At 42.1% G+C, this 239,567-nt stretch overlaps 6 protein-coding genes across 12 annotated transcripts; 2 read left to right on the top strand and 4 right to left on the bottom strand.

The window, feature by feature from the left end:
* Window positions 1-32,844: 32,844 nt before the first annotated feature.
* On the bottom strand, window positions 32,845-35,258 carry fjx1 (four-jointed box kinase 1). The gene has a single exon (XM_033634398.2). It carries the CDS (start codon window positions 34,830-34,832, stop codon window positions 33,549-33,551), a length of 1,284 nt encoding a protein of 427 aa, XP_033490289.2. The 5' UTR covers window positions 34,833-35,258; the 3' UTR covers window positions 32,845-33,548.
* Window positions 35,259-51,642: 16,384 nt separating this feature from the next.
* Window positions 51,643-78,655, top strand: pamr1b (peptidase domain containing associated with muscle regeneration 1b). The gene is made up of 14 exons (XM_033634026.2): window positions 51,643-51,962; window positions 60,010-60,186; window positions 61,256-61,381; window positions 61,956-62,070; window positions 65,727-65,944; window positions 66,734-66,841; window positions 70,387-70,557; window positions 70,725-70,916; window positions 71,150-72,037; window positions 72,121-72,297; window positions 74,324-74,390; window positions 74,534-74,763; window positions 77,146-77,504; window positions 77,585-78,655. Exons 1-14 carry the CDS (start codon window positions 51,809-51,811, stop codon window positions 78,164-78,166), a joined length of 3,564 nt encoding a protein of 1,187 aa, XP_033489917.1. The 5' UTR covers window positions 51,643-51,808; the 3' UTR covers window positions 78,167-78,655.
* A 20,975-nt stretch (window positions 78,656-99,630) lies between these two features.
* On the top strand, window positions 99,631-132,705 carry LOC117262067 (excitatory amino acid transporter 2). 6 transcript variants are annotated; one of them, XM_078168016.1, is made up of 11 exons: window positions 99,631-99,997; window positions 120,057-120,196; window positions 121,861-122,013; window positions 122,357-122,607; window positions 123,072-123,219; window positions 125,182-125,308; window positions 125,502-125,735; window positions 125,825-126,019; window positions 128,691-128,825; window positions 128,938-129,126; window positions 130,936-132,705. In XM_078168016.1, the coding sequence occupies exons 2-11, from the start codon at window positions 120,067-120,069 to the stop codon at window positions 130,937-130,939; spliced, it is 1,566 nt and encodes a 521-aa protein (XP_078024142.1). In that variant the 5' UTR covers window positions 99,631-99,997; window positions 120,057-120,066; the 3' UTR covers window positions 130,940-132,705. The 6 variants fall into 6 exon arrangements, with proteins under 6 accessions (XP_078024142.1, XP_033490601.1, XP_033490602.1 ...); XM_033634710.2 differs by having other exon boundaries at window positions 128,938-129,202; XM_033634711.2 differs by lacking the exon at window positions 99,631-99,997 and adding an exon at window positions 101,603-101,717 and having other exon boundaries at window positions 128,938-129,202.
* Window positions 132,706-139,192: 6,487 nt separating this feature from the next.
* cd44b (CD44 molecule (IN blood group) b) lies at window positions 139,193-154,804 on the bottom strand. The gene is made up of 8 exons (XM_033633956.2): window positions 154,444-154,804; window positions 145,178-145,343; window positions 143,238-143,380; window positions 143,014-143,079; window positions 142,285-142,695; window positions 141,559-141,630; window positions 141,359-141,437; window positions 139,193-141,157 (listed from the first exon to the last, which is right to left on the bottom strand). The coding sequence occupies exons 1-8, from the start codon at window positions 154,508-154,510 to the stop codon at window positions 140,944-140,946; spliced, it is 1,218 nt and encodes a 405-aa protein (XP_033489847.1). The 5' UTR covers window positions 154,511-154,804; the 3' UTR covers window positions 139,193-140,943.
* Window positions 154,805-163,085: 8,281 nt separating this feature from the next.
* On the bottom strand, window positions 163,086-208,253 carry pdhx (pyruvate dehydrogenase complex component X). Its single transcript, XM_033634062.2, has 11 exons — window positions 208,089-208,253; window positions 197,085-197,168; window positions 193,894-193,994; window positions 185,565-185,794; window positions 183,734-183,832; window positions 177,976-178,141; window positions 176,012-176,159; window positions 174,053-174,111; window positions 172,380-172,538; window positions 164,977-165,041; window positions 163,086-164,061 (listed from the first exon to the last, which is right to left on the bottom strand). Exons 1-11 carry the CDS (start codon window positions 208,222-208,224, stop codon window positions 163,806-163,808), a joined length of 1,503 nt encoding a protein of 500 aa, XP_033489953.1. The 5' UTR covers window positions 208,225-208,253; the 3' UTR covers window positions 163,086-163,805.
* An 8,786-nt stretch (window positions 208,254-217,039) lies between these two features.
* Window positions 217,040-228,906, bottom strand: ehf (ets homologous factor). Of its 2 annotated transcripts, none has more exons than XM_033634666.2 (9): window positions 228,692-228,906; window positions 225,107-225,245; window positions 224,359-224,616; window positions 223,153-223,197; window positions 223,003-223,047; window positions 222,855-222,917; window positions 222,718-222,756; window positions 222,426-222,621; window positions 217,040-217,804 (listed from the first exon to the last, which is right to left on the bottom strand). In XM_033634666.2, the coding sequence occupies exons 2-9, from the start codon at window positions 225,180-225,182 to the stop codon at window positions 217,705-217,707; spliced, it is 822 nt and encodes a 273-aa protein (XP_033490557.1). In that variant the 5' UTR covers window positions 225,183-225,245; window positions 228,692-228,906; the 3' UTR covers window positions 217,040-217,704. The 2 variants fall into 2 exon arrangements, with proteins under 2 accessions (XP_033490557.1, XP_033490556.1); XM_033634665.2 differs by having other exon boundaries at window positions 225,107-225,221; window positions 228,692-228,905.
* Window positions 228,907-239,567: the final 10,661 nt, after the last annotated feature.

Raw genomic sequence — 239,567 nt, 5'->3', positions numbered from 1 at the left:
CCTAACTTCTTTTTGCTAAAGCCAGCATAGCTAACACTAAGTTAGCCTACATTTCAAAACAAATGACACCCAACAAAAGCTTTTCAAGTGCAGTTTTCTTAGTGTCACCACATTAAAAATGCTGTAATTCTTAAAAATGAATTAAATAAATACAAAATTCACTAGAAACCACATGAGGAGGGGCAGAGTCAGTACCGTCAGTCATGGCTGAGCTGCAATTTTAAGAAAAGAAATAAATAAAATAATACAGACAAAACTTTAAAGGGGCAATACATCAATTTTCAAAATTAATTCGTTATTCCAATAGTCTATGGTCTGATCAAAGTGCTTTAGCAGCTGAAGGCGGCTTTTTGTAATTGTTTTTAAGGACGCATTCACACCAGGATAGTCCGGGGGACTAGGTTTGATTGGGTGGGGAATGCCGAACAATTTCACACCTTCATTTGGTTCGGTTCACTTTTTAAAGCAGACCAAACCGCCTGGACAACGTCAAGCAGTTACAACAGCTGCTTGTTTGGGGGTGGTATTGCCCGAAACGACCACTGACCAGGAAAAAAAAAAGCATGAGGAATAAGAAAAACCAGCTCATCAATTGGGCAGGACCGAAAACGGCTTAGTCACTACAAAAACGCCAAACACCAAAATGCACTGTGCTCTATGTCACTTTCTCTCTTTGGTTCACTTCCTCTCTTTGGTTTGCTGGATCGTCCATTTGCATTTCCTACTGTAAGTGAACCGCACCAGGTTTCACTTGCAAGTGAACCGAGACCCCCAGTTTTCAAGCAGACCAGGGTTCGCTCGTTTGGTCCGAGTTCGAATGAGCGTTTGCACCACTCAAAATGAACTATCCGTGGAAGCAGACCAGGGTTTGTTTAAAGCAGACCAGATAGTGTCTGTGTGAATGCGTCCTAAGAATGAAGCTTTTTGCACGTGGTTTTTGCGTTGTGACGCGCCTCACGTTCCTGCGCTCTAAGCGCCTGGTGTTTTTGCCAGAGCCCTCTGAGCTCCTTGAGTTCAACTCAAGCAGGAAAAATGCCCCACGTAATCTCTGCTTTTTTCCCATCGTCCAATCAGATGATTTGAGAGGCGGGCCTTCTGTGGTGGTCACGACAACAAGTTTACAGTTGTAAGCAATGGAGGAGAAACTGATGGTAGTGGCCGTATAGCTCTGGGTATCCAACCCAGAGCTATACGGCCAGACGGTTGACACCATGTTGTCAAACTGCCCGAGTCATCCTAAAATATGCCTGGATAGGGCGATAATCCAGGCGAAGCACCTGGACAAACTGGTGGTACCCCCTGTGATCCACCCTTTTTTTAGGGTCTCATGTAACCACACAGATCTCCATTTCCCTGTGCCCAAAGAACTATTTGCTGACAGCCTCTGACCCTCAACCAGAGCTAGAGCAAGTACCCCCTGCCTGCCCATGTGCCTGTGGAACTAGATACTAATTACTGTCAAACTAAAATGAATACATTCATGATAGAGTCTGTGGTTGCCTGGCAACAATAAAAAGGAGCAGCAAGCTTTTTTTTTCTCACTAGTGGCATTCAATTAAAAAAAAAAAAAAAAGGCAGTGCAGTTGCCTTGTGTTTTGCAACCTGCAAAATGCTGTCTGTGGGATGTCATAGGGTGTAAAGCCTGGAGCTGCTCCATAGACAATGAATAGTGAACGATATTATAGATCAGTGGTTCCCAACTGGTGGGTCTCGGTCCAAAAGTAGGTTGCGAGTCCATTCTGAATGGACCGCAAGTGACTTGTGTCAACATGTCAAGTTTGTAAAAACCATGCTTTATTTTGAAATGTGGTGAATGTCCAGTGCCGTTTCCTGCAGTATAATTAGTGAGAGAACAGACAGTTACTTGACAGAGACAGCAAACTAGCTCGACGACATGGCCAAACATAAGTATGACGCTGATTGGATGAAACTGTGTGGACCTTGACCTAATGACTAAGGAAGAATCTAGACCCCGTGGCTGGACCAGTTGAGATCCACTGTTACAGATGACACTAAGAGCACCCAGAGGAATGTTCTGGGTATATGGGTACATTTTCTGTTTCAGATCTGAGAACTCTAAAATAGAATAAAGCCTCCCACGGACGGTGAGATTTTAGCAATCTTAAGCCCAGTTCAAACCAAAGACTCACAATGACATCAGTTGAAACAGGTCACTACTGGCAATGCGCTGTTCTCCAACATTCTAAAAACCTTCCGGTTTACATCAATTCAACCAGATGAGACAGTGTATCATCTCTATGCTACAACTCTCTGTACCTCTGTTCTGTTTTCCAGCTTTTCAGTTTTCCAGACTTATTTTGTGGCTGAATTCAATTTGTAGCCTCTTAAAATTTGAATGAGGATAGTGATAGTGAGAGACTGACTACAGCTCCATTTGTAGTAGTGATGAAACGGCGAAACACAAGCATCAGATGGACTATTCATAGTCAGATTGCCACAATAATAAAAATAACCAGCACCAATTAATCAGTCAGTGAAAATATGTGTGTGTGTGGGCGGCATAAGCACATATTGCGAGCAGCAGCAGCTACCCACCGTCTGACACCGGCACACCGTAAGGACGGAAACAGAGGGCTTAGCGGGGATGAAGCACCTGCCACAGCAAGCAAACATGCCATTTGTGGTCATTCTTACTTGACCAGCAAACTTTACTACAAGCTGATTAGCTGTAGAAACAAGAGACTCACTTTACGTTCTAAAATCAGCCGCTGGGGATTTGACCAGCTGAGTTGCAGGTGACACCATCAGCTGGCTTGATTCAAGCTCAGACCGGCCAGTTAACACCACTGCAACTTTTCTCTACAATGTTCTAAAACGGTTTCGTCTTGTCGAAAATCTGTGGTCTGAACTTGGCTACAGCTACACTGTGCAACATGGATCTAATAAACTTGGGTACGACATCAAGTGTGATGTATGCTGACTGTGCGATGACAGTGCCAACCAAATGGCAGGCTAACATGTACGATGCAATGGCTTTCCATACTGACTGCGCAAGAAAGATGCACAGGTTATTACTTCTCCAACTGTGAAGCACAACATAGAGGGTCACATTAATAAATAACCTAAAGCTTTGTGGGCACTACTTACTGCGGTGTGTCTGTGTGTGTATGCTAGCTGCTAGGTTGTGCACCCGGCAGCTGCATCTCCACCATTAGTGTTTACGCAATCATGGTAAGAGCTGGAGGATACATCATACAGACAAGGCTTCTGTTGCCATAACTTGATAAGGTTTTCCTTTTTGTGCTCGACTCCCACACATTTCGTAGATGTAGCTCGTAACAGCAGTCACACTGTGAGATGGTCATCCCAAATTTCTGACACTGTCAGAATTTTATCCCAGGCTGTCTTTGATCGCAAGACCGTGACAATGGCCATCCTTGAACCTCTCTCACTGTGCGACATAGCACCACTGTTTTAGAGCCACGACCAAAGATATCGCTTTCGCGTTGGTCATCTTTCATATGAGACAGCCCAAAATCGCACGAGGCTTAAAGCTCATTTGGGTATAATAACGAAAACAAACATTCTGTGGGTCCACAAAATCAGGCTCCCATTCATTGTCTATGGAGCAGCTCCAAACTGTATACCCTAGGACATTACAGGTTTAAGACTCACTTCTCTGGTTTCTGACTTTGAGAGGGAGTAGCTCATGTTCACAAATATTGATTGAACTGTCCTAGTCCATGGAAATAACACAATGGAATTAATAATTTAGTTGGTGAGCACCTGTAAAAACCTTGTCAGGTTGTTTGACAGCATTTTCAGAATATACCATAATGTACCCAGCCAACAATACTCAGTGTGCAGTAAAGTAAGCTTCTCTTTGCTTTGTTTTAGTTTATCTGCCCCCAACACACACACACACACACACACATGCACACACACACACACACACACACACACACACCTTCTTTATTGAGCTAATTAAAAGTAGTGGTGCAAACTGAAGTAGGAAATTAGGAATGAATAGAGATGAACAGGAAACCATTGCAAGTTATTGCAAATATTTAGCATCTGTGCCAGACAGGCCTGTCTAAGAGAGTAATGTGATTACATGGCTGTCTTGATGTTGTCTACTGGTAAGTCATAGCCTACGGCACTTTTATGTGTTTCATAAATGGTTTTATTTGCTTTATTATTGTGCCTGTTGCAATAGATTGGAGTGACTTTGTCTCAACCGATTCAATAACTGCTTTTTAAGAAAGAATGTACCAGTAGAACATTGTAGAGGATCATGATCAGTGCTCAGAGACCTGAAATAGCCTGCCTCTGCTGTGACTAACAATTTGGCTATGAGACTTTGGACTTGACTTGAGATTTCTCCCCAAATTAAAAAAATCCCAATTTCACATTGCCAAACTTCCAAATGTGTCCTCAGTTTAAAAACAGTCATTTATTTCTGTGACTCACTCATTAATGCAAAAGTTGTAATAGCAATAATGGCAATATCTGGGGCCTGGGGATGAGATGAAATGAAACTGCAGTTTCCTTGGAGGATTAGGGATAGTGGGCAAAAGCAATCTTATATTGCAAAACGCAATGCTGTTTTCCCAAAGAGCGTTTAAATGATGTTAAAAGAGGTGCATGTTATTGGTCATGCATAAATTTATAAGAAATTGCAGCAGTGTGAGTGACAGCCACGAGGCCAAAAAGAGATGTATTTAATATCTGAATACAGGGAAAGGTTCAGCTGGAAGAGTAAACAAATTGTGAATTTTAACACTGGTGGTTAATGGGGAGTTTCTAATTATGATGTCTGCTTTCCCCTTCTGTACACATCCCCTCCATAAAGCAGCAGTGAGAGACAATGGAGCAGGATTAGAGGTCTGTGGAAAGACAGAGAGATGAGGAAAAACAAGCTGTTCTCTGTTGAGAGATCTAAAGAGGCTATTGAGCCGGGCTTCAGACAGGCCGTATTTGGCATATAATTGTTGACTGTTACTGTGATTTGAATGGCACACCATAAATAACCATAAACCACGTTCCAAGTGCGTAAGCTCCCAGCATCCTGCATCCACTCAATATGTATGATGATGCTGTTTTTGCCAAAGTTTTCGAGTTGCTTTGAAGAGGGTTGCTCTTAAAAAAAAGATATAGCCACTAGAAAAGATTTAGTGTAAGCCTATAAACAGAAAGGATGACTCAATGAAAACACATTTTACTGGCAAAATCAAATTTGCCTTGGCATAAGACTATACTGATGTAAAGATTAAAACTGAAACTGTGTTTCCAGAGGGCATCATAACAAGTCTACAGTTCTGGTTTGAGATGAAGCTCGAATTGAGAGCACAAGTTATTTAGCCAAACAAATCACAGCAAGATCACATCCAATCATAAATTGTCTTATGCCGTTGAACCCCACAACATGGTCAGTGGGAAGTTAAATAGTCATCTGACTTGTTTTGAAGAATCTTTCGCTGCATTAAACTCTATTTAACAGTAAGAGGCGGCATCATCATGCACACAGCATAAAACCGAAAACAATTAAAAGGCTCATTGACTTGCAATTCATTAGAATAAGCACTCAATATAAATACAATATGTGACTGCTGATGGAAACTTTTGATTGGTTCTTTCTCTACCCCCGGGGATTGTAGTGGAACAAAATGTGACACACAATAGGAGCTAAATTGTTTACCTAAATTGTGTTTCTACAGCTCAGAAAAGCCTGTGCATGGAAGTTGGCAACACAAAGAACATCAAGCTCTCAGAAACGGCAGCCAAGAGTGAAGGGGGAAGCTTTGGCAGACAAGCAGAGCAGACAGAAAACACTTACCTAATGCCTCGGTTTTAACATTGTTTTATTGGCATGAGGTCAGTTGTTTGGTCTCAAGATGAAATGTCTGTCAGTGCAACAGCAGCGGTCTGTCAGAAGAGCACTTCTCCCCCCAACCCCCCCCCACCCCCACCCCCCTCCCACCCCCCACACACACCCTTATCTGTTGATATTTTATTCTGTCGCCCTCCTCCTCATTTGCCCTCTGGATTATTCTCTGGGTGCTCTTGACTTTTCCACAACTCTCACCCTGTCATAGCTGTGCAACATAAAACAGAATCAATATGCTGTTTTGCAAGGTTGTTTGTGGGTTCCTGAAGCCTGTCTCATGCAGCAGGATAACTAAACTTTGCTGAATAAAACCTTTAACCCCCTCAAACCTGATCTGCAGCATGGACTGGGGTATAAAGAGATGTGTTTGGTTCAACTGAGATGCAGTTTACCAGCTAAATTTGTTATCCTTCTTTGTGAGATAGGCCCCTGGTGCTGAAGTCGCTCAGTAATGTTTGTTTACTCTGTGTGTGTTTTTTAGGGCAAAGTAGGGGAAGGACAGATGTCAAGGCTGATCAGAGGCAGTGAGCGGTGAGATACAGGTGAGGGAAGATGAAAAAACTGTGCAAGGAATGCACATGTGAAGGACAGAGATACAAAGCAGCATTTTCTAAAATGTCATTCAAGACATTGTAAAAATCAAAATCTTACAGTATTCTCCCCAGGAATACAAGTATGCATTCCAAGCACAAATCAGTCAGTTGTTGTTTAGGCTGTGTTTGAGAGGTGTTGATTCAATCTTACACCTGTTACAGGTGCTGTTACAGTCTTTGTAATCTAGGCTACCCTCACTACCCCCTTTTACACTGCCAGATTTTCGGCGAGTGTTGGGCTGTTTTGCCGGCAAGCTGCGAGCGCTGAGACACACAGAGCCGGATTGGCGAGTTGATCCGAGGTGCCCAATTTTGCGCCTTGTAGGGTAGTCATATTGGCGGAACCTTTTTGGTTTAAACAGAACAACGCAGCCTTCCGCCATGGGAGGGGCTGTTGATGACGCCACACTGGCGGTGGACTAACAGGAAACAGCTGATAGCATGAATTAGGGAGCAGCTAGTAGCAAGAGGGAAACGCAAACCTGACAGACACTGTAAAGATGAGCAACTGGGGAGACAAGGAATTGCGCGCCCTCCTTGTCCTCGCAAACGAAGAGGCCATTAATCGTCAAGTGACGGGGATGGTGAAGGACGGGCCAACTTATGAGAGAATCACCGAAGGACTGACCAGCCGCGGCTTCCCTCCCACGTCAATGTTTACGTTACACGCTGAGCTACACGTTTTGTTACTTGCTCACGCCCCCCATTGCCCCCAAAAAGGCACATTCTGTATAAACAAAAGTAGGTTGGTGGCATTTCGCTGCACTGCCCGATTTTGCTTTTATACTGCCAATGCTGAACATAGACTGATTGGGCTTTCCTACAAATTTGCACAATTCCTATTTAAAAAGGGCTATTGAAAAAAAAATCTGTATACGTGCCTTGGTTTTATTCATCACACACCAAATATGGTATGTTAGTTCACACTTTAAGGAGCATGTCACCCACAAAATGCATGCCTCCATGGAAAATGGCGAACATATTTATTGATTGATTGATTGAGAACCACATTTAACAACAGCAAAACTATATCTAAACACCCATTTACAAACTCTCACACAATTCATGCAGTGTATTCCAAGACTCATTTATCCACTTGTATGCTTAGTTTTTCCCAAATGGATGCATTTTTACAAAGGCTGTCAAGTGATTACTTTTTAAAGTTGCGATTAATCACTGAATTTCAATAGTCAATTGCGATTAAGCACATTTTTTTTCAAATCACGTTTAAAACTCTATTATTTTGCATTTCAAAAATATTTTGAAGTCCATATTAAAAAGGTTAAGCAATTCTCACCAGAGTGTCTTTATTGGGAATTTAATTAATGCAATGTTTGATGCTTTTTAAATAAAGTGGGCTGCCAGTCAGAGTCACGTCCGGTAAGTAATTATAAAATAGAAAGAAAATAGCTTTATTAAACCATAGGTTACAAAACAATAAAGCACACAGCTAATAATGAAATATATCACCTAAAGCTAGCACTGCAGAGACAAATAGACCACAGCTCAGTTCAGTTCAAAAGGTTTATTCAATCAGCAAACAAACAATCTTGGTGTGTGTGAAAAATCATCCCACAATCTCAAGAGTTCAGTCCACAGAGTCTGTTTTTATTTTCCCGACAACGCTAAAAAGTTCAGTCCGAGTCCGGTTTTTAACCACCAAAAGAAAATTCAGCTTAAAAAGCTCTGGGTTTTACTGCAGATCCCAAAATGGGAAGTCCAAAATACCATCTATATTAGCAGTTCAATGATAGGACATTATTTCCAGTATAGACACCTGGTACTCACAACTCACAGTAACCCTGACCAGTCCGTCAGTCAATTAGTCTGTCAGCTTTGTAGTGTCTGAACTCTAGGATTGACAGGAAGGCAATCCAGGCACTCTGAAAAAATATAGAAAAATGAGGAAGGAAATATTAAAAAACCTTCATTGTAGTGGCTAAATCATTGAAAGTGCCAATGTGTTTCGACCATTGCAGGTCTTGTCAGGACTTTCAAACATACGACACAGGTATGGCCCCACATATACAGTGGCAGGAACCAATCAGAGGCCATCACATGACCCACATGATGGCATGATAGCATGCCATTTTAATATTCCTCATTTTTTCTATATTATTGCCTGGATTGCATTTCTGTCAATCCTGTTGTTTCCCATTCTCCACAAGCAACCTACTGACACCAACAAGACGCAGAGAGCCACCTCTTGACTAGGGTGCATCGAAGGGTCAATGTACGTTAAATGCAATTAAAAAAAGCAATGCATTATGCTTGGACCTTAATCGTATCGAGATCGTATCGCGTTAACGCTGATAGCCCTAATTTCTACTAAAACCTTAGTGTTGGACTCTGGCTTTGAAAAGAGCATTGATAAATTTGACTCCTAAGTTCTGCCACCGTGGATCAGGATGACATTATCAGCGCTAACTGCCATATAAGCACAGCACAGAGTGGCCTTGATGAGGTAGCCAGTGGAATACACACACAGAGATGATGGTGGAAATTCTCAGTCATCCAGGTCGTCAACTTTAAGATTCTTGAGGACATTTCACCTGTCATCCAAGAGGCTTCGTCAGAAGGCCTGAAGAAACCTCTTGGATGAGAGGTGAAATGTCCTCAAGACACTCAAGCAAGTCCAGCTGCCTACAATATAGCACTCAGGATCACACACAGAGTCTTACATTTACTAACATGCCCATGTGGCTGCACCAAACCACAACAAACCACAGAGAAGCTCGGATTACAGCACACAGAAGGAGTGCAATTCACTCTCTGCTCAGAACGTCATTACTCCATTATATCTTTGCATAACAAATAGTTTTGAACTCCTTCCAAATAGGGTATGTCCTGTGTCCCGGAAATAGTTGTCAATAATGGTAATTTGCATAAATGCAAAGCTTTTTCTGTCCTTCAATTCTGTTGTTGCTACAAGACCCAGACTTGTTGAAAGTATCTGCTTACCTACCTCCAGCTAATTCCTTACCAAAGTCAAAGGGCTTGGATCTGTCCAAGCATGCATTCTAGCTCTCTCGGTTGATTGCAGGACCATATATATATCCACATATATTTGACATTCTTTATATTATGCAGCATCGAATAGCCAAATGGGTTTAGTTTGACATGGGAAACAAATATCAGACAACCGCAGTGTAAAATGTAAAAGAGCACGGGCGGTTATCTCTAACACACACTGGGTTATTTTGTCTGAGTTCAAAAGTTCCTGCATCTGCTTTCCCCCACCTAACTTAAACCTTTAATGTCCATCTCAGAACTAAGGTCATCCATTTTTAAATCGCTGCGCTGCGGCCTCTTTTTCACATTTTTTTCGAATGGACGCTCTGTCATAAATACGCTCAGAACACATTATCATATGTATCACGCAAAGCACCAACTCATTACTGTCTACCGCCAAAGGCACATCTACACTAATCTCTCTCTGTCTCTCTCTCTCTGTCTCTCTCTGTCTCTCTGTCTGGCCTTCTTGTCTCTCTCATGGAGAAGGAGAAAAACTTGCTTTGAGTGCTCCCTCATGAAAACAGAAATACTCAAGTTTGCGAGAGAGGAGAGGCTGAGAAGAACACCACTTCCCAGAATGTTGGTCGGGTGAATCTGAGTTTAGATTTGAAAAATTGAAGTGTGTGCTTACAACACTGTGTGTGGTTTCATGGTCCTCACGTTATTGAAATTTACACCTCAGGGATGAAGACAGTGGGTTTTTTTTTTTATTTTTATTTTTTTTAATTAATGGCGTTTTCCTGGTCCTTGCATCTCCCCGAGGCTCCAGGTGGGAGTGTTGATTCATTGTTTCAGTGTTATTAGAGTCAAAATCCCTCATAATATTAAAAAAGGGTGAGTGTGCATGCATTACCAAAATTCTGACATTATGAGCAATATAGTCTTTCACAGATTATGGGACCACATCATTCACAATCGTCTCTTAACCTCTGCAAGGCTATTATAAGTTACAAAATCTCTTTATGGCTGTCTCCTCTATTCCCTAGAAACACAGAATCAATATCCAGCTTTGGGGCTGCAGCCTTCCATCAATAAGTCATTTAATCAATAATCCCCAGAGAGTACTGCATCACGTCTGTTTTTGTAAGCTCAGGTTCTACCTTGGACTACATTACTAGCAGCAAATGGACAGAATGAGTAGTTAGAGAGTCTCTGCGTTATCTGATCCGAGCTATTGAATTAAGACTTTTAATTTGTGTATATTAGCAGGGAAACAGTTTTAACTGTGACCACAAATGCATCAGTAGTGGGATTTTTTTTTTCACTTAGATCATCCAGAAAGTCCAATAAGGCACATTATACATGTTTTATTTTTTAAGTAGCTTTATGAAATTCTCAGAGAAAATGATTTTGCAGACCTGTACAGCTACATTTCACATCCTTTGTTTCCACTGTCTTTTCATACAGTACATCTATTTATTACGCTACATTTCACATTCTCTTCATGCCTCCATGCCGATGACAACCATGGCTGGAGGCATTATGTTTCCAGGTTATCCATCTGTCCATCTATTCGTCCTATTCTCATGAATGCAATATTTCAGGAGGGAATTTCTTCATATTTGGCACAAACATCTACTCGGATTCAGGGATGAGCTGATCAGAATTTGGTGTTAAAGGTCAAGATCGCTGTGACGTCACAAAACACGTTTTTGACTGTAACTCCAGAATTCAAATGCAAATTATAACAAACTTTCAAGCTAATGTTTAATAGCATAAAATGATGAAGTGATGACGTTTTATATTGAGATCAAAGGTCAGTCTTCTTCACTTCCTCTTCATATCAGAACCAGGACAAGGGGCCTCCTGTTCCTTTGCTCATTGGTTTTGCTGATACTGAGCTTCAAGTGACTTTCGTAGCACCGAACTTTTGTTTGGTATGCATTACTAATTTCTCCAACTATTTGGGATCAGTAGGACCAGATATTTATAAAAAACAAACTTTGTCAACGATAATTAAATCCCAATGTCCTCAAATGAAAAGGAAATTATTCACACGAATCATACATGTCAATGTAGTGATAGCTTCCATTTAGCCAAAAATTACATTTAATATCTTTTATAAAAACCCTTCAAAGTCTTCACTACATATATATGAGTCTGGACAGACAGGGACATAAACTTCAACTTGACTGGTTGGCAGAGAAATACAGCTGCGAGGAGGTGGTTTTCAGCCTTTTTATACAATATATATACTGATTAATAACATAGTCTCTTGTGTGAAACTGTCAGCTAAGGCTTTCCTTAGACCCGTGAAGCATGATATCAGATGGACATGTAAACATGAAATGGGACTGAACACACAAAGCACATGAACCAAGTGAATTACCATCACTGCTTTGGCATATATTCCTTCACCGCACCCCACCCCTGCCTACCCCTGTTTGATCCAAACACTGGTCTTATCAGCCTCTTACACACACTCTGTAACCACGGTAACTGTCTTACACCACTAGTTGTAGGGCGACGATGTGCAACCAGCAGTTTCCTGCAGGGTTCACGGTCCACTTTTGCTCAGTGCTGCAGAAATAGGGTGTCGGGGGACGAGGGTAATAACGTTGTTCAGAATCAAACATCCAGCACGGCTAATATGATGACTTTGAATTCTCACTGCACAGTTCAGTGTGTGGAAGCAATTAAGCTCAGGCTTGTATTCCTGAAGCAAATTGAAATGGATCATACATCAGTAGTCCTTTCATTCATCGGGTACACATGGGAGAGAATTCCAGGTGGTATAGACGAATTACTTTTTTGAAATATTTTTTAATATAGCTTAGCTTGTGCAACATTTGGGATGTGAAAGAGTTAGAGTTAATTTGTTTTTCCTTGTATTAGTTTCAAACAATAAATTGTATATACCAAACTATAGATACATAGTGAGAAACAACAGTTGCCTTTTCAGTATTTCACAATTCTCTCAGTAAAATACTGTGTTTCTAATCCTATTAAAAAAAACTTCTCAGTCAGACTATGCAAAAAGGACAAAATTACCCAAAATGCATGTTATCTCAATTTCCATTAGCTCACACAAAGTAATTGGCAACACCATTTCTAGCCAGCAATACCAGTGTAACGTCTAATTTCCATGACTTGGTGACACACCTTGGTATTTATCGATCTTTTTCTTTGGCAGTAGTTTCTAGAGATCATTCATTTCTTAATTTCCTCTATTCTTCTTCTTTGGATTGGACCTCTCTTTTCCAGTCCTCAGTGGGAGAGGTCTGTTAGTTCAAGATGGGAAAGTAAACCCAATCTGCAAGCTTGGGAAGGTGATCTTTGTATAGGCAGTAGCTGTTATCTTAGGAAGTGGCCATCCTTGAACTTACAGTTGGAGTCACGCCAAAAAGACAGCTTTTAGTAATGGACTGTGAGAACAGAGCTGCTTGTAATAGGAAAGTGTTCTTGTCAAGGAGTCACAAGTGTGAATATACAGTACAGCAGTCCAGATATGAATGTACGGTAGCACAAATAAATTGCCCCAGTCAGGCAATGACTCTTTTGAAGGTAAATGTCTCTGGACTGAGATTGCAGTGGCTCATGGTTGGTCAGGTTTTCTGCTGCACTATTTGGCCTCCACCCACTGTTGCCAAAATAGTGGAGTGCACAGGGTAAGCAGGCAGACTATGCAAAACATTGCTATGCTTGACACCAAAGATGTGGAGCACTTCTGGATTGCAGATGACTCTGCTGTTACTGTACTGTGCATGGCGATCACTAAAACCAGATATCATGTAGCAGAAGCGAGGGGAAACTAGAATCACTGCCTCACAGTTGTATACCTCCACAAACCAGTTGTAAGTTGCAGTTACAGTTTACAACCATGTCTGTCCATACTTATATGTAGCCATGACAGAAGACAAAACTTTAAATATGGATTTTGTTGCAAAGAAAATACAAATTCTAGCAGCACAGAAGATCTATACAATCAGCACAGGTTCAATTTTAGTGTCACCAGTTCATTATCTGATCAAATGTCTCCCCTTTTGTTCCTGACTTGTAGCGTTGAAAAATGACCAGAAATGTATTTTTATAGAACATTATGATATAATGAAGTTGAGCTTTGAACTTTTAGATATAATATTTCATCACTTCATAATTTTATTCTAGTAGACAGTTGTGCAAAATGTGTCATAATTTGCATATAAATATGGAGTAATGGCCAAGTTTTGTGAGGTCCTGGTGACCTTTGACCACCAAAATCTAATCGTTCATTCATTAATTTATTCATTTTCCATAACCGCTTATCCTGTTAGGGGTTGCGGGTGTGCTGGAGCCTATGCCAGCTGACATTGGGTGAGAGGCAGGGTCACCAGACTATCACAGGGCTGATACATAGAGACAGACAACCGATCACGCTCACATTCACACCTAGGGGCAATTTAGTCACCAATTAACCTAGCCTTTATATCTTTAGACTGTGGGAGGAAGTCGGAGTACCTGGAAGAAACCCATACTAACATGGGGAGATACACATTTTGCACAGAAGGGCTCCCCTACCCCGGGTTCAAACCAGGAACCCTCTTGCTGTGAGGTGACAATGCTAACCACTGTATCATGCTAATCAGTTCATCCTTAATCCAAGTGGACATTTGTGCCAAATTTGAAGAAATTCCCTCAAGGTGTTCTTGAGATATTGTGTTCTCAAGAATGCAGCGGACGAGGTCACAGTGACCTTGACCTTTGATATCAGACCACCAGAATCTAATCAGAGTCCACTTGAATCCAAGTGGATGTTTGTGCCAAAATTCTAGAAATTTCCTCAAGGCATTCTTGAGCTATTTGTACGTGCTATATCGTAGGGCAACTGGACTTGCTTGAGTTTCTTGAAGACATTTCACCTCTCATCAAAGAGGCTTCTTCAGTTCTGAAGAACTATGTGTCCAGTTGCCTACGATATAGCACCTAAGAATACCATGACCTGGATGACTGAGAATCTTCACCATCTACATTCACAAGAATGGGACGGACAGACGGATGGTTGGATGGACCCCTGGAAAACATAATGCCTTTAGCTTCGGCTAGGACACTTTGCTTTATCAGTGCAGTGTCCCTGCAGGAAATTAAAACCTTTGTGCTGTCATGTTTACTCGTTATTCAATAACTAGATGTTCATTGAGCAACAGAATTAAGTAAACATGTCATGTGTATGTGGTCAAATAAATAGTCTAATATGTCTAGACTTGGTCTGTTGGATGTAGATCGATAGTCCTGTTTCTTCTCTCAGAGGAAGAAAAAAAAGTGAGTAGAACACTGTGGGAGGTTTGTCTAAGGCTGTTATGTTTTGGCTTCACACATGACATGCTCATTTTCCTGCCACATCTGTGCTTCATCAATAGCAAACAACTGTGCACTCGCCACTGAGTCACGCTCTGCAGAGCAGGGAGCACAACACATATATTTTACATCACCAGCATCCAAAAACTTTGAAACTGAGGAGGAGGTTGTGTGAAAAAAAGATATGGCTGCCTCGTGAAATTAACAATAAATATAGCGTGCATGCAGGAACACTGTAATTCATACAGTGCAGAGATTAATAGCCTCTTTGAACAGACATGCGTGCTTGGCCACAGCTGGACCAAATGTCTGCCATGACATCATAGCAGAGGACAGAGCAGATCATTGGCGCTATATAACAATGACATTCAGTGTTTTCCTCTTTGGTCCCTCTCAGCAGGCCCCGAAACGTGGGCGCCCGGGTCACAATGCTCCTCTGTGCCCCCTGACGTATGGCATCCTGGCACTGATGTGGCCCTGGAAAATTCTCAGGATGAATACTCATGCCAGAAGCCTTCAAACCCTCCAAATCCTGGTATGGTGTCCTCTGGGTCTCACGCTTGATTGTCCAGGACTCAGCTTACAACTCACTGAAAGAGAGACAGCTCTAAGGTGAGTGTGTTTAGAGAGATCGGCAGAGCATGTGAGAAAAAGAAAGAGACACCTTTGAGTAGTGAAAAATTGTTCCAACTTGGCAAAGTATGCTCTATTTGGCTGCCAAACCAATCAGGATTTTCACAATTCTGAGTGCTGATGATGATTTAAGGGTTTCCACACACTTCTTGCTTGGAAAAGAAATAGGAAACACATTTCCCAGAGAAACTTGATAACCGCTCTTTCCAAGCCTTTCACATCACAATCCCCTCATTATCTTTTCATGTTGAAGTTGACCTTCTTCGTCATTTCATGTGCGTCGTCTGATCAGAGTCTAGCATTGATCTCAAGGTAACGCGGCACCAGTCAGTCAAAAGGTGGCAACATAAACCTTATTCCTTTCCCTGACAGAGCGGAGATGTGGGGGGGGGGGGGCTTTGGGGGGAAGATGAGGGAGCGAGACAACATTTGGCACAAACGTTGAAGTAATTACAGATTTAAAGGCGAAAGAGATTTGCACAATGTTCACTCAAACAACTATGCCCGAGGCCAACAAAATAGAGGAGAGTCTTTTGTGCGTGCGTTGCCGATGTGACTGACGGAGTCGTCAGAAAGAAGAAGGCTGAGAAGAAGAGCGAGAAAAAGGGAAGAGCAGGTTCGAAGGACGATAGAAGCAGACAATAGTTTTGTCGAAAGGGTGGGGTGCTGTGGAGGGGAGAGAAAAACAGTGAGTGAAAGGATGAAGATTGAATTTCGTCTTCACAGGCGAGAACACTGCCTGCGAGCAAACAAAAGGATGAAAAGATGACCTGCTGCTGTTCTCTGACTGACGGTCGGACAGTTCCCCGTCTTCTTGATGGCAGCCCCTCCCACTTACTCCCTCCCCTGCTGCTAGTCTCCAACTGCCAGTGTCCGATATCAACTCTTAAAACAATTATTGGACTGCCAGAGGGTGGATATAGCGTTGAGTCAGCAAACAATCACTGAAGACTACCTGTCAGAGAGCGTGGAGGCAGCTGAGGAGAAGGATATAGGATGAAAAGAAAAAAAGGGGGAGGGAAACATAAAGGATGTATGAACCATTTTAAAAATGGAAATCTAATGACAGCTAAGCTGCTTATTAATTTGGCTGACATTGGGACTTTGCGTGTGTGCGCGCACATGTGTGCTTGTGCGGTCTGTTTGTCTCCTGTCTTTGAGGGAATACAACACTAGTCACAGCAAAAGCAGATTATGAGATTAAGTGATGTGCTTCCTGGAAATAAATAAAAAACTGGTAGATGAATGAATACAGTAAGTAGAGACGCCAGAAGGAAATCATTCTTAATTTAATTTTTGTGTGGGGGCAAAGTATGAATGAGTCATGTTGTTGGGATAATATTCCCGTATAATATTCTACAGTATGCTTTGTTATGTGACACAGAGGGGGCAGCGAGGTTACCGTCACTTTGTAATGGCTTTACCGAGAGCAGGGAAATGAATCGCTAAATCAGTAGGATTGATAATCGGCTCCGGGCAGGAAATAACCTGCAGAGAATCACAATGACTTTGCTTTTATCTCCTGTGCTTACAGAGTTGCTCGTCCCACTCACGATTGCCTCCCAAGTACACCACGTAATCCCATGGGATTAAATTGTTTTTACATAGAACATGTGTAGCGTTGCAGCACAGGAATTTGTAAACCATGGTAAATATAAAATCAGGGCTTTGATGTTAACCACTGCAGGGCCATCTATCTGCCTTTTTCCCACTTCCTTTGTTTCTATCTCCCTCTACAACCCCCTTCTCTGGTTCCCTCTGTGTGTTTAGAAATAGGATCTTATAGCCTAAATTGAAAATGGGACTGCTTCACAACACTCAACACATGGCAGCAGATGTGTGGCAGTAAGTGAGAGGAGGGGGAGGGCTCGGAAGGAAAATAAGGCGATGGGAGGGAGAGACTCAAGGAAAGACGAGGAAAGGGGATAGTGGGCGGAGGAAAGAAAAAGATGATACAGGTAAAGAGGGAGAGAAAGATGGAGAGAATCAACACACAGGACTACGGAGAGGGAAGAAAGATGAGAGAGTGAGAGGGAAGGGAAGAGGAATGGAGAGGAGTTTAGAGGCTCTCAAACACATTGCACTCCCAGCACAGCAGATGCCACATTCTGTCTGGCACAGTGATCTGTGGGCCTGCTCTATTTATACCCTCACTGTGTCACTTCAGGGCCAGCACAACACTCAAAATGCACATACACACACACGTCGAGCATCAGGCTTTTGCAGCTCTCCTGCAATGACTGAAATGAGGCAGGTTAGAGAGGCTCCCTGCGAGGGGTGGAGTTGGAAAACAATGTGAGAGCATATAGAGACAAAATGGGAACAGGAGATACAGTATATATTTATTTATATACACAAATGGAGCTTGTATGTCTGTAGAAGTGCTGAGAGTTCACTTTCAAAGTTCATCTGAAACTCCCATGTGAGAGGAGATAAAGACACAGTTTTTTTCTTTTCATTAATGCCTGGCTGGTTTTAGTTGGCAGTCCAGACCATGAGAACAGGGAGAGTGAACAAACAGTGGTCTGATTAAGCAGCGGGAGGACCGGAGCCTTTTGGATTGCCCTGGTTACTGGGAATAAGAGCCACAAGTTACATCAGCTTTCCACCTTAACAATGAGTCGTGTTGGGCAACTCAAAGAGGAAAATCTTAGCAAGTGTTAAATGAGAGAAAAAGCAGGGCGGAGGGAATGAGAGAGGGATATAAAAGAGACAATTTGGACATTTAAAAGCGGTTCCATATGTTCTTTTCTGTAAAAGTGTGCAGCCAATTTCAAGCACTACAGTATTAAGATGAGAAAATTGGACATGAGTCATCTCATCGCATGTGGGCGGAAAGAAAGCTTGATAACAGCACAGCTTTAATTTAACAAGCAGCACGCCGTGGTCTTTTCTTACGCCGTATACGTGTAATCTCATCTGCGGAGCTACATTGCATTGTTAAGAGGCAGCACCCCTGCATGTTAAATGGCCTTTGTTTGTAATCAATCAACCCAAATGTTACAGAAGCAAAGCAGGGTTCATTACACATCCGGCTCAGAGAAACGACACCACTCCACACATCCATCAACCTCACACACCGCGGGGCCCCCCCTGCAATACAACACGAGCTTGTTGGAAACGGAGTGCGCGCCAAATACAAACACACTCACACATATACAAATATAAATAGATGCGAACGTCCACGCACTTGCACATTTGTCTGTGACCTATGATGTTATATGCAAAGTCACACAAACAAATTCTAATAGCGCAGAAGGAGGTGGCATTTAAGAGCAAGAGAAATATTTTATGCAGGTGCAATAAAAAAAAGCTCGCAGGCAATCTTTGAAGGGTCACCTTTGATATTATGAAAAATGAAGGGCTAAATCACGGCTGTAATAGTTCTGCGTCTCTGCCGATGTGTGAGAGTAAGAAAGGCTGTCGTCAGAGATGCAACCCGCCGTCTATTCCTGGTCATACAGGTTGCAAATAATGAAATGAAAACCAACTGCATAAACCAATGACTCCAGCTACCAGAGGCACAGAGTGGGAAGAGAGAGAGCGGCGCATATGTGTGCACCAGTGAGTGTAGCAGAACAACAACAACAAACGCTTCCTTCTCTTTGAAGCAGACCCCTATCACCTTCCCACCCCCACCACGCTTCCCCCCTTCCACTGTCCGTCAGCAAGCCATAAATCCAGGCTCTCATCTGCCGATATGCCTCTGAAGTTCAGGAATGCTTGCGTGGGATTTGAGGCCCAGTGAGTTATGGGAACACCTGAGAGGGGTGAAGGGGGGACAGGGGGAAGAAGAGGGGGGTGGTGATTTAGACTTCCTTATACCTATGAAGGGCAACATGTTGACAGCTGACAAGGCAGACGGATTAGTTCTGGTGGTCACCTGTCTTAAGGCTGGGTCATGTGCCTTTGAATCACAGAATAAGCATGGAATACAAGCCTGCTGACGGCATGCAGGCACCCGCACACACTTATTGTTTTCGCCAGATGGGAATAGGAGCGTGTAATCTGCAGTCCAGCGGCAACTTCAAATGGAAAGATATTGCTGAGAATTCGGGGATAGCAGAGAGAGAGGGGTGTTTTTGAAAAGGCTGAGGGTTATAAAAACAGAACATGGCCGGGGTCATGGCCTGGCCTGACTCTGTCGTTCCTGCACAGCAAGCTCAAAGTCTTTAAGTCCTCCATCTGCCCGCGCATGTCCCGTAGCAGAGTCACTACATTGCCCTCCATTTGTTGTCTGTTGCAGAGGTTTGTCTGTATCTGTTAACCAGGTGTGTGTCTTTGGCTGTCTTTCAGTCTCCTGCTACATGTTGTAGACGTATATCTATGTGTTGCATGTAGAGCTGCAACTACTGTTTCCATCATTGACTCATCTTTAGGTTATCAATTTAGTCTTTTAAACATCAGAAAATGATAGCCCATCACATCTCCAGCTTTCCATTCTCACAAGGCAGTGATAATTCTAGACGGTGACCTTCAATTTTGCCGGCTGACTCCACCACTGTCACTTTCGAATTACATCAGCTGTAGCTACCTATAGCTAATTAAGCTAATGAACTGGTTGAAATTGCTGACTCGTTTTAAAATGAGAACCCTGCGAAAGGGTCTTAAATATGCACTTGGTGGCTATAAACATGTCATTGTGCTAAAAGATGGACAATAAAGCTGCATGTCCCCGGCAATAATTCACTGTCCTCGCCGACTGATGATCCATGTAGAAGTCAAACAAATAAGGCCACAGCATTGTTTTTGTATTGCTGGGTAGACCTCATTAAGCCATGCAAGTTTTGTTGGGAAAAATGTGAGATCAGACTGTTATTTCTCTCTGGCATAACCCCGTTTGGCTGCTTAAGCTTACATACCCCTTTTTATTTTCCAACAGTATATACTCATGTTTAATATTACAATAGATCGTAGAGCTGTTAACATAACCTTAAACTTTGATAGCATCCTGGACACACATAAAGGAAATACTACACAGTGGCCAGTTGTGACTGGAGCTTTTTTAAACGTAACCTATAACCTCATTAACTAACATAGTCAGTTAATGATGTGCTCCTTGATCTGTTACTCCTGTTGGTAGTTAGATAGTAAACCAGAAATGCTAATGATTGCAGTTTACACACTGTTTAATCCATTCCTTACATGTTCCCTCTACGCAAACTACCTTTTAAATTCTTTAAATTTAGAATAGCTTTGTATCTACAGCCTACACACCACGTCTGCATGTGGAGAAAGCTTAACATGTCTGCTTTCCTGGGTAGAGCTTCCAACTGGACAAAAAACCCACTAACATCTGGCTTTTCTATTTAATTGGAAAGGTTACAGTTGGCATTCACTTTTGTAGTACCCTTTTCTCACAAAAATTAGCATGAGTATGCAGTTTTTTTTGAATGAGGGAAACCTGTGGCATTGCCAGCAGCCCAGAGCTGTGCTCACGGGTCTGAAGACAGCAGACGAGTATGAATGTCGTTTTTTTTTTGTGTCTTTTTTACTGGTGTGTCACGTTCAACGTCACAAACAGGCCAGAAAAGAGGTTGGTAAACAGTAGAAAGCAGCATGGAGACTAGTGAAAACGTTATGGCGGTTGCTTCTTTTACATATCTCTTCCTTTTTCAGTCTTTCTCAAACTCAGTGCAGACTAATTTTGAATGATGCTGCGCTGCTTGGAAGGAGTTGGGCTGTATTTTGTGGTGTACTGTCATTGCATAGGGGCTAAAATTAGTGCGTCCACCCAGGTATCGTATTTCGATCACTGCTGATCAGAGCCACTCGGTTTTGTAGCCAATAAATTCCCATGGCTACTGCAGAGTCGTTTATCCTAGGAATGAGTGCTGATTGTAATCTTCCCATGAAATAGCAAAAACAGATGTTAGGGGATGCTAGTGTTGTTTTATTTTTGTGCAGTGGGAAAAAGGGCTTAGTTGTCATGGATATTTATCAGCTCTAGCTCTGAACGGCTCTGATCGGCAGTTATGGAAACACGACACCCAGATGGATGTGCTAATTTTAGCCCCTTTGCTGGCACGATGCAGTGATGCACCACCAGAAAATACCATCCACCTCCAACCAAGCTGGTCTCGAACATCACTCAAAATTTAGTCTGCATCGTGTTTGAGAGAGACTGAAAATGTAAGAGATATAAAAAAGAAGTAACCAGTGTAACATTTGTATTGGCGCTCTCTACTGTTTATTAACCTGTTTTCCATCCTGACCGTGACTTTGAAAGTGACACCTTCAAATTGCTTATTTGATCTGATCAACAACTCATTAGCCATTCGTTTTTTCAAGTTGCAGTAATTTAAAACAGACTGACATGATTAGTCCATCATCTAAATTGTTGATCGACAATTCAGTAGATCAACTAATGGTTTTAGTACGTGTGTTCTTTTGTGTGTGTGTTTAATGGTCTGGAATGAAGCCATAAAGGTGACATGACTCTTGCTCCCTGCCTCCACACATGACAGGTAAAGCAGGAGGAACATAAAAGTCAGCACACAAATGGATAAATCACTCAGTTGCACTCTCTTTACCCTTGCCTGAGATGTCTGTTTTCTGTCTTAGCGCATCTGCCAACTAATCTCCATACCTTTCCACTTCCTGATGGTCCATCAATTCTGCCATTTAAATGAACTCATATACAGGAGCTGATCTCAGTGATATATTTCAAACCCCAAGTATCCAATAAACCCCCACTCCTTTCTCTTTTAAAGGATAAATGATATAGAATAAATGAGTTGGTTCAGAAATCGAAGAAGTTGAGAAAAAAAAATGAAAGCAGACAAAATGAGAGAAAATACTAGATATTCCCCTTGTGGTAGACAGTGCTATATTACAAAGGACTGTGGAAGCCTAAAAAGATTTAGTTTCTCTTTCAGTGGCATTGATTTTGTGGAAGATGTCTTTGTAACTAGCCCAGATGATTAGCCCCCACCGCAATCAATCAATGCTCACAGGATCTCACAATGGCAATATTTGCACAGGCCAAATAGATGTGAAGAAACAGAATGAGAAAGGATGGAGGGGAATTAAGGGAGAAGGGTGAGAGGGAGAAAAAAGACAAGAGGAGACCTTACAAAACAAAGACAAGGACAGAAGCCACAGGCCTTTTTATTTTGCAGAATCCAGCCTTGCTGATTCACAAAATGATTCGGCCCTCTGAATTTCCTGTAACCCTGCCTTGTTTGTCAAGCACTCTTTTTTCACTGAGAGGATATTGAAACCTCCCACATGCAGCATTTCAGTTCTGATGCCAAGGGATAGGTTATGTAAAGTATAAGACTGAAACACAAAGGTTTGCTGCTTGAATTGCCACTCAACGTGGAAGGAAGTGAACCACTACACCCTGTATTGTTTCCCCTTTGGTTAGAGTAATGTAAGGGTGTCACGAAGTGCTAGACACTAAGCCTCACCCTGCATTTGTGTCAGAGTATAATTGTTGTGGCTGCAGGCGTGATGGGCCCAGATGTCTCAGACTTGTTATTTGAGATGAGTCAGGTTACAGGTGGGAAAAGAAAGGAATGTCTTTGGGAGAAGATCTATCTTTCAAGCGGACATAATAACATATAATTAAAATCCTATTATAAAGGACGAGGAGAGAAACATGTCTGTATTTTTTATTGGCCCTTTTATTGTTTCTGTCTACGTTTTCCTCCCCAGTTTAGTCTCTGCTAATTCCAGATTCCCATGGCCTCAGTCGTTGCCAGCCATTCTGCTGGCCTGGGAAGAATGACAACTAATCTCCACTGATCATAGAAATATAAAGCCAACTGGATTCTGCTTTTTCAGTTGGCCCCAGTAGCACACAGGCATTTGAGTCCTTCTCTTCCAGTTCCCTACAAACAATAACCTTGACCTTTATTTTATTTTATTTTATTTTATTTTATTTTATTTTAATTTTTATTTTTATTTTTACTCAGTGGCTAAAACTGGTTCTTTTGCACATTACTGTCAGTCAGTGGAAAAGTGTAGACCAATGCCAAGAATGCAAGTCATCATGCTTGTGTACAAACAAAACAGAGACTCACTTGTAAAAACAGTGGTCCATACAGGGCATCTTCAACTAAAGTTTCTGCACTAACAAGCAAATATTTCAACGCTATATTATCCAGATGTCTTCAACCCAGTTTTTAACCTTCACGTCTTCACCATCGTCAGTAGGAAACTATGAAAAAGTCCCTGTAACACCTCGTTTCCAATTACATATGGACTCGCGGTTAACTCATCTGCAGTTAACCGCAAGTCCATGCGTTCCTATGGGAATCTCTGTGATATCTGATGTACCTGTGAAACTCTTTCTCTCCACAATATTTCGGTCTGTGTTTGCCTTGAGTACGTTTAAAATATGTAACTTTTGCAGTGGATTTTGGAGAGACCATATGACAGTGTGTTAGCTTAGCTAACAGGCTATTTACTTTATGTTACTTTCCTATGTTAATGGTCAAGTGAGTTTGTATGATTAAAAAAAAAACTTCATTATCTAGTTTTAACACACTGTGAATCTGAGACATGTTATTCTGCTAAAAATAGGTATACATTATATACAGTCAGATTGTCATCATGACTCATTCAGTCGTCTTTTTAATGAAATATTTCACAAAACATGCTACGTACCTGGCAGGCCAACATCTTCATTTATTTGTTGCCATGCAATATTGATAATGTTTTTTTCCAGGTAATGTTCCAAGCACATATTCCAAACAACTTGGAGCCGGAAAAAAAAAAAATTAGCCTCTCTCCAACGGCTACAGTTTCTATCAGGTTTCTATCCATCTGTGAAAATGCACTTCCCTGTGTTGGACACTAGAGGCATCATCCATTTATTCACGGATCTACTGACACCAGTCTCATACGTACGTGGAAACGAGGTGTAAAAGCTGATTTATAGTTGTGTGACGGTTTAAGCTGAATCTGCACCATAGCCTATGCAAGTGGCCTATGGCATTGTAAACAGTTATACTTGTGCATGGCGTGTTTGCATTGCTCTGCAATTACACCATCAAAACACGAGCTGGTGGGGAAATTTCTATGCCACTGTGATCTTTTTTCTGGGAAGTGCAGTTAAGTTTGACAACTAACATACCTAAAACATACATAAAACATTGCTTCATAGTGACAACATTAAACAAAAGTACAAAACTTGGCTCCATTATAACTTTAAAGGTTCACAGACAAAACAGTTGTCTTTTGCTTGACACGTTTTACCCACAAATACAATGCTTAACGTTATTAGCATAAGCATATGACATTTTATATGGCATAAATTAGCCATGCAGCTAGCAGACTTTCTCTACTCATATTTGGCCAGGATAAATCATACACAAGACTAAACAAGTTTTGTTTCAACTGAAGGAAATGGTTTTCAGTTTACAAAAATAAACAGGAATTCTGCATCGCAGCAGAGTGGGGTTAAATTTCTGGGGAGGTGGATGTCAGGATACTGTGTAGGCTATGGCATAGGGTTCCCGTTTATGCAGAGCCTATGTCATATGTACAGCGTCAGTTCAACTAAGAAGTATAAACCCCAATTTTGATGATGCATTACTGAGACAATTGAATACAGAGGATCATTTACCTAGGCTATAGCAGAGTACTGTACAGGCAGGACTGAATAAGTTATATTCAAAGAAAGAAAAAAAAAAGCCCACTGCACTTTTTGTTTTAAATTAAAACTTGTGAATACAGCCAATCCAAATACACAGGATTTTTTTAAGGAAAATTGAAACTAGCAATGCCATCAAGAGATATTGTTGTCAAGGACAGAAAGGATAATAATGTCTGTGAGGACTGAGATTGCCTGGCTTGTGCTGCTGCCAAGATTTGTACCCAACCCTAAGTTTATAAAATTCTGAAGTAGAATAGCAATGAAATCAAATAAGCTTCATTAACTTATATGTATAATTGTGTCACATTTTTTAATATATTGCCTCATTCAGCTGTCTCCTATAGTAGGTAGTCCCATCTCACCTTCACTAAGGCATGTCCAATCTTGTTCAAATGACAATGATACTGCAGAGTCAGCCATAAACCCCTAATGTTTGTCTCTAGTGAGCTCTTCTCTCTTCCCCCCTCTAAAGAGAGAAGCCAGCACCTGGACGCAACCCAAAACGACTGCCTGCCTCTTATGCCTGTCTTCGTCGCCGCATGCCTGAGTGCCCTCCTCTTCTATCCACACTCCTGTCGACCTATCTTAACTGATTGACTGTCATGACATTTTCTCACAGTTAGCTTTAATCATTTCAGTGTAACAGTGCACCATTATGGAACGAGGCAAGCCGAAGCATTTGTGTGGTACAACAGCCTACTATGGCGGCACAAAGCGCAATTTACATAGAAATGACCAAATTACTGAGCACCGGCGCAGCCAATGGGTGCTATAATTCAAAACGACTACTGTGACCACACGCAGGTCTCCGACAGGGTACAGCCTCGAGCCAGCGCTAACATTCAGAGAGCAAGTGGTCAGCTAGCAGAAAGGAATGTGCTGTTTCAGCAGCTTGTAGGTATTTTGTCATCAAGTATCACACGTCCTCTTGCCCTTCTGTGTATCGATCCTCTTTGCGCTTCAGGCGCGGAAGGGACAAAGCCCTTATGACACAGTCGCGGCGTGCTCCAAAAAATGAGACCTCCAGTGACAAACAAGTGTGCCGAAAATGAGCAGACATTTTCATGCTGTTGAGTAAGATTTTATAAATTCTAATTTAGAATCTAAATGATAAGGTGTGTCAGATCTGAAAGTTGGGTTTGCCAAGTGGTGCAGGATTAGGATTTTCAGAATTAGTCATCCCCTCATTCTTATATATTATTCATATGTCCAGCCAGCTAATTTGGACCAATCAGCTCTTTTGTCTGGCTTTGGGGCTGATTCATAACCTCCCCTCACAACATTTGCATAGAAATATCTTAATTACGGCCACAATCTCAGCTACGTGCAGGTGGCCATGAGAAAGACGCATTCAACAGCAAAATGATAGATTATCTCCCAGTGAATGTGATCAGTTCTTTTTTTTCCCAGCGAAAGACAGAAAAAAAACAGTCATTTCCATAAGCATACTAATTCACATTTACATAGAGATGAATCCAGATGCAAATGAGCGAAACAGCACGTACTTGAAACAGGTCCCCCCTGGCTGCACCAAGGCATCAACAGGCGTCACCCAGAGGAATATCAAAAGCCGTCAAGCATGTCAATCAAATGCCATGCGACATTTCAGTCAACGTAAGGAGGGGAAAAGCAAGGCGAAACATTTGAACACAACAAGGGAGCTAATGTCATGCCTGGGTAATCCTCGATTTGATAAACAAAACAGACATGCGCTAGGATGGCGGGATAAAGCACATGCCACATTTAGCTCTTTGACTAACTTTTTTTAATTGCCACTTTTACTCAAAGCTAAATAGTTGTGTCTTTCATGCAGCCCAGCTTGTATAAATCATTTTGAAGTATGACAGTAGAAATATTCTCATCATGATACAGAATGTGAATGTTTTAAATGATATTAAATGAGGCTCACGACTTTCTCCAGGCTATGGTCTGACGTTTTGGAGACAGAGCTTGAGGGACGAAGCATAACAAATAGGATGGAATTAAGTGGTGAAATTAATCAGGATTTATTTTTATGTACGCGATGACTGGCATGAAGGAAATCGTATTAAGGGAAAATAGAGGGAATCCAAATTGAGGTTAAAGAGTTCTTGTTTCAAAAACAGTTTAATGGATTATATTCAGATCTCTGTGTGTATTTGTATACGTACTGTAGACTATATTACTACTCCACATCTAATAATAACATAAAGTGATGATGAGGAATATAATAATGGGATAAGTCTGTGTTGTCTGAGATATTTCTGTCAACAGGAACTACATCAAAGATCTGACTCACTAGCAGTCATAACGCAGTGAAAAAATAAACTAGCGCAATGGAAAACAACAGAGTTTTGTGATGGAAAATTACAAGTAGGCTGTAATCCCTTCCATAATCTGCAAGCATGGCAGCTCTGAGAGTAGGGTTTATGCAAGATTTTTGTTCTGCTGAAGGCCAATATGGACGTTAATATTCTACAACAACTACAGGGCATATGTTTTAAATTAAAGTGAAACTGACCTTCCTGGAAAATTTACGCTATTCTTTGTTTAGGTTAAAATGCTATTAATAAGCTGATGGCACACTAAAATGTAAGTGAATTCCACCAGAAATAAAAACTCGTAATTATACCATTCTCATATGGTTCGAAGAAAACTCCGACCAATCATTGCATTTGGACCTAATGCAATGATTGGTCAGAGTTTTCTCCTGTCCTGTCTGTCTTCCCCACGTGGAGGCCTCCGACTGACGTAACCGCTCGCGTGACATCTCCCCTACTGTAGCGTAGCCTCTGAAACATTAACGTTATTTTCCTTGTGCGTTTCCACTTACTAGTAACGTTAACGCTACTATCCAACGTCAGCACTGTAACCTTATTCTAAAACTCATCAGTCATCACTGACTCCGGTTGGGTTTTAAAACTCTGGGGTTGCATTTGACTGTCTTGGTTGTAACAATACACTCCCCCTCCTTTTCCGTGTATCTAACGTTACCTTGGCAACACCTACGTCTATCATAGATGTAATGAGGACGTAATGGAGGAGGGGGGAGTAGGCCTTTGGAGGGAGGTGGAGTTGCAGAAGGAGGAGGATGGGACTTTGGAGGGAGGTGGAGTTGCAGAAGGAGGAGGATGGGACTTTGGACGGAGGCGGGAGTTGTGGATGTTCCAATTTTGAAATGCTGTGTGAAATGCAAGAAAGGTAAGAGTTGCTTTAAATAAGCGGCATATATTGAACAGAGTGACTAATCAGAGGTTTAGTGGCAGAGGCCAGGTGGGAAAAGGACTAGGAGCGCCTAACGTCACCATCATGTTCGTACTGGACGCGTAAGCACCCTGATATGTCAACTGTTGCGCAGCCGCCTATTGGGCTTCTGGCTGTTCGCACCAGACGTGCATTCGTCTGTGCCGTTCAACAAGCAATTCTGCTTCTCTGCTCTCATCTAATCACATGCAGAGGTTTGTCTTTGTCTGTGTACGTGTCTTTGTTTGTCTGTTCATCTCTTTCGCTCTCTGTTTAGACACATCTGACAAATATGTGGAAGCATGGGGACCATATCATATATATCTAATATATGCTTTGTAATGCTCATAGTAGATAATCAGCGTGGTTTTCTGCCAAATTTGCTCGCGGCTTGTGGAACAATATTGACCAGATGCCGCAACTAAGCCGCAGAGCTCTGGGCCATGGCACGTCCAGTGTGAACAGCTCCATCGCTCAACATGGGTGCTGAAAGAAAGCGTGCAGCACTCCAAGGAAAATCGGCATCCAGGGAGAACCACCAGGCTCGCTATCCACCGTTTGGCTCGCCATGGTGGAGGGAAACGTATCTCTGGTCTGTTTTACCAGGAGACCTGCAGTGTGTTGGAGGCCTTCCTGGAGAACGTGATCCACTGTCACCTTACTACACCAAGAATATGAAGACCATGACTGCTGTGGATGTGACGTATGCTCTGAAGAGTTAGGGACTCACTCTGTATGGCTTTGGTGGATAAATAGATCTGGTCTGTATAATACAAGTTTATCGTTAACTTGTCTAACATATCTTATAAGTCACACAGTAGTAGGCTCTTTTATCTGCTATAAATGTATTTATTTATTTGGCATATTTCCCAGTAGATATTTGGGCTGTTAATATTTTAATCTGCTGGACTACTACATGTGATCCTGGCCAAAAGCCGACATATGCCGGCTAATGTAAACTCTGCCTAGAGAGGGGACAACAGCTGGACAGATGTATGAGTCTGCTCCCTTGTGTATGATTTACTGTGTCAGAGCCCTGCAAAAACCAATTTCCCACCCAAGGACACATGTTTATTGGCCAAAGACACTGGCCATCAAAGTTTAGGGAAATCTCTTGTTCAAGAAAAGAGAAATCTGTTTTACATGGTCGCACGCACACACACACACACACACACACACACACACACACACACACGCATTGCCTTAACACATAGCCCATTGCGTCACCTTCTCTTTTTTAACTGTCTTGTGTCACTTTTTATATTTTTATTCACTCTCATTTATCAAACACTTGTGTGCTATCAGAGCTGACTGTAGGAGTAAATCCATATGGTGGAGATTAACAAAGCTTGGTGTCCCTTGTGATGTTTCCAGGTGCACACACTTGTTAAAATCACAGCATGCGAGGAAATTGGACTACATACCCCAAATCCACACCCATTCATAGCGACCAACTGGGAAAACCAGCAGTTTTTAACACAGACGAAGTAAATTTGACTTAAATGAAGTTGAACATACACACGCTGAGATGAAAACAGAGGAGGTCACTATACTTAACTTAGCTGAGGTATGTACAGCCCTTTTCCCGCCTGTCTCCGCTCCTCATTAAGCTCTACTTTGTCTTGAGAAAGAATGCCCAAAGGTCGTGACCTTATGCTTTCACCCCTGGTTTGGACAAAGCCAAGCTTTGTGCCAGATCTCCAGGCACACCGCAGCCCGGCTGTCCGGCCCTCGCACTGCCAAAGCCCTTCCAGCCGTTGCCCTGGCCCCCCAGTTTACCCTTCATGGCCCGTATCCACTCAGCTGTGACTAACTGACTCTCCCCCTAGTATGTGCCGTGTTTCATAATGAAATCATTCAGTCATGCGCAGGAAGTTCGCCGCACTGTGTAGCCATGAAAGAATGCCAGTTATGTCCGTCCACTCGCACATGGCAGGCCCACAGGGGAAGGGGCAGTCAGTTAGTCACCTGGTGGCCTGCAAAACACCAAACTTTACTTTTTTGTCCAGTGTTTTGTACTTTAAATTGTGCATGTTAGTTTGGACCTAACTATTTTGTGTTGTTACATGAGGATGATGACATTTTGATATTCTTGTTAATGATTTCAGTGTTAGAGAAATAGTTCGACATCTTGGGAAATATGCTTATTTGCTCTCTAGACAAGTTAGATGAAAAGACAGAACTGTCTTGTGTTTTTGATCAATACAAGGCTACAGCCAGAAGTCTGTTGGCCTTACTTAGCATAAAAACTGGGAACAGGGAGAAACAGCTAGCCTGGCTTTGTCCAAATGTAACAAATGCGCCGACCAGCACCTCGTAAGCTCCCTAATTACAGTGCTGTAACTCATATTAACACTTTAGCACAAAAAAAAGTGTAAAAACAAGCAATTTTGCGATCTTTTCATCTAATTCTCTATAAGAGATCAACAGTAATAAGCATTTCCCAAAATGTTGCATCATGCCTTTAAAATACTGCATCACTGTGAATTACTTCCTTTTAATATGACTGATAATCCTCACTTTATGAAATAGGATCTCAGCCAGCTCTGTCAACGGTTTATGTACACAGCTGGGACTCCTTCCACTCGCCCGTCTGAGAAGTGTCTGTGCGCGTTTGTGTGTCCATGGAGATGATCCTCCCTCAGCTCCTCTGGAATGTTTGCAATGTGCACAAAGAAAAAGATCAGCTTGAGTACCTGGGGTCTGTGCTCGGGCCTGCTGTGGGCCCCCGGCTAGTATGACTGTCTGAGCCTGTGATTCAGCCTACTGACACAGACAACGAGCACATGTGGAAGGAACCACACCACACTGGCATGTATAAGGGCATAATGAACCGCCATATACTGCATAATGACCTACTGCGCCGGTGCCACGAGCCAGGACAAGCTGCACTCATTAGATCATGTCACAAAGTTATGTGCGTGAAGATTTGGTTGCCTCTGGGTTTAAAAAAAGGGGGGTATGGGGGGGACTTGAAGGATTTTGTTGGGTGATCTGAAATAAGCCAGGCAGAGCGAGTGAGGGAGGAACATATGTGAACAGTTAAAAGGGTGATTCAACAACCTCTTTGATATCCACCATTAGCGTGATTACAGCTGGCATGGTCCCTGGTTAAAAAATGGCTTTCTTTCGCAAAGGAATGCCCAAAAAAACCTAATTAGGAAAATGAAACTTTCATCTTCCATTTAGCTAACAAATGAAGTTGACAGTGATGTTAACAGTGAAGACAGATGTGTGGCAGGGAGGGCGAGATGCGGGTGAAATACAGAGTGAGCGATATCGTGCGAGGCAGGGAAGGAGGAAGTGTTGCGAGTCTGGTTTAGACCTGCAGACCTCAGTTTAGCATTTTGTTTAATCCCTGGTGTCTGCGCCGCGTCGTAAATCTCACTGCAGCGCTCGGCATTAACAGACATGCTTAGAGCGTGATGCCCAGCTGCATCCCCCACCCCCCTCCTTCTCCTCCAACACACACATATTCACATACTAACCCAACACCCTGCACATTAACATGACCTGCTTTCCCCTATACAGTCACTGCACATATTGATCCCCGAGTCCCTGTTAGAGCTGCAGCAGGCAGTTAGTCTGGAAAAAAATCCTCCAGTTACACCTGCTTAAACCTCTGCTGCTTCTCTGCCACTTATGCAGTGACCTAGCAGGCAGAAACATAAATCACAGATACTGACACACGTGCTGTAAGCCTTGGAATGAAGTGCGAGTACAAATCAGGCCACTATTTGAACAAGATGCATGCATTCGGCTCTGTGGAGATGTACCAACAGCAGCGGTGTGCCCTGGAGTTGGCCATATATATAAAAAGAAGTTGTAAAAGAAACCAGATGAGGTGCAGCGCGTTGAGAGGCTGGAATGAATTAGGCTTTCAGAAGTTTGATCATTGACTTTCCCTCTGATGTGCTCGAAAGTCTAGAACCTTAAATCAGACACAGAGCGGTGCCCGTGGTGGAACTAATAAGGAGAGGATGGTTCCAAAAAACGGTCAAATTAAAGAAAGATGTGCTTATGCGAAATGAAAGCATACAGCATAAATAATAGAGCTGACCTCCAGGCATTACCTGTACTTTTTTCTCTTAAATACCTTTCACAGTCTCAAAATCAACCTTTGAGAAACTGTAAACAAGCCTCTCCTCCGAGAGCCAAGTGCTCATTAATTGTGGGCTTGGCCTCTCAGCAGCACAGACTCCCACAAAGGGAGTTCTCTTACTTGTTAGCTGCACAGATTGAACCAATAAACCAGTCTTGGCCGCAGGTTGACCGTTTACACTGCCAGAGTGACAGAAATTCTGTAATCTGTTTTCTGGTACTGAAAAGCAGGAAGTTTTCATATAGTTAGGAAACAGTAAAAACCCCTTTTCAAAAGGATGTCAAATGATGTCAGTTGTCTCCTTCAGTTTATCATTCTGGATGAGATTATAAAGGGGATTAGAGATTCCTGTTGTAGCGTGCCTGTGGCTGACAGAATGGCTCCTGGGGAACGGTGTGCCAGTACAAGATATTACTACAGCACAATGAGAGCACTGTAATGGGCGAGCACAGAGGCAGGGGGAGCAGAGGCAGACTAGTAGGTAAATATTTGATGGACTCTAATTATGGCGGTTAAGTGGAAACTGCATGCAAAACACATAGTCCGACAACGGTTAAATTAAATTACAGTGTATTTATCAAAAAAGGACAAGAGATTCTGGAATGTTACAATGCACGTTAAATTAGTGGAGCATCAAATTTTCCAAAACAGGTTGGCTGACGATATTTACAATGTATTTTACAAGATGTACAGTGAGTATGACACACCTGTAGCTTTAAGGCTGAATAATGCAATCCAAACACAATTACAGGAGTGCAGGTGCTGCTATGACAATGTACTGTGCAAACGATCCTCTATAAAAAGCGAGCTAGATGCCAACAGAAATATTCAAGAGTCAATTAATGTTAAGGCTTAGGAGTTTACCAGTAGGACTGTTGAACACAAGGCAAGAATCCAAATACACATGAAGGGCTGCATTATGATCCCCTACAGTCACATATATAGCCTACTCTTTACATTTAATCCTATTCAGGGTGAGCATCAGTGGGGTGAAGTTAAGGCAGGATAGACTGGCCTTAATCATTCCTCTCTGTGAGGCATACAGTGGAAATCTCAGCAGGGAGATTATAAACATGTGTCAGATGTACTTATTTATAAAGTAGGCAACACATTCTATTCACAAGAGGTAGTTCAGCTGGATATCCAAGACAGTTTTTGTGTAATGCGCATCAGTTGAGCACAGGTGTGCCAATCGCGTTTGCAGAGCTCGTTACACCGTGCATACAGCAAATCCCATCACCTGTGCGCACTGAATGTTCACAGCTGGCTGTACTTTCCTTTGCAATGCAAAATGTGTTTGTGTAATCTGTCTATCCTGTCCTGGAGAACACCGGCGTGCTCGTCTGAGAGAAATCCTAATTCCAGAGACAAAGGCTCGCTGTCTCTGTAGAGCTCCAGCAGCCTTTTCCTGGCGTCTCTGCGCCTGTGCAGCTCCGCCACGCGCTGCATGGTCCTTTTTCTGAACACACACACGGAGCCCAGCACTGTATTGTGATATTTCTCCCACATGTTCAACACCCGGTAGCCGTGCACGAGTCCGGCCTCGTTGTCTATGAACACAAGGTCACCACGGGGCGTTTTGAGGAGGTTGTTGGTGTCCCTCTCCATTACGCGCGAGTCCCACTGCAGGCTGAACAGATTGCTGACGAGTCTGTCGAAGTTTGCAGTCAGGTAGTCGAATATGATGAGGTCGGTCCACTGCATTAGCTCCAGCAGCTCCGCCGTCGTCTTGTTCCAGAGCTCCACGAGCACAGGATGCAGCCCGCTGCTCTCCTGCCTGAGCGGCGCAGGTGTGACCACCCCGGTCAGGTTGGAGACCCACGCAGTTAGAGACACCACGGCTCGATCGCTCCACTGTAACCCACCTATCCGCGACCTCACGGCCGCCCATTGTTCACTGTCACTGTTCACTTGGGACAGTATGAGAGGAGGCAGGTTCGTGATGCCTAGCAAACTGGCAAGGTAATACGTCAAAGTTTCCCCTTGCACCTGATCCGCGTTTATCCCGTAACGCACACACGCTCTGGTCCCATCTGCAAAAGTAGCGAGCTGATTAGATATCCTGCCGCATCCAGGCTCCAGCTTCACTATCCTGTACGTCCTGGCTCTCTCTCGCCAAGCCCGAGCATATTCCTCCGTGAAGCCCACAGGGAGGAGATCTTCCAGCCAATCACTCCAAAATATCCCATCCTCCACCGGGGAGCCCAACTTGACCGGGCCCTCCCGCAGCGCTGACCTCTTGTTATCCCCATTCACATGGTAATCTCGATTTCCTGCAGAGGCAGCTTGATCGGTGAGGTTGCGAGCCTCAAGTCTGCCCCCCAAGTGCGGTCTTTGTGCCGCTGGGACAGCGAGCAATGCCCGGAAAGTTTTGGCGGAGAGATCCGCTGGGAGACCCTGGTGAAAAGACCCACCGCCCGGTACAGAGAACCTCCGTTTGTGTCGCTCCAAGCGGCTCTCCAGTGCGCTCCACACGTAGAAAACACTCGCAAGGGCGCACAGGAAAAGAAGAGCGAACAAGTTTGCTGAAACAGCCCTCATGGTGAAGACCACCCGTCCCTCTCGGAGACCCTCAGAGCTCCGGCAGGTTTAAATAAGACAGAAATAACGAATACTCTTCAATCCACAGTAAAGCTGGAGCGGCTGAGAGCCCTGCGCCCCGTGTCCCGTCCGCCGCTCACAGGCGGACTGTTTGAGATCACAGGAAGGAGAGGGTCTCCGAAACAGTGTGAATCTCATCTCCCGTCCTGTTCATATGCCTTGTCACATCCCTCCTCTGCGGGGAACATAGCATTTCGGATCACCACAGCGGATATCCTCTACTGAACGCTCTCCATTATAACCCGCTGGCGTCGTAGGTGATTTCTGTCCGTGTGCACCTCTCCGTCTCTCATCTTCCCTTTCCCCTCTTTCTCTCCACCGGACGCTGGGTGAGTTTGATTTGTGGTGGTGTCGGCTCGCAGAGAGACACTAGGCGGTGAGACACGTGACTCCAGTCCCGAGATGGTGGGCGGATCGTGGGAAGGAGGGTTCAGAGAGGAGCGGAGCAAGTGCACCGCACCGCGTTTGTGTGTGTGTGTGAGTGTGATGTGAGAGGATTGTGTGGTATTGGCAAAAGCAGCCATTATGATAATTGATACCTAGGGCAGAAATACTTTGGAAATAATGTCACCATTTTAAACAAATTATATTTCGTGCCTGTGTACCTACCAAGCGGAATATGAGGCAAAGGCAGGCATGGATGAAGTGGTGGGTAAACCTGCTCGAACCCAGTTTGCCCAAATTTGTCCAAAGCAAAATTATATTTCTCTTTCTATGGTCTATGAGGTCATTATAGATCATAGAAAGCACCCTTTCTTTTATTGTTTTGGCTCTTTACTCTATGACATTTTCACCTTAAAAGGCCGTTGTTCATATCACTATTGGCCAAACCGTGGTAGACTCCTTCTTTTTACACTCAGTTTTAGGACAAGGATCCAAAACATACAAACAAGGCAACCATTTATGCCCCATAAAGGGAATGTTTGTCATATGACATCTATCCAACCGATCACATGATTCACTGCAGATAATCAGACTGGAGGCAAAAACAGGATAGCTGCAGCAAAAGCCTTGCAAAAGGTGTCTACAAAGACGAGCTGTGGACCTCATTGGATGAAAATGAATGCAACCAAACATTTAATGTGATTACTTTGTTTAGGTTTACTTTAAAGATCCTCAAATTTAATTGTCAGCACTTTAATTTCACTGTCTCCTTGTTTCTTTTAAAAGCCAGTGTGCTGGAGTGCAGAGCCAAAACAATAAAACTGTTTGAGTGTCCCAACACTTACAGACAGCATTGTGTACAGTAACAGCTTCAGACCTCGCAGCGATTTGGCTGCTCCTAGTTTTTAAGGCTGAGAGAACGGTTTCAGACATTTCAAATAATGGACACTGTGACAAAAACTCAACACAAAGTCTACTTACTGAGTGTTTGTAGAGCTGTCCTCTTTTCAGCAGCGTATGTTTGCGTGCGTTTGTTCACTCATGACGTATATCAACAAATACCTCTTGTTTAATAGTTCAAGCTCCTGTTTTGTATTCTCCAAAAAAAACCAACCCATCGTCATTTCATTTTGCCGCTAAGTATTTGATCATTTCCAAATGAGCACCCAGGGCATAATAAAGTCAACTCCCGCTTGTTTCATCTTTGTGTAAGGCTTTTGTTAAACCAAATATAACATGCGTGCACACAAACTCCTTTATACACATCTTCCTCATTAACTTATTCCTCATTAGCATCCTTCCCTCAACTCTTTACCATTCGACTCATGTTTTCGCACTCTGTACCTTGAACCTTAGTTTGCTAATCAAATTAATTGGGTCATTTTTGTAGCAACATGCTGGCATGCTAAATTGCCTGAGTCGAGAAGACAGCTGTAGACAAGAATACTCAATTACACCCAGTAAACCAGAGGTCGACTAATGCATGCTTTAAACGCCTGGAGCGCTGAGGCTGTTATCTTCATGCTGATATTCATGTTAGTTTATAGCCTGAAGAAAGACATACTGAACCACACAAACCCATCTAGTGTATCTTTTAATATCTAATAACATGCAGGAGTAGACGGGAAACGACTTCTAGTAGAGACAGGCAGGTGAGCAATTCGGATGTGCTCATATCGCTCATGTACAGTAGCCCTCGCTTCTGCCTCGCCTAGTTGGATGTTTTGTTTTTTTTGCCATCAGCCGAATAATTTGTTCAATTCCCAGCCTGTTTTTGATTCTGCAATGCAGATTGACAGCAGTGGTGGTGCAGAAGGGAACGGAAAAATCCCCGGGTTGCGCATGAGTAGAGAAGCATTTACCAGTCGCAGAATCTCATGAAATGGTTTGTGTCGTGGTGCATGGCTGAGAATGTTTCTCGAATGTGGTAGACAAAAGAGTGGGTCCTTGTGGAGGTGGGGTTTTTCCATCTGGGTTTAAGAGCTGTTAAAAACAAATTAGCCTTTGCAAATTGCACACTTGGTCTGTGTTCCAAGAAGTGCAGATAGTTAAGGATTCTAAAAAGGCTTACTAAATATATGCAGGCATAGATGGATATATGAAGGGTACTTTTAAGGGATTTAAGTTTGACTTGATGTGTACAGGACATCAGTGTGGCATGTTTTGTCTCTGCTTGTTTTGTAGTTCTGATATGAAAACCTTGCTCCCCCCAGGTCGAGCTACTTCACTTCACTTTCTCTTTAAAGCTGAGTAACAGCAAGACTTCCAAGGTCTAGACATGGGAAATGAAGAAGGCTTAAGTGCATTGCTGGAATTCTGTCTGATGTGTGTTGCTTTTTAGGAGTGTGGAGTGACTGTATTTACTGGCTCTGTCTACGGCAGCAGCACGGCTCTCGGTGTCCCTTTCCCCCGAGCACAAGTGCGGGCATGTTCACATATCAAACCTATCTGTTTCTTGCCATGTGTTATCTGCAGGTCAGAGAACCTCTGAACACCCCCCCACCCCACTCCTGCCGCATTCCTCCCTCTGCTTTCCTCGTAAATCCCACAGCAGTCCCAGGAGGGCCGTAACACCGGGAAAACCTTTCCCCACCAGTCATGGCTGTCTGTGGTCAAATGCTGCAGTGACACGAGAGAGCCCTGGCCGTCTGTCATTCTGTCCGCAGCGTCACAGTATACCCATCACTGGCCGTCTGACCACGCCACAGCTGTGATATAATCTCGGGTTCTCTGTGTGGTGCCTGTCTCCCTGTGCACATGGACAGAGGGACGCAGAGGAGACGTAAAAGGGATGGGGGACAGAGGAAGAGAAAGTGCAGCGGGGCTTCTGTCACTTCCCTCGTAGTCTGAGGTTAGTTCACGCTGAGCAATAACTCATAGGTCCCTTGACACTTTGCAGCACTCTGTTTCCTGGACTGAATAATGAATGTGCAGGGCTTCCATTAGCGTTGAAAGCTCCGATTATTTCACAGGGCCTGACAATTACTCATGCTCAGGGATTCGGGGACAGGGCGGGGGAGATGGGGATGAATTTATCTTCCCATGATGAAGATATCTACGCAAGAATATGCGTTATTAGGACATATGTGTGCTCGTATGTTTAGAGTGGAGCAGATAATAACAAGATATGGTGATTTAATTTAGTATTCTAGTGGTGAGTGCGTGTACACACTAAGATGTCAATACCTGCCTTGGATCCAGGAACTGAGATATAGCCATCTGTTCAAGAAGCCCAGCATGTGCCTCTCTCTACTCAGAACGCCAGAATTTGGCTGCGGTAAACTTGCAGTTAAGGATGTACTATTTCAATGAATACTCCGGGGACAGATAAGACATTTCTTTTAACTACTGGTGACAGAGACACGATGTCGTCAGCACTTATCTCAGCACTTATCTCAAGTAATGCTTTGGAATAGTGCACAAATTGCACAAATGGACCTTATAGTCGGCACACTATACATTCTTGACTTTCTAAGGCAGACCTTACTGCTGTTGAATGCAAGAGGTTACACAGTTTAATTCCCAACCGTAGTGTTTCTAGGATGATGCAGTTTTTAAAAGCAACAGCAGTCACCCTCACGGCTTTATCTAGACAGAACCCGGAGTCTCAGAGGCAGCGAGCAGAAACAAGCAGCCTATGCAGAATCAAACCAAGGCTGTTGCTACCAGAAGAGATCCACTGCACCGCTGGGACCTGAGCATGGCACACAGCCACCAGTCACTGTGGTTTCAGTAGCCACTTTCCTGATACGTAGTCTCAATGCTTTTAGCAATGACTGGGTTGGTTTCTATTTGCTAATGAATGAGATATTGTTAATGAATGCTGCTCAGCCGTGGAGGAAAAGCAGGATGCTTAGCTTATTGATGTACTGTACTCCCAATCTCCATCTGGTTTCCATGGAGCAGAAGTTAAAGAGGAGGTAGTGGGGGGTTTGAACCAGCAGAGGAGTGGGCGATTGAAATTCAGTGCTACACAAGGGAGACCCTCTTACAAGAGCGTGATCAGGGAGGGGAGGGAAGGAGATGTACTGTCGAGCCACTCGATTAAAGAATCAGTGTCCAATCTCCTGGATTACACCCCCTGACCTGCCACGCCAAATCCCCTATTAAATAAGTCAAGAATTGAATTCTTTTTACTTTCCTTTCTGCTAACTGGCTTATTGACTCAAGTGCGCTCAGTGCTTTGTGGCGAGGCTTGCCTTTAAATTGGCTAAAGGAAGAGCTTACGAACATCTGATCATTATCGGGAAAGTCATGACATTCAAAGCCTTAGTGTGCATATATAGATATTTTTTTTCAGATTCAACGCGCCGTGTGATGCGGTTTTGCCCCAGCTCTTGTGGAGCAGTGGGGGGGTCACACGGTCAGTTAAGATTAGCGATGGTGGTTGAATGTCCTCCTAATGTTTCAGCGAAACATTTAGCAGCTTCAAGTTTAATGGGCGAACAGCGTGAAGTGCTTGCCCTCATCATATCACATTGGAATGAATCTTGTGAGGGAGGAGTGCTGCGGTTAGCGTGCATCTTCTTTCCCAACTCCTCCCCGCCTTCTACACCAGATTTCAAACCAGTTTGAGCAACCACTAATGAAAAACATTTAGCTTTTTCAGCATATGGCAGGAGCTTACACAGAGAGTAGAGGGAATTCTCTTGAACAGATGTATGGAGATGTGCATATCAGCGTGATTTATTTTAACAGAACCACTACGCTAAACTGGCTAGGGGGCATTTTCGCTCTGTAGATCATAATGCTAGTGGGAGGAAGTCCATATTTTATATGGCTAAATTTACAGCCTTAAGTCACATTAAAAGGCCTGAGCAGTGCTGTATTAATATTTATTTGCCATATGGGGCATACTGTAAACATATGCCAGTTGACTAGAAACTGTTGTGCCAATGATTTTCGTTGTGCCTTCATTTAGATCTGATGCTTCAAAGCCTTAAATACTGCTTAGATGCAAGTTGGACATTAGTTGAAAACAGAGATGCAATATGCCAGCAGAGAGCAGCTCACAATTTGACAGCTCAGGCAGCAGTAATTATAAGTTGGTACGGATCCGTTAATACTGAAACATCCTTTAATAGGTAGACATACCCAAATACAGAAAATATTCTTGCACCTGACATCTTGTTTCAACAATAAGATTTCTTCTGCACTCCCTTTTTCCAGCCCCTCAGCAGGAGTAATAAAAGTATGGGAGGGGTAAACAGAAGGAAAAGGCCAGAATCCCGGACTCAAGAATGACCCCTTGGCATTCTGACCTTTTCCTACTCTTGAGGCCGTTCATGTTGACAGAACCCCGGTGGGGGATGGGTAAACAAACGAGCCACATGGAAAAGAACTCCAGGCAACCACAAGTAAAACAAAAAAAACACAGAAAACCTTACCCAGAACTCTCTCAGTTGCTCGCTTCAAATTAGCATGCAATATAGACTGTTTGAGTTAGCTGAATCTCGTTAGATATAAAAACAGTGCAAGTTGATTCAAAGAATTGTCTAGTTTTGCAGAACTTTCCGTGTTCTTGGCACGGCGTGTCTAAATCAGGAATAATCCCTTTACTCTTATCTTTTAATCTTTGTTCATTTCTCTGAACTGTGCTGCATAAATAACAACATCCCGCTTGTCTTTCTGAGCCTGGAATCAGCACGAGTGTATAAGATAGGCTTTTCCATCACTTAAAAAAACATCCAGAGAGGAGGCTCAATGCTCTGGCCATTTGATACCGGCTTTATTTCACTGGAAGTCAGCTATAAAGTGGAGGCTTGATCATTTATGGCTGTGGCCTTGTGAAACGAGCCCTTTCCATAGGCCTTGATGTTGAGTGTATTTTACTTTCCTATGCTCCACTGGTGCCTGGAATCTCTAATGTGGCAGATAGACGCTCACCACTGATAGATTTGTGTCCCTCGGGACAGGTTTGTATCACTGTTGGCTGTCAGCGCATACATTATGCCGTTTAAGCAAGAATGATCACTGCTATTAACAACAAAGCAGGCCCAATTGAATAATTTAACGTAGTGGGTAGTGGGTAGTGGCAGTGGCTCGTTGCTGATAAAAGAAGGGAGTGGAGAATTGATCAAACAGCTCGCCCTCACCCAGCTGCGGGAATATAAATAATAAAATGAGATCAGAGTGATTGGCTACGGTGCCCTGTTCCAGTCCGGTGCCTACTACTTACATTTCTCTCCCACTGAGATCCTCACTGTGGACATCTTGATTCCACTTTGCTGCTTGCAATGGCAAATCAATACGTTCCATAAAAGATGGAAGTGGGAACGATTGGACGTACCTCATGTGAAATCCTAGAAAGCAATGTGCTGCGGTACAGGGCTGGTTTTTTTCTCTTTTCACCTTGGTCTGTGCAGGTTTTTATGACTCGCGTGCACAAGAAAAAAAACATATCTCTTTTAAATCAAGGCTGCTCATAAGCATTCAAAGTCTACTTGAGATTCCTCTCATGCCTCTGTTGAAAGATACCTCACAGATTTGTAGGCTCTGACTCCCTCTAGAGGGAGCAAGGATTAAGAACAGCGGATCAACAACAACATGCCTCCTTCCGTAAACACTCCCACCCACTTCACATTTGTTCTTTTGAGTTCCTAGTTTACACCAAATTTCACATTTGGGATGTACTTTGCAGGATTAACACGGCAGACATTCATCCCATCTAAAATTGGTCTTGCTTAGAGAGCCTCCACAGCAAATGTGCACTTTCACATAAACATCAAACCCGCAGATAGCAGGGTGATACATAAGTTAATGTCTTCACAGTCGCACCACCGTGGATGCTGCATACTGTGGCTTGTTCTGTCTTCAGCAGCCCACGTTGTCAGGAGTTCGACATCAGTGTGAGCAATGCATGATGTAACAGTTCTGTAAGGGTTCATTTATTAGAGACAGAAACACATCCTCAGCTATCAGAGGGATTTATCACTTACTTAAGATCATGGTGCTATTTCTGGCCTGGATGTCACGAGTATCTTGGAATATCATGTTCTGAATCAAGATCAGCTCATAATTTTTTTTGAGGTTATGATCACGTTACTTGAGGATTGATCCCAGACAAATGATCCTGGTTTTGACATCCTGTTAATTTAGTCCAGGAATTAGATCAAAGGTTTCCTTTCGTGAGAGTACGAGTTTATTTTTTAGACATTTTTAAGAACTTCCACTCTCTGTTTTGGTTTCATTTAATTTTCTGGTGTTTTGTTTTTACTTTATTGCTCAGTGGTTCTCTCTGTATTTCTCTATCTCTTATACACACACACACACACACACACAATTCTGTTACAAATCCAGACACTATATGCGCCTATTTCAGAACTCAAAGGATGCTGTATGTTAGAAGGAAATGTTTTTTTTAAATATATGAATTTTATTTTACACTAAATTTATACATACTGCTGTGCAAAATGTCTCAACACAGATTTTACAGAGTGGTCTCTGACATGTGTCAGCCAAGTACTGTAATATCTGAAGGGGTCACTTGGAGTGATAGAGCCCGAAAAGAAAAAAAAAACAGAACACATACACAGACATTCCCTCTCTACCACAAGCAAATTGCGGCGATAAACCCAATAGGTCTAGGGTGCCTTAAACCTCTTATTTACTGAGACTGCCATGACATATGCATTGCAATGTGGTTTGCTGTGTTGTCAGGGCCTTTGCCCACTTTCCCAAACATTTTCTGCATTTCTATCTGTAGCCACAAGAGGCCGCTGTGTGCATATCGTCCCTCTTGTAGAACTTAAGCCATTGTAGTTGAGCTGTTGTAGTCTGCTGTAAGTGCTCAAACTGTAGTCTAAGCAGAGATAGCAACGACCTAATGCTGAAGAGACAGATCGGAGGGAGGAAGAATAAAGACAATGGGATACAACAGAAACTGACGCTGCATGTCTCAAATTGCACACATACAGTATATTGTATTACATTGTTTTTAAATGCTGGTCAGCTAAATTTCTTGGCCCTGTAAACACAACACTGTTCATCCAAAGAATGTTAGGCTACATAATGCTATGAAGACAAAAATAAAATGCAGATATTCTCAGTGAATACAGGTCACAGAGGAGTCAGAGTCAAAAGCCAATGAGTAAAGAGTATTTTAAGTGTTTATTTTCAAGATAAACTATGTAGGATTTTCCTTAAAACAACGTACAGACTAATACAGAAGTCATTCCTCTTTCAATCATCACATGACCCAGTAGAACTGTGTGTCTTTTTCTGTAGAGACTTTACCCTTTGCCAGCATTTTCTTATTTTCTTCTTATTTTCTGTGTTTGGGATGTTCATAGGCGTGTACCCCCACATTTCTTGGGTGAGGTCAGGCCATTAACGAGCAGGCATGCAAGAAACACAGCACCATAAAATTCCTAAACAATAGCAGCAAGATGAAATGCCAAAACAAGAGTGAATCTGAGGTTGGCTTACTTTCACTTTTGCGTGTTAACAAACAGTAACCGGCAATTCTGCATGGCATACTTTTAAGTTATCAATGGGTTTAATTAATCTGTTTGATGACCTTTCATTTCATGCTCTCATCATCTTTCTGTCTGTGAGTGAATGTCATATTTGAGCCTGATCATATGAAAACACCTAGTGAAACCAACGTGTAACTTTACAGTATATAGTAAACTTACACTACTGTATTTGAGTTTTGCATAGCCATGGTATTGCAGGTTTTGGAAGCAGTAGTGCGGTTTACGTTTTGTTGACTTCCATCATTTGTAAATTTAATGCCATAATTATAATATGGTTTCATTCATTATTACTCATTCTGTGTTATTATTTGTATTGCGCACATGATCTCAATGTTTTTCCTGTATTATATCCCATGTAATTGCGCTAAGGCATGCTACATGGTCAGGCTTAATATTTGGCACGTGATAGTACCACCCTGGATCCACTGTTATTATGATGATGGCTGCGGAGCAACAAACCCTCCCATAAAACTAAATCCGAAATTAATGTGCCTATAAATACATACAACAGATCGAGTATCGAAAGAGGGGGGCAGCACCTCGTTCACACCCTACATCCTGGCATCCCGCACAGCAAGCATGATCTCTCTTGTTTGTTTTCCACGTTAAGCCTCATTAAGGAGCTCTGTTCTGTAAAACTGTGAAGTCCTCCTGTCAAGTGTTCCATTCCTCACACAAAATGCCACATCTGACACTGAGAACATGTTGAGCTCACCGGCTCCTGTCTGGAGACTCCTCGAGAGCTATAACCAGTAGAAACCAGTAACAAAAACACAGAGCAGAGAGAGTGGAGAAACTGCTCTCAAAGCAGCAAAGTTGGAGTTGGAGTTGGAGAATTGGAGCACTGAGGTGATGTGCTGTAAAATGTTGGGTTTCTGTTAATGGGCTTTGGGTGGCTGTTTTCCACTTTAAAGTAGCTTAGCTGTTCCAATTCTGGTCTCTCTCTCACTGACCTCACTCAGTCCAACTTTTTTCTGTCTTTCTCCCACCTCCCCTATATCTCTCTGACCAAATTATTTCCACCACAATGGCACAACCGCGGAGTTCCACTGCACACAGTGACAGGAAGGGGATTAAAAAAAAAAAAAAAAGATGTCCAAAACAGAAACCTTGTTGCCATGATACACCAAAACAAACTCTCCCCCGTGACACAGTTGTCTGGTTCATTTCCTGTGTGGCTATTCTTTACCAACAATGACAATGACACGACAAGGGTCATTTTATGATAAACACCGATCAAGGCAGGGAAATGCGCTTGCCTAATAAAGACAAGCTGAGGCAGGTCTGCAGGACACTGTGTCTCATGTCAGGGACCTCACGAATCCCTGTTGGAACCCAGAGCAGATGGAAAGTCTCCTCCTTCCGCCTGCACACCATGTCTCTCTGTCTCCTTCCATGTCCTTCTGAGGTTTCCATTATAAGAATGACATTTTTTTTATTTTCTATCCCAGCTTGTTTCCGTCTTCCAAGTGCGGAGCTTGGTCAGCAATTACTCAAGAAGCTTCCAGCACTGCTGCTACCATCTCCAGCCGTTCTCCCCTCTTCAACAATTTAATTTTCAGAGTTTTGTAGCTATGCTCATAAGACTCTGTTTTAGACCCCACAGCTGTAGTCTACAGTCTGCCTATAAACTTGGATGAGCGAGACAAGATTTATGATCTTGAGGGCCGTTTGGATGGTGCCGCAAGCCTATTCTGAGACCAATCCCACTCGCAGTATTGAAAGAGAAGGTGACCTTGTTACAGTCAATCTCAAATTTATTTCCAAAGGGAGCGCCCTTGTGTTACTGGACCACATTCAAACTAAGTGACTGAGTTCAAGCTTTTAAATCTCAATTAAGCCATGACTGATCAAAGAAATATGTGTCTAATAATGTTTGCTGAGGGTTGCAAATACTGGCTGATTTTAAATGCTGCTGTGCGTGGATTTGCATGGGAAGATAAGGTCTACAGATATTTTACATGTGCTGTATTTTAAATTAAGTTGTTTCCAATTAAATATTTTTTCTTATAAGGATCAGCCATGTTCTGATTCATGGAAAAAAGCCCACATATCGCTTCAAACTTCCTGATTACAGGTTGTCAGAAGGTTTACATTATGCTCAAGCTGTGACTTCATGCAATAGAGACTGACTGTATAGGGTGTTCCTGGCAGTACATGTGGAAGAGTTCATTCTGGATATTATATGGGTGTGGAGCCTGCCAGGTCACACACACATGTGCATATGCTCAGATATGCACACCGAATCTCTAGCATCCTATCTATAGATGCCCTTGAGGGTGCTATAATGATCTTTACTTTAATGTTGTTCCCTCCTGCTGCTGTCTCCTGCAGATGGACCTTTTGCTGTGGGATTAACAGGGTGTAATGGGATGTGAAATCCAAGTCTTTGTCCTTTTCAGCCAGGGCAGCTATAGCCGCATAGCTTTCCTGGGTGGAGACTCTAGAGGACAGATTTAAAGCTTTATACGAAGTAACGTGTAGATGCATTCGATGTGATTTAAAGATCGAGGTAAATCAAAGCCAGACAGGGACTATTTGGAGTGTGTCTTCAAATCAAAGAGTGTGGTACACGTGAGCCAAAACTATATATGTTAGATGTCTCTGGCAAGATTTTATGAATTAAGTATGCCTTTCAAGCACTGAGAGTGCTTTGAAGTATCTGCAATCAGATGGGCGCCTGTAGTGATGTGAAATGTAATTCTTGAGGCACTGTATCTAACTTAATCTAGCATGATTTACCTGTAGACATATATGTCATGTCAAAATGAGGATTATACACATGCAGGGTAATGGACTTCATGTAAACAGGGTCGGTAAGTTCAAGCACATATGTCCTAGAGCATAATAAAGTGTTGTACCGTATGTCTTCTTAGTATCGGGCCTCATTTTTTCTTTCATATTGTGTCACTCAATATCAGGTCATAATCACCATCCACCTTACCTCTTTTTCTTCCTTACTCCCCTTTAACTGCACATGTGTAATAAAGTATAAAGCCTGGTGAGGTAAAAGGACAGACAGAGCCCCGCTCCTCTTAAGGGACCGATAATTACGCATAAACACAGTGGCTGTGCAGAGTAGTTAACCTTAAAAGAGTTCATAAAAACAAGCTGTCTTCATAAGTGGAGCGTTCTCTTTAGAGTGCAGCCCATAAATGAGAGCATATTTGGCCTCCAGTTTGACACAGTCCTGCAATATTAAGTTTCTAACCCGCACCTCGTCATGGCAATATGCTCCTGGCAACGGTTGTCGCCGGCTTTGCTAAAGAGCTGCTGCAGGCATCTGTCTTACCTGTGAAGCTCACGGCCTAGTTTCCATCCACCGCATCTAATGGAGACGGCACGCCGTGCCATGATAGAGTGAAGCTGTTAACTTTTAGGGAAAAAAGCAGCTCGTGTTTACTGTCTGTCCACTATGTTACCATAGAAATGGGATGAATGGGATGCCATGATGAGATTCCTTAATATTAAAACCACATGGCTCCATAGACACCTTCATTCTGTCTGACCCTGCGTGAACTCTCGGACCTTTAACAAAAACAAGTTAACACTATTAATAATAAACCGATCCAACAACATTTGTGAACTATACTTACTTTTATATATACCTGTAACCAATGTGTAGTCAACAATGGATGCCATTAAGTGTAATGGCTCCTGGGTAATTTGTTGTGCCCCGACAGCACCACTTCCTTCATGTACTCAGTAATGAGGTTTTACTGTGGGCTGTGGGCAGGGGGCCCATTGTCTTTGACCAACCACAGTCACTGTGGTGCCAACTGAGAAGCCTCTATAATGCAGCCCAGGATGAGCGTGATCTGTGGGTCATGAGAAAATGTTTCCCTTCAGGAAAATATCTCTATTACAGCGATGATGAATGAAGGCATCAGCAGGGCTGTGTTTTTCTGGCAAGGTGGACAAAATAGGACTACGCATCAGTGTATTGTTGAGTTTTGTGATATGGCATTCATTTTCCAGTGAAAACCATTTGTCTCAGATTTTGGTAATTTTGATGTCTAGACCAGATGTGCAAGAAGCAATAGTCTGCGTAATGTAGAGCGCAAAATAAAAAGCAGAATTAGGATGAATCATTTTGTAACCTGGTGTCTTGATCCATCTTAGAATCTTTCTGCAGTGTGAGAGATTTTTCCCAGTAAGGTCAGAGTGTAGAATATCATAACTGTGAACCTTCAGAGATGCACAAAATTAACTTTCCCATTATCTTCTCCACTGTAACATTATCGCTGTCGTAACTTTCAGCTTACATCAGTGACTAAATACTCTTTGTGAAGGTCAGTGTATTGTGAAAGCCCTGCTTAAATATTCCTTTGTGGTTTGAGAAATTTTCCCTACTTCGTAAACTAAATAAACCATTTAAAAACCCACTGGATTGTCTGAAAAAAGCATAGCCACAAAGCTGTTTTTCATGAAAATGTGACATTTAGGGACACACGGTTTTACAGGATGGCAATGTTTCCTAGACGCTGTATTCACCCCCAATACTCAGTTATTGAAACTCTTGATAAATTTGAAGAATGTCCCACAAAAACATAATAATATGCAGTCAAATATTATTTCAGTTACCTCTGTGTGCTATAATGTTACTAAAATGTTACTTATATATTATTGAAACCAAACAGTAGGGCATTGTGTAAATATACAATTGAAAATATATTGAACACTTTTTCTGTGTAAGTAATTCAAAAAAGGATGTATACAGTCTGTTCTGCTGACAGAGGAGACTGCAGATGCAGCCTTCCCGAAAATACGAAACCAGTGTCCATTAACCTGAAAGCCTAGGGTTTCACATAATAAACCATTAGGCATCTGGACAAACAGAAGAGAGGTGGTGAAAGGTGGATTCAAAGTGCAGTGAGGCAGACAATATTTCCTTCCCCCCCTCTGTCCTCCTTGATTTTCCTTTTTTCCTGCCCTTTTTTCTCCCTCTGTATATTACCCTGCCTTCATCCCTCTATTTTCTTCATGAACCCTCTTGATTTCAGTCTGTTTTTCAATTTCCCTACCACACACACACACACACACACAGACCAGAGCCCTGCACACATCTTCCTTCTATGGTCTAAATCCTGCTGTTTTAGGAAACTGCTAGGGATATTTGATTCTCCGGCTCTGAGTCGTTTGATCTGTAGGCCTATTCCCTGTTAGCTCTTGCATGCAGCCTGGAGTCCCAGTGGGCAAAGAACAACAAATGAATTAAATCCAGTGCCGTATCCAGCTGAAATAAAACACACCCAGGAGATCATCCAAACTAACAACCATTGTAGAAAAAAAACAAGTATCATGAGCAACTGTGTTTACGTTGGCTACCATCCTGTTGTTAAAGTCTTCAAGTTTTAACAGCAGGATTGTTATGAAGGGTGAAACTTTCAAAATGTATTTTCTAAACCATTTGATTTGCAGCCCAACATTAACATTAACAGTGCATCAAAGTGATGAAAGCTATTTGAAAAGGCTCATAGAAAACAGTTTGTGTATATTGTTAAACAGTTGTTTCAGGAATCAATCAATCAATCAATTTTATTTATAAAGCCCAATATCACAAATCACAATTTGCCTCACAGGGCTTTACAGCATACGATATCCCTCTGTCCTTATGACCCTCACAGCGGATAAGGAAAAACTCCCCAAAAAAAACCCTTTAACGGGGAAAAAAAACGGTAGAAACCTCAGGAAGAGCAACTGAGGAGGGATCCCTCTTCCAGGACGGACAGATGTGCAATAGATGTCGTACAGAACAGATCAGCATAATAAATTAACAGTAATCCATATGACACAATGAGACAGAGAGAGAGAGAGAGAGAGAGAGAGAGAGAGAGAGAGAGAGAGAGAGAGAGAGAGAGAGAGTGCAGGTAATGACAGTAGCTTACAACAACATTATTGAAAGTAATAATATTATAGTTATAATTCTGGCTACTGTGGTACAATATTTTGAAAGTATGTATTAATATCTGGCAGTATACATGTGTGACAATAGTCATATGTGTATAATAACAGTAGAAGTATGACTAATGACTAATGATGGCAGCAGCAGCAGGAGGCATCTGGCAGGACCACGGCAGCAGCACAACCACACACATCACGCTGTCCAGGCACCGCTGCGATATGAGTTAATCGAATAGGAATAGTTCAGCATTTTTGAAAATACACTTATTTGCTTTCTTGCTGAAAGTTAGATGACAGACTTGATGCCACTCTCCAGTCTGTATGGTAAATATGTGGCTGGAGCAGGATCTGGTTATCTTAGCTAAGCATAAAGACTGAAAACAGGGCGAAACCATGGATATATAAAGAGAATAGGACACAGCATTGAAGTAGGGGCCCCATTTACTCCCATGAGCATTGCTCAGTGGCAGTTGAAGCTAAACAAGTTTGACTTCCCGTGTATCTCATTACCTGGATCTTCCCTAATGTGGGGCGCATAGAGCATGTGCAGTATAGATTTTGCTAAAAGTTAGTGCTGTGTGGCTAACTTTTAGTTTTGTCCGTATCTTTTGTCCGTATCTGTTCAACCAACTAGCTAATCTGTGCCTGAATCTGTTTAACCAGTTTACTAATCTGTGTCTGTATCTGTATCTGTTCAACCAGCTAACTAATCTGTGTCTGTATCTGTTTCACCAACTAACTAATCTGTGTCTTTATGTGTATCTGTATCTGTATCTGTTCAACCAACTAACTAATCTGTGTCTTTATATGTATATGTATCTGTATCTGTATCTGTATCTGTTCAACCAGCTAACTAATCTGTGTCTGTATCTGTTTCACCAACTGACTAATCTGTGTCTGTATCTGTATCTGTTTAACCAACCAACTAATCTGTGTCTGTATCTGTATCTGTATCTGTTCAACCAACTAACTAATCTGTGTCTTTATATGTATCTGTATCTGTATCTGTTCAACCAACTAACTTATCTGTGTCTGTATCTGCATTCGGAATTGGTGGGGTTTGAATTGGGAGTGGATGGAGCCTCACTGGAAGTTGCCTTTTTAAAACCTGATATTGCTATGATCAGAAGTTACGATATTCATTAATTATTAGAAAACCATTTACAGAGTAGCCTCAGTATTGAGCTCAATATCATTTTTAATCACAAGCGAACAGCTATCCAGATGAGGATTTTCCTTCATCATGAGTAAAGATATTGACACATTTTACTGGGACGACACTCATACACATAAATAAATACATTATCTGTAGCGGATACTCGTTTCGTCCGAGTACTCAGTTCAACTGATGATATAACGTGCTAATAACTGAGCTTTAGAAGTACTACTTGGTGAGTTTTATTTACTTTGGACAAAGCCACGGTAGCTGTTTCCTCCTGCTTCCAATCTTTATGCTAATCTGAGCTAACAGTCTCCTGGCTGTAGCTTCATATTGAGCGTACAGACATGAGAGAGGTATCATTCTGCTCACCTGACTCTGCAAGAGTTTCGTGAGTTTAATCTCACAATAATAAGGCTACCGACTAAATGATGTTGTTTAACACACTGTTTTCTGAGACTACACACACAGCTGCAGTTTCCAAGCTAAGTAAGGTGTGGACTTGAACAACACTGACCTCAAGATTTTTTAGACATGAACACACAGGCAGTGAAGCAGACGTAAATTCTATCACCACATCATTGGTGTTGTCAGTGAGGCAGGCACATAGTGTTGAACATAAACTGGTTGTTATATGCTTCCCCTCACTTTGTGTGTTTGTGTGTGTGTGCGAGTGACACCATAATGAGTTAAGCATAAGACGGTGGAGTCTGCACTTATTCAAGAGCAGTGACGTCGTCCTCTTAGCAAAGCGAGGGGAGTTTTTGGGAGACCACTGCAAGTGGAACTCCTTGCAAGGCTGGGCTGTAACCTGAAGCCAAAGAGAAGTGAGAGAGAGAGAAACTGAGAGAGAAAGAAAGAGAGAGAGGAAGAGAAAGAGAGAGAAAGAGAGGGAGAGGGAGAAATGGAGGAAGGGGGAGGGAAGGACTGAAGGGCCAAGAGAAGGTGATGTCAGCTGAGTTCAGAAAGTAAACAGAGTTCCAGACTGCAGCATGCTGTCTGCGGGACCGGGACTGCAGCTGGGGCAAACCCACGGGGGCACCCACGCGACCCCACGGACCCGCACCTTTATCTCTTGGAAGGAGGGCTGGTTCCTCCTCCTCTCCCTCTTCATCTCCTTACCCCAAGGGACAGCCTGGCCCTACGGTAAGAGACTGGCAAAGACCTTGCCTTTGCTGCTCTTCTTTCTCTCCTTCGCACTGTCTCTGTTTGGCACAGCCTCTTGGTTTGTGTTCTTTGTTCTCAAAAAGCCGGCATCAGCAGCTCTCTCCATCCCCTCTTCCCTTCTGTCCTTTAAGAGCACGACAGTGCTCAGCAAGGCTTGTAAAAGAGGACCCACTGAGAGACAGTGATGTAAAATCCAGCTTTTTATAGAGGGTGCAAAGAAAAACAGCACTGACAAAGTTTGTGCAATCTTTGACTTTACAACTCTTGTTCTGAAATACAGAGTGAAGGACTGTCCTGTGTGGGTTTGTTTATGGTCCCATTAAAAAGGGATTCTGTGATCTTCATACTCCCTTCTACTCATTGCTGTTGTTTCTTTGTGTGAAATGAAAGTGAGAATGTTTTTCTGGTGTTAAATAAAAGAGGCAACAGCTGGATGTGGCCACACATTCCTTGAGGTAAAGTGAGGCGGTTTGAGTCCTAATAGGGGTGTTGAATCTTGGCACCGCTTCCCTTTTGTGTGAGAGCTCGTTTTTAATGCTCAAGTGTGTTTTCTCCCTGATTGAGATCTTCTCTGCCTGTTTACCCCGGGTGACCACTTGAACTGCCGGAGGAAGACATGAGTCATGTTTGAGTCAATCACGCTGGCCATGGTAATGTGTATACCATACACCGTCTCCAAGGCTCCTAACCAAACCTCTGCCCTCTGTCTGATTCCCCTTCGCACGGTTACCAAGCAGTAAAATAATACCTTCAGTTTGTAATGTTGGTATCTGTGGCAAAGGGCTGGGCAGAGCACAGTTGTGTTAAGCTGCAGTGACTAAGAGTTCTCTCTGGCAGATTTGCCGACTTATGTTGTTGTCAGCTGAATCACCCTCAGCACGGCTTGTTTCATAATCGTGCATTATCAGCTGATGATAGATGTTTTCAGTTGAGCAATTGCAAATAGTTTCCTTTTCTCGGAGCAGAGCGGTGGTGTTTACATGCCAATCCTGACTTTGTGGACATGTCTGTTTACGTGTGTGTGCCTGTGCTTGTGTTTGTGTCTATTTTTGTGTGTTTTGGTGTCCTCGCTGAGGCATTTTTGATCGATGTAAGGCTTCCTGTTTACGATCCTCCACCCACCTGAATCCTGAGATGTCCACACTCATCTAATAGTGTTTAAAACTAAAGGAAGCTGTCGGGGCTATTAGGTAGTGTGCTGTAGGAAACAAAAAACCAAGTCTAGCATGCTTAGAAATAATATTATATTGGAGCAAATGAAATCTTGGCTCAGAAAACAGTTACAAGAAGAAAAACATGGCGTCTGGTTGAGCAATTGGAAAAAATAGTGTGTGATATCAGACTCAAGAGTTCATTCCAAGGTTAGCAGCTAAATGCTGAAAACAAATGTGCACATCTCAGACTCGCATATGACCTACATATTGGTGTGTGTTCGTACCATTTCATCAAAGTGGGTAATACAGTGAGAGGATATATCATTGGGTGTGTGGTTTCCTAGAAGAGGGAAGTTTATTTAAAGCAAATCTGCAGGATGACCACTGGGATCAGCGCTTGGGATCGGGCTACATTCAGATACGCAATGCCCACAGAGATCCCATGGGAGTTTCCCTGTTCCACGATAGCAAAACCACTCCAACCTCAAAATACCAGACAGCTGCTGTGGGCAGTAGGCGAAAGGAATTATACACTCACACATACATGCACAGCACGTGCGCTCACAGCTGCTGTAAAAACAGCTATTTTTCCATGATACATCAGCATGAAATAAGCCCCATTTTGTCAGGAGGAAACTATTTATTCAGTGGATATATACTTTAAGCTGCCATTGTTTTCAAAGGGAACTTTTTTCTGACATGGTTTCTCACTTAATTATGGCAGCAATCAGCTGTGACTTAATGAGGTTGTGGCGAGGATTACGCAAAACAGCGTGGTCAAATAAAACTGACACTGCCTGCAATGCTATGCTACCAGGGATGAGTAAGAAAAGTTTTTAAATCTGGGTGAACTTAATGTTAAAGCAATACTTCAGCATTTTGGAAAATATGACTTCACTTTCTTGCTGAGACATAGATGAGAAGATTGATATCACTCTCATGTCTGTCTCTTAGTCTAAATATAGACCTACCTCAAGTTAGCGTAGCTTAGCAGAACAACTGGAAATGGAGCAACAGCTAGCGTGGCTCCGTCTAAAGGTAGCAAAATCCACCCACCAGCACTCCTTAAGCTCACTAAATAACATGTTTTACATGTCTCCATGCAAAAACTGAAGAGTAAATACGTGTGGTTTTACGCAGGGTTCTGGTTCTCCCGGACTATTTCTCGATTCGGGCACAGTCCAACTTCCTGCAGTCTCCAGAGGAAGTTGGAAGTGACTGTGTCCAGGGAAGAAATAGTCTATCATAAAACCGCAACATTTCATTTTTTCACTTCAGTTTTACACCTCAAGGTCAGGCTAGCAGTTCCAACCTGTTTCCAGTCTTTATGCTAAGCTAAGCTAAGGTCAGCTAAGCTAACCAACGTTTATACACTACTGATGGGATGAAGCTACCATGAGCAGGTTTGCCATATCGACAGGGGCGTGCTATCAATCTTCTCATCTTACTCTCACCAAAAAAGCCAAGAAGTTTATTTTCCAAAATTTTGAACTCCTATGTAAGTTAGTTAAGCCTGCAATATAGAGATACATCTCCCACATAGTTGACACAGCCACAACATTGTGCATATTGAACCCTTAAAGTTTTCACGGGGCTCCACTGAATCCGTCTCCACATTGTGCTCTTCACCTTTCTTTGTAGGTAAAAATACCTTAGCTATGATAGGAGCATGTAGCAAATCAAGACTGATAAGATACAGTGTCTGAGTGGTGAGCAAGAAAAAGACAATAAGTGGTGTAAATGCCACAGAAAGCGGTGTGCTCAGCTACATTTCTTATAATATCAATATATATATCAAATCAGCGCTCAATGCAAGTTATTTGAGACTCTGGAGGCAGCGCTCGGCTTTAAATGTCAAAAAGTCAATGCTGTTGCAAAATAACAGCAAATACTGACCTTGGGGATTTTATTTAGCCTAGTGCAGAGAAAGTTGCTTCCAGAAAATGATGGCACAATTTCGGAGCTGATTCAGGCTTATGAGTCACTTGCAAGGTCAAAGTCAGCACCTGCAGCACATTTTAAGTATATCCATTTATCAATAGTGCTGGTTCTCCAGGGGTTATGAAACAGTTATGTGCATCTGTGAGCTTTATATTTTGGGGAAATATATTTTAATGTAAGAAAACTGATTCAAAGTAAACAACAACATGGAAATTTGACAGTGTGTTCTTGCCAGAAGTCAGAGTTTGCTGTGGCTCTCCACAGGTCAGTGGGCGTACAGGGCAGTAAAGTCAGACACAGGGTCACAGGACTCGCGTGAATTTCCGTGACCACATCTCCTGCTCCTGGTCATAATGATGTCAGTCTCTGGATCCACATCAAAGGTGAGCAGCTGAGACATGTCGGCTAACAACCTGGGTCTGTAGAGCTTCTGATTCGGTGGGAGTGCTTTGTGACACACCAAGGTCTCCACCAGACACGGGGCGTCTGTTATGATGCCCGTGTTAGTGCTATTTTCATTTCTATGGCTTCTTGACATGCATGTTAAGGAGTAGCTCAACATCTGGAACGGAAAAAAAGCAGACGCTACTTATATAAGACCAGAAAAGCCAAACAACCCACACAAAAATCTGCACGCTGCAAGCTGCAGAACCGAGGGAGGAAAAGCTTTGTGATCTGCTGTTGAATTGTGTTTCTATGGCTTGGTGCCAGTGTCTTGTCACACACACACACACAACACTAGTTATGTGTGCACTGGGGGAATATTTCGACACTATGCATATACCAAAACATAAATATCAGACAGGCTGGATGGAGAGGGTGCTAGACAGCCATGAGGAACAATGCGGAAGCAAACTTTGTTATGGGATGAATTTCTTCGTTGTTATGTTACCTGTCCGACAGCTGTCAACACTTCCAGTATGTGATTAAATACACATTAGCCAGGGGCACACAGCACCACCACAGTCTCGGGTTAAATTACAGGTCTTGGCAACATAATGATAAATGCAGTGAAATTAGAAATTGATGTCATTTTTCCACGCGTTTGCAAAAACATACTTTGTGTTCAAAAACAATTGATAGGCTTAGAGCCAAAACACACAAGCCCACTCGCTTGTAAGCTTACTCCTATACACGTGCACTTCCACACCTGTCCAGACCTTCCTAAAGTGCTGTAAAAAAGCCCCATGAAATTGTTACTGTCCAGTCTGTAGTTACCTGCAGGTGTTGACCTGGAAGCCTCGCAGATGTGTTTTTACAAGGCAGTAAGCTTATCGCCGAAATGAATAAATTCAAATTGCCAGGGTGCGAGCCAAGGTACAGTTACTTAAAAATGGTCTCGCTGTAAATCAGTAAACACCTATTAAAGAGAGGGGATAGCCTTCCAGAGAAATAAAGATGCATTCCAGCGTGCGCCCAGCACTGGAGGAGAAACCACAGAGTCATGCTTCAGAGAAAAACATAACAGCCTTATCAACAGAGCTGGGGGTCAACAAACTGAATCCGTTCACAGCGAATAAACACTGAAAACGCTGCCGCCTGTGTTTATTTACCTCGAGGAGAAGCGTTAAGAAAAAGGCTTTTGGGAATCTAATCCTATCATGACTGCATGCTTTTTCATGCCACTGTCTGAAGGGAGGCAGAAGATGTATTACCAGCCCCAGTTAACAAATAAAGATCTATTCTCTTCTACTGTAAATCAGGGTGTCTATAAGTGCACTGAGGGCAGTTACAGCCACAGGATGTCATTCTTCTATCTAAGGGCAAGACACAAAGCAGCGATCCATGTAATGACAATACCAGGCCAGCTCATAAAGTCTTTTGACCCTTTCAAGTTTATGCCCTGTAAATCAGGTTTGTCTTTCTGGCCAGCGTCCTTTAACAAACTCCTGCTTGCGAGCAGAAAAGCTGTCCCATAAGGAGAGGAGATAGTGTCAGCACCTCTCAATCCCCATATGTCAGGCTAACACCTTTTAAATACTGTTTTCATCCAGCACTGTTATTTATATCTAGTTGGCTAATGGTAGTGGTTCAAAGACTTGACAGTAAAATTGGCCAGTGACACAGTCGACAATGGCTTACGTCCATCCTCTATTGTTTGACAATCTCCAGCCTCTGACTTATGTAATTTGGATCCTGTTGCAGCCACAACAACAGACATAGCTGTTTGAAATGTTGTTGCTTCCAACTACATTGTAATGTATGTGAGTAAAAGCAGACCAGAGTTTGGATGGACTCCGGGACTCCACTGAATAAAGTCAGGCTACTGTTATCAAGCAATTAACAGCTTGTGAAAAAAGTATTAAGTCTTTTGTGGCTCCAGAGGGAGCTGCATGGAATCGGATAAACTGCCTCAAGGGATGTTACTTGAAAATGATGGTGGGGTGGACTTAAGAAGAAGTGAGTTTACCAGACCTCTGTAGCCCCTCCTCATCTCTGCTTGGGGCTAGTGGCTTGAGCTGCTACGAGCATATCTCAGCCAAGTTTCTGACAGAACTGTTAGTGATTGGTTTGCATTGTGGGTAATGTAGGTGCCAGGTCATGGGACAGGACATAATCTTTGGTTTTTCTGCTGCATTGATTTCAATCAAGGTTTTTACTGCCCGTCGTAAATCTGACAATTTTATTGGAGCGCAATGCTAAATCAGAGGAGTACTCTTGTAAAAGCATGGGCTAGACTTTGTATGTCTTTTTATAATTGATTTCACTGAAATATATTGAAAAAAATAACCATTATAAGTTGGACTTTGGTAAAACAGGTTGTTACTTGCAGTGCAGCTCAGTTGCCAGAAAAAAATGGGCATTTGAGACCAACAAACAACAGAACTGGCTGTTTCTCCAGCGGCTTTGTAGTCACCAAAGGTAGGTGTTTTGTAGCAACCTGTCACTGGCAAAACAGTGACAGGTTGCTACAAAACACCCATGGGCAAAGTGCCATGAAAACTTTTTATTACAGAGACATTACTGTGTTTCCTGCTGGGATAGTGGCACGGAAAGTGGTTGTTTTTTACTGAGACATTACTTTTCCAGCAGAGTTTGTGACCCCAAAACCAGTTAAATTAATCCAAAACATGATCTTTTTCTAACCATAACCAAGTTGTTTTTGTGCCGAAGCCTAACCACACATTAGCTACAACATTGCTGAAACATAAAGTTTTAATGTATGTGCTACATAATAGCGTGCAAATGTAACATCTGTGGTTTGCAGAAACATACAATGCCAACATTTATTCTGCGAAGTGGGTTGTGTTGTGCCATTTCTCATAATGCATATTTGTACTTGACTCACAGTACGGTGCTGAATCCCACCCTTTGCACAGTGTCCTCTTCTTGTCTCAACAGACATCTCTCTATATGCGCGGCCGTGCCCATGCCGTGAATGTTTGTGGTTGTCACACTTGGTCAAATGAAATCCACAAAAATGACAATTTTAGCAGAAACTATGAGCTTCTCCTTTCTTGTCTCTGGGAGGCAAACCAAGCTAAACAAATCAAGACAATGCAAGGACGCCAGCTTTGATTTAGGAAACAAAGCTCAGGGGTTGTAAGTTTACATTAATTTTTACCACAAGAGAACTGGCGTTTGGTGTTACAGCATGGGCATTGCATAATGGAGTGATGCGCTCAGGCGCCACGGTCCAAAAACGTTTGGGTAACATTAAATCATAGTGCTGAGATCTATCGCACGCCATGCCACAAAGAGAGCGGACTTACCCCATGTTGTCACCGGCTTGCTGAATATGCTTTAAGGTTAATACACAAATCCAGCTGAGCCTACGTTATCAAAACAATAAATTACCCTCAGTAATGACAGAAATCATAAAACAGCTAAACCACTGCAACAGCTTCATAAAATATAAACTCTGTCCTTAAAAGAAACTCGCATTAAATCTGAGCTGGTGGCATTGCAAAGCCTACTTTCTCTTTGATTAATGTCACTGCGTTTGTCATATCTCACTGTGTCTGCTTGGAGGGATAGCTGAGGAGAAGGCCAGATTGTAGCTGGACTGAGATACAATTTATGATATCATTAATGCAGAAGGGCAGCAGGGACGATTCGGCATTCCAAGACATCTGTGCTTCTCCTCTCTAGTTGACCCTCCGCAAACAACCACTAAGACATTAATCGCTTCTGGTTGTTGCCTTTGTGTGTCTGTCTCAGATTCTCACTTTCACAAAACTCATACAAACAACAAATAGGCCTAGTGTGCAGCTACGGCACTGCAAATAAAACCAGTGTGCTAGTATGTCGCTGTGTTTTTAGGTGGGGGGGGGGGAGTATCAGGAGGAATAAATGGTTGGAGGCTTGAGAGCAGAGGAGTTATTATGATTGCAGGGCTGGGAGAAGGGTACGTACAAAATGCTGCACTGACACTGTGCCAAGTTTAAAGTGCAGCTTCTGTTAGTTCTCTGTCCACATCTGCCACAAGAGAATTTCCACTTGTCTATTTCAGCTTTTAAATCCACTGTTACATAATTGTAACCACTCAGGCTCAAAGGTCCTTGAATAACTGGTTTTCAATCCAATTAAACAATACATTTATTGAGTAAAAACTTTATAAAGTAGAAGCACTCTCTGATTAATGATTTGATTCTGCTTTCCGTGACAGTGACTTTACCATTGCGGCATGTTCTCTGATGTAATGTAGTATGAGAACACACAAAGGAGGTAAACTACTGAGAGACCATGTGGTGGTGGAAATAACCAGAGAGCCAGTGCAGAGCAGCAGATCACATAAACACTGAACTCACCAAAGTCCTTCCACTACTGCTTGGGCTTCTGCTTACCATAACCCACGTCTGCTCACATATCCCCACAAGGCCAGTCATTACACTTGTCTTATTTCCTCCATGCTTGATTCATCTTCCTCTTTATGTCTGTGCATGTATGGAATCATTCTTACATAATGCTTGACATATTGTCTTCTTTAGATTACAGGTATTTGTACAACCACTGCCCGGGCCCTGAGTGGAATGTAATGTGCAGAGGCTGCTGCGAGTATGACGTGATCCGCTGTAAATGCCCCCTACAGGGGACTCCAGTTGGCTACGCAGTGCCCTGCTGCCGCAACGCCATCAACGAGTGCGATCCCTGCATCATCCATCCAGGTAAAACCTTTGCAAATATTCATATTTGAATGAGTGCTTCGCTTTTATGGGGCGCTGCAAACTTCGTGACCTTGAACAGAATGAAAAAATTGGCATCCTCTGTGTAAAGGCTACATCTGCTGATACTAGTTCACCCATAAATCTATCCCTGAAACTGTTTTTTCTTCTTTTATATCTGCACCGTAGTTTGTGTAATACCAAATGATGCCTGTCAACTGCACAGCTGTTTGCACTGTAGCATTACAAATAGAATGACAGAAAGCCTGAAACTATTTGTGTCTGATCTAATTTGCTTCCAGGCCAACTTCACATTCGCACTTCTCCTGACGTGCTGGCAGGATCCTCTTGAATGGGTGCGGGAGTGAATGATCAAACTTGGAGCTTTGATTTGTGAATGAAAGGGTGTAAAATATGTATTTTTTTTCACAGACATGCGCACTTAAGAAATACAGGTGTGTACTGTATATATGTGAGAATATAGTCACTTAAGGATGTCTACACATGTGCTATAGCTCGTGCTTCCAAACTCTTGCTTTCTTCATGTTATTTTCCTACATGCCATCTGCCTGTGGAAGTAGGTCATGTTTTCTTCACAGCTTGAATGTACTTAAATTTTTCTTTACGGGGGAAAAAAACAGCTGTTTGGAATTTAATGGATACCTGTACATCACTTTTTACTGTTGAACACAAAAATGTGCCAAACCCTGTTTACATCCGCAGTACATTGTTTTTGTTAAAATTCATACCTGCTCTGAGGTCAGATGTTGCTCACGCCCCCCCATGGATTGAGAAGTCACTTAAGTGAAACTCCATCCTCCGTGGGGAGCCATTTCAGGGGGTTCTCTCCACATTTCTATTTCAGGAAGCACCAATACATTTGTGTATTCTGTTGTGGTGACAGATAAGCGTGATGAGTTTAGCAGAGTTGATTTAAAGGAACATGGCAGGGGTCTGATGAAGGTGGGTGACAAAAATGTTCCTCTGAAAGACTTTTGTGTGTGTCTGTTGTATTGTAGCCTATCACTCTTTAATGACTTTACTATAAGTTTGTTTCTTTCTTTTTTTTCAGGTTGCAGTATATTTGAGAACTGTAAGCGCTGTAACAATGGGACATGGGGCCCCAGGGACGACTTCTTCATTACTGGCAAATACTGCGCTGAATGCCGGCCTGGCTGGTCTGGTGGAGACTGCATGCGTAAGTCTCTTCATTCCCCCAATTAGCGGATCCTACATGGCTTTTCTATAAATGATATTTCTCTTTAAGTAAAATAATTACCATGTACTATGAGTTCTTCCCCTCCCCGTTGATTTATCCTCATCTGGGACAACTATGCCAGCTTGGAAGGCTGCCATATACCCAGGAGGTTTTCCGTGAGGAGCTGAATGACAAGTTGGAGTCAACAATTGGGAACCCCATAAAACAATTTAATATGTAACATTTGGACACTGACGACAGTTTTCGCAATATGCAAATATTCTGCCAAGGGGCACAACAAACATACATTTAATTAAAAGCAGAACCTGGAAAGGCTGCTGAACGCCTTGTTGCCTCTGTGCATACTGTGTTTATGCTTCTTTATGTCGCTGAGCACAACATTGGGCTTTTGCAGTGGCTTTGGAAGCTGAAATGGAATTGCTTTTGGTTTGAATGGTAACCAAAGCAGCTGAATGTAGACCCTCAAAATGATAATTAAGCTCTAATTAACAGCCACCGAAATTTAAAGAGCACCAACTTTCCAAAATAGAAATTTTTCCCATGTGTTTTTCAGAGTGCGGGGGAGTGATCCGTAAACGGCAGGGCCACTTGGTGCTCGAGAGCTACCCCAACAACGCTCGGTGTGAGTGGACAATCCAGGTGGACCATCCTTTTACTATAGAACTCAGGTGAGATCGTAAACCTTCTGCTACTATAGATGTTCACTGGTCGTCATTTACCTGCCTGTGTCATCAGAGAGAATTTTGGAGGTGACATCAGTTAGCTTACATCAGGAGGGTTAGTGATAATATTCCCTGGTAACAGTTTACTCACAAGCACACACAATCAAAAAGCATAATGGGTAAAACCACGGGTTAGATAGATTAGGTTTAGGCAACAAACCTCCTTGGTAGGTTTAATTAACACATCATGGTTTGGCTTAAAATAAGTATGTTTGCTAGGGAGGAAACCTAACATGTCACATGAAATCTCTCATTTATAGTATGTCTTTTCACATATGTTGATATACCATGTTTAATTGTTACAATGGACTTTTGGTTTCAGACGAAACACAAACACCAATCCCGTGAATTAAAGTTCTGTGCTTGTTTGACCCATCCACCTCCCCTCCCTCTCAACCTAAGCAGACTTCCTTGCTCTTTGTACTACCTTGCCTGACTTTCTCCTTTGCTCCTGTAATAATTACTACAGCCACTAGAGGTCGCCGCCTAACAAAAATGCCCATATGGGATGTAATTTCTGCTCGTAAAAACACCCTACAGGACAGTCCTGCTAAAGACAATGTACAGCTAATGGCTGATGGGAATGTCATCAGATATCAAGTACCGTAAAATTTCAATTCAAAGCCCAGTCCCAATTAAACACCTTGTCCCTTTTACTAGCCCGGTGTGGCTACACATTTTGACAAATAAAGGCCTGTCTCAATTAGACACCTGGTCTGGTTGCCTAGCAGTTTGTTTTTATAGAAGTTCTTTGGATGTACAAAACCAAATTGTTTACTACCCACTTTAGCTTACACTATTTAGCTGTTTAGATCGCACATACAAATATAAATGTTAAAACTTTTGTCAAGATGGAGATGCTTAAAATTGTTAGCTCGGTTGATTTCATTTTGCTGAAAGCACCAGAGAAGACCATAAGTGGTTTGATTATATTTTCAGTCTTTGGTAAGCAACGATTTTGTGTATAAGGAATTTAAGGCCTGTCCCATATAGACACCTATCCCTAACATAAACCTGTTAAGTTCAATGATATAAGCAATAATAGCCCGGGCTACTAATTGAAGTTTTACAGTATTTCATAAGAAACCAAAGAGTTTGACAAATTAAAATTGGAGATCACAAACGTCTGCACAAACTCTCATCGCAGTCAAAAAGTTGCTGAGATGTTTTGGCCTGGACAAAGTGGTGGACCAATGAGCAGATAAACAGACATTTCTATCCTAGACTCATGCCAAACATTGCATGAAACGATTCAACAGAAGTATCTTACAGTGCCCTAGTTATTCTGAATAATCCACATACCTCTCTGTCAACAGTTTTCTTTCTGAACTTTTAACCCAAACAGCTGTATAAAGCCATGGAGAAGTTCTCTAGGTTGCGTAGCCACCAAATGAACAAATAATAGTTGATTCGGATATAATGGCCGCAGCTTACAAACAAATTTACCTGAAATTGAGGTATATCATAAACCTTTGTTTCAGTAAAGTTAAAATTGCCCCACTTTCATCTGGCATTGAAGCTTCAGTTTTTGGGATCTTCATTGTCCATCTGTAATTGTTATTAACGGCTGGTCTGCTTAATCCAAATTTCCACTCCGTTCAGATATTTTTGCAAGATGTATGTCATGGATGGATGGCAAGTCTACTGCAAAGTTTGGAAACCACAACACCTCCTTTTTTTCAGCAAACTTATTACTTTTCAGTCCTCTGATAACTTTCTATTTCTGTCATTTTCTCCATTACACATACAGCATTTTACAGGCGAGCATTTGTGCAGGGTTTTGGCAGAACAAAGCTCCATACAGTTAGATTCAGAAGGCTGAGCGTGCCGTGCGCCCGAAAATGATTTGTTGTGTGCATCAAAGACATTTAAAGTATTTTTTTCCGCTATTAAGCTTTGCATTACATTTAACAGCAACAACATTAATATAGAGATGACTAATATGTCATGATTTAATGTCTGTTATGACATAAATCCAGCAAAACCCCAGATGAAAAAGAGCTGCTGTGATCAAAGATAGAGTAATGGAAAGTTGTATGTTTGTGCCTGAGTGATTGGGGAATCACTGGCAGGCTTTTCCTGTATTTCTTTAACTAGCATGGCTCGCAGTACACTCACATCACAGGAAACATTTACTGAATTACAACTGGCATTAATTGTTGGGAGCTGCTGCGGGCTAACATTTAGCATTACTGTATATCTTATTAGTCTAAGCTTCCCTGACCCAAGGGCCTGTGATAACGAGTGAAATTAGAGGATTTGGGAGCGTGCCATTGCATTGTATAAAGTTCATCAGTCATTCACATCCGTTCCAACGTTAGGCCAAGGAGATTACATCTGAAATAGCTGAGAAGGGGAAAGGAGACTCCTTTGTGTTTTTCCTAATCTAACTGGCAGTCCTTTCAATGTCACACTCTGACTGCGACTGAATCAAACAGCTCATGAATTAAAACTTTATGTAAATTTCTCCCAGCAGCTCATACACTCACTTAAATTCACATTTAATCAGGCCCCTAAAGCCACTCCTTCTGGATGACACGACTGTGGTAAAGCACACAGAGAATGTTTTGGAAACATTAACACATTACCTAGAACGTTCATCCCAGTAATCACCAGTTGTAAGCCTTGTTTTGGAAATAATGGTGTGCAACCAAGGTGTTTGTTCAGCATTCGGGCATATACTTTATAGACATTTAACAGCTGCTTATCTGAAATAACGAGATGCTAAAATAGACCGGGATAAGTGCTGCTTTTTATCAGCAGCACTTATTGTCAATTACATAAAAATAGCATTTATATTCACGCTTAAAAATGTTAAATAGGCACATAATGAGTGCTGAAAGATAAACAATCTATTAAATACATGGGTGAAAAAATTCTTAAGATGTCTCTAAAGCTGTCTGCCAAAGCCACAGAACCGCTGATAAGCATCTGGTTTTGGTTTCTTGGTGTGCTCACAGTTTAATTGCTGCTGACAAGCGGCGATAATTAATGTGCTTTATCTAACATCAGTTATCTAAGCTTATATAATATTGTTACAAAGTTGGTACATACAGTTTCTGTGTGGTTTTACCTGCCTTCACCTGTTTTAGTCGTGATCCCAGGTTCCTCCTTTCCTCTAATTTTTACTGCTGTGAACAAACAAAAACGACAACAAAAAAACATAAATCTAAATCTTTAACTGCTGTGTTACCTGGTTTGAATGAGACTCATTTTCACACGCCATTATGAGCAGTAAGCCATGTAATAGTGCTGCAAATCACCCTCAACAGCTGTTCATGTATTCAGTAGCTTTGATTACCGTTCATTAGTTGTTCGCTGGCTGAAGATTTAAAAGCATTAGTTCCATGATGCCAGCTTGTGTGGCACTGCCAGGAAAAACAGGTGCTCTCATAATCCAGGGTAACACAAATATAGCGGAAATTCAACAGAAACTTTTACAATAAAAACTTAAATCAGTTTGCTTCACGTCACCATCACATCCATAAAAGAGTCCCTGTGACAAGGTCGAGTAATAGAATAATAGAAAGTTCTGAAAAGCAGTCTTAACAACATAAAGTTCATTTGTCAGACACTTACTGTTCCGTTACTGTTGCTAACAGGTTCATGATGCTGAGTCTGGAGTTTCACCATACTTGTCGTTATGACTTCGTGGAGGTCCGAGATGGTGACAGCATCAACTCCCGCGTTATAGCGCGGTACTGTGGGAACAACAGACCTCCTCCGATTCAAAGCTCAGGCAACAGCCTGCACATTCTCTTTGTGTCTGATGGCTACAAGAATTTCGATGGATTCTTTGCGACTTTCCAGGAGAGCTCAGGTAGGTCAAATACCAATGTAATTTAACGACAAAAAACTCTGACTATTGTTCATACATATGTAATAATAGTGATTCAATTCCATGCCTTTGAGCACCATTGCATTCCCTATCCCAAATCCTAACCTGTTACACCAACCATAACCATACACCTAAAACCCAGTCCTAAATCCAATAACAGCACCCAACAAGAATGTGTCCTTGCTTTATGGACGATAAATAAAAAGTCATTTGTAAAGTCGGACTCAATGAACACAGGGGCTCCTTAGAGTAATGGGCCACAACAAATGCAAACAAGACAGAAGTTTCCAAGGCACTCACACTCCAAGTGTATAATAAAAAGCTTTTAACAGTGCGTGACTGACACCTACACGTTTCAGCAAAAGCCTTCGTCAAGGTGTTGAGCATGCTAACAGCCTGTTGAGAAAGTGAGGACTGACCAAAATGTCCTCACTTTCCATAAATGTCCTCATTCTCAAGATCTAAAACTCACACACATACACACACACACACACACACACACATATAGGCACACACAGACCCGTAAGTTACCAGCAGCTAAGCCAGATCTAGTAAAAGTAAACAGAGGCTTTTCTGTGTCGAAATGCCCGCACACATTTAGAAATGGAAAGTAAAGATGACATTTAAATGGTACCAGCCTTGAATTTGAATCCCATGATGCAGCTTGGTGTGGACTACCATTCCTTTTGTCTTACACATTGAATCGTTGTACTGCTAATAAGTACAACATTTCTCCTTGTACCCTAATGTCACACACTTGTATGTTTACAGCTTGCAGCTCCTCTCCTTGCCTGCATGACGGGACTTGTATTCTCGACAGTTCTTTCACTTACCACTGTGCCTGTCTGGCTGGCTACACAGGCAAGAGGTGTGAAAATGGTGAGTGTGTAACATAACTTAAGCCTCTGTAGTAAGATCATACTTGAAAAATGTTGATATTTTACATTTTTTGGGTGGAAATAGAAGTGGGCAAATAAAAAATGCCTGCAGGTTCTAATCACAGAGAAAAAGCCAGTCTCATACTGAAAGCATGACTTGAATTTTCCATCTCTTGGGGCTCTTTAAGATGTGTCTAACTGTATCGACACTTACGAAATCTCACAATCATTTTAGTCATTTTCGTCTACAATCAGACCCACCTAGTTACAGCAAACTTATCGAGAGCTGACTTATTTTTTTTAATGTTGTTGTTGCTGCCCAGAGGAGGGCGGTGATTCACTGTCACAAGGGAGAGGTCTGTGGTTTGGATTAGGTTCAGGCCAGCTGCCTTCCCCGTCCGTGCAGTCCCAGCTATAGTTTTGGTCAGTCAGCAGTTCAACAGTTGGGCTGGAAACTCCAAATGATTATCTAACAAGTATGTTTGCATGAAATCGGGCAGCATTGAACCAACTAGTGCTTGAACGCATACTTCTGTGGACAGATGAGGTAAGTTGCAAAGAATAGAAATGCTCCAACATAGTATATGGAGAATCAAGGATGAGAAGGAAAAATATGTGGTTTTTGGAGTTTGGTTATGGCAGCAAACCATTTTGGTTTCTGCAATATATGGCACCTTAAAGTGGAGATAGAGTTTTTTGCTTTCATCATTGTGAGGGTTGCACAATGTAATGGCTATAGAATGATGACGCTTCACTGGTGAATAATAACCAGCAATGAAAATGACTATGGGTAAGACACCATAAAGTTGGACTGGTTCCCTATCCTTCCTTTTACTATTCCTTTGTGCCCTATACTATATAGGGCACAAAGGAAGTGCATCAACCCAAACAGGAAGAGGGTAGCACTTTTGTTTCCCCCCAGTAGCTACCCCCAGTTACCAAAGAGTATTAATGTAAGTTCTTTGCACTTAGTATCCCCAAGAGTGGAAATGGTGGATGGTGGAACAACCCAAGTAACTGTGGAAACTGTGGTAGTTGCTTGGCTCTGAGGAAAACGGAAAGCAATCTGGCTGTCTTAGTGACAGCGGCGCCAACAGTGATACCACTTGGAAACACTAGGGGGTGAAAAGTTGTCTGTTTCCATAATCTGTGTGGATATTTCCGGTTATTTAACATACTGGCAGAGCTCCACTCCGCCATGTGGGGTAAAGCTCAATCAGGGTGTGGTTGACCTACAAAGCTTTTTATTTATGGGTGTCTGGACCCTAACTTGTGTTTTTATATCCCATACGCCTCCCTTAAGATCCCGCAAAAACAGACTTCCTGAACCCCACTCACTCTCTTTTTTTTTTCTTACGGTGTCATTTTCAGGGCTAAATACGAGTCTATAAAACGAATGGTGAAACAATTCTACTTCTATGACACGAGCCAGCTTTTCCATTGGAGGAGAAAGCCATAAAAAAGGCAGGAGTTTCATTCCGCACAGGGTGCATTCATCTGTATTCCCACGAGGAATCCTCAGCTGTTAATTTTAATGGAAGAGAGGTGGAATAACGCTAATGTCTGACATTTTGTGCAGGAAATGTAGTCTACATTTCTGCCCTGGAGTCAGATAGGGAATTTTAAGTATGAACCTGACATCAGCTATATTTTACGTCTCCAATAATCAACCTGTCATCTGTTGTAAGCCTGAGCTAAAACTCATTCTATATGAGAATGTCTTGACACATTATCGCAGAAACTCCAGATAGGAAATAATTTATTTTCCTTTCTCTCTCTGGCACAGTTTAATCTTTTAGAGTCTAATCTGTTTTGGAGTGCAGTGTTCAACATAGTTTCCAAGGCATTAACGAAAGGAATGATAATTTACTTACAGTATGTGCCATTGTGCATACTATGTTAGCATTCCACCTCAGTAACTCATCTGATTATGTCTGAGGACAAAATCTGACATGGAGCACTGATTATTTAAGCAAAATACTACAATGCTTAAAGCACTCCAGTATGCTTCAACTTAAAAACACGCACACACTCAAAGGAGTTTAGCTGCAGTTTACTTTTCCACTTTTGGTTGGTCAAGAGAATTCTCTGTCTCCTAAGGGACCTGAGATTGAAAATGCCATGAGGCAAAACCGCCCAGATTATAGGGAGGGTTCCTTGGTTTGGAGCTATAAAACCGCAGACAGTGCATTTCGTGGATTGGACCCAACTTGAAATCAACAACACAGAAAACCTCCTGAGGGACAATCTCACACACAGTGTTGTATAACCTCAGTGTTAACATGTGTGTTTGGGTTTTGTGAACTCAGTTGTGGGTGGCATCCTCGTGTATTACACATTTCTGTGCACTTTTGTACTTTGCCTTTAGGATAGACATAGATACTATATTAACAAATAAACTGTATATCACAAAATGCTTTAAGAATTACGCATAATTTCCCCATTTATCACTTGGATGATTTTATTTTGCAGTAGGTTGTCACATAACAGAGTTACACACAGTATTCCACCATCACATTACCAATCTCTACCACCACACTTCATATAATCCACTTTTACAACACTGGAAAATAAAACAGTTTGACTAAAGCTATTTTATTGCATCTATTTCTTCCTCATTTACAAGCCATGTGTGAAAGTCTTGCCCTGAACTTTACCAAGGTGGGTAGAAGTACTCATTAATGAGCCTCCAAGGTAGCAAGATATGCATTTAAAGCTCTGAACTTTTGTAGATGAAGAGTGTGAGAGCTGAGATTTTGGTTCAGGGGCTACCTGTCAGACCTGTAAACACCAGAAGGCGATGTTCTCACTGAAGCTCTATTTGTGTGGTCTTTAACAGCCAACCCTGTCTCCTTGAAATTACTACTGAACTTCTAAACTGCTTTCTTAATTATGTTGTTGTGGCAGCGTTATTGCTCCCTGGATTATGTTCACAGACAATGTTTCTTTCAGGTAATGAAACGCTACATTTATGTAAAACGTAGGAGGGGAGGATGGTGGGCGTACATAATGCTGGACCTTGACACCAGAGCTTTGGGTTTGTGTCCAGGCCCATGTCTTAAGTTTAGGCAACAAATGCATTTAGTTAAGGTTAGGGACAGATTGTGATTTTGTTTATATGTTAATAAAAAGGGTAATAAAAAAAATAATGCTGTGGTCACGAGTGAATACTGTATGGCACAATTACCTATATTGGCGGGAAAACTGAAATGTGATTTCAGTAAACATTTTATGTGTTCAGTATCAGCATTTTTGCAACTTGCCAAATACGTTAATTGGCATCATTTCCACATTTTGTTAATAGAAAACGCAGTTTGCTCTGCATTATGTTTCCCTCAAAACATTTTCGCTGTTTCAGCTTAGTTGCATATAAACATAATTTCTAGGAGACACGGATGCAACAGCAGGGAGATGCAATAAAGTGATGGAGGAATGCTAGCTATGCCTCCTAAATCCCCTATATGCCTCATTTGGATGAACCAGGCTTTCAGTATAGAAACAACATGTGTTCATGAATAAAATGTGCATGCCTGTATTTCCATTCAGTGGTGGGATGCCGCAGGCCTCCAGTGCCCACCCATGGATCCACAAAGGGTCTGTTTCATCACTCGGGGGCACGCATCACTTTCCACTGTGACCCTGGCTTTGAGCTACGGGGGTTTCGTACCGCCATCTGCCTCAGTGATGGCACCTGGAGTGCGCCTGCCCCAGAGTGTGGTAAGATAATGATGTGCACTTTCTTTTGGCAAATAATTCCAGTTTGGAATCTGGGAATGTCATATGTGTGTCATTTGCTTAGGTCTGGATGTCATACTGTACATACTGCCCCAGAGATGGTGCGGATTGCTGCTTCTAAAAGCCTGATTTTCATTTCTTGTCTCCAGTACCGGTGGAGAGTGTTTGTACTTTACCACCCAAGCCAAAACAGGGGGATCACTTCTTGGTTTATGGACCCAATGACGTCCTCATTGCCCTACAGTATTTTTGCTACCAGCCATATGAGCTCAGTGGCAGCTCCCAGAGAACCTGCCTCCCTAACAATACCTGGAGTGGGACTCCTCCTGTTTGCACCCAAGGTCAGACAAAGTGTCTTAAATAACGAGGATTAGAGTTAAGATGGATGACTCAGACAATTACTGCATGCAGCTCATTTTGCTTTATTTTTACAAGGTCAGTCTTTAATGGATCAGAAAATGAGTCAGTGCCCACAGCCATTCAGCATGACGAGGCAACTTTGAAGAAAAAGATTTGCAATCAGCTGCTAACTGACAATTCACTAATGATCTCTCTCTACGTTCTGTATCCGCAGTGAATAACACTCTGCCTGAAGCAGAAAAAGACATGGACAAGGCGAAAGAGACAGAAAAAGACAAAGAAACAGAGAGTGACAAAGATATCAGCCAAACTGCAGAGAAAGGTCAAGAGAACACAGCTGGAGAAAACGAAACTGTTGGAGGGAGAGATATAAACACTGGGCACGAGAATACAACAGCAGTTGACAAAGAAGATAAATACACCACTACCATTTCAGGAAAAACTGTGTCTGAGGGTAGAAATGAAGGAGAGCTAGAGGAAAGAAATACTGGGTCAGAGAAACCCACTGGAGGCAGGAAAGATAAAGTAGATAGTGAAGGCCCGGACAACAGCCTAAATACAGTTGAAAAGAAAGAACCTGAGGTAGGAAAGCCACCCCCGAAAAAAGAAGGCAGCCCGGACATAAACTTGGAAACAGAAAAGACAGATATCATAGAAATAGTCGTGATAAAAGACAAAGGACAAGAAGAGAAGGAAAGAAAAGAGGAGCAGGTGAATGGAAAAAAAGATCCGGACAAATTCGGCCCTAATGATACCAAGATGAGGACGGTCATAACCGAGGGTGAAAACACAGTGGAGATATTTCAACTGGAAATGACAAAGAACAACACAGGTATAAGTGATACAAAGGAAACAAAGAAAGAAAATAATACCATAAGTTCTCCAGAGGCGGGGAGGAAAATCCTTCCCACTAGAGTCAACATTACACAGTACACCATGTACAGGGCGGGAGGTGAGGAAAGTGGAAAACCAAAGGAAACACCAACAGTACAAGTGGACAAGACAGAGAAGGATCCTGCTGAGAAAACAAAGGAGGAGCTGGAAAGGGAGAGGGAGGAGAAAGACAAAGAAAAGGAGAAAGAAGTCAACCAAAGCTTCAGCGGTAAGAAACTAATTGGAAGAAAAAAAAATCATCCCCATCTTTTTGGTCTTCACCCTTACCTACTGTCTGCTCACCTCTCGCAGAGAAAAGCTGCCCACCTCTCACTCGCCTTTACCATGGTTACTACCAGCTGGTGCCCGGGGTGGAGCCTGAAACAGCGGAGTTCTTCTGTAACCACTCCTATGCTCTCAGTGGTAGTGCCCGACGTACCTGCCAGCCAAATGGTACCTGGAGTGGCACACAGCCTCTCTGTGTCAGAGGTACGGTCATCTGTTTGGTCACTGTCTTTTTTTACTTTGTTCAAAGGTTCAGGGTCTAGGATTTAGGGGGATGATACAATATAATAAATGTGTTTTCTTCAATGTATAATCACCTGAAAATAGGAATCGTGTTTTCCTTACTTTAGAATGAGCTGTTTAAATCTAGAGAGGGAGCAAGTCCTAATCTATGGAGATCACCATTTTGTTTTGGAGAGGAGAAGACCTCTGTTGATAACTTGGCTCCCGCTAAAATACCTTCTGATCAAAGAAAACTGAAGGAATTCTAACTGGAAAAAGTTTCAGCTGGTTGCAGTCTCCAATACTCACCACTAGATGTCACTAAATCCCCCTAAATCGTACACACCTTTCCCTTAATTGGCATGTATAGCATTTTGTCTGATGGTTACTGCATTGTTGAATAGTTACCACCTTCAAATATGATGTGCCATCTAAAGAGTTTTTAAGTACAAATATTCAGCACTGCAGACTCAGTGTTTAATGAGAAAATCAGTAAGTAATTAATAAGGTGTCAGGAGTTTCTCACTTTATATTAGGCCATCAAACTTGTAGATATAAGGGCTAGTGAGTAAAAGGTTTTAAAATGCTAAACAAATGCTAACGTCAAATGCCAGTGGGTAAAAGATTCTTAAAGTACAATGAAGCATCATGTCTGGAGTCTTAAATGTTAATTAGTTATTAATGGATTTTCGGTCTGGATGCTCTTCAGCTCTTTGCTGAAAGGTAGGTCAGATTGTCTGTGGCTCAACTTTCCTCATGAATTAAAGAGCTAAGAATTAAAGACAAAGCAAGTTATGCTGTTGGAAGATACACAGCAGCCAAAGGATTTTTTTTTTTATTGTTGAATAGTTTAATATTTTGGGAAATACTTTTTTCTCTGTCTTGCTGAGATTTTGATGAGGAGATTGATAGAACGCTCACGTCTGTCTGTTCTGCACCGATCAGTCTCAACATTAAAACCACTGATAGTTGAAGTGAATAACATTGAAGATCTCTTTACAATTCAATTTTCTGCTGGGAAACCTTGGGTCATGACATTCATGTGGATGCTCCACCCATCCAAACACAGTGGCAGGCCAAGTACACCCCTTCATGGCAATGGCAGTCCCTGATAGCAGTGCCCCCCCAGCAGGACAATGCCAGAGAGACCATGACAGAGAGCTGGAGGCAATTGTGGTACGTGCTGGTGCCCCAACTGGCAACCCACAGGACTCAAAGGATCCGCTGCCAAGGTCTTGGTACCAGACACCACAGAACATCCCTAGAGGTCCTGTGTTCATGCTTCGACAAGTCAGAGGCTCCACTTTGGGTCGGACTTGGCTCTTACCTTTTGAAGCATGGACACAGGACCTTTGGGGTACCAACACGCCCCACAGAGGCTCGATCAGATTAGGATGTGGGCAATTTGAAGGCCAGGTTGATGCCTTGAGCTCTTTGTCATGTTCCACAGGCCATTCCTGGACAGTTTTTGTGGTGTGGCGTGGTGCATTGTCCTGCTGGGGGGGTCTCTGCCATCAGGGAGTGCCATTGCTATTGCAACATTGTTTGGGTGGGTGGTGCATGACAAGTGGCATCCACATGAATGCCGGGGCTTAAGGTTTCTCAGAAGAACATTGCATTGTAATGAGATGATCAATGTTATTCACTTTACATGTTGTTTTTAAAGTTGTGGCTGATCAGTGCATATGAAACCACAGCCAGCAGCGGATTAGCTTACTCTAGTATCGATCTTCTCATCCAACTCTTGCCAATAAAGAGTGTATTTCCCAAAATATCAAACATTTCCTTTAACCATTATTATAGCCATTATTTACAACTTACAAAATCCTCATAAAGTTTACCATAATGGACAGTGCACCAATGAAGACACGCCACTCCTGTCAGTTTACAGATCCCCACAGTCCAGCCACTGCTCCAGTTACAGTAACTCCCTTCAAACCACAGTTGATGTTTACTGGGTCTGTGATGTATGTATTGTATGTGTTCATAAGTCTGTGTTTATTTGCAGCATGCCGGGAGCCCAAAGTGTCAGAGCTGGTTAGACAAAGAGTTCTGCCCCCTCAGGCACCTTCCAGGTAAGTTAACCAGTGCATTATGTTATACAATATAATACGTACAAAAGTACTGTATGTTATTATGCTCTGCAGTCACATCCAAAAGCATTTATTCAACCTAAGGCGTATGTCCACATACCCTTGGCCTCTGCTTCCCCCCCCAGAAAAACACCTGTGCACAAGCTCTACGCTTCTGGGCGGAGCCAACTGTTCCAGTCTGTCGGACCCACTAAAGGCCCCCCAGTGCTTTCCCAGTTACCCCAGGGCTTCCACCACCTTTACTCACATATAGAGTACGAGTGTGCCTCTCCCTTCTACCATCACTCTGGTAGTGCTCGTCGCACTTGCTTGAAGACTGGGAAATGGAGCGGGCGTCATGTGTCCTGTACGCCAGGTGAGGGCAGCAGAGGACCATTAGTTGTCAGAGCATTGGTAATGACCACCACACTATCACAGAACAAACACACAGACATACTATTTGCAGTTTTTCTCAATTGTTTACAGACGTTTTCTGAAAGCATACCTAATATTCTCACAATTCTACAAGCAAATTCAAAAACATACACACAAAAGACAAAATTCCACAAATTTCCAAAATTGTCAAGGCCTTTAAATCAATGTTATGTCTGAGTAGACATTTATAAGAATCAGCTGAACACTGATATGCCCAATATTAAACACTTATTATGAATGGAAAACACTAGTATGAATGCTTTTTTAGGAAACTTATGGCTTTTTCAGTGTTGCTATGCATGTATAATTGTCCGTTGTAAAATATTTTTGTATGCCTTTATATTCTAAAATGAAGCATAAATATACTAAAATGTATATCATTACATGTCTATAATGTAAAAACACAGGTTTTAATTTCCCCCCAAATACTGTGTACATCCCAACAAACACAGCGTTGGATCTTAAAAGTGTTCTACATACAGAATAAACTACAAAAAATGTACTGTATACAGTAACACAGGCAATGTTCTCCCTGGCCAAGCAGCGGGGGAGGTATCGCCTAGCAAGGCAAATCCAGCCCTGAAAAGCTTCCACAGCTATATGTGCTCATGCATCTTCCGTATCATGCAGAAAAGCTCTATGCGTATGGAGAATGTGTTCATAGACCTTTAAATCTACAGGCAGAAAAAATTGTTAGACCACGGTTGAGCACATTTTCAAGCAAAGTGACGAATCTCATCAGAGATTATGGCTCTGCTTGGTCTTGGTCTCTCCCCTATGTTGGCATCCATCGCTCCAAAACAGAGGAGCTCATCAGTGGCCCCTTTACTGTAATGCTACAGCTCTGATTGCTAATTGAACAACCGTTCACCATGTGTTTGCTCATGTGGGGAGTTAGAGTGGATAGTAGGAAATTTAATCTTAATGTGAACCATGTGAGATTTTATTCAAGAAGCTTGTGCCAAATAGAGAGCATTGTGCGTAACCTTTTGAAAAAGAAAGTCTGGTTTAGAACTGCAATCTGAGTGTAAAGCAGGAAATGTTCTTGTTTTTTAGCAGAATTGGTTCAGAGGGGTTGGTACATAAGTTGCAGGTTGTTGTCATTGTGTCTGAAGTACAAGGGTGTGTAAACAATTGAGACAAAACTGTAAACGGTGATTTACAACCACATATCAACAATGACGTAGATACTGAAAAATACATTGTCAGCATCTTCACCCATCTCACCTGCCAGGTGTAGTCCTTTCCTCACTACTCAGTATACCTTCCCCAAGGTACAACGTGAGATGAAAAACCAACTGCTGATGTTTCCTAGCTGATCTGTGAGAATTTGTGCAATGGGAGTTTAAAGACCAGCATCTTGGATTAAACAAGGCACCTTCTAGACTGTAATTAAATGGACAACCTATATATACAACAGTCACAGCAGAAACAACATCCTATGTAAAAGCATACATATGCAGAAGATTCTTTACTGCAGTGTCGATCTGTTCACGCTGTACTCTCCCATCAGTATAATAATGCTGCCAAGGAGAATTCTGATTCCAGTGGTTGCCCCAACTTATTCCACATGGAGTAACCACTTGAAACCGTTCACCTCCAGACATAGTCACTTTAAAATACTGCTAAATGTTCTTCACTGCACTTTGAGAGACTGTCTTCTCTGTGCAGAGTGGAAGGAAAACACACTGGGTCAGCCACTTTAATGATAAGCAATCACAAAACTGGCTGCTCTTTGTGGACAGCCTGCCTTAATACCAGCCTGGAAAGGTGCTGAGTCTGTGAGCTGTGTTTAACTTTAATAAAAGAGGTCTGAACACATCTATAATGTCAGCAAACTCTGGAGGCAGATGAATTTTTGTATGGTGCTGATCATGATATCGTGGAACAAGGTAGCAAAAGGAGCTTGGAAGTCTGAAAACACTTGCCTAAAGTCTAAGACTGTTTATTTATTACTCAGGAATAAGATGTTTGTATCTCCCGTAGTGCATTTTATGAACATTTTCTTCATCTGTGAAAAAGGATTATATAGAGATTGTCTTTCTTTAATGAGTTGAGTTGTTAATGAGTTGTGTGGTTTTTGAGTATCGCTCTATCTCTGCCCCTGCTTTGCATTTTGGCAGACGTTCTTTAAGACGGCAAGCTAACGTGCAAATTTAAAATAAAAGCTCTCAGAAGGGAAAGACAAATCACAGAGAGTCCAACATAACTAAGTGTTGACACAGTCTCAATGTAAGTCTAATTTTTGTTCCTGTATTTCTTTTCCCTCCCCCTGTGGTCTCTCCCTCTCTGTCCTCTCATCCTGTCACCTCCTCTTTGGCAGTGTGTGGGAAGCATCCAACCTTTGACCCAGAGAGGCCGGCAGAGGCTCACTGGCCTTGGCTGGCAGCCATCTACCGTCGCTCCACCAACGGAGTGGAGACCAAGGTGACCAAGGCAGACAGCCAGGCAGGGTCCCTGAAGGGGGACTTTGGAGCAGGAACTGGCAGTCTTGACCAGGCTTCTGATTGGCAGCTGGTGTGCAGTGGGGCTCTGGTGAGCCAAAAGAGGGTGGTGGTTGCAGCCCACTGTGTGACGGAGCTGGGGAAGATGTATCCTCTGGATGCAGCCAAGATCAAGGTGGTGGTAGGGAAGCATTACCGTGACGACCATAGGGAGAGCAAAGGTCTTCAACACCTGAGGGTAAGCTATTGGAGATCTTGTACTTTTAATGACCCTCTTTTACCAGACTTGCACAGTAAGTCCGTCTCTTTCTCCTTTAGGTGGCCTCTATTGTTGTTCATCCAAACTACGACCCACATATTCTCGACTCCGACTTGGCCATGGTCAAGTTATTGGACAAAGCAAGGATCGGGGAGAAGATCCTGCCCCTCTGCCTCTCAGAGAGTGACGGAGAAGAGGTGCCCTCTGGGCAAGGGCTTGTGACAGGCTGGTCTCCGCTGCCTGATTCAAATTTAGGTCCTGACGAGAAGGCAAGGGTTGGACTTGTTCACCTTGCTGATGTAGTGCCCTGTGAGCAGCAGTATGCTCGAAATGGCGTGCCAGTCAGCGTCACGGACAATATGCTCTGTGCCAGCCAGAAGCCTGACTATGAACCGTCCAACATATGTCCCTCTGACATGGGGGGAATCCTTGTTCTCCCCGCCCTCTCTGAGAACCAAGCCAGCAATGACAAGAAGCCCTCTCTCAGTTCTGCGCAGGTGCAGGCGGAGAGCAAAGGGCTGTGGAGACTCCTGGGACTGGTGAGCTTTGGCTATGACCAAGGGGAGTGTGATCCCGACCTCTACACAGTCTATACACGTGTAGCCAACTTCAAAGACTGGATAGTGAGCAATATGAAATAAAAATAATCCTACTGTGTGACTTACCTTCTTCCCTTTATGCTTCTAAAGTATTTAAATGGCTTCATATCTTGCAGTTCTTTCCCTTATGTTTGTCAGGTTTTTCAATCTATTCATCTCTTCCCTTTGATCTTTGTTTTTCCTTGCACACGGGCATTTTCTTACTCAATGCAGAAGCACATGAAACACTGGACAACACAGTGCTCTAACTGAAGGGGGTGCTAACACATTGGATGTGCTGGGCATCACCCTTTCACCAGACGACTTCAGTGTTCAGGTCCCTCAGCCTGAGGTTACAGACTTGAAAATGACCAGAAAACCATTTCACGCCTCTGGCTACTGATGGTTAGTGTTGTAATCATTGGTATGTATATATGTTGTAATGTACTGAATTATTCTATCGATTCATATGACGCGAGAGATGTACATATTGTATGGAGAGACAGAAAAATGATGACGTTTTTAATTAAAGAAAAGTGTGGGTGTGGTAAAGCCTGAGTGTGATTATTTTTCATCATCGTGTGATACTCAGTATGTACACGTGAATGAATACATTTTACCGACGATTACTGTCATCATATTGAGATGATGGGGAAAAAAACACCTTATATTTGCTCTACAAAGCACACAATGGACTTGCGCTGTGAGGCAAATGAATCCAGGTCATAGCAGCACCATTTTCACAACCATAAACGGAGCACATTATTCACAGATCAGCTCCCTTTTCTGTGCTCAAATTAAATCAATTACCTCCATTCTGACCTTCCTCCATTATTTAGAAGTGAGTCTACATAGATAGATGAGCTGCAGCTTATATCGACATCCAAAAGGGGGCAATAAAGAATACAATATTACTGGATCCTCTTCAGGGGGAGCATCAGTAGAGGAGCTGGGCACTAGTTGTTGGTTTGTTTGTTCTTTATTTGGTGATTTAGAAATAATAATAATTAAAATTTCAAGCTGCTTTACATGAGTAAATTAAAGTTAAAACATTTGACTGTTATAAACTATACAAGTGGGACAAGTAAAATCAGGCAAATAGAGGTACTAAAATGGAAACACAGAATTAAATCTACAAAAACAGACATATTAGAGCTGTAAAAATTAAAGTTGGTCCACTAACTCCAAGGGTGAGGGGCACTGAAAGCCTGGTCACCTCCTCTCATGGGGCATGAAAAATCTGAGGTAAAACTCGGAGTCAACCCCTGAAGTGTTTTATATTTCATGTGTAAAATCTTATCGCTGCATTAATTGGTCTTTTATCCACTTGAAAGGAGCGTAGAAAGGTGAAAACACAACACTGACTTATTATCACCTCATGGAGTTTTTGCCATGAACGTGTTAGCAAACAGTTGTCCATTTACACATCCAGTCACATTATCATTCATTTGGAGTTGTGCCTTTGGGAACACATGTAAGTTTAACATTCTCTCTCTTTTTACATCAGTTTTGGTCAGCTTTTGAGAAAAATGGTCCGGTTGTTTTGCTGCGATGCTCCACTGTGTTCATCAGCTGCTAGGTGCTATCTGTCTGCAAGGCAGGTAATGTATTATGTGTTCCTGCTAGTAGTGGAAATGAGGTTTGTTTGATTGCTTGATTGTATTTTGTGAAGCACTTTGTGAATTTAATTTCTGTGAAAGGTGCTATGTCGAATAAATGTATTATTATTATTTATTATTATAGAGACTAGCCGAAACGAGTAGAAGATAAAGCCTTGGCCCAGATAGTTGCTTGCTACACCGGACCTCCAAAAATATTGGCCGTTGGCCCTAGAGGCTTATCGTCATCAGCCAGTTGGTTCATAGATTGTGTTATTCACAGCTCATTCCCAAAGGTAAAAAACAAAAAAAAGGTTAGTGTAGCTTTAAAATCAACTCTAAAACCTGAAGTGCTATATCATAGACAGCTGGACTTGCTTGTGTTTCTTGAAGACATTTCGCCTCTCATCCATGTTTGTGATTCACTTGCGGTCCATTCAGAGTGGACCTGTGACCCACTAGCTGGGAACCACTGTTATAGGATATAAAGTCTGGAGCTGCCCTATAGACAATGAATGGGAGCGTGATTTTGTGCACCCACAGTTATCGTCTTTTAATGCCCAAATCAGCTTTATTCTATTGCAGTGTTCTCAGTTCTGAAGCAGAAAATGTACCCATTAGATCATTTTCCTGGGTGCTCTCACTGTCATCTATAACATCCTCCCTGATTCACTGTCTATGGAACAACTTTAGACTTTACACTCTATGGCATCATAAATTTCAGTTTTAGCACTCTAGTTTTTTGGATTTATGAGAAAGTTGCTCATGTTTACTAATATTTTTGGACAGTCTTCAGCCATAGAAAAAACATGAATGAATTTTGAAAATGGGAATAGCTCTCCTTTAACCATTAGTCAATTATCAAAACAGTTGTTGATTATTTCCAATCAGGTGACATAATCTAATTGTTTAAGCTTAAGTCTAGTTTTTGTTTGACTATTAATAGTAAGAGTCTTCCAAAAAATAAACAAAACTGAAACGAAGTTAAAAATTAATTATAGCAGCTGCGCAGCGATGGGTCGGGTCCGGGCATTTTTAGGCAATTCTGAGCAACAAGCAGAAGAATTTGAAGACATTTAGGAATTTAGCAACACAATCGGCCTTTTGCATCAGCTGAGACTTGAACTCACAACCTCTGAGGCTAAGAATCAATTCTATCTCACTGAGCTAATTAGTCAGTGACACTTCATATGTAGCTTCACAAACTGACTAAGCCAGACGTGCAGGTTTAGCAGCCGTCCATGCATGGAAAAGCAGATTTCAAACCACTGTAAAAAAAATTCAGTTATCGAAACAAAAATCTGAAAATATACATATTGCATCTAGACAGCATGGAGATGTTGGTAATTTATTTTAACAATGATTGATTTGCTCCATAAGTGAAAAACTGATGTTTAAAATTGCCATTTATACATTGACTCCAATTGTTCACATTAGAGCAAAATTCAAAATGCTGTCAAAAATTCAGTTTTTGAGATAAAATTCTGAAATTTGCCACACATCATCTACCATGACTCTAGAATTTTGTCATTTTTTTCATGAACATTGACGATTTATTTAGCAAGAATTTGCATGTATATGTTTACAGTACCGTTTACAGTCAAACATTTTGATGCACTGTAGGCTCAATTTTTGATAAATCAAAAATCTGAGAAACATAGTTTTTGTAGGACAGTCTGAAGATGCTCTGTAGCAAGTTTGGTGTCAATTGAGCAAAAATTGTGGGAGGAGATAGGTTTAAGAAGTTTTACAGTTTTTGAAAAAAAAAACAGTGATGAACTTCATAATTTTTAACAGGTTTAAATGTACAAAAGTTTCTTCAGTACTGGGGCTACTAGTTTTGAACTTTAGAAGCTTGCTGTAGCGCCACCATCAGGACTATTGGCTTGAGTTTACAGCTGAGGATATCTGGCATGAGACTGGACCTTTGTGCAAAGTTTGGTGAGTTTTCACCCATGGGAAGTATGATTTCCTTGGAAGAAGAAAGAAGAAAGAAAAAGAATACCTAGGATTACAATAGTGTCCTGGCAGCTTAATTATGTCCTCTCCAAAAAACTTCCCTGTATCACTTTATCTGAGACAAAAACACAGTGCTGGGAGGGTTACTTTTTAAAATGCAATAGGTAACAGATTACTATTTATCCTGTCGAAATTGTAATAGGTTAAGAAGCTTCTTGGATGAGAGGTGAAACGTCTTCAAAAAACACATGCAAGTTGAGTTGCCTACGATATAGCACCATGATTATCATGACCTGGATGACTGATATGGTGTAGTGTTTTTAACTTTGTCAAAAGCCTAGCGGCTACATACCATCTCAAAGCATACAGTAAGATTGTTTTGGCCTAACCCTTAGTACAGAGGATTGCTGTGAAGGGATCGTCACCAGCAAGCCAGTGGTGTTTTGCAATTTTTGCATCATGATTCAGTATTTTGGATTGTCTGCTGCCTTCCTTTTCAGATCAGGGCAAAAGTTCACTCAGCCGTACCCACCCATGTTCTGTGGTATTTTGTCACAACTGGATATTCTCAAAATGACCACTCTTTCTGTCCATGGCTCACATGGGGCCTTGAGTAGTTACTCATAAAACCACAGCACTTCATGGCGCCAGTGTGTTTGTGTTAAAAGTCACCACAGTTAGTTTTGTTCACCGCAGCCACACATTCCCCACCACCATATCCCAGCCTTGAGCACCCAGAGAGTATAGGTATGTTTATGCAAAGAGGGGCTGTGCTTCAAGTCAAACTAAGCTCTCCGTTAGTGACCCACATCTCTACAAGTCTGTCTTTGACTCTCCAAACTGACAACAAACAAATTACTACTACTAACTACTACCCCTTATCTTATGTCACATGATCAGTGGGGCTTAAAAATCTTGATAAAATTGTCAGTACAGTAAAATGCAAACCAAAGTTATGTCATCTGATTCTTGTCTCGTATAGACTGGTCTTTCAATGAGAAGGTCGCTGGGTTTCTTCCTTTTCCTGCTTAGCCAGCTGGTGTATGACCCAGCAGTCCAACTTCTGAAAAGACATGCCAAAAGGGGATTACATATTACCTGTCATAAATGTGCTAATCAATTTAAAGATTTACTTTAAAGCAGGACTTGGACTGGGCCCAGGATATATCATAAATTTTCTAGAACCATATGAGCATCAGCGTAGCCTGAGGTCATCAGAGCAATTTTGACTCTGTATTTCCCAGGTCTAATTTTCTAACCAGATGTAATCTGTGCTGTCAGGACTGTAAATCTGGGGTAGAGGGGATTTTAGTTTTCAATATTGACATTTTAGGATGTGGTTTTGTTAATTATTTTTAATGTAATATGTCCAGTTAACTTATCATGTGTCAATGCTGTGAAGTTTTCCTTTAGTTACCCTCAAATGCACTTTGTAAGATCCTACAATACATCATAGTTCTTTTTATTTATCTTCCTAATATTGTCATCTTTCAAAAAAATACGCATCCAAGAACACAGTTGGCATGCAAAACTGCTAGAGTGCCTTTGTTGCACTCCACAGGAACAACATCTATCAAAGACTTTCTGTCTTCCCTTCACCCATTTACTGCAGTCGAACAACAGCTCAGAATAGTCCCACGAGGAGAGTCCTGTCCACTCGGGCTGGGAGACTGTCTGTTCACAGGCCCTAGTTAGCTCACAGGGCATCATCCATAGAAACATGGGCAACACTTAATAAAGTCCCGACTGTCCTGGGAACGGAGATGTAACCCTGAGCAAAGTACCTGGATAATGATGGGAGAATGCGACCATGAGAGCTCCGTAGTTGATGCTGGAGAGGCGGAGGGGCAAAATACTTAACACCGGACTTACACAAAATGTTTAGGTTTCAGTCCAGTTTCCCAGTTGAGCTGATGGGCTCTCTGTGCTTTGTTCGCAGTGTGAGAAGAAGCCTTTGAACTAAAACACTTTGGCACTAAAGATTCACACACAGCTCCGTCGTTAGTATTCTGGTCTGACGAAACAATGTTGGACTGCTACGATGGTGTCCTGGAGCATTTACACTTTAAAGTCTAGACTCTCTATACAATTTTTTAATAGCCTATATATTTCTATGTGCCCTTGTTTCTAATGAAATTGGTCACTAATGTTTAAGTTGGGCACCGTAGTTTTTAGCTAACGTGACTCAAACAGGAGTAAACAGTGCATTTATCAGGAACTATTTTAAGCTGTGGATTGATACACATTTATTGCATGCATTACAGCACTAACATCTGTATCAGCAATTGATTCAGTTTAAACTACAGTGCCCACATTTGTTGTAATGATGTACCTTGTCACCCAGTCCAACAGTGTGGCTCATTTATGTGTTTTTAATGGAGGTCTATGGCACAAAAGAATAAAATACTGTATACGGGTGATTATTCAACTATCGGGATTTCTGTGCCCCTGTCAGGATATCTTTTTTTAAATTGTTGTCACACTTATTTGACACCAAAAGGAACATACAAACATTAAATAATAAATTGGTCGTTATTTTTATTATAGAAAAAGTGGCCTTTTATATGTACTTTTTGCTATATTTCCTTTATACCCTTGCTAGATTTTAGATATTCAACATGTTTAATTTTACATTCAATATTAATCTCACATTAACTTCAAATGCTAATGACACATGAATAACAACTTTAATGAAATATATCATGTGTTGCAATATATATTAATATTTCATGTATTTTTTTCATCAAACAGCTGTCCCTTGGGGATACTGTCATTTCCACTGCACTGTACAAAATGTAAATTCAGTGAGGTGTTTGGTGTGTGTGAGTGTGAGTGTGTGTCATTGTTATTAAATAAATATAATGTAAATCAAAGAAGCATTTTCACATAAACAGAGCATGTTAATCACAGTTTTTTTCTAAACAGATATCTGCACATGCAGAATCTGTAGGAGACAGGACCAGACTTTGGTATCCAGTATACTGACCAACCGTGTTTGGGTGGCTGGTAGACAGTCTGAATGGAGAGGTGGACAGCATTGGTTGAAATGCAAAAAAAAAAAGTGGCCTTTTATATATAGTTTTTGCTTTATTTCCTTTGTGGCCTAGCTGGATTTTAGATATTCATTGTGCTGAATTTTAAATTTCATATAAATCTAGCACTAACTTGACACATAAATGAGAATTTTAATGAAATATATCACATGTTCTAAGATATATAAGTACTTTATGACTGTTTTTCATCAAAACAACAACTGTCTCTTGGGGATACTGTCGTTTCCACCACACTGTATAAAATGTAAATTCAGGGAGGTGTTTTGTGTGTGTGCCTGTGTGTGTGTGTGTGTGTGTGTGTGTGTGTTCTAGAGTTTGCATCCTACGTATACTTGGTGACTAGCAATATCGACAGGAGAGCATATGACTGGAGGACAGTTAGCTCCATGAAGGGAACTGATTAAGGTAAATTTTTGTGAAATCAAGAACACGTTCATAGGCTGTCATTTCCAAATGGCACATATTTCCTTTGGATGTACAAATGATAAGAAAAATAACATTGATATGATGCATTTTGTGTGTGTATATATAATGCTAGCACAAAATGCACATTAGCAAACTAACATATCTTAAGATTTAAAATGTCATTTCCATCACTTTGTTTACTATGATAGAAAAGACATTTGATAAAAGAAATGACAATGCTATTGGATCATAGTAAAAGAATGACCCATATCAGGCTTTGGGTACATGGGTACCCAAAGCTTGTGGTGGGATTTGTTCACATGGGAAAAAAGACAATATTGCCAGCCTTATTTTTTATGCAGTAATGTGTTTACTGCCCTGTGTTATTAACCCTGCCCCCCTTCTCTACCCTTAATGCCCCTAGCAACTCATCATGCTTCCTCATAAACCACTCCTATCCCAGCCCCTTCAGCGCCCTAATACATACAGTACGAACCTAAACAGAGCACGGTATTATGCAGTCATTACCTGCCAGATAAAGCTATATAAAAAGGAAGATAGCCATTCATACACTTCACACCCCTGAATAAATATACAACACACTCGTGTTTCAACACACAAAGCAATTTTGCTGTATTGATGTAAAGCCCCGGCTGTGTTTTCATCCATATGCAGGCCTGTGACTGAATCGCACAGGCAGAAGGAGCAGTGTGATTTATTATAGCCGTGATTGTTTGACTCCTACAGCAGCTGCAGACAGCCTGCATGAATTCAGCCTGCTGCTGCTGCTGAGCTAAGAATAAGTGAGAGGGAAAGAAAGCAAAGCAGGAAAAGTGAATACAGAGATAGCAAGACAGAGAGGGGATGAGTGGAAGAGACGGCAGGATATGTGCAGGCAGGTGTTATTCCTCTGTCTGGGACAACAATAGCACGCGCTTGGTTCGGCTGTTCTTGTAAACATTTGTACCATTCATCAGCACCAAAGCCAATCTTTCAAATATACAAGCCTTAGCACGCAGTTCAATACTTGCATTAACCTCCTCGACCAAGGAAGCCTCCCCAACTCCCTGGGGTATTCCTGAAGACGTGCCAGCTTTATTACCTTAGAGCATCCTCGTAACACTCCTGATTGCTCCTGAAAGGCCATCAACACTGGCCCAGGCCCTTAAGGGTTAATACACTTTTTATATAGGCTAGAGGCAGATGCAAAGCCGTATATCATGGTTCCCTCATTAAAAAGCTTATTAAAATGCATACGATTAAAGACACTCAATTTGAGGACAAATCCAGTTAAAAAAGGTGAAAGGTAGGGTTGTCCACCACACATGGCTACACATGGCTTTGTCTTTGCGATAACAGAGTTCTCAAATTATCCATGCCGCCTGTATCTGTGCAGAGAGAAGATTAGAAGTGCACATTGGAAGTGTCACTCGACATATTGGAGACCATCTGATTTGGGCCAGTGATTTTGCTGCCCTGTAGATTTTGGAGACTGAGGCTGAGAGGCTGAGATTAAACCTTAGTACCTGCAAATCCAAAGTAGAAAATAGTGAAGTTAACTGACCAATGTGCCACGATAAAGCTGGAGTATCTGCAGTGTGTCCTGTAAGTTAAACAAAGACTTCTCAAAGGAAGCTCGCCACCTGCATTCAAAACAAAAAGTATATTATCTTGGGTGGTGAAGTCGGTGAAGATTAATTACTCAGCTGCTCTGAATGCAGGAGAGGATCCTGACATTCCCATATCGATTATCCTTCACAGTGCAGTCTGGTACATCCAAATGTTGGAGACTCAGATTATTGTCGTCTTGGCATGAATATAGTGCCATATTTTAAAACTGAAAAGCCTTGAAAATTGGAAACTCAGTGTTTTAAGGCTTACAATGTAATATTTATTTATTTGCAATATTAAAACTTAAGTTTTGAAGGCTTATATAATGTCTTAAATAGGCTGGGAAAAAAAACATTATTTTGTCTTTGAGCTTCCCTTCTTCACAAACTGCAGCACTCTTTTTAAAGTGTTTCTCCAAAAGAAATTCAGAGGTTCAAATGTGCCACTATTCTACCAGTGTATTTAGTTTATTATTTAGTATTTACAACCCTAATTCCCAAAAAATGGGACGCTGTGTAAAATGTAAGAAAAAAACAGAATGCAATGAACATTATTTATTTTTTATTAATACACATTCATTCTGATTTTGTGCTTCATAATGCACAACATGTTCAATGGGAGACAGGTCCGGACTGCAGACAGGCCAGTTTAGTGCCTGTATTCTTTTTCTAGAATAGAATAGAAAACTGTATTGAAGCCACATTGTTGTAACACGTGCAGAATGAGTCTCATTGTCTTGCTAAAATAAGCAGGGATGTCCTGTTAAAAGATGTTGTCTGGATGGCAGCATATGTTGCTCCAAAATCTGTATGTACCTTTTAGCATTCATGTAGTAACACACCCTTACACCATCACAGTTGCTGGCTTTTGAACCTTGAGCTGGTAACAGTCTGGGTGGTCCTGGGTGATCCTCTCGTGTCACAACGTCACAATGTCCATGACTTCCGAAAACAATCTGAAACGTGGGCTCATCAGACCACAGCACACTTTTCCTCGTTGTATCAGTCCATCTCAAATGAGGTTGGGCCCAAAGAAGTCTGCAGCGCTTCTGGATTATGTTGATATATGGCTTTCACTTTGCATGATAGAGTCTTAACTTGTATTTGTAGATGAATCAACACACTGTGTTTACCGACAATGGTTTTCCAAAGTGTTCCTGAGTCCATGTAGTAATATCTGTCTTACAGTCAAGTCAGTTTTTAATACAGTGCCCTCTGAGGGGTCAAAGGTCACAGCCATTCAGTGTTGGTTTTCAGCCTTGTCCCTTACATGCAGAGAATTCTCTGGATTCTCTGAATATTTTGATGACATTATAGATATCAGTTGTTAGAGATTAACCTGTTTACCTGTGGAATGTTTCAACAGGTGTTTTTTTTTTTTTTTAACATTCAACAACCTCCCCAGTCTTTTGTTGCCCCTGGCCCAACTTTTTTGGAACATGTTACAGGCATTAAATTCAGAATAAGTGTATATTTTATAAAAAAAAACAAAACAATAAAGTTTATCAGTTTGAACATTAAAAAGGAAAAACTTCTTCTTCTTCTTCTTCTTCTTCTTCTTCTTCAAAAAGGATTTACAGATCATTGCATTCTGTTTTTATTTATATTTTACACCATGCCCCAAGTTTTTGGGGATTGGGGTTGTTGTTTTCCAGGTTGAAACCTTGTAAATGGTTAACAGAAAACTGATTGGCAAATATAAGGCAAAATTATGAAAGCTGAAACCGATGATTCAAAAGGGCAAATCATCATTTTGGAAATTTGCAGATGTACATTTGCCCTTGTATTGCAAAGTGCTCTTTCAGAGCTTAGTTTATAGCACCCTCTCTTTAGAGATTTGCTCGCACCATTGTGAACTTGTGAGTCATGTGATCTCTGGCAGCTCTGGGTTGTGCTCAGGGTGAAAATGGTGTGTAATGTTTTGCTACAGTTACTGGTTTGAAAGACATCTTCTAGCGAAACAGTGAGGTACATTTTCTTTCATATGGTGGGTGTGTCAGAGGTGTCACACATTCAGCATTGATATGTATGGGCCTACCCATGATTAAGAGTGGTACACAATGTGATTAAAGAGAGTTATGTGTCTTTTGCTGTTGTATGTATCATTGTGGAGTGACACTTTAATTAACTTTTCTACTCCACCCTCCTGCTCTAGATAAAATGGAAAATATTACAATATTATATTACAACAATAATGCTCAGATATAACGTGAGGCCTTATACTCATATTAAAATAAGATTATAACACAGTCTCGAAGGTAAGAAGTGGATTATCCTGTGCCTGGTGTGTTTGCCTTGTCATCCTGAAATGTGAAGCAAATGTTGGATCACTATATATATTAGGAACTACAGTTTTCACATACCCCTTTACTTGATTGGGATGATCTCTCAGAGACTGTGACATTGAGTGTATTTTGAGGTACTGAATATGTATTTTAACCAATTTCATCAGGCTCCAAAACAACATCAAAAAATGCAAAGAATGGCCTTTTTTGCTGCCATACTTACACCACTTATGTAACACAACAGAGTGTTCAATGCACCACTGTCTCTGTTTTTGTCTGAAACTCTCAGGGGCAAATTCACAAAAGGACTGCGCAGCTTTTGTGACCACTGAACCTGCACAAATTAGACAAAAGGAAACTGTGTAATTCTCAAAGCACCCACAAAGGGTGAAAAGCACCTCAAACTGTGCTGCATGTGCAAAGGCAACATTTATACTTTGCCACATGGATAATTTTGAATCAGACCCAGCAAAGGGCAAATTGCACTCAGCTTATCTTTTAACCTATCAAAACATTATTAAATGCCTTAATTACTTAGTTTCATTCATGCAAAACCGCATAATTACATGTCAACCTATCAAAGCTTGTTTTTCAGTTTTGAAATATGGCATTATATTCATCCCATATGTCTGTGTCTCAAGCCAAACCCAAGGGAAGGTTGGCTATTCCCTAAGACTCCAAGGAGGTTTAACTGCTGAAGCATTTAGCTAATGACCTGCACAAAGCCATAGTTCAGTTTAATTACCCTACCAAGCTAACTGTAGTGATTTACTAGCTAATCATAGAGTGATGTCACACTCGTCAGTATCTTTAAAATAAATAATACAACACTCCTGTTTGCTGGAGTCAGAATCAATTCTACAGTGTGATACTGACCCAAGTGCTAAGTGGGGCTGATTCTCGTGCAGTATAGAGACCCAGAAAATGAGGCTAATCTGGCGGTCATCTCATTAAAGTCCTGTTTCACATTTGTTCCCCCAGAGCTGAAGCAGCAGAGTGCACCAGTATTTAGCTGCAATATGAAGATTACCTGAGATGGGTTGATTAGGAGAAACTTATGACAAACAAACAGTGCTGAATGTTATTTAACCGCCCACACCCTCCTCTTGCAAACGTGTCTGTTATATCTTAGACAAAGATAAAGCATGTTTGTTTTCACTGTGCCCCTCTGGATTTACAGTAAGATTATTGTATATTTTGTTTACCTTGGATGTATGATATCTGATGTCCTTTCTGATTGTGCATTCAAAAACCTCTCCTGATGCAGGCACAGTGTCCTCGTCATTGGGGAAATAATTTCTTAATTTTCTTTAGTGGCCCCAAATAAAGCTAATTTGCAGAGCAGTTGTTGGGGCGTTAAATATATAAGATTGACATTAGGTTGATGTTGCTCTGTCAGCAACCTCTCTTATATCTTTGTGCATCAGAGACGTGCAACAATACAAACAAACTTCACTGTTTACTTGAGGGAAACCAACAAACAGTCCCCAACTCCCCAGGTTAACTTTGAGTACCTCAATACTAGTCTTAAGACTTGTTCCACAAAGTTAATATTAACATCTACTAGCCTGAAACAATAATAAGAGGCATGCTGGCCAACTGAAAGTTCCAGCCGTGTTGACTTTTAAGATGGCTGGACATTTGTTGCCTCTTGGTCCCAGACTACACCCTCTGGATTGGAGAGGTGGGCCGGGTGCTGCTGCAATCAGGATCCATCCATGCAGGGGGACAACCTACTCAGAATACACATCAAAACAGTTCACATGGAGTGGGCGTCAGCTGTAGCCATAACACCTTTGTTTTTCTTGAAAACAGTGTCCATAGTCACCTTGCAGGGGAGAAATATCACCCTTGACCTGGCAGTGGTTCCCAGCGTCTTCTAAATATTGCCTCGCCTCTGGCAAAATGACCTTGCAACCTACCACCTTTTCCTCTTTCCTTCTATTCTCCTCTTTGAAAAGTCACTTTGATGGTATCAAAAAGCATGTGCATGAATATACATTTCAGATGTCTGTGTTTCACGTCAGCATCTGTGAACTGTGCTTTGTGAAGTGGCTGTCTGCTTTCATTTTTCTGCTGATATTCATGTTTTTCTTTTGTCAGAAACCACAAGCAGTGGCTCCTGGATATGTAAAAATCACTGTGACTTTATTTTTTGTAGATATAGTAGGCTATTGCCATATTTCAACACTTTCATGACCTCCTTCATACTATGTAAGCATGGCCTGTAACAGCACAGGCCTGTACTGCAGTGACTGGAAAGTTCTGCAGAAGATTGCAGGGCTGAAAATCTAAATTCACTGGTTAGATGTGAACATTGAAGTGAATGTTTTATGTGGTAACACCACTTTACCACTAACTCAAAACAGTGGATAAAAGAATGCTCACACACAACTAATTAGCACCAGCAACACTACCTAGATACAGGAGGGCTGGAAATAACTCTTCAAGTGGAAGTCCTCCCGAGAACTTTCTTGGTACAAAGTGTGATACTTGATTTATGCTTGACACATGCGTGATAGAGGTTGCGATTGTCTGCATGGCCAAAATGACACACATCATAAGACACGCCCCTTCATAGGGGTACCATACAACGGGTTTTCACCTGTATGTGCACATTTGACATTTTCTAACTACACAGACACGGATGGGCCAACTGGGTCTCACTACGAAGTCGTCGAAATCCGGTTGATCAGTGACTTCTGGCGTCAGACACCAACAAAAAATAAGCTGTCCTTTTATGTCGGCTGGTTGCCGTTATTGTTCAACGGAGGAAACAGAGCAGGACAAGAATGAAGAAAGTTAAGGCAGCGAAAGTCTGAGGAGGTTCCAGCAGGAGGGGTGGTTGAAGGGTCTAACAACAACCGACCTTCACCAGGGAGGCTGGTGTTCATCTCTTGTAAGATTGTCAAGCCAAACCCTGTTCTTTTTTCCTAAACCCAACCATGTGTGTGTTGGTTAAACGTAACCACGTGACTGATGTAGTGCGTTTATTCTGAAAGAGACTGCGATCCTGTGAAAACAGAACAAGCAGAACTTGACACGGCATCCCAGAACGTCAACAACCCCCGCACCTTGCACGTTGTATCTGGACGTGGAAAGTCCATGACCAAACATTGATCTGTGATGAGGTCAGAGTGAGCATGTGTTGGATGAGCAGAGAAAATAAAGAAATCATGCTGTAGACATACAGTCAGGTCCATAATTATTTGGACAATGATACAGTTGTCGTCATTTTGGCTCTGTACACCACCACAATGGGTTTTAAATGAAACAATGAATACCTGCTTAAAGTGCAGACTCTCAGCTTTCATTTAAGGCTTTTTTCAAAAATGTAGTATGAACCGTGTAGGAATTACAACCATTTCTTCACACAGTCTCCCAACTTTAAGGGCTCATAAGTATTTGGACAAACTAACATAATCATCAATTAAACAGTCAGTTTTAATACTTGGTTGCAAATCCTTTACAGTCAATGACTGCCTGAAGTGTTGGACACATAGGCATCATCAGATGCTGGGTTTCTTCCCTGGTGATGCTCTGCCAGCCCTTTACTGCAGCCGTCTGCACTTCCTGCTTGTGTTTTGGGTGTTTTGCCCTCAGTTTTGGCTTCAGCAAGAGAAACGCATGCTCAGTTGGATTCAGGTCAGATGATATGACTTGGCCATTGCACAACATTCCACTTCTTTGCCTTAAAAATGTCTTTGGTTGCTTTTGCAGTATGCTTCAGGTCATTGTCCAACTGCACTGTGAAGCATCGTCCAATGAGTTTTGAAGCATTTAGTTGAATCTGAGCAAGTAATGGTGCCCCAAACACTTCAGCTTTCATCCTGCTGCTCTTGTAAGCAAGACAAGACTTCACTAGAATAAATACAGAGGGTTTATCACAAGATGCAAACCATTGGTTAGCCTTAAAAATGGAAGGCCAGATTAGAGTTTGTCAAAAACCATCTAAAAAGCCTGTACAGTTGTGGAACAGCATACTATGGACAGATAAAACAAAGATCAACTACCATAATGATGGGAAGACAAGAGAAGGAAGAAGGGAAGGAACTGCTCATGATCCAAAGCACACCACCTCATCAGTGAAGCATGGTAGAGGTACTGTTATGTCATGGCCATGTATGGCTGCCAGTGGAACTGGTTCTCTTGTATTTATTGATGATGTGACTGCTGACAAGAGCAGCAGGATGAAAGCTGAAGTGTTTGGGGCTACATTATCTGCTCAGATTCAACCAAATGCTTCAAAACTCATTGGACGATGCTTCACAGTGCAGATGGACATTGACCTGAAGCATACTGCAAAAGCAACCAAAGACATTTTTAAGGCAAAGAAGTGGAATGTTGTGCAATGGCCAAGTCATATCATCTGACCTGAATCCAACTGAGCATGCGTTTCTCTTGCTGAAGCCAAAACTGAGGGCAAAACGCCCAAAACACAAGCAGGAAGTGCAGACAGCTACAGTAAAGGGCTGGCAGAGCATCACCAGGGAAGAAACCCAGCATCTGGTGATGCCTATGTGTCCAACACTTCAGGCAGTCATTGACTGTAAAGGATTTGCAACCAAGTATTAAAACTGATTAATTGATGATTATGTTAGTTTGTCCAAATACTTATGAGCCCTTAAAGTTGGGGGACTGTGTGAAGAAATGGTTGTAATTCCTACACGGTTCATACTACATTTTTGAAAAAAGCCTTAAATGAAAGCTGAGAGTCTGCACTTTAAGCAGGTATTCATTGTTTCATTTAAAACCCATTGTGGTGGTGTACAGAGCCAAAATGACGACAACTGTATCATTGTCCAAATAATTATGGACCTGACTGTAAGTTGTCGATACACACCCCCTCTACAGTTTGGAAGAATATTAATTTCTTGAGAAGAGAAACCCACACGGAGTATAAAAGATCCAAATGTTTCGCCATGATCACGCTTGTGTTACCATCTGTGCAGAAAGCAAATCTGAGATTTTAAAGTAAATCATTTCCCTGGGAAATGGGAGGACAAGTAACAAGATGAGCCCAGCACCCTGAAATTTGTGATGCAACTGGCTGGCCTACATTATCATCCAGGCAGAGCACCCCTATACTTAGTAACACAGATGTGGACAGCTGCAAAAGGGAGAACTAGCAACAAATCTCCCCATCAACAAAATGTGCAGCTGGAGAACAGGGAAGTTGAGAGATTCAGACGTTAACCGGCATTTATCACTTTCAACTGCATGTTATTGACAATTTGAACTTCTTCTGAGACTGCAGCCATCTTTTTAAGGCTGATGGACTTTGCCTAAACAAATCAGGAGTAAGATTGTTTACCCCTAACCTATTTTGCTTTCTGCGTAACCCAAGTGTTCCCTCAAGGACAAGAGACAAGAGGAATCACAACTGGAGGAAGACATAACATGTGTGCTGGCAGAAACCTTGAAGGAGAACTTTGGTCAGAGGAGTCTCTTTTCCTTGCTCCTAAATATCGACAGGTCACCTAAATACTGTGCAACTGTGTTTAATGACCTTACTTGTCTATAGTATATAATATATTTTGACTTTGACTGTGTAAATATTGTTGGGGATTTTAACATCGATGTTGAAAATGCCCAGGACAGAGGAACGAAAGATGTGAGATTATGACCCATGTTTACTTTTAGTGTTGGGTGACAACCTCTAGTGGCATGTTACATCTGTCACGTTACGTTCGTTGTCTCTCTCCTTACTGCGGATAGGCGAGTAGCAGGTGGCGACTTTTATCTCTTCTTCTCTAGATGTTTGAAGCGCTGAGTGACCAATAAGATCGATCTGAAAAGCTCCTCCGTGATCATGGGGGCGTGACAGGAGCCTACTGTGGCAGGGGGAGGTCCAACACGGCCCGCTGCAGATGGTCATCAACAGCAAGAAATCCTGTCGGAGATGTCAGCGGTGGACTCCTGCAGGATGCTAATGTACCGAACACGTGTCTAACCATGATGTCTTTTCTAAACCTAACCTTGAGATTTTGTTACTTAAACCGAACCACTTACTTTTCGTGCAACTGCGGCCATTTCACAACATTGATCACATGTTGTTGTATATGAACTATTGTGTCGTCCGATTTAGGCAAACACTCCTGTGGGTCGCAGTGGAGGATAAGAACATACATCCTATGTGGCTGTATGGATTGGAGGACTTGTTGGTACTTGTTAACTATGGACTAACTCAGCATGGTATGGAGTGCATACACAATATAAGGAGCACACTATGAACTTAATTATCTCCAAAGGTCTGTATATTTTAAGGATGGGATCATTCTTTAAGAGCACTATCTCTGTGCACACAACCAGTGAAACACTTATTTGGTCTTCTCTTCCACATCCTCCTCACTCTCGGGTCTCAGTCAGTGATCCGTGGATAATTTCAGTTCTAAAATTATAAATAATATTAATGCCATTGCACCCACTAAGGTGAAGGCTGTCTCTGGTGAGAAAAGATCTCCATGGAGAAATTCAGCACTGATAAGAATAGAAAAAAGATGTCTTGAAAATAACAGGAAAATAACAAATCTTGAGGTTCATTATGAAATATATAAAGACAGACTTCACATTTATGTTTTGGAACTGAGAAATACAAGGCGGTCCTTCTTCTCCGACATCATTGCCAATAACAATCATAATGCATATGCATTGTTTGATGCTGTCAACAAGTAAACAAACCCTCCTGTGTCAGTAGCTTCTGAACATCTATCTGGGCCTGTAGTGAATTTGCCTCCTTCTCTGACAACATTCAGAGAATTAGACAGGCTCCATTTCAGATTTAGGATATGTGTTGTCACTGTGTTAATCTAAAAGCAATTCATATACCATGACACAATTTTATCCGATGTATATATATATATATATATAAACCTGGAGGACATTATACAACATCTCCTCATGCTATCTTGATATCCTGCCAATGGGCATTTTCAAAAATGTTTAAAATTACATGGTCTCAGACCTTCTACTGTAAACATGTCACTTCTCTCTCTGAAAACTGCTGTCACTCATAAAAAAGAACAATAGGCCCATATCAAACATCTTATTTTTAAGTTAAATCATCGAGAAATCTGTTTTTCAACAGCTGAAACACTTCTTGACACTTGTTTTGATGTTGTCAGGTTTTCAACCACACCACAACAATGAGCCTGCTCTTGTTAAAGGAATACTTTGCAGATTTTCAAGCAGCTTTGTATCATAACAATGTGGGCAGTATGTGTAAATGAACTGTGATAAACGTCCCTCCATCTCACCAGGGAGCAGATCTCCCTGCTCATCTCCCAGCTCAAATCTGTCGAATGATGCATTTTACATCATCTAGCAGGTTTTCGATTGCTCTGGGGCTGTTGCCCAAACTACAGATGGAGTTTTCATATTTTTGTATGCCCGCCACCACGGACACAGAGTATAGAAGTAGATCAAGAGTGATCCACCCCTCTCCCTGTTTCTCTCAAACATAGATCTGTTACTGTACTGCCTATTTTTTGCTTTAAATGTCTTCATCCACATATTTAAGTGCACTGTTTGGCTTTAATATGAGAATTTGTGAACAGGAAGTGGACGTCATACTGTTTCCTGTATTGTACACTGTGGCTGAAAATACTAAAAACTCAACAGTGCTGATCAAATATAAACCAACATTCTGTTACTGCATTGCCCATTTGCCTAAATTGTTTTCAGTTTACTGTTTAACTTTAAATCAAGATCTTTTGTTATCAGTTGGCTGCCATATTGTTTGCTGTGTCAAAAAAGACAGGCTCACATTATGTCACCCACAGTGGAAGCGTTTATTGGTTCGGTATGGCGCAGTGGTAGTTGTAAGCTTTGTACCTCTTGGGCAAAAGCAAATGCCACAGTCCATTTCCCCTTCTCTGGTCATCTAGCACCAATATTAAAAGTTTTTGCATCTTGCATCTTTTCTTTTGTATTAGTATTGCTGGATCCCAGTGCTGCATTTGACACGGTCAACCACAATATATTCCTGGACCATCTGAAAAACTGGGTGGGACTTTCAGGCACAGTACTTAACTTGTTGAAATACTACTTTAAGACACTACTTTGTTTCTATAGGTAGGCCTACTGTACTTAAAATTCTGAGCAGATAAAAATGTCATGCGGAGTTCCCCAAGGCTCCGTTCTGGGGCCTCTTATAGTAAAGATCTACATGCTTCCCTCGGCTCAGATTGGGGAAAAAAAAGTTACCATAATTATGCAGATGACACAAATTTGTATGAACATATCATCAGGAACTATGGTCCAACACAAGCAAATCACCATTTGAATGTGCCAGAATATTCTTCAGTCGAACAAAGTCAAAACTAAGGTAACTGTTTTTGGAGCCACAGAGGAAAGATTAAAAGCCAACACTCAGCTTCAGTTGGTGATGTTAAAAACCACTAACCAAGCCAGAAATCTTGGCGTAGTCATGGATTCAGAGCTGAATTTCAACAGCCACATCAAGACAATTTAAAGTCAGCCTATTATTATCTTAAGAATATGTCAAGGATGAAATGACTTAAAGGATAACTTCGGTATTTTTCAACCTGGGCCCTATTTCCCCATGTGTATGTGTGCGTATGATTCATAGGTACAACTCGTTCTAAAATTGGTTCAGTATTGAGGGAGGCGGATGCAGCCAGCTAAAATGGTAACGGGGGCAAATGCATCCCGTATAAGTTTGTGCATTAAAAGTGCTTTTTATCGCCACTGACCGGTTCAGATCACCAGTGCTATTTCTGTAAATAGCATACTAAGCGTTTCCCTGATCCTTCACCTCCTCCCGGCTGTGATCTTGCGAGAGCTTTGCTTGTTGCCGGAAGAAAACACAGGAGCCATGCTGAACGCCGCTCTGAGTGGCGCTGGTTGTCCCGGAGTACAGTTGAGAGTTTTACTGCATCGATTGAAAACAATGGTTCGTGTTTGTGCTTATCCAAATTGCAAGAACAGGATGTCGCGCAACACCCCATACAGCTTTCACAGGCTGCCTTTGTCAGACGTCGAGATGCTGAAGTTGTGGCTAGTTGTGCTACAAATGGATGCTAACACTCCTGTCCAGACACTGCGCCTTGCAGACCATCAGGTCTGCAGTGCTCACTTCTCCCAAGATGACTACTGCCAGCCGAAGAAGAGAAGACATCCAATCCCGAAACACCTCTTCCTCAAGAAAATGGCTGTCCCATGAGTAGAGAGAGCTACAGACACAGTGGAAGTAATGTTACATAAACAATGTTCGAAACACTTAGCATGCTATTTACAGAGATAGCACTGGCGATCTGAACCGGTCAGTGGCGAAAAAAAGCACTTTTAATGCGCAAACTTATATGGGACGCATTTGCCCCCGTTACCGTTTTAGCTCGTTTCGCGGCTGCCGGCTGCATCCGCCTCCCTCAATACTGAACCAGCTTTAGAACGAGTTGTGCCCATGAATCATACGCACACATACACATGGGGAAATAGGGCCCAGGTTGAAAAATACCTAAGTTGTCCTTTAAGACTCTGGAGGATTTGGAAAAACTTATCTATGTATGTATCTTCAGTAGATTCGACAACTGTGACGGTGTCTTTACAGGTCCCCCCCCCCAAAAAAAATCAATCAGACAGCTGCTGCTCGAGGCCTCACTAAAACCAAGAAAATGGATCATGTCACTCACAGTTCTGAGGTCTTTATGCTGGTTTCCTGTCTGCCCATGAATTGATGTAAAAATACAACTGTCTGTTTGTAAGGCACTGAATGGTTTAGGGCCATTATACATTTCTGATTTTCTGCTATATTATGCACCATCCAGGCCTCTCAGGTCATCTGGGACAGGTCTGCTCTCTGTCCCCAGAGTCGAAACTAAACATGGAGAAGCAGCGTTCAGTTTTTATGCACAAAATATTGGGAACAAACCTCCAGAAAAATGCAGGTCTGCTGCAACTCTTGGTTCTTTTAAATCAAGGGTGAAGACTTTTCTGTTTGGACATGTTTTGGCAGAAACTGACACCTTCCTCAGAAGTGTATCAGTGACACTTCTAGGAAGGTGGGCCGCTCCTGTCAAGCCTGACCACAGGCCTGACCACAGGCTTGACAGGACCACAAAAGATGTGCCACATCTTGTGTCATCAGTGAAGCATAAAAAGAGTATTACCAAACGAGTATGGGCTACATACTAACCAAACATGACTCAAAAATGTCCCCAAGATTTACACTGGAGGCTAGAATATATTAATTATTGTCAAAGAAATGTGCGCTTCAGTTTAAGTTGTGCAACCTGGAGGATTTTCAGTTGAATGGCATAAAAGGTATGACCTGCTGTGCATAATATACAGTAGCAAATTGGACAGACACAGCAGGATGCAATCAATCAGGCACTGGCTTTAATGAGTTTTAGCCCACAGTCTCTGGTCAGTGCAACTAAATAAAGGTCATAAAAACATCAAAGTCAATAAGGGCAACGGGGCAGTTAGGCTCTGAGAACCAACGGTGCACCCTCTGCATGTTAATTCATGATTTTATTAGGACGCTTTCTGTGGTGGACATCCAGCTATTTTCATTACACCTCCTCATGAGCAGGTTTCACATCAACTTAGACTGTGTGTGTGTGTGTGTGTGTGTGAGAGAGAGAGAGAGTGGCCGAGGGAGAGAGGCAGAGAGAGAAAAAGAGCGAGATGGGTACGTTATAGGCTACATCTTCAACCAACGGGAGTTGGCATTCCCATGCTGAAGAGACAAAGAGGGGGGACACGGGCGGAGGTGGGTGGGGGAGTAAAGCGCCGAAGAGTGAGGTGAGGCAGAGCTCATTCAGTGGGAACGTTGAGCGGCGCAGCTCCTCGGATTGTACTCACAGAAAATCCCTCCGTTTGGTCTGAGAAGAAGCGCCTCCTGTCCTGGACCACTGTGCGCTCTGCGGCTCGCTGTGGCTCACCACCTCTGACGCGGATACGAAAAGACTCTGCGAGGGGACAAGACCAAAAACTTCTTTCATCGTGGTTTTCAACAAAGGTAAGATGCTGCTTTTGTTTTTTGTTTTTATTTCAGCTTGCAAACAGGGTCCATAAACGCGCAGTGGTGTGAGGGATGAGGAGATGCACGGCTTGTCTTGGTTGTCTTGCAGCTTAATTTGTTTTTTATCATCACAGGCAAATTAAAATTATTGCCTCAATCGATAAATCACTGCAGGTGCATTGGGGGTGCATGTTTGTAGGTAAACCATTAAAGAATATATAAAACAGCAGTTTGCAAATGTCCCTTAAATAACAAGTGACTTTATTGCTTTGTGAAACATTCATATTCTCATGGATTAATCCAAACTGCAGCGAATAGTCCCGGAGCGCAGCAGACCTCCAACAGTAATCATCACAGTGCAGAGCTGCATTTACTCACACCTCTCTTACTACCTCAGACGTGCATGCATCAAATAAAAGTGGAATTGATTTTGTCGTATCCACGTTACCCAAGTCAACCTTTATTCCCTGACAGTTACAGTTGCATCGCAGGGAACAATCAAAACGCAAACGAGCTGCGCGCTTGACATCAGCCGCAGGCAACACTTTGGTGTCACAGCTGTAGATATAACCTCTGTGACAAACATTTTTTTCTCCCCTCAAATCGCGTGTTTACTCGTGCCAAAAAGCAGCCTTGTACTAACTGAACCAAAGGGGCTCCCCTCGTCTTCCTCCAGCCAAACGCGCAACGTTTTCCTGTTGGATGTTTCCAAAGAAAAGGAAGTTGCTTTGAATGGAATTCAAACAGGTTATTCTACTTCATATATAGTTATATCCTTTTATAATGACCTTGTGGCAACTTTCTAAGTACAATAAATCTTGGATGGACACCAGGTGCGACTGTATATAAGATTTTTGCGCTTCTGCGTTATGTAATTTGATAATCAGTCAACAAGTTAAAGGCTGAGTTCACAACCTATCTCTGGTGTCACCTATATGTTTAGCCCTGCTCTTATAGACTCACTAATACATACACAATTTGTGAACCTGCTTTATCTGATATAGGAAAGCGCACACATTGTGATTTGCAGTGTTTTCTATAGTGCATCTCTCCTTGAAAATGCTTGCAGCATATTGCAGTTGCTCAGTGCTGGCTGTGGTTTTGCTTTATTATTTTTTTTTCCGCGGTGAAAGCACAAAACATCAGTGGTTTTATTTTTTGCACACACCGAGGGAGAAACGCTCCTGGAAGGAAACAAAACGGAATGCCTATTACCTTACTATCGCCACCCACCTCCTGAGCCAATCGCTGCAGCCCTTTCCCCATTTCATATTAAAACGCGATCACACACACACAAACACACACAACCTACAGACACACAACTTTCCAATAGCGCCATCAATGTCACCATGGAAACCAACTCCCTTGGCACCCTCACTTGATCGCCTTTAGCATTACTCTTGGCCTGTCACTTAAAAACGTGTACAGGTTGTGTTTGTGGATGAGTCTGTCAGCTGCATGTTGATGCATGAGACCTGGAGAGGAGGTGGTCCCTCGCTTCCTCCCTTCCCGCCCTCCCACCCTCCCTCTTTATCCCTCCCTCTCAGTTGCACCTATGCTGGATGTAGGCCTATTGAATGTGCTCTGTGGGAAGTTGGGGGTAGGTCTGTGCCTTCTGGAGCCTATGTGCTCATTCAGAAAGAGGGTATTATGCATGCTGCAAAATTTCCTGTTTGGTCAGGTCCAACTGGCCACGTGGCTTACTAGAAATAACCAGGTGAGAGGCAGCGTGCCTGTTGAGCCGGTTATGATGCTCAGGAGGCTGGTTTCTGAATGCAACAGGGCAGAAGATGCATATTATATGCTAAACTTCAAGGGTTTGCATTGTGTGATACTGGTGCGTGTTATGCTTTTTGTATTGCTAATTGTACATGGTCAGAGTGCTGGCATGGACTGGTTTGGTGTGTATGTACGTATATAGTAAACAGTGTTTTGTTGGGAACCTGGAGGGTTGGTTTCAGTGGGTGGTTGTGGGTTTGTGCATGTGTAAATATGTGAGCGAAGGCGTCTGAGGCAGGTTGATTTCTAGGTTTACTTTTTCCACACATTTTTTTCCCACTGGTGGTTTTTAAGTGAGATGTTCAAAGTCTAAGTCTCTCCCTCTCCCTCTCCTTTCTCTCCTTGGGCCTTGAGATAATTGTATCTATTGGACGCTAACTGTAATGGACACGTTATCTTCCACTGGTGGTCGTGCTGAAAGGAACTGTCTGTACCATGTGCATTGTGTGGCAGGGCCAGGATCTGAAGAAGCCTCGGCCTTCAGTGTAATTGCCGGGAGAATCTGTAAAGGAAAGTGTCCATGCAGCTAATGCGTTTTGTCCTTTTCCCGGAGGACCCTCTCTAAACTACTGTACTGTGGCATTTGCTGCCTTACATGAATGAGCACAACAGACATTCAAGGCGAGCTCACACATGCTGAAAGGCGGGATGAGTCATTTGATATATACATGCATGTCCTGAATCTGTGGGGGGTGGATTTTCTTTTTATTTAATAAGTGAAGGTATGCGTTTACCATGTGCGAGTGTGTTGCGTTCTGCACATGCAGCCATAACAACCAGTTCACATAAGTGAGAATTCACATCCATGGAAGTCTGTTTGGGCACATTATGCACATATTTAGCATTTGTTTACAGAGGAGATCATTAGTGTAAGTGAATTTATGCAGAGACTTTTATCTTGGAGTGCTCCATTAATCCTTTTTACCTGTGTCTGCCGGAAAATAATAGAAAACAAATGATTTCCTGGGTGTTAATGGTTTCCATATGCTGCTCTAGGAAACATATTCTGTTTATTATTCCTTTTATTTTATGCAATTATTGTTGTTTGGAAAGGCTGCATGAATCAAAATAAAGGCTGCATCATATGGAATTCTGCCTCATTAAGGAAACACCTCTTGGATATGGCCACTGGTGGACAAAAATTTACATTCATTGTGTGATATTCATATTAAGCTGTGTTTCTCAGCAGTTTTTTCTTTGACAGTTAATGATTGTAAGTCCAACATGGAGTCACAAGGGTGTCAAAATCCTCTGAGCATGAATTCATCCAAGTAATCATGCATGCAGACACGCACAAGACAACACACCGAGGCACTCACTCATTCACTCATTCACTCCCCCACGTCCAGACAAATCCTGCGGCATCGCTGATCTGTCCCTGGGAGAGATCCAGTCAAAATCATATTTCTCGGAATCTGTTATGTTTGCCATCTGTGAGGACGTTACTTTAATTAGGGTAGACATTGCTTGGGGTGCACAGGGCAGAGTGGGTGTTTGTGTGAACATGTGGGTTTGTTAGTTGTGTTTAATATGGGCTGTTCTACTATGAGGCACACACACACACACACAGGTTGGGGGAGGGGGTTGTGGAGATATGAGAGGCTTGGTTAGGTAATACAGAAAGGAAAAGGAAGTAACAGCACACCGGTAAAAAAAAAAAAAATCAATATGCTAACTGATAGCTTCTTCATTGACTCTGCTTTAACTGTGGGAATTAAATTTTTACTAATCAATCTGAACCGTTTTATGGATTGATTTAAGTAGCCGGCTGTGCTTGAGAATTAATAAGAGGAGAATCTACTGGGTGGATTTGTCTGTAGACTGGGAATGGTTTGACCAGATGGCAAATGAGCCATCACCAGTAAGCAGGCATGAACTGAGGACAAGAAAACTGCACTGACACCGCAGAGTAAGCTGAAAGATTAATTGAATCCTATAGGATGTTCACATGCAGTGGGTAGAATGGGATGCTATGGTCTTGTTCTCACAGCCAGAATTAGTTATATTTTTATGTAACGCCTGACAACACAGAAAACAAGCAGGCAGCAGGCAGTGCTGGCCTATTTTCCTTTTGCTGCCTTCGTATTTTGTGCAGTGCTCCACCATAATGTCCTTCAGAGCAGTTTAGCGCCTGAGAAAAACAATAAAACCCAAGAACAATGTTGAAACGCTTCAGTTTCTGCCAGACAAACTGAGATTTTACACTGCCAGAAGTGTGAGATAGAGTGGGAGAGTGGCTTTAACATGTGGGAGTGACAGAAAGAGAAAAAAGGGGAGGACAGACAGTAAAATATAGAACTCTTTCTTTGGTGGAGAGGAGATAAATGGCCAAATGATGGAGTGACTAAGCAGTGTGGAAGGTGGGGTTGTCCCCCTCCCGAAAACATTTCCTCAGCACTGCCCATGCACGAGGATAATAAAAAGGGCTGCACACGCAGCCCGAAGATGTAGCATATGTTACCTGTCTGTGGCTAGCCAAGTCAAACCTCTCTCTCTCTCACTGCTGCTGCTGCTTGGAAAAGCTGCGGAGAGAGTGAGAAAAAGTGATAAAGATAGAGAGTGAGAAAATGGAGGAGGGGGAACTAGCTGGGAAAATTAAAGGAATCAAAGAAAGAGGAAGAGAAAAGGACAGTAGAGCTGGAAATGAAAAAGAGGGAGGAGAGGAAACAGGTGAAATAGACACCAGGATTCAAACATCCCCAGAGATGTGTGTGTGTGTGTGTGGCTGTGGGTCTCCATTCATGGAGCTCCTCTGTGGTCTTGCTGGCAGTCTGTGGCATCTAGTGCTTGAGTAATCCTCCTGGGAACACGCTGAAGCTGCCAAAGTACCATCCAGCTCCTCTTTTCACTCTTTACCACCCTCATGCTCGTCTATCTCTGTCTCTCTTTTTCTCGCTTTCTCAATACTCCTCTTTCTCTCCCCTTAGCTGTTTCTTTCATTTCAGCCCTTCCTAATTGCCCAAATATCATCCAGTTTCATTTGTCTCTGCACTTGATTTTCCCTGTTTGCCCGCTCTCTTGCTTTTCAGGGCCTTGAATTGTGATTCATCTCCTCCTCGTCACTTTATTCCTGATGTGAATCTTCCTGATATGTGGGATTCATGCTCTTTTTTTTTCATTCCTTTTTTAGTCTTGCCTATAGAATCAGTGTTTCGGTTCTCAGAGAGCAGAACAGAGTGAGGCCTTTCCCATGGGTTGACAAAACAAAGAGCCTGGCTCCCTTCACTTCTGTATGACTGCACAGGAACAGAAACAGAGGCATTCACCAGCAAGTCTGCTGCTGGGCGGCTAAACGATAGATCTCCACTAGCTATGGTCGAGGCATTTCTTCGGTTTCACTATGAGAGGGCAGCAATCATTAAACTGCCCTTATAGTCTGTTTAAGAGACAGAATGTATCCTCCAAAAGTGGAAACGTGTGTTGGGCATGTGGGAAAAAATATGTTGAATACAGATGAAGATTTAGTCAAGTTTAGTTTACTTTATTAGTGCTGTCAAGAACTTGCTTTGTTGAGCTCATAGTGAGGGACAGACATGACAACACACAACACAGCATTTTATTTAACAATCACAAAATAAAGCAAGAAAGAAAGCTAAGAAAATAAGCCAAAACCGAAATCTACATAAAGTTTTCTATTGTTTGAGCTTTGCAATCAATTTGCTTTATATTGGTTGTTTTATTAAAATATCTGATTCTGAAATTAATTTAATTTTAACTAAATATTGTTTCAACTTTCTAGTACTTTATAGCATTCTGTGTAAAAGTGAATTTGAGATATAAGAGGCTCTGCAGCCAGTTCAAAGACTGTGTGGGAATTTTTCGTTTGGTCTCATCTGGTGGACACAGGTCAAAAGTCATAGTCCAAGTGTCCCACATGTGTATTATTATTCTACCAAGTTTACAGGTTGAACAAATACCATACCTGCCACGCGTAAGATAAGAGAGTTTGGCAAACATCCTTTAACACACAAATAACTTCCTCTCACACGTGGACCCACTTGATCTGGTTAATCGCGGTCTGTTCCTGCTCCAATTTAAATGATTCAATCAGTGGTTTTCATTTCTTCCTCTCAAAAGGACTCGACACAATTAATATCACATTAGCACATTAGCATTTACATACTGGGCGTGGGGCCCCGGAGGGGATTGAGTCGGTGTTTACTGTGGTACAGTGAAGGCCTCATCTCACCCACCCCATCGCCACGGCCACTGTCCTCCTCCTTCCTGTAAAGCTGCCCTCCAACCACCCACATCCCATTGGCACCTGCTACATTGGAATTCAGGTCAGCAGGGGGAGTCACGAAATTGCTCTGGGAGTGATTGGAAAAGGGACGAGGGGCTGAACAGGGAGCAGGGGGGAGGTGGGGTCTTGTTTTTTTTTTTTTTTTTCCACTTGGCACCAGTGACCATGCCGTTGAGAACAATCGGCCCATTGTGCTGCAACAAAAGAATCATAATTAAAGCGCATTAAGAGATTCGTTCAAAACAAATAAGACTTCATCTGACTGTCACAAGATGCAGTCTGACAGATTCACATTGGTCATCACGTGGAGCTACTTTTGGTTTTTGCCATTGCTCCCTCAACCTTAATATCTTAATATAAGTCAATAAAGCAGAAAGCTAGTTCACTTTTCCTTAAAATTTAAGGGATATTTAATATTTTATAAATGTTTCTTTTTAACTTGTTTTGAGTTGTTTGAAAAAAATAATTGTCTCCTGTAGGAGTTAGCTGCCTCACCCTTCATATAGCCTTCCTTTCTAGAGTAAAGCTTTCATGACAGTTTCATAATGAGGATAATGGGAGGATCAGCGAATGGGAAATAAAGAGGAAGAGGATTTGATGATGCTTAGAGTTTCCATATGGTGACAAAGATGTTGCGAGATATCATTTTCACATTTGATCCCCCTGCCATTAGCTGAAGTCGGACAGAAAAAAAAAAACAATGTAAAAAAAAGTTAATCTGAGTAAAAACTGGTGTCATTGCCCACTTCACCCACTACCCCTCCCCACCTCACCCACCTTCCTCTTCCTTTGCCCCTTTTTACTATTCCACAAATCCTCAATTAAGTGCGTAATGGGCCTCTGAGGCAGGTTTGTGTGCCTCTTTGTTCAACTCTGGGGGATCGGCCGGCATTAATGTTCCTCTTGAGTATGTAAATAGCCCGAGCTGTGGGAGCGCAGACCAGAGCTGCCACTTGTCCGCTTAATCGCGGAGAGCTCCATCACTTTCCGACATTTTGGGGAGCCAAAGCGGGACATGCATGAGAACTCCAGCACCAAATACAATGCCCACACTCTGAGGAGTAACCTCAGCACCCATGTCCGCCTCCCACTTCTTCCGGAATAAACCCCCTTTTGCTCTCTCTCCCTCGGGACCCTTTACCCCTCACCCCCCTCTACCCCCAAAAACGTCCCCTCACCCCTCCTACTCTGCGGATCCCTGACCAATCCCTCCCTCTGCATGGGTGCTGCTCCCCCACCACTCAGCCTATCCCATCCCGACGAGCCCAACTGATAGACCCGACAGTCTAGTTTTGTTTACCTCACCCACTTGTCCAGCGGAACACACAACAATCCCCTTCATTGCATGTTTGTCAGCCCCCTTTTCAGAACTAAAAGAGGAGAGAGAGAGGGGGGGGGGGGGGGTTACAAAAACAAAAACGAAGGAAACAATTAAGTTGCCCCTCCTCCCCATGAACCCTGTGCTAGCGGTTTCCCAGCTCTAGATTCTGTGAACTAACTTTGAGGCCTGTAAAGTGGCCCATTATTCTAGTAGGGGTGGCGTGTTCCAAGAGCGGCTTGCCTCAATGGCTGATGAACACAGTGAGGGTTTTGTTTGAAGGTTTTGGCTCACCACATTATGCAGTGGTTAATTAGGAGTTGCATCTATCTATCTATCTATCTATCTATCTATCTATCTATCTATCTATCTATCTATCTATCTATCCATCCATCCATCCATCCATCCATCTGTATGTACAACCTTGTGAGGCAGCTGGATTTGTGATTTGCTATATAGCCCTCCCCGAATAGCTCCCATGGTGGAAACGTTATTGCCAGATCTCTATCGGTGGACACATTTATAACATAGCATGGTATATACCATCATATTGCCCAACCCTACCTACCTACATCTGAAAAAGAGATAAGATCATAAATATTGTCCAAGTCTAATGTCAGGTTGAATTATTTCTGATCTATACTGTCTCTATACACACTGTGCAGAATCCCTTTTGTATCCAGATGGATCCTGACATCACTGGGAATCCTGGCTCCTCTTATAATAGTAGAGGATTACAGCGAACCAGGATTTCGGGGAATTTGTGTTGTATGCCTTAAATCTCGACTGAAGTGGGGGTTTACCATCCTCTGAGCGTGCTAAGATGAGTGTGCGCTGGGGGATTTGGCTGCGACTGGGATCAAACGGTGGAAATGTGTTGAAAATGCTTTCGCCCAGAGGTTCTGATCATGATTGACTGTGACTATAGGCGGGCTGTCATAATTAGGCAGTGGAAAAAGCCTAAGCGGGTGCGTTCGCTCTCAATGGCATTCCAGTGCTGCGTGTGACTGAAGAAATGTTTACATAGTTTGACAAAGTATGCAGCGAATAGTGACGTGGAAAGAAAAACAATGAGCTGAGGAGCAGCAGGAGTCCCTCTGGGGCTTTTCACGTGTAACAGCAGTCGGTAATAGGCAACGGTTAGCTCTTTATTTTCACAGCATTTGAAGGGTATGAGAAAAAGAGCTCCTGGCTCATGTGTATACATGATGTGGTCCTGAAAGAACAGTGTCAGGGAGGTGGTACTGAAAGGAAAGCAGGCTTGCAGTGTGTAGCTTACAGCACAGGCTCAAGTTTTGCTTTTCTAAGAGGGTAAAAAAAAGTGACTGATCACAAACCAAACACATATTTTAATCTCTCTTTGTAGATTCATTGTATAATATCTGTATAAATCCTGTTTGCTGCACTAAAACAGATAAGCTCACACCAGGTTTTTGCCTAGAAAAAAAGGACCCTGGTTCCAGATATGGGCTTCTGCTGAAAATGTGTTGTCTGTCAGACATGCATATCACATGAGGGCACTCTTTTAGTTCCTGCAGTATGTTGTGACAGCATTGATATGTCACATATATGCACACGTGAAAGAGAAGGACGAGGGAAAACCGAGAGGAAAGGAAGACGGTGACAGACAGAGTGTGATGAGAAAGAGAAATGCATACTGTAGAATGAGAGAGTAAGAGACTGTCAGCTCTGTCACACTTCCCCGCTTTCCTGATATGCTTCCCCATTGTATTCTGGTCATCCTTGATGTGATGTGTTTTTCTTCAGTGCAGATACACGTACAAGGAGTGTGTTACAATCAGAAAAAAACACAACACATACAGGGACCCTATAGAAATGTGCGTACGATAGCATCACCGTATAGACCATGTCTAAATATGTTTCAGGATAATTGCATGCCATCCAGCCAGCAGATACCATATGGTACATTTCCTAAAAGCACAAGAATAATTCACACCAAGAGATACAGTATGAAATAAGTTGTCATGTATGTCTAGGAATTTCTGTTGCTTGAATAAAGAGCAGCTGGTGCAATATATGGCTGCAAGAGCTACAGTATACAGTTACTATATATTTTGTCTATAATGAACTGCACTGGGTACAGAACATTTTTAGCAAGACATCTAAGAAGGAAGTATGAGCCTGAAAACTTAAAAAGTGACTTTCCTTATTGACTTTATCATTTTTAGTAATCCTACAGAGCCTCCACTTTGTCTTGTTTTAGACATGAACTAACCACATTTATATAATACGACTACTTTGAAGCAGCAAATGCGTTTCTAGGGAAACATAATGCCGAGGAAATGATGTTTTTTTGATCAACATAATGAGGAAATGTTGCTAATTAACGTCTCTCAAAAATGTTATGTATCAGTAAAATCTTCACTGACAACCTACTTCAGTTGTTCTCTGCCAAAATAGGTAATCTGCAATACACCATCCACTCAAAATCACGATCTTTCCCCAACCTTAACCGAAGTGTATTTGTTGCCTACACCTAACAGGAGTCTGGACAAGAACCTGAAGTTCTGGTTTCAAGGTTCTGCGCATTTTATATGTCCGCCACCCACCCTAACCACCTCTTTCAGAATCCTATGCAGTACATGACGTAGTGTTTCATTATTTGAAATGAAAATTGTCTCTGAACAAAATCCAGGCAGCTGCAACACCATAATTAACACAGCAGTTAAAGTCGTAATTTCTTGGAGATTGGTACCCTATAACCACTGACAAATTTAAATTGAATAGCAGCCTTTATGACTTGGTGAGTCATGTGCGAGAAATGTATATGTATGAGTGTGTTTGTGTGGTCATTTGGCTTAGCTGGCTGATGTAATGAGCTATGTGTGTGTGCAGGAATGTCCTTTCTGTCATCACTGCAGGGTGGTGTGAGGAGAGCGGGGCATGGCCGCTGCTGCAGGCTGTGCTCAGTCCCTACAGACTCCAGTGTTTAATTAGTGAGAGAACATCCATCCTCCTTAGCTCTCTTATTGGCAAATCCTGAGTGAGACTGTAACCCTCTCACCCCGCCTCGAGAACCACGGGACTGGACCAGCTAAGATTTATGACCACAGACAACAGTGTGTACGTGTGCATGTGTGTGTGTGTCTTGCATTTTGTACTCACACAAATGTGAGCGAGAAGAGGGTATCATCTACGTACATTTAAATTTGAGAGTGTGGCAGGTGAGCTTAGTGATGTATGAAACGTGGTTTGTGCACTAATCCCATTTCACAGGGCCAGCTGCCCAACACAGATGTCAGCTCTTCACGTATCCACAGATAACCTGATAACACAGACGCCCTTAATATACTGTATTTGTAGCAACATGCTCCATCTCACCTCTCCGCTTCTCCGCTTCACAATTAATTGCTTTAATCTGGCCTTTTTCTAACCCTTTCTCTCCACCGTCTCTTATTTTCTCATCTGTTTACCATTCCATTCCTTTGTCTCCATCCTTACCTTCATCAGCCACACCTTCCTTTTTCCACCCTCCCCCTTTTTTCCCTTCCCCTTCCCCCATACATTGTTACACATCTATCTTTATATGGCGTTCCTACCGTTTCACCCCTCCCACCTCTCCCTCTGCCTCTGTCATCCCCCTCTCAGCAATGTAGCGGGTATACCATAGCCATGGTTGTAGTAGGGGGTGGGGTGGTCCTGCCTTACTGGCAGTTTTAATGAGCTCCTGTGGGGATCGGACCGCAGCCATCAAAAGCTGCGTGCTGCTATATAGCCAGCTCTGTTAAACAGATGCGCCTTTGCTAATGATAGTAGCATCGCTTCATATGCAGCAGGCAGCTATAGGAGAAAAGAAATGAGTGTTGTCTACAGTAGGTGTGTAGCCCCTCATCGAACAGAGGAGGTCGCGGCGACGTGCAGCGGGAAAATCTCACATGACTATGGATGATCTTCTTTTCTCTGCTGACCTTTCATCTGTGCGGCTTTGGGCAAAAGATGGGGGCTGGGAGAGGGGAGTAACAAAATCCTTTTGGTTGCAGCTTTTAATGGCACGACTGAAAACATAGCATGAAAGTTAAGACTCTTAAAAAATGAAGGAGGAAAGACTGTCAGTTAAACAGAAAAAAAAGAGGAGACCTAAATGTGGAGGCGGAGAGGAAAAGACATGTGGGGCCGAGTGCTGGTGTATGATTGAGAGCCCAACTGTAGCTCCGTCTGTGAAGTGGGTTGTGGTTGCATTGGATGCCATCAAACTAAATCTATCTGCAGATATTATCCAGATGAATGGGAATCACCCGATTCAGCCCTATGACAACCAATCCCCAGCATAATGGGCTGTTAGCACATAATTGCAGTGGAGCTGGTCACATCTAAGAGACCTATGCAGACTACAACACTAGCCTCAGGATTCCCAGAGGCTCTCTCTAATGACTGCCTCATTATGGACACAAAGAGTTGTGCCAAACAAAGGGAAACCTTAGAGGATGCTGAGAGACAGGCACGTACAGTATGGTACAACCATGCCTTGCCAGGATTTGGATGCACCCTGATTGTAAAATAGAAAGCTATAAATGGAAAATGTGATGAAAGCATAAAAATAAAAACAGGAGTTACAGCTGTTGCTGACAATGTGAGACATATTTGACGAATTGCCGCAAGTGATGGACAGTAACCAAAAAGGAGATTTGTTCTCTTCAGTAGAACTGTCACAGAAAAACACAGAGACACAGACATTTGCCAAATAAGGAGGATTCCTTCTGTCTGCAGTTTGTAGAATCGTGTGACCTGCCACTAATTGCTGGTGTTATGTATGACTTGAGAGGACTCTTGGTAGCTTAAGTACTGGAATGCTGCATGTTAACCTCATGATCATCTCTAGGATCAGTTATATTAAAAGCAGCTCCTACAGCACCACAGCTCAGATCAACCTGAGCAGAGGCCTGATGCTGTGCTCACACTATGAGCGACAACGCAACAGCCTGGCTGGCTACATTACAGCTGAGTCACAGGTGAAGTGTTGCTCAAGCGCACGTTAACAAAGTTACGTCGTTAGGGACTTGTGTGTGTCTGCTACTTGCCACGAAGCATCTCGACTGTCATCTAAAGTTTGTATTTGGTCAAAAATATAGCCCCATTTAAACATCACACTACATTCACCCCCCATTGCATACCTGTGTTTTTGCCGCAATGGGCCTAAGGCTAGCATAGCATTAGCTAACTAAGCTAAATAACACAGTACCACAGCTACAAACAAAAACATATAATGGGTTGACACCAAATCATTGGAGCGCTGAAAAAAGTTGAGCCCAGCTTCACTTTTGTGAAGATTTGTAGTGTGTCACATGTGTCAGCAGCGACAAACATTGGGCGTCAGTTTGTAGCTTCATGTCACCGGCTTCTGTTGAAAATGACTTGTAGCCTGTTGTTGTGTCGCTCGTAGTGTGAACACAAAGCCTGGTCTCACTCCAAAGTCATCGAAATCCGGCTCTTGGGCAGTGACTTGCGGCGTCAGAAACCAAACAATAAAGGCGTCCTATAATGTAGCCATGATTTGCAACCGGTTGCCGTTATAGTTTAACAGTGCTGGGCGGCATCAGGGGGAAACGTGGAAGGACAAGGGCGAAAGTTAAGGCGGCGAAAGTCTGACTGGGTCGGGTGGGAGGGGTGGTGGATGGGTCCACCAAACACCGATTTTCACCTGAGAGAGCGGTGTTCATGTCCAGTAAGATTCTAAAGCCAAACCCTATTATTTTTTCCTAAACCCAACCATGTGTGCTTGTTGTTGAAGGAAAAAAAAAGGTCAATTTGCGGTGTTGTACTGACTAAGTGTGTTCATTTTGAAAGTGACTGTACGTAAATGGTAAATTTCCTGGGAAAAGGAAGTGTATTTTGAAAGAAGACAATACATGTAACAGGCAGAACTTGACACGGTGTTCCTGAATGTCAACAACCAACGCACCCAGGGTACCTTGCACGTCACATGTGGACGTGGAAAGTCTATGACCAACGTCAGTATGTGACAAAGTCGGAGTGAGAATGTTTCGGAACACAGCATAAGGCTGTGTCACTGACCATGGAATGCCTGCTCTTCTTTTTGTTAACCCTTCAAGACCAGACCACCCAAACTCATTTAAGGTGGCCTTCAATGATCACCAAAAGAACAATGTATTAATAATAACAATATTGATTAATAATCAATCATCTTCACTCTTCTGGGCATATTTAATCAATTCCAAATGGTATCTTGTAAGCACTTAAGGTTCCAATACCCCAAATTTCATTGAGTAGTTTATAGAAATTAAAGCAAAAAACATTTGTTTTATTGTAATTATTGGTTGCTAAGAGGCCTGATTCTGAAGACAGAATCTACAACAGAATTCCCATAGAGTAACCAAAATCCAACCATATATTACAAAGAACATGCTTTTATAGTTATTAATATTTCCTTTGTTCTGCTCCATTGATGCAACAAATCTGATCTACACTATTGCAAGTCAAATTTACTAAAGTGTGACCAAAAAGCAGAAGTAAAGCGCGTATAGAAACTGGACTGTAAATGAGTGTATTGTTTGGTATTACAGATTCACATCCTTTAGAATCTGTTATTTGCCCTCCATTCATTGATTCGCTCTTTCATTCAGTCCAAAAAACAGTGAGCGACAGTGTGGAGTTGACTCGGGTGAATATCTGCAAAAATCTGCTTCATTCAATGTGCAGTTCCTTTGGCTCCGTGCCCGCCTTTGATCATACTGCGTTCTCACTCCAGGGTCCACTTGGAAGCAGTTCAAGTTAGCTTTCAAGTGGACCGCCTGGTGACTCTGCGCACCTACATTTGCTTGGGGTCATTCGCTTAAATCAACCAAATCAAGACAATTAAGGGTCTTGTTCACCTGCAGTGATACTGCCTGTGATAGCTGATGTAGGGACACACTAAGGTTTGACCATGTGTGTTGTCTGCTTTGGACGAGTAGATTCAGAATGTGCGCACACGGACACCCACATACACAGATCAAGGATTATTTTGCAGATCAGACTCAGATAATATGAGAACATATTTTTTTATTCTTAAAACATTTTTTGCACATATACAGGAATAACAGAAAAGACTGGTGTTGATTGTGGTTTGGTACTCAGGGTTGAATCTATGCAAAGTTTTGAGGCAACTTCCCGATGGGAACTTTTTTTGTCATGATCCTTTCAATCAAAGGAGATGTGTCTTCCCAAGCAGGACTGTTAGAGGACCTTGTGTGTTTTGTTTCGCTGCTGAAGAAGAGTAGGTTACGCCGCTGATGGAATAAACAAGATTTGCATGACAGTCCACACATCTCCATCACTATCTATCACTGAATGCATTCATGCCGACAGCCATCTCGGGATACATAACTGAGAGGTGTAGAGTGACAAAGCTTCCCTTTCTTCCGATGCTGGAATTTATCTCCCACTTCCTATGCACAGCACAACCTGAAGTGTTTGCTGAGAGCTTCATTTTGGAGGCAGGGGGGTGCTTTTTCACAGCTCCTAGGCAGCCAGTATGTGTGAGCCCATTTCTTCCCACTGCATGGCAAGTGGCTGTGAGGCCCAGGGGGGCCAGATATATCCGGAGCCTGGCCCGGCTCCAGTTGTCTTTACCTCACAGTATATTGTGATGCTCCAGTCATGAGAACGGGCATCGGGCCCCTCGGGAGACCAGTGGGAAACTTGTATTCTCATTTACATCTTCTCCTGGGCTATTGCATGGATCCCAACAAGCTGAATTAGATGAGTATGATCACGCAACCAGTAGCTAACGCAAACTTGTTAATGATTGCACATGTTGTGGATGGTAGAGTGGCATTGTTTGGCAAAGCTGGTGTCATTAATTATGCAGCGCTGACACCACAGACGCTCTATTTAGATGTGTCCTGTGAAGTTTTGTAAAGTACTTGAATGCATAATAAATGCATTACTTCTTTATTTATGACATGACGTTTGCTTTGGTGAGGTTAAGATGTAACGTGTCTGTCCATCTACTAATCTTTCAAGCTGTATCCCATCTTTATGTGGTGTGTGTGCAGGCTGTGTGTTTGTATGCCGGGTGTGTGTGTGTGTGTGTGGCTGTGAGCTTCCTCTTTCCCCTTCATCCCCTTCTCTCTAAGCCACAGAGTGTTGCTAGGACAACCCCTCGTGGTCCTTGCTGCATCGCAGCGGTCCTCAATGCCAGCACTCAGGGAACCTCCTCGCACTGGGAAGGCAGCATAAAATCGGGATAATCGCCGTCGATTATGGGACACAATGGGCTGCCGCTTCTGAAAGATTCATTCATCCTGGAAAAAGAGACTGTGGAGGGGGAAAGAAAAAGGGGCGCCTTGGTCCCTCCGCTGCTCTCCCACGGTGGGCACAGGCATGACATCAGTGGCCTGAAAGAACTGGCATTCTGGACATGCCCACTGCCCTCACCCCCCTCCCTCGCTATACCCTTACACCCCCTCCCATTCGTGCCCCCTCCCTTCTTTTCTCGCCCCTGCCAGTTTGGATGCAGCGCTTGGCCGGGCGAGTTGGGGCCACTGCCACTGTTTGCGTGTGAAACAAAGCCCCTCAGAAGGAAGAGAGAGGAAGCAGAGAGCTTCACATGGTACCAGCCAAGAGCAGGGATGGCTGCCTCAGCCTTCCCCTCACAGGCCCCTCTTTTGGCTGGGAGGTGCTGGTGTGACCCCAGTACCCCCTTCTCCCTGAGTGTCCCTCTTACTCCCCCGTGTAACCCCTTCTCCTCTGTCCTACGCTCTCACTCTCATCCCCTGAAAAATGCTCCCTCTTTCCTGAGAGGGCCCTTTCAACGTGTATGACATGTCAAGGGATTTAGGATGAGTGATTTCTCATGACACAACCTTTGCCGACAGGGATGGGATTCCTCTGGCTTTTGTTGTGCGGTTGGTCATTTGTTTGAAGAGGAAATAGCTTTCCAACACATTTCCCTAATTAGAATAATGTGATACTGCTCAATACGATGTGAAGTCCCATGCTGCTGAGAGACTGGAGGGAAATCAGCGTGACACCATCCTCACATGAATCACGTTGGTCATTTGTGCTTTGGATTTCAACACTTTGGACTTTTGTTGAATAGTGGGGATGTGTAAATCTATATGTTGGAGTGTGTGACTTGAATGTGTGGATCCTATTTTGCCAGAATCTTTTGTAGCTATCCTCCCTGAAAGACATTGTATTAAACATCTATCATATCTTTGAATGTAATGATTTGGGCCTTTTTGCATGTGACGTAACCACGTAGATCAAAGCATACCTCATAATATAGCTCTTGCTCTACTGTGGCTCAAGTGTGACATAATACGTTGTAGTGTAGCTGCAGAAAGCAATAAACATTAACCTCTCATCTGCTGTCCATCAGGATGACCTCAAAGCTCCCGAACGGCAACATTATGACATTAAATCTGTCATCTGTCATTCCTTTGTCGTTTATTCCCCTCTCAGCAAAGGGGCTACTGACAAAGCACTACTGTCCGCATTGTGCCATTAGCAGGCATCATCTCCAGCAGCCTGGCCTTTCCCTCACTATCCCATGTAGTCTGGGAACGTGCTCTCTGGGGGGGGGGGGGGGGGGGGGGGGGATTACAGTGTCCAGGGAATGGAGGGTCCCTGAGGGATTTGACTCTTAAGCTCAGATATTGGTGGTGGTGTGGTCAGGGGGTGGAGGCTGAGGGGGGGGGGGGTTGCAGACTTCAGGATGGGGCATTTCAGGTTGCTGAGGCTGTGACTGGGTCTGTCGTCTGGGCTGTGTTGACTCGCTCCTCTCTGGATGCTTTGGAAGAGCTGGTGGAGAGCTGAGAGCGGCTAGCTGTCAGCAGAGCGCTGGTGTTTTATCTGCGGATCTTACCTGCTGACACCCAGCAACAGTTTTTGGATGGAGCAGTCGTGATCCAGCTGACGAATTCTTGTGCTGATTCACTCATAGATACCAAAGGCTGGAGGTTTGATCCTGGTCAATGTATATAGCATTTACCTCAACTCCAACAGAAATGAAGTAAGTACTGGCATCACACTTGCAGTATAATCTACTTTTACTTTGTCTCTACTTATTAATTTAATGCAAACAGTGTTATTTTTATGCAAAAGTTAAAAGTAAACATGACATGCTGATGCATTTTAGTAAGTAAATGAGTATATTAAGTGTAGTATATCAGCAAAATATGCAAGGAAGCCTCTCTTTTTTTTTAACTTAAAGACAATAACATTTTGGATCACTTGTCTTTTAAACTGTACAACACCTGGGATGACACCAGGTGTTGTTTTATTAAGGCCATCATTAATTTTTCATGGCTTTACGGTCCTGTAATGCAATTAATCTGACTAAGCCCTCGGCCAAGATTAACCGGTTTATAAGATGATCCCATTAGAGGCTGAGGAGAAGAAACTGTGTGGCTATGTGTGTGTGTGTGCATGTGTGTGTCAGTATGTGAATATCATGACTTCTGAATTACGAGGCTCTATTGGACTTTTTTTTTTTGTCAAATCTATTTATAGCCACAGAAGCTTATTTTACAAGTAGCTCTTAACATCTTTTTGACATTTAAGTTCAGCTTCTTAAAAGTAAATGGATCCTGAAATCTTGTAAGCTTAATATCTTGGATTTATTCTTTGTGGCAGAGAGGATTCATTTGAAGCTCATTGCATATGAATCAGCATACAGTAAGGGGAATTCTTCCATGCAGTTAAATGGCTCTATAACATAAAAACACATTATTATTTCCAGTTGATGTGGGATGACAGTCCTCCGCTGTAGCTGATTACTCCTAGCTGTACATTTTTCGTTTTCATCTATCATCGGGTCGCGCGAACCCTCTCTCTCATCTGTCTCTGACTTGGTGAGAGAAGCGCTAATGAGAGAATCATGACAGAATAATATCCGACCTCGGTGACGTCCAGCGTCTGCTTCCTCTCTCTGTTAGAGCTAAAAATAATGAAAGGGAGAGAAAAGGGGAGAGAAATTCAATTAACAGCACTCATCACTCTTATGGAATGGGATTACCAATTTTTCAGGGTTTTATTCCTGGGGTTTTACTAATTCATTTGACTATCAGCGGAAATATGAAATAACGGCGGCCCACTGTTCGCCTGCTGTTTGCATGTATTTTCTGTGTTTCACACTTCACTTTGAAATTAATAAGAGGAAACGGGATTGGTCCATCTGTGTGCCTGGAAGCTGACCAGGTGGTCTTCCTATAGCCAACCTCACAAAGCAGCAATACACAAAGCTGGGGGAGGTGTGTGTAAATGTGTGAGTCTCTGTGTGTGTGTGTGTCCATTTGGAATTATTAGTGACTACTCACACAACAACAATAACATCACAAAGAGCCTTTGGTTGCGAGGAAGTTCTCCAAACTCTGCCTATTGATTCGAGCTCCCTGTCTTGCCTTTGATCAAGTTTCAGCTTTGAAAAAATAACAACTTGACAGCCAACATGATTAATATCTATGAAGTGTTCTGACTTCATAGTGGACTATGGGGGGAGGGGACGAGGACAAAAAAACATTCAGTTCACCAGAAGCTTCCATTTGTGAGTTTCAGGCCATGAACCCCAGGGGTGAGGTGAAAGGTCAGAGTCACATTATTTCTTCTTTGCTTTTCTTTGTATATCCATCACAGCAGACGTTTCTATGGACTTATTGGGGATGAATAGGAACACAGAGACATTTCTATCTCCTCATAGACCAAAAAGATGTCAAACGGAGGAACACAATTTGATAGATTATTCCTGTGAATTGTTGAAGAGTGGATGAATCGAAAGCTCTGACAGAGTTATTGAACACCTGCCTCACTGGCATGTGACAGACACAGCTGGCTCTCCTCTCGCCAACAGACACGTTTGCACCTCGATGGGGCGGCAGGAAACGGCTCTGCGCTGCCTGTAATGGGAAATCACTTTTCATTCAGCTAATTAGGCTGCGTGACTGAGCCCTCTCTTCCTACTATTGTGTTTGAGGTTTTGTGTGCTGCTAAATTTACTGTCACACAATCATAAGAATGTATATGAGGGTGAATAAGTGCAAAATGTTTTCTTCTCCACGCTGTAAATTATGGACGTTTTGTACTGTCAAGTTGGCATCTGTTTCACTTTTTTCATCGCTGTCACTGTGAACCACTGCATACAGCAATTAATTAATGTATTTTGAATAATGACTCCATAATTTATCTGGGTTTATATTGAAAATTCAATCTGCTTCACTCTTTCTTCTGTCTATGTTAATGCCATGCAGACATATATCAGAATATTAGATCCATCTAATTTCTTTATGCATGATAAAACTGTCTTGAAAGTTATTACAGTCAGCCAAATTATGCAATGTAGACATGCCAGTAAATTCTTGCAAAACCCTACACAATTATTAATTTATCAAAATAAGTGCGCCACACAAATCTTTTAAAAAAACTGACGCTTTGAGATGCTGCGCTGCTGAAGTATCGTCCTCAAAGGATTGTAATTTTACAAGCAGCAGCTTGTAGTCAGCTTCCATCTGTTGGATGCTATAGTAACCATGGACAGTGTTGAAGTGACAGCTTGGCAACACACTTAAATGCTTAACATTTTTTTTTAAATCATCCACTGTTTTCTTTTTAACTATATCCGGGATATTTTCGCAGAGACGCTGTGCATCTCCAGATGATCTGATTTCTGTATCATGGTGCTGCATTTCATTGTAAAGTCAACATAATGCCTCTCACAGTGACCACACAGTCTCACCTGTTTCTTCTCTCTGTCGCAGTGCCAACAGTATGCCTAAACAAGTTGAGGTGAGGATGCACGAGAGTCACCTGGAGCCCATCGAGGCCAGGCCTCAGTCCAAATGCGCCCAAGTCTGCTCCAAAATGTTCAAGAACCTTCTGCTCACACTCACCGTCCTCGGTAAGTCTGCTCATCATTGGTGTATTTTTAGTCCTTTTTTCCCCCCCTAAAGCACCTCTGAAAAAGAAAGGCGTGCGAAAGTCCACCACTGAGCTCTGTGATCTGTTAACTCAGACCTCGATTATGCAGCTTGCTGGAAATATGAGAAGGAGATGCCATCTGTGCCTGTTCAGTGTAACAGACAGTAAGATGACTGGGTGTCCTGACCTTCCCCAGCTCCGTGCCACCTGTTGCTATCAAACGCTCTCTGCAGCACTGAACATCCAAACAGCCTCTGGTGGTGCATGAAAAATATTGTGATTATGGCTGTGGCTCACAGCGCCACGGGGGGAGATTTAATGAAAAGAGGGAAAGGGCACAAAAGTATTCATGCAATTTCTGTTTATAGGCCACATTTGTGTTTAACCAGGACAAATCATGTATACTTTGTTGTGTCTGACAGCTATGTGATCAATCCCAGTCTTATATATCATTTCATAAGCACAGGCTGTGAACCTGTTAAAACTGTATAAATGCATATATGTGCGCATATTTTACATAGCCATGTGTGTGCCCGTCTATCTGTAGCTTGCTTGCACGGATGTGTGTTTGTGTGAGCATGTGTAATGTGTACATCTCACCCCACTTGGCAGGCCTCTCGCGTAGCAAGTGAGCCAGCATGATCATTGATCATCTGTCACTTGGCAGATAAGAGCCTGAATGGGAACTTGCAAATGGGCCAAAGAGAAGGCACAGGAAATCAAGTGCCATCCAAAACCATTGGGTGTGCAGGATCCACAGGATGCTGCTAGACTGGTGGATAGATTGAAGCACAGAGGACAGCTTACAATTTGAAAAAAAAAAAAAAAAAAGCTGGAGGGCTTTTTATTCCAGCGTGTGTTATTAAACAGCATCTCGGCCTGTGTGATCTTTGGCAGTGGTGTGGTAGCAGAGGAAGTGCAGGGCTCAGGGGGGCATGCTGGAGTTTTGTGTGGCCTGAGATCTACCAGGCCTGGTAGACTGGGCTGCATGGGGGGTTAGAGCACACAGAGGTCATCTTTACTTTTGTGTGGGAGGAAAATAACTATTAGGAAGAGGCATATGTCAAGGGTGAGTTGTGGCTTTGTTAGGGAGAGGCTCATCTTTCAGGCTAGAGGCCAGAGGATAGGTAAGGCAAGGCAAAGAAGCCGAAATATCCCAGAGAGCATTAGGGTCAACTGCCTTATTTTTCCTCTTTTTACTGAATCCTCGTATTAGTCTCTGTAACTTGCCCTGCCACAAAGTGAAAAATCCTCGAAAACATTTTGGGTTTGCAGAGATTACAGATACTTCACCAGGGACTCTGACATGCTGCCTCCTCCCTGCTGCTTCAAAGAGATCTGATCTTAATCCTCCGTGAGCTTTACTCTCTCTCAGCAGGTTTCTGTTTTATCTGTTCAACTCACTGTCCTCTTTAAGCATGTAACTGACAGCCTGTTGAAAAGCTCCGTACATCTGAATTGATGTGGCAGGGGTCAGTTCATTTATTATTTCACAGATCATGTCGAAGCTTTTCATTCAAATGCAGTATCTGATTTTCTTCTCTCTGACTTCTCAATATCTGACTTCAGCTCTGATTGTGTTCTAGCTTGATGTTAAGTAGTCTAGCAGTTTCACTCACTCACACACACCTCCTTGCACTTCAGGTGTGATCTTGGGAGCTGTAGCAGGGATGTTGCTTCGTGTTGCCTCCCCGATCCACCCAGATATTGTCATGGTGATTGCTTTTCCCGGAGACATCCTGATGAGGATGCTGAAGATGTTGATCCTGCCTCTTATCATCTCCAGTTTAATCACAGGTATGGTGTGACTGATCACATATGGCAAATACCTTATATTGTCACAAGAATATTGAATATGTTAGACGTTGTACTGGTGCATTTGCATTTTATCTTTACGTACTGAAAATAGACTCAAGGAAAAAGCCGTAGTATTGCTGTAATCCTGGTTCTGAAATCATAATTGACAATATTTCATGTAATGCATCATGCCTTGCATCATGCACATGATCAAACATCATTATGCAAGCCCCTAAGGGTCTTTGCATCCAGCCTTCATGGCCTGCGGTATTGAGTCAACATTTCCATTCAATAAGTCCAAGTAATTACCAGGTAAACACAATCTTGCTTGTTTTGGCTGCAGGTCTGGCTGGCTTGGATGCCAAATCTAGTGGTCGCCTGGGCACCAGAGCTATGGTCTACTACATGTCCACCACTGTTATTGCTGCTGTCCTGGGAGTCATCCTTGTATTAGTCATCCACCCTGGCAACCCCAAACTGAAGGAGAATCTGGGCGAGGGCGAGAAAAACGATGACGTGTCCAGCTTGGATGCCTTCTTTGATCTGATCAGGAACCTGTTCCCAGAGAACCTGGTGCAGGCTTGTTTCCAACAGGTAATGACAGATGTTATTTTTTTCTGTATTTAACCTTGATTTAAAAAGGCAAGTCATTAAGAACAGATTCCTATTTACAGTGATGACAAGAGGATACAAATGCACAGTAAAGTTTGACTGACAGTACAGGTGCTGGTTGCTTAGAAAGTGTGTCTGATAGCTGAAAGTCACTGTTAGTCTTGGATGGGCATCACTTAATTTCGAATACCATTTGCATTCCAGTATTGATGAGAAGAGAAATTTGCAAGCTTGTAACTCTGGAAATAGGTAGGCTTGTACAGAAAGAGTGTCCTTGGACTCTTAATATTGCTGAAGGTTTATTAACAGAGGAAATTAATCTGCAAAAGCAGATTTGCAAACATGGTTATTGACAGTTGAGTGGCCTTGTGTCATGGGAACATCATGTCTGACTCCAGTATTGAACATCAAACTCATCACTTGTATCTTTTCCTCCTTTACCTCAGATCCAGACTGTCACAAAGAAGGTAGAGGTGGTTATTGAGGAGGAGGTCAATGCCACCGCCGTGGAGGGCCTGGTGGCTAACATTACCAAGGAGCCTCAGTTCATCATCAAAAAGTCCCTGCAGTTTAAAAGTGGCATGAATGTGCTGGGTATGTAACCAACTGAAAACACTCACGGTATATGTACAGTTAACATGAAACAAGACCGAGGGCCCAGACACACCAAACAGACATCAAAGAACTAGTTGCTGTTGCATTGTGTCAGGTCGCAGCCAAAAAGTTTAATTTAAACACACCAACAAGACTACAGCCAATGGCCATGTGCATTCTTCTCCTGCATGAGAGGAAATAATGCTCCATACCAGCAGGCAGCGGTTGTATGTATTCTTCATTAAGAAGGGAAACTGGAAGACCAAAAGGATGGATTCAAGATGCTAGTTAGCTAGTTAGCACATTAACAACACAACCTGGTGTTAAAAAAACAAAGCATATTCCTTGTGAGCTAGCAAACAATTACAGATCATAATAATAATCATAATAATCTTGCTTAATATTACAAGTTTGTTTAGATCTCACACCCTCTTGACTTAAGCCATTTGTTTTCTTTCCTCACTGCCGTTTCTTTTCTCGTGCACTGAGCAGAACAGCCAATCAGAGTAATTTCACTCCACTGGGTCTGACGCTGAATTAACATGCTCGATCAGTTGAAAAACAGCTAGCAAGGGCCACCCAGTGCTAATAGCGCAGGACACACCGCAGAAAACTAGGGTGACAGATGCTCACCGACAGCCAAACACTGACTGCCGACCATGGGCTTGGTGTGTGAGGGCCCTAGGAGCCTACAGGCATGCTAGTGGCTCTTTGAAGTACTTAGGGGCCATACACATGCTGCATCTTTAACTGCCTGGAAAATGCGAGGTCGGGCGCAGGGCGCTACTTTTGTGCCTTTTTGGAGCCAGCTTTTAAGAGCGCGGTGGCAGGTTGCATCTCAGGTGCTAAGCAACATTAACAAGCACCGTATCATAGCCTATTTACCTGAAATCCTGAGTGTAGAGCTGATCGTCTTCCAGGCACTGTTCATAAGTGCGTGGGCATATTGTCTGTGGGACAGATGAAAAGCTCTAACAGCCCTGCACTAACTTGATCAACTTTACCACAGACTGATATTAATGGTAGAAGTTCCTTGTCATATGACATGCCATGCAGTTAGTAAGTTAGAACATGGTTTATCTCAGAGCGCAGCTGTCGTGCCCTAAAAAAAGAGGCTTGGGAATGTGTGCGCGCTCCAACGGCATCGCTCTGGCGTTTGAGCGTGCCTGCTGCACGTCTACATTGCAAACAATGAATTTGAGGGCGCAACAAATGCATCCTGTGTACGGCCCCTTACAGTACTTTGTGGTGCTATGCTGAATGCTCATATCAGCATGCTAACGTGCTCATAGTGACAACATGCTGATGTTTAGCAGGTATAATGGTTTGCATGTATATCTGTCGTTAGCATTTAGCATAATGTTACTTGCAAAGCAGCATTAAACACAAATGCACAGATGCTGATGGGAATGTCATTAGCTTAGCAGGCATTTGTTCATAAGCCAAAGTATACAACACACTGAAATTTTTAACTTTATGATTGTGCTAGATGAAAGTTTCCCACGAGAGGCACGTCTGTATCAAATGTCATGGCAATGCATCCAATTTTTATTGAGATATTTCACTCAAAACAACAAATGTGAACCTCATGGTGGCGCTACAGGAAAAGTCAAGGTATCACCAAAGTCATTAGGATTTATTCTCGGGGCACCATGAATATCTCTACCAAAATTCATGGCAATTCATCTACCACTTGTTGAGATATTTAAGTTTGTATCACTGTGGTGGACCAACCCACTGACATCGCCATCTACAGGGCCACAATGCTAGCATGGCTAAAAAAAAAGGAAAATTTACAGTATTTCATTCACAGTATTTTACAGAAGCAAACATCTGGAGGGACCTAATCTTTTTAGCTGTCTCAACGTCTCATCTCCTAATAGTAACCCCCGCATGTGGTAGTCATCTCACCCGTCGACACTGGTATTCAAAATTTGATACATTTATGATTTTCTGTCACAGGTCTGATTGGTTTCTTTATTGCATTTGGCATCTGCATGGGCAAGATGGGAGAGAAGGCCAAACTCATGATTGAATTCTTCAACATCCTCAATGAGATTGTGATGAAACTTGTCATCTTGATCATGTGGTTAGTATCATTAAAGAATCTCATTGAAAGTCATTTAAGTACTTTGAGTCGGAAATAACTGTTAATGGCAAGTTATTTCTCAGGTCATTACGGCATTTTAAAACGATTATAGCGATGTCAAACAGAATTTGTGACCGGACAAATTTTTTATTTTCTTTATTTGAGGAAATGACTAAAACTTTCTTTTCATCAGGTACTCTCCCTTTGGTATTGCCTGTCTTATCTGTGGTAAGATCATCTCCATCAAGGACCTGGAGGTGGTGGGGAGGCAGCTGGGCATGTACATGGTGACTGTAATTATTGGCCTCATCATCCACGGAGCCATCTTCCTGCCAAGCATCTACTTTGTTATTGTGAGGAAGAACCCCTTCACCTTCTTCCTGGGCATCTTCCAGGCCTGGATCACCGCCCTGGGGACAGCCTCCAGGTCAGCATCAAAATGAACAGATAGTTGTGTCTTGACATTTATACAGTTGATACAAAGTGTAACATACCTTCTTCTGCCTTTCTCTCCAGTGCTGGTACACTGCCTGTCACCTTCCGTTGTCTGGAGGAGAACTTGGGTATTGACAAAAGAGTCACTCGTTTTGTGCTCCCGGTCGGTGCCACCATCAACATGGATGGAACTGCTCTGTATGAGGCGGTTGCAGCCATCTTCATTGCCCAGATGAACGGCATCTACCTTGACCCTGGTCAGATTGTCACTGTCAGGTCAGGAGACATGATACTTCAAACGTATCATATTTTATAGTGTCTTTGCATTGATTTGATTGATTTGTGCTGTTTGCAGCTATTTCAAGTGATCATATTACACGAAAAAGGACCACTTTAAATCCAAAAAGAGTAGGATCTAAAGGGGAGAAGTAAAAAACAATAACTTCCTGAGAAACAGCAGCAGATGTGGATCAAAAACCTCTGTCATTAGTCTGGAGAAGCGTTGTCAGCTACTGTCAAATGTTAACGTTAAACTGTTACGTTAGACATGCCTCAAATTTATGTAATTACAATGTGCTGTAACAACTTCCTTGCTTTTTGGAAGGCGTAGAACTTGTAGGCTAGGTAGAAAATAGTAGCTAAAGTTAGCTAATGTTAGCTTGACAGCGGTGCATCCATGAACATAGATGAAATACAAAAGACAGTTATTCTCTAGTACAGTTAGCCAAAAACAAGATGGCAGTCGTGGACCCAACAGCACACAAAACAGTTATAGTCCATTAGACACTTGCACGCTTTTATCAGCTCACCATGTAACATTAGTAACATTCAGTGCGTTTACATGGACAGTTTAATTCCCTTTTCATTCAGAATGAAAGTTCATTTCTATTAAAAGTGGTCTTGTAAACACCTAATTCAGAATGAAAATGGCCAATGCGATTGAAAATTCAATCCGATGTAAGGGGCTGGAATATTCCGTTTCTAATTCCAAAAAAAATTCTCGCACTTGTATACACTCATTCTTCTTTAAGTTCATTCCAGTCTTTCTGCGCATGCTCGTTTCCTTGCCCTTCTGGCGCGATGACGTATAGCGCGCATAGCAACGGGCTGAGATAGAGCAGTCGGACTTGTTGCACTCACCGGTTTCCATTTGCCAAAGCACGGTCATCTATCTCCCCTCTTCGACCTTCTACCTCCCTTCTCCTCCTCAACAGACGAAGCATTAGCAGAACAAGGTTGTTGTCGTACTGCTGCTTCAAGAATATACGCAAAACAAGCCCAATAAAGGCACTAAGAACGCCGTTGTCAAGCATCTTGTTATCCGGAACGAGGACTACAGTGTTTTCTTCCAGTAAACGTAAACACGTAACATCCACCCCGCCCCCTGTCCAATCAGAAACCTTCCCTGCCCCAAACCTTGCGCAGACCCGAATACAGGCGATTAAACTGATCTCCCATGTAAACCGTCATTCGGAATGAATATTTCCCATGTAAACTACCTGGAAAGACTTTAATTCCGAATGATTTCATTCAGATTTATTTCATTATGAATGAGAAGCCATCATGTAACCGCACCCATTAGGAGATCTGGAGGATGATGTAATTTTTAAGATGATCTTGTCCACACCAGGCCGCGGAAGCGCATTGCATTCACTGAATAAATAAAATAATTGATGTCTTATCTCGTAATTATGAGATCTTTTGTTGTAATTACAAGATAAGATCTCATAATTACGACATCAGGATCTCGTAATTACCTTTTGCTGATAGCGTAATAATGTTAACGTTAGCTGATTTGTAAAGTAAGTCCACAGAGAAACACTAGGACGGTCAATGTTTTTCAGAATATATATCAGCAAAAGGCCTTATTGTAGTACGACATCAGGATTTCGTAATTACGAGATCTTATCTTGTAATTACGAGATAAGATCTCGGGCTAATCAGTCAAGTTGTGGGAAAAATCCCTTTTCGTTGTTTTGTGTGGATCACATCCAACAAGGGTTTCAATTTTCGGATGATACCCACGGCCCGCACGTTCATTCAGCCCTTTAATGTAGTCACAATAATGTATTTCCAATTCATGCAGTATATGGATTCATCACTCCTGCCCTCCATGGGGGCATTGTAATAGTCACATTATTGCAAACATACTATTAGCTGATGTTTTTTGCACTGTTAAGAATAAGACTGAGATATCAGTGTTGTGAAATGATCAATATTTCAGTAATCCATGTAAGTATGAAAATAAGCTTCTTAAACACATATAAGTCAGACTGTGGTTTAAGAAAAGATATTCTTAGTCATACCAGTAAGAATTGTAATTCCCACTATTTGAAGAGAATTTAAATTGAACCCTGAGGATGCACTTCAGCAAACACGGTTAGCTCCTAATAAATGAGGACAAACACAGCCACAGTGTCAAGGCGTTTAACAGTGAACAAAAAAACCCCTCTGTGGCACAAAGCAGCGACTTCAGAGAAGAAATTTACAGTGGAACAAATAAACCACCAGGAGGAAGCAGCAACGTGTGCCAGTGCCGTGTCTCGCGCTAAGCAGGAAGACAAACACCAACCAAGCATCTGTAACTATCTTTTCCAAATGCTTCTCTGCTAATAGAGTGAGTCAAAGATGGACGACCTTCAGCTTGACATTTATATGGCGTAGCAATCCAAGCAACCCTCAAATTAAACATCCCATCTCTCACATTTAAACCTCTTTTCATGTGCGATGGAGGACCCACTCTGGCGCTCTTCAGCTGCTGCTCTTTATACAAGTATCATAGAGAATTAATGTCTTCATCAGTCGCTGTGGAGTGAAGTGATTTCATGTCCATTGGGTGTCTGAGGAGTTGTGGCAGGGTGTAGGGGTCGGAGTGTAGAGGATATTGTTGGGTGTAGTGGGTTTGGAGAATGTGATTGAGTCTTGCTTTGCTGTGTTTTTTATCCAGTTTGACAGCCACCCTGGCCAGTGTTGGAGCAGCCAGTATTCCCAGTGCTGGCCTGGTGACTATGCTTTTGATCCTGACCGCTGTGGGCCTGCCAACCCAAGACATCAGTCTGCTGGTTGCTGTTGACTGGCTGCTGTAAGTTTGACACAAGACACACACACACATTAGATTTCGTTTTTCATGCTTGTAGTATACACCTCATTTGATAAACGGAACCATCTTTCTCTCCTGGTTTCTCTCTCCGCAGGGATCGATTCAGGACCTCAGTGAACGTGGTGGGTGACTCCTATGGTGCGGGCATCGTGTACCACATGTCCAAGGCTGAGCTCGAGGAGCTGGACGCACACATGGCCAAATCCGACGACATTGAAATGATGACGAAGACCCAGTCTTATTACGACGACATGAAGAACCACCACGAAAACAATTCCAACCAGTGCGTCTTAACCTCTACCGCTGCCACAACCGCTACTGCCACTGCTAACAATTCTGTCGTAGTAGATGAATGCAAGGTACAATTAATGCTTACGGACATAGAGACTAGTATGTAACCCACTCTGCTGTTGCATGCTCACCCTGCACGTTTGCTTGACTCTGTTTGTTGTATTCATTGCACCTCTGTACATAATGATGTCAATATATCCACTGATATTTTGAGACAGAAGCGAAGCACGAGAACAACAGACGCATGTGCACGTATGTATTTCATTCTTCTGGAGTAGCAGCTTTTGTGTTGAATGATTGATGATTCAAGTTGAGTGCGTGGGGGATTATCAGCTGCTGCTCTATAGTTGGCCTAATCTGATGATTTACCTGTTGGGCTTTGGCTCTAACTCAAAAGGCAGAGCCAGATAATCATCATGACCTAGAATTAATTGGCAGCCCTCCCATTTATCAAAAGTTCACACATCCATTTTCCAGAACAAAACATCTTTCCCTGTATTGTGATCATCTTAGTTCTCATTTTCCTTTTGTTAAGCTCAATGCCCAGTGCGATTCATTCTCCTTTATCTTAATTTAATTGTTTAAGGGATTTATTTCCAAAGGTCCAACCTTTCCTGCAGGATTTCAAATTCAGAGAGGGAAAGTGTTACAGCTAATTAGCAGTTCATATATTCCCAACATATACCCCGTGCTGTCAGTGACTCATTTCCAGTAATGTTCTTTCCTTTTTTTTACATTTTGACACAGCTATTTTTGCCCATTGTGAGAACAGCGCTGTGAAATTGAAACCTGTGAAGCAGCTTGTAAATCGTAAAGCATAATCCCGTAACTGAATGTATTCCCGCCATTTGGAATAATTTATGGGAGTTCAGAGTGCTTGTTCCCTGACACACACACACACACACACACACACACACACACCCTGGCGGGAAAGGTCTGCTGATGAAACTATTCATTTATTAAAGGATGAAAGGCGTTGCCTAGCAACTCTGGCAACCTGTCACACAAGTAATCTGTCCACGGCAAAAAGTTATGTCCTTTCGGAGTCTCTATTTATCATTGGACATTTGCATATAAATGTGGCACAAAGGCTTGCTATTTCCAGTATCCACCATGACTATTTATTTCTGGTCTGTTTTGCCTGTAAATAGTACGACTCATTTTCTAACCCACTTTTGCAAAGATTCAAAGCACTGTAGAGCTCTTGCAAAATAGCTCAACCTCCTAACATGCATTCATTCTGTAGTGTTTGTACCTTGTTTTCAAAGTAACCTGTCTATTTTGCATTAATTCATTATATTTATTTTTTATTTTTTTAATGTCTGTTGAGTTCTTGGTCATCATAAATGTGTTGTCTGTTCCCAGGTCAGTTAAAGAAACTTCTAGACTACCATAAGCATGATCATCAGTGGTTGTACAGGAGTTCCAGTATTCCTACGTAGTTGTTGTATGTTACAAAATACCTCGTCATCTCAACAGCAGCCAAAATTATGGAAAATGATGTCCTGGCTTTACAGTTATAGAATGTTTACAGTCGTGTGTTCTCTGAAAGATTAGCTATGACTCTTGAGAACCAGGACATAGCAGGGCTGATTGGGAAAGTTGCTGATGGCACCAAGCAATACATCATGGTCAGCCAGAAGCTTAGTAAGCATTATTTAACCAATCAGATTGCTTGGCTGAAAACTAAGTGGGAACACTGAGTCAATAATGCAGTGTATTTTTTTTAATTTCCAAATGAACTGTGTTTTTGTCTGTGCCTTGGACCAGCTGTTTAGATCTTCCTGCTAACTGCTTACAGGTAACCTCAGCCACTAACGGCTCTGCTGCGGAGTGCACGCTTGTCGAGGAGGGACCATGGAAACATGAATAATGGCAGCACAGAGATCCCCCTGCTCCTGGGCTCCACAAGCTTTCCTATCTGGTGATAAAAAAAAAAAGAGTGAATGAAAAAAAACAGAGTCACACGAACAGAACTACTAATTGTTTTTTATGTAGTTTAGTTTTCTCTTTTCTTTTCTTTTTTTTTAATTAGTCCCTTTAAAAGTTTTTGCAACTGTCTATCTGACTGATATATAATACTAATTCACTTAACCGTGAAATGATAACAGAGGTATACTTTACCTGTTATAGCACAATTATGTCCGTATAGCAGATACTTGCACAACATACTTCAAGGCTCGGGGAGGGAAGGAAGAGAAAAAAAAAAAGTTAGATAAGTATTCCTAGCAATACACCTACTGAGAGCAGCCAAGTTTCATACAGGTGATTCATTATTCTAATGCCCGAGGATGAGTGGCATTAATCATGACAACCAGTGTAATGTTTGTACTGAACTTCGTTGCTTTGCTGTCAGTACCATCAACATGTGTGCATAGGGCTTTTTTTCATACCAGCTCAGTCTCTCATCTAAGAACATCACCTTTGATTCTCAAACTGTCAGAGACTTTAAAGTGCGTCTGATTGCATTTGCCCAACATTACCCACTATCCCTGAGGTCCGGCAAACTAATGAAAGGGTAGGGAGGCGGCGAGAGCGGTAATGAACGGGAAAACCACACTGAGCCTCACAAACCTGCAAGCACACTCACAGTGGAATTACAAAGCACAAATCATACCATGGATGCCATTTTATTTTTATCCCACTTTAATTAACTTTTTTTTTTTATGTCGACTGTAAAGGAAAGGGACGTTTTTCTTTCTTTGTGTCACCTGTTGAGTGAGATATTAAACTTGTTTGTGTGTGTGTCTGTGTGTGTGGTAGAGAGAGCGCGAGATAGCTGGAGTTAAGAACATGACCAAGTCAATTATAGGGACCAAACAGGCAGAAAATCAATCAGCTCGCAGAGGCCTTTGAACTGCCTCCATGACGTCACTCAGAGCACATTTTTCAGTTTCCTTGTGTCAATGTTCATTTTAATAACCGGCTCACACAGCAGTTGATATCACCACATTTTCTAAAGACGCCTCAAAGCATTGAAAATCACTGCCCTAAATATGGAACTTTCCTGTCTCCCCCCCAAAAAAGTGATGCCAATGAAATTAAAGCACCAAAATTATTATTGTAAAAGCAAACAATAATAAATAATTGACATATCTGAATAATTTGCAGCACAAAAAATGATTATGTAGAGCACAAACAGAATGATAAAGCACAAATGAAACCAGTGAGGATGATTTTAAGTCAGCGGCATAATCATAGTCATGCACGCTGTCGTTTCGCCTATTCTGAGTTTAAATTTGAAAAGTTAAAAACACAATAAGGGACACTCAGGCTTGTATTTTACAGGGAAAACTGTAATCCTAACATGTTTACTTACTCGCTACAGAGCTTCAAAATAAAGGCCTCTTAACAGCACAACTTTTAAAACTCTGAAAAATGGCGACAGGTTACTGCAAAGGTCTTTTATAATATACCAGGAAGGGACGTTTCCCAGCATTTACAGGAAGCACACACATATTTCAGACATTCCAGTGGTTGCGTGACCCTTGACCTGTGTACTACCTGAAAGCACAGACACGGTTATTACTGACAGAGTGCACAAGGTGAACCATGAAGAAAAAAAAAGAAATGGAGGAAGAGGTAGCACAGTGTTCGGCTGTCAGATGGATTCTTGGCTTGCACAAACAGAGACAGATCATTGATGTAACACTCGTCCGGGAGGCTTGCCAGCTTCTTGTTTAGCCAGACCTAAAAAAACGGTAAACAACAATATATTTCAGCCACCAGAGCTCAAGACTGTTTCTACAAACCCTAGATGCTGCAGCTGTGTGTCCATACTGGTGTGAAGGTGTTTTTTTTTAAGGAAACTCAGAGCAGAACAATGGACACTTCACACGCATTATGCACATTAGAATGTTGCCAGCTATCAGGTAATACAAATATATTCCTCTCACAGAACCAAATGACTTAAAAACCACCTGCAAACAGACAAACAAAGCTGGCCTACTGGCTGTTAATTGTTTTTTAGTCTGTGTGAGTGAGAGGTGAGACTTCTGTGATGTGGATTTCTTTATCGGTACTGTGTCTTTCTCTCCTGTCTTGTTCCTTTTCATTTGTGCTTAACGACAACCTTGCCTTGAAGATGTTCACTTCAAATGCCAACAACAAATGCCAATTAAAGTAACACTAGGAAACCTAACAAAAACACTTAGCGCAGCACTCTGTCCTTTAGTTCCTGAAACACACTTTCAAAAGATGTCTTTCACTTTGCTTCTTTTTTTTTTAAAGCTCAGCTAACAGAAGTGTGCTTTGATACGACATATAGCGCAACTTCTGCCGCACACACACTGCACAGACTGACCCACACACACGAATTCAAGTGTGCACACAGAAATTTCCACACACGTGCAAACACTCTTAAACCTCCAAGGTTGCTACATTTATAATTGTAATCAGCGAGCTGCAGAGCACTGACACCCTAACAGGCCACCTTGAGCCTGATCTTTTGACCTTGTGATCTTCAGGAAAAAGAAAAAAAAAAAATCTCTCCAGTTAAGGAGACGAAGCAGACCATAGTGTCATCCATGGGGATTGAGTGTTGGACCACTATTATGTTCAAACTCACGGTTTTAGAAGCATGAATAAAATAAAAATGATTATTTTTTTGCACCACTATCTTAAAAGCATGATATTATGAAGTGCCTCCTTGCACTTTGTGTATATATTGTAGGTAACAGATGTTTTTTTGTTTGTTTGTTTTGTTCATTTTATTTTCTTTTTTTTTGGGGGGTGGGGGGGCTTTGAAATGGTATATAGGTACATAGTTTCATTGTGACATTTTTAATGTAATCCTCTAGAAAAAATATATCATCTATGTCCTGAGTAAAATTAGATTAGACAAAATGTATAGAGAGGAAATCGTGTAATAAATTGCTTGTTTTTTTATTCTCTAATAGCTGTTAACTAGTTGTTTTACTTACCTGTCACACACCAATATATAAATATCTTTTTTTTTTAATCTAATGTAAGCGTTTTGAATGTTTGTTCCATGAAGATATAAGCAATGTGCATTCATTTTCATTGTACATAAATAAATATATAATTGTTCTGTTCAGTGGGGATGCAGAATTTTCCGGAAAATTACAGTGATCCTGACGCAAATGCTGTTTGCATGACGACGAGAAAAAAACAGAGCAAGAGGGGAAGAGAGTGAGGGGAAGTTTTTGGTTTGGAGAAAGGGGGCCAACATGAGATATATTTTGGTGGGAGTTACTGTGATAAGAGGCTGCTGAAAAGCGAGATAAATAAAGGACAAGGTTAAATTTGCCCTGTATGTAGGATAGAGCGAGGAATCACACACGGCCTAGTCGTTGATTTGAGTGAAGAAACAAACATTAGATGCATTCAGATGCCTGTTACAGTATAAAGCAACATTCCTCAGGTGACTCATCTGAACCATTTTGTCTTTTCAATGAAGTAAACTGGCTTTAGTCTCAGGCATCTTTGTTTACCTGGTGCATTTAAAGCTGCAAGACAGATATCGTTTAGATTCTGTGTTACCCTGTTGTCACGCCATGTCTTCACACATTTGACCTCCGACGTGCCATCAACATCACAGAGGTTTATAGAAATCCCACTGGGTAAACTGCCTTTACTCCACTTGCCTTTTTTTGTTTTTCGCTTTCTACACAGAAACTATATGCACGCACAAACACCTGGAACTTGCTGAGTAAACGGTACTGATGAAATGGGAATTGATCGGCGCAGTATTCACAAACAAAGAGCCAGTATATCTTCAAGCTTGTCCTTTTCTACTGAAATGTGTCTTTTTGAAGAAACTCCTAAACAGAGCTGATAACCTGTCTCACTCCTGCCTACAACGTGCTTTCCTGATCTTACTTTTCTAGGCCTTCCCTCTTTGTAAAGCTGTTGTAATTTTGATGTAAAGGCAGAGTGTATGTGTGGGAGAGATACACTATTGAGAAAAAAAAAGACAAAAAAAAAAAAACATGAATTCTTTCCTCGGTCTATGGTATACATAAAAAATCTGTTTCTACATATCAATAAGTGTTGTACCTTTGGTGTACATATACAAATATAACTAATAAATGTTGATTCATAACTAAATATTGGCTTTTTGACTGTGTGAATTTGTACGTCTTGCTGTGGAATTTTCCTCCTAATTGAATATAAAACATGAATTCACAGAGAACATCTGTCTTTTCAGAGACAGAGTTCACATTCGCAAATGTGGATCCCCAAGCTGGTCAGCCAAGAGACAGAAAAAAGAAGCTCAGAGACCAATACTTGTACAGGAAGGCATGCATCACACACATCTTTACATCTAACACTAGTTCTAACACACGTTCAGACTGTTGCCGAGGCTCTCCCGATTTAAAGTACCTTTGAGTTGTCTCACCTTTAAGCTAGCAGCAGGAGGTAGTGGTGCAAAATCACTGTCTGGGACCATGAACACAACAGGTGTGAAATTTTCACAATGTCTTATGTGTGTGCAACGCACTGGGGTACATTTAAAAAGCAGCTCATAGCAGTTAGCGGCTAACTGAAAGAGGAAGAGTGGCTGTAAACGTCAGGAAATTGGGCAAACAATGAGTTCCAGGAGCTCCTTAACTTCTGAGCAGAGGACAAGATTAGCCGCCATTTAACAAGGATGGTAAATCTTTGTTATTGCCATGTTACGGCATTGTTATTGTTTCAAAAGCACTCCCAACACGTGTTATATGGCACAGTAGAGGCCGATGCTGCCTGTCATGCCAGCATGCTATCTAAGATCACACACTGGAGCAGAAAGATGCTGCTGTTGTTTGGTTCTGTGTAAAAATGCAAAGGCGGTGTAAAGAAGGGACTTTTTAGCAGCCCTATAGTGCGATCTTTGTGTAAAAATAGCTCATGTTTACTGGAAACCAAGGGTAAGGTTGAATCATACATCTCTTTTACATAATAACATTTTTCTGTGACACAGCTTTAACCCTTTTACACAGAGAAATACATGTTTTATTCTGTCAAGCCATCAGTGTAATTATAACTCCAAGACAGTCAAGACAATCTAGTTTTTACTGCTGTGTTGATCTAAAAACATTGCTAAATGTACCACATTCAAAGATACAAATGTCATCTATAAACATTTTGACTGATATAGGCAGGGGATAAATAGGTTGAAATTGACAGTAAACTGTTTATTGGCTATTTATAAACATCTCCAGTATGTCTCATCATTTATGACCTACCTCCAGAGACACTGAGGGAATGAGTAATCCTCAATAATTTTAAAGATGACGCACATACTGAATAAAAATAGAGCTGGAATCTGAGAATATGCTGTCACTCCGACCATGGACCATATGATGCACTGTGTATGACCTCCACGGAACACTCAGATCCATGACATGTCCAACACCAGCTGAGAACTGTACAAAAAACATCAAATTTTACATTTACATTACAGTTTTAGGTATTAAATATAAAAGTTTGTCCAGCTGAATGAAAGCAAGAGTTACAATGACACTGTAAAATTATCTGGATTAAAAAAAGTTAGACAATTTGACATTAACAAAATTTGAAAGAGAGTAGGAAAAAATTGCTACTTTTTTGTGTTTAGATTTCAATATGTGAGGAATAATGCACTTTTTTCTAGCTATAAACAGTATACCTTTGTTGGGAAAAAGCAAAGCAAAGAAAGTGAACAGAGGGTAATTTTGACATCCAATCTGCTTGCTGACATACACCAATTATTCTCACTGTATCACATAAACAAAGGGATGATGCAAAAGTAGAGAAATATGATACAAAATGATAAGTGAGTAGCACAGAGAAAGCAAATTCTTCCTAAGATAGGAATATTTGACTGTAAGTCATTTGTGTTGGCTGCATTACATCTAATTGGCCATCTGGATAATGAGTACTCCAAAACTGGTCATCAACTATTTCAGTCAACTGTGGGTTTTTCAGTCCATCCACACTCATGTGAAAGAGGTGGGGGTGTTTATTACGAGTGACATCATTAGAACCATAAATGAAGTAGGCTTCTTCATATCATATCAGATGACATGGTACCAAAAGTGCCTTTGACTGTGAGACAGCAAAATGTCCATGGTGTGGGATGTAAACAATACTCTTATAATGTATCTACTACTATCCAGAAATACACCGTCAGCCGAGACTTAAATTACAGGTAGGTACCACTGAACTATATATGTGACATTAGTATAGAGTATGTTTTGCAATTTAGTTGGAAGATGATGAATATGTCACATAAAATACTTTAAAGTAATGCCAGACTGTTTCTGCTACTCAAGTAAAGGGTAGAAAAGTAGCCTATGACTGATGACGTCTATCTGACCCAAATGTTGCATTTATGATAAAGAGAGACAGTTAAGAGTGTGTGGATTATTTTAATTATAAAATATTATCTTTTTTTCCCTAGCTCTCATTAAGGTGTCTTGTGTTATTTTAAGCTGCAGTGATGGAATCAGAGTGTAGAATAGCAGCATTATCACTGCGGACTGAAATAAACTTTGCATAAGTTGAAATACAGCTAAAATCATGTGTTTAGTGTGTAAACAACGTTGGAACAATGAAATGATTCTGCTGACCTATAACATACGACATATGAGTATTAGGGCCATATTGAAGGAAAAAAAAGGAGATTTCGAGAATAAAGTCACAATATTATGAGAAAAAACTTGTAATATTACGAGAATAAAGTCGTCCCGAGAAAAAGTCATAATATTACGAGAATAAAGTCATAATATAAATGTGTGTGTCGAGGCAACACACCTGAGACAAAGAGCAGCTGCCACAAGCAGGTTCATCCTCTAACCAATTCTGTTTGTTGTTGGTTATTTCCTTAAAAATTAGGACCTTATTCTCGTAATATTACACGTTTTTTTTCTCGTAATATTACGAGTACAGTACTCCAGTACTCTGGAGTTAACTTGTTCTGGAGCAGGTTAGCTGTTCAAAATTTGTTACCATGTTGATTCATCCCCGTAAAAAGAGAACTAGCGTCGTAGAGTTAACCCTATAGTTACCTTGCTAACTTCAAATCCTGCATCATAGTACAGGCCTCTGCTTTTCAAGTGATTATTTGTGTATCTGTTACTCACCCTGTGTGACACTAAGTAAGTACAGAAAATTTTGATTTTCTTACATACCTCCACGGTGAAGAATCCACAAACTGAGAGAATATTTGTTGAACTGAAATAAAGGGAGTCCAAGTTTAACAACAGCAAAACTATATCAAAACATCTGTTTACAAACTCTCACACAGCATAATCCAAGTCTCATTCATCCAGTCGTATGCTCAGTACTTCCCAAACTAAGGCATTTTTGCAAAAACTTAATATTTAAAACACTTTCACATTAACAGTCTCACATACGGACAAGTAGTGCACCCTCACTGCTTTTTAAATAGTAAGGTTTCAGCAAAAAATGCATGTGTTTGTGAAGTACTGAGCATACAAATGGATAAATGAGACTTGGACTGTACTGCACGAGTTGTGTGAGAGTTTGTGAACAGATTTAAATACATTTTCAACAAGTTGCAAACTTGTAAACAACTGTTTTGATGTAGTTTTTCTGTTTTTATATGTGGACCCCAATGACTTTAATTCATCAAGAATTTTCTCTATTTCTGGATTCTCCGTTCACTGAGGAGGCATGTGAGAAAAATTACATTTTCTCCACAAATTCAATGTAAGATGAGCTGAGTAACTGATATACAAATCATCATTTTGGGAGTGAAGTGTTCCTTTAATGGCTGAGCATAATGTACACTTTATGTATTCTAAGTAAGCAGTAATTATACTCCTTTCAATGTTTGCCTGTGAGGATAACTTTACTATACTGCATGCAGTTTAACACTGTATAAAAAGATGCCATCTCAATCTTTTAAAATGGCTGTCTTTATCTCAGTCTTTGTTTCCTGGGTTAGCATGTTCTCACATCATGGCCCCGGTGCCATGGAAACCCCACTTCCTCTTACATGGGGCAATGTAACCACTTGCATCCCACTGTCATGCCATTCACTCGCTCCTTTTTGTCTCCACACACACAGAGTAATTAGCGAGTGAAAACACCACATTCCTGCACATCTCTTTCTATACACATTTATTTTCGTTCATGACTTTACAAATCGTTTCAGCGACATTTTTTGTTAATTTTCTCATAAAACCTGCCTACACTAAGTACATTTGCTACGTCTCCTCAAAATGAATCATAAGAGCAAAAAGCAGGAAAAAATTAAACGGAACAAGTCAGAGACAAAAACATCAGTTTGCAGCCGCTGTGTGTAATCCAGCGTTTTCATACCGACGAACCAGGAAAAACTGGCTGTCACACAGGGGATAATATTGATATGACACAATGTATGATATATTTCACCAATGAGAAGGTCAGTAGAAAAACTGCAGCATTTTGTTTACATGTGTGAAATGTACAAAGACTGGCACATTGAGGCCTGGGCAAGCACACAAGCTTCATTCATCACACCCCCTCCCCCCTCAGGAGCACGCAGACGACGTTGTCACAGCCCCTTTCATATGAAGAAACCTTTACATTGCTATGTGTTTACAGCACACGGGCCCCCCATTATCATATGTGCCATGTAGTTCAGCATCTAACACTAGGCTGCAGTCACTCTCTTCATTACAATTGAGCTTAAGTATTGCATTCAAAAAATTATTATTAATCCACCCGATTGTTTCTTTTGCTCTTTCTTTTTTTTCCCTTAATCAATGTACACACTGTGTATATAGTATGTACATCATCTTTATTAGTCTACTTATCCTCAGGATAACATCAGGGACTTCCTATCAACACATTCCTGACCCAATATAAATATTAACCGACTTCAATGGTGCACAGCTGCACAGTTTTGGATGCTATACATCAAGTTGATTCATACATTATCCACTCCACTTTGACTATAGCAAAATCCATTCACAATTATTTACCTCGGAGGTACTCTTTTCTATTTAAATAACTCTCAAAAAAATGACACATTCCTTTATTTTAAAAAGGGATACAAAGCCCCTTCCTACCAAACAACAAAAAGCACTGGAAGCTATTGCTAAGGCATTTCCAAAACATATACTTTATATACAGAGACCGAGAAAATGGGAATCAAAGCTGCATAAATTAAGGTAGTGACAGTTGTCTTGGAAAAAAAAAAAAAATCTCCAGTCCACAGGCAATGTCGGAAATATACACAAGGTTACAACAGTAAGCAAACAAAACAAATAAATGAAACGTGGGAAACATCAAGGGCTGTTTTGTTCAAAAAAAATTTCTATCTGCAGTATATCTCAAATAAAATAACCCAGTTCTCATCATTTATTCATTATTTCCCATTTAGGCTGAATGGCCCTTTAATTTAGGATCCACCAATACTATAAAAAAGAGAATAATCTGCATCAATGTGTTCTTTACAAATTAGACCCTCTCCACCCCCTCCCTTTAAAACTCATGTCTATCCAGCCTGACAAAGTGTACAGCTCACAAACACAAAGACACAACACACATTCACACACCCTGCATGACACCCCACCGTGCATGACACTCTTTGACCGCCATTCAGTCCTAGCTAACCTCGCATACCACACAAACAAAATGCTGCACATGCTGGTCCCACTGAGAGACGACAGCTTTAGACCCAGTACAGTATTTGTACCTCAGTAGGACAATCTCTCTTAATAACACCCACCCTTACTCAGTGTCCATCCAGTGCTGACCACCAAAGCAGTTTTTACCCCCCAGTGTTTGGAGCCCCAAGCCATCCCAACCATCTCCTGATTCCATCCCTCCCTATCCTCACCTACTCTCTCCTGTCTGGCTCTACCATCCTCTCTCACGCCAGCTGCTCTTTATCTGGCGACTCCTCTAGCGTGATGACGGTGAACTCCTCTGTGTTGCCATTCTCCTGGATCTTCTCCTTGTTCATGAGGGTCACCATTTCCTGCTCCCTCTCCTGGGCGTGGGAGCTGGATGCTGATGCTGCAGCACCGTTGCCTTCGCCGCCGTCTTTGGCTGTGATCATCAGGGTCTGCTGTTTGCCGCACCAGCTGCAAGAGCACATTCAGACATGTATTCAGTATTGATTTGCTATCCCCAAGTCTGCAGCAAAACATGTCAAAATGTGGAACGCTGACTGTTCCAATTTTTCACAATTTTTATTTACAGGAGGGGAAACGTTTAGTCCAAAACATGTCACACGACAGCTGTAGCAGTGTAGGATTAAAGAAAAACAGCAATCAATGTCATACCTCTTTCTTTTGGCAACAGCTAAGCACACGAGAAGAATAGCAGCGACTGCCACGATCACTAAAATGATTACCAGCCAGTCTGGAGGGAGAAATAACAGACCATGAGTCAGTAACAAATAAGGAGTGGTATGCACTTTTCCCAACATGATCTTATTTGACTGCAATCAGGATGTTAGATGTGCAGTAAGGTGGCTGCTCACTGGATGAACCGCTGTTGTCCTGTTGTTCAGGCTCAGGAGCCAGGACCTGTCCCCGATCATTCTTCTGTGGGGCTGTGTGTCAATAAAGGAATAGGTAAACATTTAGATCATCTCAGAAAGAGGTCATTCACTGACATATTAATCCCAATTATTTCTAATCCTGTTTTTTTTTTTTTGCCTGAAAATCAAACTAATTTGATGTTTCAAGTCCTTTAAAACACACTTTTTTTCTGCATTTGGTGTGTTTGTTGAATATGCTGAGCTTGGTAGTAATGCCTTAGGGACATAGAGGCAAAATCACTATGATAAATCTGCTCCACAACTCAACCTAACACAAGGGGGCGTCATGTGTTCTTAAAGTTTCCTCAGTCCTCCTAAAACCTGTTGCATCTGATGCCAGGATGTGCTTTTTGTCTCTGTGCATTTTAAGTATAAATAAACTCAAGTATCATTTTCTACAATGACATTTTAGATACACAGAGGGCAGTCCAAATATAGAACATTGCAATATAATGCAATCCAGACATCACTACGGAGTTAAATCAGACTCCTTCTGTCTGTTTTCATTACAGCTGAACACTATTAGCACCACAGAGATGCATGACATTGTCAGATGTTGCTTTTTCACCCAAATCCTGACACCTTTTGTGACCCGTAACCATACACACAACTCTACTTGTGCTTTGATTTGTGGCAGTTACATGTTTTGGCTTGTGTTTCTCTTACAATCTGTTCTGGCAGTCTCTCCGTCAGGCTCTTTTTTCCCTTCCTCTGGTTCCATTTCACTGGGAGGCTGTGTTTCCTCTGGCTCTCCAACAGGGGTCGCTGTAGGGGTGGGTCCTTCTTCCTCATGTGGTTGCATCCCAGATCCAGTGGGCTGATCTAACTCTCCAGGAGTGAAAGTGGATCCCACGCTGCCATTCTCACTCCCTCCAGAGGGGTTTTCCTCTACACCGGGGCCCTCCGTGGAAGCCTCCGGCTCATCCACACTCAGCTCTATGGCAACAGTGGTGGCTGACGGGGTGGTTTCCATCATATCTTCATGATATGCTGTGGGGTCACTTCCCTCACTACCAGAGGCATCCTCAGGCCGGGTTTTTGGAGTGGTTTCTTCCTGATCCTCTGCTGTTGTAGGGGCTTAAAGAACAAGAATAAAGAGGGTTATGCATTGTTACAGAGCTCTTTTGTTTTTTTAAAGTCGTGTTGTCCAAGAGATTTCATTTTATTTTCTTTGCTGTTCAAATGTGTTTCTTGTCAGTTCCCTGACAGGTGCCAAATATGAATACACTTTCATAACCTGGACATTCTGTTTGTCTTTCAGTAGATCTAATGATAGAGGCAGACTGCACTGCTTTTTTCAGCTTTGGTTTCCGTTTGCTGTGTATTTGCATTTAAACTTTGAATATATGGTGATAAATGGGCACAAGATTTATAAAAACAACATATTGTACCTACCTGCTTCATCTGCGGCTACGTCTCCCCTTATTTCGAATTTTTTTGTACAGTTCTCCTCAGGCCCAGCTGGCGCATGGGGAAACAGGAAGTAGATGTTACCAAAATGGAGGGGGAAATAACAACAGGTCTGTGCAATACAAATTTACACGACACTTGAGTGATCTGAGTGTTAGTTTTTGGACTGCACTGAAGTGTAACTGACAATTTCCTGTGGACATAGTCACCTTTATCATCATAGCAGTAGACATCGAAGAGTTCTCTAGGGTCTATATGTGGCTGAACAATGAGGCCAGTCATGTTCTTGGCACAGTTTTCATGCTCTGTGTGTCTGAGGATGGCGATGCTCATATTGCTGATCCAGCCGTACCTGAATGGAACACAACAATATTATTAGAAGGTGTATTTTAGAACAATTTGTAGTGAACTTTAAGGCATTTATTAATAGAGAATGCAGTCTGTCTGTAAGCAGCCATGTCTAAATACATTACATCATCATTAAAGATGAAGCAACTTTTTTTAGGGAAGTAGATACAAAGTCAGTTGAGGAACAGATGGGTGTTTTCTTTGTTGCAAGTCTGTGTGATTTCTATCACATGACAGAAATGGCAGATCCGTTCTGTAAAATGGAAAGACCTTCTTCCTTCTTTCTGGTTTTACATGTCTCAGTGAAGTGCAATAATGGAGACCCAGTGCATTTAGCGTTAAAGTTTAATTTTGGGATTTAACCATGATGTCTGACTGTGAGTAAAAGTATTCCCTGTGTTAGAACTGAAGATTCAAAAGCCGAATCACTGAATGATGTAGAGCTGAACTTAAAGGGCCAGTGTGTAAAATGGGTTGAAAACTATTGAAAACAGTGACATCAGTGGTCAAATTCTAGATTGCAGGGCTCGCTTGCTCACCCCTCCCAACGGGTAAATGACGGTGGCCTCGTAGGGACAAAAAGCCTTGCGCAGACACAAGTTTTTCAGGAGTAGGTCTATCTAGCGACGAGGTGAATATTTATTTAGAAATCTAAGCCATGTTACGATATTGTAATGAATCACTCACGAGCAGGAGACCAGAGTAGCGTTCGGGAAAAAGGCCCGTTTATTTGAGCACTCCAAAAACTCCAGTAACACTCCAAGGGGTAAAAGACTCCGTCCCAAACTCTGACTCTTCTGGCGTAACACACACACTTCATACACACATACTCGTTTACAATACCTAGCGGGACCCCCTCCCCTCTCTGCTCCACCAATCTCCAGCCCGCACACTGACTGACACTGTAGCCTGTAAACAGAGCTCAGCTGTTTATTTAACCTAGCAATATCTCCGGACTATAGTAGCTGCAATGGACGACTTTGAACACGATTTTGAAGAGTTTCTTGTAGCGGACACAGATCCAGAGCCATACCTGTTTGAGCCGGAGCATACAGATGAGAGCCAGAGTACACTGAGCGGGCGAGAAGAGAGGCTGAATCCTCTGCTCCCATTTTGCTGCACAGAATGGGATTCGGTGCTACCATTGTTGGGGAGATATATCATCAGGAGGAAAAGCGCCGCAGAGAGCGCATCACAAGGAGTGAAGTTGCGTCTTCTTTTCCTCGCAGATGATGGTTAGAGTTCATTCTCTCCTGTTGCGTGGTCCATTCGCAAAATTTATAACTAAAAAAACTTTTCACTACTCTCTGTCGATGAACTACCAACACTCTCTGCTGTTTCCTCCTCCTTCTTCCTTCCTTCTGTTGTCTTTGTTGGTTTATTTATACACGCGAAACACATTCTCTGGCTGGCTGGATTGTCTACTAGGGCTGCCTTACATACATGGCGGCGCAAGATGGCGATCTCTCTAAAGCAAGGCCCTTGCAATATATATATATATGTAAAAGCATAATTATAAGGCTACAAAAACCAAACAAATTTTATTTTATAGCGATTATACACTTATATAAACATATTAATGGGTAGAATATTCAGATTCAGATTCAGATTTGACAATAAACCATGCCAAATATTACACACTGGCCCTTTAAGGCAAGACCTTGAGAATCTGGAGTCCACAAATGTTTCATCATAAATAATCAGTCCACACTTTTATAAAATAGGCATTGAAATGATTTAAAAAATTCTTGTGTACAACAATTAATACAGATAATTATTAGACAAAGGCTTGTTGTTTCACCTGCATGTTTGCATGTTCTTATCATAGGCCACCTGGACTTGATCTGGATTCGCCAAGATGCTCTCCAGCTGCTCACACACCTTTTGAGCCATGTCAAAGCTCAGGGAGTGACGGCCTGCTCCCTCAGCCATAAAGACCCCGGCATAACTGCAACTGCGGGAATTCACTGTTTGGAAAGAAGAAAAGATATAATGTCTATATAAGTTTATTACCATTTAGGTACAGAAAATGGGGGCAGGAGCAGTGGCGCCCCCAAGGGGTGGCCAGGAGGGGCCCCAGCCACCCTGATACAATTGCTGCTTCCCCCACTGACCTCCCCCCTATGAAAATAATAGAAGATAACTTCAGGCTTCTCCGTGATGTTTTTGAACTTGAGTAGTTTGTTACCAGTAAATGTTTTGTTTCAATGTATCTCTTTAAATTAAAGCTGCATATTTGTATTTTAAAGGAAAAGGACAATAAGCCTATTTGAAGAATAATGAATTGCCTACCACATACAGATACATACACACATTAAAACACTCATTCTTACTTCTTATACTTCTCTATTCTGTAACAAATCACAATTTACCCTCGGGCATCAATAAAGTATTTCTGATTCTGATTAGTCCATGCACACCCGATAATTAGTACCAATAACTCCAAGATAAACCAGAAGTACAGCAGAATGCGATTCCTTGACTTTTATATTAACATAGTTTTCAACTAGCCCACTAGAACACCATCATAGAATTCCTGAAATTCAGTGATGGCTTTTGGTTTGGGTGTGGTGTGCCACCCCAAGATTTTCAGTGGCCCTATCTGGTCACCCTGGGGTGTGCCACTGTAACTGCAGGTTACAGCGTCTGTCATTGATTATGTTCTTTTACTGCAGCAGTCCAGATCATTTCTAGCCACTAAAAAGGGACCGCGGTCTAAAATTTGGACTTTAGAGGGAAAGTACTGTGTTTTTGGATGAGATGGGAAATGATCCCAGTCAGTCAAGAACAAATCTAGATATAGACATGATACCTTCATGCTTCAACTCTCAACAATAGCTCAAAACCATGTTGACAACATGCAGATAGCAAGATGGAGCATAGGCTAAAGACTTTGCTTTTGAAATGATGTAATACAGTAGGGAACCAAAGGCTGTAGTAACAGTAATAGTTGGTTTTCAGAATCTTCCTTTCAGCAGGAAGGCAGTGATTTATTTAAGACGTGATGGTACGCACGAGTGCTTAAAACGTTTAAGGAAATTTTATACTGTTCACATACAGTGTCTTTTGCATCATTATTCAAGTGTCGAGCCATGAGACTTTTTTTTTCCAGATGAGCTCACTAGGAGAGAAGCACAGAAGCATCATGAGACGGGCAGCATCTACAGTGTTTAGCCCCCAGGTCTCGTTAAGTCTCCTTTGTTCAAAACAAAGTGTGTCAGCAAGAGTATACACAACACTTATAGACAAGGAAGGATAGACAAAGGTACGCAAACACACACACACTATGCCGAATGCTTTATATGCGTGACAAATAAAAAGCCTACTTCATCATGTCGTCACAATAAAAGGTTTCACTTCACTTTCCACCTCTTTCTCGAAAGGTTTAGCCCAAACAAAATGCTACCAAATGTTGCACCGACAGTGTGTCTCATGTGTGATGCTCGGTCTATTTGCTTAAGTTTGCTTGACTAAAGGAGAAACCTCAGGGAAATGAGTCTCCCCTGTTGAAATGAAAACAAAAATGCAAAGTATGCCCTGCGAATGAGCAGATGAACAGGCAGCATGTGTTTGTGTACACATGTAGTTCGCTTTTAAAGAGCCATATGTCCATTACAAAAAGAATGGAATTGTTGTAATCGGCAAGAAAATAGATTACAACAATTCCATTCTTTTTGTAATGGAATTGTTGTAATCGGCAAGAAAATAGATTTCAGATTTTAAACACCTGGGGATTTTCCTGACACGAGCAGGTGATCATTTGCATTGAGAATGAAAGACAGAGACACCACCTGGGGAAAAGTCTTGCGACACCGGACAGTCATCCTTCACCCTGAATATTCACCAGACTGTCTGTACATCTGACTGTGTATTGTGATCTTTGCATGGTTACCCCTCCCACAACAGTTTAGTGGATCTCAACTGAAAGCTATTTTGAAAAGCATCTAATCTCCATGATGTGACATAACATCAAAATATAATCTTTGCATGTTTTATGGGAAATTATTGTCAGTAAAAATGTGATCAGGAAACTGATGGGGTCATTCTGTGGAGGCTTAACAGATAGTTCCGACTCAAGTGACAAAAACAGGCACGACAACACCCATACTCATACTCACAAACTAAAATCTCCACTGCAGTAAACTGCATGGTGTCTGTGGTTTTAATTTCCTTTATGGTTACATGTAAAATGCGAGACTCATTTGCAGAAGTGAAATCAAAAGAAGGATCCTCTACCACAAACACCACTGATATCTTATAGGAATCTGTACTGTTCATGCACAGAAGAAACAATACCTGCACTGTTTGGCGCTTGTTTAAATGTGCTACCATGGCAACGGATGCACGGGACGTGAAAGATGTCTCATACAAAGTCACCCAGCAGCAACACCGCACTTTGTACAGGAAAGCAGCACACATGGCATATGGTGTCGTTTTTGATGGCTGAGCTTCCTGCGGTGAAGCCAAGCAGATAGAAACCCTTGTAGTCACACCTGGTGCACAGTTTTTGAACAAATAAAGTAACAACCATGCCAACTAATTTCAGTTTACAGCTGCACTTACTGAAATTCGTATAGATTCACAAGCCTCCTGAAGGACCAATACACAGTACAGCTCAAGCCAGCAGCTATAGGGTTTGTAAGAACTGTGTCAAAAGTACTCCACAAGACTTACACAAGAAACTTGGTTTCTTTGGCCCTATGGTTTCTCACTTGGATGATTCAGAGGAAAACAAAAGTTGGAGAAGACCAAAGTTAGATCAAGAAATCATGGTAAAGCACAATATTAAAATACTAGTCCATACCCACTGAGTACAGCATACCATACCATGACTTAGTCATACCAAAAATTAGAAAAATTACAGAAGGAGCCACAGCGATCGGTCGCATTTTAGCCATTTTTAAGCATTTTTCTGTTGTTATAGCGCCACCCAGTTGCCAATTAGAGTTAAATTTCTCCAGTCACCTTGAGGTGTCCTGTTCTACATATCTGCCAAGTTTAGTAAAAGTGGATATAGTGGTTAGGCCTAGATAAGAAATTAGCTCTCTAGCGCCCCCATTTTGTTTGATGGGGTCAAAAATGGAGGGGTCCCCTCAGATTATGCCTACAAAGTTGCGTGGTGATCGGTGAAACCCTTGAGATGTTATACACCTTTATGTGATGAGCCGCGCCCTCCGCAATATTCATTGCCTTATAGAAGCTCAGTTTTAGTAAGTTTTCCAACTTTGCCAAGAGGGAACTTTAGATATTGGTCCCTAAATTATGTTCACAGAGTTTCATGCAGATCGGTCAAACTTCCTAAGAAGAGATCGATTTGAAGTGACGGAATGATGGAAAATCTATATAACTGGAAGTTATGGGTTCTTGAGACAAATTTGTTCCTCATGAGGAGAGGCATCTCTGTGCAAAGTTTCATGTCTCTATGACATACGGGGCATGAGATATGCCCATTCAAAGTTTGCAATTTCAATCGGTTGCTATAGCGCCCCCTTTGGCCAATTGATGTAACATTGCTTCATTCGCATCCTTCCATGACCCTCTACCACTGTGCCAACTTTCACATGGATTGACCAAGTCAGTGAGGAGAAAAACGTGGAACAGAGACACACACAGACAGAGTTTTCGTCATTATACTTAACATTACAACTTAACTTTTGTCCCTTTTCAGCTGCAACTTAGCAATTTTAAAAACTTGTAAAACCTGCTCCCTCACACTAATATACATAGCTACTTGGCAATAGCCCAATTAAGAGCAATGCCTGTACAATATTTATCTTATACAATTATCCCACAATACGTTGTGAAGCTTTACTGCCTCAGAGAGATATTAAATCAACCCAGTGGTTTGTGTTGGTGCTGTATCAGATTGCATTACATTGTACAGCGTGTGCCCACATAGTAATCAGATGCTTCATAATCACAAATTGTTCAGCTAGCCTGAGCAAAGAGGAAGGTGCACTGTCTAACCACCAACTCTACAGCTTCCTCTGGCTACATCCTGACGAGATATATTTTTACATTTTTTAAAAATATTTTTCCATATTCTCTATTCATTTTTTTCTATTTTAAATTGTGTCTCTTGACTTTTGTACAGTATATATTGCTATGCACCAAATCAGAAGACCCAATAGACGATAAAACTGTCTCTGATTTCTGAGCATGACCTTTCCATTGAGGCATACAAATGCAAAAAAGGAAATAAAAATAATAAAAATAAAATAAAATAAAATAAAAAAATATCAAGATAAGACAAGCTCATATTTGGTTTTGCCTGAAAACTAGAGCCAGCTATTTATATCCCAACTGGAGGTACACCTCAACTTTAAGTGAAGACTAGCATTAAGGAAAGTTGCAAAATTGCTATTTGTTATGTAGTGGCCATGTTTATCACTGTGCTGTGGAGAAAGCTGACTTCATAAAGATTAGATATAATTAACCCCCCCTATTTTCCACTGGCTGTTATGAGTAAACAGAGTGCTAGCAGCAGCAGGAAGTTGAGCTCTCTGCTGTTAGTGGCAGTTGGACAACAAGAGTAAGTGCCAACACTTGTTTTGTGAGGCAGTTTCAGTTTGCTTCTCTCCCTCCCTCTCTCTTACACACACACACACACATACACACAAACAACTGCAGAAACCTCAACACATGGTGCCACATGGCACAGTGTCCCTGAAAGTAAAGGGGTGAAAAACAAGACAACAGTCCCGGCCTTGCAAACCTGCCCAGAGAGATCAAAAGGAGCACCGCTTACCATCAGCGAGCTGAAAAGGAGGCTGACATGAATCTGAGGCACAGGCATTAATATGCAGAGTGAACGGTCATGGGTGTCTTTATACAGTTGAGAAGCCTGCGATGCCAAGCTACTGACTCCCCCAAAGGCTCCATTGTCACCTAATAGAGTTGAAACCAAGGATACTGCAAAGTCTGGGTGTGCAGAACGCGAGAGAAAGGGAGCTTTAACGCAGCATCTTGCCAAAACCTCCAGCTGCTCTAGAAGTAATAGACAAGCCCGACTCTCTGCTTTCACTTCACTTTCTCTCCCCTCCACCCCCCTCTCCATTTCTCTTGTTTTCTCTCATTACCCTCTGTTTGTCTTTTCTATGCCAGCAATAAAGTACAAATTACCCCCTGCATGCAGGTGCGCAAACACACAGAACGTTGGCTGATCATTTCTTGAGTCATAACCTTTGTAGAGTCGCGACACAGCGTGGAGCCCAGCAAGAGAGCAAGAATCCTCAGTAGGAAAACAACAAAACATCGGCTTATTTATAATCTGCATTTTTCTCTTTCCTCTTGTTTTCCACAGTAACACCTCACTGAGAATGTTCTCATTCATCATAAGTGCTCATGGGTGCAGGAACCCCATGCTAGAACAGAGAGCCTACTGTATACGTCCCACTACTACTGTAACATCCTTTTAGCCACAGTTCATCAGCCAGCTAGACCTTCACTCCCACAATGCTCCAGTGTCCTGCATTATCACACTTGAGTGAAGTTGCCCTGTCAGCAGGCATGTCTTTCCCCGTACTGGTCACAACAAAGGTCCACTGGGCCAGTGGGACAGATGAAACATGAGATACGGTGCAAATGTGTTTGTGCATGCACGTACACACACATTCACATGTCACAACATTACCTGAAGGTCACAGGAAGGACTCTCGCTATCTGATCTCCTCTCCAACGTGCTCTTTCCTTTCTCACCTTATGTCTCCGCGCACCTCCACCCATTATAAACAGGCTGAAAGCAGCCTTCTTTCATACAGAACAGGCATGTGCAATTTTTTACCTCCCTTTTGCTTTTTTTTAATAAACAGAGGCCTTAAAGCTCTCCACTAAATTAAAAAGAAGCTTTCAATGAATCCAAATAGATGATCTGCGATAAGAAATTTGACCTCCATCATTCTTTTCAAACATTCACATTCACAGGTAAAGGACACTTTGGACTTGAAAATGTTCCTGACAGTTCGGTAGAATGTCCAGGTTTTGTTGACACTCTTACTTGTCAAACTGTGATATTTTACCAAACAAAAGAAGCAGTTATCCATGATACTGTGCGCATATTTTCATGAATAACCTGTCTTCTGTTTGTGCATGCAATGTTTTTAATTAATGTTTTTCCTGTCAAAGAAATAGTTTTTAGGATTTTGGACAGGATTTAGGATTTTTTAAACTTTCTTGCTGGGAGCTGGGAGGTGGTTAGCATAGCTTAGCATAGCTTAGGACACAGTCTGGAACCAAGCGGAGACATCTACGCCTGCTCTCTCCCTTCAACAGCACATCTGAGGCTAACTATAAGCACATAGCCTATCGAGTTTGTTTAATCCTTACACAAACAGAAATGTAAAAGAAACTTTGGACTTCCCCAAATTAGCTGTTAGCCTCTGCCTCCATTTTCTATGCTAGCACTAAGCTAATCGCCCCTTTGCTCTAGCTCCACACTTAAACACAGGCGCAAAAGTGGTATCGATCTTCTCATGTAATGTTTGGAAGAAAAACAAATGACTTTATTTACCAAAACGTCAAACTATTCCTTTGCAGTAAAAGTTGTGTTATTTTCATCTACATCTAGTCTGCACAGTATCTTGTTTGGAAAAAGGAACCTTTTCCTTTACGCCCTAACATGTATGGATCCAGTATAATCTGCTGCTACGCCTGATGATACACCAGATACAGTTTGGAAATCACTGCCTCGTGCAGGAAGATGTGTGTACATTACAGAGCTCTTTCTGAGCAGTTTTTCCCATGGACACAAAGACTTAAGTGTATATGAGGAGGCCAAGTAGACAGGGAGGAGTGTGGGTCAGGAGGGTCATGAAACTCACAAAAAGGTTTTAAAAAGTAATTAAAGGGTTTAACAGCAGACAATGAGATAGTCGAAATCTGGAATATGAGAACCACTGCATATTTTAGGACCAGTTTGGTCAATGTCAAAGGCACTTTGTATAGAGAATTCAAGGAGGAGAGGAGTTATATAAAATTTTGGTGCAGGTCCATTCAGCTTCAGGGTGGTTGATTTGCAGAGAAGGGTACATTTGGTAGAGAAGGCAAACACGTGTCTGGGAGTCTCAGGTGGCAGGAGATGGTACTCAGAGCCTGTACAGGCACAAGCCCTCTTTGTCAGGGCCCAGTCCCAGTCCACGGGGCCCCTGACCACCCCTCACCTTGAAACACGACGCCAGTGCATGCAGGAGGGGTCGTTGCGCCAAGGAGGCAAATACGGCAACATTTGCAGGAAGTCCAGCGGTCAGGTTGGCCCAAGTGCATGCATTTGAGTTTGTGTGTGTGTGTGTGTGTGTGTGTGTGTGTGTGTGTGTGATAGAGAGAGAGGGAGACTAATCCTCTGCACAGAGGAAGCAAAACTCAGACTTACAGCCAGTCTGTTATCGCAGTAAGTGGACACTTATCTATATAGGAAACTCAAAAGAGACAAGAGCACTAGGCATTCACATCAGATAAAGTTACTGAGAAATCTTGAAGTGTTTCATTCTAATCATCAGATCATCATAGGTAAATCACTTAAGAAATTAACAAATTATCATATTTGTAGCGTCATCACAGATGAGACTTCACACTCTCACAATCAACTGAATCATTGAAGTGCAGTGATGAATCTAAATCATGCTAAATTGGGTTTTTATTGCACTTCTTGCAGAGGTCATGCAGTTACGTATGAATTTAAATGGATGAAATTAATTTAATTAAGTTCTAGGGGGGAAACTTATTTGATATTTTATTACCTTTAAGGCATTTTCATTCACTGCTGCAGAGATGCGAGTCATAAGTCAAGTTACTGTTTTTTTCCCCAAACATTTTTTGTAGAATCATACATTCTCACAGATGCCATTGGTAGGCATACATTCAGTATCATAAAAACTCCCTATAAATCTCATCCAGGCCACAAGTCCATGAGTGCTGCTCTTAATGATGTGCTTCAGGTGAAATGCAGCCACAGGTTCAAGGTTCAAAGACAACGTCTGGACAAGGACGAGATGTAACCACTGCGGGACATTTCTAGCCAGACACCAATTACTCTCAACACTCAGACACAGAGACGCATGCACAAACACACACACAAAACCTCACAACTCCTCAGCACACAAGGTGCCTTAAGGGCGCAAACACATGTTGAGGCACTCGGGAGGCAAGAGGCTCTATCCGCTTTCCTCTTCCTTCCCACATACGGTGCGCATAGAAGCTGTTAGGGCAGTCTCTTATTTGCCTTTAAATACTGGTCAAATTTATAGCTTGATGCTTGTTGTACTTTGGCGCAGTGCCAGAGGGAGTCTTTGTGAACGACCCCACTACCACCTCCTCAGGGAACAAGCCAGACGAACCCAGACCTGTTTGATTCAGAACCAACTTCACCTCCAGAGATATATATCGCTCCGAGCAACAAATCCAATCAAAACCTTACACCGAAAGCACATGTGTGAGACAGAGACAAAGAGAAAAGAGGGTAAGATTGAGGGGGGGGGAAAGCTGGAGCGATTGCTGAACATCCTTTGTGTAAGAGAATAAAGCATTAAGCGTGGCAGCACAGACTCCAGCTGTATCAGCACAGCAAAGAAGGGGGGAAAAACCCTTCTCTATTTCTGCTACCTGAAAAGAAGGACTGCTTGTTAAAGCTACACTGATCATCTGAAACCCTGATAAATAAGGTTCACTTCCCCACGTGTGAATGTGTGTTAGACAGAGAGTGAGCAAGAGCGCCTGTCTCCTTTGTGTCTGTCAGGAGTCTCAGACTGCCAGACGTAAGCCTGTCTGTGCTGGTGTAGCACACGCTCTCTTTGCCGGCATCCACTCATCCATTCTACAAGCAGCAGCAGCAGCAGCAGCAGCAGAGCACAGCCTCTTTCTTTCACCGTCTTCTCTTCACATGAACGCTCACTCAAATTCTCAACAAGGCTCAAGAAGAGAAAAAAAAAAATAACAACACAGTCTGGTCCTGAAATCTGAAAACAAAGGAGTGCCAGTCAGCCAGGCACAATTTAGGCAGAATAAGGTAAAAAAAGACCAAAAAAAATCCCCAAACAAAGAGCCAGCCGCTGGGCGAAGGCACAGTCCCCTCACCTTGAAGTTGTTCCGACCTGAAGGAGGCCAGTAATCCAAAGGTGACCCCCAAGAGAAGCGTCCACATCCTGGGCAAAGCGTCTGGCGGTGTCTGGGTGAGTAAGCTGGGAGTAAAGGTGTGTAACAGTTCTCCTGTGGTCCTGTCTTCCCTCTGCCAGGAGTGACGGGTGGTGTGAGTGTGTGTGTGTGTGTGTGTGAAAGAGAGAGAGAGTGAGTGAATGAGAGAGCAGTAAAAAAAAAAAGGAGAGAGAGACACAGAGAGAGAGAGAGAGAGAGAGAGAGAGAAGAAACCTGTCACTGTGGATGGGAGTTGCTCTGAGTGTCTGGTAGCTGCTGGAGCTGACTCAGACTTTGCCCCAACTTTTCTATTCTCTGCCCGAAAAGACACAGAGACTAGTGGCACACACACACGCAGAAGGGCAAGAGTGGTTCATGTGAGCACACACCCTTCTGCCTCTCCCACACTTGCCCCACCTCCCCTCCCGCCCCACCTCACACAGCCTTCCCTTTCCCTCTTCTGCTCTTTCTCTCTTCCTGCCTCTACATTTATTAATGGTTAAGAAGAAGGTGATCTCTTCTCTCTCCCTCTGCCTGGCTGCTTATCCTCTCGTCTCCCTCCTTCCCTCCCCGTCTCCCCACTCTCTGCCCACCCCTCTTCCTCTTTTCATGTTCATGACAGCAACAGTTTCTGAGAGCCCATCTGGTCTTTTGTTCACTCCTCACTCCATTTTCAATTCATCCGATTTTCTTGTCTCTGCTCCCTCGCGCTCTCCGTCTTTCTCTCTCGCAGTATGTCTCGGTGTGATCCTGTGCCGCCGATTGAAAGAGGTCACATCCATTTCACAGAGACACACCTCACCGTCCAAGTTTTTGTGGATCTGAAACACCGATAGAAAACTCTGAGATGTTGCACATGTTTCCCAGTGTCTAACATCTGTTTTTGACCTTATTGCACTGATTGACAGACATACATAAGTTCATCAGAGGAAAGAGCTGCATACTTAAACCTCTGTCTCCTACACATAAGAATGAAAGAAATCTGTTCCAGTTATGCTTCAAGCTAAGAAGCCCCCTGGCACAGAACCATGCTTAATGCTATCGGCAACTTCCTTTCTCACTTCCATCATGAGAAATGTGCTGCCACTCTTAACTCGGGCTTAACATTTCACTCCACGGGGCGACGGATGGAGTCATCTCAGGTTTCCGTAATCTCCCCTGTGAGCTTGTATTGTTTGCATGCTTTTGTTGTCTGCCTGTGATTGTGCAATATCTCAAATAAACAGCTGTGATACGACTTGTGACTGCTGGTCTGCAATTTTGTGACTTCCTTAACAACCGTCCCTTGAGAAAGTCTGATGGCTCAGTATGAGCAGAACTTTGTAGTCATGGTGACAGCACTTAAATAAACAGATGTGACCAGGTAATCGCAGTTATTATTACACTCAGCTCAAAAGCTTATGGCACTTAAATCACAGCATTTCCTGCTCATTTAACATATATGCGGATGGGATAAATAGGGATGATTAGAGTGATGGGTAAACAAAAAGTCACAGCAACACAGATTGCAGATACTTTGGGTCCATATGCTTTTCAACTGGAAACTTTTTACACGCCTCAGCTGTGAAGCACAGGAAGTGTAAATGAAGTTATACACCAAGGGCACGGTCACACCTGAGTGATGTCAACATTGGCGAATACTCACCTCCTGTTTACTTCCATTCAGTGCGAGAAGAGGGGTAAATAAAACATTCATTTCCGTAGGAAGGAAATTTGCATCTTCACATCTTGTGGAGTTCAACATTGGTTAACTCTGATCAGAAGTCGCAGCCTCAACCAATAGCAAACAAGTATGTGTGGAGGAGATTGTTGGCGTGATTAACCACTAAATGTTGTCTGATAGTGGCCATGAAAAATTACTACTGCCCAAATTTCGGATGCTGTCTGGCTGTCAGTGAGTCGGGCGACAGGCATGGGACATAAAAAAAATGCACAATGCACCAATAACGTCATGTTTCCTGGTATTTATTAGCCTACACTAGCTAGCAAGCTAGTTTTCCGTTTCCGTCATTTAAGGCCCTGCCCACATTCAGCACTAATATCGCTTTGGCAGACAATAGTCGCTGGCCTGCATTCACTCGTGTATGACCCTGCCTTGAGGCTGTACATATGGGCACAATAATGACTTGAGCTAAATGCTAACGTCAACATGCTAACATTCCTAATATGACTTACATGCTGACCATGTTCATCATCTTCGTTCAGTGTGTTAGCGTGCTAAAGTTTGCTACTACACACAAAGCTTAGCTGAGGCAGGTGGGAATTGGTTTTTCAGGTATTTAGTTATAAAAAACTAAAGTACTGCACAAACTGACCTAGCAATAGCACTAAACGAAAAGTAATGTGATGACTACAATGATTACAAAAAAATCAGAGTGGCTAATGAATGTCCACATTTCATTATCCGTCTCATAGTTGCTGATATTCAACTCAAAACTACAAATGTCAACCTCATGGTGGCACTAGGCTCACTCCAAAGTCATCTAAATCTGGCGCTTGGGCAATCACTTGTGGCGTCAGACACTGACAAAAAAAGCCATCCTTTAATTTCTGCATGATACGTGGCCAGTCGGCATTATAGTTTAATGGTGCTTGGGAGAGTCGGGGGCAAGCGTGACAGGACACAAACGAAATTAAGGCGACGAAAGTCCGAGTAGGGTGGGTGGGACGGTTGGTACATGGGTCCAACAAACATCAACTTACAACTGGGAGAGCTGTGTTTGCATTCCATAATACTATAGAGCCAAGCTCTGGTCTTTTTTCCTAAACCTGCTGTGTTTTACTGACAAAGTGCTTTTATTTTGAAAGAGACTGTATGTAAACGTTAAATTACCTGTGAAAACAAAAGTGTATTTTGAAAGAAGACAATGCATGTAACAGGCACAAGTTGACATGGTGTCCCAGAATGTCAGCACCCAGGGTACCTTTCATGTCATACCTGGACATGGAAGGTCCATGACTCAACGTCGATATGTGACAACATTGGAGTGAGAATGTATTGATTAGACAAAAAGTCAGGGTATCATCAATATCTCTGAAATACATCATCTGGGAACCATTAATGTATGTACAAAAATGCATAGCAATTAACCTATTAGTTGTAGAAATATTTTAGTCTGGACCAAAGTGGTGAACCAAGAGGTTGATCAACAGACGAACACTGCCATCCCTAGAGCAACGTCACAAGCATGGCTAAAATAATACCAGTAAACACCTGAATGTGAAGACTACCATCAGAGTCCCAAACCTCCATAACACAGCTAATAATAAATAAACATGCAGGAAAAAGGAACACGTGGGACTCACTGCAGAACAATAATGAAGACATTGAGAACAATGTACTCCCTTTAGGCCAGGACAAGCCCCTGGACTTCCTTTAGTCTTTACTGAGCTCCGAGTTGGGAACAAACCACTGATTAGAGCAATTATGTAAAGTGGTCTTACACGTGGCCGTGAAAAACAGAGATTAATGCTCCTTGGTAAATGCAAAGACTACAATTTAATTGGAGAATGTTTAGATGTAGCTGGGAGAACACATTATATGAATAAAAAAAAAATCCCACACTGACTGCTGGCTATGATTTCACACACAGATTAAAACACTTGTCTGATGTCTGAATTTACACCCGCCCATGATTTCACCCAAGAAATAAAGGTCAAAAAGAAAACAGAGTCTGACAGATTCACACTTTCCACCCTTCAGCTACAAGTTGCTTCCTGTTTTAGACTGTTGCCATGGTGAAACCTGTTTATAGTTTATCTGAGGCAATAACAGCAATGAAACAAGCATGTAAAGACATATTTGGCTCATGTTTTTGCTTTTTTCACGTAAACCACATTGAATTTCCGCATGTACATGTGCAACATAAATAAAGTTTCCACTGCCAGGTGTGATCAATATGATAAATACTAATGCAAATACATGAAAATTAAAGGTGATTTATTGTCCAGTCTAATAAGGTACAACTGAGAATAACAACAGTTAGAGAGTGTCAGTGAAATCCAGACGGATCAGTTAATGAAAAATGTCGTGAGACGGAGAAAGAAACAGAGTGACAGAGAGACTCTGAAGACAAATGATTATCCAGCCTTCCTTCGTTTCGTTTCCCTCTCGGAACAATGTCTGTCCTAGTTTCTCTCTCTGGAGAGACGCTGAGACAAACTGCAAAGACGATCCACACCTTTAATGAATAGTTGGGTGAATGTGTAACATTTGCTGTGATTGATAAATCTCTTTTCAAACTGCTGAACATACACACTGTCCCATGTGGGCTAGACTGAAAAAAAAGAGTGATACGGTCAACACTTGAGCTCGATGGAATGCACAAAGCTCTCAATCACTGTCAGACTGTAGAGGTAAAATAAACTTGTTCACCTCAGCTGCACTCCTTACGTTTAAGGGCTTGAGTGAACATGATCATGACCCAGTTACTAGGACGATCTTATGTCTTATTTAAGTGTGAAGTGTCTTTGTCTGTTTGTCACCAAACAGTTAACCAAGGTTTCAGGATTATTGTCTGGCTATCTCTGCTGTATGACGTTACAGCTGCATAAAAAAGAAAAAAACACAGGAGGCGAACAGCTGTACACTGGGCATGACTAAAGCCTAAATTAAACATCAGACTGCTGAGTCAACCAATACGCATCCAGCAAATGGAAAAAAAAAATTCCATGATAGTCATTCATTGAGGACACACACATATGCTCTTAGCAGACGCCCTTGTGGCTGGGAATCCTTGTGGTAATGGCCAAGTAATGGCACCTCTTCAGCATTCCTGTTAGGTAACGTGCCTTTTTCCCTCCGACCAGTGCAGCCACTGGTTTTGCGACTGGAAGAGATCGCAAGATGTCCTTATACGTCCAGAGTAGCGAGACTAAATCCATCATTCACTGTGTAAACATCCAGCGAGTATGAGTGTTCGCACAGATGTGGTGTAATAACGAGAACTACATGGTGTGCAGTTATATAAATGTAAAATGTCAGCTGGTGACAAAGACAGCATTAAGTTTGCACACATTTTAATCTGATCCACCCCAGGACCAACATGTGATCTCTTGGTGGTCTCTTAGACAGATGTTTCTAACAACTTCCTGTCAGAGCTTCCTGTCGTCTGGAGCTACTGAGAGGCATTCAGAAGTCGATCTATGTACTGGGGCATCTCTGGGAGGTGAGGGAGGTCATGAGGAGTGTGTCCTTGTTGTGTATCTTTGGCCAGTGGATGAGCTCTGCCTCACCCCGCAGTGTCTCAGGCTGGATGAGTTATCCCGGCGTCACGGGAGCATGACTGGACTGCTTCAAAAGGCTGGGCTTTGTGCAACAACAACAAAGCAAGGGCCTCACTTGTGTTTGGGTGCTGGGACAGCAGAGCGGGCGTGTTTGGACAGTGAGTGTCACAGAGTGCTGTATAGCCATATGGAATGTCTTGTGTCATCCCATATTGGGGTGGGTGGGACTCACAGTCAGTGTGGCGATTGTAATGCACGGTAGTCTCACAGGTGTTTGCAAATGCCACTCAGTTTCTGGATAATTTACACACATATTTCCTTTCACTCAACAGGATGCTCTAAGTTGAGTGTTCCTATGAAATGACATAACAGTCTAAATATAGTGGAACCCACAAGTCTGCATCGCCGTTAAAAGACAACTGAATAGAGAAGTGCTGGTAGTAAGGGAAAACGGGGAGACCAGAGGAAATCCTGTCAACAATGGTTGAACAAACTTGAGCGTGAGATAATGTGGATGAGAGCGAGCCTCTCACCAACCCTGGTGATCATTCACAAAGCCTGTTCACACAGGGAAATATGTGTCTCTCTGTGTGCGTATGAGACACCAAAAAAGGGACAGGGAGAGACTTCTGAGAGACTAAACAGACTAAAATGGGTCATTATTATTGGTGTCTGATACCATCATTGAGTTTAAATTTCTAAGTGGGGAATAATTCATCACTGATCCTTATTTTATCCTCCACAACAAAGTATCCTCCCTGAGACGATGAAATCCATTCAAAATCTATTTGATTTCATTTGAACACCTCATGACTGTTAATGTATAAATGATTCCAAGCTCTGATGCTGCCCAGGAGCAGTGGGAGGGGATGGATGGAAGCTTAAGGAGAGGGTGGGGTGCTGACTGGTGGACTGCACCACACCCCCCCACCCTGGGTTTTTTTTTCCACATCAAGAGGCGCTCCAAGCCCCTCATTGGATTGTCAAAACCCTTTCAACATGGAATTTGGACCACTTCTGCAATTCGGACCGACGCATTTGTCAGACACGCATCTGAAGGACATCCAAATATCAGCACAACACAAGTACACACTCGCCCACTTTGGTCTCCATAGCAACTGCCTCCAGCTCTCTGCAACCATGCTGCGTGTCCATGAGTCTGACCTACACGCCAGCGCGAGCCCCCGCACTATCTTCAAGACCCCGCGCACAGTTCATCAAAACCTCAGCGGGAGCAAATCTGATTCCTTCTGTCTGGTGGCTCTCTTACCCAGCTGTTACACATAACAAGATTGCCGGGCAGAGATTGGCAGGCGGCAAGTCAGAGGAGTAAATGTCAGACTTTGGCAGGAAAGCCAAGGAAATGTCAGAATCTGTTTCGCTGCATTCGCAGTGCTGATATTTGGAAGGGCATTGTTCAACCGCTCTGCTTAACAGTCGCAGCAGTCGTCAAGCTGGCAGCGAAATGTGAAATGCAGCAAGGTCTAATAAAGGAATATGATTTCACCATTTCTGACAAACGGCACCAACCATATAAGAAAAGAAAAGTGATATTGCATCAGCAGTGAAAATAGGTGATTTCGTCATATATATTAGGCCTGGAGGATATTGCATACCAATGTCACAAGGAGGCCAACACAAACATCTTATTACACAAGTCTGTAGTGCTGAGTGTAGCACAAGACCATGAGACAACTAATCAGCATTTATAAAAAAAACATTACCAGCTCTAGGCACTGTATTACTGTTTTCCTGTCAGTGTTGCTGGGGTAACAGATCTACCACCTCATCTAAATGTGCTAAAAAACTCAAAATACATACACATACTGTATACACACACATATATGTTCACTTCCTGCCATGTTAATGTGCTTGTTTATGTGCTGTGATGGCAGCTGACACATTGGCTTTGCCTTCTTGAGCAGTTGTTTGAATTTCTGCATTTGACTTGATCTTCGGTTGATCCGGGGAAGCTACTGTATCTCTCCCCAGCAGCTGGTGAAGGTGTGCACAGTGTAGTGGTGGGATTATGAGCACGGCTCACTGGGTAATAACACATTTATATTCAATAAGGAGGAGATAAGTGGAAGAAGGGGGCTAGTCTGTCTGAAGCTGTGTGGAGATGATGTCAGATGACGGCATATGGTGTAACTTACCACACTGAAAGATTTACAAATATTAAAAGAGCAAATGTTGTCTAACAAATCCAGGTGTGAACGATGGAAAAAGACATGTTTATAGTGACATTTCATGCTTATCAAATCTGGAACGATTAGAGAGACGTGACAGAAAAACAAAAAACTGAAAGAGCGCATCGCTGACGCTTCTCCATATTGTGTCACCGTGATTATGACTCAAGCTTAAATGTTAAAGGGCAACGTTTTTGTCCTGTCCTCACTTTTTATTTGAATGTACCCTCCATCACCGTGGTAACTAGCACCGTGGAAGGTGCATGTGTGTGTCTGCAAATGGCCAGCAGAACAGTGGGCATACTGTAGAAAACAGCTGCACTCTGCCAATTGCCTGTTAACCGCCCCCCCCGTCCCCATGTACACTGCCTGTACCAGTCCCTCCTCAATGCCTTAATGCAGAACGCGCACATCTGATTCCACAGCAACCACAGAACAAAATGTCCTTGCTCCACAATCGTTGAAAGTGGTTAAGTGCATGACAGGTTACAGTAAAAGCAGAATAGTCGGGGGAAAGGCAGTTCTTGGGAGTTACTAACAGACAGAGATTTTCACCGTGGCCCCGGCTATAATAGCATTAAATATGAATGCAGTTCCTATACCTCTTTTCTTTCATTGCTACCAGCATAATCCACAACTCACCCTAGGTCATTAATATCCTGAATTAAAAATGTAGAAAACCCATCTTGTTAATCAGCAGCACATAGAGAGGAGCCGTGAATTCAAAGGTGTCTTAAGAGGAAGGTCTTCGCCTTGTCCAACTGCGTTAACTGCACACATGTCAGCGTAGATTTCGCCCTTGTAGTAATGTGTGGTGTGTAAATGTAAATATAAGCCGGAGACATGAGACAACTTTCCCTATCTCAGCAGCTTCTTCCTTTATCTCAGAAAAAACCCCCACTAACATGTATCTACGATAAGCTCTGCTCGACTGGTGCTCATACACATGTAAACAGCTGTTCTGCCCACGCTTACAGCAAAGATAAACATCTGCCAACAGAGACTGACCTGTATACTAAGCCCAGCACATTATCCTAATTGGCTTCTATGAAATAATTATTATGCAATCTCTTTAGATTCTAATTAAACAGAAACAGGCAGACACACATCTGTGATTTCACTGTGTGCGTGAAGGTGGAGAGAAACATGTTTTAATGAGGCGCACACGCATTTCAAGGTTGAACATTGTGTTTTATTGGCATCTGAGGAAACCAAAACCCTAAATGGTCATTGTATTTAATTTGTATACACGTGGACTTGGAAGATTAAGTTTTCAGGGATGTCACAACATTTGTTTTTAAATAAGTTAAAATGTACTGACAAGAAGAATTAATTCAAGTCTTGAATTCTGTTTGATTTCTGTAACAACAGGAAATGGTTCGTTTGGGTTTACCCTGATCAGAAACTGCATTGCCACCGAAGTTCATAGATAAATATCTGTTTTTACAGTACAAGCTGCATTTGTATTTATAGTGACACAGAGTCGGTGAACTGGGACTGAAAAACAGAACGTAAACTGGAATAACCACTTTATAATATATACAACACTGCTGTGACAGAACAACCACCCCTACTACAGTATGTGGGACGCACCCCGCTTTTCTGTCTCTGTAATATTTGGCACCACTGCCAGAATCTGAAACCACTCTAACAGAAGTCCCGTTTAACCCCTCCATCACAAAGCCAGGTGCTTATCTGTCAGAAGCAAGCCACACAAACAAGTTTAAACTACGTACACGCCTACTTGTGTAAGCTTTAATCCAAGCATGAACAGGAATCAACTTTTTAAGAGCTCTCTGCGTGTGAAAGCACAAGACCGACTTTGTCATGCAGGCGTTACTTGTTTTGTCCCTCCAATCACTCCTGTACAGATATCCCACTTTTGTTTTTTCAGGCTAGGGCCATGCGTTGTGGTTGTTCTAAGTTGGCGCGGAATTTATCTAGAAACCGTGCAGCCAATTCGTCATCCACTAGTCGTCCATCACTGGACAGTGTAACTGTCATCAGCTGCTGGGTGCGCAGGGTCTGGTCTTCCTCGCACAGTCGCAGCTCGGCCCTGGAGGTCCCCACGGCGAGGATGCACGACTGAGGAGGGTTGATCACGGCGATGAAGCCGCTGATACCAAACATCCCCAGGTTAGAAATGCTGTCAGGGAGAGAGAAGGAGAAGGGAGGGAGGACGGGATGGGAAGAGAGAGGAGACAGTAGACATATTACATCATTAGTCAAGCTCAGCGGGGGAGAAAATGCATAAAAATCAACTAAGCAAGCATCATGGAGGCTCTGAACGCAGCGTCTTGATGCAAAACCTCTTACAGCGAGTCAATAAAAAATGAGAGGGTGAATTAAGTCGATAAATATAATTGGCTGTGAACATCTTATGTTAAAGAATAGAGCAGTGATCAGTAAAGATTAATACAGCAGCAGCAGCAGCAGCAGCAGTCGGCAAGTCTCTCCCTAAATGTTGTGTATGGTGAACAAGACTGACCCGAGGGCAGTTTGCTGTTTGCCTTAATGAGAATCTGAGCTCAGGGGGATGGAAAAACGAATAGAGGAAGGGCGTACACATATATCCTCATGAGGACAAAGAGGACTGCATCTCCATAGGAATTCATCGCTCCTGCCTGACACAGAAACCCCATTTATGTCTAAATGACACCATTAATTCTAATGAGTTGAAAAGCCTCCCTTCCACTTTTCAGCAATTGATGGCACAGTAACTGATGATACTTGTCGCCCAAGACCACATTCAGTTCAGGCCCGCATGAAATGTAGAATATGCATAATATATTGACTATCTGTGAAACCGGATTTAAGTCATAATAGCGGAAATTTATGATGGCTATCTCGCTGCTGAGCTACGAAAGGAAATTGTGAGATAGAATTAGGTGTAACAGAGATGAAAGGGCCTCTGTTCCCACGTACAAGTCAGTTTATTCAGTTGAGAAAGACAGAGGTATACTGGAGACTGGGGGGGGGGGGGCCTGAAATGAAGTTTAAATGTTGTGTCTTTCCATATGCCGCGTCTTTCCCTATAACATGACGTATGTCTTAGGTTTACCTGAATGAGCCTCCCTGGTACTCCTCAGGTAGAAGTTTCCCATCTCGAGCCTTCTGGGCCAGTGCCTGTGGAAACATTACATGTCAATCAAACTCTTGGCATGAAGATATAGAAAAGTACACCTGCTATGTGATGTAAACATGAGGTGTTAAGAGAGCTCCTGATATGTCCATGTAAATAAAGACATAAGCACACGCTGTGTTGGCTAGATGTTAAAGGGAAAGTCAGGGGATCACTGAAGTCAGCAGGATTCATCCTCTGGATACCATGAATATCTATACAGTCTGTCTATAATGCCCACGCCTTCATAATAGCCAGAATTAACTACTGTAACAGCATTCTTTACGGTACACCATCCAATGTCCTAAATAAACTCCAATACATCCAGAACTCTGCTGCCTGTCTGCTCACCCATTCCCGCGTTTACATCATCCCCCTTCGGATCCTCCACTGGCTCCCTGTCCCACAACACATCCAATTCAAACTCCTTCTCCTTACTCATAAAACCCTCCATAACCAGGCCCCCTCCTACCTCACTGACCTGCTCCGCTGCCACACTCCTTTCTGCAGTTTCCGCTCCTCTGATGCCAACCCCCTGACTCTACCACTCAGGACCAAGCACCGAACCTAAGGCCACAGAGCCTTCTCCATGGGTGTCCCCTCCCCCTGGAGCACTCTCCCCAAACACATTCGAGACTGCACCGACCTCTCTCAGTTCAAATCACTAATCAAAACTCATCTTGAGATGAAATTTTTACAAGATAAGTGAAAATTAGGACTTGCTGGTGGCGCAACAGGAAAAGTCTGGGGATCAGCAAAGTCATTAGAATTCATCCTCTGAGGACCATGCATGTCTGTACACTTTTACCATCAATCTAATACTTATTGAGATACTTCAATCTGGACAAAAGTGGTGCTAAATAACTATAAAGACCAAATGGACCTATTTTCCTGTAAAACACCAATAAATACTAATACACCAGTGATACTAATTAATGCCATTGCATTCTAGAAGTTCTGTTGTACTGACAGTAGCTCAAGCTTTGTCCATCCGAACTAGTCAACTAGACACAACAGAGCAATTCTCCTGAAGTACTGCAAGCCTCTCAAACCGTATTTCCATTCAATCGTCAAGCAAATTTTAGGCAAATGTTTGAAATATTAAAATATCAACACGAAAAAAAAAAAAAGAAGCAAATTATGAGTGTTTCCATTAACTGGTTTGCAAGCCAATAAACCAGGCTCCTCAAAGTGTTGTTTCGATGAAAGCTGGCAGTTTAGGCTACACTTTAAACATAGCTGTAATCCGCCGGTAAACATAGTAAATGAAGTAGAGGTTACGAATCGCAAATACAGCAAGTCGCCATGGCCATCTAACTCATCTACTAGACATAACAGACAAAGGTCTTCTGGAATTACTTTCCGTTAGGTGTTTCATGCTGCCCAGAGGCGAAGACAAATAAATGCATGATCTGTGAAGACGGCCAAAGCGGAAACAGCTGATCAGTTATGTGAGTTAAAAGTCCATTACGTCAGAATTTATTTGGCAAAGGTATTCCAGTATCCCATTTATCACATCATCTTTTTCAACAAAGGCAAAACCCACAGCAACTAAACATAAAAACTTTGTTGCGTAATTGAGGACATTTTATCAAATTTAGAATTTAAAATATGTTTATGGAAACATGTTTTCAGCCAGTTTTATACCATTCAGACTTTTCGGTGAAAGGCCACAGGGATCAGCTTTCAAATATCATGATCCAAAAAAAAAATTATTAAATGCCCAATAGCAAGCGCTGAGCTAAATGGGAACTATCAGACTGTGCCTTTCTAAAATGAAGAAAGGGAATTGACAACACCCAGAAGGCAAGATGAGGCATCTGGCAAGGAAAACTAACATATTGCTGCAGCCAGGTTCTGCGAATTCATGTTCTATCATTGCATGAATGAGAGTGACAACCCTGGAGAAAACAAAATATCTGTCAATGAAGAACAAAGTGTGTTGACGATATTGTCTCTGCTGAGGGAATGTGTGCAAGCACGCGATCCACTCGACTTTAACTAAGAAGCATTTATGTGATTCTAGAGATCAAGTACGAGCTCTTAAATCTGTTTAAAATATAGGCTTCATTATACTACAGACCTTGCTGAAATAACGAGGCTACAGTTGAAAAGCTATCGTTGAACTTCTCTTTTTTTTCCAAGCTCTTTCTCTCAGCTGAGACTGCTGGATTGCTACCATGTCTTTATTCAACATGAACTTTATTCAAATGGAAATGTGGTTAAAGGTTAATGTGGAGACTTAACCAACACAGAAAGTCGAGAATGACTCACTGTGGTTGTGAGACATGGTGGGATACGGTGGGCACATTTGAGATAAGAGCTCTTAGTGCAAAAAAACAGCCTGATACTCCACTCCATCACATCAATAGCCGGCAGCGACCTCTCTACGCTTCATGCAAACCACATGTTGATTTTAATTTGAGACCAATAAGGACTGATAAATGCAGATTAAACTCAAGCCAGCAGCATAACTAAACTGAATAGCAGTGGGTGGCGAAGCCCATTTTGAAGGCTTAAGTGGACTGAAATGTACACAATGTCAGTGCCTGTGCTTTACAGTAGCTGTTGTACGTGTATGTGCACTAGTGTTTCGATGTTCCCCTGCAGTGATCTGACTGAAAGTCATCAAAATTGTTTAATAAGAACAACATACATAAAGAATGCTTTTTTTCCTCTGGGTCTCACAAGCCTGATCAACAACTTGAAGCAAACTTTTCTTGAAACAAAAATTACAACTAGACTCACTAGAAAATGGTATAGAGAAGTTTTTGAGCAACATAACATCACAAAATAACTGGATTCACATAACTGGATAACTGGACTGCTGGAAAACGACAGAAGCATAAACAGTAACTGACAATTTTTGCATTATCCAATACCAACTGCATGTCCTCGCTGCTGTCGCTCCAGCCGAGGTCAGACGAGAAGCAGCCTCGCTGGCCCTCGCTCGAAAAGCACAGACGAGTGAATCCCACCTCCTCCACAAGATCGCTACGGAGACACTGCAGCACTCTCGTGTCAAGTCCCAGCGCCCCTTTGCCACAAATGCTCAAGAACTGCTCCGTAAAACACCATCTGATACCTCCAAGACTGCCTGGGTCAGGTGGAGGGACCAACGGAAGCATCAAGGCTAGGGATGGGAATCGAGAACCGGTTCCTGTTAAGAACTGGTTCCAACTGGTCCAATTCATTGACATCATTAGCCTTTATGCTTAACGATTCCCTTATCGATTCTTTTCATTACGCCGAATCTATGCTCGTCAGTCAGCAGCCCGTTCAACAACAAAGAAGACGTAATGGTGGAGAGACAGAAGCGGTCAAAGCCGTAGCTTCACTTCACGCTGCTAGCTCACTGTGGAGCTTCGGCGCATCACCGCTCCAGGTGGGCGGCAGGTGGGGCGCTGTTGTTATTAGCCTCCCTGGAGCTGCTAGCCCAGTTTGGAGCTTTGGCGCATCCCCGCTCCAGGTGGACGGCGGGTGGGGCGCTGTTGTTGTTAGCCTCCCTGGAGCTGCTAGCCCGCTGTGGAGCCTCGGCGCATCCCCGCTCCTGTTGTCGGATTTCATGGGAACACCAAGGATGGTAAGATGAGGGCAGTTGAGTTGATTTGCACGCTATTTGTTGTAATAATATGCTGGGCTAGCTGCATTAGCTGCCTCACCTGAGTTAGCTGCACTAGCTGCATGGTGTTGACACACTCAGGCTGGGGATGCTTTTTTTAAAATCTTTCTCATCAACTTTCTAAACTAGACCATGGCTTTAAGGTTCATAATAAAACGTTCTGAAAGCAGATGTATTGGGTTACAAACAACAGGAGGTGATATCATTAATTCACAGGAGGAATCGATAAGGGAATCGATAAAGAATCGGATCGATTCTTTATGGAATCGATAAGGGAATCGATAAAGAATCGGATCGATAAGCAGAATCGATAATGGCATTGATATCGATAAAATCGTATCAATTCCCATCCCTAATCAAGGCTCCACCACTACACTGAAGACCCAACAGATGTTCCCATTCTCAGCCCTCAATCAGCTGCCCCAAACACCGGCCACCAAATGGCGATCGTGGTCTAACTGACCTGGACGATAAAACACTGGACTGGCTTGCCTCAACGGAGCTGAAGGTCTAAGGACATACGCCAGAAAAAGAAGATCCAATACAAAACATTCTGTCTTAATCTCCTAAAGATTTATTCTGTCTCTGTGACCGCTTATCCTCTTAGGAGGAGGATAAAAACACCTCTCGCTGTCGCCAGACTATGCTGACACATACAGTCACCAATTAACCTAACTTTCATTATTTTGGACCGTGAGAGGAAGCCAGAGTACCTGGAGAAAACCCACGCTGACACAGGGATAACATGCAAACTCTGCACAGAAGGGCTCCTCAACCCCACATCTTGGGACCAAACCTGGAACCCTGTTGCTGTGAGGCAACAATTTTAACTACTGCACCACTGTGCAGAGCTGCAATCTTAACTCTGAATTATACTATACAATAAAAAATTAAGCTAACATGATCTTAATGCATAATGCAGGACATTTACTGTACAATGATAACAAATACCAAAATACCCATTTAACTGGATGGCACGATTATCAACTAAACTGCACAAACACCTTAACACTTGAAAGATAGTACAAATGTAAATATATAATGCACCCAAAAAGGGTTAGTGAAACACAACCCTGTAAATTGGGCACAGTGTGTTGAACTGTAATGACATACTAATTTATACAACCACATGTTGGGACAACACATCATTTCCACCCACACTGGAGCATTATATTAACAGCTAGTTCTGCTAACGCAGTATTGACATGAGCGTGCTGAGATGTCTGTCCAGACAGACAGATAACACCTACAGGGCTGAGGCAACCACGTATTTTGCAAGATCTGCCTGGAATGGATTACAGCATAGTCATCAATGCAAGAATAGAAGTATGTAGAAGTCTGTCTTAAACCTAATTACACACTCACCCACTCCTTCCCTAAACAACTCTCACAATGACACTGTGTATTTCCCCAAACTAACACACGTATTCTCGCCCCTGCCAAGCTGAAATTGGTACTGTCACTAGTACAAATACAATCATACTAATACTGCAGTTCAGCCACCCAACTGCAACAATTATTATAGTTGCTACTGCTGGTATTACTGATACTGTTAGTGCTGCTGAGACTGAAATGTGATGTCAACACTGTTCGGGCTAATATTGTGTCATTAGGTATAGAGGCAATCTTCCACATTTAAAAACACTGTTTTGTGTTTGACGGCAACAGTCACGAGTCTTCTATATTTTGCTGCTAACAGCCGTTAGATCAAACATCATATATTCACTGAGACATATCAGGCATAAATATGAGCCCTGTTCATTTACAGCCAGTCACTGCTGGTGAGAGACATTACGCTCATTACCCTCATCTTGAGAAATTCATCTATTTGATCTGTGTATATGTCTTTAATGAAAGAGAGACTGAGACTAATCATCGAGTGTGTGTCTGCACATGCATATCAGATTTTGAGAGAAAAATTTCATCTGTTTGTGAATAAATGCCGGTCCCCAGCTGCTGACTGTGAGCGGCAGAGAGGGCTGACCATTGTTGCTTTGTGCTCCATCTGTGGCCAGTGACAGCTGAGTCCTAGAGCCTAACAGCCCAAAAATCAAACTATCCCAAATTGAATCAGTTATTTACAGATTTATTCAGATGATCTGACAATAGACAGGCTTCCATCCAAACACAGGGAAAAGTTTAACCTAACTTCCAGATTGTCGGCAAAAGAAAATGCAAATTTATGCCCTTTTTGATCCACTTCAGTTACGCCAATATTGGGAGTTGGTTTAATGAGATAAACAGTAGGTGGCGCTAATTCTCAAGTCAGGTGCCACTACACCACTGCTGAATAAAGCAGGATTTGATAGTTGTGCGTCAGCTCTATGCAGAGTCTACGCCCATAGCCTACCCCGTTGTGAGCATTTATACTTGTGCGGTGGTGTGTCTGTGTCACTCTGCAGTTACACCTCCAAAACACTAGTTGGCAGCAGGGTTTCTGTAAAATGTTGTAAAGCTTAGGTGATTCAAAACACACCCAAAACCCATCAAATATGACTTATTAGTGACAATTTCAAACACAAAATCAGCTTTGTCTTTTGTTGGACACATTTTCCCCCAAATACAACATGCTAATGTTTTTAGCACAAGCCTATGGCATTTTACATTGTTTAAATTAGCCTAGTGACTAGCGGACTTTTCCTCTACTCATATGAAGCCAGAGACAACATCAACATTTAACAATTACAACCATTACAATTACCATTACAACTCACAAGGTTCACCGACAAGACAACTGTCTTGTACTAAACACGTTTTCCAAACAAATATATCATGCTAACGTTATTAGCACAAGCCTATGGCATTTTACACTGTATAAATTAGCCTAGCTACTAGCGGAGATTTCCTCCTCATATGAAACCAGAATAAATCACACACAAGACTTAAAATGCTATTTTTTGGAGGCTTTATTGTCTTCACAACTTATCGTTTCTTATCTGTGAAATACAAGTAAATAAAAGCTTTGTTTCCACTGAGGGAAATGGTTTCGTCTTACAAAAACAGACAAGAGGTCTGCATCACTGCAACTTGTAGTTAAATTTCTGTGGAGGTGCACATCAAGCTACAGCGACACAGAGCTGGTATGGGCCCTGTGTACGTAAGTGTGTTAACAGCCATCCCGAGATGACAACAGGAACCTGCAGTGGCGGTAACATTACGCCATCATTTATTTGTTGAATCTGTTTCCATTGCACTCAGCTGCATTCACCATTTATCGATTCACCAACTTTTCTGCCTTCCCTGATTGTAAAAACTATTTTTTGCGATATTGCCATTTTTTTGAACTGCTGGTGTTTCCATTCCGTTTTTTTATATGCAAATTGGAAATGTGCATAAAAACAGGTGGATGGAAATGCACCTCCTGCTACATGATCTGATGGATAACAGAGAGAAAAAACAACTTAATATGCAACAAAGTTCTAGCCAGAAGGTGAGCACAACTCTACAGATGCCCACAGAGTTTGTTTTTCCCATACAGTTGGGCTGCAGTCAAGTCTCAAATCCCTTATCTATTCCCACATACAAATCAACAGAAAAACTCCAAGTCTTCACCTGAAGTGATACACCTAACGCCCCCGCAGCTTGAAGTTAAAATCTACCAACAGCGAGGCAAGCGTGAGAAAAGTCCCCTCGCTTAAGCAGACGGCTTTATGACACAACACTCACAACAAGGCTGCCTCGTTAAATATCATAACATAATGGTTTATAATAAAATATTTACCTTAGCATTTGCGGAGATCTCCTGGACTCCTTTATTTGCAGCGTCCCTGATGATGGGGGTAATGAGGCCTTTGTCAGTCGCCACGGCCATTGAAATGTGGATCGAATCAAGTGCACGGGGTCCATCACCAGACCAGGTCACATTCACTTCTGGCATCTCCTGAGATAGAAAGTCAGAGGTCAGCCCAGGTTTTAACAGCTCTTAACAGTGAAAATTAACAAGCAAAAATAGAGAAACAAAGCCCTCAGGCTTTGAAACTGTGCTTCTATTCAGTTCATGAGTGTGGAGGAACAAATCACAGTCTGATAGAGTACCAAAAATCTGTAATTTTCTATAATGTGGCTGCTAACATGCAAATAAATCAATTATAATGATGGTCAAAAAAAACATTATAGTACAGCTAATGTAGGAAAATCAGTAATCAATTTGGTGGTGGCTGTATACTCTTGCTATCAGGCCAGCAAATCTAGATACAGATTTACTGTGCTAGATATCTACGCATAAATAATCTGATATATATCGAATTAATCTTGATCCTGATGAATCTGCTGTGGTGGAACCTCAATTATAAAATATCTGCTAAATACTTGAGGTATGGAGGACACAGGAAAAGTTTCATCTGCCCAGAAAAAGCAAAGCGGAACACTTGCCAGTGCACACCAGTTTATATAAGTGGCCTCATATGCCACCTTCTAACGTACTTAGGGTCAACTTGGGCCAAAGCACAGCTGCTTTTGGCAAGTTTCTGATGTTACAGTGTTACACAAGTCCATCACTTTGCTCAGTTTAGTGCAGAAGCCAATCCAAAGAGGTATTCTGACCACATGGCGGCATGGACTGGGAAAATGTACACATTCATGTTCCACATGCCTCACATTTACTGTAACACACGCACCAAACAGCCAGATTCTACAGCTGTTGCTTTATCCTTACATAGCAGTGTTTCATACATATATTCCTACAGCGTACACGGTACAACGTCTAACACCCATGATGTCTTGCACATGTTAAGGCTAAAGGCCGACACATTTACTCACTGATATTCAACTGATAAATGATAAGAATATAGGAGAGGCAGATAACAGGCTGTTCTTATCAGATGCTGCTGAGACATTCCTGGTTGAAATAATTAAATCACCAGAGGGCTGCATCTGTTTTTTTTCCATTTCCATTAACAACAGCATCTTTATTTACAGTGTTTATTTTGTGTTTTCTAAAACTGCTCAGAGCAACGGGTGAATTCCTGAGAGTTTCCCCACAATTTCCATCGACTGACAGGAAAAAGGAACACAATGAACAGTCTCTGAGTAAACACTTGATCTTGTCTTATAATGGCAAAGCTACCAGTAGATTCATCATCTGAATAAGCCGGCGACGCCGACAACAGAGTGACCTTTGTTGCTGAAGTAATGTAAAATTTAGAGACCAAATGATGGAGCCTTTGAAATTATTTACAGTACGATCTACAGATAGCTGTGTGTGTGTGTGTGTGTGTGTGTGTGTATGGGCTTTGTTAAACACTGAAAGACATAAAACACCAGATACTTGTAGGCACATAAGTTGAATAACCGTGTGCATCATACACGTAGTCATGGTTAATGGATGAATAAATAAAGATGAAGAGGTTAAACCAACAAACGACGACAAAAGAAGGGACTCTGAACAATACTTACTTTCAGTGTAACAGCAGCTGCCTTGATAATGAAATCATTAACAGACACTTTGATCTGTTCTGAAAAGACAAATGAGAAACAGACTGTGAGCAAATGGACATACGGGCATGATTGCTGTAAAACACCTGCTCTTTCTCAAATGTCACATGAGTGATACTACAAATTCCCTCAGTGGAAAAAAAACCACCCCTTATATCTCTTTTATCCTGCTGACCTACACTCCAGCTGATCAGAATCAGTCCCTCTCAGTCACTAGCATTTGCTCCGCTCCCCTCCCCGTGGTGTGTGACACCAGTGGGGCCGGGCGGGCTTGGCCTGGCATCGCTGCCAACTTGTACTAGTGTCCATTAGTGCAGTACCAGACAGTTATGAATGCTGTGAGCGGGATGATTAACGAGCTAACCGTGAAATCGTGCTGCTCCCGAACAATGAGAGTCCGCAAAAACAACCGGGGAGAGAATCCCTCGGTACACACACAACCTCGCTAATAGGTCTGGAATGGCCGTCCCATTTCCTCCATCGCAGAGACAGCACCCAGGGAGATTTACTGTTTGTGTGACAGCTGGGCAAAGTTAAGCTAAATAAAGCCAATTATGTGCTAGTGTGCTAAACTAAATGTTTAAAAATAGGAAACTGACGAAGCACTCTCGCTATATCAACAAAAAAAAAAGCCAAAAGCAAGCATAAGTTATATTTTATAGTTTGTGTGAAAGCCTTCATGCTGCTGTCTTGTCCAGGACTCCCTTGAAAAAGAGATTTTAAATCTTCCTGGTGAAAGAAAGCAAAATTCTAGGACTGCATAAAAAGCAGCCGTTAATGATTAATATTTTCTTGGCTGTGACTGTTGTGACACATGAACACTGTTCCCTTTCTCTACTTGTGGTGTAAACCTCCCTTCACCTTAAAACACACACACACACCCTGATGGCTGTTGCTCAAGAAGCTGCGGTTAGCTCAGTTACAGTTGCTAGGGAAGTCTGTGAGGCTGATAAAGTAAAAGAGCAGTTTTGCTAAACTTGCTGAGGACACTGCGAGGCCCTGCTTCTGCTTATTATTCGATCAGTCAAGCTCTCAATCCAAACAGTACCTGCCTTACTGATACTGTACGGATGGACTGAGCTATTTTCCACTGCCTTCCACTGCCCTCACACATATCCATTTCCTCCAGAGGCCTTTAATGCTTTTCCACAGTCTTTTAATGCTGTTCTTTATCTTGAATACTGTCATTATATAACACAGAGTGCACCAAAGAGCCGGCGCTCTAAAAGAAGCCATTTGAAACACTTCGAACTAGAGATGATTACTCTGGTAGAGTACTTTACTCAGCACAAAGGGACAACTATATGTATGAAACCTCACTGTTATGAATGAAAACAGCTTCCTTTTCTATCACAATTTGTCACTGATATTGCTTTCTGAAACGGTGCGAGTTATTTCAAGCTAGCAGACGCAGACATCCTGTTAGTCAAACAGGAGAAATTTTAGATTAGAGTTGTGTGTATGACTAACTGTCGCTGTCTTATCAGCTGTTCAATGTGATGTGCGAAGAAGATCTGATCAGTGTCAGATATGGATGTTTCCAAGATCCCATAACGTACCATTTGGCCCTCTGGAGGTGTTGCGCTTCTGGGTCTGAATCAACCACATTTATACCCTCTTCACGACCCACACAACATGTGAACTCCCACCCACAACATGCCTGGTTTGTCCTTAGACACATGGGGAGAGAGATTTGGCTTGAACCAGAGGTACATCACCACCCTGAGACGACATGTACCAGAGCTTTTTTCAATGCAACAGACTGTCCTCCTTGTCAAATGAGCAGTCATGTGAAAACCCTGAAATCCACATCTTCATGGAAGTCTCCTTCCAAATGTTACCGTCAGACATTCACTGAGGGACATGACACTAACATGTGCATGTAAAGAAACACACTCCAACAAAGTTGTGTATTGTTACCTTTGGCCAAATGTTTACGGAGGTTCATGACGGCAGCCATGTCACAGTCAACTGAGGCGTACGCGTGGGGGATGGTGGTCTTCGATTGCGTTAGTCTTTGAGCAATCACACGGCGGACATTTGTGGCTGGGATCTCTGTGAAAGTGCCCTGAGGATGACAAGTGGAGGGAAGGGGAGGTCAATAATTGAACAAGGAGAAGGAGGCATTTTGAGAGAGACAACAGGGACAAGAAATAGAATGATGGTCGGCTGCCATCAATCACTCGAAAAATGCATGTGGTTGACAATGTAAAGATGTTATTGACAAGTTTGTAACAATGAGTTAACGATTGGTCAGGAATGAACGATTGTGTAAAAAATGTGTGCATCAGGTTATTTGTAGACACAGTCTTTGACACCTATAGGTCATATCTTGCAGGATACACATTCATGAAGACTAAAATTGATAATGGTGCAAAAGAACAACAATGGAATATGAAAATTGAAATCAAATCTCTTGGTTACAATGCTTGTGGTATTCAAACAAAATAAATTATCGTTATCTAATATGTGACTACAGGACTGTAACTACAAAATCAGTGACCCTTTTCTATGTGACCACAGGCAAACAAATACATAAAGAAACAAGACTAGGAGAGTTACGATGCCAACTGCAGTCATGGAATACTATTAGGTGATCATTCATCAATCCAATTAGGCTTTAACAAAAGATGGGTCATTAAGTGTCTGTGGCTAATAATATCTAGTAGTTTCTTAGCACCACCACAAAACAGACTATAGCCCTGTTTCCCCTGAGCAGTACATTTTTTTCAGTTTCCACTGTGAAAAATTGTGGATGGTACCAATGGAACCGTTATGGACCTTCCCCATTTTCGGTCACCCTTCTGTTGGGGTACCTAGCACACGGATCTGGTACTAAAAGGTGGAGCTGTGAACACTGCAGTCCATTGACTGGACAATAGTGGACAGTCACTCTACTCAGAGCCAAGTTGTGGCTGGTTTTGAGGTTTATGTCGGCACTGTTCACAACTTGGAAAGTTAGTTAGACTGTATTAGTAGACTGTAGCTATAAAATGAAAGGATGTTTTGCTGGCTCTCGCAGCAGCTGTAGGCGTAGAGGAAAAATGACATAATTCACTGGGCTGACTGCAACTTTTAAGGTGGGACGTTAACTTGAAATGTTACTCAATGCATGAGTTGACGACTTGAATCCATATCCCAATCCTGACTCAGAGAAAAAAAAGCGTTGTGGAGTGTTGTTCCTGTGGGCTCCGGCAACACTAAACCCCTGAGCTTGCCTGAGAAGGACTAAATGCACAAACCCGCTATTTTTTAACATCTAATCAAGAGAGACTCTCACTGCACCCTGTTTTATTTTATTCAGAAAATGTCAGCGTGCAACCCCGTTCTGTGGACGATAAACAAGGTGCGGACTTCCATCTGTGTCACCGGTATGGATGGAGCAGTGAGTGACAACAACCCTGCCCACATACTGTTTGCGGTGGAGACGCTAGGGTTTAGGTACCATGTCTGAAGGGTTACGTTTGGTTCCAGGTACCATACCGAAAGTGTTTGGTGGAAACAGGGCTAATGTGTATACTGAATGTCTGCAGTGTTGCATTAACAGCACAATAGAGGGTCTGCGTCAGTCCCCAGCAGTAAACAGGAGGGCTGGAAGGTAAGCCTACCATCCTCCTACTGCCAACACTGGTTAAAACTGAAACTAAGAGGACACTTAAAACTTTACCTGCAGTGCTGCAGCTCAAGTTAACTTGAATACAATGTTTTGGACTGGACTGGAGTGTGTAACAAGAGATTGGAGCTCTCGCGGACATGAGTGGATGGCAACATTTACATCATGTGGATGAAAGCAGGCCCTTGCAGGCCCTACATGGTTGTTAAAACTATGAATTGGCCTTAAGTGTGTCTGTGAGAAAGAAAGATATGGTGTGAGGAGTGCTCACCGGTGCCCCTGGTTTCCCTGGTACAGAGAGAGGAGGTATGTTGGGTCTGCTGCCTGGAGGCGGAGGTATAGCTGCTGGAGTGGGGACAGGACTCGGGGCAGGTGGGGCAGCCATGGCTGGGGTTGCTTTGGGGGCAGGAGACTTCTTCAGGAGATTCAGTGCATCTCTGTTAAAGTAGAAACAGACAAAAATAGATATACCTAAGTAATGTTTTATACAATCATTTTGATATTTGTGTACAATAAGATGTTGTTGTAATGTTGTTATTCTCTGACACAAGACTGACTAGAAACCTGAACATAACTGCCCACTTTCTGGTTACCCGTCTGCATTGGTGATGACCATATGGTAATTCCTGTGTAAATGTACATTTAGGTTGGCATGCTTTACACACTGTTTTATTCCTCAGTACACAGGAGTAACTGTCGAGCTACCCTTGTTAGTAAGCCGCTTGCTTTTCTATTATGGAAATAAAGGGGGAGGAGGAGGAAATAAAGGGGCAACAAGCTGTAAATCAAGCACCATGGCAGTCAACACACACTGACAAGCTTCAACACTCAACACGCTGGGGCATTGGCTCCGAACATTATGTCTGGATGAGATTAAATATTCAAGATGTTAACACATGTTCATTCACAAACATTTACATAGGAACAAATAGCTTCCTGCTTCTTGCCAAATATCTTGCAGCCTGCAATGATGCTTTTGTGCCAATTTTATTTGGGTCCATCGTTATTGAAGTGCACATGTGAACTCCCAGTTTGCCCCTGGTGCACAGATGAACTATGCTTCTTCAAGCCCCTGGCAATTTTTTTCATCCTATTTTTCTTTATTTCTGAAATGTATTAATGATGGCCTGATTTTTACTGTGAAAAACTAAATCACACAGAATTTCCTTCCACATTAAAAAAAATTGCTTAAACCATTATTAATGAAATTATACTGGCATAGCTTATTAGTACAATAATATATTATTCACCCACGCTCCCACGTGGCGAGCTTGTATGTAGCACTCTGCTAGTTCTATCTGGTTTGTATTTGTGTCAGGCTTGTAAAGAAAGGTAACTTTCGGTCATCCTCCGGTGGATGGGCGTCCTGAGAATCATTTGCCAGTCACAAACAAACCCCATCAGGATAAGGCCAGGCGGGATCAGGTGTCAGCTGCAGCAAGGGACAAGGTTATTCAAAACCTTGGCTTCATTATCTTTCCCACTGGCATTCCTACTATTCAAGCAGCATCTTTTTCCTCAGGCACTACAATAAAATAGCACAGATTAATTATTCTTTTTGCAGACATATAGTGTTTTGCCGCATCATTAAAAGACAAACTTCTCAGATGAGGGTGAATTCCTCACTCACACATCATCCCACAGCCAGCTTTGAGGGATTCAAGCTTTGAGAAGCCAGAATCATAACTCTTTTATTAGAAGTAAATCAGTTTCCTTTTAGTGAGAGGGAACATTTGTCTGAATAAGGTCTCTTCCATTACTATATTTTCCACATACTGTATATTTCTAATGCATCAAATTACTGCTGTTTCATAAAGGTAGTGGAGGAAGAGACAATATGGACCAGGTCACAATGCTGACAGAGGAAATTGAAAGGTAAAGAAGGAGGGAATCATAATGTACTGAAAGATCTGCCCTGGATTTTTTTTTTTCAAACCATTAATTTTGTTCTTAGCAGCATAAGAGGCAGGTATCAGGTGCACCTGCTTGAAGCACTCTGGCTCCAGTTCAGTGCACTGGAGTCCACCTACCCACACACATCCAGCTTTTTGTCTGGACCAGCTGCCTCTGACCTAAACGTGTAGCCGGGAACAGTCTGGGCCCCGCAGCTATATTCTCCATGTCCCTCTCCAAGCTGTATCTTTTTTTATTTCCCCTAGCACACTAGCTCCTCCCTCTCTCCCTCGCTGGTGGGAGTATTTGTTTGTGGAGGAACTGAGACAACTTGGAAATCCCCCAGCTAACCTGAGAAGACCACATTGACGTTAAACGATTACAGACCACAATATGAAAAAAAAAAAAAAAATTCCAGCCAAGAGGTTTAATGTGACGTAGTATTTAAACACAGGAAGATTATAAAAATGAACAACATTACAAGTAAAAAAAAAAGTAAACTGAGCTGAGTTAGTTTTGCAAAACCTTCTATATTTTTCAGTGAAGGATGTATTAGAAAAATCCCCCCCAAAAAATCAAGAGTAAGTCAAGTCAACAGCAGCCTACAGTGGACACTTGACGATGACGCCATAGATACCGTTTGTGTAGCTGGTTGGCATGTGGTTTTCACACTGACCATTTACACCCCTACTGACAGCCAAGGCAAAGGAGCCTCTGAAAGAAAGACTGGGAGAGGGTGAGTAGAATATTAAAAAGGGAGCGAAGCAGCACAAACACACACACACACACAAACACACAAAGCACACACATGAATAAACTTTGTCTTCTACTGCCACCTAGGACAGGTGAAGATGGGAGAAAGGGTGCTGTTGTCATGGGAGCAGCTCCACTGGACTGGTGTGTGGTCGGCCTTTTTAATCACATGAAAACATATCTAATGTAAGAAGAATCTTAAATGGAAATTCAGGCAATTTGAACAGGCAATTATAGCTGAAATTGAGTCCAGTGTAAAAGAGGACACTGCTGTTGTCTGATTGGTCTTCTTCAAAGAACATTAAGAGAAGATGGTGACTTGAGTAAAAGAAACAGAGAAGAACCAACGATAATGGAAAAATGGGTCCAAATCATCACTGTACCCATGAGGACGTTGGCACAAACAGTGGAATAGTTTTGCAGTCAAACAATGGGATACAATATGACAAACTCACCACTATAAGACAGTAACATTCCTTTTTAACAGCATTAGGTGTAAGTCAAAATGGTTCCATAATGCTTAACCTGTAACTTTCTATATGTATGTATGGGATTTACGTAGGTTCTTTGTGTAATCTGACTGAGTGAAGAGTTTGAAATTTTAACTGCGGCTGAAGGGCAGCTCTGGCGCTGTACATGCCAGAGAGTCAGGGATCACGAAAACCTGTCTTTAGTAATGAATACCTCTGATGGTCAAGGTCAAACGAAACTACTCTTTTGAGCCAGCCCATATAGCTATTAAACCCTTTTTGTGAGTTTTCATTATAAACTTAACAGGAAGCAGCACTTAAACACATATATTCATGTTAGATATGGTGCATGGGAAGCTTCAAATAGATATGCAAGCACTGAATATTTACTTTTAAGATAGACTTAATTATTTTAAAATAACAAGCACAGCCACAAAACAACCCTTACTACTGATAACAAGGTGAATAACCTACATTGGCAGCTTACAAGCATCCCTTGTTGAAATTTCAAAATGCTAAGCCTGCTTTAACTAATGTAATATGCCATGTTTAATAAGTAAACCGTAACGAATGTATACAGCTCCATAGCAGTGAAACATTAGTTGTTTATAAAGTAATAGCGTTTTACATTGAATTAAATACACATGGATTTTCTTAACTGTCATCCTTTCCACATAAAGGGCTGCATTTCACCTGCACTTACACGCTACAGTTATTTCATCTGTAGGAACAAACTAGTGGTATGGCCTACAGTGAGATAAAAATCACTGAAACCTTTACCCACCACTGTGCCCTTGGCTTACTTTGCTATTTAAGACAGTGATGAAAGATAAGGTGAGTAAACAGTAGTAAGAGTTTCTTTGTGCCCAATCTGTATTTAAAGCTCACTGTGGATTATGTAACATGCTATGATCTCATCCCTGGGTAGCGTGACCTCTTGTTATTCATGCCCACTATAGAGGGGCCCCTCTAGAGCAGAGGGTGGAACGGGAGGGGTACCTTTCCCTGGCTTCAGCCTTATCTGATGCACCGAAGGACAATGGAAGGGAAATCGGGTCTGTCCTGCCCTCTTCTTGAAGGAGCTAAGCTTATGTGAAACTATTCTGACCGAGGAGATTTGGTTTCCAACATGGCTCACAACAGCTCATACTTCTATACCTCTATAGTTGGATCTTAGTGAACGTTTTAAAGGATGTTTCCTTTATGCAATTATATTGGGTACCCTACATATTGGCAGGTTTTCCCAATTATTAAACATTTGTATCCATCAGCGTCCATTCCTGAAGTTATGTATTCATTTAACACCCTAACATTCACTGTTTTTTCCAAGCAGAAAAGCCACATGAAAAAAGAGCAGTAATATACCTTTCATTCCCATGATAGACAGTACCTTTAAAGCAAACTATTTTTTTTACTGTGGCTTGGCCAGCAAACTGAAACTGAAACAGCATATCATTCAGGCACTAATTTTTGGTAAACCTCTCGGCACTGGAGTCTTTCATCTCCTGCAGAACGTTCCTCTGCTTTCTTTCAGCATCAGCCTTCCTTTCTGAAGATTTCCTGTGCTCATTAGCTAGCCTAGGTGTCAGTAAGTGTATTGGCGAGCCATTCATGCAAATCTCGAGTCCAACAAATGGCTTGAAGAGCGGTAACTGAGCGAGCGTGCCAGATCAAATAATTGGGATAAAATCAAAACCGCATTACTAATTCAGCAATTTAAACTTCAAAACCTGGAAATCATGTTGACACGCGTACGGCAAAGAGCATCTTCATGTTCATTAACCTTGACAAGTACTTACAGCTTTATGCCAAAAGAACAAGAGACGAAAAAGAAGCCTTTTCTCATCTGTGTTTCCTGACGGTTATTTAAAACTTTGCATCTTAAGAGTTGATGTGTCATTTTCAGCTGGCAGACTTAGGAGAAACAACACGACTGGCTAAATACGGGTGCATATGAGACACTCTCTCAGCTGTTAACACACTCGTTATTGGGACTGACGAGACGGGTGTTTGTAAACATATAAATCATAGTGGTTATATTATAGATCCTGATTTAAATGAGCCATTCTTTGCCACACTGACAACAAGGTATGGACAAACAGAACAGGCCTTGAATTTCTATGAGTTATCATGCTTTACTGGTTTATGAAGCTGTCTAAGACACATATCCCAGAAAACATATGCTCTGCGTTTCTATGGTCACCAGTCAGTCCTGGATACTGGGTTGCTATGGCGACCGAAGTTGCTTAATGAGATTCCCCTGCAGGGTGTTAGGTGGGTAACAAGAGCATTCAATCAGGTCCCTACTGACAGCAGGTAACCATTAGAGCTGTGTGTGCATGTGTGTGTGTGTGCAGTTTTTTTGTAGTGTGAATTCACTACATAACAGGATTAAAGCGAAATCCTAACCACCTCTTAGTCAGTTTTCACTTGTCTAGTCCCTCCCGCATTTTTCATTTTCAGTCACACTGCCCACACTGTGGCTATAACCTGCCTCGCTCTGAGTGACACCTCTTATCTCCAGAGATAACGCGGTGTTATGATGGCCACAAGGGGACCCTTCCAATCTGTGACCTTAGGTCTGATGCAATGCCAAACAAGCATCTACAGCTGACTTATCACTTCTCCTCACCCGTCCCACCCCCACAGGAAGGAACTCGGCGATAAACTGATAAGGTTTAAGTACTTACTGTGGTTAATAACTGTGTGTTCATGATGATGTGAATACGTTTATAGTAGTTTTATAATCATTACAGCTTCCGCCCCACATCAATTTTCTATCATGAAGAAGTCAAACAGTTTAGCTCTTTACGACCTCACACTGACCGTTTGTTATGTAATCAGGGAGGTTCTGTATCATTCATTAGGAAGGCCTTAACGGGCCTTAGAGCTAACCCATTCACCCATACTCACTCCTTGGTGATAAGTCCTCTTGGTCCAGTGGGTGTGGCCAATTTGGGGTCTACACCATGGGTGTCCAGGATGTGTCTTGCTGCTGGACTCAGACGTAACCTGGACAACGAAGAGAGAGAGAGAAAGACAGTTTTAGAACAGCTGAAGTTTCAACCCTTATACATTTGATTTAAAGAACCAAGATTAATCCTGTTTGTTTTAATTATTGAAAATGTTAAACCCTATTTTTTATTCATTTAAGTGTTTAAGTCCATCGGGGAAGAATGGACACACAATAAACCAATGCCATGTCTCAAATCACATACTTAGTACTTAGTGTGTTGATTCTGATAGGGTGGTGTTGTCTCAAATCAAACATGGCCATTGCGTAAAAGATCTGGCACCTTTTAACTCATGATTGTCTCTTGCCAAAACGTACTCATGCTATATGTTTGTTTGCTCACTTTACATGTTCTGTATTAATTTAATTATTGTATTACAAATGAATGTGCTTTCAAAGTACGTTTCTATATCTATGAATGTCTGTGGCTGATGCTTGCTGGCTCTATCATCAGCTGAATTGATGATAGCTGCTGTATTTTGCAAATATTTACAGCCTGTCAAGCATCTGACCAGAAAATCTGATACTACAATCTTCTACAGTGAAGAATTTAACATGCATACACACCAAATGTAACCTGCGGCCAAAGATCGTATAGCTCATGCCACAATCCATGTAACGTCAATGCCTGATGATAAGCTAATATTAGCATCTGTGTCAGTGTAATAGTACCAGATTAGTACAGAATTAACCCAACAAACAAACTGATGGCTTATATCAGTTTAATGGCAATGAAAAATACACATGCATATTTGGACATGGCTTTGGTGTAAGCAGTGGATGTCGGCTGACATTTCACAAGTTTGAAATGCGTTTGAGGTCTCGTACCTTCCGCTACGTAGGTAACATGTTGAGCATTCAGGGTGAGAAGTGTCCAACTTTCCACGCTCAACTTTTTGATCGTTATTAGTGCACCATGCTTCTCAATGTGAACACACCCCTGCACTCAAAATATCAAGTATAAGTACAGAAATACCCGATTCGAGACACAGCACAAGTCCTGGTCAAGCAAAGCGTTATTTGAAGCATCCCCGTCTTGCTTTAAAGTATCCTGGCACTGACCCTATATTTATAAAACATGGGAAAGGACCTCATGCTTACTTCAGATGCCATCTTTTTCACAGTTTTAGTTCTACTTGACCTGACCGCCTAAATATAGCCTGCGCCTGTATCTATCGCCTGATCATCATGCTTGCTGCACAAGGAATCCACCGCTCATCTTTCACCCCTGTCAGGCTGATGCAGCCAAGGCACAAATCTGAAAATGTGGACTGGCTCAGCGTAAAATGTTTGCATAACAAACAGCGCCTGTTTGTTCTGTGGCAGCTCTTTTGCTTTTACGCAAGATCATTTATTGTGTAAACAATGCTGGTGGGATCCAACACATTTGGGAATGTGAACAGAGAGGGATCATCGGGTCCAACGTGCTGAAAGGTGGTAGATACTGTAAGACCTGAAACCAGCATGGCTGCATACTGAACAAAGGAGGATGAGCTTTAGTTCACATTAAGTTCATCAGGGGGTAAACAAATATAACAAACAGGAAGGCTACATTTTAAGTTTAAATGTCAACACAACTGCTGATGCCCAAAAGATGTGACCCTCCATTATGGCCACATTAGGCAGGGAGGCGAGTGCAAAGACCTGTAATCAGTCTAGAGGTGTTATTCATTTGATTAATCTATACGGTGTGTTATTTCAGCAGCTGAAAACAAGTAAAGTGACACTCACGGTCCTGACGTGGCTGGTTTTGGGGGAGGAGCTGGAGAAGGAGCAGGCGCAGGAGGGGGCACAACTGGGGCAGCGGCTGCTTCTGTAGCAGGTGGAGCCGCAGATGGAGCTGCAGCAGATGGAGCTGCAGCATCTGGAGGGGGGATCTCAACCTGCTTCCAGTCCTGCCCTTCCTCCACCATGAGGGCAATGAGAGTGCCCAGGCGCACGTTGCGACTTCCCTCCTCCATCTGTAAAGAGGGTGAGAGAGGCACGTTACAGTAAGGGGAGAAGTTCATTAGCAAAACTGGTTCAGTCACTTCAGCTCGGCTGAGTTTGCTGGAATAAAGGGAAAGGTCTCTTGAACAATTTTGAAGTAAAGATTAAAAAAAACAGCAGTCTTTGAACAGATAAATATTTTGACAACCATTATTAGGGGACCTTTTCAAAACAAAAAAAAGAAGCACAATTCGCATCTCTTTCCATCGTCCATTTTCTCGCTCTATTAACTTCGCAAATCATACAAAAACCCAGCTGTGCAGGAATAGGCTCTTGGAGTGCCATGGATGCGTATTCATGCTGTTCAAAGCTGTCAACTATTGATTCATTATCTTGTTCCAGAGTAATCCAAATCCACTGCGAGGCTAATGCTACTCTCCCCAAGCTGTGCAAGGTGTTGTTCTTCAGTCAATATTGATCAGTTTAAATGAAAGGCCAGGCACAATACACAGGGCTGGGCTGCTGCACTTCATCTCTTTTCAAAAGGTATCCACTTAGAGAGCTGCCTCTTTAACGTGTGGCTCGATACAAGGAGAGAAGAAGAAGAAGAGGAAGAAGAAGGAGGGAGGGAGGAACGGCTAACAAATGAACAAAACTGTGCTGTTGTATTCAATCATCCTGATCAGCCAAGAGATAATCTGCAAATTCTAACAACTAAGCAAATGAAAAAATAAGGTATCATTTCACAGTAAAATGGTACAAATCGAAAGCACTGTGGTATGTCTACAGTTATCGACACACTCCACCCCAACCCCCTCCCTCTAGCAGGCTTGCAAAATCAAAAACAGCACTCCAATAACCAAACCCACCTAACTGGAAAGAGCAGAATATATGAACACCTGTGCTCACTGGTAGAAAGAGCTGCACTTCATGTTTTTTCAGGGCTACTTCAATGTACACCTACTACTTTTGTAATGGTCGTCAGCACAAAGCTACACTAACCTATATGTACAATTGTTGGCAACACAAAACGACTAGGCCCCGGGTTGTAAAACATAGGAATGACCAAAGTGTGACCCTTAGACAATAGGTCTGATGTGTGATTAACACAGAACTGCTATAGGAGGTGATGGATGAGGGCAAATGTAGGGCCTCTCTGGGAAATCCAGACTCCTGTAAATTTCCACAGAGATCCTTCTTGGAAGTCCCAAAGGGGTTTTTCCACATGATAGAGACTAGAGACGCAATATATTACGCACAATAGCTGTGGTATCATGACACAAGCAGCGCTGTGACATGTGATAGGCTGTTATGACAGCCATTAATATATCTGTGTGAAACTGAAGAGGAAAACATAGCCCTGCAGAGACCAAAAGATAGGATCCGTGATATACAACATTTATTTATTGTAAAATAAAGTGCTTCAACACACACATACCAGCATGTGCACGTGTCATTTAGTAGCCAAAAATTAGGAAATGGTCTGACTGCTACTAAGCCAAATAATTCCAGTACATAGAGGATAGTCATAAGCAAATGTGACATGATTCCGGCACCAGTTTATCAACAAAATTTGACAAATAAAATAGCACATTATACAGAATACAGGAATTAATTTGGACAACTGGATTGAATAGATTTGCAACTATCCAAAATATGTTTGTAAAATCTATGAGTAAATACATTTACAAGTACAGGATGACTGGCAGCTTAATAAAATGGTGCACCACACAATTACTTGTTCGCTTGTGATTAAATGCTGTTTTGCAGCTGACTCTCTGTCCTAAGCTCCACCCACAACCTCTCAGGTTGACAATTTATTCGGAGTGTTTGACCCTGAGGGAAATGCTGTCAAATATTTATTCCACTGGTATCATATTCTAGATCAGAGTAAATTTAGACAGTGTGATGAGATGTATACTCATCACAAAACATGGACATGCAGTTTACAAGTCATATGTTGAGGACCAGTCAGCATTACACTTAATTAGACATTAGAAAACAGTTCCAATGAAGTGTAATAATATAGGTCCATTTCTCACTAAAGAGGAAGTTTTTAAAAAAAACATGACAACATACAGTATACGCAACATTTTAAACACAACTGCATCAGAGAGACCAAGAGCTGTTTCATGGCACACCTCACTGCCACCTTAGCACTTTCTCACAGTAAAAACACATGCACTGTAAACAGCAGTTGCATAAACAGATGATTTGGACGCTGTAGTGGTGTGGGGCTCAACACTGCCATCAAATGGCTATAGAACACACTGAAACCTATGGAATTTATAAATGATGCTCACACCTCAGCTTCTGCAATGGTTTCAACATTCTGGGGCGAATTCACAGAGAATGGCACCATGAACTGTGCATCATGTGCAACAGCTATCTGCCCTGTATCATGGTCCCAATTACAAAAGATACTGCCTTAATGATACTACAGCACAAGCAGGAGTGCAATTTGCCCCTCTTTTTGCGTCTGATTGCAATTATTCACGTGGCGAGGTATAAATGTTGCATTTACACCGAGAACACAGAGTGAAAAGGTTCCCTTGAAACCTTTTCACAAGCCCAGATTCCCAACAGTAATCACTGTCATCAGGCTCCATCAGGCCACCTGTGCATAGTTAGACAGAGGGTGAAGCCATCAATTAGTTAGCTTCACTCTACTTTAATCCATTAAATGTCAAATTAAAAAGGGTTACATTAACCAGGTTTATGTGCTTGTTTTTGCAGTGTGTATTAACCTTGGTAATGTATTGTAATAATGATTTTCCTTCTTTTTAACAGTGTTATTGTGGGCGCTGGCAGAAGAGTATATAAATAATTGCTCACCTTAATATTGTTGGCATTTACATGTTTTCTATTTTCCTGTTAAAATCAGGTTTCTGTATAATTTCCCCTCTCTGCCTCCATGCAGTGGTTTAGCACAATTAGGTAACCCTCATACAGTGGGTTAGTTCAGTTAGGGTGGGGCCATGAAGGGTTATATAAAGCCACTTGGGCACAGACTGAAGGGGAGTTGTCAGTGGCAGCTTGCGGTTAGGCTGTGTTATTCCAGTTATTTTTCATCTTCTTTGCTCTTTGTTAATTTCCCCATACTTTTGTTCCTCTCCTCTCTTTCATTGTGATTTTTGTTTAATAAAACCCACATTTTTCTGCATGGACTTCAGCCTCCTGAGCCGTTCTTCAATGCAACATCTTTTTTCATTTACCTCCAGTGCCAGCCAGCCTCACTAAAACCCCTCATTTGTGTAGAAATACTCCCAGTAATGCCTCACACAGTAGGCACAACAATGGCAGAGAGAAAAAGAAAAACTGAAATTTTCAGTCCCCAAGCTACGGTTCCTGACCAACAAGGTGCAGAGGCATTCCTCAAAACTTCAGCCAAGGAATTCAAGTGTGACACCACTTATAAATACGGTTCAGTTACCACCACAACTCTCTAAAGAGATGCTAATAATATCACTGTAACTGCGTGTGGCTATTGGCGTTGATCCTTGTTAACTGCCTTGTTTTTGCAGTGATGCTCATTTGTATAAAAACGGGCCAATTCTGCGCCAGTATTACCGAATTTAAACACGTGCAAATAGCACATGAGCATCAAGACACTATATGCTTGCCAGCACAGTCGGGGGTACATTTCACCCTTTGCAAGTGCTTTGGGAATTACATTGTTTCTTTTTATCTTATTTGTGCAGGTTTAGCAGCCCCAAAGGCTGTGCAATGCCCCCAGCTGGACCAGGATCTCAAGGTGCAGCCTGGGGGAGGAAGAGGTCAGGTTTGGTGATCTCAGAATTGCATCTCTGCTTTTTGCAGATGATGTGGTTCTATTAGCTTCATCACACCATGACCCCCAGCATGCACTGGGGCGGTTTGCAGCCGAGTGTAAAGCAGTTGGGATGAGAGTCAGCACATCTAAGTCTGAGGCCATGGTGCTCTGCTGGAAAACGGTGGATTGCCCCCTCTGGTTTAGGAGTGAGTTATTGCCCCAAGTGAAGGAGTTCAAGTATGTCAGGGTCTTGTACAGGAGTGAGGGTAGAATAGAGCAAGAGATGGATTGACGGTTTTGCAGGTGCTGCATAGGACCATCATGGTGAAGAGGGAGCTGAGCCGGAAGGCAAAGCTTTCAATCTACTGGTCCATCTACGTCCCAACCCTCACCTACAGTCATGAGCTCTAGGTAATGACAGAATGAGGTTGTGGATACAAGCAACTGAAATAAATTTTCTCATAAGGGTGGCTGGGCTCAGCCTCAGAGATAGTGTAAGGACCTCGGACATCTGGAGGGAGCTCGGAGTAGAGCTGCTGCTCTTTCGAAAGGGGTCAGTTGAGGTGGTTCTGGCATCTGATCAGGATGTCTCCTGGGCACCTCCCGTTAAACGTGTTCCAGGCATGTCCAACTGGTAGGAGGCCCCGGGCAGACCCAGAACATGGTGGAGGTATGACACATCTTGTCTGGCCTGGGGACGCCTCAGGTTACCCCAGGAGGAGCTGGAAAGCGTTGCTGGGGAGAGGGGCATCTGGAATACTTTGCTCAGCCTGCTGCCCCATGACCCGGCTTCGGATAAGTGGTTGAAAATTGATTGATCAATGGATTGCGAGCATGTCAAATCAGAAGAAACATTTAATCTAGAGCATGAAAAATCGTTTCTTTTATCACAGGGACCCAAGGCTTAACCACATACCTTGGGCCAGATACAATTTTTCGGTGGTAAAGTGGTTAATATTGACTGAGTATAGTCAGATTATTAACTAAAAAGTAGGTTACATAGTGCATTTTGTGCTATTTTGCAAAAAAAAAAAAAAAAAAGCTCATGTAGTTAATAACATTTTTTACGTGAATGGTAGACAATTTCAGAATCAGATAATTTGGTAATGCGTGATCTTTGATATTCATGTTGTGGCCCTCCTTTCTGTGATGCGTGACGAAAATGGGCTTAGCGTGCTGGCCTGATCCAGTCTTCGACCTTTCCTATGGCAACATCCTCACTGTGAAAAGTCTAACAGATCTCAAAAAGGGCTCTTCAGGGACCTCTCCAAAGCCCATCAGCTACACTAATGATATTACAAAGTCAGACTGGACCATTTACGAGGTTTAACCTACTTATCTCCAAACTGTTATCTTACAGCCATACAAGCCCCCTGAGACTCTAAACAGCTCATTAACAATAAGCTCGACCTGGACAATTATCAACATCCCTTTTTACTTTCATTAATTAAGATTGTTTGCTGATGTAACTGTACAGCTTGTGATGCAGATTCCATAAAACATGATTATTCCAGGGTTGTAAGCGAGTTGTCACAGGGGTGTTAGATCTAACAGTGTACAGTCGAATGCACAAACCAGCCCCTTATTGTATAGTGTTGCACTAGGTGTTAGCCTAAAAATGAACAGAGAAACAGAGACAGATCTTGTTGAGGGAGTGAGCAGGGGTTTGTCTCTGATCAATAGAGCATGACAGATATCGCACAAAGAGGATTGCAGCCCCGTCCTTCGTCTTAGCAGTAACAGTCTGCCAGTCCAATGTAATATCACACAGAAGAAAAAAAACACACAATTCAAGCTGCAAATCAGGAGTCATGTCATTTCTTCTGCACATCATGTTTGTTTAGTTTTCTAACCATATACCCACAGCATTACATTCTGGGTTTGAACTTTCAAGTAACCTTTATCACAGGTAATTTTCCCTTTTCTAGTCCATATTTCCAATTGCACTCCACTCTCTGTTTTCTCTTTAGTGTGTCACCTCAATCCCAGCCACTTTCCCCAGTGCACTGCTGGCCCTTCTTGAAGGAAAATATGAACTAATTGAATTCAGCCTTTTTGCTACTCTCATTTTGAAACTCTGGAGCAGACAAAAGACACAGACTTTTCCCCCATTTTGACCTGAGAATGGTGCACAGTTACAAAGTGATTTATACTACCATTGATTCAGAGGACACATAGCTGTTTAAATTGATCCCTTTCGTGACAGGATGTGGAGATGAAGAGAGGAGGGGAAAGGGAGTGATATATAGGAAAGTGAGTGGTTAGCAGTGCAGAATGTGTTGGGGTATCTTTGTCAATTTATCCATCTTTTCACATATCTATCAATCAGTCCTTTCTGCCATGTATTTCATTATATCAATCGCCAACATTCATCAACCTTCTGATGTAGCCAGAACTCCTACTGCACAGCCAGTCTTAGGGATCAGGTGCTAGTTGGCTGCAGGAACATCTCGGATGAAATCATCAACATAAACCACCGCACACAGAACTGAATTACTGTGATTTTATTGGTGGTATATGGTTTATGTTGATGATTTTATCTACTTATTTACCCATCGATACATTTCTAGACCAGTATTCCCCATTTAAAGCTCAGTAATCTTTCATCACATCTACACACAGAGCAGCTATAACATGTATCTGCAAACGCATACAAGTCACTTCCTACAAGCCATGATTGATTGCACCCAGGGCTGATTTTCAGATTGAAGCCCTCGGGTCAGGGTGGAGCAAGGCAGTAAGAGTATGATGAGATACAGTAATCTGTGTTCATGGTGCTGGTGCTCCTACCCCCAACATCCCCATCCCAATATACGCTGAATCTTTCCCCTGCTCTTTCACCCATCAAGAGCCATGGCTGGAAATTGGTAGGGGGGCCATAGCGGTGCTTGACCCCATAAATAACCCCTGTGGAGCGCAGGAGGTACCACGTCTACTGCAGCCTGTCCAGGCATTTGGCCACAGGCAGGTAATTATGGTTGCCTCTAAATTAGAAACCGAGTGGGTGCTTGGCGAGCCCCAATTACACCAGTAAGGGCGGATACACTCTGACCCAGACAAAGTGGATGCCACATTGTCAACGCCATGTAAGAATGCACAAATCTCTGAAATACTGCCACTAGCTGCTGTTTTTATTAACTATACACATAGAGGGAGAGACAGAGAGAGAGAGCTAGGGGGCTTATCTAATGCAGACCATCTTTCTCTGCCAGCTTCAGCTTTAAAGCCCCTACCCCCAATTCTTGGGTGGTTGCTATGGAAACTACCTCATCCCCTCAGTGGCAAAGACAAAGATGGAGTGAGGGAATGTGGAAGAATGTAAGCAAGTGAAATAAAAGGAGCTATAATCCTATAATTTATAATTGACACTCGTCCCTGGGATAATTAATTGATTAATTTAGCCGTTGCTATGTTTGTGCATGTACACAAGAAATGAGTGTGTATTGTTCATGAACAACGCATCTGTGTGCTCATTTGTGATGTGCATCTGCTGGTGCAGACTGGCAGCGTATTTGTTGTTTTTTTTGGGGTTTTTTTTGGTTAAGGTTGCACAAACAGACACATCAGCTAATTAAACCCTGCTCCACTCGGGCGTCGCCACAACGTGAGCAAAATTACATGGCAAGGGAGCAGGTTGGGTTATTAGATGAGGCACTCTCTGTGACATGGAGCAGGTTTATGTTTTGTATGCATGCTCAGGAACAAACACAGCAATACCTCACTGCGGTCCCGTCAGTTTTTAAAATAGGGAAGCTAAAAAAAGTGAACTTAGATCTTGCTTAAACCACTAGGAAATCCTCCTCCTCCCTCCTACTTCACATAACTGCATTCAGCTCTCTCACATTTAAGTCTGAAAGCACAAATAGATAAAACATCTTCATCTGTCTGTTCAGGGGGTCGAACATGTGGTGGAGTACTGATGAAAGAAAAGTGATCACTCCATCTTTGGCAGCCTATTAAAAATTCGTCTGACAAACAGCGCAGTGGGGGGGAGAAGTATTTGTCACTGATGACACCTCGTCAAAGCTTTGCCGTCAGTGTATAAGGAGAAGAGATTTAACAAGCGCAGCCAATTAGCATAGGCGACGAGGGAACCCAGAAACATTCACAGATAACAGGACTATATCCTACATGCATATAAACTCATTTAAAAAACATAGCCATAATTACTGCAAATCGCTGACTTTACATAGTTGAGGACATAATAAGAGAAAACTAAGGAAGCACTGGTGCTGCAGACACACACTTATAAACACGTTTAAATACTCCCTCAACCTGCTGCTTTCACATGTAAGTATACCTGTACTCCCTCATCTAAGCATCTCCTGTAGTGGGTTATGTGTGTTTCAGCTCACTCACCAGTATCTTTGCCATGATGCCATCATCATTAGACTCCATGGTAACAACAGCCTTGTCAGTCTCAATCTCACAAAGGGCATCGCCGGCTGCCACCGCCTCACCTGCAAAAGAGCAGAAACATAAGAATGGAATTCACTTTCAAGTCATATTATACAACAAAATGATATATGTGGCTTAAAAAACTGCTAAAGGTAAATTGCTTAAGAGGAAACTTTACTAATTACAGAGTATTCTTCGCTTAATAGGCATCCTATTCCATTGCATGTTAAATAATGACATGTATCTGTTAGATTATGATGGATTCAGTCAGATTAGGGCTGGGCGATATATCCCAATATTTTAATGCTATATCTCGATACACAATATATATCTTGATATTTTTACATTTCCTCAAAAGCTATTCAACAATGGTGGGACTGAGAGACAAGTTTAATTGTTTGTTTTTTTCTCAGAAAATATTAACACAATGAGATTTTTTATAAATAATAATCGATTTAACGTCCAAGTAGGTTAAGGCGAACATTAAAACAAACAGAAACAAATGCAGCCTTTCAAATCAGTGGAAAAAAAGCATTTCACGTCAACTGTAACTGTTTCATTCACGGTGGATGTGCATTATGATGTAGGGCTGCAACTAACGATTATTTTCACTGTCGACTAATGTGTCGATTATTTCTTCGATTAGTCGACTAATCGTTTTATCGAAAAATGTGTTAAAATGTGTTAAAACGTCGGCCTGTCTCTCCCAAACCCCAAAATTATGTCATCTAATGTCTTGTTTTGTACTCACGCCAGAGGGTTTTAGTTCACCGTCATAGGAGAGTGTGTAAAGCTGCCAATATTTGAACGTAAGAAGCTGCAGGAAGAGTATTTTGGGATACTTTGATAGTACTTTTGACTCAAATGACTCAAACCGATCAGTCGACTACTAAAATAGTCACTGTTTTTTTAATAGTCGATTAGTCATCGGTTAGTCGACTAATCGTTGCAGCCCTATTATGATGTTTTATTTAGTGTATTGTAGTGTTAACATATATTTTGTATTGCCACCATGTAACTGTGTAAACCCCAAGAACAATAGCTGCAATGCAAAAGCTAATGAGGATCTTAATAAACAAACAAACATCCAAAAATTATAATAAAATACATTTATTACAGCTTAACAATACAACATTTATCTAAAATCTTAAGCACCTAATTTCCAAACAAGCTGTTCATTAAACAGGGGTCGCTGACCTTAGTGAAAATGCAAATGACTCATCTTAGCTAGAACTGGAACTGCATGAATCATGATCACCAGCAGCATGTTCAAAACAACTGCTCTTTCACTGGGGGCTTCGCACACACTGAGAACAAATTAGTTGCCGTAAAAACGAAAGCATTCCGCGCAAGGGACAAAAAAAAAGGTTGTGCAAGAGAAATATCTGCTCGGGCTTTGCCCTATATATCAAACGGAGAGCCTAATCAATGTTTCATGGGAAAGAATGTGAGATACAGGAACGCGGCGTGTCTAAAAGAAGGCGAGATCTTTGCCTTTCCCTGGAATCCCAGTAGATTCCCACTGGTCCACCCCATGAGAGAGCTGGAATATATTAGTATCTGCTTAGCAGTGAGAGAGGATGGCAAATAAGGAGCCGCTGGTTCGGTTCTGCCATGCTCTGATATCCATTTTGTGCCACACCTGTTTTGTACAACAACTCTAATGGGGCTTTCAGTGACAAATGGACCTTAACGTCCCCTTGGTTGAAGAAGAACTACTGATGTCAGTCATACAGGAAATGCTTGTTAGAAATCAATAGTTTAACGTTGAAGATAAAGAATGTTTTGGTTACATTGCAGTCCACAGCTATTTGTAGCCTTTAGCACTCGCAGTCAATCTATTTCATGCAGGAAGTCAAGGCATGGGATGACTGAATCATCTTCAGAGGAGGAGGTAAGGTATATGGGATAAAGGTCAAGGGGTCATGGATGTGACATCTGGGCGCATTTCTATCTTCTGGCTGAAAAAGCTGTAAGAGGGTGCATCACCTGGCCATGTAGCGAAGAATAGTAAAATCAAGGGCAGCGCTATGACAAAGGCAAAATGCTATCTTGTAAAACCTCAATTTACAGAAGGAGTTTGTAGGATATGTTTAAGGAAGAGAGATGTGTGGGAAAGGAAAAGGAGGAACAGCGTGGGTCAAGGCAATTGTAGGATGTGGATGAGGATGGGTGAGGGGCAGGTTGAAAGAGCAGAGGGAGTATTGACGTCGGAAGCCCCTGAGAGCGAGCAGTAGTGGAGTCAAAATTGGATTTGTATGAGGCTTTAACACCGCGTGACCCAAGGGGTTAGGTGTGATGTGCAACATTAAAGATTAAACAGGTGACCTCAAGCCTTTTCCCCTCTGCTCTCTAACAAAAAGGCAATGGGCATAATAGCAAAAAAGATATTATATGCAGGCCAGGGCTACGTTATTATACATCACTTGCACATATATCTACAATAAGATGTTGAATTGATATTTGTGGGAAAACATCTTTAAGCATTCCCACAAGATAGTTTTATTTAGGTTAAATAGGTGTTCTACACTATAAAAATAACACACCTCTTCAGCTGAGGTTCTGTTGTAGACTGATTAATCCCATTACCATCATATTAAATCATTTTTGAAAGCTCTCTTAAACCCTATGATGAATTTAAGGGTAGAAAAGTCACATCCCAGCTGTGTTTCTCTTGTCACTGAGAATTCATCTTTCCCTCTTTCCCTTTCAAACTTACATACACATGTAAATAGCTCACCCCGAGTCACAGACGCACATGGCAACACAGCAGAGCGGCCAATCAGAATTCAGCATGCTGCCTCCTGATAAATGAGAGTGTGGCTGAGGCGCCTGGCTGAGCAGAGTTGCTAAGCAGTGATGAATAGTGACTGCCGTGTTTCCTTGAGCAAATTAACCATCAAAGGCCCTCAGGTGCTTCCAGCGCTCAGTCCTCTGCCTTACATAGCAATCTGATGTCATCCGGTAAATGATTGGTGCTGCCGCTGGTCCATCGTTGTGGGGGGAAAGAAATGCTGAGCTTTTTTATTTGATGAGCAGAGGGTGTTACTGGGAAAATTACAGACATTTGGACTGACTGTTCAGCAGGTTAGTTAGGAGAAGTGAAGCACGAAAAGTGTGGCAGTGAGAGCTGGCAAATGTGTTTCTTTTACCTTCCTTCTTCAGCCATTTGACTATGTTTCCCTCCTCCATGGTGGGGGACAGAGCTGGCATCTGCACTTTGAGTGGGCTGACACCTACAGGATGGAAAAAGAACATAACATTTACATCAGACATACTCAAGCTGAGGCCACAGCAGAAATATTTCCATAAAAATCACATTCAGAACCTTCCTATAGCCAGGTCTGTCAGCATCAACTGGGCTATGTGCGTGTCAAAATAAATCAAGCAATATGCCCAGAAGGCCTCAGGGGCTCCAACATGGTCAACTCAAGCAGCCGGGCAGGCACAGGAAGAGACAGTGCCACTATGACAGAAGAAAGCTGCAGGTCACTTGTGTAATTATGATCCTTGCTGACACGGCACCAGAGGCTGCAGAGGCGCTTGTACTCTTGCGGGCCTTTGAGCGACCATCAAAACCTCCTACTGTCACCAGCTGCAGTCACTCAGAGGGTCAGGGGTCAACTGGCTCACAGCACTGTGGTGGACACTGAGTTTCTGGGCTGCGATAGGCATCATTGCTATGCTACAACTAGCCTGCAGTGCTACAGATAAAAACAATCAAGTGTATTGCTTAGAGAGAAGGAACACCCTGTGTTTAGTGTACTCTATATGCTCTATATGAACTGCTCACATAATGCAGACATTTATGTGTTCATAGTGTTGTCACAATACTGGAATTTCTAACTTTCATATATTACCTTGAAAAATGTTGATATTCAATATCATTTTTGATACCACAGGGAGATATTTAAATTTAGGGCACACGGTTTGAGATAAACATAGCAAAGCTAACATGATGAGAACTTTTATTTTCTTGGTTTGTAGCACAGAAGAGCAGAATAACTATACTAAAAATTAACATTAAGGAAGAGCAACAAACAGCAGCTGGTATCGGTGTATCAATACTGCAGAAAATGGCTACTGAAATTGTTTCATAAATTCATAAGCGATATGTGTTGACACCAATTTATAGAAAAAAAAAGTGATATCGATCAATAAGAGGCAGAAAAAGTAAACAGAGAAGGCAGAGGAAATGGAAGATGTAAAAGGGTTTTGTCAATATCAGCTTTTTTTTATTGGATGTGACTCAAACAGTTCAAACAGAACCTACAAGACCATGTCCTTGACATATGATGCTGCTTATATAGGCATGCGTTTCTTAGATATTCACCATAAGAACTAAATAAAATTACTGGAATAAACATAAGATCAAAAAGTTAAGCTATCTTTATGGGTCTTCCAATTATACTTTTATAATCAATCCAATACAAAACTCTGAAAAGTGTCCTCCATGACTGGATCATAACACTTTTTATCCAAACTATTTCAAAATTTAATGAAGTAAAACGTACTTAAAGTAAAGTATGTCAAAGAGACAGTTATAAAAAGTCTTTTTTAGAGGCCATGTAGGATTTGCTGCCTCTGCCTCATGGCAATAAAACATCAGTCAATTAAAATTAAAATCCTGTGTGGTCTCTTATCATGTTGTGTGTTGCTGCCATCTGCTGGATATTTGAGGATGTTACAAAACTTGCCTGCATGTGGAAGGAAGGCCAATACACTGCTCAAAAAAGTTAGGGAACACTTAGTCTCTATATACAGACTCTACATTCAGTGAATGTAGAGTCTGTAGGCAAACCCCGGAGATCTTGCCTTCGGAAGAAGAGTGGAAGAGCCCTGGTTTCTGGTTGTAGGCTGTTTGTAGTCCGCATGATATTGACCAATCACGTTTGAGCCGGCTGCAGTTGTTGCCAGGTAAAATGGTCTGTGCGGTGAACTAATGAGGCTGAACATAACTGGCGTCACTGCAAACTCCAAATCCATTGCAATGGTTCAGCATATTTACTTATATATAAACGGAAGTCAGAAACGGAAATTCGCCTCCTCCGCCCAAATCAAACCGGAATGCCAAAAAATCAGGGGTCTGCCCCCAGAGGCTGTATCGCCGTCTGCCGGAAGTCAGACACCGAATACAGCTGATGGGTTCCGAGATTGGGGCACACTTGGATCACACATCAGATCTTGATAACAGTGGCGGCTGCTGGTCTTTCAAGGAGGGGAAGCTCATTTTCGGCCTACATCATAAAATGTGTCCGTTTATTTATACGTAAATTCTACCCTCTGGGGCTGCTGCGCGAGGTTAGTGTGACCGCCTGTGAGTGCTTTGGGACGGTGGAGGTGCTCACAGCAGCACCCGCTGCTCGTTGGGGACAGTAACTGCAGAGTGACAGAAAATAGAGTCTCTAAACACGAGTACAGTCTCCAATAACACCAGAAAAAGATGCTAGATTTGTCGCTAGTCGTTTTTAACAAAGAAAAAGACACTAAGAGGATTGGAAAAGTCTCCAGATGAACTCGGAACAACGGAATAAAACTTGAAAAATGCTCCGGTGGTGGTTTATATTTCAAGATCACTGATTCACCCATTTCGCTGTCAATCAAAAAGGGATTCAGTCTCAGACAGATCATCCAATCATCATGCAGAAGCCCAGCATCCAGGCCAGCCGAGGCCAGCCCACTGCCCCACAGACCCTCAGAGACACTGAGCGTCTGATGGGTGGGACAAAACCGAGCATTTATCCAATGACTGTCTAGTTTCGCTGCAGTGGAACAACCCAATCTATGCTTCCCCATTGAAGTCTTTGGACGCTGAGCTTCCACTGTTTAATGCACTGTGATGCTACGGGAATGAATGAGAAGAAAGTTGCGTCAGTGACCTGTGATAAGTAGCTGATTCTGAACAAAAGTTGAACGCGTTCTAGCGCATATTTAGTCAATGAAATTTAAACACAACAGTACATAACTGACCACTTATTTTTTGACATTTTAGGGGAAGCTGAGCTTCCCTTGCAGTCTTAGAGCAATCGCCACTGCTTGATAAACATATTATTTAAGCTGAAGTTTACTGATGTACATTGTTAAATCTGTTGAGACCAAAATGATGTAACAACGGTCAATGGAAACCAAAATCATCAACCCACTGAGGGCTGGATTCAAAATCACACTGAAAATCAAAATAAAAAATTGAAATCACAGACTGATCCAACTTGCGTGAATTTGATCACAGCAATAATATAATAATATTGTGACTCAGTAGTGTGTATGGCCCCCGCGTGCCTGTATGCACTCCCGACAACGTCTGGGTATGCTCCTGGTGAGTCAGCAGATAGTGTCCTGGGGAATCTCCTCCCAGACCTGGATCAGGGCATCAGTGAGCTCCTGGACAGTCTGTGGCAGTACTTGCTGGTGTCGGATGCACCGATCAGGATATCTCATAGGTGCTCAGTTGGATTAAGGTCAGGGGTACGAGAGGGCCAGTTGATAGCATCAATACCTTCGTCATCCAGGAACTGCCTACACACTCTGGCCACATGAGGCCGGGCACTGTCCTGCACCAGGAGGAACCCAGGGCCCACTGCACCAGTGTAAGAGCTGACAGTCGCTCTGAGGATTTCATCCTGGTACCTAACAGCAGTCAGGGTACTGTTCGCTATGACATGGAGGTCTGTGCGACCCTCAAAGGATATGCCTCCCCAGACAATCAATGATCCACCAACAAATCGGTCATGCTGGATGATGTTACAGGCAGCATAATGTTCACCATAACTTCTCCAGACTCTGACACATCTGTCACATGTGCTCAGTGTGAATCTGCTCTCATCTGTGAACAGAGCAGAGCACCAATGGCTGACCTGCCATTTCTGGTGTTCTCTGGCGAATGCCAATCGAGCTTCGAGATGCTGGGCTGTGAGCACAGGTCCCACTAGAGGACGTTGGACCCTCATGCCACCCTCATGGAGTCTGTTTCTGACACTTGGGTCAGAAACATGCACACCAGTAGCCTGCTGGAGGTCATTTTGTAGGGCTCTGGCAGTGCTCCTCCTGTTCCTCCTCACACAAAGCAGCAGATACCAGCCCTGCTGCTGGGTTGATGTGCTTGTACGGCCCTGTCCAGCTCTCCTCGTGCAACGGCCGATCTCCTGGTATCTCCTCCATGCTCCTGAGACTGTGCTGGGAGACACAGCAAACCTTCTTGTGACCGCACGTATAGATGTTCCATCCTGGAGGAGCTGGACTACCTGTGCAACCTGATTGGGCTGCAGGTACCACCTCATGCTACCAGTAGTGATAAGGACACCAGCAGAACACAAAACTACAGAAGAGTCAAATCAGGAAGGATAAGGAGAGAGCAACTGTCTATGGCCACCACGTGAAAAACCATTCCCTGTTTTAGGGGTCTTTCTTTTGCCTCTCCATTGCACCTGTTGTCACTTTCACTTTCAAGTGTTCCCTTAATTTTTTGACCAGTGTATAGTCCAATAGTATCAACAGTTTTGTTATATCACCTTTTACTTTCAGGATCTGAAAATTAAATAAGGCAGTATCAGCCTGTTTATTTGTATGTATAACCTTTTGTCCCAGAGCTGCATTGCTTTCATAAGTAATTGACCATTTTCTTGGCACACACTCTGTCATACCAAAAGAGGCACAGGTGCGGTTAATAACATCAATGATGCTGCATTCCACTGATGCCAGTTACGGGAACTAGGTGACTGTGCATGTTTGCTTACTGGCACAGTTTGGAATGGAGCCATCATTAATGTGATTACTTAAACCAGTACTTTGCCTGCTTTACATGTTAAACTGCCTGCGATAAAAAAAGATCTATCGGCAACTAAAATCACAAGCAGCACATCATCAATCCGGTGTTCATAAATAAAAGCCAAGTTGAAAGAAAACCTATTAAAGATTCACACAGCTACTCTTGGTTCTCAACATCTCCCTCACATCATCCTTTAGTTCCTTCCAACGACCAATTATTTCTGCCCTGGACTCTTTCCCTGTGCCTATTACTGGTGGTGAATAATGGCTACCTGCCAAGCAGTGAGTTGACTGGTCCACTCCCTAAAACTGAAGTAATAAACTGCTAAATGGTGTTAAATAGCTGCTAAGTAGCTATTTCAACATCATTTCTGGATCTATGAGCCAGTCGCTATGCTGATTATTTTGTGGAACTGTCTGTTACTTCCCAACCCTCAGTTACCTTCAGTACATCATGCACACACTTTATTTAATACAGCTGTGACATGCAGCCCAGTGTAAGCTAACAAGGCCACAGACAGCAGCAGGTGGGATTACTAAATACGACATCATCCATCTCAATTATGTTGCACGTTACTAACTGTTCCTGTTAGTGGTATAAGTAACACCTGTGATTTCCTACCATGACAAGTCTGCTATGAAAAAGGTTTCAGTTTTGGACATGCATGTATCTTATTGGTCATATATTTCTTCCATAAACTGTATTTGATTTAACCATAAAGGAACTGGGCCCACTCTTGTGTGAGAAACCACAGGCATGGATGGATTATTCAACAGGCCTAATGGGCACAGGCCCAGGGGCTTTAAGTGTCAGGGGCCCAATTGGCCTTCACTTGCAAAATGTTGCTGAAATTAACAGGTACTGATCAAGATGAGACTCAAACTGACTACAAAAAAAGGGACAAAACAACCACAGTGACACTAAACCACAAAAGAGGCAACACCATCACAAAGTCTGTCTATCTTGCTCCGGTGAAGGAGAGGTGGTGGGGCCTTTTGCATTTTTGTGCCCAGGGGACCACTGTCTTATAATCTACCCATGATCACAGGTAGGGTTTTTGAACAACTTAGCCTGTGGCGCCTGTAACTTACAGCTTTATTCATTCACATTCCGTAACCACTTATCCTGTTGAGGGTCTCGGGGGGCTGGAGCCTATCCCAGCTGACACTGGGCGAGAAGTGGGGTACACCCTGGACAGGTGGCCAGACTATCACAGGGCTGATACACAGAGACAGACAACCATTCATGCTCACATCCACACCTATGGGAAGTTTAGAGTCACTAATTAACCTGCATGTCTTTGGACTGTGGGAGGAAGCCAGAGTACATGGAGGAAACCCACACTGACACAGGGAAAACATGCAGACATGCTTTTGACTCTCCATTGCGCCTGTTGCAGGGTATGAAATTAACAAAATATTTTGGGGGCAATTTTGGCCCCCACGGTCTAAAAAATGGGTGCATTTTCAAAATGTTTGAGGGCCATCAAAAAAAAATTATGTTCTAACAATAAGCACATGAAAAGCAAAACCAACTAAGATAGTGTCTTCACTCTTCAGTAGAAACCACTATAAATGAAATAAATAATGGGTTACATAAAGTTATGGTTGCAAAATATCACTCAGATTTCCTATAATTCAACCAGTTTAAATGTGATGATTTAACCATTAATCTACTGATAGCAGTACTAATGTTTCACCACATTACAGTTACTTTTACTGTTAAAAACGGCAAATTACTATAAATTCCTTAGATGCAATCCTGGAAGTAAGTTAATTTAAAATTTAACATTCATTCTACCTTAATTTTTCATTAATTTGTCATTGTGTAGACACAGATCACCCAAGAAATGGTTAGTTTATACTTATGGTACAGCAAAGCCCCCTCCCCTTCTCTGTCAGATTACTCTCACGTAATCAGTGCAATCTCGTTGATTATGTCTGGAAAATGAGTTGTAGACGTGACGGTAAATTAATTTAATGAAAATAAAATTATACTTTAATGTCAGATTGTCGTTGTCGTCGTCGTCGTCGTCCTCCGCTTATCCGGGTCCGGGTCGCGGGGGCAGCAGCCTCAGCAAAGAAGCCCAGACAGTCCTCTCCCCTGCCACTTCTGTCAGCTCTTCCGCGGGAACCCCGAGGCGTTCCCAGGCCAGCCGGGTGATGTAGTCCCTCCAGCGTGTTCTGGGGCGGCCCCGAGGTCTCCTCCCGGTTGGACATGCCCGAAACACCTCCCAAGGGAGGCGTCCAGAAGGCATCCTTACCAGATGCCCGAACCACCTCAACTGGCTCCTCTCGATGTGGAGGAGCAGCGGCTCTACTCCGAGTCCCTCCCGGATGTCTGAGCTCCTCACCCTATCCCTAAGGCTGAGCCCAGCCACCCTGCGGAGGAAACTCATTTCGGCCACTTGTACTCGCGATCTCATTCTTTCGGTCACTACCCAGAGCTCGTGACCATAGGTGAGGGTTGGAACGTAGATTGACCGGTAAATTGAGAGCTTCGCTTTCCGGCTAAGTTCCCTCTTCACCACAACGGACCGGTTAACCACCCCAATCCGCCTGTCAATCTCCCGCTCCATCCTACCCTCACTCGTGAACAAGATCCCGAGATACTTAAACTCCTCCACCTGAGAAAGGACCTCCCCCCTGACCTGGAGTGGGCAATCCACCCTTTTCCGGCTGAGGACCATGGCCTCAGACTTGGAGGTGCTGATTCTTATCCCAGCCGCTTCACACTCGGCTGCGAACCGCCCCAGCGAGAGCTGGAGGTCACTGTTCGATGGAGCTAGGAGGACCACGTGATCCGCAAAAAGCAGGGACGAGATCCTCCCATCACTGAACCTGACACCCTCCACCACTCGGCTGCGCCTAGAAATTCTGTCCATAAAAGTTATGAACAGAACCGGTGACAAAGGGCAGCCCTGGCGGAGTCCAACCCTCACCGGGAACAGGTCTGACTTACTGCCAGCCACGCGAACCAGACTCATGCTCCTTCGGTACAGGGACTGGATGGCCCTTAGCAAGGGGCCACCAACCCCATACTCCCGGAGCACCCCCCACAGGATGCCCCTGGGGACACGGTCGTAAGCCTTCTCCAAATCCACAAAACGCATGTGGACTAGTTGGGCAAACTCCCATGCCCCCTCCAGCACCCTGGCGAGGGTAAAGAGCTGGTCCACGGTTCCACGTCCGGGACGAAAACCACATTGCTCCTCCTCAATCTGAGGTTCAACTATCGACCGGACCCTCTTCTCCAGCACCCTGGAGTAGACCTTACCGGGTAGGCTGAGGAGTGTGATCCCCCTGTAGTTGGAACACACCCTCTGGTCCCCTTTCTTGAAAATGGGGACCACCACCCCGGTCTGCCACTCCAGAGGCACTGCCCCCGATGTCCACGCAATTTTGCAGAGGCGTGTCAGCCAGGACAGCCCTACAACATCCAGAGCCTTGAGATATCCAGGACGAATCTCATCCACCCCCGGGGCTCCGCCGCCTCGGAGTTGTTTCACTACCTCAGCAACTTCTGCCCCAGAAATTGGACGACCCGCCCCCGAGACCCCCGTCTCTGCTTCCTCACTGGAATACGTGTTGGTGGGATTGCGGAGCTCCTCAAAGTATTCCTTCCACCGCCCGACAATGTCCCCAGTTGACGTCAGCAGCTCCCCGCCCCCACTGTAAACAGTGTGAGCAAGTTGCCGCCTTCCCCCCCTGAGGCGCCGGATGGTTTGCCAGAACCTCTTTGGAGCCGATCGATAATCTTCCTCCATGGCCTCACCGAACTCCTCCCACGCCCGAGTTTTTGCCTCAACGACTGCCGCCGCTGCACTCCGCTTGGCCCGCCGGTACCCGTCAGCTGCTTCCGGAGACCCACAGACCAACCATGCCCTGTAGGCCTCCTTCTTCAGCCTGACGGCTCCCCTCACCTCTGGTGTCCACCAGCGGGTTCGGGGATTACCGCCGCGATTGGCCCCAGCGGCCTTGCGGCCACAGCTCGCAACTGCCGCCTCGACAATGGCAGAGCGGAACAAGGCCCATTCGGACTCAATGTCCCCCTCTGCCCTCGGGACGCGTTCGAAGCTCTCCCGGAGGTGGGAGTTGAAGATCATCTGGACAGGTTCTTCCGCCAGGCGTTCCCAGCAGACCCTCACTGTTCGTTTGGGCCTGCCAGGTCTGCGCGGCGTCTTCCCCCACCATCTGATCCAACTCACCACCAGGTGGTGATCAGTTGACAGCTCTGCTCCTCTCTTCACCCGAGTGTCCAGAACATATGGCCGCAGGTCAAATGATACAACTACAAAGTCAATCATTGACCTGCGACCTAGGCTGTCCTGGTGCCACGTGCACCGATGGACATCCTTATGTTTGAACATGGTGTTAGTTATGGCCAAACTGCGACCCGCACAGAAGTCCAATAGCCCCGACCGGGGACTCCATTGTTCTGCTGGGGGACTTCAACGCTCACGTGGGCAATGACAGCGGGACCTGGAGGGGCGTGATTGGGATGTCAGATTGTAATACTGTTAAAAATATAAATACATATAGTTGTTTCGAAAACTTGGGGGCAATTTTGGCCCCCGGAACATGGCTTTTGGGGGCATTCTTGGATAAATTGCGGGCCAAATGGCCCATGGCCCTTGCTAATTTCTGACACTGGCCTGTTGTCACTTTTATTTGCACTTAAACAGGTGAAACTGATTCACAATCACTTGTGCTTCCTATATGAGCATATTGATATCTCTGAAGTTTAACCCATCCCTGGTTCACACCCCCCACCATGGGTTCAAACTGGGAACCCCCTGCTGCGAGGTGACCATGCTGACTACTGCATTACTCCATTGCCAATCCACCCATGATCACAGGTGGGATCAAAACACCTTGGACCACCACACTAACAGATGTCATAAGGGGACATCTATATGCATTGGTGAATGACCCTTGTTACAGCCTGGAGTGATAAAGCTTCTGACAAAGAAAATCAAAATGTGACCCAATTCAGAGGCTTTTCTTACAACTTAGCCTGTGGCACCTGTAACTCGTCACATGACAAAAAGATGCTGCAATCAAAGCTATCTATCAGACATGAACCAAACTCAACATAAACGTTATGTTGCTGTTGCAACCTGAAGAATTAAAAAAAAAAATCATGATGGAGTTTAGTCTAAGCTAAAGGAGGACAATTCTGACGCTCACAATAGTCTTTTCTTCGTCTAATCAGAAATAAATCAGCTTCTTATTTGAAGATTGCAAAATTCTGATCTGTTTCTCCTAAACCCTCACTCACCTTAGGACAAATAAGGAGCAAAAGAGTAAACCAGGAGCAGTTATTCTGCAGTGCTCATAGGGTTCTCTGAGGTTTCTTAACTCTAAGAATGTAAAGTACAAAGAGGCTTGCGACTTGAAGTTGATCACAAATTTCTGAAATTGTGCAGGCTCATTTATAAGCCAATCAAGTTTTCTTTTGCATCTTTTTGTTATCTGAAGAGCAGATTGTTCCAGACAAATAAACATGACTTCAGCGAGAGGAGGAGGAAGAAGAGCGTTTTAAAATCTTATATTAGGTTCAGGCTGAGACAGAGAAAGGCTATTTCTCAGGAGCTGAACTTAGTTAGTATGGGAAAATGGTCAAAATCTTATACTGATCTTATATTGACCTTAGTTCTGTCTAGGTGAATTAGAAAAATTTTACCTTTCCTCTGGGAGGTCTGTATCATTGTTACAGATATATCGGTTTTACACTGTTAGAGGCACTGACTGTCCTCATAATGAATCCTTTCACACTGTAAATCTTCCCATCATTCAAAAGTTAAGCTGGCTTTACATGGTGAAACTTCCATGCTGCTAGTTGCAGGTTGCAAATTGTATGTAACCCAATTCAAATTCAACATGGCAGTTACACAAAACTACAAAACGCGATTTAATAGATGATTTTACTAAAACTGGAAAGCTAGCTTGGATATCTTTTCATCTATCTTGTTGTTACCTCGTTGTATCAAGTGGGGAGTGTCACTGTGGCTACATTTGCACCTTTATATCTCATTACATATCGTGTCTCGCTGGATGACATCAGTTCAGATGTGCTGTTTTGCTTTTCTTCCAGTAAAGGCTGGCTAACGTTATGTTGCTTTCTAACGGCTGTCCTGGAGAAGATGAAGACAGCTACTGGTGCATTTAGGTCATCTGAGGTCATATACAACCCTCACTATAAAGGCTAGTATGCAGTATACCAGCCCGCTTATTTAACATCAATGTCATTAACTGTCACGATATGAAAAACGTTAACGAAGTCACCTTTGAGCTACCAATGGAAATAGAAAACGGTGATAGTAAATGTCAGCGGCTGTCATCACGGCGGAGGACAACACACACCGTTATATCACACTGTCAACACTCACCGAGGATCCAGGGTGACCGAAAGAAGTGTCTGACATGCTCCTGCCATGGATGTGTCGCCCAAAGACATTTATTATAGTGGGATAATCTAAGGCCAAATAAAATCCCTTGACGACCCAGACGCAAGGAAGCCGCCATGTTGTCGTCCTCCGTCAGAGACGTGCCCACCACAATGCCTGACGGTAAAACGGCGGGAAGGGGAGAGGGATGGCATGAACAAAAAAAAATTATTTAATCTTATGAAAATTATCGACTTAAAAAAACTTTAAACATGTGCAATGGTTTATCACACATATAATTTGCAAAGAAAATGTATTATGTATTTATTTAGTGATAAACGAGCAGGCTGAAAATAAGTTACTCTTTTGGGTCCTTCGAGGTCCTTCATGCTGTTGTTCTGTTGAGTTCAAAACTGATGGAAATCCCGCCGCTGACTGATTTACTGCTCTCTGCTGGGAAGAATCTGAAATACTCCTGTACAAGATAGTTCTGTGGTTAAAAACGTGTGAATGTAATGTAATGTAAAACTTATTTCAGATCATTGAATAAGAAAAAGGAACTGATACTAATTAAACTGATATAAAACACTTTTATAAACATAGTGTTATTTCGTTGTTTAGACTCCTTGTGACAACTGGAATTAGAAAACGTCAGACAAAGTCTTGTGACATTTAATTTAACCTCATTTGTTGTGGTGGTGGTGGTGTCAATGCTAGAATGAGATTAAGATTCAGATCAAGACATGAAATTACTGCAATCTAACGAAATGTATTAAATAAAAATAAAAATAAAAATTAGGGGAGACTGGGAACTGTTGCAACAGCTCTTATGATGTTCATCCTGCACATGATCTGTTAGAACTTTCCCTCCACCAGGGAGACAGAAGACACATTCAAAACCTGCTGCTGCATTTGCTGAAAAAAAAAATGTTTGGAGACATGAAAGTATTTTTTTCAGGAGCTGCGTACTTATCATATTGTCCTGATCTCATGTATGGGCTAATCAATACTCAGTTTAAATTATTGTGTTGTTGACTTCTTAGTGGTTAATATGTGTCCAAATCTGTGTGTAGCTAGCACATGATGTTCTGCCACTTGTTGCAACCGTCCCCAATCTAAGCAGCCTTTTCAAAAGAGACCACACAACAGTATTTTACAATGTGCACATGTAATATATAAAACTGTGAACTACTGTCTGTCACATGGGCATTAAGTTGCCATTATAAAAAATACAAATAAGATTAAAATGTATGGCCTATATTTATACATGCACAAGTCACTGTGAGGCACATAATGGAGTTTATGTAACAATGTGATTATTTCATCATTTCATATTAATGTAGGCTTATTATTAAAATGGTCCATTAGAAGCTAAATAATAAGCCATTATTATTTATCACACACCAAACAAAGCACATGAAAGCAGGCCTAAAAATTTTATTCTGATTGTTTTCAGCATGCCATGAGTGAGGTTTAATAACAGAGGGATTACCCACAAACAAAACTCAGTGACTGTTATTTGATTAACTCATCTCAGCTTTATCTATATAGCAACTTTCATACAAACATGCAGCCCAAATTGTTTCACATGGCAAAATTGGAATGATATGGACGCACTCTGAAGGATATCACAACTATACATAAAGTTTTGCAAGACTAGAAAATTACGATCAGATATTAAAATATTAAAAAAGCAAACCAAACAAAACAGAACAAACTAACAAAAATGATGATTTAAAGTCCATGGAATAAAAAAAAATGTAAATAAATAAATAGAATAAAAATAAACACGAGATAAAACACAATGAAAAACAAAAATCAAGACTGTTATGTTACCCCAAATTAAAAGCCAGATTAGACAGGTCTTTAATTTATGTTTAAAAACACCGAGAGAGCTCACCATCCTAATATCCAGAGGCAGTAAATTCCACAGTTTAGGGGGGTGAGAGAACAGAAGGCACTCTCACCAGTACGTTAATGGGACACATGAGGAACATATAATAGTGAAGCAGTGGAGGACCTTAGCGATCTGGCTGGAACGTAAAATGATAGAAGATGTCTGATGAATTGAGGGGCGAGATCATTTAACGCTTTATAAACAAGTAAAAGAACTTCAAAATCCAGTGTAGAGACTTCAGCAGTGAGGTGATGTGATCCCTTTTCCTCGTTTTAGCCAACACTGTGGCTGCAGCAGTCTGGACTGGCTGTAGTTTTCTTATTGACCTTTTGTGTAGTCCAGTAAAAAGGTAATTGCAAGAGCCTAAACAGCTGGTAATGAAAGCGTGAGTGAGTATTTTGGCATCTGTCTGGGTTCAAAAAGGTCTGACTTTGGCAATGATCTGAAGACTAAGAAAAGGTATGTTTTGATGACCCTGTTAAAATCAGTCAATCAATCAATCAAACTTTATTTGTATAGCACTTTTAATACATTAAAAATGCAGCACAAAGTGCTTCACAGAATAAAAACAAACAAAAATAATACATACATATTGAAAACCCGCCCCTCCCACCCCCACATATAAACACACACACACACACACACACACACACACACAGTCAATATAGTCAATAACATGGCTGGGCACTGAGGAACCAGGTAAGGAAAGAACCACCTATGGGGAGCCATCCACACTGAGAGGCGCTACAGCCCACAGCCACAGGGAGCGCCGCCACAGAGACCACCCCGACCAGACAAACCGGGGTGGGCTCCACACATGGTGTGGAGATTAGGAAAAATTAAAGAGTTAAAGATTAAAATAATATTAATAATAATAATAAATAAATTAAGATTTAGAGACTAAAATGCATAAAGATTTAAAAATAAATAATTTAAAAGCATTAGAAAGTAAAAAGAACATATAATAGAAGAATTAAAAGAGTAAAAGAAATCAGTTAAAAGCTAAATTAAAAAGGTGAGTCTTGAGCCTCCTTTTAAAAACATCAACAGTCTCTGCAGTCCTGATGCTCTCCGGCAGGCTGTTCCATAAGTGAGGGCCATAATGGCTGAATGAAGCCTCCCCGTGGGTTTTTGTTCTAACTCTTGGAACAATTAAAAGGCCGGTGCCGGAGGACCTCAGGATCCGTGAGGGTTGATATGATAAAAGCAGGTCAGATAAATAAGATGGCCCAAGACCGTTAAGACATTTAAAAACTAATAAAAGAACCTTAAAATCGATCCTGAAACACACGGGGAGCCAATGCAGCGATTGTAAAACTGGTGAAATGTGCTCCCGCCCTCTGGTCCTCGTCAGTACTCGTGCGGCTGAGTTTTGGAGTAGCTGCAGATTAGAGATGGTCTTTTTGGGAAGACCAGACAGCAGGGCATTACAGTAATCTAAACGACAAGAGATAAAAGCATGCATCAGCACCTCCGTGTTAGCGTGAGAGAGAAACGGGCGGACTCTGGCTATATTCTTAAGATGATAAAAACCTGTCTTTGTTACATTTTTGATGTGTGGAATAAAACTAAGCTCAGAGTCAAAAATGACGCCCAGATTCTTAACACATAGTGAAGGTTTAAAATCTTGTAGTTTTGGTAAAAGTTTCTCTCTCTGGCCTTCAGGACCAATAATTAAAACCTCTGTTTTGTCCTGGTTGAGCTGTAGGAAATTCACTGCCATCCATGACTTGATATCTAAAATACAGTTTAAAAGGGTATCAATTGGCCCTGTGTCATTAGGAGACACGGCGATGTACAGCTGTGTGTCATCTGCGTAACTGTGGAAGCTGATGCCGTGCCTCCTGATGACGTCCCCAAGGGGAAGCATGTATAGATTAAAAAGAATTGGACCTAAAATTGACCCTTGGGGCACCCCACACCTAATTTCATGCATTCTGGAGGAACATGTATCCATACTTACAAAGAAACAACGATCTATGAGATAAGAGCTGAACCAGTTAAAAACAGTACCAGAGAGGCCCACCAGGTTTCTGAGTCTGTTTAATAAAATGTGGTGATCTACTGTATCAAAGGCAGCGCTTAGATCCAGTAGTACCAAGACTGTGAGTTTTTGTGAATCAACATTCAACCTGATATCATTTAAAATCTTTAAAAGGGCTGTCTTTGTACTGTGGTTCATCCTAAAACCAGACTGATATTTCTCTGAAATACTGTTTCTTTTTAAAAAATCATTTACTTGGTTAAAAACCAGTTTTTCTAAAATCTTACTTAAAAACGGTAAGTTGGATACAGGTCGGTGATTATTAAAAATGTTGGGATCTAAATTAGTCTTCTTCAGAAGAGGCTTCACCACCGCTGTTTTGAAGGCAGTGGGGAAGACACCCGTCTGAAGAGAGTAATTCACTATATTTAAAATCTGTTCCTCAAAGAATCCATAAAATGTCTTTAAAAGTGATGTGGGAATCGGATCTAAAAGGCAAGTTGTTGGGTTTACCTGGGAGAAAACTCGACCAAGTGTCCTTGCATCAACCAGGGCAAAACTCTCCAGTGTTTCCTCAGGTAAAAGCAATGATCCAGGTGTGTTAAAAATTACATTCCGTTGGGATAAAAGACTGGATCTGATATCGTCAGTTTTACTTCTGAAGTGGTCTGCAAAGTCCTCGCAGAGGGCATCTGTTGATATGTTGGATGGTTTATTAAAATTGGTGTTGGTTAAAAGATCGAAGGTGGAGAAAAGAAATTTGGGGTTGTTTTTATGATCGGAAATGAGTTTTGAAAAGTGGGATATTCTTGCCCGAAATGAGAAAATGAGAATTAAAATTTAAATCTGACTCCCAAGTTAGTAATATTAGTTTTAAAGTGCTTGCTGAGGCCTCCAAACATGCTGCTTTTGGTCCAATTCAAAGAATTTCAGCTTTTACCCATCCATACATAATTAATAACACTGAATAGATAAATAATACTATAATAGTATTGTATAAATACACAATATTATAATAGTATTGTACTTCAGTGCATTATTCCTTTCAGAATACTTTGCTTATTAAGACTTAAGCAAAAGATAATAGGTGAAATTCAATGTATTTTGGCCATGTTGCAACAGTCCCTGTGTCATATTGTACATGTAACTGTCTTCCATTCAAATAAACATTGCAAACAATATGTTATATGTAATCATCTTCAAATGGTATGTGTAATCAGCAGACAGATATAACTTTAATGTAGAAAAATTTAGTCCGTCCAGTCCCAGTAATCTCTGAGTAACTGAGAGAAATACATCTGTCCCATGACACATATTTTTCTTAATATGAATTTCTCTTAGTCACATGTGCATTTGTCAAATGTGTTAAAAAAAATCTCTTTGCATTTGTAATTTTCCACATTAAACGGGAACCTTTACGTTTGTATATAAAAGATGCATATGAGCATGAGCCTACATGTTTGTTTGTGCAAACAAGGAAATTATTTTGTGACTTAATGGTCAGAAGTGAATCAGGAAACAAACATTGATGGAAAGTCCAAAAATTTGAGTAGGAAATTGGCTTCATAACAATTCGTCTTTGCATTGTCATGAATACTTCCTTGTTTTGTTGTTTGTCTCATCAGAACTGCAGACCTGACTGTAACTCACACTTAATTAGTGACTGTCACATCAGAGCTGGTCTTTGTTTCATGTGAATGCAGGAGTTCTTCGATTGTTTGCCTCTTTTGAAATTCTCCCTTCACTCACCTACTTTTTCTGTCATAAGATCACAAAGCAGTGCGTTATTACTAACTGGGCGGTGAACTGCGACACAGCCCCCCCTTCACCCCCTGCACCCAAACAAAGTAAAGCTGCATCAGTGACTCAGTTCTAATCTGTCCAACTCACAGTTTGGGCTGAATGCCTCACAGGTCCATTTGAGTGTGAAGAGAAAATGATAAGGTGCCCTGATAAGCCGAGGCTGTGTATCTGCTGAGAGAACACAATAGCCCCACTGAGCAGGCATGGGACACAGACACAAAATCCTAGCTGGCTGTCTCTGTGCCCATGCTCTGCCTATCTTTCATCACTTCCCTGTTCTTCTGCCAGCATCTATCTGATTGAATTAATGCACTCGCTTTTAAATAATAAAATAGCCCTTGCGTGGCTCATTCAAATCTGAAAATAATTTTCTGACAATGAGAGATAAAGGCACTTGTGGACGGATACTTTTTTTTTGGCAGAACAAAGGCAGCCATTGTTTCATCTGTGGGAGGCAAAATAAACTTTACCTACATTTTGTCGCCTGTCTTCCTAGACAGTTGCACTATTCTTATCATGGCAGTCGGTGTGCAATGAAACCACTCACTGCTGAAATGACTCGCACAGATTAAATATCTCTTCCCAGCTGCATTTGTGTGTTTTTTTGTTCCTTCCCGGATCAATTACAACCGGTTCGGGCGCATTTTTGCCTACGTGACATTGGTGCCTGCATGCCACGAGTGCCCTACAACCGAGTGTTGTAAATACTTGTTAAGCTGGTTTGACGGTGCTTTCCCAAATGACACATTATATTCACCCATGTGTGGTTGATTCTCAAGAAGTGGGGAAGTCATGGGCATCAGTGAATCACACACACACACCTCACATTCACTATCACTGCCTATTAAAGGGCACTGATGTCTGATTTGAATCAGCTGTGAGTGGCCGTCATGGTTTCTCACACACTGAGAGTATGTAAAGCCTGGGTTTGCATTCACAAGGGCCGCAGTGTGTTAGGGAAATCAAGCTGCTGTCTGTCTGTGCTGCAGGGGTTAGATCAGTCTAGACGATTTGCCTAACTGTTTACTTATCTTCACTCACATCACATCAAACATGTCCGCCTATCACAGCTCACAGCAGCATCCACATTATTCACAAGTGTAACTGAGGCCACATTTCAGACGTCTGCCTGCGCCTCCGATGATTAGATGCTCATCTTTTTGTGCTGTGTTTACAGTGTCTCATGGTTTGGAAGCATCTGAGGTAAAAGGTACATCACACACAACTCTCATTCATGATGCTTAACAGTTGCACTTTGCTTCATTGCTGCCACTATTTAAGCATATAAAACATATGCCACTTATGATTACAACATTTGTTTTGCTGAATAATTAGCCGTGTTTGATTCTATGTACGTTTCAAATTAAAAGCGCACAATACGGGCCACGATAAGTGCCACTCCAGACGAACAACAAAGTGTGATTTTATGTAACAACACAGACTCTAAACAAAGGAATATGATGGGATATGCACTTCAGTTCGCGTCGCTTGCTTGTTTCATGTACGCTAATATAACAATGGTAATCAGTAGCTATTATCTCAACCCAATCAGGAGCAGTCACTGGCTATATCGTCTCTGCGCTCGCAATTTTCTTTATTTCATCCAGTCATCAATGGGGAAACAAAATTACAGCAAACTCCCCTAATCAGAGATGGTTTCCTGCTGCCAGGAAGAAATGCTCTTTTAGTTGTTTCCATCAGGTCTGACACTACAAGACTGATGTCTACCTCTTGATAATGACATGTGGTGTAATTTCCTCCAGCTCGCGTCGTGACAGTGTTGGTTAGTGACACTGATGTGTGTGTGTGAGAGCAGAGAGTGGCAAGAAAGCTGCAGCGGTGGCGGTGCAGTGGGCAGATTTTAAAACTGTAAGGAGAGATAATAACCGTACACGGCGTCAATTAACGCCACGCTATGTAAAGAAGGGCTACAAGGGCCAGATAAATCAGAGTGAAGATTAGACCAAAATTTGCTTGTGAACACAGGCCAAAGAATGGAGCCTTATATTGACGATGCTTTTATCTTATCGACCATCAAGGGGCAAATCATTTCGTCTGCTGCCTGCAGGAACCAGCTGGGGCAGCTGTGGCACGCGCCGGTGAGCAATTAACTGTGTGGCATTTCACAGTGTCATGATAAAACAGAAATGACCTCAGAGTGCATGGCTTTTCAAAGTCAAGCTCGTAGCAGATCCAGTGGGATTGAGGATTGGATCTGAGTCACACTGTGGAGAAAAACAGCTGAAATTTGGGTGGGAGCTTGAACTCAAAATGCTGATTGATATGATTGATCAGAATAACTGGTCTTTGTTTTTTAACTCAGCAGCAACAACAGGTTAAAAAGACAAAGAAAGTTAGAAGCTAAAGCCTAACTATAGGCTACAGATCACAGTGTAAAAGTGAACCACCACATCACTGCTGATCAACACAGAAGACAATGAATATAAAGGGAAAGTTCAACCAGTTCTGTGTCATCGCAGTGTGTGCAGATGAATGGTGTTGCTGATTTCCATCATTTTCAGGCTGGTTTTGTGGATTTGGAGCTAAATGTTGTGCCTGGGGCACGTCGTGTATTAATGACACTCGTTACCTGGAGAGGTTGGAAAAAGATATATACGTTTCTTCCCTGTTCCAAAACCAAAAATCAGATCCTGAAAAGTGTAGGGTTAGCTAGCTAGCTACTGAAGATATAGCCTACTGAATGTGTGCACATGCTGCTTTTGCTTTTTAATGATTATAACACTGGAAAAAAGACCTACCTCAGATCTTCGCCACTGGACGGGCAGGGATCTCCGGGAGAAGTCAAACAACGTTCATCTGAGCACAATGTGATGACACAGAGCTGGTTGAATATCAGCAAAGTTTCCCTGCTTCCCTTCACTGGTTCCTGTACAGGAACTGTTCACTGTTATAATCATTTCAAAGCAAAGGCAGCATGTGTATACATTCAGTGGGCTATATATTCAGTAGCTAGCTAGCTAACCCTACACTTTTCAGGGTTTGATTTTGGTTTTGGAACAGGGAGGAAACGTATATCTTTTTCCTATCTCTCCAGGCAATGAGTATCATTAACACACGACGTGCCCCAGGCACAACATTTAGCTCCAAATCCACAAAATCAGTCTGAAAATGAAGGAAAACTGAAACGATTGTTGTTGTCGGACCCTGGTATGAGCGGGCCAGATGCTACGTTATGATTGGCCAGTTTGCGTCTGGGGGCGGGACTTAGCAAAGGGTACATACAATCCTAAAAAAATGACTTTCATAAACTAAAAACAAAGCAAACTTTATTTGTATCAAACATTAAGAAACATGTACAAACTTTCTTTACAGTTCAATGAAATGAACCAAATGAAACAAACCATTCTTATGCAAATATGTATCACTTGTTTATGCATTCTTGTACTTCATAGCTGAATTGCGCTTCAGGAATATTATTTTATTTAATTTTGTGTTTTTTCCTGCAGTGATTTCCTTCCCAAAGGACACTTCACAGTATCAGTGTCAAAAACATACATCTGTTTACAACCTATGTTTTGAATGCTATCAACACGTGCTCCTTTGGGAGTTGTAGCATCTGACGAAAATGTAAAAATAAAAACAGAATTCTCAATGTTTTATGCCTGCATTTGGCAGTTTTGATATCCTTCTCCTCAGTGAGATGTTACGTAAACACAAGTGTGTGAGGTTTGACCACTGTCAGGTTGGAACAATAAGCTACTTTTTTTTTTTTTTTTATAAGGCACAGTAAGGAACATCTCAGTGCAGTGTCACAACAAAGGGATGAGTTTAAAGGAAAAAACAATACAAACAGACTCATCGTCAACAATGTGTAAACAGTTCAAACATATCTCTATAAAACACGATCAATGAAAACTACAATAAAACATCACATTTGCGTTTGACATCAAAGGAAACATAAATTAATGAAATTGTCACTTGTCTGACTCCCTCCATCCTCGCGCGTTCCTTCCAAACTTGTAAACCAGTCTGCGCCCGTCTACTCGCTCTAGGATTTCTCTTTTGTAGTAATATCTGTTACAGAGGAGAGATGAACACTGTCAGATTCAAAGTGAATTCATCACAGATCAGCTGTCTGAAATCATAAAGACTATATAAAAGCACAGTCTGACTAATTAAATTACTCATGGTTGTTTTTACCTTTAGATTTTTCTGTCTAATAAATCTGAATCAGATCAATTACAACTATTGACTATTTGACTAATAATCCCATAAAAACACCAAAATCACTAATAAATCAATCTTACTAACAAGTAGTGGTTGTGTATCTAAAGCCTGATCTGGCGTATTCCTCTATGCCATAAATGTCCATTGTTGTTTAATAAAAATACATCAATGAGCCAGTGACGTGTTCCTTAATGAATCGTCCCGAACCGTCACAGTTAAAAATAGTCCCTCTCAAGGTTTCGACATCACTCAGCTGTTGTAGTCCATTTCTTTTCAATTTTTTTTTTGAATGAATAAATAAATACATAAATACTGTAAAAATTCAGTTGATAGCCTGGGCTAATATTGGCTTTAATCAATGAACTAATACTGAGTCTCAGCCGAGTCAAACAACCAGATGCAACCCAGCTAATTTCATTCAGAATGCCAGGTTTGGGCCGATGCTGGGCCACATAATTTCTGATAACGGCCCAGTGATGGCAGTTTCGGCAACCAGAATTGGGCCAGCTGATTTGGCCCGATTCTACGGCATCATTCATACATCATTCATCTCAGCCGAGTCAGGCAGCAGTAAGAGGCCTGGCTAACTTCATCTGGAATGACGAGTTTGGGCCGATGCTGGGCCAGGTAATTTCTGATAAGAGCCCAGTGATGGCAGCATCAGCAGCCAGAATCGGGCCAGCTGACTTGGCCCGTCGTTCATGCCGAGTCTCAGCTGAGTTGGGCAACCAGACCCAGCCTGGCTAATTACATCCTGCATACCGGGTTCAGGCCGATTCTGGGCCAAGTCATGTTGGCCTTCCTTCCTTATATTTGGGACAGGTATCTATATGAGACAGGCATTTTTTTTTTCATACAATACTGCTGCACTGCAAAGATGGGAAATACGATCATATTGTTTATTTAAACCAGTGTGAATATTACTTGTTTGAAGTAGTTTTTAATAATGTATCAATTATGAAGAAGTCACCACTTTTTTTACATCTCTCTTAGCGGGTAAATCTGAATGAGTTATGGTATTCTTTGGTGCTCATGGTTTCTCTAAGATAAACTGAACAATTGACAATCTTACCAAGCTAACAATATATGCAATATGTCCATATTGACAGAAGTTTAAACATTTATATTTGTATCTGTGATCTAGGCAGCTAACTAATGTTAGCTCCAGCGGGTCGCCAACAAACCTGTTTTATACATCCAAAGAAGTTTTATAAAAATGAACTAGATGGGCACTAGACCAGACGTCTGCGGGTGCTTTCAGACCTAGAGCTGTCTAGCTTTGGTCCTAATCAGGGACTGATTTTGTTACAAAGTTGCATAATTGCCTAGAGTTGGTTCATGTTCTCACAGCAGCATTTATAAGCGGACCAACTAAAATGCCTTGCGCGAGAAGGCTGCTCGGGATTAGTTAGAATTTCCATGCGGGAAAAATCCAGGAAGTAAAACGTTGAAGAAGAGTACACTTGCAAGATAAATGTGACACTTTCTAATGTCACAATTGAGGGACGAGGCTTTTATTTGAAGTTCTATGGTACATTGATAAATATTCAATACCCATTTTGAACCAGTGGGAACCAAAGACAGGCTGCTGAAGACATAAAGTAAACAGAAGGACGAACACACGCTTGGTTTTTGTCTTTTCAAGGGATTTGTGGACAATAACAAAAATATAAAGTTTAGCCAGCCTTATTTTTTTCATTCCTTTCATCATATGTAATGTTTGTCTTCCAAAAACTGAAATATATTGTGCGTTTCCCTTCATTCAGTAGAAGTAATCTGAATTAATTGATTATTCTGTTTTTATAAGCAATTAGATTAGAGTTACTGCCTTCAACAAAATGACTTTAACTGTATTATGTGTTTTTAAACCAATATGTTATGAAAGTATGAAGACAGAGCATCAATTTCACTTGGACTGAAGTTTTTTTTTTTCAAATTTAATGTTGTCATGAAATAGATGGCAACTTTGCCAACAGAGTTACATGTTTCCTCAGTGTGTCTGTTGTTCGCTAAATGCCATTTTCATTCCAAAATGTGTTTTCAATTTCCTCTAAATTCAATCACAGAAATCTGAATGAAAGGAAACTAAGTTAGTTTGGTTGTTATTTCTTTGCCTTTGTTATTCATAACAGAGAGAAGTGATCTGTTTGGTGATGCCATCAAGCTGCAAATCCTTCTGCTGCACCACAGTAAATAGAAAATCAGCTTTGTGGTCACAGTGACAATACCTGCGGGCACATTTTGTAGTTCCCAGTGGTTTGCACTACAATGAAATTAAGCTCATTAGATTAGCTCATTTGAATGTAAAGCTGTGACTATTGCAGGAGCCAGGAAGATTTTCTGAGGAAGAAGGCTATTTCAGTTCATTCGGCAGAAAACATAGAGCAGTTCATTTTACTTTAGGTAATCAGCACTGGGAAATATGTGTTTTAAAGGGTTGAGCTCGCTGGTTTTAGATAACTCTAAATGATTTCACCTATAAGCATTTGAGGTTGTTTCAAAGTAAAATTCCTAGCTGTAACTGTTTCAGTAGCAACAGCATTATAAGCTGCTTAAGTAAACTGGATTAGGAACAATGCAGTGTGAAATGTCTTCCTTATCATAGATTTTACAAGCTGTTGCCAAAGTAAAGAAAACCTGTGTGTGCATGCGGGGCGTTGATTGTGTTGAAAGTGCAGAAACTTTATTTTGCAGATCACTCTCACGGAGGAAAAAGTTACGTGAAGAAAAAGAAAACGTATCAACCTATGGCAGCATTTAGAGGCCACAGTGTCTGCTGAATACAGCACATTGAAAGTCTAGTGCAGGGGTCAGCAACCTTTACTGTCAAATGAGCCATTGTTGACCAAAATCGTCAAGTGTTTTAAGGAACATTTTGGTGTACATCTCCAAAAGTTAATATATACATAACTGTTTCGCCAGATGGGATGTCAGATATAAAGCCATAAAGTACATAAAAACAAAAAAGCCCCATAATAAAGGTTTATTATATTCAAATATAAAGAGAGAACCACTTCTGTTTACAGGCATCTCTGTGTACAAGTTAATTTGAACATCACTGATCCTGTGTCTCCATGTGGTAAGAGCTGGTGGTGAAGCAAATTAATCTGTCCACCAATTATTAATGCTTCCATTTTCCTCCGAGACTGTTGTATTTTTGGATTTGGAGTCCATATCTAGCCTTGCTAGGGAGATTCAAGATTAGCCACCACTACCGAGGTTCATTAGACATGACCTCAGCAACATTTAGAGGAAAATGTGCCAGGCTGTAGGTGTAGTTGACAAAAAAAAACTCGCTTTCTTCACCTACAACAGTGATGAATACTAACTAAAATGTAAAAAAAAAACAAAACTTGGTCTCACTCTGAAGTCGTCGACATCTGGCGCATGGGCAGTGACTTGTGGCATCAGACACTGGCAAAAAAAGCCATCCTTTAACGTCAGCATGATACACGGCCGGTCACCATTGTAGTTTAATGGTGCTCGATGGCATCGGGGGAAAAGCGAGTGGGCAAGAGTGAAAATTAAGGCGGTGAAAGTCCGAGTGGGGCGGGTGGGAAGTGTGGTGGATGGGACCAACAAACAGCGACCTCACCTGGGAGAGCGGTGTTTACATCATGTAAGATTCTGAAGCCAAACCCTATTCGTTTTTCCTAAAGTTAACCACTTGCATTTGTTGTTGGACAAAAAACAAAAAACGTCAATTTGCAGTGTTGTACTGACATAGTGCGTTTTATTTTGAAAGAGACTATATGTAAACATTAAATTTCCTGTGAAAACAGAAGTGCATTTTAAAAGAAGACAATGCATGTAACAGGCAGAACTTGACACGGCACCAACGCACCCAGGGTACCTTTCACATCCATGACCAAACGTCGATGACGATGTCAGAGTGAGAATGCATTCTCATATGATTTTATTTTTTTAAAGTCACAGGGAGCCACAAGAGAGTGGCTAAAGAGCCACATGAAGCTCTGGAGCCACAGGTTGCCCACCCCTGGTCTAGTGTGTCGGATTGGCATCTAGTAGAACTGAAACTTCTGCTATGTGCAAAGCGTGAAGTAAAACTAATGGCCAATTCAACAATGCAAAAATGCAAATGGCCCTATCTAAAGCCATTGTTTGATTTGTCCATTCTGAGCTACTGTAGAAACAACCTGGTGGACTACGTGGAAGAGGACCCTCATGTATATATTTAAACGGCTCATTCTCAGGTAACATAAACACAACAATTCTTACTTTCAGGTGATTATAAATGAATGAATACCATTATATATAATGTCTGCCAATAGATGACCTTAACTCCCACACACTGGACCTTTAAAATCAATGAGAGCTAAATAAAATGATTACTTTTAGGTGATTGCAAAATGGCATCTGCAACATATTTTCCTCCAGTGGGTGATAACTTACTGTCTGGTTTTGTATGTGTGTAACTACATGTAGTGTGTGAGAGCTGCAGGTGTACCTCATTGCCCGGCTTAGTTTCTCGTAAGTCATGCTGCTGTTATTCTTCTTCTTGCCCCATAACTGCGCCACTGCCTCTGACTTAAGGAAACGGAAAACCCCCTCTGTCCGATCCTCCCATTTGATCAGCCCCGGGTTTCGCTCTGGGTTCAGCAGAATGTCTCTGATGAACTCCCACAAGTGGGTGCCCCTTGGGTCTGTCAGGAGAGAAGGTAGGTTGAATGGTAGCAGTAAACATATGTTCCAGGGGGAAAAATGATATTAAAATGTAAAGATGCATTGATATTACTTACTGTGTTTTTTGACCTGACGATTGAAAGACCTTTTGATATCTGTAAGAAACAAATCAAATCACTGTTGAATCCTTTTATGTATTTTTTTTTTCACTTGTAATACTCATGTTGTGCAGTCTATATCATGAATTCCTCACCAGGGCTGGAAGGGGTGGGAGAGGCAACAGGAGCGAGGGAGTGAATTGAAGGATCGTAGATTTCTAAGATAACAGAGGAAAGCATTTCATTTATTTGTCTTGATCCATATCAAATGAAGTATGAGCAGAAATGATATATTTACACTACCTCCAGGTGGATAGCTGACGTCTGGAAATGGACAGGAGAAGTCTACTATATAGGGGGAAAAAGATAAGTGTAAGGACATAAGATTTATCTGAGCCTATCTCTGCTGACATTTTATTTTCTTGACGAACAACTTGTCTGAGAGACTCTTACGTTCTGGTTTGAGTTCCAGTTGCCCTATTTCCACATGGTACTGCCCTGCGCAGGGATGAGAAGGAATAAGGAAGTAAATTAAAAAAAATCAAATCAGGGAATTTAAATTGTTAGTGTTGCGCAACATGTGAAGACTGATTATTAACTGTCACATTCATTGTGAGCTGTGAACCAAATCTTTGCTGAAAGTCTTGAGAGCCTCTGTGGGACACTATATCACATGTTACACTGTGATGCAGATTGTTTTAGCTGGTTTTCAAGGAACCTGATGTGTGTCTTTATGGCATATGCAGATACTTTTACTCCCACAGCCTAAAACAGGATGTTTTTGTATTATCAGTACCAACAGAGCCAAAACATGTATTACTTCCTTATTCATATTGGCTGAAAAATTATCTGTTCCTCAGAAAAAACAGCAGAGAAACAGAGAAGTAGCAACAAAGATTCTTTTACGAGAAGGAATATGGGAAATCTGACGCCTAAAATTCCCACAATGTTACCCATTACTACTCAAGGCCTCAAGTTTTTTTGTGCTAATTATACCCAGGTATCACAATGATTTTTGATGTGTAAAAATGTAACTCCTTTCCCCAAGAAACTGAGCTGCTTTCTTGCAGCTTGCAGGAACAATAGCAGCATTGTGCTCTGCTTCGGTTCACCTTCAATGTCCCTGTCACCTGGAGGTTAAACCTGTTGTGCCTGGTCTCCTGGCATTGCTGTTGTTTTGAAATGCCATTAACCGTAGACACTAGATAAACTATGATATGCTGATGTCTTTCATCAACGCAACGTTGCCCAAGAATATTTATCGCCTTAATTTCCTCTAAGCTACATTCTTCACATAATAGTTTAAAGCCCAAAGGTGAAGCCCTGAGCCTATGAACTCCTGTTTCTTTACAATAACCCTCAAACTCTAATTAAAAAACAGCTGATGAGCCAGCTTGTTTCTCAGCTTCACACCCCCTCTGTGCTTTGTTAGGAGACCCGCTCTCGCAAGAGCAAACAACAAATCCATCATCTCCTTCGCTTTAAGCAGTTTCTCGCCCCCTCTACAGCACCACGCAGTGCGACCCCTGACTGGCTCTGTGATCCCTCCTCAGCAACACTTCAGCTAGACCCAACTTGCATCGCCCAGGTTCTCTTTTATTGGGACTAATCATCCTCCCTCCCCCTTCAGCCCCCCCCCCCCCCTTCTCTCAGACGCACCGCTCCACTTGAGCTCTGTGATGCTGTGGAAGAGGATGGGTCCCACGCTGCCGGCAGCATGGATGAAGTCCTGGTAGCTCAGGCTGCAGAGCTGTTGGCCGTCCATATCAAAGTTTTGGAAGGGAATGCTGGAGGCATCGATCTGGTGCATGTCCATGACCTGCTGCAGCCACTCCCACACCTGGTACTTACTCCAGAACTGAGGCTGGGTGTCACGAGGCCACAGGCGACTCGTGTAACCAGACATCACCATCGAAACTGGAGACAGACATGTAGACAGGCATAAGTGACGCGTTTGTCTACATCGGTGGATTTATTTTGTTTTAATGCAAATATGCCTCTGAAGGGGAAACATAAATTCCTCCGCTGAAGGTATTTGTCAATAATTAATCTGCAGTGCAGTTTACTGAAAGAGCTGTTGAGCTACTTCTCAGTCGGGAATCTCTAATTCATGCCTTGTGTCTCAGAGCTCGGGGCTCACCAGGTGAGCAATACATCAGTCGCTAATTGTTGAATGATTTCCATTTTGCATCACAACTTCATAACCAGTGAGAAAACTGGATTGTTGAACAGAGAGCAATCAGAATCCTACAGCAGAACAAATTAACATACTTTCTTGAGGCATTTTAGAATTTAATTCAGACAATTTAATTAAGTGATTTACGTCGGTGAGGAGTGCATTCATAATGCTGATAAGGCATACAGTACGCTTTGTTAAGAGCGTGTTAGTGTTGGTCGCGAGCCTCACCGTCAGAGTAGGAGTTTGTGGGGCCCCAGGTAGTGGTCAGCTGGCTGTCCAGGGTGGTGGATGGAGTTACACTCATGTTGTAGCTGCTACACTCTGATGTACCATGGCCCAGAGGCTGAGGCAGGAGAGGAGCAATTTACTGTGTGGATCAATTGAAAATGAAATAACATTCTTTCCTGCTTTAGGGACACACAAAACAACCATGCTTGAAATATTCTGAGGGTCACATTGTGATTTATCTTCAAATATTAAAAAATACCCTTGTAATATATAAGATACTAGTCCATACCTATTGAGTGCACAGTTGCCCACGTACAGTTTCACATGGTGTGTGTTTGGGATACAGGTCATAGGAAATTGCAGATTAAATAGTCAACTGAACCCATTAAGAAGTTTTTGTGAATTTGATAGTACGATTACCAGTAGTACCATTGCCAATAGTGGGATAGTTAGTGGGCTAAAACTGTACATTAGTAGTTGAGGTAGCACATTGACAGGCAGATAGTTAAAGTCATTGCCTTATAGAAGCTCAGTTTAGTAAGTTTTCCAACGTTTGCCAAGAGGGAACTTTAGATATTGGTCCCTAGATTATGTTCACCGAGTTTCATGCAGATCGGTCAAACTTCCTAGGAAGAGATCGATTTTAAGTGTTTTTCAAAAAATTCAAAATGGCGGAAAATCTATATAACCAGAGGTTATGGGTTCTTGAGGCAAATTTGTTCCTCATGAGGAGAGGCATCTCTGTGCAAAGTTTCATGTCTCTATGACATACGGGACATGAGATATGCCCATTCAAAGTTTGCAATTTCAATCGGTTGCTATAGCGCCCCCCTTTGGCCAATTGATGTAATATTGCTTCATTCTCATCCTCTCATGACCCTCTACCACTGTGCCAAATTTCACATGGATTGACCAAGTCAGTGAGGAGAAAAACGTGGAACAGACACACAGACACACCCACAGACAGAGTTTTCGTCATTATATAGTACTAAGATATATTAAGATAATAATAAACAGCTTGTTTAACTCAACTGAACATTAAAGGTATGATCAAATATAGATAAAAGAATAAATAAAAGATTTCATGAAACCAAAGCTTACTTATTTATCAATATAACAGTTTTGATTGCTAGTGGCGGGGTCCGCCATTTACTTGCTGGATTCAGACTGACTACCTAAATAAGAGGGATTCACATAAAAGCGGTGCATGCACGTAATCCAATCTTATCTCACTGCTATCTGCTTCATTGTTTACTGATTGCTGTCTTTACACAGTGAGAGCTTTATTACATTTCTGCTAACGCAAACAGGAAATACTACAGCCCTGCTACACATTGAAATATGAGAAGGTGGAATTTATTATGAAGCAGCCATGGGAAAGGCAATGTGTTTGTCATGAACAACGTAACCAGGCCTGAAATCTGAAGGATTACAACACTTAAACTGTGTAAAAATGGTTAATTCATTAAATTAAATGTATTCATAATAAGCCATTTAAGGTCACTAACAAGTAGTTACACAAAGGAATTCTGTGTCAGCACAGTTTATGGGTTGTGTAAGCTGTCTGTTAGACATACAAATATGACAGACGAATAGATCAGTGGGTTTTATGTTATAATAGAGGCCTATTTGCTGGTTAAACGGTGTGAAACCATTTCATCTGTTTGTCACTTCTGTAATCATATTTGTTTTGGACTGCTTGTGCTGTCTTCACCTCAGCAAATGCTTAAAATGCCTTTAAGTAACATAAACTTACATGCTGCTGTTGTTTAAGATACTGGTGTTATTATATTTCCACGTTGATTTTACATAATTACAGCTGCTTATTTCATCGCCAGTCACCGCTGCACTCCCTTTTTATGCTTCACATTTTGCACTTAGCGCTGTATACATACATAGAGGTAAATAAAAAGCATGTTTCAAATTTAACCGCAAGTAGATTTGCATCACATGTAAATAAAGCTTGTCAGATATTTGGCAGTGTTGCACATACACAATGGCTGAGTCATGCCTGACACAGTATTTGGTTTTATGTTACTCTGTTATGTGGTAATGGACTCTGAATGTTTGGGACATGAGACATTACATGCCAGACTATTACTTACTGTAGTTTAGCTATTAACTGTGCTCCAGGAATGCCACACATTCTTTGTTCTACACTGTGGATTTAAACAAAGCTTTCTCGCTTTAGGAAGTGAACTTAATTTGTCTTTACACGTGCTTTAAACATGATATTAATTCACTGTCTATGATGAGAGTTGTTTTATATTGAGAGTTGTTATATATTGTAATCAAGCTGTCAAAGGTTAGCTTTGCCTAAGGTGGGTACACCTGTTTCACATGGCTGCACAATGACTCCATTTCTTTACACAGTGACCTACATTGCACCTGTTACCTGGAAGATCTTGGTCACACCTTTATGGCGGGCTGTAAACAAAATTACACCGAGCCCTGTCACACGTCCCAACAGTAGATACTGCGCTGCCAGCCTAACACAAATGTGACACATATACAGACAGGTGACCGAGGCTCCTTCAAGATCTGGCAAATCAGTTTTTATAACAACCTAAAGTCAAGATCCCCCGAATGAGATTTCCCCAGGAGACAGGTGACACACGTCGTCATGCCAAGGTAGATCAGCTCCTCAGCTGACAATCTGCCAAGGCTGCTCAAACACCTTATGCTGTGTGTTAACCCTCGCCGCTGTCTGCTGCTGCCAAGCAGGTATCTTATCAACAAGGCAGCAAGTACTTTCTGTCAATACAACAATCATGTAGCAGCGCAAAAGAAAAAGAGACAAAGACGTAGTCATGGTTATGGATCGATATCCCGTTAGCCAAGCCATGGTGAAAAATCACATCACTGCATATGCTATGTGATGATGTTCGAAGATAAGCAACGCTTATCTGAAGAAGTTCGCAAAATCATCATGTCAGTCATTGCAGCCTCATGATAGTATTTAACCAAACTGTTTTTGCTTATTTTACCTAAATACTGTAAAGCATGGCTTGTGGAACTACCCTATAGTGAGGTTGATGCCATGGCATTAAATATGCAACCTTCCTGCGACACCAGCTGAAACACAGTGAGGAGGTGCAGTGTTGACAGTGTGGAAGTGTGCTGAAAAAGTGAGTACTGGGGAATATATTAAAGTTAATGCATTATTTTGCATAGCATTACACAAACTTTTTTTTTTTTTTTTTTTTTTAGGAATTTGATATCCTCTCAGTAAATGCGAGCAAAGAAATATTCCAGTGAGGGTAAATGGGCCAGTTTGTGAGCACTATTCAAGGTCTCTAATTTTCTTAAAACTTTTGGTGCTGCTCAGTGTGATTGCACAGATAATCATACCCTGGATGTCTTGCAATAACATGAAATACATGTGAAATCCCCACACCTGCACAGACACCCTGAACAGAGCAGGTTAAAAGGCAGATAAAAACATAAACAAAAATCACAATACATTTAGAATCAAATGGCATCAAAACACACTAAGCGTATTAGAGCAGCCCTCGGTTTGCTCCTGCTGTGTTGAGTCATTTTGAAAAGCCCTGCTGGCTGCCCAGCACCAGTATGTCAGCTTACCAGAGCAGTAGAATGGGGTCAGACGAGGCCTGATAGATGTCTCACGTAGATTCACTCGCAACACCCTGAATAGAGATCAATACTAATTCCAGGAGATTCCAATTCTCTGGAGGACCGGTGCTTACAGTGAGACGAGGTGAGTCCTTTTGCTTCCCAAAGCCTTTAATTAACAGATGAAAGCATGCAGCCACACTAGGTACTGCCCCACCACAATAGCTTTTTTATCCTCCTAACTTCCTTATACCGCACCAATTGGCTACCTGTACAGGCTCATACCGGGCAGGTATTTGCATAATGCACACCCACACACACACACACACACACCTCACATAACTTTTATTTTCCTATTGGCACTGTAAAATACTCTCACTTGCTCTCTCAAACACACATTCGCTCAAGCGGAAAAACACACACTCATGAGGGGCCATATACACAGGCATGGATCCAAACACACTCCACAGCCCATGGAAGGAGCGTTAAATTGCTTAAAGTCATTGTTCATATAGCTGCTTAAAATAGTGTTTAACCTTAAGAGAAAATTTCCCCTGTGTCGTTATGTTGCACAACATTTGTTTTCCTTATTTCATCATGATGAATGAGGTGCTGACAGTTTAGGTAAGAGGCCCTGCGAGACTTTGTTCCTTTTTTCCTTTCTGAAAGTCGCTGGAAACTGCATGCTGGAAAAAACATTAGTGTGTCTGTGTGCCTGAAAAGACTGTAAGAGGAACGCAGCATCGGGGTTACACATTTACAAATGTCTTTAATTTGTCTCCTAACACAGTGGCCTCTTTCAGCTTTGAATTTGCAAATTAAATGCGCTCTTTGCACCCGTTTGAGGGATGATCACTATTTAGGACGAGCTTATTTTAGTTTCACTTAGAGCTATGGATGACCTCGCCTCGTCGCACTCACATCAGGCTTTGATCAAGTTTTAAAATAGCTTCCGCCAACACGCGGTGATCCGCAGGTGTCTGAGTGGAGACTGACAGATGACAATTAGCTTTGGTATGCATCCCACAAATCATGGCGAGCATCACAAAACAAAGAGTGGGGAATCAAAAGCAGCTTTAATATGTATGCATTTTTTTGCCAGTGTTCATATATGCTAAAGGTACTGTGCATTTCCCTCTGTGACATTCACAAGATGTGCTGTCTTTGAGAGGGACATCAAATACTGTAGAGGACATGTCACACAGAGCTAAGTCAACGCCGATATTGTTCTCCAAAAGATAAAATCGTGTTTCCATTCAAATCAGACAGTTCATGCTTCACAGCCGCACTAATAAAGAAAGAGAACGTGAAGGTGATTACCTCTTTCTTGCAAATTCCTCAAAACTTGTTTGTCTTGTTATGTTTTTTTTCTCCACTTCGCATCAGTCAAACACAGAGCATGTCTATCCAAATCAAAAACAACATAGATTATATAAACAGTATCCATGCAAATGTGTCAAAAAAGCATTTTTACTGAACTTTGTCACCGTTCATATCCACTGTTGCCCTATACTGACAGCGATCAGAGGGAGTTCAAACGTTCTATTTTTGCTTGACGCCAATTAGGGTTTGGGCAAATTGTAACATCTTTGATCTGAGATCTAAATGTGATCTGTAGCCTTGTACTACTACAATACCTCTTGGGACCAGAGGCACTAACAGTATCATGTTGATAATTGAAGTGACTTTGAGCAGGGTTGAACTGTATAATAGGCTGGAGCAGGGAGAACTCACTGAGAAAGTATGTCAGGTTTCTCTCAAAGCCTAGAGTTCTGTGGAGGGGAAACAAGAGGTGATGCCGAACAAATAAACTCAATTAATTTTGCTCTTATATAACATGGATCAATCAGGAGCAATCATATAAAATCGCTTCCAAGCCTTAATATTTAATCACCTCAAGAGGCTGACATTAATGGCCTCTCCTCATTCCACAGATCCCTGTGATCAACATTCTGGCTTAGTTCTGTGCTCTCCACAGTTCACGCTGAGCTTACTTTGGAAGCTCTCACTCTCCCTCTCTGACCGTGTGTGTGTGACTTGGACTCCTGCCTGCAGCTCAGCCTCAGAGGTAATGAGGGAACTCAGTGTTAGCATGATTATCTCTGAGAGTTCCCCTCATCTCCCCACGCACGCCAGATCGCTACAGCCCTAATGGTAAAAACCCACCACTCCTGATCTCCCTGCGACTCCCTGACACCGTCCTACCTGCACAGGTTACGGATAAGTCGCCTCAAGCCCTCCCCGCAGCCCGTCTGCTGCCTATTTGTAACACAGGTGCTATTTTCTGGATTATTTTGCAGCAGTTTCCCATCCTCTTTTTAAAGGGTAAAAGGCCTCCAGGGTGTAATTTGGGACCTAAGCCACGTTTGGTGTGCCGTCCCACTGTGAATGCCTGACCAGATTTTATTGCAGTAAGATTAATACGCCCATCAGCGGTGAACTGAAGTCACACACTTCTCATTATGGCCAATGGTGCTTCTCAACTTTTTTTTTTTTTTTTTTTTTTTTTGTTCTCTCCCTATCACACTTTCCTTTTTTTGCCATGTCACAAGGAGAGCTGAGTATTTGGCATCTCATTTCATGGATCTTCGTTCGGCTTTTTCAGGGTGGATGTGGGTCGACATATGCAGAGGTCCACTGGGGGAATAGCAAAAGGGAGAGGGAGGGAGGGAGGGAGGGGAGTGGGAGAGATCAAAGTCTGTCATATCAGCTGTGTGAGTCAGCCTACCAACATCGTGAGAGGCAGTGAAGACATCCTCCCAGACACAGAAAATGTCATCAAAATGCTGGCATTATAGACAGTGTCATCTATTTTTAAATAGAGAGTCAAGTAGAGGCTTATGTCACCCTCCAATAATAGTACACTACTGATCCATTTATAAAGAGGCTTATAACTTGCTTAGTGGTACTGTGAAATATTAATGCTTTATTTGAGGATGCGGTCAAAAGTTTCCCTTTGACAGGAGAGGCTGTCAAAGCTGTCAGTCAGAAGAAACAGACAAGACAGGAGGAGGGTACAGTTTGCATGCTCTAATGAACAGGAACTTATTAGCGGGAGTATGTCTATTACTGTCCCACTTGCCTCCCCTCTTTCATTAGCTGCTTATCACGCCCGTTAGTGTCTTTTTTAATACTTCACATTTTGATTAGCATATGATCCAAGGGGAAAGACGGAAAAATCATTTTATTAGTGTCAATTACTGCTACAAATGACAATTTCACTGCCTAAATTGCAATTTCACATTTCTTCCCTGTCAAAGAACAATGGCTGTGTAATTACAGTAATGAGAAGTGCAACAGAAAAAATTTAATTATTCACAATCCTCTTCCATTCTTGTTCTTTTGAACTCCGCCGTGTCTGTTTGCTAGTCATCTGGCTGGCTGTTTTAATAACTCAGGGAGGAGAAACACTGGTTGTGCGTGTCTCACAAGCGACGTGTCCAGGTGCAGGAGTCCCAGAGCGTGGCATGAATGATGTAAAAAAGAACTTTTCACCTGCACAGTGTCCAGGAGCTGCATTGCACTTGATGAGGTGGAGTGCGGATCTCTCCCCCGCCCATAGGTGACACTGTTGTCTCACATACTGCTGGGGATCTCTGAGAGCAAGGTTATGTGATGAGTGAACAACACAGATGTGACATGAGAATATGTAGGCGATGAAACTTGCTTCCTGACAGCTACTGACTGCGATGCCAATGGATGGCGCTACCCATATAGGTTACAGTAACCTACATACTGCACCAGCTCCCGAGGGAAATATCACAGAGGTGTAAGAAGGATACATGAGAGAGGAGGAGAGATGAGAGACGAGGAAGAGGGTCAGTGCAGGACCAGTTTGTTGTGACACACTACTGCACTATGGCTTTGCCAGAGCTGGTAGCAGCCCCCTGTGTTTCAATTAACACATCTCAGAGATGTACCACCAACACAGTTAATCCTGGACATCGATGACTGATAGTCTCAGTTTCTGACACTACTGCAGGTACAATACATCAATGAAACAGGCTGTCTTTTAAAGCAAGACACTGAAACCTACGCTGAGGCTGTAACCCCCAGCATGAAAGCACAGTGTTGTATTACAGGAGCATTTCGTAAATCCTGCTCATAACTACAATCACTTATTTGCTAAGAATGTATTTTTGTTGCCAACGTATAACTGTGTGATGTTTGCACTTTGTACTTCTAAGTAACAATTATTATAGCTGCACTAGTTTATATTTCTGCATCACCAATGGATCAAACTAATTGAAAGGGGTTGTGAACAGTGACAAACCCACAGATAATTATCACTTGACTTTGCAGTTCCCCTCAGCTCTACAGAGCGGAGCTATCAACACTGACTGATTGTTTTGGTTTTGCATCCTCCAACTTTACTGTTTTGGTTCCCTCTCTCCGCACTTATGAGTTAAATATGCAGATAACTGTTTTCAGCAAAAAAGCTCTGAAACTCACTGTATATTCCCCAAAAGCAGACAGACAAATTTTGCAGCTAGCTGGGGAACGTTGTCGAGTATTTAGCACCTAAAGAGCCTGATGTTTAACTCAGGAGTTGGTAGAGAGCAAAACAGAGAGAAAAAGACAGCGAAGGTTAGATTATTTGTGAAGTAGCCAAAAAGTCTGACTCCAAATAAACCCTAATGTAATCTGCTGGATGAGTAAATATGAGGAAAAAATGCTTTTATTCTCACTCTTGCTGAAAGTTAGATCAAGAAAATGAAGCAAATGCTGAAGTGCCACAAACTGCAGTTCCTCAACTGGCCACTTGAGGCTGGCCCCAAAAGTGAGTCACTCTTCGTACACCCCCGTATTAAAATGCTAAACTTCACAGCTGAAATCAATATGTTTACAGCCTGGTACACACAACCATTTTGGTTTTTATGGCTAATTTCCCTGTTCATGACAACTGCATGGGGAGGGAATTTTTATATATCTCACACATTTACATTTAATTAAGACTTAATGTAATGCATTATTAAGGGCGTGACCACTGTGAGTGACAGGCTGCCTGCCAATAGTGTTCTTGAGCTCTCAGTAAGTTCCACCCCTCGCTCCTCCACTAGTGATGGGCAAAGCAGTTCTTTAGATGTTACTGAAACACTAGAATCAGTTCATTAAAATGATTCGTTCAAAAGATTTGTTCACCGAATTGTTCAGCGCTTGGCAGGAGTAGCCCTGACTCGGTAGTGCGTAGTCCGACTCACTGAACTGATACACGGCTGAGCTGCTGCTGCGTCTGCCCTGCACTGGTGAGTCTCATTACTGGCCAGCCTAATGTTTTAAGTTTGTTTATCTGGAAAGTCTGTTAAAACAATGGGGAGGTGTGTGATTGTGTTCATGTGGCTTGACTCATGGCTACATTAGCCGTTAGCTTGGAGAAAAACGGTCCCTATGAAAGTGTATCGCTGAGAAGAAATGATTTGAATCACTCAGGGATCGGGGTTAAGTCGTTCACCGAGTGATTCGTTCACCCAGTGTTTTGTTCACCCAGTGATTCGTCCCCCCCTGCACCCCGGCTGCCTCGCGACTCGCAAGTGATTCATCGTTCGCACGGACCGAATTGGCAGTTCCACTCCCAGTCTGCATGTTCACTGCTGAGCTCAACTGAACTGAGAAATGAACGAATCAATTCCGGAAGTGATTCAGTTCAGTGCATTCACTCAACAGATTCATTCTTTTGAATGATTTGTTCGCGAACAACACAGCACTACCCTCCACAGCTCTACCCTTACATTCAAATATGGTCACCTCTGGCTCCGGAAGTCAAAGATGGAGACTGCCAAAATGCCAAACTCAAGGCTATGAAATAGAAATCGACAAACCAGTAGGTGATGTCACAAAAATTTGCGCGTGTATGCAGTTGTTTTTTTTAATACGATACACCTGATAAAAAAAGGCGACAGACTCCTTTCCATTGCCAGTAGACGAAAGCCATGTGCATGGCTCCACAGCAGACGAGTATGCCTTTCTGTTTTTTTACTGGTGTGTTGCGTTGGAAGTCATGGATGGCTGGAAAACAGGTTAGTAAACAGTAAAGCAGCATGGAGACCAGTGAAAATGTTATGGTGATTACTTTTTTATATATATATTTTACTTATTCAGTCTCTAATTCAGATTTGGTACTGACTAACTTTGGATCAATGGTCAAGTGCTGCTTAGGGAGAGATTTTGATTTCCACTTGGGTGCTGTATTTCCATCAATGCTGATCCGAGCCAGAGCCGATAAATACCTGTGACTACTGCAGAGTCATTGTAGATTGCACATTGTAACCTTCACCATTAAATACAAAAGCCAGATGTTAGCTGGTGTTAGTGGGGTTTTTGTTGCAGTGGGCAGAGTGTATATCTGTCCGCGGAATATGACGATACAATCAGCAGGCTATTAGCTTAGCTTACCATAAAGACTGGAAACAGGGGGGGACAGCAAGTCTGGCTCTCTCCAAAGGCAAAAAGCCTACCAATAAACACATTATTATTATTACACTACAAAAGCCAAAGTGTGAAAACAACACCTCATGGTTTTATGCCTTGGTTTGTGCCGCACTTTTTCTCTGCTGAATGCTCTGATCCAGACTGGTCCAGGTGCTATCAATCATCAAATCTACTGTTACTCTCTGCAAGAAGGGTTAGGCTGAATGTGGGAGGTGAATAAACATACATTTCCAAAATGTTGAACCATTACTTCAGAGTGTTATTGGTTCTGCATTAAAGCTCAGTACCTCAGTATGAGCCCATAAAAAACATTGACCAGAGCAGAACTAAAATTTCAACACCATGACCAAAAGATTGGCGAAACACATACTCACAATACACGTCAGTCCATTAGCGCTGACACCCATACCAGCAAAACAGCAGTGGGACAATATCAAACTGGGAATACGTGTTTTTAAATAGCTGAACTTTCCTCTCTCTCCCCAGGAGAAGAGAAATATTTCTTTTAGAAGAGGAACTGTCTGGGCACAGAGAACAAAACCATGCTGCTGCATGCTTTCTAATTAATACATAACTATGTTAGGACTTGGCCAATGACTACTGGCTCTTATCCTCATTTCGCATTTCATTGTTGGGTCTTAAACTGCCATGGCTGAAGTGGATTAACTGAAAAAGTAGAGTGCTTAGAGAATTAGTATCTCAGGGCAATCAAAGACATAACATCAAATTATTCTACGACTGGGCAACTTGACTTCATATTTTCTTTCATATAAGTACAGTAACAGAGGTACTCTGACTATCTGGAAGTCATTATTCATTGTTAATACAGATGTGCTGGGCCATGAATCATTTGATCTTATACAAAAAAAGATCGACAAATAATAACTGAATGTTGTCTTCATCTGAACTGCCAGAACTACCAAACTGTTGCCTAAACCTAACCACATGCTTTTGTTGCTGGAGGGAAAAAAAACGTCAATTCACATTGTTGTACTGACACAGTGCGTTTATTTTGAAAGAGGCAGTGCGTAAATGGTCAATTTCCTGTGAAAATGATAGTGTATTTTTAAAGAAGACACTGCATGTAACAGGCATAACTTGACACGGCATCCCAGAATGTCAGCAACCAACACATCCAGAGTACCTTTCACGTCCTATCTGGATATGTGACAGGAGTAAGAATATGTTGCTACATACATACTGTATCAGTCAATATGTATGGTAATAATATATTCATTTAATTTTCCTTTTTTCAAATAGGTCACTTATTATGGTACAAATGCTTTTAAAAAAGAGATTTTGCTGACTAAAATCAAAAGTCCTTTAATATAGGGTTTTATTTGTACAACCCAGTATTTAAAATAACTGAAGGTTACTGGAGAGAATGAAACTGAATAGGATTTACATTTGAAACTTGTAAGAGACCCGTTTAATTAGAGGGTACAAGGCTGAGATGCTGGTCAGTACAGCACTTCTAGATCTCGATAGACAATCTGCAAGCTAAAATCTGCCAATATTCCTACAAGAGCGAGTGCAATGCAAGGATACTGGCCACCACTTTGATGAAATCAGTGCTGAAAAGAGAGTGGCAGTGCAACGGACATTAAAGTACATGAGCTGCCTGATTGTGTAATTAGTCGGGCGTTGGCAAGGCTTATGGGTATAGCAGTTGCCATGGAAACATACAGTATGCATGTCATCTTTGTCCACCCCTCATAAAAAAAAACACCTTATTTGGTACAGGTTGTCACCAATCAAGAAGTAAATGAAACCTGACGAGCAGCTAAATTTAGAAAGATCAGTTGTTGAAGGGAAATATCATGTGAGTACCGGCTCTAAAGGTTGAGCCACACTATCAGCAAACCACCTGTGTAAGCAGGGGGCTGATATTCTGGTCTTAGTGAATTAGCTGTAGTCCCTTCAGAGCTATCAACCTTTTCCTCAAATTACTAGATACCCTTCGCTGGGTGCATATGATCCTAGTATTATGATAATTCAGGGAAACCACATGTTTAGAGAGCAGATTAATCAATTTTGACCCTCTCCTGCTGAGTTCTACCTGCTGCTATACCAAACCATAGTTTCACACTCTTTACAGGTGAACATGAACACAAGGAAATAAAATCAGAAATCAGCAGGTTCCCATGATAATGGGGTGTAATATTCGTAGTCTGTCATATTTCATTGGGGAAAGTGAAGGAGCATGAGTTTTGGCTTCTGTGAGTAGTAGGAGTGGTATTTATCATATTGTAGGAAATCTGTTCACACAGTTGCCTTGTGGGCACTTAACTCCCATCTGGGGACCTGGAAGCCCGACTCCACATGTTTAAAGGTTAGGTTCAGATTTCAAGTCTACAATATAATACCGGTACCCACATCTCCATTGTAAGAGTTATTGGTAGCCATTATCATTCCACCTGTCCATATGGCTCTCAAGTGATCCCTTCCTTGTGTGACTCCAGTGTGACAGATGGGGGACAAAATCCATTGCATTCTGTAGTGAAGCTGAAGCTGATGAGTTTCCAATAGTCTGGGTTAGCCAAATCAAATATCTTCCAAAGTTGGTCTCTTTGGTATGAAATTGTCTCTTTATGTTATACACCCGGACTAGGATTACATTTTCCCTCGCCTCTCACACTGCCTGTCACTAACATATATACCTGTACAGCCTGTTGATTATATCTTTAATGTTTCCAGCAGCTGTAATGTTGCAATGTGCTACACATACATTTGCTGACAGTAACAGGTTGGACACTAATGCTAGCTAAAACACAGTAGACCTACATGAGGATAGCACTGTCTACAGACAGTTTTTTTTCTCTTTTCTTTCGGTGGTAGGTCGTCTTTGCTGGTGCTTTGTTGTAATTTGCTCCGTACAATAAAGCCATTGTCCCAATCATGGCTTTCTCCTTTTAACTGTTATCATCCCTCACACTGGCTGCCAATCAGGGCTTTTGATGTTACACAGTTAAAAGACACATGCGTGTACGGCCTCACATTGTTTTCCCTTGAAGGTTTTTTAAATTAAATAAAATTTTTAGCAAGAGTTTGCCTCTTTATTAGGAAATGGATTTGCATAACGTACCGATACACCCAATTAAAAATTAATTCATAACTTTTTGTACAGGCCCAGTTGAATATTGCATCAATAATGTGTGGTTATCACAAAATCCCAAGGCGCACCCGGATGGGCATCATGGCCCACCATGTAAGAACCACTGCTCTATAGACTGTTCAGTCCGTATCCATTCTGAACTCATCAAATAATGTCGCTTTGTAAGTGATAGTGATGTGACGTTCGCGAACGAGCCAAGTCTTTGAACCAGCTCTTTGAAGTGAACGAGTGAACCGGCTCTTTAGAGTGAATGAGCCAGTTCCTAATTTCTCTGTTCTTTGCTTTAATTTACTCTGGATCCATTAATTTCAGATTATTTGATTCGTAACAAGTTGAGAGAGACTAGTTTGTGAGGGAGAAAGACAGTGCGGCTGCTCACTCATTCACTACAAAGAGCCGGCTGAAAGACTCGGCTCGTTCGCCAACGTCACATCACTAAAGCTAACCCACTATCCATTAGCACTTGCTTGTACTGACAGGCTTGTTGTTTATAAAGGGCATTGCTATGGCTACACCAAACTTTATATCTGCGGAGTCTATTCTGGGTCCACGTTACAATAACCAGATCACGTGATGCGATAAATCAGCAATGCGATTTGTCATTGTAACTAACCCCCCTCCACACACACACACACACAAAACAAAAACGAACAAATGAACAGCGTCTTTGAACCGGCTCTTCAAAGTGAATGAGAGCCAAAGAACCAGCTCTCACAAGTGAACGAGAAATCCCATCACTAGTAAGTGATTTCGCCGTCATACATCGACACACAAAGTTTGCCAGCTTGTAACGCCCTGGCAACAACATAATATTGTGGTGGTGAAAAGGCCTACAAATACTTGACCGTTAAGGTCAAGTTAGAAGCGAAACATGTTACTAAAATTAAGCAACCCGGATTAGTCTCACTCTGGGGAGAAGTCTTAGAACAAGGTGACCTGGCGAACATTGTGATGGTGAAACATTGTGATGGGAAACAGATGTAGTTGCTAGGAACAAGATGTGGTAAAGCGCCAAGTATTAAGATAAAATAAGTGCAAGTTCTGGAAATGGCAGGAAATTACACCCACACACATACACACACATGGAAACTTAGGTATGATGTTTATCTGAGGAGGAGTATAAGAATGTTCGGTGAACTGCTCTATGGGGCTATCTCATTGTTGTGGTATGTGAAGTTTGTATTTGTGTCTTCAATAAAGTCCTGCAAAGGCTGCAGATTGATCTCTTGTCAGAAAGACTCCTTCTTCAACTATATAAAGAGCTGGAAAGTCCCTATAGGGCAGATGGGAGAGGAAGTGGATGGGTCCAAAAACCCCAGACTTTCACCCAGGAGCCCGCTG

This window comes from Epinephelus lanceolatus, chromosome 5 (assembly GCF_041903045.1).
Source record: "Epinephelus lanceolatus isolate andai-2023 chromosome 5, ASM4190304v1, whole genome shotgun sequence".
NCBI lineage: Eukaryota > Metazoa > Chordata > Actinopteri > Perciformes > Serranidae > Epinephelus > Epinephelus lanceolatus.
This window is presented reverse-complemented; position numbering and strand designations above follow the sequence as displayed.

Excerpts from the sequence above, each read along its gene's own strand:
- LOC117262067 (XM_033634709.2), top strand. The coding sequence starts at position 117,279 with ATGTATATAGCATTTACCTCAACTCCAACAGAAATGAA. Across the intron at positions 120,197-121,860 it reads GCTCACACTCACCGTCCTCG|GTGTGATCTTGGGAGCTGTA; the intron begins GTAAGTCTGCTC and ends CTTGCACTTCAG. Across the intron at positions 128,826-128,937 it reads GTTGCTGTTGACTGGCTGCT|GGATCGATTCAGGACCTCAG; the intron begins GTAAGTTTGACA and ends CTCTCTCCGCAG.
- ehf (XM_033634666.2), bottom strand. The coding sequence starts at position 225,182 with ATGAGTGTAACTCCATCCACCACCCTGGACAGCCAGCTGACCACTACC. Across the intron at positions 223,048-223,152 it reads ACTGGAACTCAAACCAGAAC|TAGACTTCTCCTGTCCATTT; the intron begins GTAAGAGTCTCT and ends CCCCCTATATAG. Across the intron at positions 222,918-223,002 it reads CGTCAGCTATCCACCTGGAG|AAATCTACGATCCTTCAATT; the intron begins GTAGTGTAAATA and ends CTGTTATCTTAG.
- cd44b (XM_033633956.2), bottom strand. The coding sequence starts at position 154,510 with ATGTGGACGCTTCTCTTGGGGGTCACCTTTGGATTACTGGCCTCCTTC. Across the intron at positions 142,696-143,013 it reads CGTAGCCGCAGATGAAGCAG|CCCCTACAACAGCAGAGGAT; the intron begins GTAGGTACAATA and ends TTGTTCTTTAAG. Across the intron at positions 141,158-141,358 it reads GCTGTTGCCAAAAGAAAGAG|CTGGTGCGGCAAACAGCAGA; the intron begins GTATGACATTGA and ends GTGCTCTTGCAG.
- pdhx (XM_033634062.2), bottom strand. The coding sequence starts at position 208,224 with ATGGCGGCTTCCTTGCGTCTGGGTCGTCAAGGGATTTTATTTGGCCTT. Across the intron at positions 197,169-208,088 it reads TCGGTCACCCTGGATCCTCG|GTGTCAGCCCACTCAAAGTG; the intron begins GTGAGTGTTGAC and ends TCCATCCTGTAG. Across the intron at positions 164,062-164,976 it reads TACCAGGGAGGCTCATTCAG|CATTTCTAACCTGGGGATGT; the intron begins GTAAACCTAAGA and ends TCTCCCTGACAG.
- pamr1b (XM_033634026.2), top strand. The coding sequence starts at position 51,809 with ATGCTGTCTGCGGGACCGGGACTGCAGCTGGGGCAAACCCACGGGGGC. Across the intron at positions 70,558-70,724 it reads TGCGCCTGCCCCAGAGTGTG|TACCGGTGGAGAGTGTTTGT; the intron begins GTAAGATAATGA and ends TCTTGTCTCCAG. Across the intron at positions 72,298-74,323 it reads ACAGCCTCTCTGTGTCAGAG|CATGCCGGGAGCCCAAAGTG; the intron begins GTACGGTCATCT and ends GTTTATTTGCAG.
- fjx1 (XM_033634398.2), bottom strand. The coding sequence starts at position 34,832 with ATGAGGGCTGTTTCAGCAAACTTGTTCGCTCTTCTTTTCCTGTGCGCC.